General features: G+C 43.2%; 7 protein-coding genes and 2 non-coding genes across 17 annotated transcripts in view; 6 read left to right on the top strand and 3 right to left on the bottom strand.

Annotated features, from left to right (window-relative positions):
• Positions 1-2,679, top strand: part of Eef2k (eukaryotic elongation factor 2 kinase) — a 77,690-nt gene extending 75,011 nt beyond the window's left edge. For all 4 annotated transcript variants that reach the window (XM_027410232.2, XM_027410230.2, XM_027410231.2 and 1 more), the window contains one exon: positions 1,468-2,679. In XM_027410232.2, the coding sequence (XP_027266033.1) occupies positions 1,468-1,577 (110 nt within the window). In that variant the 3' untranslated portion in view covers positions 1,578-2,679. The remainder of the gene's footprint in view (positions 1-1,467) is intronic.
• Positions 2,680-10,276: 7,597 nt separating this feature from the next.
• Positions 10,277-10,358, top strand: Trnal-aag. Its single transcript has one exon. It is a non-coding gene; the product is annotated as a tRNA-Leu (tRNA).
• Positions 10,359-10,504: 146 nt separating this feature from the next.
• Positions 10,505-38,786, top strand: Polr3e (RNA polymerase III subunit E). Of its 4 annotated transcripts, none has more exons than XM_027410235.2 (21): positions 10,505-10,663; positions 15,380-15,451; positions 16,730-16,780; positions 19,944-20,021; positions 20,664-20,779; positions 21,154-21,236; positions 23,932-24,039; positions 24,336-24,382; positions 25,268-25,387; positions 26,258-26,343; positions 26,648-26,692; positions 26,789-26,880; positions 27,740-27,860; positions 30,461-30,542; positions 31,855-31,914; positions 32,006-32,163; positions 32,603-32,664; positions 33,107-33,630; positions 35,318-35,395; positions 37,133-37,258; positions 38,005-38,786. In XM_027410235.2, the coding sequence occupies exons 2-21, from the start codon at positions 15,416-15,418 to the stop codon at positions 38,059-38,061; spliced, it is 2,130 nt and encodes a 709-aa protein (XP_027266036.1). In that variant the 5' UTR covers positions 10,505-10,663; positions 15,380-15,415; the 3' UTR covers positions 38,062-38,786. The 4 variants fall into 4 exon arrangements, with proteins under 4 accessions (XP_027266036.1, XP_027266035.1, XP_035298140.1 ...); XM_027410234.2 differs by having other exon boundaries at positions 24,333-24,382; XM_035442249.1 differs by lacking the exons at positions 10,505-10,663; positions 15,380-15,451; positions 16,730-16,780; positions 19,944-20,021 and having other exon boundaries at positions 21,154-21,231.
• A 5,871-nt stretch (positions 38,787-44,657) lies between these two features.
• Positions 44,658-71,912, bottom strand: Cdr2 (cerebellar degeneration related protein 2). Its single transcript, XM_027410237.2, has 5 exons — positions 71,582-71,912; positions 58,488-58,600; positions 48,224-48,372; positions 47,812-47,976; positions 44,658-46,434 (listed from the first exon to the last, which is right to left on the bottom strand). The coding sequence occupies exons 1-5, from the start codon at positions 71,655-71,657 to the stop codon at positions 45,573-45,575; spliced, it is 1,365 nt and encodes a 454-aa protein (XP_027266038.1). The 5' UTR covers positions 71,658-71,912; the 3' UTR covers positions 44,658-45,572.
• A 7,230-nt stretch (positions 71,913-79,142) lies between these two features.
• On the top strand, positions 79,143-110,700 carry LOC100759771. Its single transcript, XM_027410350.2, has 6 exons — positions 79,143-79,304; positions 81,308-82,030; positions 96,631-96,785; positions 98,150-98,233; positions 99,331-99,453; positions 110,535-110,700. The coding sequence occupies exons 1-6, from the start codon at positions 79,155-79,157 to the stop codon at positions 110,665-110,667; spliced, it is 1,368 nt and encodes a 455-aa protein (XP_027266151.1). The 5' UTR covers positions 79,143-79,154; the 3' UTR covers positions 110,668-110,700.
• A 4,613-nt stretch (positions 110,701-115,313) lies between these two features.
• Positions 115,314-115,417, bottom strand: LOC113831193. The gene has a single exon (XR_003484329.1). It is a non-coding gene; the product is annotated as a U6 spliceosomal RNA (small nuclear RNA).
• An 8,061-nt stretch (positions 115,418-123,478) lies between these two features.
• Positions 123,479-160,770, top strand: Mettl9 (methyltransferase like 9). Of its 3 annotated transcripts, none has more exons than XM_027410239.2 (5): positions 123,479-123,783; positions 135,755-135,945; positions 140,212-140,421; positions 144,814-144,998; positions 160,062-160,770. In XM_027410239.2, exons 1-5 carry the CDS (start codon positions 123,619-123,621, stop codon positions 160,262-160,264), a joined length of 954 nt encoding a protein of 317 aa, XP_027266040.1. In that variant the 5' UTR covers positions 123,479-123,618; the 3' UTR covers positions 160,265-160,770. The 3 variants fall into 3 exon arrangements, with proteins under 3 accessions (XP_027266040.1, XP_027266039.1, XP_027266041.1); XM_027410238.2 differs by having other exon boundaries at positions 160,059-160,770; XM_027410240.2 differs by lacking the exon at positions 160,062-160,770 and adding an exon at positions 151,860-152,225.
• Igsf6 (immunoglobulin superfamily member 6) lies at positions 148,414-158,396 on the bottom strand. The gene is made up of 6 exons (XM_027410242.2): positions 157,617-158,396; positions 153,884-154,243; positions 151,879-151,982; positions 151,228-151,278; positions 150,810-150,887; positions 148,414-149,581 (listed from the first exon to the last, which is right to left on the bottom strand). The coding sequence occupies exons 1-6, from the start codon at positions 157,657-157,659 to the stop codon at positions 149,525-149,527; spliced, it is 693 nt and encodes a 230-aa protein (XP_027266043.1). The 5' UTR covers positions 157,660-158,396; the 3' UTR covers positions 148,414-149,524.
• An 18,197-nt stretch (positions 160,771-178,967) lies between the features above and the next one.
• Otoa (otoancorin) lies at positions 178,968-250,678 on the top strand. Its single transcript, XM_027410351.2, has 28 exons — positions 178,968-179,058; positions 179,452-179,480; positions 179,576-179,606; positions 179,727-179,754; positions 181,088-181,175; positions 183,391-183,522; positions 186,288-186,523; positions 192,335-192,438; positions 198,031-198,131; positions 201,510-201,649; positions 205,590-205,713; positions 209,035-209,250; positions 212,503-212,670; positions 213,782-213,925; positions 216,733-216,791; positions 217,561-217,678; positions 218,490-218,563; positions 218,916-219,051; positions 219,880-220,070; positions 224,447-224,540; positions 228,376-228,505; positions 230,111-230,298; positions 235,516-235,671; positions 243,391-243,533; positions 243,782-243,918; positions 244,444-244,541; positions 248,306-248,492; positions 250,608-250,678. Exons 1-28 carry the CDS (start codon positions 178,968-178,970, stop codon positions 250,676-250,678), a joined length of 3,414 nt encoding a protein of 1,137 aa, XP_027266152.1.
• The last annotated feature ends 37,680 nt before the right edge of the window (positions 250,679-288,358 follow it).

Here is a 288,358-nt window from a genome sequence, read left to right as displayed (position 1 = left end):
CAAGGTACCTGAGTAGATTTTGCTATTGTTGGTGGATCCTGGAACCAACTTCCCACGAGTGACAATTTTATATTAGCATTTATGGGCAGGTTTTGTGATTTGAAAAATGAAGCTGAAATTTTCATAACATTTCATCTTCCTTCACTATTATCTCGATTTAAACATTTGCACACCCTAAAAGAAACCCTGTACTACTTAGCAGTTGCTTCCAGCATCCTGCCCCTTCCCAATAACCACCAATCTACCCTGTCTTTAAGGATTTGCCTGTTCAAGACTCAGTTTACAAGTAGATCCACACACTATGTGGCCTCTCCTGTCTGGCTTCTTTTATTTAGGGTAGAATGTATCTCGGCTAATACTGTGATTGCAGGCATGCACTGCTTTACCTGACCCATCCATTTTATAAAAGAAATTTTAAAAAAATTATTATTATTTTTTTTCAAGACGGGTATCACTATGTAGCCAAGCTGGCCTCACACTCATAGAGATCCGCCTGCCTTTGCCTCTTGAGTGCTGGGATTAAAGGTGTGTGCCTCTGCTCCCAGTGAAGAGAAAATATTTTTATCATCTATGTTTGTGTGCATGTGGAAATCAGAGGACAACCTTTGGGCATTGGTTCTCTTGTTCTATGATGTCAGTCCTAGGGATTGAATTCATGTCATCAGGCTGTGACAGCAAGTATCTTTACACACTGAGCCTCTTCCTTGCTTTTAGTACTAAATAATATGCCACTCAGTTAATGTATTTATTTACTGTAATCTGATGGACGTGTTAGATTTCTTAAAACTTTTAAAATTTTGCTATTTTTATGTGTGTGTACACATGGATGTATGCCATGTGTGTACATAGCTGTGGAGGCCAGAAGAGGGTGTTGGATCCCAGAACTGGAGTTACAGGCAGTTGTGAGCTGCCCAATGTGTGGATACAGGGAACTGAGCTAAGGTGCTCTTGAAGAGATGTATACAGTGTTATTTTTGCATGTACACCTGTAGGCCAGAAGGGGGCACAAGATCTCATTACAGATGGTTGTGAGCCACCATGTGGGTGCTGGGAATTGAACTCAGGATCTATGGCAGAACAGGCAGTCTCTTAACCTCTGAGCCATCCAACCCAAGAAGCAAGCACCCTTAACTGCAAACACTCTTAACTGTTGTGCCATCTCTCTAGCCCCCAACAGTAGATCCATCTTTTCAGTTTTGAGCTGCTATATAGACTGGTTGCCTTTGACTTCAGGTTGGAAGTGTGGCTTAGTGGTAGAACTCTTGACTGTCATGCAAGAGCTCTTGAGTTCCATAGCAATACCAGAGATTAGAAGAACTCTCTGGCTGGTCAGGTTTGACCATATGTACCCCCAAAGACTTGGATCATACCATACAGGTTCGGTTGCTATAGAAACCTCAGATGCTCTTTTGGATGAGACGAAACTTGCTAGCTCACCTCTTTGTATCCCACTTGGCTCTCTTTCAGGAGACTTGTACACCCAGGCAGCTGAGGCAGCAATGGAAGCCATGAAGGGCCGACTAGCCAACCAGTACTATGAAAAGGCAGAAGAAGCCTGGGCCCAGATGGAGGAATAACTCCCCAATAAGATCCCTGCCAGCTGGTCTCAAGCAAAAGGACTGGGGGGTGGGGAGGACAGGACTGATTTCTTTTGGAAATGGGGGGGAGAAGTAGTTTTGCTATGCTATAAATTCACTTTTGTATTACATTATTTTTGACTCTTGAAAAAGTCTTTGCAACAGGCAGAGACACTATAACTGCCCTTAAGGGGTGGTATTTGGGGGGAGTGGGGGTTGAATATGCAGCCCAATGAATTACCATATATTTTTGAGGCTCCATTCTTCTTTTTTCTTTCTTTTATTATTTTTTGTCACAAGATGTAAGAAAGTGTCTTTCTGTCTGAATGAACAGACAGTATCAGGGCTGAGCATATTAGCCTTCGTAGTCTGGACTCATCTCAGGGTCTCCAGGCCCTGCGTTAGGAATCTGAATGGAATGGAGAATGGAGAGCTTTCTGTTAACTTTCCATGGGTCTTTCTTTAAGTGTGTGTGACATTTTTTTTTTCCCCAGCAGATGTGAGATCGTTCAATACCAGGCTCCTTCATACCACAGGGAGATTATTGTATAAGTTTTTTCATTTAATCTCCTCCCACTGCACACCTGATTTCTTGACATCCAGCCAAATTCCATTTTTAGAGCATACTTCCTAACTCCCCAATAAGTACACTTTACAAGATAGGTTTGGTTTTTGTACGCACACATTTACTACCTCTGAGTCCTGCATTGGTGGATGTGGAAGCAGATGTACCTCAAAGCTTTTACAGTAAGGCCATGACTTGGGAGCTGGGTGACTTTCCTCCAAGTGGAAGTGCCTCTGCGCCTCCATGGCCACATCCACAATGAGACTGAAGCATCCCTGTGCAGAATTCCACCGTCGTTCCTTGATGTGGTGACATTTTATAAACTCTGCCCTCAGCTTGCTGTCCTTGGTGTTTTCTGCTTGAAACTGGATTTTTTTGGTTATCTGAAGCAAGTGGCTTTTGGCTATAGCCCCTTAGGATTTGTCTAAGATGTTTGTGAATGAGGGCAAGAATGTAAACACTGGTTGGCTCTGGGCATCTCCCCAGGACCAAGCTGGGACTTAATGAGCATTTTCTTTAAAAACAATTCAGATTAAATGTGAGTGTGATTTCAGTTACTGTCCCAAATAGCCAAGGAAACGGCCTGCTTTGATCTACCATGGATGTTAGAGCAGCCTCTATCTTTGTTTAAAAAAAAAAAAAAACACAGAGAAAAGCAGAGTACAACATACAAGCCATACTTACCCATTTGTTAAAACAGGCCTTTTTAGCCTAATCGGTGGAAGCATATGCCTTTGATCCCAGCACTCAAGGAGTCAGAGGCAGGTGGATCAGAGTTCGAGGCCAGCCTGGTCTACAGAATGACAGGACAGCTAGGTCTACACAGAGAAACCCTGTCTCAAAAACAAAACACACACAAAAAAGCCAAACAACAATAACAAAACAGCCCAGGCCTTTTTAGGATTTCCTTGTTGAGTCTGCCCAGTCAGGAACTTGTTAGAAGCACTAGATCCTAGAGACTTGGGAGCAATGGTGCACATCTCTAATCCCAGCATTCAAGTGGTAGAGGCAGAGGGAATCCAAGTTTGAGGTCAGCCTGAGCTATATAGTTGACTTGAAAACTAAACAAACCAGAACAAAAAAGAGCTGGTGAGATGCTAAGATGGCTCCATGGGTAAAGGTTCCTGCCTAGCGTAATAACCCGAGGCCAGGTCCTAGGACCCAGCTGTGCAGGGAGGGAGCCAATGTCTGCAAGCTGTCCTCTGCTCTTCACCTGTGTGGTGTGGCACAGGTGAGCCCAAAAACGTGTGTGCTCATGCACGCACGCATGCACAGAGTGTAAAAAAAACAAAAAAGCAAAAATTATCCTTGACAACTGCTTTCATCCACTACAAATTACAAAGCCCTGGCTGGGGTTTGCATTTGACGCCATCACAGCTGGTTTTCTTTGAGAGGTTGGCACTTGTCAGGTTCTTGTGAATACCAGAACAGTAGTTGGCTTGCACTGTCCTGTGGGTATTTTAAACTAGTGCTCATGTTAGGTGTAAGAAGCAGTTTCTTTCTTTCTTTCTTTTTTTTTTAAGATTTATTTATTATGTATACAGTGTTCTGTCTGCATGTATCCCTGCAGGCCAGAAAAAGGCAACAGATCTCATTACACAGATGGTTGTGAGCCACCGTTCGGTTGCCGGGAATTGTATTCAAGACCTCTAGAAGAGCAGCCCCTGCTTTTAACCTTTGAGCCATTTCCCCAACCCCCAAGAAGCAGTTTATTGTGACATAATCTCTCAGAGTAGCTGTCACATAAGGCTGGTGTGTGCGTGCACATGAGGGTGCACTGATCAACAGACAATCTCAGTGTTGTTCCTTAAGTGCTGGGCACCTTTTTTCTTTTGAGACAGGGTCTCTCACTGGCCTAGAACTTGTCAAATAGGCTATGCTGGCTGACCAGTGAACTCCAGGTATCTGCCTGTCTTACCCTTCCTAATTCTGCGATTACCAGCTCACATCCTCTACCCATTGATTGTGCATGTCTGAATCACTTAAAGCCTCAGACCTGCAGCTGCCCCACCCACCTGGCCTTAGTGTCAGGAAGTGGTCTCTTTTCTTCCAGGGAGCTGGGCTAGCCTGGTGCACAAATAAGCAAATGCTTCTTTAAGGACCCTTGCAATGAAAAGGGAACTTTAAGAGCCTGGCGTGTAATATTGGCACTTGGAGGCTGAGGCAAGAAGAGGGTTGAGTTTGAGGCCAGCCTGAACTAGGTACTAGGACTGTCTCCAAAAAAAGTCCTGAGGGCTTGAGAGATGGCTCAGCAGTTGCGTACTGGCTGCTCTTCCACAGGACCGGGGTTCATGGCAGCTCACAACTGTCTGTACCTCCAGTTCTAGGGGATCCAACACTCTCACACAAACATGCAACAAAACACCACTACATGGAAAATAAATCATTAAAAACAAAAACCAAGGTGGTTCAAACCTGTAATCACAACACAGCTTGGAAGGCTGAGGTGGGAGGGACAGAGTTTCATGCCAGCCTGGGCTACATGACGACTTCCAGTCTAGCCTGGGTTACAGAATTAGATTCTGTCTTTAAAAAAATATAAAGCAACTTGAAAGATATCGAGGCTTACCTGCAGAAATGGTTATTTCTCCTTCCAAAGCTGGTCAGGGCATCTTCTCTCTCCCAGTGTGCTGGATCCAGCTTGTGGAGAAGGGTGGTGGGCATCACCAGTGCCTGGCACTTGTAATTAATTCTGTCTTCCAATGCAAAGCAGGTAAAAGCCTAGATTAGCAGAGCTGATCATGATGTGGTACCTTCATCTCAAAGGCAGAAACAAAGGCTTCAGGAAGAGTTGGTTCCAATGGGGTTGTTAGCTAGAGGCTAAGCTGAAGCTAGGGGCCCAAGAGCTGCTGTTTTCCAGAGGATCCTGGGAATAAAAGCATTAAAATGTAATGTGATGGCCCATTCTGTTTGCTATAGGTGACAGAGACTTAAATGAAATAGGGTTAGGGGTGAGTATGCGCCTAGCAAGGAGTCGAGGTCCTGGGTTTGGCTCCAGCACTGTAGATCATATGTAATGAGGGCTTGAAGGATTAAGAACACTCTCATCCTTCTGAACTCTGGACCAGGCGGCCCACTGAGCTATTTCCCCTTCCATCCTTGCTGTCTCTCATCCCAGCACCTTTTTCTGAATCACTAAGTGTGTTTTGCAATTTCACAAATGTTTACGCAGGTATATGCAGCTTGAGTAGATGTGAAGCAGGGAAGGGAGGGGATAGGTTTGCCATTCTCTTCTTGGATTTCCGCCTCTTCCTTACATTGATGACCTCCTGAAGGCAACTGGCTGGAGTTACAGATGCAGTTTTGTGTATATTTCAGGTTCCAGCTCATCTTTGCCAATATTTTTTTCTCTACTATCTCAAATTCACACTCTCTCTCAAATTCTCCCTCCCTGTGAAAACAGAAAGTGTCCACAGGGAGGATGAAGTAAGCCAAGGCTTACTGATGGAAGGGCGGCAGTGCTCCACCTTCAACGTGAGTTACATCACCTGGAGTGTGGGCCAACGTGGCTCCATGCGGCTTTTCATACACAGCAGAAAAAGTTCTTAATGTGACATCTCCTGATTTTTAACATTTTGTAATAAATTAATAAAGCAAGCCACCTGGATCTGACACTCATGCTGTCAGTTTTCTTTAGATAAAATATGTGAATGCTTTTGATTTGCTCATCTATAAAACAACACTCATGGCCCCTCAGAGTTGTCCTCAGATTCTGAGAAGTTTGCATGGATTCAGTGCTCTTATCCAGGGCTTTACAGGTCTCCGGTGTGATCATTTGGATCATGTTTTTTTTTTTGTTTTTAAAAATTTGAACTTTAGTCAGGCGGTGGTGGCACACGCCTTTAGTCCCAGCACTTGGGAGGCAGAGGCAGTTGGATCTCTGAGTTCCAGGCCAGCCTGTTCTACAAGAGCTAGTTCCAAGACAGCCTCCAAAGCCACAGAGAAACCCTGTCTCAAAAAACCTAAAAAACAAAAAACAAAAAACAAACAAACAAACAAAAATTGAACTTTAGCCAGGCAGTGGTAGCGCACCTCTTTAATCCCAGCTCTTGGGAGGCAGAGGAAGGCAGATCTCTGAGTTTGAGTCTGGCCTGGTCTACAAAGCAAGTTCTAGGATAGCCAGGACTACACAGAGAAACCCTGACATTAAAAACAAAACAAAAATTTGAACTTTAACCTAACTGCATGGTAGTAGATTGGTCACATATATTTAACTAATCTTGACTCTATCCTCAATGATAGATTTTTTTTTTTTAAATTTTATTGTATGTTTTCGGAGACAAGCTCACAGGACAGTGACAAAGGAGTCAACAGCAAGAAAAGCCCGGAGACTGGAACATGCATGGACTGCCACCAAGTCAGCAAAACCAAGAAAGCTAGATTCTAAATCCACAGGCTGGGTATGGTGGTTTTTGTATGTAACCCCAGCACTTGAGAAGCTGAGGCAGGAGGATTCTGAGTTTAAAGCCAACCTCAACCACACAGGGATATCTTGTCACAAAAACCTTTTAAAAAAATAACTTTAGCTGGGTGTTGGTGGCACATGCCTGCCTTTAATCCCAGCACTCAGGAGGCAGAAGCAGGCAGATCTCTGTGAGTTCAAGGCCAGCCTGGTCTCCAGAGCGAGTGCAAGGATAGGCTCCAAAGCTACAAGAGAAACCCTGTTTCGAAAAGCCAAAAAAAAAAAAAAAAAAAAAAAAAAAAAAAAAAATAGGATCAGTGGAAAGAACACTGAATCATCAAACCATCAATCAGACTTGTTCACCTGTAGCCTTTGTATTGGGGGTCAGTGTCCTTGGCGCCCTGCTGAGACACCAGGCACAGCAAATGAGGGTCCTTCCTTTATTACGAGGAATTGTGGTAGTGTGGGTGTATTTGGCCCCATAAACTCAGGGAGTTGCACTATTAGGAGGTGTGTTCTTGTTGGAGGAAGTGTCTTAATGGAAGAGGCTGGATGACACATCCCTTTAATCCAGACCTCAAGGCTGGAGAGCACACCTTTTGTGTGTGTGTGTGTGGGGGGGGGGATTTGAGACAGGCCTGGACACACATTGCCACAGGTATCTTACACTATGGACACATTTCTATTCTGAAAGCCAGGTATACAGTTCACAAATAGTCCTTCCTGGCAATGAAATACCCTGAGCAGTCGGAGACATGTTGATCTCAGAACTAGTCTCCACTCAGCCCTGGACTCCTGCCATACCTGACCCATTTCCTCAATAGATGGCTGCTTTATTTTTAAAAGCAACAAACTCTCCCAGAACCATGAAATCTTTGTACAGCTGTTAAAGGTGGAAGGGTGGAAAGAAAAACAAAACAAAATAAAACAAAACCCCCAGCAGATTAAAGAGGATTTGGGGAGAGAAAATTATGAAATGCCCAAATGTCAGGATTGTGCCAACCCCAAAAGCGGTCTGCGTGGCTTTCTAGGGGCATGTCTAGAATGCAGAGTGGAGTTACTGCAGGATTGCCTTAGTAAATAGGGCTAAGTACTACAGCCTGGAGTCATTGCATTCAGCTGAGTTACCACTGAGCAAAGGGACAGGTAAACAAAAGAGGGGAAGACACATGCTAGAGAGAATAACCAAAAGTACAGGGGATGTGAGGGAGATTTTCACGTAACAATTGTGAAAAGCCAAGCAAATGGCTTTGTTTTTTTTTTTTTTTTTTTTGTTTTGTTTTTTTCCCCCAAACTCCAACATACCCAAATTGACTCATTAAGAATTAATAACTTGCTGGGTGGGATGGCACACACCTGTGATCCCAGCACTCAAGAGACAGAGGCAGGCGAATCTCTGTGACTTTGAGGACAACAACCTGGTCTACAGAGAGAGTTCCAGGATGGCCAGAGTTACTTAGAGAGACCCTATTTCAACTCCTTCACCCACCTCCAACCAAGAAAAGAAAATGTCCATAAGATTTAGTAATTTCAATTCTGGAAAAAAATATGGAGGAATGTCCATATATAGCCTAGAAGCCATGTACAGCAATACTTCCCACAATACTGCCCAGAAAATTTAGAAACAAATTTTGTTTACAGTATGGAGTGAGCATAATGATCTAAAAAAATATAATAATGAGTGAAAAAGGCAAGACTGGCATTGGTATCCTGTGATAACACAGAAAGCACTCTGTATATGCTCAACAGATTTACATATGTAAACACTTGAGAAGTTATTGGAAGCACACATATTGAATTCATATTAGTTATAAACTGGGAGGATGTTTGTGAGAAGACACCCCGTGTAACAGCTCTGGCTATCCTGGAATTTGATTTGTAGACCAGGCCGGCCTCAAACTCACAGAGATCTGCCAGCCTCTGCCTCCTAATTTCTGGGATTAAAGGAGTGCACCATCACCACCCAGCTAAGAGGACTTTTGAAATGTAATGTTTTTCACTTCTCATAGTCCAGGATATTTTTTTATTATCTCGTTCATTTTTCTTTGAGACAGAGTATCCCTATGTAGTCCAGGCTGTCCTGAAACACACTCTGTCATCATATAGACCAGGCTGGCTCAAAGCTGTTGAAAACTCCTGCATTTGTCTCCTGAGTGCAGGGACCATTATGCCCAGTCCATATTTTAGGATAGTTTTACTTGGGAGGCAGAGACAGGTGGATCTCTGAGTTCGAAGCCAGCCTGGTCTACAGAGTGAGTTTCAGGACAGCCAGGGCTGTTTGTTAACAGAGAAACCCTGAATCGAAAAACAAAACAAACAAAAAAAGAAAGTATATTAAATTATATTAAGTCCCTTCCTTCCTTCCTTCCTTCCTTCCCTTCCTTCCTTCCTTCCTTCCTTCCTTCCTTCCTTCCTTCCTTTTCCTTCTTTCCTTTCTCTCTTCTCTCTCTCTCTCTCTCTCTCTCTCTCTCTCTCTCTCTCTCTCTCTCTCTCTCTCTCTCTCTTTCTTTCTTTCTTTCTTTGTTGTGTGGGTGTGTGTGTCAGAGAACAATTTGTGGGATTCATTCTCCTATCTTGTGTGTTCCAGGGATTGGACTCAAGGTTCTCAGACTTATCGGCAAGCACCCCTAATTGCTGAGCCATCTAGCAGTACTTGGGATGTGGGACCAGGAGACGCAGGAGTTCAAATGCATCTTTAGCTAGATAACAAGTTCAAAGCCAGCCTGGGCCCAATGAGCCCTTAACTCAAAACCACAAATACACATATGTATGTGCAAAAGTATATGCAGGAATGAGTTTAATTCTAGGTGGTGGGAATATGGGTGACTTTTTTCACTGTGTCTTTTTCAGTCTTTTAACGTATGGGGCTGGTTTCAGCGAGTAAAGACACTTGCCTGCAAGGCAGACAATCTAAGCCGCCCCCACATGGTGGGAAGAGAGAATATACTCCAGCAAGTCTGTACTCTGACCTCCACAACATGCCGCCCCTATAAACAAATAAATAAAATAAATGTAAAAGCCTGTATGTGTACATCAACATGCATAGATACTTACAAATGGTAAAAACAAAAGAAAAATGAAAAGCCTGGTGAAAAAACTAGCCAGCTCTCTATGCGTTAGTATGTTAATAAATATTTATATACCAACCCATACACAATATGAACAAAACTGTTTTTCCATGGAGATACACATCCATAGAAACCGACAGCGAAAGATCCGAAAGGATGTATAATCAGCCGATAATGGTGGTTACGAGGAAACTAAAGCAAGTCAAAGGTTAAAGAATTATTATGTTGAATATTACGAAGATTATATGCGAAGTTTTAATATTGTTTGCGTACTAAAAATTTAAACACGTGACTTTTCAGACAGAACTGTGCAGATGTGGGGTCATGGTTCGCTTCTCAGAGCTGGGGTGAGAGTTACTGCCAGGATCAGTCTCCAAGACACCTAATTCGGGTTGTGTAGGTGACGGCGTGGTTTAACTGGACGCGTTAACCATCAGAACGCGATTTAAACTGCTTTTTGCTTTAAAGCTTATTTGGAACAAGCTCGGATATAAATAATTTAATTTTAATAGTTGGCGTTTTAACAATATTGTTTGTGACAATTTCTATCAGGAGTAGATAAAACACAAATACAACCCCCGAAAAATTATAAGAAACAAACAAAAAAAATGTATGCATGTGTTAGAACATTAAGTAGCTTCTTAGAAGGCCAGATGAGCAGCTGGGTAGCGTGGCCGAGCGGTCTAAGGCGCTGGATTAAGGCTCCAGTCTCTTCGGGGGCGTGGGTTCGAATCCCACCGCTGCCAGGATCAGTGTTTTTTCCTACCTTAACCCTGAGCTACTTTTTGCCGCCCCAGCGGCGACCTCTGCAGTTGGTTCTCGTTCTCTGCACCACGAGTAGCTCGCCGAAGGGGCGGGCCCGCGCGCTCTGGGGCGGGGCATTGTGGGTAAGAGGAAGCGCGAGGGCCGGCCCCGCTCCCCCCACGTGTCCGCCGGAGTTTCTCCAGCAGCAACATGGCCGCTGCCTAATAGGAGACCCGGCCGCCACCGTCTCTGCAGCCCGCGGGTCCCTGGGCCGTTGCCGCCGCTCGCGCGCGGCCCTGGCTGAGAGGTGAGTGCCGACTCGGCAGCCCCGGGGTTCCGGCCGCAGCCGTCGCACTCGCGCGGAGGTCTGGGCCTCTCTGCGGAGTAGGCCGGAGAGGCCCGCGCCGCTGCGTGCTGAGGGGCCGCGGCCTCCCGGGACCCGGGCGGGGCGCACGGGCAGCCGCCTCGCTTTCCCGGTCGCTCCGCACGGCTGGACGTCGGGGAGGCGACGACCGTGGGGCCCGCGCTGACTCAGGCCTCGGCCGCGCTGCCCCGCCCGGGCCTGGCTCCGGAGCCGCACCTGCGAGAGCACTGGTGCCCGGTAGCTTGCGGCTCTCGGAGGTGTGGGAAGGGCGCCTGAGCACCGGCGACATGGAGAAAGCTATGGGACGTCAGGGCCGCCCGCATGGGCCGGGGTCTGCGTCCTAGCTGAACCGGGTCAACCCTTGCTGGTGGTGCCGGGCCCGGGGCGCCTCATTGATTGATCTGTGCTTAAGCAGAGTCAAAAGGCGACTGCTCCTCAGACCCTGGGACTCTTCAGTCACGGGGGGTGGCGGTGCTTAAACCAGGTCGTCCTGCAGTTGTAATTGCCTTTAGGGTTTCTGGGTTTCGGAGCGAAAAGGTATCTGCGAAATGGGGATAACGTGATTCCTGTTACAAGAGGGTAAGATGGGTGACATCTCCTGCTTTTCATTTGTGGCTGTCTTCGTTTCATCCTATTTGAAGAAAACATGTTGCCACGTAGCAACAGTCATTCATTCATGGATGTTCCACTTTTCTCTTTGAAGCCGGTGCTTTTTTTTTTTTTTTATTGCCGGCTTAGGGATGAAAATAGGAAAGGACCCAAGGTTATGCAATTCATGCTTTCTGTCAGCTGGTACGTTGCGCAGAGGTGGGATTTGAACCTGTAAGGTTTCGCACGGGAGTCCGACCTCTTACCCACTACACCATACTGCCTTTTATCAAAGATGTGTGCAGCATAGTGGTTAAGAATAAAATCAAGACTCATTGACACCTGCTAGACGGATTTCTTGATTATACTGTTCCCTGGGGCTGTGCCCTTGGGCAAATCATAAGTTGGGCACTATAAATTTTGAATTGCACAGCTAATGAGAATGAATATTTTTGGTAGTATATTGATGCCAGACAGCATTAGGGTTTAGGAGAAGGGCTGTGAATTTTTTTTTTTTTAATTTTACAAGTAATGACCCTATAACAACGGTGAAGTATAATTATTATGTCTACTTGATGGTTGAGGAATATGAAGCATAGAGAAGCCTTCGTAGAGTTCAAAGTCTAGTGCAGAGGATAGCCAACACCTGAGCAGCAAATAGAGAAGTTCCAGGTTAGGACCACTCAGGAAATAAGGGATTGTGTTAATGGTGGAAAGAGTTGGAGGCAGCTATTCAAATTGGGTTTTCACTAAACCTGTCTAGTCCTGGAGGGAGGGGCAATGCTTACATTTAAGGAAAATGAGCATCCTGAAAATGACCTGGGATTCTTGTGCAGAGGTCCTCGGGATGCGTGGGGATTGGCCTGTTGGAGGCTCAGTGATAGATTACCAGTCCCTGAGGAGATGGTTATGTGGAACCTGGCAAGATCGTGTAAGGGCTTACAGGCCCATGAAAGGGAGTTTGGGTTTTGTTTTATGGTACAGTTGAAGGGTTTCAAGAAGAGAGCAATGTGAGTAGTTACTACAGAGACGGGAGGTCCTCTGGAGAGATAGGAAAGAATGGCCCTACGAAAGCTTTTTTTTTTTTTTTTTTTTTTTTAGCTTTTTTTGTTTGTTTTGTGTCTATTATTATTATTATTTTTTTTTTTCAGATGAGGCCTTGCTATATAATAGCCTAGGATGCCCTTAAATTTCTCTCCTAAGCCTTAAATTTCCTCCCTAAGCCTCCCTAGGGCTGGTATCGCAGGCCTGGGCCACCACAGCTGACTCAGGAGGCTTATTGGATTGTTGACTTTGAAGATTGCAGGTTAAGACTTAGTGAGCTGGGCCGTGGTGATATACGCCTTAAATCCCAGCACTTGGGAGGCAGAGGCAGGAGGATCTCTGTGAGTTCAAGGCCAGCCAGAGCTGTTACAGAACTCTTGTCTCAGAAAATAAAAAAACACCACCAAAAAATGTATTAGTGAGTGATGTAAACTTGGCCTGGGGGTCTTGCCACCAGCATTTTTATTTTGCATAGGCAAGGATAGAAAATAGAAAACATCACTGTGTGGCATGTAACAATCATATTACATGAAGTACTGTTTCAGCTGTGGCATTCCATGTATCTTCTGCATCATTGTTGGGAAAAGATTATTGTCAGTCATAGGCTGAAACTTTGAAAGCCACTGAATTGGCTCCTGTTGGTTGGGAGGCTAACAAGAGGTGATGACCTTTGCAGGTAACCCAATCAGGTGTGGTGCCCAGAGGGAGGAGCCTCTGTCATCCTGCAGAGAGGGCACCTGATCCTGCCTGATTCCAAGACTGGCAGAATCTCAGCCGTGAAAGAATAACTAGAGCTGAAGACTCTCTTAGGCCACAGCCTCTTTTTGCATGTGCTGTGTTTCATTGATTCCCCCTGAAGTCCTGTCTCAGTTGGCCACAAAGTACAGCTGCCTAAAGGGCAGGTACTTGTTTGACCCATATCTGTGACACTTGGCAGCCAGTGCAGATGCACAGTGGCAGCCACTCAGAACTGTGCTTAGATGGTTCAGATCTGTTGTGATGGCCCATTTCCTACCAGCCCATCCCCCCCTTCCGTTGCTTGGAATCCTTGTGGAGCTCCAAGAATCCTACAGTCCACATTTTCAGGTGCCCAGTTCTAGGGAGCAGGAGTACAGCAAGACATAAAGTAGACTGTGTAGCTTACAGCTTAATGGCAGGAAGGACAGATACAACATAATTGTCCCATGGTGATAAAGTGCTCTGGAGGCCAGAGAAAGGAAAGGAGTTGGTGAGGGGTGGGGGCAGGCATGTTTTCTTTCAACTTTGAAGAATAGGGACAGAGTCCACTTTAGAAATGAGGTAACCTTTGAACAAAACCTTGAAAAGAGCACAAGAAGGAACCTGAAGTTAGGTAGAACAGTTAGCTTGGCTCCCAGATGGATTGGGAAGAGACAGACAGAGGTGGTGGGGAGTGGGGCCTAAGGTAAAGTGGAATCTGTTGAGGTTCATTGGAGGGATGAAGACTCTCTGAAGAAGATGGGGTACATTGGGAGGCATCTCTCAGAGTGATGCCATTTGAGGGTTGAACAGTGATTGTGAGGCAGGAAGGACCCAGGAAACCAGCCAGAAGGCTGAGCTGGCTAGATTGGGGTGTGGTCCAGAAGGTCAGGTTTTGGCCTCTTTTGAAGGCAAACCTAACAGGACTAGCTGGTGTGAAGTGAGAAGGGAGATGCCACGGATGGGGCAGGTATTGGTGCCCAGGCAGTTCAAGTGTGACCTGTGTCTGCAACAAGTGAGTTTGCATGGGGCCTTAGCTGGCACTGAACCCTGGACTGAAAGCACCTTTAAATCTTTGTGGTTTTGTTATTGTTTAATTTTTTTTTCTTTTTCTTTTTTTTTTTTTAACAAGAGTCTCACTGTATGGCTCTAGGTGGCCTGGAAATTGCTTTGTAGATCAGGCTAGCCTTGAACTCATAGAAAAATCTTCCTGCATTTGCCTCCCAAAGGCACCGCCATGCCTTTAATCTTTTTTTTTTTTTTTTTTTTTTTGAGACTGGGTATCCAGACTTGCCACCAACTCCCTATATAGTTGAGGTTGACCTTGAAGTAAAGATCCTCCTTCCTTCACCTCCCAAGTGCTGGAATCACAGTCATTCACTGGCACACTAACTGTTTAAGACTTAAATCATTCATATGTGAGATGGATAAAGTTGGGGTGCTGTTACCCAGGAGCAGTGGGGTGGAACAGCTGGAGTCTGTGGATGCTCACCTCTCTTCTTAGCAGCACCTCTGCCCTTGGGTACAGAAGTGCTAGAAGTGTGTAGCCATCCCTTTCCATCTCCTTGGCCCCAATTTTCCCTTCTCTGTGTTGTCAGGCTTCTGTTCCTTCCATCCTATAAGCACACCAACATGCCCCTCAACTGGAGGACCTACCCTCCACTGAACTTCCCGTTCAGAACTCACCCGAATCTCAAGGCCTGGATTTGAAGTCCAGTGTTGTCTTGATGTGGTGTGGATTTGGGTCAGCTCCTATAACCTGTCTCTGAATTCAGTCTCTTTTTTTTTTGGTAAGGTAGGGACAGTTATGCCACTTAGAGCCTTAATGAGGGAAAAATATTCAAAGAGGGTCATCTTGACACCAAAGCATAGAAAATCAGCTCACTGGAGTTAGGATGAGAGTCTGATAGTCAGCTGCCTGGAGAGAGCCCTGGAAAGTTTGTGGGTCATGTGACAGCTGGCTTTCATAGTACCACAGGACCCTCAGGATTCCAGTTTTCAACTCTGGCTGTGGACTTCCAACTTCCTAAGGCCTGGCTGGGAGTTCTTTTTGAGTGGGCAAGAAGCCTGTAAAACCGCTCATTAAATTTTCTCCAGAGGTATAGTTGACATGTATTGACTTGGGTCTACCTGTTTGTACCCTTTGCAGGCCTTTGCTTCCCTCCTCATGGCTGCCTCTACCACAGACACAGAAAGGAGGTTATGTCTTTGTTGTGGGCTCCCCTTCACTGCACCTGTGGAGGAATAGGTGCATCAGAAAGGTTGATTGAATGGCTTGCTGATTGCCCAGGTCTCTTGCTGTCTTTGCAGATCGAACTGAGGACTGTGTGGCAGGCTCTCCCTAGTATGGCCAATGAAGAAGATGATCCAGTCATACAGGAGGTAACTACTTTTGTCAACTCTCTATTGCACCACAGACCATGAGTCTTTTTACAAGACCAAGACCCTTCTATATTTCCATAGGCCAGTCTAGGGCCTGTTGATGATCTAGGGACCCTAGCTGTCTGTCCTGCTCTCCACAAAGCCAGCTGCAGGGCTTGACACTGAACAGATGCAAGTGACTGAAAAGTGATTGGTGGCTCCCACGTGTGGGCTTACCAGATTGTGTCATTCAGCAGTTCTTCACTCTATTCACTGTGTACCAGGGCAATGACAATAGCAACCAAGCTGTGTCCTTGTCTCCAGGCAGCCTCTGGCCTATGGAGGAGATGGGCAAGGACCCTCAGAATATAAACTGTGGGCAGACAGGTTTCCAGACTCCTTACAGAAAGTCAAAGTTGTTTGTTATTATACTTACTCCTCAGAATTCTTCCAGCCCAGGCCCTAGATTTTTGGAAAGCAAATGGCAAAACATGACTGACTGTTTTTGCCCCTTGCTTCCTTAGAGGTAGCTGGAACCCACCCTGAGTCTGAGGGGCATGGGCCAGGAGAGTGGTTCCTCCTTTGTGGGGTACTAAGTTTTTAGATTTGAGGCACTTAAATGTACTTAAGCTATAGCTATGGTATACCACAGAGGCGACTGGAGATATGACAGAGGGAGCCCCCTCTGCAGCCAGGCAGCCCTGGCCAGCTTCTGCTCAAGTGGTAACTCCACTGAGTCTTTTAGGATGAATTTGTTGTCAGAGGCATATGTGAAGGACATTCCAGGTAGAGGAAAGCATGTGTGCAAAAGCCCATGGGCAAGAGCAAACACAGTTTATGTACAGAGCCTGGGAGTCAGGGATGTGGGTAGTTAGCATCAGGAAGGAAAAGGAGACAGGTAGGCCACACAGGGCCTTGCAGACCTTCTTAAAACAGGGTGACACACAGATGCCAGAGTGGTTAGTTGGGAGAAAGCAGAGAGAACAAACACAGTATGTAGAAGGGGCCCCCTATCTCCCAGACAGCGCTTTCTTTGGGAGGCATCCCAAAGACATGTGTGCTCTTTCCAGGTTAGAGTGACATGGGTAGGGGCCAAGCAGGCTCTTGCTTGGTTCCCTGGTAGCTGTTGAGAGGGAGTCCTATGACTTGGAGGCCTGGCCTGCTTGCCTCAATTCTTAGTATGATCTGAGCTTTTCCCCATTCCCTAAGCTGCCTCTGTGAGCCACTGATCCTGTCTGAGTGCTGGGGCCTGGTTTAAGTGTCTTGTGTCCTGGCTAAGTCTTCTCCCCTTGTTCCCAGATCGACGTATACTTGGCCAAAAGTCTGGCAGAGAAGCTGTATCTGTTTCAGGTAATGATGGGACTTGCAGGTAAAGGGGAAAGTCAATGTTGAGGGAGTGGTGGACCTGGGTAGGAGGCATGGCAAGCCTCCTACTAAGATGGGCAAGCAGGACAACATGGGATGCAGAGTGAGCAGCTGGGGTGCTGGACCAGACCAGCCAGTTCTATCAGGGCTCAGCTTCCAGCCCCTGAGCAAGTAAGTACTTCATCTCTGTGCCTTAGTGTTCTGATAGCAACACTACCTGCCTCATAGAGATTCTGTAAGGTTGAATGGTCCACATTGAAATGCTTAGGCCACTGCCTAGGGAAGAGGTTAATGCTGACAGGGACCACTGCTGCTGGGTGGAGCTCAAGGACGCTTTCAGAGCATCCTTTGGCCTGTCTCCTGTGTGCCCCAAGTTGTTAGCCTTTCACTGCCCTTCCCTGCTGTGGCTAGCATGAATTGAGTACCTACTGTGTTCCATCACTGCTTACCTAAGTTAACAGCAATCCCATAATAGTGCTGTGATGGTAGTTACTATACTTTTACATCAGCTTTACTGGAATATAGTTCACACACCATACTTTCCACATTTAAGTGAACCATGTTCAAGACTTTTAGCCTATTTGGGGGCTGTGCAGCCGGCATCACAATCTATTTTTAGTACATTTTTGTCTCTTTGAAAGAAATCTCATGTTTAGTCAATCCTCAGCACTGACTACATTCTTATTTTGAGCCCTAGGCAACCATTACCTTTGTTTATATGGATTTGCCTGTTTGGAATCCTTCATGTAGATGGAATAGCACATGTGGGCTTTAGTAGAGCCATTCATGTTTTAGCCTGGACCAGTGTTTCATTTTTATGATAAAAGAAAATCTCTGTGAGGCTGGAGAGGTGACTCAGTAAGTGGTTGCTGTGCAAGTACGAAGTCCTGAGTTTGGTCCCTAGAATCCACCTCAAGAGCTGGGTGTGAAGGTGTGTGCTTGTGTGTGGACATTGTAATCCCAGTACTGGGGAGTACAGAGACCAGTGGATAACCCGGAACTCACTGGCTAGCCAGCCTAACCTACTTAGTGAGTTTCTTAGTTTGAGTTTTTATTGCTTTGAAGAGACACCATGGCCACAGCAATTCTTTTTTTGTTTTTTACCTCTCAGTTTTTTGAGACAGGGTTTCTCTGTGTAACAGCTCTCTCTGGCTTTCCTGGAACTAGCTCTGTAGACCAGGATAGCCACAAACTCACAGAGATCCACTTGCCTCTGCCTCCCAAGTGCTGGTATTAAAGGCGTGCGCCACCACTGTCGGTGACCACAGCAACAGCAACTCTTATAAAAAAAATGTTTAATTGAGGGTGGCTCGATTATAGTTCAGAGTTTCAGTCCGTTATCATCACGGTGGGGAACATAGTGGTGTGTAGGCAGGCAGAGGGCTTCATCTTGCAGGCAACATGAAGTCAACTGAAAGTCATTCTGAGGGAAGCTTGAGCAAAAGAGAAATCAAAAGCCCATCCCCACAGTGACACATTTCCTCCAACAATACCACACCTCCTAATAGCGGCACTCCCTTGGGGGCTATTTTCTGTGAGCTCCAGGCCAATGAGAGACCCTGTTTCAGAAAACAAAGTGGATGGCTCCTGAGGAATGATACCTGAGGTTGTCCTGGCCTCCACATACACATACAGCCAAACATACAAAAGTATCCATTGTGACTGCAGTACATTTTGTTCATCCATTCATCAGTTGATGGGCATTTGGGTTGAATGCTCTTTAGACATTTGTGCTTTTGTTTTTGTATGAACCTGTGTTTCACCTCTTAGATGTATATCTAGGAATAGATTGGCTGGATCGTACTGCATTTTACTTTTTGAGGACTTGTTGGACTGTTTTGTACCATTTTGCATTCCCAATAGAAGGTGGTTATTAGAAGCACTTTGATTCTGTGTTGCACATAAGAGAATGAGTTTGAGGCTTCTGAGCTCTCCAGGGCCTACAGCAAGTGGCAGGGGCAGCAGAAGTGCTCCATGCCTGTGCAGAGAAGAGGTTGTCCATTCCTCAGTGTTACCTGCATCCTTGACTAACTGCATAGTCTCTATGACAGTGGCCTCCATGTGTGTCCACTGTGTGCTGGGCTCTGCTGGTGCCTGCTCTGTCTGCTTTGTTCACACTCTTGGCAGCTTTGGGAGGGAGAACACAGGAGTAAGCAGAGTCAGTACTGTAGCCTAGACCTGTGGCTTACTACCAGCCCTCAAACGAGTAGGGTGAGTCTCAGTACAGCACATCAGTGGCTTTGTGAGCTCTCAAAGGAGGGCAGATCTCACCCAATGCTGGCTCTTCCAAGGGCTCTACCCAGAATACATGTGCTCCAGGCTGTTCCTCCCACCAAAGCTTATCCAGCTTCAACTGGAAGCTGGAATAGCACTGGTGTTACTACTGAGTAATTTTTAGGAAGTGACTACTTACCTCCTAGGCTAAATGTAGCTGACCTGAAGTGGTCCCAAAAGTTGAGCTTCATCCCAAGCTGCTGCACCTCCTCAAGTGTACTGCAGAGGCTGTTGGATAGTAGGAAGTGATAGCTTAAGCTGAGGAATTAGGGGACTAATTTGGAGTTCATCAGCAGTTTTCATGGGAGAGGAGAGAGGGAAAGTATTTCTGTGGGGACTCCTGTGGAAAGGCACTGTGTGTGTAACATACACAGGAGCGACCCAGCTCCCTGGCCCTTTTCCAGATGATGTGTGTGGAAAGTACAGATACTAAGGAGAGAGAATGGAGTCACAAATTTCTGTATCTGATGTCCAGATCAGCCTCCAGCATTCTTCGGCCAATTCTTTTCCCTCTTGGCCTTCTCTTGTCTCATTTCTCACCCCAGTGGCCTTCAAAGTGTCATTGTGTCCTTGGACCCCCACTACTTTAAATTCCCACAGCCCTGCTTTAGATTTGCAGGGTGCTAAGAGACTCAGCCATGCCCCTTTTAAGACAAAGACATCTAAAGTGGTGCAGCAGCAGGAAGCTCAAGAGGGCCCACAGTGAATCAGACTGCAGGTGAAAGCTGCAGATTGGGGCCTGGGTACTCTGGTATCTGGTGGGGTGGGAGTATTATGAATGGGAATGACTACTGATCACTTTCAATGGAACCCTTGATGGCTGCTCCAGTTTGTGTTGAACAGAGTGGACTGATGGATGCCTTTCTGTCTCTAGTACCCTGTGCGTCCAGCTTCGATGACCTATGATGACATCCCACATCTCTCAGCCAAGATCAAGCCCAAGCAGCAGAAGGTGGGGCTGTTCTCCAAGATGGAAGTGGGTGCAGAGGATAAATGGGGGTGAGGGAAGCAAGAAGACAGGCAGTTTTGGGGACCGGAAGAGAAGGAGCAGTGGAAGGATTAGGATAACAGCAGCATGCTGGTCTTAAAAGCCAAGGAAGGAAAGCATTTCCAGAAAGGAGAGGCATCCCTGGCAGAATCAGGCTCAGGATTGGTTGAAAGGCAGAGAAGAAGCCTAGGTGCTGAGGTTGGGCAGGGGTGAGCTTAAAGCAAGCGGATAGAAGAAGATCCTGTACCCTTATAGGATGGGATGAGGGGACAAGGAGAAGCTGAGACAAATTCCCCATCTGTTCGGATCTCTGTAGTCATGGGAAGATGCTGTTCCAGGATGCCGAAGTTGGAGATGACATCTTAGTTTTAAAATTTCTCATTCTGATTTTGGGGTGTGGAAGAGTAGGGGACAAACATGACTGTGCCTGTTCTCCATGACATTTCTGTTGAAAATTTCACTGGTGACCTCAGTGTGGACTTAAACCCAGGGGCCCAGTAGGAGGGACACTGGTCAGTCTTGCTTCTGGGTAGGGACCTGACTGGGAGTGTTCTTGGGAGCTGTGCCATGGCACCTTCCAAGTTGGGTGGTACTTTGTACCTCCAGGTAGAGCTTGAGATGGCCATTGACACCGTGAATCCCAACTACTGCCGCAGCAAAGGGGAACAGATTGCATTGAACGTGGATGGTGCCTGCGCTGATGAGACTAGCACATATTCCTCGTGAGTCCCTGCCCCTAGGGTTCTATTGCAGGTAAAGGTTAAATAGGAGTCTGCAGAGGCCTCAGAAGCATGGGGCCCTTTTTGCTCTTTCTCTGGGATCCCCATCATGTCAGGTCTCTCTACCTTTAACCATAGAAGGTTGTAGACCTTCCCTCCCAAGTTGGCTTGTCCCACCAGGTGCTTCTGGGCTACAAGGGAAACTGGCCTCTGGAGCCCCAGTCCATCATTCATTTCCTGGTGCACAGACAAAGCTATGAGTTTTCTCATTCCTTAGCCCTAGCTAGTGTATCTTGGAGGATGTTAGGATAGAATGGGGTTGGCTAGCTTCTCTGGAGCATTGTAGCCCTTCATACTAGTTCTGCTTGTGTTCCCAGGAAGCTAATGGACAAGCAGACCTTCTGCTCCTCCCAGACCACCAGCAACACGGCCCGATATGCAGCTGCACTCTACAGGCAAGGTACCTGGGTCTGGCTATACCCTGGGGAGATCACAAGGTGGGTTGGGCCTAGGGGACCTCACCCAGCCTAGATCTCCCCAGCCTAATGTATGGTCTTGGCCTCTACTGAATACCAAACCAGACAGGATCAAGGCAGCATAGAAATGACAAACTGTGGAGTCAAAGCACCACAAAGGGGATTTTCTGGCACTCCCAACTTGATAGAATTGGGCCTTCAAGTCAGTTTGCTGGTGGGAACACATATACAACACAGCATAGTATTGGGGACAGGTGGGGACAGGGTACTTAGAACCCAGCAATCCTGTTCATAGGCAGCATCTACTGAGGACAAATGAGGGTATGCCCACTTAAAATCTTGGACACAGATGTCCATAGGGCCTTTATTCATGAGACCTAAAGAATGGAAACAACCCAAAGCCCATTAAGTGATGCTTGAGTAAACAAAATGTGGCATATCCAAGTAACAGCCTTATCTGGTTATATGAAGGATTCCTGTTGTGTGTATAAAATCATGGAAGAAACCAGGCTCAAAAGACTACAAATGGCCGGGCGTTGGTGGCGCACGCCTTTAATCCCAGCACTCGGGAGGCAGAGGCAGGCGGATCTCTGTGAGTTCGAGGCCAACCTGGTCTCCAGAGTGAGTGCCAGGATAGGCTCCAAAGCTACACAGAGAAACCCTGTCTCGAAAAACAAAAAACAAACAAAACAAAACAAAACAAAAAGTGTGTGACAGAAACCAAACCAGGCCAGTAAACACAATGGGGAGAGGCAATTCANCCCCCCCCCCAAAAAAAAAGACTACAAATGGCCAGGCATAATTCATACTTAATCTCGGCACACCTTTAATCCCAGCATTTGGGAGACACATGAAGGTGGATCTCTGAGTTCCAGGCTAGTTTGGTCTATATATTAAGTTGTAGGATAATCAGGGCTATGTAGAGAGACCTTGCCTCAAAAAATAAATAAATAAAAAGATTGCTTGCTTACATGTTTTAGTTTTCTTTCCTGTTGCTGTGATAAAACACCCTGACGAGAGCAATTTAGGAGAAAGTTTTTTTGGCTCTACAGTCCCAAGTTACAGGCCACCATTGTTGGGAGGTCACAGCAGCAGGAAGTGATCACTTTACGTCCACAGTCAAGATGTGTGCAATGAGTGAATGCACACATGCTAGTGCTCAGCTTTCTTCACTCCAGTCTAAGGCCCCAGGCCCATTGGAGTGGTCCCACCCATGGGTGGGTCTTCCTCATAGTCAAGACAAAGCCCACAGACGTGCCCACTGTCTAACTTAATCCCTCACTGAGACACTTTTTCTAGGTGTTTCTAGACTGTGTTAGGTCGACAAGTAACCATCATTCCACATAATGCCATATTATGAACTGCAGAATAAACATCTGTAGAGGCATAGAGCTGTCAGTCCCCAGGACCAGAGGGAGGATGATGTGGGGTGTGACAGGTTTGTTTTGGGGTGATGAAAATGTGCTGAAGTTGAGAATGGCATTGTTGTCACAGTTCTGAGACTATGTTAACCTACGTCAAGGCGTGTGCTTCAAATGGGTGAATGTCTAGGGTGTGTCAGCCCATCAACACATCTGCCAGATGCTCACTTCATTCAGCATTTGGAGTTTGCAGAGCAGCAAGTGACATGGATCTGAATACAGAGGAAGTAGAATCAAAAGTCATATCCCAAGTAGCATGCACCTTTAATCCCGACACTCAGGAGGTAGAGGCAGGCAGATCTGTGAGTTTGAAGCCAATCTGGTCTACAGAGGGAGTTCAGGACAGCTAGGGCTGTTATACAGAGAAACCCTGTTTCGAAAAAACCAAAAAAAAAAAAAAGTCTTAGCTGGGTGGTGGCACACACTTTTAGGGAGTCAGGTAGATCTCTGAGTTTGAGACCAGCCTGGTCTACAGAACAAGTTCTAGGACAGCAAGGGCTACACAGAGAACCCCTGTTTTGAAAAATCAAAAACAAACAAAAAACAAGCAATGGCCCATAGCTACTATGTCCTGTCCTCAAGGCTGTATCTCTTTGAAGCTACATTTCTTTTTACATTTTTTTTAATATTTGTATGTGAGTGTTTTGTCTGCATGTGTATATGTGCATTGTGTGAGTGCCTGGTGCCTGAGGAGGTCAGAAGAGAGCATTGGATCCCCTGGAATTGGAATTACAGATGGTGTCTGCTGCCATGTGGGTGCTGGGAATCAGACTTGGGTCCTCTTCAAGAGCAACAAGTGCTCATAACTACTGAGCTATATCTCCAGCCCTGGAAGCTATAATTATTACAAAGACAGATCATAGGGACCAGACTGTCCTCTGATGGAGTCCAGTAGGGCTTTTGGCAGCAGCAGTGTGGCAAAGGGGGAAGAGGGGTGGCTACAGGGAGCAGTAGGGCTGAGGAAAGGAGACCTGACTTGGGTGGGGAGGGGCATGAGTGCTGGGGAGTATAGGGAGGTAAGTCTCAAGGAAGTGGCAGAGCAGAGTTAGGCTCCTGTTCCAGGGTGTGCTTGCTGTGCCTGGCAGGATCAGATAAGAGTTGGAAATACCTCCTAGCCTGGTATTGCTGAAGAGGCTAGATTGGGACTGGAGTAGGATCAGTGGTTTGGTTGTGGGGGACTTGGTGATTCCTTTGAGTAAGCTGGGTATGTTGGGCTGTGGCTTACAGGGGCAGGTTCAAGCCCTTCTTCCTTTGCCAGGTGAACTCCACCTGACACCTTTACATGGCATCCTACAGCTTCGGCCCAGCTTCTCCTACCTGGATAAGGCAGATGCCAAGCACCGTGAGAGAGAGGCAGCCAATGAGGGTGAGCCAGCTGACAGTCTGTGGTCTGGGTGGGCTAGGTTGGGCCTAAGAAATTGGTCAGATTGTGGGATGATTACTGGCACTGTAGACTCCTACCTACTGAATGCCCCTAACTCCACATTTAGGGCAACCAAAAATGTCCCCACAGATTGTTAGACATTGCCTAAGAGTTAAAGTTAAGACCACAGCCCAAAAGCCGCAGACCTCCCCCAACCTTGGCCTTCCTGGGGAAGGGTGGTGTTGGAGTGGAATGAGCAGTCCCAGCAGAGGCTGTACTGATAGCTTGCTTTGCAGCAGGGGATTCTTCTCAGGACGAGGCAGAAGAGGACGTTAAGCAGATCACGGTGAGCTCTGGTCCTGGTAGGAGGGAACATCATGGATGGCAAAAGACAGCAAGAGCTACAGAATCTGAGCAGAACGGACTTCCCCATCCCTGAGAATAACAGTCACATAGTATTGTTGAGTCCCCTCATCTGCTGCCTGGAGGGAGTAACCTGCCCCCTGCCCAACCTGACTCCTGTTGTAAATAGCATAGCCTTGTTCTGTGTAATAGCTGGGATCCTGGGGCGTGGCAGGTGTTACCTGGGAACAGGGAGGTACAGCCTAGGAGCCCCATGAAGCCACACAGGCTCACAAAGTTCCATGTTAATTACCTTTATGATTCTGCCTTTTTGATGGGTACAGAAGAGTGGTTAGCATGCTAATCTTGACTTTGAAAGATTTAGAAGAATATTAGCTTTCCATTCATGATTATGAAGTTCCTCCTATTTATGCATTATTCATGTATATGTAGCTTACAATGAGCATGAAAGAAAAATGCTGCTCAATAATGGTGCAGCAGGCATGGAAATGGCTATAGAGTTTGCACATCTTGGTGGGCTGTGCTCTCCTGAAGTGATGTGGCAGAGAACTTAAGCCTTGTCCTGTTCTCAGCAGCTTGTTGGGTAGCCTTTAAAACTTCCTGGGTAATCACCCTCATCTGAAAAGGTATGCTTTGTTACCCCTGTGGCCCAGCTGGAAAGCCGTGGCCAGGGTCAGCAGAAGCAAGAAAACAACACTCATCTTGCAATGGCAACTCACAGACTGAATTTCAAAAGCGAAGAGGGAGGTAGAATGCAAGTGCTATGAAGTGTGTGCGTGTGTCTGTCTGTCTGTCTGTCTGTCTTGTCTGTCTGTCAAGAGCTATGGGGGCCACAGACCCGAGGATGTGACCTTTCCCCTCTCCACAGGTGCGATTCTCTCGACCAGAGTCAGAGCAGGCCCGCCAGCGCCGTGTGCAGTCCTATGAGTTCCTTCAGAAGAAGCATGCAGAGGAACCTTGGGTCCACCTGCACTATTATGGCGTGAAGGTGAGCCTGGGCAGGACCTGGGGGAAGAGCCTGATGCCAGGTAGCTGCTTGTCTTACCTTTCGCTTCACAGTGTGTTTGGGCTACTTGGCTGTAGCATAGAGAGCATGAAGGTACTGTGAGCAGTTGGCAACTTGTCCACATCCACTTAGTAGGTGTCAGAGTGGGAGCAGAGATCCTCTGTTACAGTTTAGGGCTTTTAGCCCCCTAGCTGTGCATGCAGTTGGGCTGGCGTTTGGTTAGTTTTGTACACACCATGAATGCTGATTGCAGATAGATACTTCATCTGGGGTCGCACTAAAGAATCTTCTATCTGTCACATATTCTCAGGTTATTGCCTACCTATTCAGGACAAGTTTTAATATTCAGTTTTCAGGGCTTTGTAGCCTAGTACCTGATGGTACACTGAGTAAAGGAAGTAATTGGACATTGGTTCCTAGGTGCCTGGAATACAGCTTCCTGATCTTTGCAGGAAGGACCAGTGGAAACCTTCAGGAAGAGATTAGTATGGGGAGAACCTTAGATTCAGGGTCAGACTTACATACACTACAGCTTCTTCCTGTGTAGCCCTGGGGAAATTGCCTTCCCTTTCAGAGTCTCAGTTTTCTTGTCTGTGAAACAGGAATAGTAAGAGCCCTGTAGAGTTAGTTACTATGTGAGTAAGCATTGGTACCCAGCCTGGCACATAGCAGTGCTTAGTGAATGCTAGCTCACTTCTAGTCCTTGCTGGTGTTTCTGCATTATAGACACCACATTGCAGAGGCTTTGGGTATGCTGTCTTCAAGACACTGCATATGGGCCTGTGGCTGGCCGTGGAGCAGGTAGTGAGTGGCTGGAGTGGGGTCATGATCTGTTTTGCCTTTTCCCCACAGGATAGCCGTTCAGAGCATGAGCGCCAGTACCTGCTGTGCCAGGGATCCAGTGGGGTGGAGAACACAGAGCTTGTCAAATCACCCAGGTGGGACTGGCTGGTGCTCACTAGAGGCTATGAGAAAGTTTCTGTTGGAACTGTGGCCCATTATCTGTGTGGGCAGGGTAAAGGAGGGACACTGTCCCTGGAGAGGTCCCAGGAGAGTGGCCTGGGATAGGTGATCCTTATGTTCTATAGGGCTGTTGTCTAGGAGCTGGGGACTATTGGGGATGGGAAGAATGAGCCTCTTACACTTCCCCAAGTTTCAACCTGGTTGTGGTCTGTGCTCACATGCAGGGGTGAGGCAGAGTTCACAGAGCCTCTGACACCCCTCCACCCCCACCCCTTACAGTGAATACCTCATGATGCTCATGCCACCCAGCCCGGAGGAAGAGAAGTGAGTAAGGGCTGTCTTCCCCACCTCTCCCAACCCCCAGTATCTCCCACTACCTCCCACTGGCCTTCTCTAACCACTCACCCCTTCTTCTAACAGAGACAAGCCAGTAGCTCCCAGCAATGTCCTGTCCATGGCCCAGCTGCGCACATTGCCCCTGGCTGATCAGATTAAGGTCCTGATGAAGAATGGTGAGTGCTGTTCTCTGCATCAGGGCCAAAGCCAGCAGCCCCTGCTCCCTAGAGTCTGCCCAGCTTGGCAGCTCCATTCTTGTCTGGGCAGATCACATAATGCACCACTGTGTCAGGTCACCCAGGTGGGACTGGCCCTTCAGGTGGGCTTTTGAGCTTTTGCCAGCTGCCTGCCGCAGAATTCTGAGCAGGTTGGCCTGAGCTTTGGTCAGGCCAACTAGTTGGAGGTTCCTGGACCCTGATGGGGCTGAGCACAGTCTCACACGGGATGTGAAGTAGGACTGTTTCACTCTTGGTGCCTTACTGGGCTCCACACAATAAGGACTAGCTCCTTTTTCTCTTAGGCAGAGGCACAGATCCTTTGGGGGCTGAGTCCCAAGCTCTGGGCTTCTCTGAGAAGCCAGTGTAAATAAAGCCTTAGGCCTAGTTGGGGGTGGGGCTCTCTGCTGAACTGTGCCATTCCTGGGCTACTGTAGGGGATTCTGGACCTTCCCCAGGCTTTACCCTGGGCTCCCCGAGGCTTCACAGGTAGTCTGGTTTCAAATCCTGGCTCTACCTTTTCCAACCAGCTGATGTGGGGGAGTTTTCAACTCTTTTTGGACCTAGTAATGACAGACTCTTCTCCGTACTCCTTGGTTTCCCATGTAGATCCTCACATTTGTTCTGTGAGAAACACAAACCTGGCATACAGTTCGCCATCAGCTGTGATTATTGCTGGGCACTGTTGTCATTGCTCACACTTCTAGGAGTTTTGGGAGCTGGGAGCTTGATGCTCTACAAACACTGGTGGGGAAGGTAGAAGGGCTAGTCCTCTCTTCACTTGACCAGTAAGTTGTGTCCTTTTGTCTGTCCACCTCAGTGAAAGTCATGCCTTTTGCCAATCTCATGAGCCTCCTTGGCCCCTCCGTGGACTCTGTGGCTGTTCTGCGTGGAATCCAGAAGGTGGCGATGTTAGTTCAAGGAAACTGGGTGGTGAAAAGGTAAGCTGCTTGGGGTCTGTAAATTTAATTACATTATTGATGTTGTTCTGCCTAGTTTCATTTTATGTTTTCCAGGACTCTGTTTCTTTCTTTCTTTTTTTTTTTTAATACTATTTTCTTAAACTAATTTAGTCTCTTGACTCTTAATTGATTCCCTACAGTTTGGGCATGCAGCTGACAGCACAGCTACACATTGTCTTTACTCTCTTCTGAGACAGTTCAAAACCTTAGAATATTTTAATTATTTACCTCCCATGTGTATATTTTAATTCTGTCTATATTTTCAGGCCCATTAGACTTTATCCAGTGTTCTTAGGTTTACTCACATGTCTGCCTTTTGTATTGTATTTTCACTCCTGTGTGTATACCTGAGTTCCCATCTGGGATAACTTCGGTCTGCCTAAAGAATGCTCTAGTGTTTAATGCAGATCATCAAGTAATAGCGTTCCTCTGTTTTTAAGTTGGTGATTATTCTCCCCTCATGCATTGGTATGATTCTCTGTGTATGTGGCATATATACATGAATGTGTTCATATATGGGTATAGGCCCAATGTTGATGTCAAGTGTCTTTCTCAATTGCTCTCCACTTTCTTTATTGAGGCAGTACCTCTTGCTGAACCTGGACTTTCCTCATCCTTGTTAGTTTTATGTGTATGAATGTGGGTAGTTGTAGGTGAGCTCAGGGGCCTTTGGAGGCCAGAAGAGTCGGATCTCTCTGGAGTTGGGAGTTACAGTGGTTGTACAGCAGCCACCTGATGTGGGTACTGGGAAACAAACTCAGGTCCTCTGCTGAACAGTGCATACTCTTAACTGCTGAGCTGTCTTTTTGGCTTCCTGCCTAGCTTTTCATATGTGATCTAAGGACCTAAATTCTGGTCCACATGCTTTTGCAGCAAGTGCTTTATCCTATGAGCCATCTTCCCAGTCTGACGTCACTGTGTTCTGATGGTAGTTGTTATTGAAAAGTTGCCTGCCAGCCTAATTCTTGTTCTTCGATGGTAATCTTGCTTTTCCTCTGGTTGCTTTGAAGCATTTCTTTGTTTGGGCTTTCCACTGTTGCATTAAGAAGTGTCCAAGTGTGGTTTTCTTTGTACATTGCCTGTTGGGGTTCACAGGTCATGACTTTGTGGTTCAGTGTTTTCAGTAGCTTCTTTTCTCCTCTGATTCTTCCATCAGACAGTCAGTTCTGAGGGAGTAGTCTGTCCTTTTATCCCTTAAGATCCTAGCTCTCATTGCCATGTGTGGAACATGCCAAGCCAATCCTGGTACTGCCTACTTTAGTTAGAATGAAATGCTATTGTAGTAATACATTAACAAAGGCTCACTCTTTGAACATAGTGTAGTGGGAAGTGAATAATATAAAATGTGAATAGCTCTAAAATTCAAAACATTCTCTTTGCATTAACCTCATCATCACTTGATTGCCAACCTGATGGTAAAGTGAATTCCTCTTACTGCCACATGGTGGTACCCTTCACTGGTAAATAGACCTTGCTGTTGGATTGCCCAGTTTTGTTTATGGAAGAGTTTTATCATGGCACATTGCTTGTTAAATGTGAGGGTGAGTACTATTTGTATTTAGACTAAACAACTAGAAGCCAGGATTGGCTGTCAAATCACATACATATCTGAAGACACTGACCAAGAGAGGCCGAGAGGCCGTGGTTTTGAATATGAGCTCTGAGTCAGCCTGGCTTCTGCCTGCCCTGCTGTGTCCTTGGGCATCCTAGTATGGCCTGTCTCCTCAGCTTGGGCTCCTGTAAAAGCCTTCTCTCAGTTGTTGAGGCCACTGTGTGGGGGTTATGATCCTTCCAGGCAGGTCTGTCTTTGTGTCTGAGATTTTTAAAAACTCACTTTGATTCAAACATGGCTTCTTCGTGTGTTGTGTGCTGCGTACCACACCATCCAGTGTCTGTCTCTATCCTCAGAGCATAGGGTTCACAACATGTGTGCCTGCTTTCACAGTGGGTTCTTCCTCTGTGTGACAGCCAAGAACCCTGTGCCGGGTCTATGCTCATGGAGCTTAACCTTGGTGCTTGAGTTACTCAGGACTGGTATGTATGAGGGGCAGGCCTCCAGCAGGAGAGCCATAAAAGCTGGCCTGGGGCTATGGCTGGAGGTAGGGTGAGAGTGATGTTGTAGGGACTGCCTTGTGTGCCTCGGGGCCCTGGATACAATCTATTTTCTCATGCTCCAGGGCAGGCAGGTCTTTTTGGACAGCTAACGCATATCTCTTTAGGCAGGCAGGGAAGGCCTTGCAGCTTGCTTCAGCACTAGTTTCTCTTAAAGCCACAAACATTTAACCAGTGGGTTCTGGGCCTTTTCTAGAGTCCTGGGCTCTGTGAGGTCCCAAGCTTATGTGTTTGTGAGCCCCTAACTCCTTGGATTTGGGCCAGTATGTGGTATGGTGAGTTGGGAGGGTTGCTTTTTCCCACATGTATTCCTGGGCCTGGGAGGAGGGCTGCAGATTCAAACCTGTTGCCTGCCTGCAAAAGGATGTGACCTGAACTGGACTGTGAGTGCTGGCTTCCAAAGTTGGATGTGGTGGTGATAGACCTATAGACAGGGACTGACCAGCTATCTCTGCTTGATTTGTCAGTGACATCCTTTATCCCAAGGATTCTTCCAGCCCTCACAGTGGTATGCCAGCGGAAGTGCTCTGCAGGGGCCGAGACTTTGTTGTAAGTATCTAGGCTCTGGCCACAGGGCTGGAGGTAGAGGGATGGAATCCAGAGCAGGTGGTGAGCTCCTTCAAGGAATGTCACTATGAGCAGGCCACCATGTGGGGTTCCACTGGTAATCCATTCTCCTTGGGGCATTCTGGGCTGATAACACCCTGTTGTCATTCCAGACGGCTCTGCTTATCCCATGGATGGTACTCATGTGGTTGAGTGGTACATTACAAAGCTCGCATTGGTTAAAGACTTAAATCAGGATTTTGCAATAAATTAGGTTTTCAGTTGCCATGAATGATTGACTGGCGGCATTGGATCCATAGCCCAGCCCAACACCTACTTTGGATGGGCCCAGTAGTTCCCTTTTTACCATAGACTGGCACTTCTTCCTTATTACATGTCTGGAGTTTGTGACTTCTGAGCTAGCTCATCCCTCTTTCCTCTCTGCCCTGTTTATATCCAAAGCTTAAGTCCCTCCCAAGGTCTCAAGCTCATGTCTCTGGAGTCTGTACTGCCCCCTGAACCTTGGCATTTACACTGCGAACTGCTGAATGTGGCTGCTTAGGTCTATCCACGATGACCCTTGTGCTCATGCACAGGCTTGTGATGAAAGGAACCAGCCCTTAGTTTGAAGACAGCTGTGCTGGCTCTTCTGATTAGATAGTCTTGGCTTTTGGGGGAAATTAGTGTTGAAGGGGGTCAGCAGTATGTTTGATCTGGGATATGAAAATGCTGCTCCCACCTGGCATCATTCACTCATGCACAGGTGCCCTTTGCTTTTGGTGGGCACATACCACTGTGTGGGAGCCTGCTAGGCCTGTGTAAGACATGCCACTATAGATGACAAGCAGTCATCCTTTCCTCTTGGCTCTCTTAAGACTCCTGTGAAGTAGATCAGGGACAAGACAGCTGATGAGGCAGAGTTGGAGGGAGCCTGAGCTATGGGAAGCCATGCCAACTGTCAGCAGCTGCCACAGTGGAATGTTGCCATGCATGGGGCAGCACCTTGTTGCTGAGTCCTCATGACACTCTTAGGGGGCCCTGTGGATGCAATAGTGAACCAGGTGAGCAAGGCCTTGTCCATTGAACACTTTGTTTTGGGTGGGATGGGGTGACCCAGACATCCTGAAGGACAGAACATATCTGTAAAGGCTGAAACTGGGTATGGCAAAGAGGCTCCCCAAGGCACATATTAAGAAGAGCAGGGTAGGAACCCTATTTGTTGGCCTTCTGCCCAAGCTCTGGGCCTCCTCTACACCCTTGTCCAGACCTCTTTCAGGCCTGTTGTTGCCTCCTAGAACATGATTTTCTTCTTCAGATGTGGAAGTTCACACAGAGCCGGTGGGTGGTGAGGAAGGAGGTGGCAGCAGTGACCAAAGTAAGTGGTGCTCTTCATGACCCTAGCCCCCAGGGCTTGCTACAGGGGGATGCTTGGGGCTGGTGATGCCTTACACTCTCCTCCCCTTCAGCTTTGCGCTGAAGATGTGAAGGACTTTCTGGAGCACATGGCTGTAGTGAGGATCAACAAAGGCTGGGAGTTCTTACTGCCTTACGACCTGGAGTTTATCAAGAAGCATCCAGATGTGGTCCAGCGGCAGCACATGCTGTGGTCGGGCATCCAGGCTAAGTAAGAGCTTGTGGGGTAGCATGAAAGGTGTAGTAGGCGGCCCTGGACCTGCCTCCTGGAAACAGCGCAGTTGGCCTGGATCTGGGCAGTGAGGGACACTTGGGACAGGGCTGTGTGCACTTCTACGCTGCTTTCCACAAAGATGGATTTCATAAGTGACTACTTCATAAAGTCCTCCCAGTACAGGGCTGGTGGCAGCCACACTCTCTGCTTGTCAGAGCTGCTGTGTTGAGGGGCTAGAGAGGAGAGAGGCACATAGCCTAGCAAGAAAGATGGGATGGTTGCTAGGAGCATGTGTGCAATTGGAGAGCTTGGAGAGAAGGCCTGTGTGCATAGTGTTTTGGTGACCCAGTATCCTGGACTTGGGGGCTTGTTGCTATGGCGAAGCAGGCAGTACAATGTATAGGTTAGAGTTTAAAGGGTTTGTTCTTTTTTTCAGATTAGAAAAAGTCTATAATCTCGTAAAAGAAACCATGCCAAAGAAGCCGGATGGACAATCAGGTGTGTGGCTTCAGGCTGGGTAGGCTCCCTGACCCAAAAGGGGCCCTTTTCAGGGATCAGGCCCAAAGAAGGGCTGTGCTGTCCTCCCTTCTACCTCCACCCCTCCCCTCACCGTTAGTCTAATGCTTGTCTAGCAGGCCAGCCTCCACCCCAAGAGGGGCTGTGTCCTTGGGGCAGAGTGGATTGTGAGACCTGTTGTCTCAGCAGGTGGTGTGACAGGAGCTGCTAGCAGGTATTCAACAGGGCTCTAATTCTGGTGTGCCCAGTTTGACACCTTCTTCAGTATTAGGTAGCAGAGTTCCACCTCATCAAGGAAGGTGGAAGACAGCACTTGATTCCTTGCTTTAGGAGCTGTCTTTGTGCCCCATGCTTGGCCTCTGTTTCCATGAGTTTGTTTGCCTGGGACCTGTGCTCTTCTGAACCGTACTGTCTCTCCACACAGGGCCTGCTGGGCTGGTCTCTGGGGAACAGCGGGTCCAAACAGCCAAAACCAAGGCCCAGCAGAACCATGCCTTCCTGGAGCGAGAGCTGCAGCGACGGAAGGAACAGATGCGGGCAGCTACAGTCCTTCCCAGTGTGCAGATTAAGGAAGAACCTCTGAGTGAGGAGGAAGCAGATGGGGAAGAGCTGGAGGCTGAGGAGGAGGAGCCCATGGACACTGCACCCAGTAGCTGCCTCAGCACCAAGTTGGCCAACGGGCTGCCTGCTGGGCGGGCAGTGGGTGGGGATAGCCTAAATGGGCACCCAATACCAGGCTGTGCCAGCAACCCGGTGGCCCAGGAACTGAAGGCGTTCGTGGAAGCCACTTTTCAGAGACAGTTTGTGCTCACGCTGAGCGAACTCAAGCGCCTCTTTAACTTGCACCTGGCAGGCCTGCCCCCGGGCCACACACTCTTCAGCGGCATCTCTGACCGCATGCTACAGGATACGGTGCTGGCCGCTGGCTGCAAGCAGATACTGGTGCCTGTAAGTAAAGCCTGTGCCTGCCAGGAAAGACAGATAGTCACTCACAGCCCTTTAGAAGGGCAGCTGGGCCGTCTACATGTACCTTCTTAGAAATCAAGACACATGGGAAGACACCTGTGTGCCTTGGCAACAGCCCCAGCTGGCTGCATTCGGATAGGGTGTATGTTATGCTCATCAGATGGCTTTGTGAGCCCTCGGGACTCCCTGTCCTCATCTGGTGGGTGTGTTGGTTTTTCTACCATAGGAAAGAGATAGCTAAGAGCCCTGACTAATCTACCAAGGCCTCAGTAAATATAAGTCCTGTACCTGGTTGATAATTAGTTCCTAGGACACGTTTGGTACAGGTAGAATTTGAACCTTAGTGTGGAGGCTCTATCTGTTCTGCTTTCACAGAGTTCAGCTGAGCATGTCCCCACAGCTTGGGGCTTGGTGACTTCCCTGACTTTCAGGCCAGTTGACCATATGCTCTGGCCTCTTCACATTTCTGGCACTAAGCATGCTGATGGTGGAACGAGCCACTTCTACTGCAGTTCTTTCCTGCCCATGGAATAGGCTCCACAGTGGCAGCAGGAGACTGTTGCCTTTTTTTGGGAAAGAAGTACCTGGCGATGGCCTGAGAGAAGCTGTTAAGACTCTTTCCTAGGCTTTGTCCAGTCTGGGAAGCAAATGGGGGAAATTGGAAGGTGGGGGCAGCTGTGCTGGCTCTTAAGTAGAAGGGAGTATGCCATGTGTAGCACCAAGCTCATATGCACTTGTGGCCTAGGATGTTGCTCAGTCCAAGGCCCTTACCTCTGTATACCAGCGGAGCCTCCTTTCTGAGATCTGCAGGCCTACTTTTCTGTGTACGGGAGGGAGGTTGCCTGGGTTGTCGGGGACCGAGGGTGAGGAATCCGCTGTGGATGTGCTCTTCCCTGCCCACCCCAGAAGCTACTCTGTCTCCTTCCTCTCGGAAGTGCTGGCATCTAGAGGACACCGAGAGCCCTATCTGGAGCACTTTGACTCAGGGACCACATTCATAGCATGCTCAAGACAAAAAGGCCTGAGTCATTTTGCCTTCTGTTTTTTTCATACAAAGGAGATGAGGCTTAGGGAGAGCAAGTAAGCTTCCAGACTCAGGTTTAATGTGTGAACTGAGTGACTGTAGATAGTGAGTGAATGGCTCTGAACTTGCTTTTCCTTTTGGCAAATGGGCAGGGTGACACCTCAGTGCTGCTCGGTTTCCCATGATCAGGTGAGGTCACATCAAGTCCCCTGTCAGGCAGAGGACAGACTGGAGCCCACAATGTTGGTCTCTTCCCTGACCTCCTTTCCAGGTACCAGGGGTTGTGTCATCCTCTTGTGGTTGACCCCAAAGCTAATGGCATGAAAGGCTTGGGAGTCTGGCAAGGTCTGGCTGGAGCAACACTTCTTATGCTGTTCTTGTGGGAAACAGCTGCACAGAAGCCCTAAGGAGAGATAGGGAAAGGGGGCTTCAGAGCATAAGCCCAGGGGGACACCCAGGGCAGCATTCCACTAATGCCATCCCAGACCCCTGTTGTTTACAGGTATCTGAGTCCTTTCACCAGCACCACTGAGAGGGAGGAACTAGGTGTACCACACTTTCTTAGTACTGGGCTGCAGGCTAGGTAAAGTGGCCAGGGCAGTGGGTTTATGAGACAGAAAAATGACCAACTCATGCTTGGGCCAGTTTCCCCCACAGACTGCTGCTTCTCCGGATGAGCAGAAGGTATTTGCCCTCTGGGAGTCTGGAGACATGAGTGACCAGGTGAGGTGCCTTTTTTTGTTGTTGGTTTTTGTCATCTTTCTAAAGAGTGGGAGTTCTGGAAGTTTGAGGCCTTTAGGAACTGGGCAATGGAGTATATATGGACACCACAAGTTCTCCAGTCACTCCACACCTCCCAAGGCAGGCAGATTGTACCAGTGGTTTGAACCTGAATTTGGTGGGGGTTGGGGGGAGGCAGGGGAGTCTGCTGTATCAAAACAGAATCACCTTTGGAAAGATAACTGGTTTCCAGAGTATAGTGGCCTCATTATATGAAGTTTCTGCAGAGCTTCCATGGGAATAGACAAGTGAGGAAGGCCTGCAAACCAGGTCCGGAGTCAGTTCTCAGTGGCCTCTGACAGCAGGAATCAGGTTGTTTTGGTTAGCCACAAGAGGGTACCAGGTCTCTTGTGTTTGTGTCATGCAGTTCTGGGATGCTTTTAAATCATTAATTTGCCTGGACTCCAAGGTTGTTTTTTGTTGGTTTTGTTTTGTTTTTAAAAATAATTTAACTGTATGTACATTGGTGTTTAATATCAGATCCCCTGGAACTGGAGTTACAGACTGTTACAAACTGCCATGTAGGTGGCTGGGGATTGAATCCAGGTCCTCTGGAAAACCAGCAGTGCTTTTAACCGAGCCATCTCTCCGGCCCTTTTTTTTTTTTTTTTAAAGCAGAAGTATCAGTTAGGCTAAGACAAGGAGTAGACCCTGCTGAAGTCTCCTTCCCTTTTACCTGCAGAGGGGACAGGAAGGCTGAGAGCAAGAGTGGGTGTGGGTCTTAGCTTCCACCAGGACTCCTGAAATGACCCTGTGCTCTTGCCCAGGAAAGGTAGCTTCAGGCTTCTCTACTTAAGCTTCTTGAATAACTAAGGACATAAAGTAGTAAGTCAATTTAAAATCAAAATAAAACTCAAGACCAAAAATCTTTATGGGGAAGCTAACTTCACTTCTGCCGAACCCACTTGTCCTCAGAGGCAATGGCTACAGCTGTAGCTGTTTTAGTCCCCATTGTCCTAAGGCACAGGACCTGGTGTGCTCATGCTGGAGTGCATTCCTTCATTCTTCTTGTGAGGTCTATAAGCCATGTTCTTCCCTTCACTGCAAACTGGAAAGTTTTATATTATTTATTCTGTGTATTAGTGGAACATCTATGCTTTCTGAATTCTTTATGCAAGACAGTTGGGTTTTTAGAGAATCCTATAGGCTGATAAATTCCTTTACCTTATTTTTTCCTTATAGAAATTTGAGATATTAAATATACTTGATGCTGTCTTATTTTTTGAGACAAGAGTTTTTTACTCTAGCCCAAGCTGGCCTTGAACTCATATTGCTCCTCCTTCCTTAGCAGGGATTATAGGTGTGAGTCACCACATTGGCAGTATTTTTTCATTTAAAACTTTATACTTCAGGGAGGATCTCATTTATCCTCCATGCTATTTAATTTTTCTTTAGGGATATAATGCATTTTCAGTTTCCTGGATTCAGTGTTTGTCAAGACTTTGAACCAATTAGAATGTCTTTCCCCCAACCAGTTTAAACTGGGTTTTTTTTTTTTTTTTTTTTTTTTTTTTCTGCTTCCTTAATTTCTGTATGTCCAGACTGCAATCTGGAGCAGTGATGAGCATGCAGACTTGCCAGACACTGCAAGGTGGGGTTAGGGCCATCATTTTGTATAGTTCACATTTGGATACTATTTCTTATACTAACACTTTTTTTTTTTTCCTTTTTCTATTAAAGCATCGACAGGTTTTGCTTGAAATATTTTCCAAAAATTACCGAGTACGTCGGAACATGATACAGTCTCGGCTGACTCAGGAATGTGGAGAAGAGCTAAGCAAACAGGAGGTGGATAAAGTGCTAAAGGTATGTTGTTCATTGTGCACATGACCCCACCCAGAGCATCTAAGTTTTGACTCTAACCTGTCTTTTTAAGGATGCTCATGTAATGTGGAAAGAACTGGTACCTTTATTCCTGCTCCATTCATAGTAAATCAGGGCAGCTCTTTCCCCAGCCCTCACCAGTCTGATGGCCCTCAGTCTGGTAGTGACTAGCATTGGTATATTGGCGAGTGAGTGAATCTTTTCACACAGTAGAGTTTGTGTTGGGGTGGTTGTGGGGAGGTATGTATCATCTTCATCTAGTAAAAGACAGGCTTAAACTAGAATCCTGCCTCTGATGAATCTTGTACCACTTGTACAACTTAAAGTACAATCCATTTTTAATTTAAAATGAGTACTATTGTTTAATGTGAAAATATTTTGAATGCAACTGTGGTACATTTGTAGAATTGAGCACAGAAAGCCACTGACATGTTCCCTATTATCTTAGTCATGTAGGTGATATGCCTTATTAATTCCCTTTTATACTTGGTCAGCTTGGAAAGTGTTTATGTTGCCTGTTTATACAGCAAATCTATTTTATAATACCTCTTAAAATATTTCCCAGGAATGGGGTTAAAATCCTTTAGGGACCAAGCAGCTACTCTAGCAGCATACTTAGGTAGTTTTTGGTGTACTATTTGTAATTTATGTATTTTATCCATTCATTGTAAACCAAATTGTGATGGTAACAGCTATCATTCCTGATAAAATCTGTCCTTAATTTCTAGGACTGTTGTGTAAGCTATGGTGGCATGTGGTACCTTAAGGGAACAGTACAATCTTGACAATAGTAGCAAACCACTAACTCAACGAATCCAAGCCCAGGGAAGGATGGCAGAGCCAGAAGTAGTCTCAACTTGCCTCAAGACAGAGCAAGAGGATCTGCGGCACTGCCTGGCCCAGAGGACAGAGGGGCTCATACTCGGCCAGTGGCAGGGTCAGCGTAAGTGAGATCGCTCCCAGCAGAGACCAACCGGGCCTTCTTTACAGTACAATTTGAAATCCCTGATGTATTTTGCTTATTTGGTTTCATTCTCATAATAAAGAGAGTGTATACTGACATGGGCAGGATTATGAAAATCATGGTTTAGTATTTTCCTTTTTTAAATGAATGCCAACAAAGTTAAAATTATGTTTACACGATGAAGAGAACCTTAAGGTTTTTAATATTTAAAATGCCTAGAAGCCAATAATTAGTCTTAGAGTATCTCTGCTAAGACTTCTGCCAATTTTACTAAACCAAATTGAATTATTTTACTGTTGGGTTTCTGAGGCCACTTTACCTTTTACAACAGCCTACTTTCTATAGTGGTCTCAACTGTTTACACAACCATAGCAAAACATTAGATCAAACTCCTCCATCTTCTCCTAATGTTCGAATAAAGGTGCAAACTGAACCAGGTAAGTGTGGAACAGTGTGTAAGCGAGGTTATCAACTCTTCGATGATTTGATGTAAAAAAAAATTATATTTTGTGTATTTTTAAAATAAATGCTAACACTAAAATGGCATCATGGTGCTACTGTCCTCACATAGTTGCAGGAAGAGAATGTCATCTGTGCTCTCAAAGCGTTAAGTACTAAAGAGAGAAGGGAGTTCATGACACTGTCACACTAGCTCACCTTGACATTGTGAGACTGGGCTGATAGAGTGCCTGCAGGTCCCTGAAGACTGGTTTTCTGCTCGTATTGCTCAGGCCACCAAACCAATAGGTACACGCCAAGAGGTCTTAGCTGCAGACACGGAAGCAAAAGGAAAGGATGGAAAGTGAACACAAGCTTTTTAAGGAGGGAAGGAAGCCAGTGGGGCAGACACCTTCCATGGGATGTGAACGTTACTTAATTTTTAAGGTTTTAGTGGTTACATTAAAATAGTTTTAAAAACATAAATGTACTTCAGACCCAAATATTTAAAATCAAATGTAATAAAAGTATTTTTTTTTGTACTAAGTCTTCAGAATGTGGTATTTTACTCCCTGGAGCTATGATTTACATGCTGAGTTGCCACATGTGGTTTGTGGTGAACATGGGGTAAAGGTGAGCTAGTCTGGGTCAGTTGTGACTTTTGCTGTGGAGTTAAGACTTCTTGCAGTAGTCCATCTTCTACAGCATAGTCACTGGTGGCTGGAGGTTGAAAAGATGCTCTGTGCTGTCCTCTCTTCAAGAAATGAAGTATTAGATACTTTAGTATATTCAGTAAGGCATCAATCAGGAATATTCTCTGTCAAATATTTGTTCACAATACTGCTTAACAGGGTGGCTCACACTCTTGTTAATTATTAACACATATGAACGGTTAACAAGTCAGTTAAAAGTTACTGGGAGGAGCTGGGTGTTGGTGGCGCACGCCTTTAATCCCAGCACGCGGGAGGCAGAGGCAAGTGGATCTCTGTGAGTTCGAGGCCAGCCTGGGTTCAATTGCCAGTACTCACATGGTGGCTCACAACCATTTGTAACCCCAGTCCCAGGGGATCCAATGCTCTCTTCTGGCCTCCATGAACATTGCATGCATATGGTGGTGCACAGACAGACACAAGACAAAACACCCATGCCCTTTTATTTAAAATATTTAAAAACTCAAAATGGATAAACACCTAAACATAAGACCTGTATAGCAGCCAGGCAGTGGTGGCGCATACCTTTAATCCCAGCACTTGGGAGACAGAAGCAGGTGGATATCTGTGAGTTTGAGGCCAGCCTGGTCTACAGAGCTAGTTCCAGGACAGTCTCCAAAGCTATACAGAGAAACCCTGTCTCGAAAAACCAAAAATAACAACAACAACAACAACAACAAAATGGTGGTTACCAGGGATGAGAGAAATACATAGATGTAGATCAGAGTAAAAACTGCAGTTGTGTCGGGTGAAGTAATCTACAACATCAGGACTTCTGGGAAAGAAATAGTATGCTGAGAATTTGGCAAGAGACATTTTAGGTAATATACAAAGTATATGACAGTATGTTACTTTGTGTGACTAAAAGAGGAAAAGATATATACATGTACACGATAAAGGGGAAAAGTGGAAGTAAAATTTTGTCTAATTAGATACAAATCGACTTGGTATAAATTAAAATATTTTTATTTTATATTATTGACTGAACAGAAGCCCAGCACCATAACTAATAGAACAGTATCCATACACTTTAGAGACTGACACGTATGTTTACTCATCACAATTATGGTACTCTAGGTAAACAAGTTAGACAAGAGTTAGATCTGAGTTAAAAAAATCAATTAGTTAAAATTATTTTTTCAGAACTACCATGTAAAAGCTACTCCTAATCATTCAACAACACAGCCAGAATCATTAGCTTCTCATATGCAACAGTAGCTACAAGCCTACAGAGAAATGTTTCAAAACGTGCAAAATTTGAGAGGTGTCCCTGTATCAGGTGGATTTCCGAGTCTGAAGCTAGCCTGGTCTACAGAGTTAGTTTCAGGACAGCCAGGGCTACACAGAGAAACCTTGTCTCAAGAAACCAAGAAAAAAAAAAAATCAAAACAAAACAAACTGACCTCAGGCTGAAGAGATAGATGGTTCAGCAGTTAAAGCACTAGCTGTTCTTCAGAGAACTGGTGTTCAATTCCCAGCACCCCCACATGGTGGCTCACAACAATCTGTTACCGCACTTCTGAGGGATGACACCATCTTTTGGTCTCATTGGGCACCAGGCACATACATGGTAGAGACATACATGCAGGCAAACACAAAGTAATTGTAAAAACTGATTTCAAATTGGGCAGTGGTGACATGCTTGTAATCCCAGCACTCAGGAGGCACAGTCTGGCATATCTCTTGAGTTTGAGGCCACCCTGATCTGCAAATCAAGTTCCAGGACAGCAGGGCTATTACACAGAGAAACCCAAGTCAGGAACGGCAGAGACAAAACTAACTTCAAGGGTCTGGAGGGATGGCTCAGAACACTTGTTGCTCTTGCAAAATACCCACGTTCTGTTCCCAGCATCCACATGATGGCACACAACAATGGATATCAAGTTCCAGGTGATCCAGTCCCCTCTTTTGGCCTCTGTGGACAATGCATGTTGAAGATGAAATACTCATACACATTAAATAAATCTTTAACTGGGTATGGTGGCACACATCTTTAATCCCAGCACTCAGGAGACAGAGACAGGTGGATCTCTGAGTCTGAGACCACCCTGGTCTACATATGGTGTCCCAGGACAGCCAGGGCTACAAATAACAAAAACCAAGTCTTTAAAACAAAACTAAACTAAACAAAAAAAAACCCAACCCCAATAAATAAATACTTCCATTCAAGAACTAGACAAGGCTGGACATTGGTGGCGCACGCCTTTAATCCCAGCACTTGGGAGGCAGAGGCAGGCGCATCTCTTTGAGTTCGAGACGAGCCTGGTCTACAAGAGCTAGTTCCAGGGCAGCCTCCAAAGCCACAGAGAAACTCTGTCTCGAAAAACAAAAAAAAGAACTAGACAACTTTAGAGAAAAACATGCCACCTCCCCTGCCAAATCTGGAAAAATTCTATGAAAGAAATTCCATTTTCCCTTTCAGTTATAAAAAATATAAATATCTAAATATAGCCATTAAATTGACCTATACATATGAAAATCAGACCCTAGAGTATAAATTGGTTCAAATTCATGAGTAGCATTTCATTTGGTGGGGAACAGTTCAGATGGATAGAAATATGGAACAGAAGGGACAAATCATTCAAGGCACTTGTCAAGAAACATGGTTATAAATTTGTAGTCAAGAAACATGGTTATAAATTTGTTTGGCAAACTTCCACTAAAAGTAAAATAAGATATTCAAAGAAAATATTTGCAATCTTCAACTGCAAAAGTATGCTTCCTAAGTACTAATGCTCTTTAACAAACAGGCAAAGGAGAATACAAATGGCTAACAGCAGGAATATTCAACTCTTCCAGCAGTGGCACACACCTTTGGAGGCAGAGGCCAGCAGAGAGAGGCCAGCCTGGTCTACAGAGCAAATTCCAGGCCAGACAGGGCTATGTGAGGTGGCCCTGTCTCAAAAGCAAACAACAAAAAAGCACAAATTAAACCAAAACCAAAGAATATACAACTTTATCAAGTTGTATAAGACAAATGTAAATATAAGCTTTTAAGAAAACACCATCTTCCTATTAGATTAATAGTAAAGTTTATTGGACAGCCTCAGCAACATCATGACACCCTTTCTCAGAAAATTAAAAGCTTATTGGCATGGGTTTGAGACACCAGGCATCCTAATATGGAGTTACCCGAAGTATGACAGTTCAGTGATGCCAAAGTGCTCTCATCTTTTCACTTTCACTTTGATGTTCAAATGTATCCATTACATTTTTAGTAATTGTAGAAGAGAAACCATCTCCTCATAGAGGCTGTGACACTATAGCTGTCATTAAGATACAGTATTTACAATAGTTTTGTTTTTAAATGTGGGGTAACAAACATTGCTGTGCTAGTGTATGCCTATCTGGGAAGAATATAAAGGAATATACATATACATATACATATATATATATATATATATATATATTATGTTTATGTACACACACACACACACACACACACATATATATATTATATACGTAGGCTGATTTTTGGGAAGAGCTGGGTTGGTAGTCAGGAAAGCTGTAAGTAGCAGTACATACTTGTAATCCCAGCACTTGAAAGACTAAAGCAGGAAGATCACCAGCAGCGTGAGGTCAGTCTGGACTACAAACAAGACTTTTCCATAAAAGGTTAGTTGGCGACTACCTGCCTATCGAACATGAGTCCTGGGTTCGATCCCCATTACGGCATAGGCCAGACAGGATAACACCAGCAACTTGGGAAATGGAGTTTGAAGTTCAAGGTCATCATCAGCTACATGGGACCATCTCAAAAACAAACCTGGAGGCTGGGTGTGGATAGTCAGATCCTAGTACATGACAGGTAGAAGTGCTGCAAGCTCAAGGCCAGTTTGGTCTACAGTGAGTTTTAGGTTAGCCACAGCTATATAGTAAAATCCCATTTCAAACCAAAACAAAAAATGGAATTAAATTTTTATTTTACATTTTGTTTATGAGTGTATATGTAGGGGCATGTAAGTGCCACCAGTGTGGAGATCAGAATACAACTTATGGCAGGCACTTGGTTCTCTTCCACCATGTGGATTCTGGGGATTGAACTCAGTTCCTTTATCCATGCCACTAGTACAAAACTTTTAAGAATTAATTCAAAAACACATCTAATTTAGAATCAATAATCATAATATTTGACTAATGTTATTGTGTGTGTTGATATATTTGTGGACCAGACATTGACATCAAATGTCTTCCTCTATCATCACTCTTCTATGAAAAGACAGTATTTTCACACGCAAGCACAGGTGTACAGGTATGTGTGCAGGTGCTCAAGGCCAGAAGCATTACAATCACCAGGAGCTGGAGTTACAGGCAGTACTGGGAACTAACCTGGGTTCCCTGCAAGAGCAATGTACTTTTTTTTTTTTTTTTTCTAGACAGGGTTTCTCTGTGGCTTTGGAGGCTGTCCTGGAACTAGCTCTTGTAGACCAGGCTGGTCTCGAACTCACAGAGATCCGTCTGCCACTGCCTCCCAAGTGCTGGGATTAAAGGCATGCGCCACCACCGCCCGGCTGAGCAGTGTACTCTTAACCATTGAACCATTGAGATATTGCTGTAGCGCTTGCTCTCATTTTTTGAGTTTTGAAGTTGGAACTTACCGATTGGTTAGAGCCAGTGAGTCCTTGAGATCTGCTGGTGTCTGCCTCCATACCCATAATAGCATGGGTGCTATTGCATGTACATGCACCATGCTCGTACCTTTTACTCGGGTGCTGTGGCATGAACTCTGGTCTTTACACAAGCACTTTACTCAACTGAGCCTTTGTCCCAGCCCAATAGTCAAACATCGAAAAGTTTTTAACTATGATTAACTGATTGGATGCTTTAACAACCAAATAGTTAAATGCTATGAATTCAGAACTAAGCCAGACACTTCTGAAATAGTGGGAAATGTTTTCTTTTTTTAAGATTGTATTTATTATGTATACAGTGTTTGGCCCACATATATGCCTACACACCAGAAGAGGGCACAAGATCTCATTACTGATGGTTGTGAGCCACCATGTGGTTGCTAGGAAGTGAATTTAGGACCTCTGGAAGAGTAGCCAGTGCTCTTAACCTGTGAGCCACCTCTCCAGTCCCTGGAAAATGTTTTCAATCATAATATTTAGCAACATGGACAGAATTTATATTAAGTTATACAATCCCAAGGGTTTCTTGCTTAAAAGTAAATAAGGAGAAATTATTTTCAAATTCCCTAGAGCTATCTATTGGGGAAAAGCCAGTTGTTTCAACTGTAAAATGGCATTAAGCTTAAAACAGGCAGTAATTTATTTGTTCACATTCATAGATAGCTTTATTTGGCTTTTAGAAAAATATATACAACAATCAGAACCATGGTTCTCTTAAATATTTTTAAATTAAAAGTGTACAAGTGAGAAGAGTGTTTCCACAGTCAGAACATCAATACCGTGTAATGCAGTAGACAGGAACTTCTGCAAGTCTAGGAATGTTAAGAACTGAGTAGGAGCAGCTTGTGCTGCCAAGTGGTCAGCGCAGATCACACCTTAACATTTCTCCTTTAGTTTCTATTTGAAAACAGAATACTACATATAGATTTGAGTAAAACAGCTGAATGCTCGGCATATACCAATAGGCATTAATCAAAACAAAACTTGCCATTTCAACTGGCATTCATTTGAATTTGGAAATATTAGGATTACCTGTCAGTCATCGTTCAACTGGTAGCAGATGCAACAAAACTTAGGGGTTTAAGGAGCTTGTTAATGTCATATTTCCAATTAGATTTCAGCTTTCTCAACATTCTTTGGAATGGGTGTTTCTGAAAAGCATTTTAGTTAATTAAGCAGACCATGGAGTTCCAAGTAGTTTGAGAAGCTGAGTATGGAAGCAATAGGAACAGCCTTAGTCTTGTTCCAATTCTGTCTTTTGCCCCACACTGTTGGTGCTTTAGCCTACCCCAGCTACATGGATCCCCCTCCACTGGTTCTAGGGCTTTTCCTGGAGGTCAACCTAATCAATGCACCAACCAGAGGCCAGTCTATCATGAGACTTCCTAGGGACCCTAGAGTCAACATTATCAGCCATCTCTCTTCCCGCTTTTGCCAATTAAGCAAAGCAATGAGACAAGTATCTTTAGCAACATGAAGCTTTGGAAATTGCGCTTATGTGTCTGAATGGGAGGGGATGAGAGAAAACCAGCAGATCATAACTGGAGGTATCATTAAGAGTAAGGAGAGAGAGATGGGTATTTTGTTCTCTGTTCATCTATTTCCTGCTTTGTTTTCTTGATGCAACTAAATATCTCCTTAAATAGTGCTTTGTATTCTGGAGGTGTAGTGGTGGGGGAACTGATGGGCTCTGGGGTAACAGGAGTGGGTTCCCAGCCACTGGCTCCAGCCTCAGACTGGGTTACCAGTCCTGTCAGGTCCCTGGCCGGCAGCTTAGAGGTCTGCACAGCCTTGTGTGACAGTGAGTCCTGCTCCTGCTGGCACTTCTTCAGTAGTTCTTCATACTTCACTTTCAGGGCACTGTACTGAGTGTCCACTTCATGCAGAAGGGAGATACCCCTCTGCTTCACAGCCTTAGCTCTCCTGATGCAAGTCTCTTCATGGCCCTTCACGATATCACCCCCTAACATGCTGCTAAGCATCGTCTCACTGCTGCTGCGCTTGAGTGGTTTTTTATGTGCTTCTGGAGCAGCTAGGAACATCTCTTCCAGCAGGCTCTGGCTGGGCTCCTTGAAAGGAACAAACAGAGAGTCGGGTACCAGCTTCTCAACACCATTCACAAAAGGATGCTCTGACTGCAGCATCTGCCGCATCTCAGCCACCTCTGCCTCCAACTCCAGTGCTCGGGCTCGGTAGGCATCTGTGGCACCCAGCTGCTGCTCTAGTTCACAGTTCTCCTTCAGTACCACCTTATACTCTGCCTCCACGCTCACTCGCTTCTTCCTCTCTAGGCTCAGCTGTGCCTGCAACATTGTCACTGTCTTTTTCAGGTGCTCATTTTCTTCTTCATCAGGGCTTTGTTGGCTTTGCAAGGAAGTGATCTTCTCAGCAAACACGTGGTCATATACAAAGTGTCTATGAGGAAATATGGAAATAATTAAATGTCAATTGATGGTACAAAGGAAGTTGCTGGGGTTTTTAAACTAAATCTTTTTAAAGAGCTGTGACACCAATTTTTAGCTCATTCAATGCTACAAGCAGTGGCTAAAATTAAACTATATGAGGCTGGAAAATTCTTGAAAGCAAATAACAATTTTGTGACTGATCCCCACCCCCTGAATAGTAAAAGTAGTTTAGAAAACTCACTTGTAAACCAGCAGAATGACAGCTGCTTACAAGAAATGTGATGGACAAGAAGAGTCTCATCTCTAGTTGCAGATCACAAACAGCTGGGTAGTTTTAAAAACCTGGAGCTCACACCATTCATTCTGACCTTGTTGGTTTGCTACTTGGATCTACATGGTTTTAAATGTTTGTTCTCCATAATGTGTGGCCAAGGTTAAGAAACATGATGTTTAGACTTTTAACTAGGGATACACATCAGCAGCACTGGGACAGCTTTAGGTTCATGCCAAGAAATTCTGACCTGAGAGTTAGTATCTGCTCTTGGAAAACATCCACAGTGCCAGGTACACACATGCAATGTCAGCACTTGGAAGATGGAGGCAGGGGGATCAGGAGTTTGAGGCCAGCTGGGCTGTATGAGATCTTATCTCAAAAGCCTCAAATCTCTATAAGTAGTGTGACAAAAAGTAAAGGGGGAGAAACATTAACTGGCCTCTCCTATCCCATCTTAGGCAGCTTGAGTGCAATTTTTTGGTTGTGGAGCATCTGACTTCTTGAAAGGTCATGTCTACTTTGGCCATCATTCCTGATGACTGGCACATCAACTGCAGTGTTAACAGGTGTTTAGTAAGTATTTATTAAAGACTCAAATTCATAACTACAAATTATAAGGGCACTTTTTTTAGGTGAAAATACTTTTTTGCCTCAATTTTTGTTCTACCAAAATTTGTCTTCTTTTCTTTTGAGACAAGGTCTCTTCTCCATAGTCCTGGCTGTCCTAGAACTTGCTATGTTTTGGCCTCAAACTCATAGAGTCTGCCCATGCTTCCTAAGTTTTGGGATTAGAGGCATGCACCATCACACCCAGCTTCCAAAATTTTCATTTTTTTCTTTCAGTCTAATGTGAAATATATCCCCCAAATCTATACTGTAGCAGAAGTATTACTAATTTTAAACTAATATTTAACAGATTAAAATGAAAAGAATTATAGATGCCAATAAACTTTCACTGTTACATTTAAGTTCAGTGGCTTTGTTTAAACTACTAATGGCTTAACAGGCAAGGGGCACTTCTTGAAATGGAGCTTTTCATCTATGGTAATCCAGAGTGTATCAATGACATGGGATATTCCCAGCTTGAAAATCCACAACAAGGCAGGCTCTTACTGGCGGAGGTCATACAGCTCTTTCAGACAGGAGAAGCTGGGTGCTGGTTTCTCCCGGTCACATGTCTTCTGCCTCCCTCTTCCTTGGTTGGAAGACTTCAGCTCCTCCACTTGGCTTTGGAGGTGATCAATGTTTGTTTGCAGGCATTCAATTGTTTCCGTCAGGCTGTGAATAAGACACAAGCTGGTTGCTGCTTGTCACATTAAATTAAGATCAAAACCAATGAAGGGGGATTAGGTGTGAGCCACTCAAACTTGCCTTTCTTAATTGAAAAGGACTTAAAATTAATCCCCATTCCCCTAAAATAATGAACCTTTGTCCAATACTGCCCAAACCCTCAACAGCACATTCTACTTCAAATTAGTTGCTAAATAACTCCTTTGTAGATTGCCCTCAGTAACAGAAATTTTACCTTATGATTTTTTGTTGTGAGGCTTTGCTCTCAGCAACTAGCTTCTGGTTGGTTTCTTCCAGTTCTCTTGCTGTGACATCTAACTGCTCATAAACTTTTGCATGCTGCTCATTCATTTGCCGTAGAAGCTCTACCTGTTTGGTCAGATACTGAAAAAGAAGAATATCAAGGTGATGCAAACAGATAAGATAGCCTGCATGCTTCAATACTGATTCTCTGGCTCTCCCATACCACCTAATGCCAGGTGAGGGCTTAGAGCTTCCACCTGTGGGCTAAGCACTCTCCCAGCATGGTGATGTGTTTGCCAGCACAGAAGCTTCCATAGCCTTGATGGTCTGCCTGCCTGCTTCTGGCTAGCCACTGCAACCCTCTAATAATGTGGTCATTCCTCATCCTATTATTTATTACTCAGGATAACAGGGGTTTTAGAAGAGTTTTATACCAGGAATGAGGGACAAAGACCAAATGTGAACTTTATATTATACCACAGTATCACTGGGTTTTTTAGTGGAAAAGAGAATTTTAAATCCCAATAAAAACCACTTTTTAAATAAGAAACAGGCACAAGCTATCCTTGATGTGTTTAGCTCCATTAATGCTTTATAATACTCCAATATTAATGAAGTTTGTTTAATTTTACAAAATATATGCTTAATATTCAAAAAGCAAACCCAAGCCAGGTGGTGTTGGCATACGCTTTAGTTCCAGCACTCGGGAGGCAGAGACAGGTGGATCTCTGTAAGTTCGAGGCCAGCCTGTTCTACAAGAGCTAGTTCCAGGACAGCCTCCAAAGACACAGAGAAACCCTGTCTCAAAAAACAAACAAACAAACAAACAAACAAACAAACAAAACCCAAAGTGAAGTTTGATAATCCCACAAGAAGAAAATCTTGGGAAAAACACAATGAAAGTTTAAATAAAATGTTTAATAGGCACTGGAGAGATGGATTGGCGGTTAAGAGAACTTGTTCATGCAGAGGACATGGGTTCAGTTTCCAGCATCCACTCAGCAGCTTACCACCACCCAGGGGACCTGGTCCTTCTACTTCTGCAGCATCAGGCGTATACACATACTCAAGCATAAGATTCATACAGATAAAAATAACAAATCTTTAAAGAACAGAAAAGGTTTAAAAAAATGTTTAACCAAAAGAAAAAGTTTAATGTGGAAGAAAATGTTGATGATTTTCACTTGCAAAATAAAATAAAAATCTTTTTTTCCTGAGTGAGGCATTTCAGAAACAAACCAGTGAAAAATGCATTAATTTTACCAGGTACACTTTGATATCATAACGTCATTATTTTGGCCTATAAGAATGCCATCTCCACTATCCTAGTCACAAGACACTTACCAGGTTATTTATTTTGGTCCTGCTAAGACTGCTTTCTGAAGACCAAGGATAAGGGGAATAAGCACAATCTTAATGCCAGAGTTAGGTCACCTGGATTTCCTCCCTAGCCAGTTCCACCCAACACACTGTAAAGTGTAGCATATATTCCAAACAGAACATTCCTGCTGCTATTCTCTGGATACAACCAGAAAAGGAAAAAAAAATGAGGTTTTAAGTATAATCACACGGTGGCAGACTTGACTTTAAAAACACTTCTTGAGGTATTTTACATCAGGGCCAAGTGACTTTTTTTTTTCTTCCCCGAGACAGGGTTTCTCTGTGTAGCCCTGCCTGTCCTGGAATTCACTCTGTAGATCAGGCTAGCCTTGAATTAAGAGATCCACCTGATTCTGCCTCCCGGGTTCTGGGATTAAAGGTGTGCACTGACATGCTACCACCATGACCTTTGCTTTTTGAGACAAAGTCTGTCATAATATCTCCAGCCAGGCCAGCTCTGACCTTTGGTGGTCCGGACTTGCCTCCTAGTGCTGGGAGTACAACTGTGTACCACTATGACAGGCTTCAACAGTCTTCTTTCAAAACACAGAACTCAATGATACTCAGTGATATGACATGGTCCCTTTTCAGATGCTTACATAACATATATACAGAATAAACAACTCCTCTTTATCTTCAACTTTCTCACGGGAATCTCCCAAAGCCAAAAGTGTTCTGAAAAATTCTTTGAATTAACACCACCATCACCATTCCCAAACAAACCATAGAATTTATAACTTATGCTTTATTAACACTCCTGTGAGGTCTGGGCAGGACTCTGTAATTAAGCATTGATACTTCCACATCAAAAAGTATAAAGATTACAAACAGCCTCGGATTGGTTAATGATTTGCTAGCAAATAAATTGATGTAAATTTAAGGGATAAGATCTCAGTAGAACTTCTGGGGTTCTGAAGTGGTATAGGGTTGTAGATGTTAATAACTGCTAGAATTAACATGATTAAATGAGCTAAGTTAACACGAAGCATGGTATCTATAGAGTGCATTTCTTCTTCACTGCCCATACTTCTGTAAGTTTCTCTTGGTCCTTTGGAAAACAACTACTCAACTTGTGACAAGAAGTCTTTTCAGATCTGTAGGAGAAAGCTCTTGGTTCTGCTCCTGGCTAGCAATGACACAGCAGTTTCCCGTCATCCACAGGAATGTGTTTAATTTCTTAGGAATACTCTACTGGGTAAAGAGGGCTTAGGGTCAAAAGAATATATATGACAGGGGTGGTAAGATGGCTCCGTGGCAAGGGCACTTGCTGCCATGCCTGATGACCAGATTTCAATCCCCAGAACTCATAGGTAGGAGAGTACTGACTCTGTAAGTTGCCCTCCGACCTCCACATTAGCTGTATGCCATAATCTCGCCTTATTAGCTATATATATATATCTCCAAAAACCCATCTCCTTCATTCAGGTGTACAAAATAAACACTTAAGGTCCAGGTTGCTGCTACATTTGGTGCCTTCCACCAATAGAAATCAAGTATTTTCATATCATACTGTAGGGTTTGCAGCACTGTTGATGTTTTACTTACATATGTCACTATTTGAAATTATGATAAGTTTCCAGATTGCCACAAGATCTTGTTACTTGCTATATAAGCTTTATTAGTATATCATGAATTTGTTTCTACAATATTTAATGGCTATTTAAGTATGATATTCATTTATAATTCAATGTTTAGTTGAGATGGGTAAACCGTCAATCCTCCCGCCTCAGCCCTTAAATGCTGAGATCTGATACTGAACCACCACATTTGGTGCTGTAATCCAATGCATTTGAAAGGGCTCACAATAGACCTTGACAGACAGCCAACAGGATCTGCGGCACAAACACGGGCCAGGCACTTGAGTTATACATAAGCTCTTTGCAAGCTGTTTCAGAACACATGCTCCAGGGAGTGGAGATGTTCATCTGCTGCTCTTGCACAGGACCCACCTGCAGTTCCCAGCACCCATGTGGTGCATCACAACTGTCTGTAAGACCAGTTCCAGGGTCTCTGACACTCTCTCCTGACTTCTGCAGGCACCAGGCACCACGTGGAACACAGATACACTTGCAGGCAAAGCATCCATAAACATGAAATGCATTTGTCAGAGTACTTGCTCTTGTCTACAGCAGCCCTTAGAGGACCCTCATTCCTCTCGAGACAACACAGCAATCTACTCAACTGCTTGACTGTTACTGTCCCTCTCTTTCTGGGATACTGTTCTCTATCTAGTCCATAGATATTTCTTACATATTTATTAGCTAAATATCAATTTCTGGACCTCTGTTCACAACAGCTGTGTTCAGTACCACAATTCAGAGTACAAAGGTCAAGAAAGGTCTAATTTGAAAGCTTCTGTGATGGGGTTGGCTGCAGACCTCCTGGGAAAAGCCTATTAACCACTAATTCCCATTTAGACTCTCTATTCTCATGACCCCAACATCATACTCAGAAACCTAAAGGGGAGATATTTATTATACATACCACATATTGCACAGAACCCAAGTTAAGCTGATTAAAAACAAACAAACAAACAAACAAAAAAACAAAACAAAACCAAAACTGTCAATTTAGGCTTGTGGCCAACATACAGGAAATAAATCAACATGTAAATAAGTACAAAGAGACGACGAAAAACCTACAGAAAGTGCCTCTTGTTCACTATATAAAAATCTGTGATAAAAACACAATGAAGCCATTGAAGAACTTGTGATATCTTAGCTTTAGAGGACTTGGCTTTGAGGATAACCCAAGAATGCCAACGAGCTTGTTTTCACATGGTAGGAGTTTAATTATATTAAGCCACCAATAATCAGAAAGGCCACTCTTTAAGACTCAGTCACAGACAACCTACAAGGGAGTCTCATCTGGTCAGCAATTGCAAAGAAAAACTACTGGCTCCCTAGGTAAGTGCTTCGTATAGCAGCAGACACCAAACTATGTGCTTAGTCTGGATCTCTAAGTTAGGGTTTTTTTTTGGGGGGGAGGGTTTCGAGGCAGGGTTTCTCTGTGGCTTTGAAGGCTGTCTTGGAACTCGCTCTTATAGACCAGACTGGTCTGCAACTCACAGAGATACTCCTGCCTCTGCCTCCTGAGTGCTGGGATTAAAGGCGTGTGCCACTACCGCCCAGCTAAGTTAGTATTTTTTTCTTCACTTTATGCAGAAGGAAAGAGGTTACCTTCCCCACCATTCTTCTCAAAGTCCATATAAACTTCTAATATTCTCATTTTCTCAATTCAGAATTTGGGACACTACTTCAGATTTGACTGCCATATTGATGGGGATTGATGCCATATTGAGAGTGGCAGCAAAGTAGACAAAAATGCCAACTTATGGCAAGAACATCAGGCTTGGGAAGACAGTTCAGTTGGTAAAGTGCCTTGCAAACATGAAGACTTGATTTCAATCCCCAGAAATCATGGTTTTAAAAAAGCCAAAAGCCAGGTATAGTGGCACATGCCTTGGGGAGACAGAAGCAACTGGATCTCTGTGAGTTGAGGCCAGCGTGGTCTACATAGGGAGTTCCAGATCAGCCAGGACTACATAGAGAGACCCTGTCTCAAAAAAAAAAAAAAAAAAAAAAAAAAAAAAAAAGGAAATTTAGCTACCCAGCAGTGTGAGGATTATCTTTTAATCAAGGATTACAGCCAAGTCTTTTAAATTTAGTGTAAAAATAACCTTTAATAATAATGAAGAGATAATTCCTATTAAACATTAAAAGTGTATTTTCCCTGATTACAGTAATATGTTTCTGCCATAGGACATGTAGGGATGGAGATGTAGGAATATGAAAATAGAAGTCACATATAATCATACTATTAAAAGCTTACCAAGTTGGTTTATGTTTATATGTGTAGTGTATGTATGTGTGGAGGCCTGAGGCTGACACTGGGTATCTTCCTTTTTTTTTTTTTTCTGACAGGGTCACTCTCTGAACCTGGAGTTCACCCATAAGCTAGACAGACTGTCGGAGATCCATCTGTCTCTGCTCCCATTGTATTACAGATGTATGCCATCATACTTGGCTTTTAAGTGGGTTCTGGAGATCCAAATTCAGGTTTTTGTGTGTGGCAACCACTTTACCAACTGAGCCATCTCCTGAGCCTTAGCTTGCCAAGTTTTTAAGATATACTGTCCACTAAATGGACAGAATATTTTTTTAAGAATTAAGACTGTTGCCCTATTGCCTTTAATCCCAGCGCTTGGAAGGCAGAGGCAGGTGGATCTCTGTGAGTTTGAAGCCAGCCTGGTCTACTGAACGAGTTCCAGGACAGGCTTTCCAAAGCAATACAGAGAAACCCTCAAAAAAAAAAAAAAAAAAAGACTGTTGCCCTATAAATATTCTGAAATGAATAAATAATGATGTAATAATTACAGTAGTCCAAAACATATTCTCATGATCTCATCATCCCCTCAGAGCATCTTGTATCAGTGCAGTGTCAACATTTATCACCATTCCATAATGGAGCAGAGAGATCTAAGAGGTGGTTTACTTGGCTGAACTCTCTATTTGCAAATAGAATCATGAGTTTATACCCAAAGTCTCTGAATACAAAGGCCAGTGTTCCCTCTACACCTTCAAAAGTATTAACCAGTCACCTACTATGTGTGAAAGACCATGAATAAACATAGCAACAGTCTTAGTGTTACTACAGGAATTAAGAAAGTAGAAAAAAGTCAACTAAGAAATAAGTACAACATAAAATAGAATGTTAACAAATGTAGTAAAAACACAAAATGCTTCAGAGTTTCCAGTGAATGGGGCTGAAGAGCTGGGTGCTTCCTACCTTTGAGATCCCATCCTCAGCACTCACATAAAAAGCTGGGCATGCGGGACTGGAGAGAGTTGTTCATCTGCTCTTGTAGAGGCCCCTCATTCAGCTCCCAGCACTCACATGCTGGCCTATAATCATCTGTAACTCCAGGATCAGGGGATCTAGTGCCCTCATCTGGCCTTCTCTGGTACCAAACAGGCACACAGTGCACTTACATACATGCAGGTAAAGAACACACACAGCTGGAGGTGTGGCCCATGTCTTTAAATCCTAGCACTCAGGAGTCAGAGGCAGGCAGATCTCTGTGAGCTTGTGGCCAGCCTGGTCTACATAGTGAATCTCAGAGAGTCAGAACTACATACTAAGAGTGTCTCAAAAACAACAAATACACTCATATACATACAGTAGATATTAAAAAGTCAGTAATCACAGCCCTAGGGGGTAAATAATCCCTGAGCCTACCCAAATTGGTAAACTCTAGGTTAGGTGAGAGACTTTGTAGAAGGCAATAGAGGAAAACACTTCTCATCAATCTCTGGTGCCGGCATGCAAACACACAGACACAGACACAAATGTAGGTAAATAATAATGTGATTTAAAAACTGGATGTTCAAGTCAGCACTCAGACAAGCTACAGGCCTTTCTGAATCCAATAAAACCACTACTTTCAACTAGCTTACTCAATTGTGTTTTGTTTGTTTGTTTTGTTTTGTTTTGTTTTTAAATTGAGGGCTTGAGATGGCTCACCAACTTAAAGACCTTGTTGCTATTCCAGAGGAGCAGAGTCAATTCCCAGCACCAATACAGCAGCTCACAACTGATGGGGTATGTTCTTCTATATATATGTTTCTCTTATTGGTTGATGAATAAAAAAGACACCCACTGGCCAGTAGCCAGTCAGGAAGTATAGGCGGGGCTACCAGATGAGGAGAATTCTGGGGAGAGGAGGCAGGAAGATGCCATGAAGGAGTAACAGGTCCAGAATTCTCTGGTAAAATACTTAGATTAATATTTAGATTAATAAAAATGGGTTAATAATTAAGAGAGAGCTAGCCAGTAAGAAGCCTAAGCCATCAGCCAATCAGTTTATAATTAATATAAGTCTCTGTGTATTTATTTGGGGCTAAATGGCTATGGGATCAACCAGGACAGAAACCTCCATCTACACACAACTGTCTGTAATCCCAGTTCACACAATCAGATGCCCTCTTCTGGTTCCCATGGGCACCAGACACACACATGATGCATAGACATACATGCAGGAAAAATACCCATACACATTAAAAAACAAATGACAAAAGTCTCCCTCAACTACATAGCCCTGGCTGGCCTGGTACTCACTATGCAGATCAGGCTGGCCCTGAACTCACAGAAATCTACCCATCTTTGTTTCCCAAGTCACGTTACTCCACACCCAGTAAAACAACAACCTCCTAAAATTTCATTTATGGATTGTTTGGGGTGCGTGTATGCCATGACACAAATGTTGAATCAGTACAACTTGCAGGTGTCAGTTCTCTCCTTCCACTTTGTAAGTTCCAGGAAAAGTTATCTTGATAGCTTTTTTTAAACATTAAAACAATACTTAACAAAAACACTGATCATCTTTTATGACGACTGTTTGAACACACTAATAGCCTTTGAAAAAACACATGTCAATATTACAAACCAGTCTTTGGAAGCTGGGAATCATGGTGCACACCTTTAATCCCAGCACTCAGGAGGCAGAGGCAGGTGGATCTCTGTGAGTTTGAGGCCAGCCTGGTCTACAGAGCCAGCCCCTAAGCAGGCATGGCTACAGCATCCCCTACAATATAGTGAGCTTATTATGTAGTGATATATTATTCATGATTTATTAAAGCAGCCTGAGGATTCAGAAAGCAAAGTCAGCCACAAGCCATAGAAGCCAGGCACATACCTTTAATCCTAACAGCCAGAAGCTAGGAGGTGGTATAAACACCGTTAATCCTAGGACTCAGGATTAAGAGAAGAGGTAGATGGATCTCTGTGAGTCCATGGCCACCCAGATCTACACAAAAGTGAATCAGTCCAAAAGAGAATTGTAGCTCACACCTTTAATCCCAACATTAGGAAAGTATATAAGACAGAAGCAAGGTCTCAGTAGAGGCATTCATTCTTCATCCACTCTGAGGAGAGGTAGCAGTTTGAGACTTGATGAAAAGCTCGTGCATGGATCAGCCCTTTCAGCCTGAGCTAGAGGTGAGAGCTAGTGGCTGGCTACTTTGCTTCCCTGATCTTCAGCTTGAATCCCAATATCTGTCTCTGGGTCTTTTTTGTTGTTGTTTTTTGTTTTTGTTTCTCGAGACAGGGTTTCTCTGTATTACTTTGGAGCCTGTCCTGGAACTCGCTCTGTGGACCAGGCAGGATCTACCTGCCTCAGCCTCCTGAGTGCTGGGATTAAAGGCGTGTACCACCAACACCCGGCCTTATCTTGTTACATTAATGTTTTTCTAAATTAAAACAGCCACAAAAACTATATAGCCAGAGCTATATAATGAGATATTGTCTCAACCCCCCCCCCCAAAAAAAATCAGTCTTTGGCATTCTTCATGGTAAGTCAGAGTTTTAGGGATTTTACCCTACTATTTTCATCAATTTACCAATAATTCCCCACCCATTCTGAGTAGTTTTTTTCAGGGTAATTTTTGAATTCACTTTAAATTTCTCTTGGTTGGTGAGCTAAGTGCTGACTGTCTCTGTCTCTCCCTCTCTCCCTTCTACTTTCCTTCCATTTTTTTCCAAGACAAGGCTTCTCTGTGTAGCCCTGGCTCTCCTGGAACTCACTGTGTAGTCCAGGCTGGCCTCAAGGATCCACCTGCCTAACTTGAATACTGGGGTTAAAGGTGTGCTTCACCACACCTGGCTTATTATTTTTATAAATTAAAACAACAACAAAAAACAAAACAAAAACCCACCACCAACACCCCCTACTGGTTTAATTACTTATTTAATGAGGAACACTGTCAATAAACACTGTGAAAAGTTCAGTGCTGCAGTGTTATAATTCAGTGGTAGAATGTGTATTCAGCATGTTCATTGCACAAAACCAGATGAAACTGAAGAAAAATAAGTTTAAAATTTGTCCAAGTTATTCCCCTTATCTGAAGTTCAAACACAGGCTTATCTAGGGCGTCTGGGTGAGAAACTGCTGGCTCTTGGGATGGTGACTGGATGGGTTGATAACATTTTCTCACCTTATCTGGGGGTTGGCTGCATGGGTATGTTTACCTTGTAAAAATTCACAGTAGTTGAGACAGGGGACTGAAAATCTGAAAACCACTCAATTATAGAACAAGACCTTCTGCCCCAAACAAACAAATAAACAAGAATTTAAATTCTTTGAGTGGCACAGGAGTTTAAACATACTATAAAATCAGATATTACATCAAAACAAAACTTCTTACCTAACTCTAAATTTGGAATGGTGCTTGATAGTTGGAGGGAAGGAGGTGCCGCCAAGGAACAATACGAAGGGAATGTCAACAGTGTGGTTGGTTCTCTTCACTGAGCATGGGGCAGGTATGGATTTTTTTTTTTTTTTTTTGAGACAGGGTTTTTCTGTGTAGCTTTGTAGACCAGGTTGGCCTCCAACTTACAGAGATCCACCTGCCTCCCAAGTGCTGGGACTACAGGCTGCACCACCACAATTCAGCTGACATATAGATTTTTGTATGTGCACTGTTCTATACACTCATGCTTTTCTGTATACCTTACACACAGCATATTTTTTTGTTTTTGTTTTTCGAGACAGGGTTTCTCTGTATTGTTTTGGAGGCCGTCCTGGAACTCTTTCTGTATACCAGGCTGGCCTTGAACTCAGAAACTACCTGCCTCAGCCTCCTGAGTGCTGGGATTACAGGCATGAGCGACCACGACTGGCTAGAAAATGTTTTTTAAAATCAGAGCTAATGTACATACTAGGAAAACCTAAAGAAAGTATACATCACCTTTGGTGGTTCAATTTCTCAAAAAACAACTACTTAGAAATTGAATCCTGTTATTTTAGCAGTATATGACTTGTTCAATAGTCAAGTGCCACACATCAGAGAGGATGTTAACTCTGTCACGGAGTAAATTACCTCAATTTCTTGTAACTGCTCCTGATTGGTTGTGTACATCTGCTGAAGAGAATCCTCCAACTCTGTGTTCCGATCCAGTAGCGTCTTTCCAAGTTCAGCAGCAAGCTGGAGATCTAACACAACAAACATCTTAGAATGTGGCAAGTATGAGCTCAGTCAAAGTTTTATATAACCCAGCTCTTAAAATAAACAAAGCAAGTCCCAACACACGAGAGTCAGATCCCCATGGAATGCAGAACAGCCTAGAAAGAAATGCCAGTTCAACTTAAAACTCAGTTGAACTGGGGTCTATTAGCAGGTGACGTACTGGCTCATGCACCCTAGTCAGACAAGAAAGACAGCAGTCTACTTTATAGAGACAGATATGGGCATTAGTTCAGAAGTCAGCATTACATTTCTAAAATCATCATTTGGTAACAGACTTATTCAAATCCTGACATTGAGATGGATCCTTGAGCCACAGCATAGGCAGGTCTCAGCAACCTCTAAAATTCCTATCAAGCTGCTGTGAACACAACTACTAAAGCAAAGTTTGTTGTCTGAGCTGTTTTTTGTTTTGTTTTGCTTTTTGAGACAGGGTTTATCTGTCTAGACCTGGCTAGTCCTGGAACTCTATCTGTAGACCAGGCTACAGAGATCCACCTGCCTGCCTCTGCCTCCCAAGTGAGGGGATTAAAGGCATGAGCCTCCACTCCTGGCTATGTCTGGACTCTAATTTTTTTTTTAAATTTATTTGTATGTGTGTGTGTGTCTATGAGAGTTTGTGCATCACTGAAGTTCAGAAGCAGGCACTGGCTCCCCTGGAACTGGAGTTACAAGTGGTTGTGAGCTGCTTGATGTGGGTGCTAAGAACCTAATCCAGATCATATACAACGGCAGTGTATGTTCTTTTTTTTTTTTTTAATTTATTTATTATGTATACAGTATTCTGCCTGCACGTATCCCTGTCGACCAGAAGAGGGCACCAGATCTCATTACAGATGGTTGTGAACCACCATGTGGTTGCTGGGAATTGAACTCAGGTCCTCTGGAAGAGCAGCCAGTGCTCTTATCCTTTGAGCCATCTCTCCAGCCCGCAGTATATGTTCTTAATGACAGAGCCATCTCTCCAGACTCCCCAGCCTGGCCTCTTAAGGCAACTAAATATTAATGCAAGAAAGAGAGAGTACAACAGTAGTAAGACACTTGCTTCACAAGTCTGTCTCTCGCTCTCTCATTCCCCCAGCTCTGAATTTGTCACATCTTTTAAGCAAAGCAGCAATACGGTTTCAATTCATACTTCCCTTAAACATAAAGACAGGCAATTCTTTCTTTCCTTCCTTCCATTTTCCTCATCCTCCTTTGAGTCAGAGCTTTACTGCATTGCTCTGGTTGTCCTGTGAAGTCACAGCAATTCTTCTACTTCAGCTTCCCAAATGCTACTAGGATTACAAGTGTGAGTCACCACATCTGGCTTCAACTATCTTCTTAGGCATATACGCAAATAAGACAGATTTTGCTTATATCCTATTATATATCTCAGGGTTAAAAGTTTAGTAATAATATTAAAAAAAAAAAAAAAACCAAGCCAGGCGGTGGTGACACATGCCTTTAATTCCAGCACTCAGGAGGCAGAGGCAGACGGATCTCTGAGTCCAATGCCAGCCTGGTATACAGTGCGAGTTCTAGGGCAGGCTCCAAAGCTACACAGAGAAACCCTGTCTCTAAAAAACAAAAACAAAACCAACCAAACAAACAAAAACCAAAAAACCAATCTTGGCAATGTAAAAATCCTGTCAGGAGAGATGAGAGACACCTGTGCCCATCCTTCAAATAATTCAACTCTCCCCAGGAATCCTACACCAGGGAAAAGGAAAGGCTATTTCACACAATTCTGACAATTTATCACCACAGACAATGGCAGGCAGGACCACATCATGATTGGCGTTGCTTAATCCTATATACTTCTTGTGCTCTATTTTCACATATCATGTTAATACTCCCTTAAATGGACATGGGAGTGCAGTCATAAGGCCCCTCATATTTGTTCCTCTTCCCAGTGTAGCCAAACTGAATAAATATTTTGTTTTTCACTATCACTTGTTTGCATTACCACTTGTCTCTTTAATGGTCTACTGGAGATAGGTGGCTGAGCTTAGCTTGCAGGTGTTGCCAGAGCATAAGCTTTTATTTTAAAAATTCCAGCAACCATAGTGACACAGGTAATTGAAAGAATCATCTGTGTAGTACATTTTATGGGCCAGCCCTATGATACAGTGGGAAATGCGATGATGTCTGGACAGGAAGATATAAGGTCCAGTTCTGACTAACATTTTCTAGAATGGTGATTTTAAATGCTTTCATTTTTATTATTTTAACTGTGTATTTCTGTCTCTATGTGTAGGTATGTGAAATGAGTGTAGGTGCCTACAGAAGCCAAAGTTGGAATTACAGCTGGTTGTAAGTTGCCTCATGTGGGTGCTAGGAACTGAACTTTAGCCCTCTGCAAGAATAGTACATTCTCTTAACTGCTGAGCCATCTTTCCAGTCCCCAATATGGTGGTTTTAAAGGTCCCTATACCTAATTGTCTCATTTGGAGAACTGACTATTCTGTTAATATCAGATTGTAACAATAAAATGCAATAATAGGAAATTCTTTCCAAATTAAGTTGCAATACACAAAGTATTTCCAGAATGCATTAGTTTAAATGCCTTTACATGTCTGTTGCTAGGCACTATTCTAAGCTCAGGCTACAGACTATTACCCAGAACAGGTGACGGTCTTGCTTTGTTGACCTTCCTAGGCTACTTGGGAAGCTAGACAGCACTTAAGCACTGAAAATTCAAATGTGATAACACCATCACCACCCAGGTGCTGCTTTGACGATTGTACTCAGATATACACATTTATATTCAGTAGTATCAGACTATGTTTCAGGCATTGCGGATTATAAGGAATTCAGATTTTAAAAAATGTTCTACCTTCTTGGAGCTTATAGTCTATGGGGAGAAAGCAACATGATAAAATATATAACAGCCAACAGCAAGTTCTTGAGAGACCATGTAAAGCAGGGAAGATGTATGGAGGAGTGTGTACGTGAGAGGCCAAACCACAGTGGACACTACAATAAAGCCATGGAGAAACCGAGAAACTGGACATCTAAGGGAACAGAATTTCTGGTAGAGACAAAGCAAGTGCAAAGTCCCCAGAAGGAATCATGAGAGGAGCTATTAAGGAGGCCAATGAGATTGGAGCAGAATGGGACATAGAGAGTAAATCAGAGGGATTCCAAGATAGGCCAGCTTGGGTTGGACTACCGTAGAGAAATCAAGACATTGCCTTTTACTCCAAAGTAGGTGGGCAGACTAGGGAGGCTCGACAGGATCACTCTGACTGCCTGCTGTGCAAACACAATGAATGGAACAAAGATAGAGCACAGTGATAAGACACTAATCATCTGAGAGAAAGGATGGTGGCTTGGACCAGACACTGGAGATGGAGAAAAGGAACAGACTTATACAAGACTTGAAAGTAAAAGCTGTAAGGATTTGTTGATTAATTTGATACTGACTATAAGGGGGGAATTAAATTATGTAAGGAGGAATCTAATTTTAGCTATGGTTTAAAAGATGGGAAGTCATCATGGAAGAGCCAGGAAATAACTCATCATACTTTACAATCTGGCAAGTAGCCAGTAAGAAGAAAGCAAGAAAAGAGAGTGAAGTGAGTTGAAATGGGTGAATCAGGCAAAGAGTAATCATACTAAGATGTTACAGCCATGGCAGAGAAATTTTGAATTGTATTCTATGCGATGGCAAGTGACTTAAGCTACTGGAATACAGATATGTATCATGGAAAAAAAAAAAACCCAAATGATTCTAAGGTTAATTTTTAAAGGTTGACATGATTTAACATCGATCCATTAAACATCTATCCATCACTATTGGCTGTAAAAGTTAACCTAGAATAAGCAATAACAGAAAAACAACAAACTTTGTTATATAGTAATGCCCACCCAACAACATAATTAGTATTGTGCTGGGTTGGTTTTTCCTGTACCAAGGAAAACAAAACTCCAAAAGCAACAAAACCCACTATACACTAGTCCAGCTCAGCTCAAAACTACATATACATGTACATGTGTACACATATACATTTTTTTTCATACAATATCTTGATTATGTTTCTTTCCTTCCCCAACTTCTCCCAGTTTCTCCCCAGGATTGGAGAGAAGGATATAGAAGGAAATATGGGGAGGGACAACTAACACTAAAGGCCATTTGAAAAACCATATGGAAATCTACTGTAGAAACACACACACACACACACACACACACACACACACACACACACGAAAAAAAAATCAAATAGAGTCACCAAATAATAGGGAAGACAATGCCCCAAGTAGGCATCTTATGTCACCAAGTAAAATCTCCAGTGCCAAGCTTAGGTTGCATCTCGTTGAATCATGGCCAAAGGGGTTTCCCAGAAGACCCAAAACATTAAAACCTACAAGCTGCTCTCCATGACCTAATGATAAGGTACTACTGCTGAAGACAGTTATGTCATTGAACCAGAAAGTAGAGCTGGTGCTTAACTAGAAGCTCCACCCCTACTGATTTGTGCCTATAGTGCTGGAAGACTTTGGACATTACTTATTACCTAGCTACAAACCCTGTGACCTACAACAGTGACCTGTCTGCAAGATATACTGGCACAATAGTGCCAAGAATGCTTTGGGAGTAGCTAACCACCTTTTTGATTGAACTTAAGGCCAATTCCATGAGCTGGAACCTATGACCTGACACTGCTAAAGTAGCCAAGAACCTGAGACTAGATGGGCCATGGACCTAAGGGAAACTTCCTACATTCTTTTTATCTCAAGATGAAGGTCTCACTGTTGACCAGGCTGACCTCTAATTCACAATCCTCTTGCTCATCCTGCCAAGCAGTTAAGATTGTAGCTTGTGCCACATATCCAGCATATTTGTACTTGTGCTACATATCCAACATACTCACCTTATATTTTTTCACTATTTTAAAATGAAACAGTATTGACAGTTGCCAAAATATATTCTCTGATGATTTTAATTTTAACAATATTAAAAATATATATTGCTGTTATTACATTAAGGCCAGTAAAGAAGCCAATCAAATGCTATCTTGTATTCATAAACTAAAACCTTTACCAATAACTCAAAGCATTTAAGAAACATTACTCTTGGTATGTTTTTATAGGACACAAAACCTAGTTTTTCAGATGAGACAACCTGAAGCACAAAACTATTAAAGTAATCAACAAACTACACATGGTGAATCACAGGCAAGGCAGAAACTATAGTCAGCAGGTTCTAACTCACATCATCAGGACTCTCAATCATTTACATGTGCATAATGTTTTCTTTTCCCATTGCTAGAGCCGTGTACACACAAGGCAAGTGCTCTAAAGTAACATCCCTAACTACCTCCCCTTTACGCACCTCATACAGTCTCCCTACATAACTCAGGCTGGTCTTAAACTCAAATCTTTCTGCCTTACATGTCAGTGCTAGAATAGGCATGTGCCCCCATGCCTAGCGAAGAAGTAGGTTGTTTTTCTCCCTTCTTCAGTGCTGGGACTCAAATCCAGGGCTACTTTAAGGAGATCACAAAGCTCCCTAATATAAGGCTTTAATCACTTAAAAATGACAGCAAGGAGAAATGAAGAGTTCAGCCATTTGGGTATTTATGGCCAGCTCAGCCAGTTGCAAAAACATCCACACCCAGCCAAGTTACTGTCTTTTTTTTTCTTCAAGAAATGAAAAAGAGCTACAATTGGACACGTTGAAGGATGTCTGTAATCCCAGCACTCGAGGCAGAGACAGAAGAATTCCCACACAAATTCAAAGCTAGCCTTAGTCGACACAGCAAGTTCTAGGCTAGCCAGGATTATGTATTGAGACCCTGTCTCAAAAGCAAAACAAGAACAGAAAAGAATTAGATTCACTGTGCATGAGTGGCAATGCATGCCTTTAATCCCAGCAAGGAGGCAGAGGCAGGTGGTGGATCTCAGTGAGTTTGAGGACAGTCTGATCTACATATGTGTTCCAATTCAGCCAGGGCTACATGGTAAGGTTTGCCAACAAAAAAACAAACAAATGCAGATCTCTGTGAGTTCAAGGCAGCCTGGTCTACATAATGCAGTCCAGGACAGCCAGGGCTATTTAGAGAGATCCTGTCTCCAAAAAATAAATAAAATTCAAAACAACAAAAAATCCAAACAAACAAAACCAAAAAACTACATATGGCTAATGGTGCAATAATTAAATAATTATTTTTCTTTTCTTTTCTTTTCTTTTTTCTTTTTTCTTTTTTCATTTTTTTTTTTTTAAGACAGGGTTTCTCTGTAGCTTTGGAGCCTATCCTGGCACTCACTCTGGAGACCAGGTTGGCCTCGAACTCACAGAGATCCGTCTGCCTCTGCCTCCCGAGGGCTGGGATTAAAGGCGTGCGCCACCAACGCCAGGCGCAATAATTACTTTCTACTCATAGCATATATACCGTATGTGTATAGCCCACATAGAAACCATGACACTATTAAAAACATTAGGGGCTGGAAGATAGCTCAGTGGTTTAGAGCACCTGTTGCTCTTGTAGAGGACCCAGATTCAATTCCCAGCAGAACATGGTGGCTGACAACCATCCATAGTTCCATTCCTCGGGATCCAACTACCTCTTCTCGCTTCCACAGGCACTAGGCACACACGTAGTGCACATATATGCAAGCAAAACATCCATACATAGAAAATAAAATAAATAAATCTAAAATAAATAACAAAAACAGAACTGAAAACACCCCACCAAAGATACAACGTGAAAGCATCAGCATCTCCTAAACATTACCTACTTTGCTCTGGCCTGCTGTAAAGTGGCAATACCTCACTGGGACAGCACAGAAACTAACCAACAATGTTCTTAACCAGCAATTAACAAACATCAGAGCTGACAAGGATACATAAAACCATGTATGTATGTATGTACGTATGTATGTCATAAAGGAGTAAGCAAAACTGTCTAGGGGAACAAAAGGAACCAATGAAGCGGAGGGAAGGACCAAAGGATGGACAGGAGATAAGGAGGGAATATTCTCGTCATGCATATGAGACTGTCTGTACATAACACACAGTACCATATGCGATGACTATCATACTGGAAAATATAAAAAACACAAAATAAAAACTGATCTCACTAATTTCAAACAATAAAACCAAATTAAGTCAACTGAACCTACAAAAACATTTGTGCTGAAATGTCTTCAGGAATCAAGACTTCCTTGAGGTCCTCTTGCACTTTCACTTAGTTATGAATTGCTTATGCTAGTCAATAGCCAGCAGCACATACATGTTTCCTGCTACTGCAGCGGTCAAATATAGCCCCCCACTCTGTTTCCCATTAGCCGACAGCAAATAAACAAGAATTTGAGACCTATCTTTATCTCAATCCTTAGTTCCAGTTAAACAGAATCCCCACCAGTCTCAGCAATCTGAAGCTTCAGTCTCTTGAATATTTCATGAAATGTTTAAAATTCTAGCAAGTCAAAGCTTAACTACAAGAAAGCACCTGTGAAGTCACACTGTATAATAGGACATTACTTCATCTGTTAGTGTAAAGCCAACTGACTGTTTCAGTCTTTAAAAAAGCGTCATTTCCTGTTGTGTAGCATCTGGCCTCTATAACCAAGAAGAGCCAAAAGCTGGCAGGAAGCCCAAGAAACATTTCTAAGTAATTGGTGGAGGGAACAGGAGAATGCTGAATGTCCTTTAATTTTATTTTTTAATTAAGGCACAAAAGGAAAGGAAAGCGTATAGTTTCAAGGCATTGCACACCTGTTTATCTCTCTATTACAATAAGGATTTCCATTGTCTTTCTAAATCCTACTGAACTGGTCTGGCTTAGGCAGTCACTATAAATATCATAGACTTATAATGTATCAGTGCTCTACGCATTTGATATTCTTTCATTAATCAGTCTTGGCAGGTAATTTTTTTTCCTTTAACACAGAGATCAAGCCCAGAGCTTCATACACAATAAGCATGGGCTCTCCTTACATCCTTGGCCCTAATATGCTCTACTTTCACAGTGTAGGCTGTTAGCTTTAAATAGATATTCATTCAGCCCTGTACTTGAGCAAAAACATTAGCAATAGTACCTGACTGATACTTTTTAAAAGATCTTTTTTCCAGAACTTATTACATTCTTCTCATTTTACTTGTTTCTTAAACATGAACAAACAAAAAAAGCTGAGGACACATTTTATTAGTTGTAATCTGCAGCAGTAATTCAATAACATGAAGGCTGAAAGCTTTTCCTATTACAAAGTCAAATGCGTCATCTGGTGACGCTTCTATTCAATGTCTGTTGCCAACATTGCTACAATTGAGAAAACACACACACACACACACACACACACACACACACACACACACCTCAACATAAACATCAAGAAAAATGATGGTGTTAGTTTTAATGACCCTTTAAACAATGATTCAGCAATTAAGTGCACATTATGAATTCAGAGATGAGCTCATCCTGAAATTTAGGAAGATGTACTCATCTTGCAAAAGAATTTCAGGATTCCTTTAAAGTACAACTTCATTTGGTGATCTATACACCTACACCCTGAACCCTTATTCTAAAGCTCCACAAGTGACAACTGTAATGGCAGCTGGTCTAAAGGAAAACCAGTCTTTGAAGCCTTTCCACCTTGTTCTTGGGGACACATTTCAAAGCAAGTGCCATCGTTACCTACACAGAAGGCTCCTGCTGTCCCAGAAAAGACAGTGCCCAGAGATTACTGTCAGTATTCTTAGCGTGCCAACTCAGTCCTCTAACAAAAGTCTCTTCGTCAAAGCATTTCTGTGTCTGTACAGCTCTACACATAACAAGACATGAATAGGAGACCAGAGTTGACTGAGGTTAGAATGTTTTCATTATTTAAATCTGAATAGAAAGAAAGGCCCTAACAAATGTTGACACAGTTTGTCTACTTAGGTAATTGCATCCATTAATAAATAAAAAAGTAATAGTCCTAATGCTTTAGAAAAGTTTTTGTTGTTGTTTTTGTTTTTTTAAAGACAGGTCTCACTATACAGCCTCGGTTGGCCTGGAGCTTGCTTTGTATTCCAGGCTGGCCTCGAACTCAGATTCCCCTGGAAAGGTGTGTACCACTACACCTGCCACTGTATTCAGATGGAAATTTTTTAATGTTTTCTAATTTGTTTTATGAAGTAGGCCATGGGGCTGGATATATGGCTCAGAGATTAAGAGCACTTGCTGCACTTGCAAAGGGCCTATGTTCAGTACGCAGCACCCACATGGTGGCTCACAACTGCCTGTAACTCCAGTTCCAGGGGATCAGACATCCTCCTCCTCAGGCACTGCATACAAATAATATACATACATACATACATACATACATACATACATGCAGGCAAACATTTACATAAAGTAAAAATAAAATTTTGCTTAGAGGGCAAAGGTACTTGGCTTTCCAAGCCTGGGATCAGAGTTTGATCCAGGGAAACCATGCAAAGGTAGTAGAGACCTGCTTCTACACAAGTACATGTCATGCATCTCCTCTCTAACATACAATAAAACATTGAATAAGAGAAACTAGTCATGGTAATCTAATCATTCAGCAGGCTGAGGAAGGAAGATTGCCATGAGTTTGAGGTTGGCCTGAGTTGCACACCAAGACCCTATCTCAAAAAGTAAATAAGAACTGGTAAGATGGCTTAGTGGGTAAGAGCACTGGTTAGTAAGCCTGACAACCTGAGTTAAATTCCCAGGACCCACACGGTAGAACCAGAGAACTGACTCTCACAAGTCATCCTCTGACCTCCATATACACTCCATGGTATGTCCCATTGCTCCCCACACCAAATAAAGCTAGGCTCTGTGACGTACACATTTAAGCTCAATGGGAGATTGAGTGTGCTGGCTAGTTTTATGTCAATTTGACACAAGGTACAGTAATCCAAGAGGAAGGAGCCAAAATTGAGAAAATACCTCTGTAAGATGGGGATGCACACAAATTCCTATACGGAATTTTCTTAATTATCGATTGATGGGGAGGGTCCAGCCCATGGTGGGTGGGGTTGCCCCTGGGCTGGTGGTCCTGGGTTCTATAAGCAGGCCGTGCAAGCCATAGGGAGCATTCCCCATGGCCTCAGTATCAGCTCCCACCTCCAGGTTCCAGCCCTGCTTGAGTTTTGTCCTGAATTCCTTCAATGATGGGCTAATGTCAAAGTGTAAGCCAAATAAACCTTTCCCTCCCCTAACTCATTTTTTGGTCATGGTGTTTCACATCACAACAACCAGAACCCTAACTAGGATATTGAGGTAGAAGGATTGCTGTAAGTTCAAAGCCAGCGTGGGCTACAGAATAAAAACCTATCTCAATTAAACAAGTCTCAATTTTTTTGGTAAAGTGTTTTAGGCCATCTGTTTAATATAATTCTACCTAAGTTAATAATGAAGATGATAAATAACACATATAAAATCCAACTAGAGCTCCATAATTTATCCAAAGAGCTGGTCCCAAACTACCTAGCATCAAATGCTAAAGGGTTACATTTACTAGCACCTCCAAATGTCTCCAGGGAATGGATTCATGAACAGCAACCCCCGAGTGGAGTCCTGCCTTCCTAACAGATAGCTGGCTAGGATAGTGGTGCCACTGCCTATAAGAATACCTAGTATAAAGCCAGGTGGTGGTGGCGTACTCCTTTAATTCCAGTGCTCGGGAAGCAGAGACAAGCGAATCTCTGAGTTCAAGACCAGCCCTGGTCTACAGAATGAGTTCCAGGATATGTTCCAAAGCTACAGAGAAACCTTGTCTCAAAAAAACCAAAATAACCCAACAACAACAACAACAAAAACCAAAAATACCTAGTATAGAGAAAACAATATGTTCTTGAGAAACAGTTGTAAATTCTGTTCAAAGTTTAGTTCTAGAATGGCTCAGTGGTATGTTGCATGCACACAATCCTGGAATACCAAATACACAAAAGCATTTAACATACAAGTTAGCAAAATTGGAGAAAATATGCTCAAAAGAGCAGCCATTATTCTTTCAGCTGCATACTGACGAGCTAACAGCTGGGATTTCACGTCTCCTATTAGTACTCCATATGCTGTTTAAGCTATGGCAAAGTCTACTGTTGTGATAACAGATGTAAAAGGCTTTGGAAAGTATAGGAGAAATTCCAAGTGGAAATTGACAGTAAATAAGTTCAGATATTAGGATTTGCTAAACATGAAGATGTGACAACTTCATTTTGATCCGAAGTTAAGAATCCCACACATAGTCCCAAACGTGTTTTGTTTATTGCTCAGTAAATTGGGATATTAAAATTGGTTGTCCTGACAACTTTCTGGGGAAGCAGGTTAGAGTAGGCACTGGTTAGAGGAAAGCTGTGAAAACAGTAATCCTGTGTGAGAGAGAGCTTCAATTCAGGGCAACAATTATTAAATCACATTTCTATTATGAAGTGTTATATATGATGTTAGACAAGTATAACCAGCCTACCCTTGAAGATTTTGGATGTTTCTTAAATATGGCAAAGCAAAATCTCTTGCTTGGATTATATGAACTGCTTTCATATAGTAGAATGTTGCAATCGCATGATGACTGCTTCAGTCCTTAAGTATCAAAGTAGGTCATCAATCCTTATGGGGCAAATCTGAAATAGGCTAAGTATGTGACACATTCGTCTTCTGGACATGGAGAAATGTGATAGCAAATCGGCATTGTAACTGCTAGGTAGCTTCAATTATACAAGTACAGGTATCCATCTGGGCTTAAGTCGTTGCACATTAAGGGATCAAGACAGACAGAAATAAATAACAAATTACCACCTGTCCAGAGAGGTACCTGTTTTCTTTTTCTCTTTTCTAAGTAAGGGTCATTCAAGTCCACATTTTTCTTTTCTATCAAACTCAGTGGAATTGTGAACAAGTAGCCGTGTTTAATAGCCAACTCAAAGATGATAATTTTCACTACAAGTTTAGAGTGGAAATAATTCTCTAGAATAGAACAAACAGGATGCTTGGAAGAATTCCTGGTGATCACTCTGAATGGTGGTTAAGAATGTTTGCTCTGGAGTCTGCAGTGAAAACCTCATTTCCCCAACAGTATCTACTTGAGCCAGAGGTAACCTATGGCAACACATGATGTTATTGGGAGAATTAAAGGCGCCCATCATTGTGTTAAGAGCCTATCAGTGTCCTCAAGCGAAAAATCCTACTACGATTGTGCAAGAAAATGGGCCACTGGCTTCTAACTGAGGGCACTCTGAGATTGTTCTCAGGAGATGCCACAATCAAGAAAGCCAAGGCAGGATAATTTCTAATTGAAAATCCGAATGAAAAAAAAAAGGCATAATAGAACTCTTCTCACATAATTTCACTTGGCACCCGATAAACGACGCCAAAGTAATATATCAAAACAAAACAGTTTGACACCCAATTGTAAGTTGTACACTGGGGTGCTAAGGTCCGAACAGTGTCTACAGGCTCCTCATCCCGAGTGCGTGGGATCAAAAATACTAGCTCCCATATTCGGCTTTAGGGAGTCCACCTAACTCAGCTTCTGCTTTCTGGGAAACGGGATAACAAAACATCACTCTCAGAGAGTGATGGCGCGGGTACCGCACTGCTGTGCGGTACTGCACCCCCACCACCTGCAGCGGCTTGCAGACTCTGCGGGCCATGAAAAGCGCATGAGGGCGAGCAGGGCAGCAGGACCAGAAGCAGAGTCAGCAGCTTGCTTCTAGAGCGGGGCACACTGGTTCACCCCTGCCCACCTCAGAGGTCCCCGAAGGAGATAGATCCGCTCATCCCCCGAGAAAGCGCTTTCTTAAAGCGCCGAGCATCAGCCAGCGTTGCACATCCGCAGGGCCGAGGGCCGCGCGCTTGCTCCCGGCGGCCGGGATGGGCGGATCCGCTGCCAGGTGAGAGTGAGGAGCCCCCGGCCGCGCATCCCAGACCACCAGCCTAAGGAACTTTCTAGTACTTTCCACACCTGTCGCCTGCCGGGCCTCCACCCCCCAACCCCGGCGACCTCGCCCTCACCTTGTTGGAGGTCCCGGTGGTCGTACCACGGTTCATCTTCTATCTCAAACTCCTCCACCAGGTTATCTGCCAGCATGTCGCTGGGGGTGTCCGGGGGCAGCGGGCTCTGCCGCCACCGTGCCGTTTCGGCCGCTGCCCCGGGCTGTCCCCCGGCCCCTCCGCCCTCAGCCAGAGCCGCCCTCGGGCGGGACGCGCCGGCCCCGCCGCAACTCCCGCCGCCGGCCCGCGTCCGCCTCGCGCCGCCCAACGGCCAGCGCCCTAGAGAGCGCACCCCGGGTGGCGCCCGCAGCCGGCACCACACACCCGCTGCCCGGCCCAACGTGGCACTTTGGCAGAGCCCTCCCAGGCCGGGGAGACGATTCAAACCCGGGCGGCGCCTTGACCAATTGCGAATGGGTCCCTGGTAGAGCGACAGCGACTTCAGCCAATAGTATCTCAAAGAAGGTCGCGGGCCCGAGTGTCTTTGGCCAATAGACGCTCAGGAAGGAACAAAGGAGGCGGGTAAAGGCGGAGAGGGTGCGGCCGGCAGCCCCGCCCCTTTTGTTAGCGTCTCGTCTTCTCAGTGAATACACTCCTGTTCCGGAGCCTGGTGGAGGCGGCTGCGGCGACCCTCTCGGCTCCCTGGCGTGTCTTGTACCCAACTGAGGAGGACTCCCGGCTCTGGGCAGTGGGCATCATTTTCCCACCGAAGGTTTCGAAAGCGGGACAGCCCTCCTCGGCTTTGCCCTCGGTGATGCGCGGAGGGAGATTCAGGGTCCGTCGCGAGGTTAAGGCCGAGAGAACGCTATTGAGCCTAAGCTGCTCCTGAATGTCTGAGTTTGGGGGGATGGCAATTAACTCCTAAAACGGCGGTCACCAGCACCACTTGACATTCGAAGGCTGGGACCGGCCCGTGGGAAACGCCTCCCTTGGCAAAAGTTGCCAGCAGTTTTGCATAATTTTTTAAACGTTCATAGAGCCCAAGGTAAACATCTGGGAGCAGGCATTGCACTTGTGGCCAGCAGGGCAGTGTCCGCTTGGTGACGCAGACGTAATTGTTTCTTGGGTTGAGCTTTTAGCACCTTCGGGTGCCTCACGTGAAAACTCTAAAACGGAGAAAGGTCGGCGCAGCTGTTAGGATGTTAGAGCTAATAGATAATGTCTAAGGAGGAAACGAGAAGAATTATAACAAGTGAGGGGAGAGAAGTCAACGTTTAGCTTTGGCAATAGTGAGTCGCTAGATACCTCTTGAAGTTAGTAACGCCTTCATACACATCCGGAGTGTCACCAGAACTAAGATGGAAAGCAGTTATCCAAAAAAAAAAAAAAAAAAAAAAAAGTACACAAATTACTATGGTTAAAAATAGGAGAAATTGCTAGGTAGAAGTTACAGATCCTCAGCTACTTTTGTTTTTCCATATAAACGAATAAGGTCTTGGGTAATTTGGAGAAAGGAAAACTTCATCCTAATTTATTTTTTCAGTGCTAAGGATGAACCTAGTGCCTCGTACATGCCAGACAATCACTACCCCTAAGCTACATCTCCAGCCCATCTTCATTCTTGTGGGTTATAAAATCAACCTTGCTTAAATCATTGTAACACTAAGTGCTTGCTCCTGGGATAGTGGTCTGGTGAAGGCCAAGAAAGCCTCCCCAGTGTAAGTTTTATTTTTGTTGTTTGCACAGAGTCTCACTGTGTAGCCCCAGCTGGCCAGACACATGTAGATTAGGCTGACCTGGAACTCACAGAAATCCACTGACTCAGCCTCCAGAGTGCTGGGATAAAAACCATGCATTACCACATCCTTTTCCTACAGTAAAGTTGTTCTGGGAGGTTTTCCTCTTCATTCCTACAGGAAGTCCTCTTAATAGACTAGAAAGTACCAAGGACCTAGAGTTAGAAATCTAGGTGTCTAGCCACAGTTTGTACTAGCAAGGAAGACTTAACAAACCACTTAGGGGAGAGATGACTTTTTGCTCAACAGAGTTGTGAGAATCAAAGAAACAGTATCCAGTAAAGCTATGTTATTTCTAACACTTATTGTGAAGGTATTGTTAAGAACAACAGCATCAAAATAATACACTTTCTTCTCTTTGCCTCCCTCTTCCTTCCTTCCTTCCTTCCTTCCTTCCTTCCTTCCTTCCTTCTTCCCTCCCTCCCTCCCTCCCTCCCTCCCTCCCTCCCTCGCCTTCATTTTCCTCCTGTGGTACTGAGGGGCCACTCACATGCAAGAAAAGTACTAAGTCACAGTCCCAGCCCACAAGTATTAAAAATAAGTAGTAATAGTAACAGATTGCAACCTGTTAATGAAGAGTCCATGATGGTATAAATTAAATGAGAAAGTTTTTCTTATAGGGGAATGCCAACCCAAAATATAAAAGTAATGACAGAGTAATATTAGCTGGGTATGGTGGTACCCTCAGCGATGGGAATATGGAGACAGGAGGGTTGTGAGTTGGATATCAGCCTGGGATACATCGCAAGACCCTGTCTCAGAAAACAAAACAAACAGAAGCAAAACAAAGTAGAGCAGGCCAGATAGTTCAGTGGGTAAAGGTCCTTGCTTCCTTGCCTGACAAGCTGAGTTTGATGCCAGGAACCCACATGGTACAAGGCAAGAACTGACTCTCACAGGTTGTCTTCCCACTGCCACATGCATATTGTGACAAACACCACCTTAACACAATAAATGAGTATAATCTTAAACAAGTAGTAATATTAACAGAGAGATGGCAAACTGGTAAGTCCCTTCTGAATACAAGTACACTAAAAGGCAAGAAGATGTCAAAGGTCAGCTTTTCATTGCTATGTTTTTGAAACAGAAAACTTGGTCCCCTGTAAAGCCTCTTCTTCCAGAAATGTCAGTATATCAGTCCAGACACAAAACAAGACAATGTAGAACCAATTATCACAATCAGACAGAACCCTGTAGAAAGAAAGAAAATTCAGTTTACGACTAGCAGACTTGTGGCAGCTGAAGGCCTGGAATTATGCCTCTGACTTCTGACCTCAGTCACTGATCTGGAAGACCGAGGTGGTGACTGTTTTCTCCAGGACAAGTCCATGTCAACTCCAAATTAAGCGGGTGTATTGGAATGTTCTTTAACAATTTTCAGAAGAAAATAAGGAACAAACCCTACACATCTTATTTTGGGGTGGGTCTGTGGGTTCATTTTTAGGGATGATGTCTTCAGAGACCACCTTTGTGTGTGTGCCGCAAAATCCTGAACAAAAAGTGCATTGAGAAAAGCCTTTGGAGCTAATAAGTTTGTCTTCTCCAAGCAATCATAAACATCATCTGCAGTTATAAAATTTGGCCTAGAAGTGGGTTAGTGAATAACTTTGCAAGTTGATACTAAACAGAGGGTTTCAGAGTTTGCTTAATAATTTACCAGTGTGCAGTGTACTCTCCCAACCTTACCTGCTGCTCTTATTCTCTTCTGTATAAAACACTTCTTGGTAAAGACAAGTGGGCTTCTGGAATCCTTTGTTCTTGGCTATAAAGATGAAACACTCTCCACATTGTATAGTAAAATCATGTTAAGGGAGTTTTTTAGTAAAATCATGTTAAGGGAGTTTTTTAGTGATAGCAGCTTTTAAAAGATGAGAAGTGGCCAGGCAGTGGTGGCACATGACTTTTATCCCAGCACTTGGGAGGCAGAGGCAGGCAGATCTCTGTGAGTTCAAGACCAGCCTGGTCTACAAGAGGGAGTTCCAGGACAGTCTCCAAAGCCACAGAGAAACCCTGTCTGGAAACACCTCCTCCAAAAAAATAAAGATGAGAAGTGATTTTTAGTTGATTCTGAAGTAAACCTTGACTAGATGTAATTGAAAGAAAAATATTCATTTTTTTCTTTTGGTGAGGTAATTAAGGAATATAGATATATGTAAAGAGTTCAGAGTTTTTCCACAATGCTTAAAGCTTTGTATTCTTCACTTCAGACAGGGTGGGAATTTAACTCGAATTCTTTGAAAAATTCTTCCTTTGAACTTGGGGAGCTTATGAGACTTTGCAAAAATCTAAGTCTGTGAATGTCTCCCTTCTAACTTAGAGATAGAAGAACAGTTCAGAAAGGCACAGCATGCTTACGCTAGGAAGCCTGAAATAAAAGAAGGGAAAAAAAAGCCTAGATTTTTGTGGGCTAAATTTGTATCTTGACTTTGGGCTCTACCAACTCCCTCCACCTTTTCCCCCTCCTAAGTAACAAGGTGACCTCCAGCCTCAGTTTTCTTTGAAATTTACACCAAAAGTAAATCCCTTGGGTGAAGAAGCCTTCACTAGTTCTTCCAGCTTTTCTAGTTTGAGAATTACCTTTAAAGCCAAAAATGTTGACTGACCTCCTGATATTGTAGTACTTGGACTTCTTAAGCCTTGAGAACTGCATAATGACAAAATGAAAAATAGATTTTTTAATTTTATTATTAAAGCAGAATTTATGTGTATTTAGAAGATCCAGCTACATGGGGCTGGAGAGATAACTCATTGGTTAACTGCCCCTCAGGTGGAACTGACATCTATGGCCTCCACAGGTACCTACAGTCAAGGACATACCAGCCCTGCACCACCCCCATAATTAAAAACCAAAACACTTGGGCTAGGTGGTGTGGCACACGTCTTTAATCCCAGCGCTTGAATGGCAGAGGCAGGCAGATCTCCAGGTTCAAGGCCAACCTGGTCTACATAGTGAGTTCCAGGATGGCCAGAACTATACAGAGAAATCCAATCTTGAAAAACCAAAACCAAACCAAACAAACAAACAAAACTTCCAAATATACACGGATAAAACATTTTCATTGCTGTCATTTCAGTACTGGAGATTGTACCCAGGATCATCCTCATGCTACACAGGCACTCCAACAAATAAGCTACAGGTCAAGCAAAACCAGTCTTTATTAATCTACTGATAGTGTTTCATATGGATTTAGTAGCTCTTTTTGTTTGTTTCTGTCTGTTGAGACAGGGTCTTAATGTTTAGCCCAGGCTGGTTCCAAGCTCGTGATCATCTTTCTTCAGTCCCCAGAGTGCTAGGATTACTGGTATGCACTAGCATGTCCAGCTTAATAACCCCCTTTTTTGATAATTCTGGAGCTCTATGGTGCATACAATTAAACTACTTATTTGGTCTACCAGATTGGAAACCAATAATTGAAGGGGCAGGTTGATGAAGATTTTCACAGAACTTAGGCTGGTCTTGAATTCACTTTTTTGAACCTATCTCAGCCCTCCAGAGTGATTACGGGGATGACACCCAACTTTTGTCATTTGTGGTTTTCTCTGTGGTTTGGGGAACCAAAAACTTGGACATCTGTGATGACAGTTCCCTTTCTACTTGCCTTCCCTCTCCCTGGGGAATTGGGCACTGTAGACTGAGCTGTCTGTTTAATTTGTTCCAGATACTCTAAAGTTAAACCAGAAGCTAGAAGACCATTCAGGCAAGTAAAATCCTCAGATTATATGGCAATGCATCTGTTCCCCAGTTCAGTAAATCTACAGAGAGCTGGTAAAATTGTCTGGTAAGCCAAGGATAATGAAGACCAGTGGGGTGAAGTAGTACAGCCCTCTAATTCTACCACACAGGAAATTGAGGCAGGAAGATTGAGAATTCCAAGCCAGCCTGAGCTACATCATCTTAAATATGGAATCAATAAATCAAGTTGTTTTTTTGTGTTTGTTATTTTGTTTTTTGTAAGATTTTTTTTAATCTCTTCTGTATATAACATTCTGCTTCCATGTATATCTACACATCAGAAGAGGGCACCAGATCTCATAATGGATGGTTGTGAGCCACCATGTGGTTGCTGGGAATTGAACTCAGGACCTCTGGAATAGCAGCGCATGCTCTTAACCTCTGAGCCATCTCTCTAGCCCAATAAATCAAGTTTTAAAAGGTTAATCTTGGCTGGAGAGGTAGCTCAGTTGGTAATTTGCTTGCCTAGCATACACACGACTCTGGACTTGATCCCCAGCACTATGCAAACTCAGCATGGTGGTGCACACCTGTAACTATAGCACTTGGAAGGTGGAGGCAGTTCAGGGCCAGCCTCTGCTGCATAGCAAGTTTGAGGTCAGCCTCTGAGCTCATGAGACCCTGTTGGGGAAAATAAAACAAAAAACAAGCTGAATTTACATCTTCTTACTAGTAGTTAACCTTTCCCTATTTTCCAGTTGGGCAGATCAAAAGGTAAGATAATAGGCTAGATTTAAGAGGGGCTTCTAAATTAGAACAAGAATATGTTATTTCTGGTTCCTCTTAGATAATGGCTTTTGGATCAAAGCTGTAGACAGATTTTTCTTTGGGCCGCCAGCTCACAAATAATGACACGGAGTCTTACTAGTTATAAAAGCTCAGACTTAGCTTAGGCTTGTTCCTAACTAGTTTTTTTTTTTCCTTTAGTTTTTCAGACAGGGTTTCTCTGTGGCTTTGGAGACTGTCCTAGAACTAGCTTTTGTAGACCAGGCTGGTCTCGAACTCACAGAGATCTTCCTGCCTCTGCCTCCCGAGTGCTGGGATTAAAGGTGTGTGCCACTACTTCCCAGCTCTAACTAGTTCTTTTAACTTAAATTAACCCGTATCTTTTAATCTACGTTCTTTTGCATGGCTTGGTTACCTTTACTCTGTACTGGCCATCCTGCTTCAGCTTATTGACTTTTCCTTTCTTTCTCCCCTCATTTTCTGCTCAGAAGTCCTACCTATACCTCCTGCCTAGCTGTTGGCTGTTCAGCTTTTTATTATACCAATCACAGCAATACATCTTCACAGTATACAACAATCCCACAACACAAAGCTACATAGTCCATCAAGAGAATGTCACATAACTCTTGCACTGCAAGTGTGTGTTGTGAAATGAGCAGCTTATCACAGACAAGGACCTTCTATTCTTCCTCTGATTTTAGCAAAAAGCTGTCATCTCACTGTTCCTTTTCTGTTCCTCCGCCTCAACTAGGGAGGCTGCTGCATAAATTTATCTCCTTGACCACCAGCTAAGCATGTCTAAACTCTTGCCAAAGTTAAACTTTATAATTTAGAAGACACATGAAAATGTAAGTAGAAACTGGAGAGATGGCTCAGTTGTTAAAGCACCTACTGTGAAATCATGAAGACCCGAGGTCAATCATCTACACCCATGTGAGAAAACAAGAGTCAGGCATAGTGGCATATTTATGTCTGTAATCCTAGCTCTGGGGAATCAGAGACTGGAGGATCCCTGAGTCTTTCTGGTCATTAGTCTTGCTGAATAGGTGAGATCCTGGGTCAGTGAAAGACTTTCTCAAAAAGATAAATAAATAAAGTGAAAAGCAAAGCAGAAGATATGCAGTGTCAACATGTGGTTTTTGCACATGCACACAAACACAAAATATAATATGCAAATTGTCATATTTTATGCAAATTGGGGATCATGTAACATTTCAAAATATTGAATAAGTATAAAATAAATAGATAAATCTGGTGACAGTCACAGAAAGTATTTTTGAATTTTAACTAAAATTACTAATGTTAATGATATTTTATTAACCCTCAACTACTGTATGCAAATAATGAATTATAACCTCTTATTTTTAAAACAGGAAGGAAAACTTCCTCTGCATGGAAAATGACACTTTTAAATATCAAATCTGCAGCCTGGGCATACTCTCTGATTACACTAGGAACTGAAATGTTAAGTTCTTTCTTCAGTTTCTACTGTGTGAAACTTTTCTTGGAACTCTACAAGATTTCAGAATTGGCCTTCTATCAATCCCAGGTAGATGCAAAATTTTTACTCCTTGAATGTAGGACAAAGCTCCCTTTCTTATAGAGGTATCTTACTGTATTTTATCAAAGAGTGGATTGTCACACACCTGCAAGAGTTATCAAGAAAAATGTGTGCTATGGTGATGAAAAAAAAAAAAAAACAAAACAACCAACTGTAATCTCAGTACTTAAGAAACTGAGTCAGGGAGTTTGCTGAGAATTCAAGGCTAGTCCAGACTACATAGAGGGTTCCTATCTCAAAAAGAAGGAAAGAGAGGGAGGTAGGGAAAAGAGAGAGAAAGGGAAAGGGAATGGGTTGGGAGAGAAGAGAGGGAAGAAGAAGAAGGAGACACTGTCTTAGTCATGGTTACTATTGCTGTGATAAAACACCATAACCAAAAGCAAGTTGGGGAGGAAAGGGTTTGGCTCACACTTCATAGTACATCACTGAAGGAAGTCAGGACAGAAACTCAAACAGGGCAGGAAGCTGAAACAGGAGCTGATACAGAGGCAATAGAGGAGTGCTGCTTACTGGCTTGCTTCCCATGGCTTGCTCAGCCTGCCTTTTTATAGGACCATTTGCTCAGGGGTGTCCCTACATGGACAGAGCCCTTCCACATCAGTCCTAATTAACAAAATTCCCTACAGTCTTGCATGCAGCCCAATCTTATGTAGGTATTTTCTCAATTGAGGCTCCGTCCTCTCAGATGACCCTAAGTTGTGCCAAGCTGACATAAAACTACCCAGCACAGATGCTATACCTTGAAAAGCTCGATAATATTGACAAATTGTATTATAACTTACCAAAAATGAACCAAATGGATAGACACAATGTTTTTACATTTTCTCTTGTGCTTTGTGATGTTGTTTATTATAGAACTACATATTTACTATGTTGATTTTGAGTTGATTTATTATTGGTATCTTAACCGTCCTTAGTGTAGATAAGCAAAATGATGTCTTAGAAGGGTAGAGAAATGACTCATTGGTTTAGAGCACTTTTTGCTCTTCCAGAAAACCTGGGTTCAGTTCCCAGCACCCATATGGTGTCTCACAGCCATCTGTAACTCCAGTTCCAGGGAATCTGATGCCCTCTTCTGGCTTCCATGAGTACCAGACAAGCACATGGTATACATGTAGCAAAACATTCATAGACATAAAAAAGAAAAAAAAATTAAATAACTTTTTTTTAGATTTTATTTATTTATTATGTATACAACATTCTACTTCCATGTATATCTGCACACCTGAAGAGGGCACCAGATCTCATAACAGATGGTTGTGGGCCACCATGTGGTTGCTGGGAATTGAACTCAGGACCTCTGAAGAGCAGTCAGTGCTCTTAACCTCTGAGCCATCTCTCCAGCCCCAGAAAAAAATCTTTAACAAGAAGAAGGGCCTGAATTTCATGAGGAAGTATGGCCTTGTGTGCCAATGTGGAAGACATACTCTGGGTTCACTGCTTTGATTCCAATGTTGTTCTATTCAGTTAGCTAGATGAATTGCTTATCTTCTCTGTCTGCAGCATCTAATTTTGTAAGTTGGGAGGAATAACAGTGCCTATCTCAGAGGGTTATTTTTTTTTTAAAGAATTTGATAAAATAATACATGTAAACACTTATGCTATACCTGAATGCAAAACAAATAAACATTGGCTTTTGAGTGACATCCTGCCACTATTATTGATGCTAATGAATAGTTTTGAAAACTGAGACTTTTCAGCTTCAGATACTTCTCATGAGTAAAAACAAACGAACAAAAAATCAGGTTCTTCCTTCCTGTTTCCTGCCTCCCCTCTTTTCTTCCCTCACTCCCTTCTGCTCTCTAGGTCAGCGTGTAGTGCAGGCAGGTCTCAGACTCAGTGCGGCTCTGCTCCTCCTTCAGCCTCCAGGGGCTGAAATTACAGGCATGCTCTGTCATACTCAGCCTCAGGAGTCATTCTCATCTTGAATGTAGTAGTCTACACTACTAACAACTGTACAAAATAATCTTATGTGTATTTTTTCTCCTTAGGTAATTTTAATGATCTGTAATGTTCTGAATGACCTGAGTGGGTATTTTCGAATGAGATCTCAGTATGACTGCTGTCTAAGTTACCACTGTTCCCTGTTTGGAGCCCTTTTGCATTCAGTGGCCTTCCTGCTCCCTTGGTTCCCTTGGAAACACTATCAAGAAGGTGACTGGCTGAATGGACTTCATCTGGTAGTCTCTCTGTGTGCCTTTGACAGCACCCTCGCCTGGGTGCAGCAAGCCCAGTGTCGTTTGTTTGCAGAGACTTTCCCCAGGCAGGAGAGCCGGCTGCAGCTGATGAAAATTAACCAGGTGGCATCCCTGCTGGGCTCCACCAGCATCCTTTTCTGTGGCCTCATCTCTCACAACATGGAAATCCTGCCCAATTTTCAGGTCGTTGCTATCGTCATTTCCTTCCTGGCATCTATCAGCCTTTACAGTGGCATGTTCCATATGAGACATTCTGAATGTAAAAGAAGCCCAGAGGAAACCTTCCTCTCTGAGACTGAACAGGAGCTGTCGTGGACCTCCACCATCTTACCTATGAGACAACTCTTGTCTCAGAAGAACTTCCACCTTTTCCTCGTCACGAATTTCTTTCAAGTCTTTCACTTGACCTTCTTCAGTAACTTCATGATGATCTTTGCAGATAACCTCATTCCCATCGAGGTTCTCTCTTCTTCCGCAAGGAGCGTCATGTATGGGGCTGGCTTCATCTGCCCTCAGGTATGTGAAGATTCTCCATGTGTCTTCCTAGGAATAAAATTAACGCTTCTCTGTCTGAGGAGATAAAAAATGTGGCTAAATGAGTAGTGTTACTAATTGACTAACAACTCTAAATGAGAGTAAGAGCTCAGATGCTGTACAGGATCCCATAGACATGACAGAAAAGCAAAAGAAAAGCAAGCAAGGGAAGAGCACAGTGAGGGTCAAGCAGCATGATTTAAATAATTATGTTTATCTGTTATGTGTATTTATGTGTTGGTTTTGAGACAAGGTCTTACTATATAACCCTGACTGCCCTGGAGCTTGCTAAGTAGACCAAGCTAGTTTTGAACTTAGAGAGCCACCAAGCCTAGACAATTGTGTGCATGTGTGATTTATGTGTGTGTCGGGGTGGCCTGTGGAGGTCAGAAGACAGCTTGGATGTGTGGTTTCTCTTTTTCCATCATGTGGGTTTCAGCGATTGGACTCAGGTGGTTCAGTTTGGTGTCAAGCCATTTATTTCTATGGCCAGTATTTAAAACATTTGGCTTTGAATCTAAGCACCAGCAAAGCTGTGGAAGAAAGAAATGGCTTTCTTTGAGTGTATATTTTTGATTTGTTTAGGTATTTAAAGTTTTGTATTCATGGAAGAAATCTTAGAAGGGGCAGTAAAGAAAGACAGGGAAAATCAAGGCACATGGAAAGAAAAAGGAGTCCCTCCACCCCTGCTGGCTGAGAACCAAGGATGCTTATAAACAAGATTATGAATCACATCCGGAGTCAGAGTTTAGGCCTGGAGTTCCTTATGACCCATGTAGCTTGAGGATTCCTTTAACCTTTGACCTATGTGTTTTTTTTCCTACCAGCCTCTCAATAACCACCTTATAATCTCATTTAGTAAACACTAAAACAGTTTGTACTTATTTTTTTCTTTTCTTTTCTTTTGAGACATTGTTGCTCTATAGCTCAGGCTGGCCTAAAACTCAGTCCTACCTTAGCCTTGGGAAAATGCTGGAATTACAGGTGTGATCTGACACACCCAGCATACCTAACCTTTAACCCCCTTATCAATAGAACTGGAAAAACCATCGAAACCATCTATAGATAGCTATTATTAGGGCTCTTATGTGTAGTTGGGAATGATGGCTTATGCCTGTAATCCTAGTACTCAGGGAAGCTAAGGTAGGGGGACTGTTTCATGTTTGAGGCTAGCCTTGGCTACAAAGTAACACTAAAACCTAAAACTAAACAAAGCAAAACAAAGTATACAACAAAAGACACTTAAATATGACCCTTTTGAGAGGCCCACAGCTGTACTATTCTTTTCTCCACACCCTCCTCATCGTTTCTTAGTAATTGTTGATTAAAACAAACAAGCAAAAAACCCCCCACAAGAGTCAACTTGATCAAGAATTCATGGAGTGGGGTTTCAAAACACTTGGCTAAAAGCCTGAGTCCTAGAACCTTAGAGTGTTATTAAAATTCCATGGCTATGACCCTTATGGACGATGGTATGTTCTCTGTTAACCATTTGGAATTCTGGCATTCTCTACCTTCAGTCAACTGTGTCTTCTAAATCTATGGCTTAACCTAGCCTGTGATACATATTTCTTCTAATTTTGCAATTAAATAATGGGTAAAACTTGGTATTTAGACTCTTCAGAGGTTAAGGAATAAACTATTCTGCATTGACTAGTGTATTAACTTTTCTTAGCACCATGACAGAAAGTCTCACATAAACAACTTAAAGGTTTCTTTTGATTCACAGTTTCATAGGGTTTGGGCTGTGTTTGCATGGCTACATGCACTTGGGCCAAGTAAACCACATCCCCGTTCTGGGAACTGGTGGTGGAGGCTGTTTTTTTTTTTTTTTTTTAATTTACTTAATGGACTGGATGCAGATCGAGGGAATGGCTGTGCTCTGTTGACGTTCCTCTTTTCCCCTTTTGTTCTATTAAGATGACCACATTTAGGATGAGTCTTCTCCCAGGCTCCTAGGTACACCTAGAGGTGTTCAGTACCAATATGCAGGCTGGCCTTGAACTCACTGCAGTTCTCCTGACTCCCAAGAACTGGGATTACAGCAATTACTAGGCCAGCTTTAAAAAAATCATTTGTCAATAGTCAATAGATATATTTTAAAGAAAAGAGATTTAGGACTGGGGATAAAGCTGTGTGATAGAGTGCCGCCTAGCATATTGAAGGCTGTGGGTTCCATTCTTCAACCCTGAAAAGAAAAAAAAGGAAAAGTTTATTTTGCTCAAGATTCAAGGTTGAAGAGGAGCTGTATTTTGTGGTGCACTTGCTAGTAGAGTCTTAAGGCCATGCAGATCTTGCAAGGCAAGAGAGCACACCTGGGTATATGCATGAGTTCTGCTCTGTTCTTATAAAGCCACAGGAAGTCAATCATGGAAGCTCCAGCCTAAAGTCTTAGCCATCCCACTTGCCTCCATAGTTGGACTGTTTCCTCTCTAATCTTTGAGTTTTTGAGGGGAACAAACTATATCCAAACTATAGCACATTGCCTTTTATGACTGGGTGACACTCCATTGTATCATTTTATTCATTCATTAGTTGATGGGTGTTTGATATAGTTCCACATTCGTTTGTGCACATGTATCTGAGTGCACCATGTGTGTGCATGAGCATGTAGAGGTCAGAAGGGTGCAAAGAACTGAACCCAGGTTCTCTGAAGGAGTAGTACACACCCTTAACTACCGAGACATCTCTTTAGTCCCTCAGTTCTACTAAAAAGAGTAGTATGTGTACTTGTGTATAGACATGGACATGCCACTGGTGGGGTCAGAAAACAACTTGCAGGAGTCAGTTCTCTCCTTCTACTATGTGGGTTTTGGGGACAGAATTCATGTCGTCAGCCTTGACTTCAAGTGCTTTTACCCTCTGAGCCATCTTGCTGGCCCCCTATTTCTACTTACTAATATTGCTGTGAACAGTGATGTGAAGTTTTTGCATGAGCGTATATTTTCATTTCTTTTGGTATATATCTAGTATGGGATAGAAAGGCTGTCCCATATAGTGATCATGTGCTTCAAATTCTGAGATAGTGGAGGATTTCCAAAGCTGCTGCACCATTTATGTTTGTAATAGTGCAAAGAGCTTCCAGTTCCTTCAGACTTCACTAACATTTGCTATATCTGTCTTATTTCCTTCAGCAATCTTCCTGTGTATGAATGACACCCCATCATGCTTGGGCTTGCATTTCCCAGATGGTTGTGAAGTGAATGTTGTGTGTGGTTTTTTGTTTGTTTGTTTGTCTTGTTTTGTTTTGTTTTTTGAGACAGGGTTTCTCTGTGGCTTTGGAGGCTGTCCTGGAACTAGCTCTTGTAGACCAGGCTGGCCTCGAACTCACAGAGATCCACCTGCCTCTGCCTCCCAAGTGCTAGGACTAAAGGCATTCACCACCACCACCCGGCTGTGTGTGTTTTTTTTGGAAAAATTTCTAGCTAGTTTATCTGCCCAGTTTTTAAATAAGTTGTTTTCTAATATTTATTCATTATGTATTTTAAAAACCATACTTTATGTCTATCTTGTAATTTTTTATTTTGATTTTGTATGTATTTATATTTGTGTATGTGTGTGCAGTGTATGAACATGTGTGCAAGAGCATGTGGAGGCCAGAGAACAACCTTGAGCGTCTTTCCTCAGGCGCTACATACCTAGTTTCTTTTTCCTTCCTTCCTTCCTTCCTTCCTTCCTTCCTTCCTTCCTTCCTTCCTCCTCCCTCCCTCCCTCCCTCCCTCCCTCCCTTCCTTTCTTTTTCTCTGAGACAGGGTTTTTCACTGGCCTGAAACTCACCAAGTAGGCTGGCTGGTCAGCAGACCCCAGGGTTCTGCTCATTGGCCTGTGTCTCCTCCAGTCCTGTTTTTTGTTTTTTGTTTTTTTGTTTGTTTGTTTTTTGAGCTGGAGTCTTGCTATGTTACCCAGGCTGACTTCAAGCCCAAGATATCTTGCTTCTCACTCTCAAGTGCAGTATTAACACATGTGCCCCACACTCAGCTCTTGTATTTTTATTAATGAGTTATATTGGCACTTTATAAAATTTTAAATATAATTGTTTATATTTTCCCAGTTTCTTGATGGCATATAAAGTGAGAGTCAAAATTGTTTTAGTTGCTCTGGTCCTTTGAACATCTATATGAATTGTAGGATCAGTCTGTCCATTTCTATGCAGACATTAGCTGGAATGAAACACAGTCCTCCTGCCTCAGTCTCTGCAGTAGCTGGGATTGCAAGTCTGTACCCCTAGGCCTGGACAGATTTTTTTTAATTTAATTTTAATTTTTTGGGAATTACGTTGTAGTTACATCATTTATCCCTTTCCCTGTCCTTCCTCCAACTTTCTCACCCACTCCCTTGCTGTCTCTCAAATCCATGGTGCCTCTCTCTATATATATATGTATGTATGTATGTATGTATGTATGTATGTATGTATGTATGTATATATAATCTGCTCAGTCCATATAATGTTACTTGTATGTACATGATCTCAGGGCTGACCACTTGGCATTAGATAATCAATTGGGGCTCTTCCATGGGAAAGACCTGTACCAGGCTTTCTTTTTTGGACCACCAACCAGCTCCCAGATCATGACATGGAAACTTACTATTAGCTATGAATGTTCAGCCTAACTTAGGGAAGTTTCTGGCTAGCTGTTTTAAATTAACCTGTTTATCTTTATCTACCTTTTGCCTCGGGGTGTTTTACCCTTTGCCCCACCCCCATGTCCTACTTTCCTGCTTCTTCCCTGTCTGTCTGGCTGGCTCCCAGTTTCTCCCTTTCTTTCTCCCTCCTTCTCTCCTCCTCCTTCTCCTCTCCTTCTACCCAAACCTAGATTTCTCCTATTTATCCTCTCTGACCTACAGCCCCACTTATCTTTTCTCTGCTTAGCTAGTGACGCTCAACTCTTTATTAGACCAATCAGGTGCCTTAGGCAGGCAAGATGACACAGCAACACATCTTTTCATAATTAAACAAATGCAACACAAGCAAATGTAATACATCTCTACATCATTAAACAAATGCAGCATAAATAAATGTCACACACCTTTACACAGTTAAAGTAATACTCAGCAGCATAAACAAACATGACACATCTTTGCCTAGTTAAAATAATATTCCACAACAGAACCATTTCTTCTGGTCCTAGCATTTCCTAGTTGCCCATAGTTCTCTGTTGAGGGTTGAGGCCTGGCAAACTTCCCCCCTTCCACATTATAATGTCTATTGAAGTTGTCATAGTTCAGGTCTCCTTTAGGTAGCTATACCGATGAAACTTCATGGTTGTAGCCTCTCTGACATTTCTAGAAACAGAATTTCACAGCAGATTTCCTGCTCTGGCTCTTACATTCTTTCTGGCTCCTTATTGCTCTGGCAATAATCTCTGAGCTTTAGGAATTATTTTGTAGACGTATCAGTTGGGACATTGTCTCCATATGATCTCTTGTTCTCTGCATTTTGATCTGTTGTTTTTTTGTAATGGTCTCCACCTGTTGTAAGTACGAGAATTTTCTTTGATGAGGGATGAGATCTACACTTGTCTGTAAGCCAGTTTGGTAAAGTGTGGGTTGTAGGTTCCCCTCCAAGATCCATGACTTTAGTAGCCCTGGATGGTTTTCTAGGTTTCCAGTACCAGGCATGATTCCCTTCTTGATGAGAAGGTTTTAAGTCCAACTAGATAGCTGCTGTTTATCACCAAGGTATGCATGCCACTATTGTACCTTTACGGTTATGATGTCATGCTGTTTATTTTTTTTTAATTTTTTGAATTAGAAACAAGATTGTTTTACATGTCAATTCCAGTTCCCTCTCCCTCCCCTCCTCCCCTGCCCCCCCAACTAACACCCTACTTATCCCATACCCTTTCTGCTCCCCAGGATGGGTGAGGCCTTCCATTGGTGGTGGTGGGGGTCTTCCGGGTCTGTCATATCCTTTGGGATAGGGCCTAGGCCCACCCCTTTGTGTCTAGGCTCAGGGAATATCCCTCCATCTGGATGGGCTCCCAAAGTCCATTCCTATCCTAGGGATAAGTACTGATCTACTACAAGGGGCCCCATAGATTTCCAAGGTCTCCTCACTGGCACCCACGTTTGTGGGGTCTGGATTAGTCTCATGCTGGTTTCCCAGCCATCAGTCTGGGGACCAAGAGCTCTCCCTTGTTCAGGTCAGCTGTTTCTGTGGGTTTCACCAGCCTGGTCTGGACCCCTTTGCTCATCATTCCTCCTTCTCTGCAACTTGATTACAGTTCAGTTCACTGTTTAGCTGTGGGTGTCTGCTTCTACTTCCACCAGCTGCTGGATGAAGGCTATAGGATGGGATATAAGTTTATCTTCAATCTCATTATCATGGGAGGGCATTTAAAGTAGCCTCTCCTCTGTTGCTTAGATCATTAGTTGGTGTCATCTTTATAGATCTCCAGACATTTCCCTAGTGCCTGAATTCTCTACAGGAGACCGATTCCTGAACATTACACCACTAGCAGAGACACTGAGTTCCACAATTAATAAATGGGACCTCCTGAAACTGAGAAGCTGCTGTAAGGCAAAGGACACAGTAAACAAGACAAAACAGCAGCCCACAGATTGGGAAAAGATATTCACCAATCCCACATCCGACAGAGGGCTGATCTCCAAGATTTACAAAGAACTCAAGAAGCTAGTCTCCCAAACACCAAATAATCCAATTAAAATACAGAACTAAATAGACAATTCTTTTTATTCTTACTTAGTTTTTATTTCACAATCATAAACTTAACTCTGTAATCCAGCTAGACTTGGAGGGGAATGAGGAAAATATGGAACCCAAAGAATTTCAGTGAGAGCAGAGATTACAGGGCATTGCGAGCCGATGGGGTGGGGATGCTCTCCTGAGCTACAGAAGGAATGGTCTGGTAGGTAAGAAGCCCACAAGTCAAAAGAATTAGAGTTGCCCACAGTCGGAAATGGTGATCTTCTTGCTGGTCCTGCCATTCCTGGACCCGAAACGCTCCATGGCTTCCACAATGTTCACGCCTTCTTTCACCTTCCCAAAGACCACATGTTTGCCATCCAGGCACTCAGTCTTGGCGGTGCAGATAAAAAACTGGGAACCATTTGTGCTTGGTCCAGCATTTGCTATGGACAAGATGCCAACCTGTATGCTTCGGGATGAAGTTCTCATCAAATTTCTCTCCGTAGATGGACCTGCTGCCAGTGCCATTATATGGCGTGTGAAGTCACCACCCTGGCACATGAATCCTGGGATAATTATGTGAAAGGAGGCACCCTTATATCCAATCCTTTCTCTCCAGTGCTCAGAGCATGAAAGTTTTCTGCTGTCTTTGGAACTTTGTCTGCAAATAGCTTGAAGGGGATGCAGCCCAAGGGCTGCCATTGGTCGTGATGTTGAAGAACACAGTGGGGTTGACCATGGCTGCAGGAAGAGGCGACAGGGGACAGCGGTGTCTGCAAAGCCGACAATTCTCAATAGAGGAATCTAAAATGGTTGAAAGACACATAAGAAAGTGTTCAACATCCTTAGCCATCAGGGAAATGCAAGTCAAAACAACTGTGTGATACCATCTTACTCCTGTCAGAATGGCTAAAATCAAAAACACCAATGACAGTTTATGCTGAAGAGGATGTGGAGAAAGGAGAACACTCCTCCACTGCTGGTGGGAGTGCCAACTCTTACAGCCACTTTGGAAATCAGTATGGCGACTCCTCAGGAAAATGGGAATCAGTCTACCACAAGATCCAGCAATTTCACTCTTAGGTATATACCCAAAAGAAGCACGTTCATACAACAAGGACATCTGTTCAACAATGTTCATTGCAGCATAATTTGTAATAGCCAGAACCTGGAAGCAACCTAGATGCCCCTCAACTGAAGAATGGATAGAGAAAATGTGGTATATCTACACAAAGGAGTACTACTCAGCGGAAAGAAAACAATGGAATCTTGAAATTCGTAGGCAAATGGATGGAACTAGAAGAAACCATTCTGAGCGAGGTAACCCAGATGCAAAAAGATAAACATGGTATGTACTCACTCATATATGGATTCTAGACATATCAAAGGATTACCAGCCTACAACCCACACTGCCAGAGAAGCTAGGAAACAAGGAGGAGTCTAAGAGAGACATACATGGTCCCCTGGAGAAGGGGAAAGGGACAAGATCTTCTGAGCAAATTGGGAGTATGGGGGGGAGGGAGAGGGAGCTAGGAGAATGAGAAAGGGAGAAGAGGAGGGGTGAGGAGGACAGGAGGGAGCAGGAAGGTTGAGTTGGGGGAAGAATAGAGGAGAGCAAGAGGCACCATAATAGAGGGAGACATTATAGGTTTAAAGCCATGCTGGTTGTTGTGGTTCATAGGCATCATACCTGAGGTAGGACTATCCTATTCTTTCCCTTGGAAGCTTGCATGGTGCCTTTTGGGACCATAAAAACTAGTCTTCAGGAAGGAGTCTTTCAGGCCAGATCCAGCTCAAGTCCTCAGGATCCTGTGTTTAGAGTGCATGGTGTCTTCAACAATAGGAACTTACCTATGGGAGGTAACCAAGGGCAACATCAATAACCTGTAATGTTTTGGGAGTCTCTTGGATAACTCTATCCAACAACTCAAAATAGGGCTTCTCATGTCCAGTTTTGGGGTTTTTGTTGGCTATTCTGTTGCTCTTGGGGGGGTCATTGCCAGTACAGATGGGGAATTTTCCTTTAAATTATGTCTGTATACACAGACTTCTTTGTATTATTTGTAAATCTGGATAGAAATAGATGTCTTTTGGCTTTTTCAGGAATCCTGTTACTTTACCCTCCTCCCTCTTCTGTGTTTATCTACTTTCCTTCCCTAACTGAAGCCCCTCCTTTCCCCATTTCCCCCTGAAAATTCCCTTTTGTACCCTGTTGCTCCCTTCTCTGTTGCTTATATCCCACTTCATGGTCCCTTTATACTTTTCTGGTTTCTGTAGTTACTCCAGGTTATATGTGCATGTCTGAAGATTTGGAGCTAGGAACCTCAGATAAGACAAAACATGTCATGTTTGTCTTTGGGTTACATCACTCAATAGGATTTTTTCTAGTTCTATCCACTTGACTTCAAATTTCATGATTTCATTTTTCTTTACTGCTGAATAATATTCCACAGTGTACATGTACCACATTTTCATTATCCATTCTTTACTTAAAGGACATTTAAGTTGTTTTTATTTCTTAGCTGTTGTGAATAGAGTGACAATGAACATTGCTGAACAAATTATGGGATAGGAAGTCTGATCCTTTGGGCATATGCTGAGTAGATAGATTTTTTTAAGATTTATTTTTATGTGTGTGAGTGTTTGTCTGCATGTATATATGTGCATCCTGTACATGTCTGATGCCTGTGGAGGCCAGAAGAAGGGTATCAGATCACTGAAGTTATAGATGATTATGGGCCAGTATGTAAGTGCTAGGACCCAAACTCAGGTCCTCTGCAAGAACAGCAAGTGCTCTTATCCTCCAATCCCCCTGGTTAGATTTTTTCTTTTTTTTTTGTTTTTTTATTAGTTCAAATTAGGAACAAGCTTGTTTCACATGTCAATCCCTTCTCCCTCTCCCCCCCCCTACCCCACCCCAACCTACATCTCTTCCCCCCCCGATTTTTAAATTTCTTTTAAGTGTTTTAGTCATTGTGTGTGTGTGTGTGTGTGTGTGTGTGTGTGTGAGAGAGAGAGAGAGAGAGAGAGAGATGTGAATACAGGTACATGTACACAAAGAGGCTAGAAGTTGGATACCTCAGAGCTGGAGTTATAGATGATTGTGAGACACCTGATGTGGGTACTGGATCCCAAATTCAGGTCCTCAGAAAAGCATCTATCAGTATTAACCCCTGGGTCATTTCTCCAACTACAAGTGTGTGTGTGTGTGTGTGTGTGTTTAATGACATGGTCTCTAGTCCAGGCTCCTCAACTCCCAAGTTTTAGTTAAAAAATTTCCTAAGCATTTACACAGATTTTTATTTAGTGAAGACCTGAAGGGCTTCAATGAGTAAAGTACATGAGCTTTGCTAAACACAATTAGGTGATTTTGTTTTTGTTTCCTTTTAGCTTTAAGCTATGTTCTGGGTAGAGGGCACTAGACAATTGAAATCTGATGATGGCAGAACTACCTTGCTTCTGGATGAAGCATACCTACCCCCCTACATATGCTTTAAAAAACTATTTAAATGTGGTAGTGCAAGCCTTTAATCCCAGCACTTGGGAAGCAGAGACAGGTGGATCTCTTTTGAGTTTGAGGTCAGCTTGATCTACACATAGTGAGTTCCAGGACAGCCAGGGCTACATAGAGAAACCCTATCTTGAAAACAAAAACAAAAACAAAGCCATCCAACAAACAAAGAAACCTCTTTAAATAAAAAAATATAGTGTGTATTTGTACACATGACAACAAGTTGTGGAGGTCTGCTATCTGAAAATTATCGTTTTACTTTTGCTTGCTATATTCATAATAAATGCACTCATTTGAACACTACTCCCCAGTAAGAATATTAACTACCTAAATTGTGGTGGCAATTTCCTGGTGCAAATACACATCAAAATATACAGTTTAGATATTTGGTGGGGACACAGCTTTTTTCTCTCTCTCTCTTTTTAAATACCTGTGAGTAGAATGGCTGGCCCTGAGTGCTAGGATTTTAAGCATGTACCATCATACCCAGCTCTTAGCATTTTGCTCTGTCTCTAGTGACTGTTCTATTCCTGGAACCTTAGGGTTGGACCAGATGTGTGAGGATCTGCATACCTTTTCTTTCTCCTCTTTTTTCTTCCCCCTCCCTTCCTTCCTCTCTCCCCATTGTAAGTATATGCTTATTTTTATAAAGATACTACCCAAAGCTTTTCCAAAGTGGCTGAACCATCTTACATTTCGTGCGTGTGTGCGTGCGTGCGTGTGTCCTTGCCTAAGTGTGCACATGGAGTCTAGAGTCTGACTTCAGTTACTTTCCTATGTTGCTCCCCACTTTATATTTTATTGAACTAGAATTTGCCATTTTGGCCACACTGACTGGCCAGTAAGCCTCCAAGATCTGTCTATTTTTGCCTACCCCCAGTGCTGGAATTTCTGACACTCACTGCCATGTTGGGTTTTTATGTGGGTGCAGGGGATCTAAATTCCGGTCCTTGTGCTTGTGTAACCAGTTGCTTTACTTATTCATCCACCTTTTACATTATACCAGCAGTGTACAAATGTTCTTGTTGCTTGGTATTCTCAGTAACACTTGCTATAATTAATCCTTTTCACTTTACGTTAGAAGGCATGCCATGGCATATTACGTTTTTGATTTTCTGTGTGATTGATAATGATGTTGCACATCTTCTCAAGTGCTTACTTACTTTTCAAACTTTTGTTTCCTTGTTTTTCATTTTTTTTGAGTCTCACACTATAGCCCTGGTTAGTCCTGAATTTTCTCTGTAGTCTAGGCTGGCCTCAGGCTTGTGGCAATCCTCCTGCCTCAGCCTACTGAGTTCTGAGATTACAAGTGTGAGCTACCATACCATGGCAGCATTTTGTCAAAATTTTAATTGGTGTATTATTTAATCTTCATATTATTGAGTTGCGGAAATTCTTTGTGTATTCTGGATATATGTTCTTTGTTCAATGGATGTTCAGTAAATAGCTCTTTCTCTCATAGTACTGTGGATTGAACCTGGGCCTTGCATAGTGAAGTGCTCTACCACTAAGCTATATATTCAAGCTAGTAAATATTTATCTTAGTCTTGTCCTAGATGCTAAATATTAAAAGAAATATGTCCAAAAGATTTTAATGACCCTCTTCCTTAAGCCCTCACAAGAACATAAGAAATATAAAACTGCCTTAATTTATTCTTCATTTCTAGGTAAATAACACTTGCATAAAATATGGTATTAAAATGATAGCTCATGAGAATTGTCGTTGTTCAACTAAATGACTTTAACCCCTTTAAATCACTGGGCACAGTGATGAGGTGACACTCACTGTGTTTTCCTTTTAGGAGGCTGACTGCTCAGTGGCATTCATTTCAAAAAGCTGAGTAAACGGAAGGAGAAAAGGAGGAACAATCCAGGTTTTGTGGCTCACATGGTTACTCTAGCACTCAGGAGGCTGAGGCAGGGGGATTGGCATGAATTCCATGCCAGCCTGGGACATAGGTTGAGAATTAATCTCAAAAAAAAAAAAAAAGAACATGCAAGTGGTCTTCCTCTCATCCAAGTCCTGACCAGGCCCAACCCAGCTTAGTTTCTGAAATCAGGTGTGTGCAGGATGGTGTGGCTCAGAATGCCGACTGGGCTTTCTCTCCAGTTACTGTTTAAGAGTTCAGTCAGTCATTCCCCTCCCCTAAGAGAAGCAGATTAGTGACATCTAAGGGTATGGCTTTGGAATCTTTTCAAAGGAGAATCTTTTCTCTCTTTTTTTTTGTATTTTTTTTATTAGTTCAAATTAGGAACAAGCTTGCTTCACATGTCAATCCATCCTCCCTCTTCCTCCCCTCCCATCCCCCCAACCTTCCACCTGTCCCCCACCCCATCCACCCTCCACTCCCTAGGCTGGGTAGGGCCCTGGACGGGGGCTCCCCAAAGTCCACCACATCATCTTGGGCCGGGCCTAGGCCCTCCCTCATGTGTCCGAGACGTGGGATGGGCTCTCAAAGTTCCTTCTTACACCAGGGAAAAATACTAATCCACTACCAGGGGCCCCCTAGAGTGCAGAAGCCTCCTCATTGACATCTATGTTCAGGGGTCTAGATCAGTCCCGTGCTGGCCTCCCAGACAGCAGTCTGGGGTCGATGTGCTCCCCCAAAGGAGAATCTTTTGGCTCCCCTATTTGTTAGTTGTATGATCCTCAGAAAGTTTCTCAATTTCTCTGTGTTTCCTTATCTTCATTTATAAAATGAAAATAAAAATGGGACTTGTCTAATGCAGTCACTATGCTGACTGGCTAAAGGAAAACACATGCTATCACACAATAATGTCTCAGACTAGACACCAAGACCTCAACACTGCCTCCCTCACTCTGGTTTGCTGTAGGTTTCTGTGGACAAGCTGTTTGAAGATTTCTACTGAGATGGACATTTGAAAGAGAAGCCAAATTCGATCTGTGGAATGTTTTACCTTCATATACAGTCTTTTTCTTTGTTACAATGAGCCTTTGTAATAATATCATTGGCCCATGTGTCTCTACATATTGGACACAAGAATAATAGCTAGAAATTATTGAATGTCTTATACATCGACTATGAACATAATTGAGGGGGGAGAATGCAATATAATAGAGCAAGAAGTTGAGAGGGGAAAGGAGTTAGACATTAGAAAATGTTTCTTAGGAGAAGTAGCTTGCCTTTGAACACACAGGCAATTAAAAGAGCTGGGATTCAGATGTAAGGCTCTGATTTCCAAACCTTCCAGTTTGCACTCCGTCACATTTCTTGCATTACTGACTTTCTGCATATTTTTGTTCTAGAGACTGATATGAAGCAGCTTCATTTCAGGAAGTGGACATGGGTGACTTTATAATATAATTGTACAAAGGAACATCTTAGAACTAATGGGTGCGTTATGTACTTCCTCTCTAAGAAATGCCAATCACTGAGCCACTGTTTTCAACCTTTAGAAAATGAGCTTTTGTTCCTTGAAAGTAGAGGAGTAAGCCAAAGAGTGGGCCAGAGGGGAAACCCTTCTGTTTATTAAAGAACATTTGTATTCAACTTACATTGTTCAAAATCCTCTTCTATTGTAATGTACATATGTTTGGTTAGTAGAAACTTTTCTGGGCTAAACAATGCACTTTTCATGTTGAAAACAGAGAGTGTCCTCTGATCTTTGAATGCACGTGCATGAACATGTAATAGACTCTTCAGTCTAGAACAACGAACAGCTTCAGAACTGGGAGCAAAAAACACACAATAGGAAAAACGAGTTCTTGGTGTGAATCTGTTGGAATGCTTAAAATATATAGCACTTAATTAGAAGGAATGGAATAAGACCTAGCTATTGTGTACTAGGATAAGGGGCATCTCAGATTTACCTCACAGTGTGGACAATGAGATGCTCAGTAATGACCCATCTTGAGTCAATGCTGGGTTTTAACCTCCAATTGTAAAGGTTGTCTCTCTTTGGTTTTGTTTGAGCCTTTCACTTTCTGGGTAGTTGATTTTTTTTATGGAAATAGTAACAGTTTCTTTAATAGTCAAATAACATCAATGCTTGTAGTTTTTTTTTTTTTTTTCTTTTCTTCCCTTTTTGGCAGTGCTGGGGGTGGAACTCAGAGACTCAAGTGAACTACATCCCCAGCCTTTCAATTTTTTATGTATATGGATAACTCATCTATAATCCCAGCACTTGGGAGGCTGAGGCAGGAGGATTACTGAGACTTCAAGGCTAGCCTGAGCTATATGGTAATTCCCAATCCAGATGGGGTCACAGAGTGAGACTTCATCTCAAAATCAAACCAAATCCACAAACACAAGACAGTCTAAGCTGTGTTGTAACAGATATTGTAATTCAGAAGTAACTTAGTTTTGTAAGGAGACACTGATTTTGTCATCACAGGTAGGCAGGATTAATGAGTGGGGCAGGTTCCTTCTTAACATAGTGCTGATCTCTTTTCCTTGCAGTGCCTGGTACTTCTAGGCCAGTCCTGGCTGAAGAAATGCGGTTACTATAAGATTATATTAATTTCTTTCTACCTAGAAGGAGCAGCTGCCATTGTCATGTTACTTCTGGGACAGGAATACTATTACTGTTTGGCTGTTTATCTCACTGTTATCATGTAAGTAAATGCCAGGTCTATACCATACTTTTCCAGCATCCTTCTAAACTTTGAAATATCTTTCATCTGGTTAGCTGGAGTTATAAGCATGAACCACCACACCAGGTTTAACATATTTGATCTGAATGGAGTTTAATTACCATTTGTAGGCTGGAGCATTACACCTCTCAATGAAATTGTTTGAATATTAATAGCTTGTGTTTTGAAAGCATTTCATATAGTAGATTTGTAGCAAAGATAAGCTCTGTTTAATAGCAGTGTGGTGGCTCACCCCTGTAACCTGTAACCCCAGAGGCTGAGGCAGAAGAATTGCCATAAGTTCTAGGTGAGCCTGGACTATGAGTAAGACTGTGTCTCAAAAGAAAATAAAACCAGCCAGGCAGTGGTGCACGCCTTTTATCCCAGCACTCGGGAGGCAGAGGCAGGTGGATCTCTGTGAGTTTGAGGCCAGCCTGGTCTACAAGAGCAAGTTCCAGGATAGCCTCCAAAGCCACAGAGAAACCCTGTCTCAAACTACCCCCCCCAAAAAAAGAAAGAAAATAAAACCAACTAACCAAACAAACAAACAAACAAAACACAAAACAACAACAATAAAAAACCCCAAACCAAAAAGCCTCACCAAGGGACTATGATATGACTGGGTTGGTACACTGCTTTCCACAGAAACATAAGTGTCCCTCGCACCCACGTAAACAGCTGCACCCACGTAAACAGCTAGACATAGCATCATGCTCTGTAACCCCAATGCTTGGGAGCAGGCATAGACCATGGGGTAGGGAAAGCAAGATCCCTGGAGCTCACTGGCCAGCCTACCTAGCTGAATTGGTGAGCCATAGGTTCAACGAGAAAGACTTTGTTTTAAAAATATGATGGAGGCCTAGAGAGATGGCTCAACAGTAAGAGACCTTACTGCTCTTGCAGAGGACCCAGGTTCAGTTCCTGTCGCCCCCATGGTGACTCACAACAGTCTATAACTCCAGTCCCAAGGGATTTGATGCCCTTTCCTGACTTCTGTGGGCTTCTATAAATACATGGTACACATACATAACTCCAGTCACATGTGCTGGTATGGAATACATGTACTACCGTGCCCAGCTTTACTTGTGAAAGTTTCACTTGTGTGTGTGTGTGTGTACCTGGTGCCCACAGAGTCCAGAAGAGGCTATAACCCTGGGACTGGAGTTACAGATATTTTTGAGTTACCATGTGGGTGCTGGGAATTGAACCTGGGTCCTCTTAACGGACAACCAGTTGTCTTAACTACTGAGCCATCTCTCCAGGCCCTGTTTTGTTTTGTTTTAATAGATATGTGATCTGTTGTTATAGAATGTTCATATGTGTACAGTATTTTAACTTTTTTCTAGGGTGATTGTGCATGCCTCTTTTTGCTTATTTAACTTGCCACTGGCTGACATGGTTGATGCAGATTTACTGAAGTTTAACAGGAAGTAAGTATATTTATTTATTCAGATATTAAGTACAAGAGTCTCTATAGCTCAGTTATATTGACACCACAAATATATACCAGAGTGATGATCCTAATGGTTGTCCTGTCACTGGGACAAAGGATACAGAATATTATAGGATGTTCATGCTTCTGCACCCTGGATAACCTTTCCTTTTCTTGATTTGCAATACTGTGGTTTGACCCTCAGGGCTTTGCACATGCTAGGCAAGTGCCCTACCCTTGAGCTATATCCCTTGCCCCTGGCAATATTTTCCTATTTCTGAAATGACATCATAGTTTTTATTGCTTAGGTTCACACAGCCAGTGCTACATCAGGTTTAAAGCTTAGGAACCAAAGTGAAATCTCAATTTGTTTTCTGTTGTACGGATTGCAATGTGCCAGCATTTACCAAATGCCAATACACATAAGCACCATGTGGCTGCTCATTGTCAGATAAGCATATTGGCACCTCCCGGAAGTCTTAGCCCCTAAAGACTATGGCTGGAGGATCACTTGACTTCTAGGCCAGCCATATAAGCAAGACCTTGTCTCACTAAATAGCTGTGTGTTGTGACTCACACCTGTAATCCTAGCACTTCAGAGACTGAGGCAGAAGAATCACCTCAAGTTCAGGGTTCAACTGAGTTGAACATAGCTGAGTTGCAGTTCAGCCTGGACCACATAGTCTGTCTCAAACAAATAAAAACAACAACAGAAAGGATAACAACAAAGAAGTTACATTCTATTATCCCTTAAAACAAAGGAATTAATATTTTGCGATTACTAAGGTATTCTATAGATGTTTACTTAAATCAAAGGGAATTTCGTATGAAGAGGCCTTTCACACATAGATATGCATACATACTTGAGCACGGAAATACAACAGATGTGCTGGGACAGAGGAGCACACCTGTAATTTCAGTACTTGGGAGGCAGAGGCAGATGGGTTTCTGTGAGTTCAAGGCCAAACTGGTCTACAAAGTGAGTTCCAGACAACAAGCCAGAGCTAAATAGTGAGACACACTGTCTCAAAGAAGAAAAAAATGCAACAAATGTGATTGATATTAAGACCAATGCTTTTTTTTTGTCTGTTTTAGGTCTCCCCTTTCCTTGATGTTTTTTTGCATCAGTGCTTTGTTTACCAGACCTGCCCAGTCTTTAGCTCCCATGTTGATACTGTCTAAGCTAAACCAGTATGGATATGGAGAGCCAAACAACAGGTAGAGTAAAATTAAACCTTTGCTGTTATGCAAGCAAATTCACCCTTCCCCATTAACTATAAGAAATTGCCTTGGACTTTGGATATTGTTATCTATTAATTCACATATCTTAAATGAGCTGTAATAAAAGTATTAATGTTAAAGATCTATGGGATAGGTTTAATACCATTACTGAAATCACATATATTGCATATTTTTGTATAATTCACACAAAGACACATATTGATTATATTTTCTGAGTTGTCCACTCAATTTCTTGTTTCTGAGGACTTGCTTATATGCTAGATAAAACAATACTGGGAATAAAATAAGTATAAGGAACATCCATGGGGCTGTAGAGATTACAAAATACTGAGATAGTTCCCCACCAAGGCCTGGGGAGATGGCTGAGTGGTAGAGTACTTACTTAGTATATGGGAAGCTCTAGGTTTGATCTTCAGTATCACAAAAATAAAAAGAATTGCACCAGAAGTATACAGGTACTGTGATTATACCCCAGTCTGCATGCAGTCAGGGAACACCCATGGGAGAGTGAATCTATAGATCCAAGTGGGAAGAATTGCTACCGCATAAGACTGAGGCTCCTTGTTATGAGCAGGGGTCTTTTAGACCTTCTGTGGTTTCTTTTGTCAGAGCTTTGTAGATTTCCTTTGCTTATTTTTTCAGGCTTATATCTAAGTATTTAATATTTTGGGGGCACTAATATAAGTAACATTCCATTTGTAATTTAAAACGCTATTTGCTTATTGCTTGTAGATAAGAAACACATTGACTTTGGTATGGTAAACTATTTTGCAGTCCTTTTATACTTTTTAGCTCCAGTAATTTTTTCTGTCAATTTTATGGTTTTGTCACAACTCCTCCCTCTACCACTTTATTACAAACATCTTCAAATACACGAATATATAAAGTTTGACCATGAACACATGTAGAGTCAGCTGTCTGTATCTGAATGCATTAGTTCAGCACATACTGATATAAGTGCCCTATCTTCCCCTTATCAAGTCAGACATCTTTTTCCTCACAGCTTCTTATTATAAAAAATTACATACACAAAATAGCTTAAAGTACAGAGAAAATCCATATAGTCATTAAATAATTAATTTAAATTAATATTATATATTAAATCATTAACAATAGGTTAATTAATCAATCAATCAATAATTAATTATTAAATAATATTATAATTATTAAACCATAATTTAATAATTAATTAGATTAAATAATTAATATTAAATATTTAATATTAAATATTTAATTAATATATTAATTAAATAATTAATATTATAGATTAAATAATTAATTTATAGATTAAATAATTAATATTATAAATATTTGTTTCTAGAAGTTTGTACATTTGGTTAGTCAGTGAGTGTGTGTGTGTGTGTGTGTGTGTGTGTGTGTGTGTACCAGCAAACATATGTTCACATTCTATGACAAGAGTTGGTTCTTCTTCCTCTGATGTCCCTGGAATCAAACTTAAGTTGTTAGTTTGGCAGCAAGCACCTTTATCTACTGAGCCATCTTACTGGCCCCTGACCTGGACCTCCTAATCTTCTTGCCTCAGCTTCCCAAGTTCTGGGCTTCCTGAGATGAGCACACACTTCTATACAGTACTTCTCCTGTGGAGTATATATGATCTGGTACCAGGGATTGAACTCAGGGCTTTGAACAACATCTGCATCTTTTCTGTAGAATGTACAGGGACTCTTTCATAATCTCAGCTTCTCCATACACTAGCTGGCTGGTTTTCTTTATTGGAGGAGCTGCTATAAATCTACATAGCCTTAAGAGCCTCAAGCAAGTTTGTGGTAGAAATCTATGGTGACCGAAAGGGGGAGAAGACACTAGGTTGATGAGTCTTATGGCTACGCATCTCTCACATTAGCTTATTTTTAGAGAGTTGTGACAGCAAGGGAGGAAGAGCAGGTGTATTTAGCTTGCTGTGAATTATTTGTGTTCTCAAAAAACACAAAGTCCCCACAGTCAAGCTTCTCAGTCCCATTTGTGGAACCACAAGCTCCAATGGCCAGGTCACACCCCAGACCAGTTCAGTCAGAAACTCTGGAGGTATGATACAGCCACCAGCATCTTTGAAACTCCCCACCTTTCCTCTTATGCAGCCAAGGGGAGGAACCTCAAGATTTATAGCCTTGGGAACAGCAGCTCTGAACACTAATTCTTGTTGACTCAGCAACATGACACGTTGGCAGCCTGACATGTTGGCAAACCAGTTTTGTGATACTGTAAGCGTTTTCCAAGATACAAGCTCATACAGGCACTTGAATATCTTTTATCTTTTAAGTGATAACTGAACCTTGGCCTCTGGTGGCCTCATGTGGCTCATGCTACCCGAAAGTCCATAGGCTAACTGTAGCACTCTGCAGGTGTGCTTGGCTGAGTATAGCTCTGTTCAGTTGGAACCTCTGGCTTGCCCTTGCACAATCCAGAAAGCCCCATTCCTGTCTCTCTCTCCAAACCCCTCCCACTCAGAGAGTCTCTGAACAAAGAAAGGCACCAGAAAGCCCAGTCCTCCATTCTTGGTGGCTACTGCAGCTTTCTCCCCTGAAGTTGCCAACTGCCCAAGTCCCTGCCTAAGTACTCAGCTTTTTACTATACTTGGGCACAAACCTAGCTTGTGGCAGACATGTCATTCTACTGTGCCTACAACCTATAAAATCTTACTGCTTTCGATTGTGCTTCTCTGGTTTCAATCTCTGGGACTGGAGAACCTGCCCAGGAGTTGCTTTGCTCAAAAAAACCTGTTATACTTTTTCAAATTGGCTTGATCTGACTTAATACATTGGTGGAGAAACCTATTATGGTGTGTGTGGGGGCACTAAACCTACTAAGCTCCACCAGTGTGAAGATCTGAGCAAATGTGTCTATTGAAATAAATGTCACTCTAGCAGATAAACTTTCTAGCATTTGATTCTTCTTTCCCTCTCTCCCTTCCTTCCTTCTTCCTTCTTTCTGCTCTTTCTTTCTTCCTTCCTTCCTTCCTTCCTTCCTTCCTTCCTGTCTGTCTGTCTTTCTTTCTTTCTTTCTTTCTTTCTTTCTTTCTTTCTTTCTTTCTTTCTTTCTTTCTTTCTTTCTTTCTTTCTTTTTTGAGACAGGGTCCCTCTATGTAGTCTTATCTGTCTTAGAGTTCACTCTGTAGACCAGGCTGGCCTTGAACTCAGAGATTCATCTGCCTAAATGCAGTAGTACTGCCAATGAGACGTTGAGACAGGAGATAGTGTGAGCTTTAGGCCAGGTTGGGTTACATAGTGAGTTTCAGGCCAACCTAGACTAGAGTAAGACCCTGTCAAAGAAAAAGGAAATAATATTATTTTCTGCAAGAGATTATTTTACTATATGTTTAATGTACATATTTACTTCTTTTTTATGTGTGTGTGTGTGTGTGTGTGTGTGTAACTCCTGCTAAAAAAAATTACATGAACTATGGGAATATAGTTCAGTGGTAAATCTCTTGCCAAGTGTGTGTGAGTTTTAATTACTGGCATTGCAAACATGAAGAGACAGTTTTGAAATTATAGAATAAGTCACCCTCATAGTACATAAGAGAATGCACAATCCAGTTCTAGCATTTTGTAGAAAAGACCTCCTCCTTTCACTTGCTCAGCTAAGTGGATTTACGTTCTTTATTGGCAGGCGTTTATGGAATTTTTGCCATGTTAATACTGAGCTAGATCTAGAGTCCTAAGGTTTGATCGCTCTCTGCTTACATGGCATTAGGGAGGCAGAAGGGCAAGTACAATACACCAAGCCAAGTCCAGAGTTTAGAAAAGTCACAATGCAAAGGAACGAAGGCTTGTGATTGATTACTTGCACTAGATTCATAACCACACCCACTCCATGTGCTAGGAATGCCCTGCAGTCCTGGCCATGCTCCTGATGCTCCACAGGACATTAGGAATTCAAAGGTACATTTTCACCAGGGGTCATAGGCTGCCGGTTTTATTCACTGGATCACACTGTCATCTACTGGCCTGTTGTAGATAATTTATTAATAAAGTTCATTATTTAAGAAATAGCTTTTTCTAGGTATGATGATGGCTCATACCTATAATACTAGCTCATGGGATACTGAAGCAGGAGGATTGCCCTGAGTTTGAAACCAGCCTGTACTACATTGAGTTCCTGGCTAGTCTGAGCTGTAGGGTAAGAGCCTATCTAAAAATTCAAACCAAACCAGATCTGTGATCAATCTGGTTTATATACAAGCATGTTTCTTTCTTCTTTTTCTTCTCAGTTATGGAAATATGATCCAGAGCTTGGGACATGCTAGGTAAATGCTCTACCATTGATCTCTACCCCAAGCCACACAAATGTGTTAATAAAAGTTATGTATGAGTCAGGCAGTGCAGGGGCACTTGGGAGGCAGAGGCAGGTGGATCTCTGTGAGTTCAAGACCATTCTGGTCTACAGAGTGAGTTCCAGGACAGCCAGGGTGGTTACACAAAGAATTCCTGTCTCAAAAAACAAACAAAAAGCGTTATGTATGTAGCATTCCTTGTGAATGCTATATCCTACCATAGAGATATTTGCATATCCATAGTTATTATTGCTCTATTTACTATATATAGCAGTGAATTAGAACCAACCTGTATGCCCATCTACAGATAGATAATGAATCTGATACATATATAAAATAATATGAATATTATTCAACTCTAAAGAAAAATGAAATCATCAGGTGTAGTAGCACATGCCTTTCATCCCACACATGCCTTTATTCCCAGCACTTGGAAAGCAGAGGCAAGATTTCTGTGAGTTCAAGGCTAGCCTCATTTACATAGAGAGTTCTAGGCCAGGCATGGCTACATAGAACATGTCTAAAAAATCCCCAAATAAAATAATAAATTATATATATAAATTATATATATGCACCATTCTTTTTGCTGTTTTTTTTGTCTTGACATTTCATAATAGATACCTCCAAAATTATATTCATGAAGAAACTTTAAGAAGTGTCTTTTTCCTCCTTCAGTGGCAAAGCAGACAACAATAGCAAGAACTCAATTCAGATACAAAATGAGATCTCAGAGTGACTCACCCACACGACTTTTTCCTTTTTCAATGGCACAGTAGACAACAATAGCCAGGACTCACATACAAAATGAGTCATCTCAGTGTGACTCACCTACAGATTCAAAATAGCCTCAAGGTTTGTATTTTAAAATATTTATTTATTTATTGTGTGTGTGTGTCCATGTATGTAGAGGGCAAAGATCAACTCAGATATCATTTCTGAGGTACTATTTTATTTTTTACACAGGGTCTGTCACTGGCCTGAGGCTCACCATGTAAACTAGGCTGGTTGACCAGGGATTTTCTCTTATCTCCACATCTCCAGTGCTGGGGTTACAAGTACCCACCATCATGTCAGGTTTTTTATGTGGTTTCTGGGGCTGAAACTCAGGTCCTCATGCTTACATGGCAAGCATTTTCCTGACCAAGCTGTCTTCCTAGACCACATGGTTCTACTAACAATTTTCCAAGTTATTAATCTTGAGTTTGTTGATACATATAATCTCTGTTTTTGTTTGTTTGTTTGAGATAGGGTTTTTTTTTTCCCTATGTAGCCCTGGCTGTCCTGGAACAGTCTGGTTTCAAACTCACAGAGCTCCTCCTACCTGTGCCTCCCCAGTGCTGGGATTGAAGATATGTGCCATAATCCCCAGCCAATATATACAATCTTGGCAAGAAAACAAAAAGGAAAATAAAAGAAAAAGAACCTACAGCACTTATACCTTCCTCCGTAGAGTCTGCATAGCTATTATAGCTGCACAAGAAGAACTAGAAAAAAAAACCCAGGAGTTAGAACATTCCATGCATTGCCTCAAATTTTGTTTTTTGGTGAGATACAACTTCCTTCTTCCCCTTCCCCAGCATTGTGAATTGGAAAGACAGCATTAAAAGCTGGCAAATTGTTAAAGTTGAAAAGTACATATGAGCACATGTGCATCTAGGAATATAGAGGTAAGCACTTATTTTTGAGCCAATGTTGTTTAAGTCTAGGCACTAACTATAGTAGATACAATTGTTTGGATTGTTTTAAATTAAGAACATTTGGCCAAAAAGTTTACAGTCAGGGCTACATTGCTTTACTGATACCATATCAGAGATGGGGTTCTGAAATTGGGGGCAGGATTCTAGAACCACAGTAATATATGTACTTAGGGTTTTTTCATAGAATTATGCCAGTGTTAATCCCCCCATAGCATTTCCTGTTTACTTCTGTAAACGGACCTAGTGTTCCATTGCAAAGGGGTCAGCTGAGAAAACTGTTTAATCCAAAGGAGGGAGTATCAACCTTAGGGTGTTTATGGAGAAACACTAGACTATTCCACCCCTCCCATCCCTTATCGTCTTCATAGAAGGAGGTAGCAACAGTTTATGTATCTTTGAGTTTTCCTGACTGTACATCAAAAGAGACTATCCTACCAGGTAGAACTGAAGTTTCTTTGACCCTTTCCAACATGAGCATGCCTTTCCTTACTGCTACTGACTTGGCTTACAACTCCATTGATAGAACTACCTGTTTTTATGACTGGTAGTAAAAATCATTTCATGGATGCAGCCCCAGTAATTTCATTTAGAGATGATATCAACAGGGAAAAGGAGAGTAGAGAGGAGGCAGGCTTCACTTAAGCTTTGTGATTAGGGAAGAATCTAAGTGTAATAGAATTTGAGGTGCTACTATGATAACATGTATTATACCCCCTTTACTTCATAGAGCTGAACTTTGTAAATGGCTTAGCAGGTGTAAGTTAAGAAAGAAAGGTGTACCAGATGGTAATATTTGTGGATATTATTACCTACAATTAGATAGTTATTTTTTTCTTTTGAAAGGAGAAAATCATGAGAGAAAGTGGTATGTATGGAATTTTCTCATAAGGAGAAATATCATCATAATTCCACACCAAAATAATTTGTTTATGGTTTCTTTGCTTCTGCTAGAAGGTAGGGCTTGTTGCATGTCAAGGTTATTGTTTGCTCTGTATCCCAAGAACCTAATGCATTAAATGTGCTATAAATATTTGGTGAAAAAGGCATAAACCAATCTTATGAATGAATGAGAGCATGTGCCATGGTGTAAGTAGGAGTCAGTTGCCTTTTCACTGTGTGTGTCCCCAGGATCAATTGTGGCTCACTGAGCCATCTTGCTTGCCTTGAGAATTATTTTTATGCTGGACATTCATTCAAAATGTTGGTGTCTTACTTACTGTTCTATTGCTGTGAAGAGGCATCATGACCAAGGCAACTTATGAAAGGAAGTATTTAATTAGGGGTTTGCTTACAGTTCTAGAGAGTGAATCCACCATCAACATGGTGGGAAGTATAGCAGCAGGCAGGCCTGGTGCTGAAGCAGTAGCTGAGAGCTTATATTTGATCTGCAGGATGGAGGCAGAGCGAGAGCACTGGACCTGACCTGGGCTTTTGAAACTTCAACCCCCCCCCAGTGACACATCTCCTCTAACAAGGCTGCACCTCCCAATCCTTTCTGACAGTCCACCAACTATCTGGAAACCAGACATTCAAATATATGAGCCTGTGGGGGCCACTTTCATTCAAACCACCATAGTAAGGTTGTAAATGAGAGGTGAAGTCACTCTGACAGCAAACTAGCCAAATTAGTCAATGGGTTCGTCCATATTCCAGTAGAGAGAGGAGAATAAATTCTCTAAAATCATGTCCTTGACTTGGAATAAAATTTTAAGACAAAGAATAAATCTTGAGAAAGTAGAAGAAGCCAGGCATGGTGGATGTCTGTAATCTCAGATGGATTTCCCCAAGTTTGAGGCAGTCTGATCTATGTAGCAAGCTCCAGGCTGGCTGCAGCAAAACCCTGTTTTGAGAAGATAAAAGAACTTGAAAGACAAATCTTTGAAGAGCTTCAAGACAGCCCTTGAAGTAATGGGGAACTCACAGGTACTTTGGAAAGTATGAAGCCATTCAATGATGACTGCAACAAAAGCTTAAGTGTTCCTCATGGACCCTCCCCACCCAGTGCCTCCCCAGTGCCCCTCCTCCCGGAGGTTGCCAGGTTGTTAGATTCATTGGAATGTTTTTTCCTTTGCTGCTGTAGCCTAAGGGGTGTGTGTGTGTGTGTGTGTGTGTGTGTGTGTGTGTGTGTGTGTGCGCGCGCGCGCGCGCGCGCGCGTGTGTGTTATATGCATGTGCAGGTACACATGCATGAAGGCCAGAGGAGGATGTTAGCTGTCCTTCTATATCACTCTAGACTACTTTGATACAGAGTCTCTGATTAAACTTGACCTTAGACTGGCAGCCAGAAAGCCCCATCCATCCTCCTCACTGGCAAACCTCAACACGGGGATACATGTGTGAGTAGCTATGCCCAGCTTTTCTGTTTTCACACAGCTGGCATGCAAACTCAGGTCCCCGTGCTTTAGCAGCACATGCCCATTGCCTGCAGAACCATCTCTCCAGCATCCCTGAGCCTAAGTCAGCATGCTCATGAGAGGCTTTGACTCTGCAAATCATCACAGGTGTTCTCCAGACCTTTCTTCCCAGGCAAACAGGAGAAAAAAGACAGTTCCATCGCAGAGGTGGAAAATCTCCCAGAGAGAGCCCCTGGCAGCTGGAGTCCAATTTCTTGATATTTCGGAAGCTGGAATCTGTTATAGCTAGAGAATGCTGAAGGATAATGGGCTCCTGTTGCTAATGAAACACTGAGATCAGAACACAGAGGTGCCTATGCCAAGCAGAAAACCAGCCTTTTCATAAAGCACATATTGTAATAATTCTGCCACTAGCAAGCAGCTCTTAGCTGTGCTCCCTCTTTAAAGCTTGATTAGGCCACTTCCTTTCTCCCTTTTATTAAGAGATGTGATTCTGTTTCAAAGTGTAACTTAGTTCTCCATTACCTCTTGGCATTTTGCACCCATTGTCTCCCATCTAGTGTGTCATATGGCTCAAATCAATGAACAGTCAAGGCTGGTAAGTGATGCCTGTGTTTATAAGTATCTACAGCCTCAAATTCAAAAGCACGGCCATGACCTGGTGCTCTCATTCTGGAAATGTGTGCTCAGCTGTCTCAAACCTCTTTGTCTTAATCCATTGTGGCCAATTCCATACCACCTTCACCCAGCATGATCAAAGCAGCTAATTTACAGTAATGTGGGCATAAGTGCCAACTGGAAAGGTATGATTTTCAGGCTGTTGTGGCTACAAGTGGCAGAAATGTAATGCAGGCTAGCCTCAATAGAACAGGGACCTCCTGGGTATGTGTGAAGAATCACATATGATGTCAGGAGATTTTGACCTCTCTGTTGTGGCTTCAAGCTTTTACCACTCGGTAGCAACATAGCCCCCAGGTTAACTGACTGAACAGCTCCAGACTGTGAATAAATATGCTCCTTTGACCCAGCAGCACATGCAAAGTCCCCAGGCAGATCCTGAGAGGCACCATATGAGTCACATGCCTCTCACTGAGGCAGTAGTGATCACATAGGCATGACTTCCTCTGATGACATTTGGATAATAGCTGGCTGTTGGGACTGGAGTGGGGGCAGTTAGGCCCCAGCAAGTCTTAAGGACAGAGGCATGTCTGCTGTGGAAGAAGGGAGAGGATTTTTCTTATGTTTTTTGGTTGGAAGGCTAGCCTTTAACATCCGAGCTATCTCTCCAGCCCGAGAGGAGTTGTCGTTCTTGTTTTCTTTTTCTTTCTTTTTTTTTGACTCATAAATCATGTTTTATTTTTGGTATTCATTATACCTTGGTATAGGGTATTCTTTACATTAATTTCTACATTTTTGTTGGTTTGAAATGTAACCATTATAAAATTAAGTTACATCACTTAAAGTCTGTGAAACTGGGAGAACAGTCTTGGTTCTTCATCTAGTCCTCAGTTCTGGACTCCACAGAGGATTTTTCTTAAATGAGAGAATTTTGGGACAACAAAATATCACATGCTTCTACAAATCAAGTTTCCCACAGAGCATTTGGGCAGAGCAGCAATGAGGCCACTGTCTGGATGCAGTGGGTAGTCTAGCTGTTGCCTTGGCCCTGGTTGTCTTAGTACCCCAGAAGAAGCAGAAGAAAAGTGGAAGTGGGTGGGTAGCAAGTTTTTGGAACAGGTAGGAGTCAAGGTGAAGGGCAGATTTAATGAGTGAGGAGGGTTCAGAGGGATGGCTACACCTAACAAATGTAGCCAGATCAGAGTATCAAGAACATTTCATGACTAGGCTTTCAGAGGGGAGGTAGATATGGCTGGAGTATTTGCATATGATTCCAGACAGAAGCCTTCTAGCTGACATGTTTGTATTTCCCAGAACTGTCTATATACTTTTTCTGAGAAGCCTTTTCTAGACTCCACATGCCAAGAGGGTTCTTGTCTATCACCCTGAGAAATTCCATCATAACACTTTTATGGCCATCATATGTACTAGAAATGAATGTCCAAACCCACCTGCTTGGTTTAAAGCTTTGCAGATTTTTAAGACTGAAGGCATTCAAGGATGCAGATATCTCTGTAGCTCAGATGGACCTTGAACTATCAGCCCTCTTGCTTCAGCTTGCCAGTAGCTCTGAACTACTGGACCAACAGGCCTAGCAATAGAATTCTCCATTGTTTTTCTTTCAGACAAGGTCTTGCTTGCTGTTCAAACCTAGTTTGGCCTGCAACTGCCTATGTAGTCCAGGCTAGCTTAAAATCCAGTCTTCCTAACTTAGCTTCCAGAGTGCTAGGATTGCAAGTATACACTACCATGCCTCGCCTGAGGGTATACTGAAAGTCTCTGCTTCCTGTCCTGGACTGTGTTCTCTGTCCACCCATGCATGGCATATGGTTCTGTGTCACAGAGATGACACTTGTTAGCAGAGACTATAACCACAAGTTTACATGTCACCTTCCTTTCCTATGTGCAACTAGAAGGGAGAAATTACTCAGGTACTTGAAAGAATCAAAATTACACAACACAATGTCTCTTTCTTATTAAATGAGCTAATAAGTAAAAAAAAAAATTACCAAATACCATGTGTTAAATAACTTTGAATTAGCAAGAAAAGAAACTGCTGGGGGAAAATTAACTATTGTACATCTTCTCCCCTAGAATACTTTTAGATCTTCAAGACACCATGTTTAGTTTGGTTTGTGTGGTCCCGCTAGGCATCGCAACAGTGCAGACTCTGACTTGGAGCTCCTTCTCCATCAGGAACAGAGCAGACTACTCAGGGACCGTCTAATCACAGCTGCCGCGCTGGACGGCAGTTGCAATACTCCTTCAAGTGCTTGTCAGTTGTTACAGGTTATGCTGTGCTCAAAGGCAAAAATGATCCTTACACCCTCCCATTTGTAAACCAAAGCAAATAAAACAGAACCTGACAGGGTGTTTTGAGAGCTTTTTGACTCTCTGAGTTAAAGTCTATCTGTGGGCTGTTTTCTGGCATTCTTACAGCCTGGAACCTGGGATTCTTCCTCACCACCAGACTGCCTGTGTTCCTAGAGCCAGTTGGTCAGTACACACCACTCCTTGAAATTCTTCAAACCTTATATTGCTTCTTTGACAAATTTTGTGATGACAGCATTCTTCCCTCTTTTTTCTACTGGGGCTAGGACCCTTTTGTGTGGTAGGCAAATGTTCTACCACTGAGCAATGTTTTTAAACTGTTTTTTTTTTATTTTATTTTGTGGCAGGGTTTCATTAAGTTTTCCTGGCACGTTTTGAACTCACATTGCAACCCTGTCAAGCATTGAACTAGCAATCATCCCATTTCAGCTTCCCAAGTAGTTGGGATTACAGGTCTGTGCCACCAAGAACAGGCCTCCTGTACACCTTTCCGCATCAACACTGTGTCACCATTGTCTGCATATTTTTCTGTAATGAAAGCAATGATGGTCACTGCACTCCTTGATTTGGAATGTGTCGCAAAACTATTATAGTGAAAACAGCACAGAAACTTTTACTGCTCTTTCTTACAGATTCCTCCCTGAGTTTTTTAAAGTTTGTGTGAGATTGAACTCAGGCTCTCAGCTTGAAAGCAGGCTTAACATCTGAGCCACTTCCTCAACTTCACTGTAGGCTTTTATAATCCATAAAACAATCACAAAATCAAGACTGCTTTGGGCAGTGTTAAAAAAGTGAAAATGAGACAGGCGTTGGTGGCACACGCCTTTAGTCCCAGCACTTGGATCTCTGTGAGTTTGAGACCAGCCTGGTCTACAAGAGCTAGTTCTAGGACAGCCTCCAAAGCCACAGAGAAACCCTGTCTTGCAAAACAAAAAACAAAAACAAAGAAAATGAAAATGTAACCCATAAACTGCAAGGCAATGTTTACAAAATGCCTAGTGATAAAGGACTATTTTTGAACTATAAAAGGCTCTAAATTCAATTGAAAATGACAATTTAATTTAAAAACATGTAAAGATTTGAATAGACACTTCATCAAAGATGACACATAGTACCTGGAAAGGTGATTAACATTATTGTTCATTTGGAAAATATGCAACAAACCAATAATGGCAAAGATAGCATGGTATAAGAATGAGAATGGCTGAAATAAAAACTGACAATAAACCAAATGCTGAGAAGGATTTGGGTTTCCCCAACACACACATTCTAGGTACGAATTAAGATGATATAGATGCTTTGAAAAATAGGAGCTTTTCTTGTAAGGAAGTACGGGTTTCACATTTGATCTGGAAATCTCACTATTAACTTGCCCAAGAAAAGTGAAAATTCATGTTCATGCATAACACATATGTAAATCCTCATAGTGGCCTCATTCATATATCCAAAAAATAATGGAAACAACCAAAATGCCCCCTGGCTGGTAAATTGACCCATGATTGTGGTACATCTACATCTTGGATTACTATGCAGCAATAGAAAGGATCTTTACTGGATGTCAAGTACATTAAGCTAATGCAAGAAGCCAGATACAAAAGACTATGTATTGTATGGTTCCATTTGCAGGATATCCTGGAAAAGGCAAGTATGTCAGTGCAGAAGACACAGAAGTGGCTGCTATAGCCTGGAGTTGGATGTTGATTACAAAGGGGCACAGGTATTTTTTTAGGTTAGGGGGTATTTTGTATCTTACTTTTGGTGGTGGTCACACAATTGCATATGTTTGTCAACATTCATGAATTATACACAAAAGAAAACAAGTTATCTTTAAAAACATAAAGTTGATAGTATCACTCGTTCTCATTGTATTCTTAGAAGGCTACCTTGTTGCTGTCTCACAGATGCCATCAGGAAATAAGGCTTTTTCTTCTGGATTACCACAGCAGACTGTATAAAATATCTCATGACTCTCAGATACATTTTGTTAGGTCATTATTGCTTCTGTTGAAGACCCTCCTTCTGTCTTCTCTTCGTGAACCATATCGAAAGCTCCATGTTTATAGAATTCTGAAGTAGTACACCTGGAGAATTCTACAAACCTGCATTTTAACCAATGCCAGGGTGGTGCTAGTGTGCGGAGGCCTACCCACAGCACTAGGAGGCAGCAGAGTGTTGAGGGGGGATGAAGGAATTCTGTAAGACTGCTAGGTTTAAAATCTTGCCTTACCCCTTTTGCAAAGGAAACTTGGGTGCCTTGCAGGTTGATGCAAGAAAAAGAAGGTGGAAATAGGAGGAACAATTTCACCAGAGTCATGAGGATTAAAAAAAGGATGCACATAAGACACCCAGCACAGTGCCTGGCACCAAGTACATGCTGTCGTTGTTTTAAGTGGCAGGTAGTACCCACGCAGCAATGTAGGAAGGGACTCTCTTTCTGGATGAGTAGGCTGTGACCTAGATAAAGAATTCCATGAGGCAGAAATATGTCTTTTTCCATGTCCATGTCTTGAGTTCTTTCTGGATGCTTCACAATGGACTGGGCAAACTTCATATTATGAAACAGCAGGTAGAGTATGCATGCATCTGTGCCTGCATGTAATATGCATGAATGACAAAGGCAAAGGATTTTATTTTGTATCATAAGAAGCTGAAAATTTGTTCTATACAGTTCTTCTTCTTCTTCCTCCTCCTCCTCCTCCTCCCCTCCTCCTCCTCCTCCTCCTCCTCCTTCTCCTTCTCCTTCTTCTTCTTCTTTTTGGTTTTTTGAGACAGGGTTTCTCTGTATAGCTTTGGAGCCTGTCCTGGCACTCGCTCTGTAGAGAAGGCTGACCTCGAACTCATAGAGAGCCGCCAGCCTCTGCCTCCCAAGTGCTGGGATTAAAGGCATGCGCCACCAACGCCCGACTCTATACAGTTCTTATAATTACACATTATCTACTTGTAAACTTTGTCACAGTTATGTGCTATATAGAATTGATTATGGTATTGTTATGGAACTCTGAAATGTTAAGACTTATTTTCAAGGTATGTGGGAAAAGACTTCCACTTTTCTTGTGGATTGTGTAAGTGCACATACATTTATATTAGAATTTGAGGAAATGGTCAAGGATTCGTGATTCACTAATGAAAGTAAGCATGCTATCCTATACCTTTGTGCATGAGAGGTTTTATTAATTACCATTTGTGTGGATTTGTGTGTATATGTGTGTGAGGGTGCACATGCATGTGTTCGTGTATTCATGGAGGCCATGGGTCAAGCAAACTTTCATCTATCTATCTATCTATCTATCTATCTATCTATCTATCTATCTATCTATCTATCTATCCATCCGTCTGTCTATCTATCTATCTGACACAGAATCCCTCATTGTACCCGGAGCTAATTAGCCTAGGTGGTGGACAAACCTCAGGGATCATCTACTTCCCTGGTGCTGGATCCAAGGCATATACTGCTGTGCCTGGCTTTTTATGTGTGTTCTAAGGATCAAACTCAGATCCTTATGCTTGCAAGGCAAACAGTTTAACAACTGAGCCATGTCCCCAGTCTCTCACTACCATTTATACAAATAAAATTGTTTAGGTTATAGATTTTCCTTGAGCATGTGAAAAGCATAGTGGAAGTAAGTAGACTTTTGGTCTCCTGTGTCCTGGTGCAAATGTTCATTTGTTTTTGATGATAAGATGGGATAGAGCAGGATATATTGGCCTGAGTATGGAAGTTGACAGATGAATGGATAAACAAAATATTTATTCAAATGTATATGTACATACTTGTGTATGAATTTTTCTCAGCCTTAGGCATGACATTCTGATACATGTTACAATATAGATGTTATAAGTACATTACACTGAGTGAAATTCCAGTTGTAGGAGAACACCTTGATATCATTTATGTGAGACACTTGGAATCAAATTTCTAGAGACAGAAAGTAGAATGGTAGTTGTCAAGGTATGAGGGGAGGAAAGATGTCAAGTGAATGTTCAACAGCTAGAGAGTTTTAGTTTGAGAGCATGAAAAATTGTAGTGATGGATGGTGATAAGGGTTACATATGCAAATGTTCTCTCTTTAAAAAACAAACAAACAAACAAACAAACAAACAAAAAACCTTTATTTGGGGGCTGGAGAAATGGCTCAGCAGTTAAGAGCAGCACTTCTGGTCCAGAGGTCCCAAGTTCAATTCCCAACAACCACAGGGTGGCTTACAATCATCTGTAAAAGAATCTGATTTCCTCTTCTGGTGTGTATGAAGACAGGGCAGTCATATACATAAGATAAATAAATGCATATTAAAAAACTTTATTCTGTTTATGTCTTAAGTCTGTGCACATGTGGAGGTCAGAAGACAACTTGCAGAAGTTGGTTCTCTCCTTCTACCATGTGGGTCCTGGGGAATAAACTCAGAAGGCCAGGATTGGTGACAAGCACTGGCCTTATCTGCTGAGCCATTTAACCAGCCTGAAATAATAATAATAATATAATAAAAATTCTCTTCCTCCTTATTCTCCTTTTTGAAAATGTACATGTACCTTCTCTTTAAAGTTAATATATGGAATACTCCTGAGGTTTTCATGTCATCTTGTGCAGGGAGTTTGCTAATCCTTTCTCTCATTCCAATTTTAGTGTATGTGCTGCAAAGGTGAGCCTCAAACTCAGAGATGTGCCTGCCTCTGCCTCCTGAGAGCTGAAATTTAAGACATGTGCCAACACTCACTGGCCTGAGTTTAATTTTTTAAAAGAGACGATGTCTTTTTATTTAGCTCAATGTCTTGTTATTTAGTCTTGGCCTAGAACTCATTTTATAGCCCATATAGCCTTTGACTCACAATCTTCTGCCACAGCCTTGAAAGTGCAGGAGTTTCAGGCATGCACCACCATTCCTTGTTTGTGTTGGGTTTAGTTTTCTGATACTCTGATATCCACCCCCTCTACACCGTGTGTGTGTGTGTGTGTGTGTGTGTGTGTGTGTGTGTGTGTGTGTGTGTGTGTGTTTGTGTGTGTTTTGAGTTAGGCTCTCATGTCGCTCGTCTAAAACTTACTATGTAGCCAAGGATGGCCATCTATTTTGTGGTTGTAGATTGTGTGCATGTTTGTGGAGGTCAGGGGGACAACCTTGGGTGTTGTTATTCAGACACAGGCATTGTCTACCTTTTTTCCCCTTAAGGATGTGGTCTCAAATTAACCTGAGACCAGTGTCTGTGTCTCCCTAGTGATGAGGTTACAAGCATGAGTCATCTTGCTTTTTTTAATGTGGGTTTTGTTTTTGTACATGAAAATTTTCTTTACTAGAAAATACTTAAGATTTTTAAAATATTTTAAAAGCATTCTCATGGGTTAGGGCAACATTTTTCTGTCTCAAGTGAAACAGAAGTTTGATTGTTTTATACTCACAAAGTGAGGTGTTATAGTTCCAAAATAAATGTATCAAAATGAGGTGTCATAAAGTTATATTGTGAATTGGGTGGAGAGTGAGCAATCATTCAGAAGACCAAACCCACATATGTACAGGGGAGAGCAATTAAGAGGCTAAGCATAAGAGTTGCTTTGGAAGTGCATTTAAAACAAGATGAAAGATCTTTTGACCTTTGAAAATGTCCCAAAAACAATGAAAACACAAGCTTCCTCTTTTTATCAGACTTCTGACTCATAAACCCACTTGAAAGGTCCATATTTACTTATATATGATATATGTAAATACATATATATTATATGTATATCAATATGTATAAGATACATGTATCCTTTCAAGCTTAGACCATTTTATGTTCAGCTTTTTTTTGAATCCCAGAAGGAGCTAGGCATTGTGGTACAAGCTTGTAATCCCAGTACTTGGGAGGTAGAGGCAGGAAGATCATCTTAAACTACACAGTCAGACACTATTCAAAAACCAACAGCTGGGGATATAGCTCAGTGGTAGAGTACTTTCTTAGTATGTGCAAGGCTCTGGATTTAACCTCCAGCATTGCCAAAGGAAAAAGTCCCAGAAGTAGTCTTACACAATACGGTGTAAGAATATGTGGAAAACTGAGTGATATGGAAGTTAAATTGAAATAGTAAATCTCCTGAAGTTTCTATGGTTCTCATTTGACACAAGTTGTATCACCATCAGAATGAATTTATTTGTGACCCATCAAATTGAAGCCCTTCATATCATGGAGAAGCCATCTTTATAAGGGTAACTTGGGTAGCACAATATACATATAGTAGAACACAGCATTTTACTGATCCATTTGGCATGACCTGAAATTTACCTGAGTATTGTTGATAAATATCTTAGTGGACTCTTCTTGTAGGTGGCTAAGTTGAAAGTGATGGCAGCATATCCCTGGGACTGCTGAAAGGCCTTGTCCAAGTATAGGGGGGTTGATTTCAGATGCTTCAATAAAAGTCATCATTTGATTGCTGATTGACTGTAGGACATGGTGCTAACCTTTATAGTTTTCTTCAAAATTCTATGCCTATGATTGCTCACATTCTAAAAGGTTCTGAGAACTCCCCCTCCATTTCTGTTTCTGTAGTCATTCAGGGTGCACCTAAAGCACAGCAGGAACTTGGGCAACTTGGTAGCTGAGAGGATGTCAAAAGGAAGGGCACAAAACCACACTTCCTTAGCGTGGCTTGTCCTGAAGAGCCCTGCTTCCTACTCCCAGTTAGACTGTGTTTTTGTTCCTAAGGCTTTCCAACAATATACAATTCAATTTTAGTACTCAGCATTTTGTAATTACCCACTCATTTCATGGTTGCCAGTTGGGTCCACCTCCACACTATACATAAAGCTTGAGGGATGTGAATTGCTATGCTTGTTTCGAGTTCTAGCTTTCTAGTGCAGGGCCTGGCATGCTGGTGTGCTCAGCAAATATTACTGAGCATGTGCAAGTTTCCTTTTTTTCTTGTCCTTCTACTAACATTGCTGGCATAAACTGAGATAGGTATGAGATTGTCATTTTGGGGAAGGGGCTATGTCAGTTCAGAATGTTCTTCAAATAGGTGAAGCATCATGCCTGCTATAGAGGCAAAAAGATGAGCCAGGTGGGAAAAGTTATATAAATCAGAGAGGCAGGAGACTTTCTTTTTCTTTTTCTTTCCTACTTTCCCTCCCTCCCTCCCTCCTTTCCTTCCTTCTTTCCTTTCTTCCTTTCTCCTTTCCTTTCTTCCCCTGCTTTTTTTTTTCTGAGACAGGTTTTCTCTGTAGCTTTGGAGGCTGTTTGGAACTTGCTCAGTAGACCAGGCTGGCCTCAAACTCACAGAGATCTGCCCACCTCTGCCTCCCCAGTGCTGGGATTAAAGGCGCGCACCACCACTGCCCGGCCTAAGGCAGGAGACTTTCTTACTAAAGAGACAAGCATCTCTGAGAAGTGGATAACTTGATTTTGATGTCTGAATTTGTGATTTTGTTTGAACATTTCCTGGTTTTGAATTTTGTATTCCTTATCCTCTGCTCACATCTTCATTCCCTGAGGATAAAATCTCATGAGATTAGACATTACAACATTTTTCTCATTGTTCTGACAAAATACATCAGGGATCATTTCTATAGTTCGTTACTAGAAACTGTGTAAGGGAGGGAAGGTTTATTTTGAGTCATGGTTTCAGTCCATCATGGCAGAAAAGGCATGTGGTATAAGCATGAGGCAATGATTGGTTGTTCACATTGTGGCTGACTAGGAAGCAGAGAGCTAGGCATAAATTAGGGCTGGGCTCTAACCTTAAGAGGAGCTAGCCAAGTCCCATCTCAGAGGTTTCATAGTCATCATTATCCAACCAACCTGTAGTGGCATCTTGCTTTACCAGTGAACTTGCAGTCATGGCCACATCCTATGGGTGTGGCTTCAGGTGTGCAGATATAACCCCTTATAAGGAAGAGGAGGGGCTGGCTTGCTCTTTTGGGTTGTGGTGAGAGCATTGGAAGGGCAGAGACTGCATCTTCTGGAGCAGGAAGACCAAGGTGGTTATTTACTATTATTTGGGTAAGTGCCATCCTAATACCTGTTTATCATTTATCTTGGGTCGGGTGAACTCATTTAAACCTATCTTCACCAACCCCTACCATTAATAGTATCATCAAGCGGAGGACAAGCATTGAAAACACTATCACAACTTCGAGAACATTCCAGACACTGTAGTTAAAAGAAATGATCATTCTGGGTTTTAAGAAAATATTTTCTGGAGAGACATGAATCATGTTAGGATAAGCATAATTATGAGGGTGTTGTTTTATAGTTGATAGTGATTTCAAATTATCTAGTTATCAAAAATTATAAAATTGTTCAGCTGGGTGTAAAGAAAGGGCTGCTGAGAAAAGGTTGGTTCATCCAAGTTAAAGAGAATAGAGTGAGTGCTTGCTAGGGGTTGAAGTACTACAATAAGCCTTTTATTTGGAAGAGACAGACATGGAGAGGTCGTGATTTGCCTTAGATTACACAAGCTAGACTTCCATACCACGCGGTGTCTCGGGTGCGGTTGCTAAGGTGGTACAACTCCCAGGTGAGCAGTCCTGGGAGGGTCTCCAGTGAAGTATACTGCATGATTTGTGTTTGCTACCATAGGTCTTCAGGTCTTTAGACTGCTATTTTGTTTTAAATTAAATTTTGTGTGTATAGGTGTTTTGTCTGCATGCATGTGTAGTACTCTGTATCTGCCTGGTGCTGGCTGAGGTCAGAAGATGGTGTCAGATTCCCTGGAAATGGAGTTACAGATGTTTGTGAGCCACCATGTGGGTGCTGGGAATCAAACCCATGTCTTCTGGAAGAGCTGCAAATGCTTTTAACCACTGAGCCCAGACAGTTTTGTTTAAAACAAAACAGAAACACAAAAAAACCCTGTTTTTAGTCTCACCTTAAGTTTGAATTTATCTGAGATCAGAATGATTCCACTGCAAATGACTGAAGTTTCTAGAAAAAAATAACCTTTCACACTTACTACTTCTAATAAAAAAGGTTGAATACCATGTTAGTCATTGTCCCATTCTTGTGACAAGAGAATTAAGGAAGTTAATAGAGGAAAAGGTTTATTTTAATCCATGGACACTTAGCTTGTTGTTTTGTGGTAAGTGCACAATGATAGGGAGTATGGAGAGCAAAATTGCTAACCTAATGAGAGCCAGGGAGAGAGGTTGGAGAGGGGGAGAAAAAGGGAGAGAGAGAAAGGGAAGAGTGAGTGAGGGAGGGAGGAAGAGAGAAAGAGAAGAAAAGGAGAGACATGCACACACACATACAAACACTCACATACAAGCATATACTACTGGCCTAACTTCCTTCCAGGACCCATTTCTAAAAGGTTCTACTGCCTCCCAGTAGCACCACAGGCTGGTGAAGGACACTTTAGCACGTGGACTTTAGGGAGATATTTAAGATCTGAACCATAAGCCGGGTGGTGGTAGCACATGACTCTAATTCTAGCACTTGGGAAGCAGATACAGGTAGATTTCAGAGTTTGAGGCCAGCCTGGTCTACAGTGTGAGTTCCAGGACAGCCAGGGTTACATAGAGAAACCCTGTCTTAACAACAAGATTTTGGGCCAAACATACCTTTCCCTGAAGGTGTACCAAATATTATTAAGAAGCTTAAAAACAGCCGGGCATTGGTGGCGTATGCCTTTAATCCCAGAACTCGTGAGGCAGAGGCAGGCAGATCTCTGTGAGTTTGAAGCCAGGCTGGTCTACAGATCGAGTTCCAGGACAACCTCCAAAGCAATACAGAGAAACCCTGTCTCAAAAAAACAAAACAAAACAAAACAAAACAAAAAAAACCAACCGCTTAAAAAACATTTGTCAATGGGCTGGAGAGATGCCTTTGTAGGTAAAGTGACTTCTGCACAAGATGAGGACCTGAATTCAGATTCCCAACATTGATAGTATGGTAGTGAATGTGTGTATATAAACCTACTCTGTGTGTGTGGGGGGGGGCGAGGATGGGGGATGAATTAGGCAGATCGCTGGAGCTGGCTGGACAGCCTGATATATCTAATTCATGTGTGCTGGGTTCAATGACAGACCTTGTCTCAAAAAAAAAAAAAAAAAAAAAAAAAAAAAAAGGTGGAGAGTGATAGCAGAGGTCACCTGAAGTCAACTTCAGGCTTCCACATGCACACACATATATCTGCACACACAAAAATCTGACAAAACAAAACATTCAATTACAAGGGTCTTTTTACATCATTAGCTCCTCATAGAGGCTACAGTGGTTCTATGTAAATCCAAGTCTCTTTCTCTCTGTGGTATTTCTTCACATTGTACTTTGAAATTGAAAAGCAAATGTGAAGCTAGGATCACAGCACCTGCTTGTGATCCCTTTGTTTGTGAGGCATAAGTAGGATGATTGTGAGTTCAAGGCCAGCTTAGCCTATATAACAAGAACTGATAAAAAGGAGAGGAGGGCTAGAGGGAGAAGGGGAAAGGGTCGGGGAGGTAAGGGAAGAGTTGGGGGAAGGGACTATTGTTTAAGAAACAAGCCCCTTGCCTGGATATTTGGAACGTAATCCAGCCACAGTTTCTGGTGATAGAACAGAAACCCAGGCTAGACACTTGAGGTGAGCAAGCACAAGATAGCAGGTATGTGACTTTTGAATATCACTGATTACATTTCAAAGCCACATTGGAAAGGATATTGGATCATAATTTGTTTTTTGCTTTTGTATTAACCATGTCTCTTCCTATTCCCATTATGAATATCTGAGGTTTTAATGTACAGCAGTGACATCCTAGTAAGGGGCCGTCCCAGAAGGCAATCTGAACTTCTGCTTAGAATATTTACTCTTGCAGCTTTCCTTCCTCATGATTTGTAATTCGAGAGGCTGAGAAGAGAGACGGCAAGGCTTCTTGGATGGATAAAACAACCAGAAGCTGGGATACCACCTTCTATGAGAAGGTTTGCTACCAAATTTTTAAAATTATGCTGTGCTTTGCTTTCTCCCTGTGCTTCCTAAATGTAAATAACACCTACATGAGCAGTCTGTGACTATAGAATAGTTTGAATGTGAGGGTAATTCATTTTTTTCTAGGTGAGCTGCTCAGACATAAAGCAAAATTTCTCTTAGCTAGGTTTCTCTTAGCTGTCATATGACCCTAAATTCTTCAGATCTTATTAGATGTATCCTTGCTTCTTCTTTACATGACACATTTTGAGGTCTTAGAGCTGTGGTTAGGCAAGCTCAATCTGTTAGGGCATGGTTTTCTGTATCATTTGTCTTTAGAAATGAAGTATGCCTTGTTTATACACTCCTGTTGCTTGCATCTCCCCTTTACCTAAAAAAGATGAACACTGTTTTGGTATAGAAGAACTTTATTGGAATTCAAAGAGGTGGTGCAATACAATTATTTGCACTCACTACTGTAGTTCCTTTTAAGTATGCTGAACTCGGGACTCCTAGAAGGTTGAGCTCAATTTAGGAAAGCATAATCTTATGGTTTTACACTTAACAGGGAGATGTCTGGGAATAAACTAGAATGAGAAATTACAACAAAGTATACCTCATATTTATCCTTGAATTTTTGTTGTTGTTGTCGTAGTCTATGCACATTTGGTAATGAAATACCCTTATTAAGGAAAGGTGACAAGTAGAACTTCTTTAGCACCTAACATGTTTGTGGGTAAGAAATGGTTTCTTTCTCATCTGTGGATCACTATTTCATAAATGAAAACGTCTTCAGTGTATCATGAAATTAACGAAAAGAAGAATTTGTTTTAAGCTAAAATTAATGCACAGAATCTCTGGCACTGTCTAATGAAAATCATGTTTCAACAAACCTAGGAAGGTGTGAGTAGCAGACCTAGGAAATAATGTCACTCTCCTAGTTGAGTAGCAGCAGGAAGTTGAGACACAGGAACTTCTCAGTTTGGAAACATTGTTAGGTTTCTTCCGGCAATAAATGATCAAGGAAACATCCGGCTAACTCCTCCCAGACCTGAGCTCGCTTTAAGAGTGACAGGTCCAGCTTCTGTTAGCCCAAGGAAATCTGACAGGGGCTAACTTGTGGCTTTCGGTGTTGAACATGGTGTTATTTTCCATTATGTTTCGTTGGGTGCTCCAGCAGCATCAACTTGCAACAATGACAGAGCTTTTATACTCACCAGGGCTTCACGAAAGGAAACGTGTGACAGCAGCTCCCCAGTTTGGGAATGCTGGGGCCGGGAGCAGCGGCGGGATTCTTTCCCTCTAGATTCTCTGTGCTTTAACAGTTGTGAATTCCCATCTGGGGCCGGTGGCTTTTGGAACCGGGAGTCAGGCTCTCCGGCCCCAGATGGAAATTATTAACAGTCAAGACCTTAACAAGAAGGGCAACGCTAGTCTATCCGATGGACCTGGGTCTAGGAGTGTCTGAGTTCCCTTTTTCCTGGAGTCAATCTGAACGATTAGGTCAAATTCCCGCCAGGGTGTGGTCGAGGGGCCTACCGGCAACTACTACGGCAAGGGAAGACCGGAAGTCCTGCAGGCCCCACCTCGGAGTGGCGAGACTCTAGAAGTCTCCCCAGATATTCCGCCATTATGCACCCAGGCGGCCGCCACGGGGAACGTGCGGAAAGGGAGTCTTTCTCCCGCCTCCCCGGCCGGGCCGCCTCCGTTCATTGGGTAGGGAGAACGCCCCTCCTGCATTTGTACGTGCTCCGGGTGGAAACCGGAGCTGGAGGCGTTGGCGTTCCGGACCGGGAAGGGCCGCGGGGGACTGGAGAAGGCCGCGCGCCCGCCGCTCCTCCCACCCCCCGCCTCGGCCCCGAAGGGGGCTGCACGGGCGACTTGGCGGCGATGGCTCGAGCTCGGGCGGCGACGGCGGTGGCTGGAGGCGGCGGCTCCTCCTCCTCCTCCTGGGCCTGGGCCCGGCGGTGATCCGAGCTGGCGGCCGCGGCCCCCCGATGAGACTGTTGGCGGGCTGGCTGTGCCTGAGCCTGGCGTCCGTGTGGCTGGCGCGGAGGATGTGGACGCTGCGGAGCCCGCTCTCCCGCTCCCTGTACGTGAACATGACGAGCGGCCCCGGCGGGCCAGCGGCGTCCGCGGGCGGCGGGAAGGACACGCACCAGGTACTGGGCCGCAGCCCTGCGGAGCGGGGGCGTGGCGCTCGGCCTTCCCGCGCTCGGCTGGGCCATTGTGCGGGGCGGCGCGCGCGGGCCTCGACCCCGGCCTCTCTCAAACTTTTCCCGGCCCGGGCGCTGGCTCCACGGAGCCTTTTGTTCAGCGTCGCGGGCAGGGGACCGCCTCCGCTGCCCGGCTCCCCAGGCCCAGCATGGGCGCCCCGGAACCCTGCATTGTTCCCAGGCTCCCGGCAGCGTCCGCGCCCGGCCTCAGAATCCGAGTAACTTCGGGGTGGGCCACCCAGCTGGCACCGGGGCCCGAGCAGAGAACAGCCCCCACCATCTCCCGGGCCAGCCTTCCTCTCTCCCGAGGAACAAAACCGAAAGCCGGTCCCTCTTTTTGTCTAGCCGAATCTCTGAACATACAAAGGGTTATAAAGCAATTAACTGGCCTCATGAACCATTCGGCTGACATTTTGCCCTAAGTGCTTAAAAAAAAAAAATGTGTTTGACAGGTCTGGGCTCCCAGCCTAGGAACCCTCTTCCTCTATGCCTATGAGACGTGTCCTTTAAACTTGGGTTTAGTTAGCTGATCAGAAAGGTTGGGATGAGGAGGAGGATGCAGGTTTTAAAGGGAAGAGGTATTTAAAGTCAGAACTGTGCAGCTGTGAATTCTTGTTGTAGTTGATGGGTTTTGAGTCATGGGATTCTACCGGTTGGATGGTCTTTTCATGAGCTGTTTGTACCACTTAAGAAGGATGCGTGGATCAGCTGTGGAATTAAAGAGGGTGGTATTTCAGATTTGACCGTAAGTAGTTTGCGGGTAACCTTGCAGTCACTGAAAAGAGGCCTTTGAATTTAGACAAACTTTGGGCTTCTAAAAGCCAGAGTTTAGTACATATTGATTTTTATAGAGCGAAGTAAGGAATTATTCCTCGTGTCATTTTGGACCTTACCTTTTCATGTATAAAAGTAATATTAAGTTTTTATTTCCTAATTATTGGGATGCATTTTTTTTTTATGATGTTAGTATGGAACTCAGATCCCGGAAACTATTCCACTGTTGGTCGATAATCAGACTCCTTTTTCTCTTTTGGAAGAATCGTAGATTTATGTTAAAAAAAAAAAATCCCTAGTGATTGTGGTGTTTTAGATGACCACTCGTGGTATTGTTAAGAGTATGTAAACTTAGTATACAATCTTAATTATCGCCATGGGCTATTTTATGCTGGCTCAGTGTCATAGAAGTACTACACTGTTAATTGTACAGGCAACAGAATGCCTCTTGTCCGTGTGGAACAAGGAATTGGAAATGACATTTTTAGCAAGGAGTAGGTAGAAAAAAAAAAGATTATTCTCTTTGATGAAAAATTATGGCTCAGTCTCCCAATTGTTGGTAACACTTGTGATTACTGCAGTGACTTGATTTATGTGCTCATAAAAAAGGTGCTTATGGGAGCTAAGTAGTTAAGAGATTGTGTTGTTCAGTTCCCAGCACCCAAGTCAGACACAACTCTGTAACTCCAGCAGGATTGGGTACCTCTGGATCCAACTGGATTGGACACACACACACACACACACACACACACACACACACACACACACACACACACACAATCTAAAATTTTTTTCAAATATTGTACTTATTTTAAAAACTAAAATTGGTTTCTGTAGAGCTCAGGAAGAGTGATAGCAGTGGACACTGTCTCCATGTTTCCAGTTGAGAGCATTTTCTGATTGCATACGTTCATTTATTTTTGTGGTGCCAAGGATCAAACCCAGGATAGGCAACCACTGAGTCACATCCATAGTCCTTGTGTATTTATGTATTTAACTTTGAGCCAGGGCCTTGTAGCTCTGGCTGTCCTAGTACTCCTATGTAATCCAGGCTGGCTTTGAACTCAAGGCTGTCTTTCTGCCTCAGCTCCAGAATGCTAGAATTACAGGTGTTCAGCATCATGTCCGGCTTGCCCTTTGGGTTTTGTTTGTTTTGTTTTGTGTGCCACCCCTACCTGGCCATCCTTAGTGCTTTGAGGGAGGGTCTGCCAGTTTAGGATGAACTGAAAGTTCAGGGTGTCTTCAGAGTCACAACCCTCCTACCTTGGCCTCTTGGGTACTGGGATTATTGTAAGTGTGCACCACTAAACCCTGCCAGACGCTATTTTTGAGGTGAATGCATTTGTGTTATAAAAAGAAATGTCAAGATGAAATGACCAGGAGGAAAGTGTGTGTGCCCAGAAGCCACCATGAGCTGACAAGAGTGAGAGGCTGGCCTTTCTGTATCCTTGCAGACTGCATGGTTCCTTTCTTTTATATTCCAGAATCCTGGTTTGCTGCATAGGTTTGTTGCTTGTGAAGTAACTTTAATGGTTTCCCCCCTTCAAATTAATAGTTTTATAGAGGCTTTCTGGTGTTCATTTGGGTGTGTGGGTTCCATGACCAGCCACATCTGGTTCTTTTGGAGTTGCTTGAAAGAAGAGTTACAGGCTAAACCATACTTAGCACAGGTTTTCTTGGTGGTGTTTTATGAATGATTTATGGTGCAGACTTCTTTGGTTAAAAGAGAGATCTGGAGTAAAGTTTACTCATTAAAAAATGCAGTTTAGTTGTTAGAGCCTGAAGATGCAAGGCTCTGTTGGGCTTAGCTTGAAAACTAAGTGGCTTGTTTCAGTGTACTAGCTTCAGAACTGGATTATGTTTTACTTTGGCAAGAAGCAAGGGATTTCTGAAGAAGGGACATGATAAGCAGGCCAAACTGGTCTCATTGACTTGGGTAGCCTGTGAAATAAGAATAGTCTCGTGTTTTTAAATGGTTATCAATACTATTGTAACATGAGAATTTCTCATATGAAATTCAAATGGTAGAGTCTTCAAATTAAGTTTTATTGAAACAAAGCCACCACATTGGTTCAGCTATGAACTAGGGTGTGTCAGGGTGAAGAAGTAATATTTCTCTGGCCTATTAAAAGTATATATCTTTAAAAGTCTGTTTCCCTCCTCAGTTGTCCACCTTCGTTAATCAACAGTATGGTATTCTCAATCCCAGGATGGAAGGATGGACCCTCTGAAGGAGAAATAGAGAGTAGCAAGAACTAGATGTCAGTCATCATTGTCAGTACACTCAGAACACAGAACGAAAACAACAAAAACCTTTGAATGTAGTCTTTTTGGTGCATCCTACCTGGTGCTTAGAGTTAAAGAACTATTACGGAGCTATTGAAACTTGAAAGGCTCCTCAAGGCACTTGTAACTAGATCCTTGGTAATAACAGTCATCCACAGCCTCTCAATTGATGAATTGAAAGGTTGTTATGAAACTTGTTGGTTCCAAACTATGGCGGTTTCTTCAGGTGAAAAACTTCTGTTTGCTTTTCACATATAACATTTAATGTCTGGAATTAGAGGTCACTTAAAATTATAAGTTTCATATAAACCTGGTACTTATTATTATTTTTACCTTCTTATATAAGCTCAGAACTGCTGTGCCAGCCTCTACAACAGAGGCAGGATAGCATTGGAATATATATTTACAAATGAAAAAGTACTTGAATGTTACAGCCACGGTCAGATGTGCTAAAGGAGAGATTAGTTTCCTGTCTCTATTTTTCAGTTACCTTTTGGAGGTTGGCAGAGGTCAGGCATGAGTTCCATGCTTCAGGGTGCCAGCCAGGTAGCCGGGAGACTGTGGTGAATTGGTGTCTCTGTTCTGCCTTCCAGTGTGGAAGCCTTTGCTGTCGAATACTAAGGACTCCAGAGAAGGTTTCTTTCCTGTTTGCACCCTGTGCTAAAGCCCTTAAACAAGTGCTTGCCTCAGTTTCATGGACCATCAAGATCACTTCCTTCCCTGAATATGCCAAGGGTCATTATGTTCCCCTTCAAAAGTGCCCTAGAGGACCCCATAATCTCTGCTAAAAAGTCTGTTGTTTGGATCATCAGAAGTTTTGTTAAAATTTTAGGATTATAAAACACTAGTCTCGAGAGAGTATTTGGAATGAGGACATTTATTAAGTCAAGGCTAAAGCAACTTAATCTAATCTGTATAAATGGCTCTCCACTATGAATATGAGGACACCTTTCATTGTGTGCATTGAAATTGTTACCAGAATCTAAGGTTTATGCTGCTGGATGCCCTATAGAAAACCTGCAGATAGGACAAGTTTTGGCCAGTACTGAGGAGAGAGAAATTCTTGTTAGACTTGGCCTTGCCAAGTGCTATAATTTATGGAATAGATGTACCAGAAAACCAGCAGATATGCATGTGTATATTTAATTATGGGCCTAAATTACCAGAATTGGGTGCTAAGTCTTTTTCCTGTAGGGTTCATGGGCCAGCGCTATTGGGGGTAGCTTTTTTCACTCATTGTTGATATATCTTGGAGGAATCCTAATTCCTAGAACCCCATTACATATCTCAAGTAAAGAGATACTGACTTGTTACAAATTTCTAGCAAAATGGTGAGCGATTTATGGATTTACTCCAGAGCTGGCTTTTATTTGAGACTGATTGCATTGCATTGTAGAATCTGGGAATGGAATTTCTGAGTCCTTAACGATTGTAGTTCATGGCCTTTTTCTGATCACCTTTCTAATTGGAAAGACTGTTTATTCATTAAATTCAAGGGACCCATTTATTTTGCAAATGATTTGTGTGTCCAGACCGGTAGTGTGGCCTTTCCTTGAACTACCCCCCACCCCTCCAGCCAGCCTTTTCCTTCTGACATAAGAACATTTAATAGGCTTTCATTTTGTACCTAGCACCTTTAAGTGAGTTATGCTTTATAATCCTTATGACAGCTCTTCTTCATAGGCAGCACCACTCCCACTTGACAGATTCAAGAGACTTGGGAGAGATCAGAGTCAGTTGTTGGGTAGAGTTGGGTTTTGAATCCAGCTTTGCCTCAGTAAAAGGCCCAAGTGTTTCCCATACTTCATATAGCTCCTTTTAGGAAACCATGTATTCTCTGAAGGCTGTGTGAAAATGGGCTTGCCTTCTTAATAGGAAACTGCATGGACCCGAGTGGGCCTTTGTGAAGGCACTATGGTTGAAGATTTTGTGGTTTATGAGTTAGACAGTGGTAGAACTGCTCAGTTTGACATGCTTTGGAAAAACTTCCAGGTCTCCAGGTTGCCATTACCTTTCCTCACCTTGGCTGTATGTTCAGAGGTTCCTGCAACCCCATCCCCTAGGTTTTATAATTTGCTGTAATGATTCCCGGATTTAGGCTTAATGGATCGAATCATTGGCCATAGATGGCCAGCTTCAGTCTAGTGTTTTTTCTGTTCTTGGGGATGTAGGATAGGGTCAAAAGTTCCAGCTGTCTAGTCATAACTTTTCCTCCTTCCAGTTTTGGGAAATCCTCTTATTTATGAACAAAACATAATTCTTTTTAATTTTTTAAAGACTTACTATTTTTATTCTATGTGTATGAGTGTCTTGCCTGCATGCATGTCTGGGTACTATGTGCATGCCTAGTTCCCAAGGAGACCAAAAGAGATTATTAGATCCCCTGTAGCTATTACAGAATGTTGTCAACCACCTTGTGGGTTCTGGGAATTAAGCCTTGTTTCTCTGGAAGAGCAAGCAGTAGGTCTCTCCAGTCACCAAAAGACATTCTCCTCCCCCAACCCCAGGGTTTCTCTGTGGCTTTGGAGGCTGTCATGGAACTAGCTTTTGTAGAGCAGGTTGGTCTCAAACTCACAGAGATCCGCCTGCCTCTGCCTCCCAAGTGCTGGGATTAAAGGCGTGGGCACCACTGCCCAGCACCAAAAAACATCCTTATCACCATGAAGATTTCTCAGATATTTTAGGAGTTCTGTACTAGGAATATGGGGGAAAGAGTGAATATTTATTTTTATTATGTCACACTATATAGAGTCAGTAAGCTGTGTTTTATAATTTTCAAGTTCTATTGGTATGCTAAATTCTGTTGTCTTTTGAAAGAAAAGACTATTCATTGTAAAGCATGTGTTTTTTGTGAAAATTCCAAAAAGTAATTTTAGAGAAACTTTAAACCGTGTCCCTGAGCCTTGACAATCAGATGTGGTTTCATAGAAAGATTGTATTTCTTTCACTCTAAAAGTGACTCATCAACCAAGGTTATACAAATATTAAGAAACGTTCACGTGCTGAATGAAGTTTTTATTTTGTGTGTGTGTGTGAGTGTATGTGTATGGTCAGGTGCATAGTTGTGGAGGCTAGAGGAGGACATTGGGTATATTCCTCTATCACTCTCTGCCTTATTCTCTTGAAACAGGTGGGGCTCTCATAGAACCTCAAGCTCATGGTTTTGGCTAGGCTGCCTGGCTTTTTATGTATTTCAACTCAGGGCCTCATGTTGGTACAGCAATTACTGAGCCATCTCCCCAGCTCATGAAGAAGTTTGAAAGACAGTAAGACATCATGTCTCATTATTTGATTTAGTAACATTGTTAGAAACACCACCATGCTATTGTCACCCACCCAATTTGGCTCTTTATTGTTTGTCTAGTTATTATTGTCCATGCAGTCCTGTGCAAGTAATGAAAATATTGTTAGTATAGCTTTGCAAAGGTATTTAGTTAACATAGCCTACTGTGCTTGGCATCAGTGGGTTGGTAGGATTTCAAAGTTTACTTGATTAATAAGCTCACAGACCATTTAATAAGTGTAGTATTTTCTTGCCCACTGCACCTTTGTCTCTGTAGCCTTTGAGGAGCATGCATTCAAAGAACTTTACCTGCTGGAAAGTGCCCATGAGTCTTTAGGCAGCTACCCAGTGCTGTGAGCTCTATAGAGCTCTCATTTAAGCCTGGTTGTTTGGAGAGCAGTGACTGCAGGGGACCACCATCTGTGTGCAGTAGCTTCTCACTAATTGTTTCTTGTTGGCTTCTGAGCAAGGTTTGCTTATCGAGGGCTTTGTTGGTTGGAACCCAGATCATAATCTCATTGTTTCTTGTTTGTTTTGGTTTCAGATTTTATTTTCCCTCCTAGGATTCAAGTTTCCAAGACCAATGAGTCCCTCCTGTAATTGAGTAGCCATCTTAGATCACAGTTAAGCCAAGGTAGTTAGGAAACACTACTGGCTAAATCCAGTTCTCATATAGGTTCTCAAGAAGTGGCAGTTGCTCCTTGGAGGGCATTTTGTGCATTGGGGTGGTGCTACTCCCATCTGATATGTAAAGGTAGTCTGTAACAAAGGGTTCCCAAGCCGAAGTGTCGGTACCAAGATTGAGAAACGCTGGCCCATAGGAATATACTGTCCAGACTGGATTGTTTTTTCTTCAGACTTGTCCAGACCAGCTTCATTGGCGAATAGCCCTGTTTATTTTCAAGCAGTACTGGATAGAGTGAAGCAAGAACTCTTTTTAAAAATGCACTTGGCATACAGTCACAGGAATAGGATCTAGAAGCAGCTGAAAGCACTCTGGGACTCTAGACTTCCTTCTGTTCAAAAGATAGGAAGTTTAACACACATGAAGTAGCTCATGCCTGTAATTCAGAGCTTGGAAGGCTGAGGCAGGACTGTTGCTTTTAGTCTGAGCTACATAGTAAGCTCCAGTCAACCCCTGCTACAGTGTAAGGCACTGTTCAAAAAACAAAACAAAAATTATGTGGTGTAATTGCAACATAAAGATTTGCCAGGTGTCTGGCACCCATGGGTGCTCACTGTCTCTTCCATGTGTGCTTGTGTGTGATAATGCAGTTTTGTGGTAGGTCAGTAAGTAGATAATTCTTAACCATTGTTTGCAAAGTTAGGGTTAAGTAAGGCTTGTAGAAACCCTGGAGTTTGAGCAACTGACAACCCAATGACAGGATGTCTCTGTGGTTATCCTTGTTTCCTTTACAAGTTTGTTAAAGATGCCAGATTCTGCCTATGTAGACTTCCTGTGAGTCTTAGCAGAGCAATTGTTTTAAGAGCCAGAGGCAAATAAATCATTTGTCTCTGTCTACCTAATTCTGAAGTCAGCTGTTGTCCCAGTCTTTATGAATCTTTTGGTCTGTGAGGATAGATGCTAAACATGCAATAAACTATTTAGCTGGCACACATGTTGCCAAGGAAACAGACACATGGGATGTATGAGAGGGGCTTAGTATAGGAAATTCTAAGCTACTCTAGAAGTTCAGGGAAACTGAGGAAATGCTTAAGTTGGGCTGCACTAACCAGGCGGGGAGCACAGTGGGCAGAAACAAATGTTGTATGGAATAGCTGTGGGAAAGGAGCCTTTAGAAGAGAGTACAGAACACTGTTAAAGTGAGAGCCCAGGATCATGGTAGTATATGCTGTGAGGTAAGGCTGTGGACAAGAAAGAACAATAATCTTGTAAGGCCTTGGAAACCATGGTGAGCACTTTGACCATTATTACTGTTACATATTATTTGCTAGGTCATATGTGTTTCCGGAGTGCTTAATTTCTGTAGGATCAAACTATCCACCTACGTGTAGGCGTGTTTGCCTTGAAAATTGTGTGTGTGTGTGTGTGTGTGTGTGTGTGTGTGTGTGTGTGTGTGTGCGTGAGAGAGAGAGAGAGAGAGAGAGAGAGAGAGAGAGAGAGAGAGAGGTAAGTGTAAATGGCACTCAGAATAACCTTGGATGTCATTTCTCAGTTATGTGAGAAAGTGAGTTATGTCCACTTTGTTCTCTTAAGATGGTCCATCACTGGCCAAATACGAAGGGCAAGGCTGATTGGCAAGCAAGCCCTAGGACTTTATCTTTCTCCACCTTCCCTGCACTGGATTATATTTACCACCACATGCCTGGCTTCTTCATTTACATGGGTCCTAGCCACTGAACTCAAGTCCTCAAGTTTACAAAGCAAGCACCTTATCAACTGAGGCATCTCCGCAGTCCCTGCAAAAAATTTATAATGCACAATAGTTTCTAGTATTTTCAGAGTTGTACAGCCATCACTAATGTCTACCTTTGGAAATTTTTACTACCTCCAATAGAAACCTTATGTCCATTAATAAGCCAGTTCCTACTGTTTCTTGGCCCAAGGCCTGGGTTACAGAATTTGCTTTTTGTCTCTGGATTTCTATGTCTTGGTTGTTTGATATAAGTAGAACTATACAGTAGTTGACCTCTTGTGACTGGCTTATTTTACTTAGTGTGTTGTCAAGGCTTATCCTTTGGAGCATGAGCCTGAACGTTATTCTTATTATGGTTGAACATTGTTCCCTTGTATGCATCTACTACACTTTTTTTTACTCATCAGTTGATGGACAGCTGAGTTGTTTCTGCTTTTTGGTAATGATGTCTGGTGCTCTTGTGGACTTGAGCCTTGTATCACATAACTGGCCAGGAGGGACATAGAAACCTCCATAGGGAAGAACTTTACTCCTTTTTATTCAGCAGCATTTACTAATCACTTTCTGTTCCTGTGAAGACACTTCATGACCAAGGCAACTCTTAGGAAGGAAAATATTTAATTGAGGACTTGCTTACAGTTTCAGAGGTTTAGTCTGTTATCATGGTAGGGAACATGGTGGCAGACAGGTGCTTGAACAGGAGCCGAGAACTACATCCTAATCTGCAGGCCTGGGGAGGGACTCTGGGCTTGGCATGGGCTTTTAAAACCTCAGAGCAAACCCGTAGTGACACACTTCCTCCAACAAGGTCACACCTACTCCAGCAAGGGCACAAATTCTAATCCTTTTAATCCTTTAAAATAGTGCCACTCCCTGGTGACTAAGCATTCAAATATATGAGCCTATGGGGGCCATTCTTATTCAGACCACCAGATTCTTTCCTGAGAAAACTTGTGGCAGTAAAAGTTCAACCACATGTGTTAGTATTTATGAATGGAGAAATATGCTATTAAAATTCAAGATTTTTTTTTCATGGTGCTTGAAAACAATAGCAGTAAATGATGCCACTTCTTGCTTACTTTTGGAAGTCAGAATCCATTGTTATTCTTATTGTCCATTTACAAATGGATGCCAGGAAATTCTTAGCGCCTGGTTTTCAATTGGATGACTTCTTGCCCACATTATTAGAATGTTCCTGATTGCCTGTTAGCAAGGTGCTGGGTTTCAACCTGATTAGTCATTTCAGAGTAAAAAAATAAAAGTCAGAGTAGCTCAGAGTTTAGAGTTCAGAATGTGCACAAGGTCATGAGTACAATAAAAATGATTTATGAGCTGTATGGGGGCATAGCTTCAGGCTCAGTAAGATTTCAGGATTAGTAAATGATTAAGCAAGAACACTTCCAGACCAAGGAGACAAGTGTTGGCTGTGGATTTAAGCCATTTTTATAGCTTGTCATTATAGGGCAGAGACAACACTATGTGTTAGGTAAAAGCACAGGCAGTTTTGGTAACAGTGGTTAAATAGCAAGTTAGTACAAACTAGTCAAGAATGAGAAAGTTTGGAGTATATAGGGTGTATAAAGGATGAATCATTGACACTGTGACTTTTGCATGTTTTTGCTGGCTTACATTTGGTTTCTTTTAATGTTAGTGTCAGGAAGACTTATTGTCCTCAGCATTTAGTAAGTGTTGGATGACTGTAAAGTTGCTCCACTAATTGTGCAGGAAGTTATGGGACACTTATTGCTGGTAAGTGGTCAGATTTGTCAAGGTTAAGCAAGTCACTTTTGACTAGTAGACCCCTTATTGGGAAAAGTTAGTAGTTTCCTAATAAATAATGCACTAAAAGTAACCATCTCTGCAGTTTTCCTGCTGTATATAAGGGACTTGTGGGTAGCTGTATTAGAGGAATCACCACTGCTTTCACAGGTGTCTACTGTTTGCTTTGTGCTGTACTGACTTGCCTGCACTATTTTTGTTTAATCCTCATAGTACCTTACCAAGATAGATACTGGTGGATCACCTTGTCTGAGCTCACATAGGAGTTATAGAGCTAGGACTGCTTGTGGGTCTGACACTGAAGCTGCCATGCAACTTCCTGTCCCACTTTTCTGCTACCCTAACTCTAGGGAGATGGGAAATGTTTGTTTTGGAAATGCTAGCTAAACAAATAAAATTATTTTTATTTTATGCCTATGGGTGTTTTGCCTGCATGTATATACATGTATCATGTGCATGCTGTGCCTGAGGAAGCCAGAAGAGGGCATTAAATTCCCTAAAACTGTAGTTAAAGATGGTTGTGAGCTGCCATGTGGGTGCTGGAAAACTGAGTCTGGGTCCTTTGCTTGGTCAGCCGGTGCTTTTAACCATTGAGCCATGTGTCTAGCCTGGAAGGTTAACTGTATAGTTGTGGAATTCTGTTTTAAAAATATATTTTCAGGCTAGAGCCTATTCCTAGAGAGAGAGAGAGAGAGAGAGAGAGAGAGAGAGAGAGAGAGAGAGAGAGGAGAGAGAGAGAGAAGGGAGAGAGAGAGAGAGAGAGAGAGAGAGAGAGAGAGTGTGTGTGTGTGTGTGTGTGTGTGTGTGATCACTGGTTTTCTTGACTGCAGAATGAACTTAAGCTTTCTTGAGCTCACCTTGCAGTCTCTTAAGAGTTGCTGGCAGGCATATTGCTAAAGTACACCCCAGGATGTCCAAAGGTCTCTTTTCCTTATATCTCTGAAGAAGACAGGCAGGCAACCTGATGGGCTTTCCAGAGTATTAATTCTTGCTCACTGTGCTGCTGGTTTGGTTGGCAGATTTGAGCTCCATCTCTGAATTATATGACAGTTCAGTCTCAGCCAAGGAAGGTCGTCTGACTTGACTGTGCTGTGACTGAAGCCTTGGGTCAGGGTTCTAAGACCTAGGCTGATGATCTGGTTCTGCCAGCTCCTTCTGTGCTGTATGACCTGAAAACCTCTCACCCTTCCTCTCCACCTAGAGGGCTGGGTGATGAGAAGGAAGTGAGAGGTCATACCCAAAGAAGTTTGTACTTTGTGGGTTATGTGGGTAGAGAAGATGATTGATGATTGCCCTCAGAGTCATGAGATTATATTTGAAGATCTTAGATTTTAGACTTCTGTTTTTTTTTTTGTTGTTGTTGTTTTCTTAGCTGTTAAATCAACTATGCTTAATCTTCCTTTTTTTTCCCCCTTAGTGGTATGTGTGCAACAGAGAGAAGTTATGTGAATCACTTCAGTCTGTCTTTGTTCAGAGTTATCTTGATCAAGGAACACAGATCTTCTTAAACAACAGCATTGAGAAATCTGGCTGGCTATTTATCCAACTCTATCATTCTTTTGTATCATCTGTTTTTAGCCTGTTTATGTCTAGAACATCTATCAACGGGTAAGTGAATATTAAATCCCCACCCATTTTATTCTTAGACTTAAAAAAGGAAAGAGGAAAGTTACCTTGTTCTAGATACTACCTCAGCCACAACACTCCTGTTTGTCAAAATCCTTGACAGAAAACTCCCTGTTGGAGCCTTTAAAATCCATTATAACTGTGAAAGTAGCTTTATTAGCCTGTATTCTGTGGTGGGAGACTTCATTCAGTGTATTTCCTGCTTTGGTGTACATAGGGACCACCAGGCTATGGTGTTAAAAAGTAGGTTATGAGTTGATTGGTCCTCAGAATCTGTGGTTTTTTGTTTTTGTTTTTTTGAGACAGGGTTTCTCTGTGTAACAGCCCTAGTTGTCCTGGAACTCACTTTGTAGACCAGACTGGCCTTGAATTCATAGAGATCCACCTGCCTCTGCCCATCCAAGTGCTGGGATTAAAGGCATGTGCCACCACACCTGCCTGAGGGGCTGCATTTTTAACTAACTTCTGGTAGCAGGCTGCTAACTAAGGGTTTTGATGTAGCAAAGACTTGAGATCAAGCCCTCAAGTGAAGGAGGCCCTTATGCTGGAGAGGAAGGTATCTGCCTTAAGCCCACACCCCACAGGCAAGTTTTTGAAGAGATCTGATTATTGAGTCCAACAGTAGACAACAGCTTGTTTGAAAGATCTGGCATTTGTCCTCACATAATGTCTAGACTCACCAGAAAGTTTGGTTCCTTCACATATACATCTATATAAAAGATTTCAAAAATATCATTTATCACTTTTTAGTTAAATTTTTAAACATGCCCAAGGCCCTCAATGGAGAAAGCCAAATTTTGGCAATCAGTCATGATGTTTAACAGGCCTTATTTTGCCCACTTTTCTTTTTCCCTTGAGGTTTGGATCAAGTTTTTGCTAAAAGTCTGGATCCCCAGTCTATCATCTGGTTCTCAAATATGTGTTCAGGCATCAAGTGCCATCTGTCAGGATTTCTTACTTCATTTTCTGCCTTGTTTTTATGAGCTTGGTTTATGTTTGCTTCAGCAAACATTTGTGATTTTATATTGGGAGTTGAATTTATACAACCTGACCTGATGTTTTGTTCCTAAAATTGGTTACACTGATTTTCTGTCCTATGCCATTCCATTCATTCATTCTTTGGAAATCAGGTGTGTCACCGTTGCAGAGATTTTTTTTTTTTTTTTTTTTTTTTTTTTTTTTTTTTTTGTCCAAGACAGGGTTTCTCTGTGTAGCTGTGGAACTTGTTCTGTAGACCATTTTGGCCTTGAACTTAGAAATCTGCCTGCCTCTGCCTCCCAAGTGCATATACCACCATGCAGAGATTCGTTATAGGGGTTCTTACCTCTTTGAAAGTGATAAAAGGTGGGAATCTGGTTAAGAGCTTGGCTGCTCTTCCAGAGGACTTGGCTTCAATTCCCAGCACCCCCAGGGCAGCTCACATCTGTCTGTAGCTCCAGTTCTGACTCCCTCACACAGACATACATGCAGGCAAAACACCAATGCACACATAAACAAACAAATAAGTAAATGCTTTTTTAAAAAGAAAGTGCTTACATTGCTGCTTTGTTTCTGGAAGTGTCAAGCTAAATTACTTCCTTTTCTTTCTACCTGTTGGAACCCACTTAAAATTCCTTACTGTAGAATTTTGGTGATTTGATTAAAGAGACAATATAATTAGTAAATACCATTCCTTTATCTGTAACTTTTCTGCCTCCTTCCTTTTGTTTTTATGGAGTCTTGATATGTTGCCCAGATTGACCCCTTACACCTGTGTTCATTGATATACCGCTCTTGCATTCTGTACTGTCTGCCTTGCTCATTCTACAGTTACTATTATTTTTTTACTGTGGGTGTACACATATGAATGTGCATGTGCCAGGGCATACCAGTTTGGAGGGAGTGGACAAATTGTGGGAATTGATTCTCTCCTATCATTTGCTGGGATAACAGATATGTGCCACTACACCCATTTTAAAAGAATTTCTTTTCTTTTTTTAAAAATTGGTGCTACTGGGAATTTTACTACCTTATACAATTGAGGCAAGGACTCTGTCTACCACCAAGCTATATCGCTTGAGAGACTTGATAGCTGTTTTCAGTTTATTTATATTCATTCATTCATTCATTCATTCATCTATCCATTCATTCATTTATTTTGTTTTTTCAAGACAGTTTTTCTTTGTGTAGCCCTGGCTGTCCTGGAACCAGGCTGGCTTCCCCCCTGCCTCCCAAGAGCTGGGATCAAATAGTGTGCCCACCACCCACTGCCCAGCTTGTTTTCAGTTTATTTTATAAGGATGAGAGACACCTCCTCTGTAGACTTGGCTAGAGAATCTAGAATGATTATGAAGGACTGGAATCAGTGGAGAGCATTCTTTCTCCCTAATGTTTTCCAGAGGCCTTGACATACTAGGACAGTGTCTCCATATGTACACAGATGATCCTTTGCTCCATATGTACACAGATGATCCTTTGTGCTGGCTAAACGTAGGAAGTTTAGCTTTTGAGATCTTGCTGAACTTCTCAAAGGGCAGAGTTGGTTGACTCTTTTTGACACTTATCTTTTTAATGGGCACCCTCATTACTCATGTTCTTTGGAGATAGAGTTGTATTTCCCTCATTTCTTTTTTGGTGCCTTTAAATGTAGACTTTAATGTGTTAATTTTGTGAGCTCTGACCTCAGATGAGTAGCCCTATAATTTTATAGTTTCATGTCAGGCTTCTTCACATCCCAGGGAGACGGCTTAGGAAACATGTTTTATAGCTGAGAAAGTTTTAGACAAAGTATTTTGTGACTTATTTTGGTTCTGTGGCATGAAGTCAGCATGGAGCCGGCCTGATTGGATCCTGCGTGGATTTTGTACGGCCATTTCAGCAAGTTCAGTCCTTTTTCTCACATGTGCTTGTTTTCCTCTAGCAATGAAAACCATGGGGATTAGTTAAGTTTCTTATGAGATACGGCTTTCTTTGGTAAAAAGTTCTTAGCAACCTGCTTAGCTGTCTCTAGGGTCTTTTGGGCTCCTACTCTCCAGTCTTTCAGCATTTGTGTGAGGCAGAAGATTTACTGTAAATATATTATTAAATTTTGTTAAACCCTCTTATGGCCTTAATGACAAAAGAAGAGAAGGAATTTATTGCATCAACTCCATGCTTTTTATTAATAGTTTTGAAACTGGTCTTACTGCAAGTACATGCATTTTCACAGTCATTGAACAGTAAGCCTATTTGACACTGATCATTTCAGGAAAGTGGCAAAATGGTGCAGATTTCTCTGCTTCTGGTATCAGTGGTTTTCCAGGATCTGAGTAGGAGCTGCTTCAAGCTGCTTTAGATTGCAGAGAAAATCTTAAAAAGTGGGCTACTGGCAGCTGCAGGCTCTCAGCCTCGCTGCTATAATAATAGCTCTTTAGATTTTGTACTGTCTTGAGTTTCACTTCATTTGAAGAAAAGGTTGTTTTGCTTAAAGGAAGTTGGAGAATTCCTGCCCTAGACAAACCAGGATTTAAGAGCAAGAAAGGAGCAGAAACTGCACATCTTTGAGGCTTGCTTGAGCTATACCTGCTTTTCTGGGGTTCCTTCTGTCTCTGTTTAACCTCTGTCAGCCTCCTTTTATTTTTACCTTTTCAGTCAGTACTATAAGTTTGAAGGTTTTTTGTTTTGTTTTGTTTTTTAAGGACCTTTAATAAATTATTATTTTACAGCTAACTGTAAAACAACCTACCTGAATGTGGACCCACTTCCTTAATGCCAGTTGGCTGCTCTTGCAAGGGTTGCTCTTTTCCTCTTTTAAAATGTTTTAACTTTATTTTTAGTGTATTGTAAAAGTCTTTTATACAAAGCTATTTTTTCTCCATATTACACATGGTTTAGTCCATCTTCCTAAAAGGGATGTTTGACTCCTCTGCCTGGTACTGTGGTCTGACTCTGCTAGCCTGGCATCTCTGCCATTCCTTTTACCTTTTCTTCCTATTTTGACTTCAGTTCTCACTTCCACTATTTAATTTTTTCTTTGCTTCTCCTTCCATTCCGTCTTGCCATCCCCATGCATTTTGGAGTATCATCTGCAACTAAAACAAAAAAAAAATAAATAAAAATCATGATGTCCTCATATTATACATCAGTGAATTGTCTTTTACCCATAAAAGACAAACTATATTTTAATCATATAATAATTACATAAAGTCAAAAATTTTTGGTGCTGTTTGCGCTGTGTGTACATAGAAGTATTAATACATGTAGACTTCAGCTCTTATCTTTTTTCCCCAGGTTGCTAGGAAGAGGCTCGATGTTTGTGTTTTCACCAGATCAGTTTCAAAGACTGCTTAAAATTAATCCGGACTGGAAAACTCATAGACTTCTTGACTTAGGTGCTGGAGATGGAGAAGTCACAAAAATCATGAGCCCTCATTTTGAAGAAATTTATGCCACTGAGCTTTCTGAAACAATGATCTGGCAGCTTCAGAAGAAGAAATACAGGTACCAGTTCTAGAGGTGTGCTGGGGGTACTGTCTGTGTCTTGGTTTAAATGGATTTGGTTTTAAAGTGTGTGTGTGTCTGTGTGTCTGTGTGTCTGTGTCTGAGTGTGTGCATGCGTATGTGTGTGTGCATGTGGTATTGGGGATTGAACATAGGACTTTGTGCTTGCTAGGCCAGCACTCTACTTCTGCATGTATTCTAATGATAAGAGTCAAGAATAGTTTTCCATAGTCAAGAATTAAATCAGGGGAAACCATAGAAAAGGAATTTTTCATGGGAGCATTTTTCTGAAGCAGAGGACTTGGCATCACAGGGAACATAGCATAAGTGAGAGACAGCTTGGAACAGGTGGTCAGATGTGATGGTGTGTCCTCTAGGTAGGATTTAGCATGTCTAGATGTTTTGTATACTTTTTTAAAAAAAAAAATTGGTAAAATATGTGTAATATAAGATGTACCATTTTCATCATTTACATTTCTAATTAGGTCAGTGGTAGTGGTTCATTTGTAGCATCCATTCTCACAACTTTTTCATCTTCCCTAACTACACTCTCAAATAGTTATCTCTGATTCTTCCTTCTTTCCAACCCATAATTACCTTTCTACTTTGTCTCATTTGACTACTCTGTGTACCTTAGCTTAAAGGAATCATAGGAGGACTCAAGAAAGCCCTTTGACTGGCCTATTTCATTTACCATACTGTTTTGGTGGTTCATCTATGTTGTAGCTTGTACCTCACTGAATAACACTATTGTACAGTTACTCCATACTGTATTTTACAGATATTTGGGTTGCTTCTCACATTTTGCCGTAGTTACTTTTTGTTGTTGTGATAACTTATACAAAAAAAGAGTTTATTGTGATTACAGGTTCATAGGGTGAGTGTGACCGATTATGGTTGGCATGTCACTGAAGCAGTAGCTGAGAGCTTACATGTTGAGACAACAACTATAAAGCAGGGAGAGATAACTGGGAATGGTGTGAGCTTTTGAGAAACCTCATTTTTCACCCCCAGTGACACCACCTTAAACAAAACAAGACCACACCTCCTAGCCCTTCCTGAGCAACTAGTTCACTGGCTGGGGACCAAGAATCCAAATATATGAGCTTATTGAGGGCCATTCTTATTCAAACCACCACAGCCATTGTGAGTAATGCATGAATGAGTAATATAAATGCCTGTTTAAGCCCCTGTTCTCACTTTTAGTATGTCCCTAAAAGTGGAATTGCTAGATCACATGTTAAGTCTGATTTTTTGTTTGTTTGTTTGTTTGTTTGTTTGATTTTTCAGGACAGGGTTTCTCTGGAACAGCTCTGGCTGTCCTGGAACTCACTTTGTAGTCCAGGCTGGCCTTAAACTCACAGATCTGCCTGCCTCTGCCTCCCAAGTGCTGAGACTAAAGGTATGTACCACCAATCACATAAAATATATTTTAAATTTATGTTTTAAATTTTTTTTGAAATATATTTTATGTGTATAATGTTTTGCCTGTATGTATGTCTGTGCATATATGTGCATGTATGTGCATATATGCCTGGTACTCATAGAGGCTAAAAGAGTAAAAGAGGGTGTTGGGATTCCCTAGAAATGAAGTTACAGATGATTGTGAGCCACCATGTGGGTACTTGGAATCAAGTCCACGTCCTCTACAAAAGCTAAGTGCTCCAAACTGCTGAGCCATCTCTCCAGCCCCCTAAGTCCCTGTGTAACTTTTGAGAATCCACTGTACCTTTCCCATAGCACCTATACCAGTTACATCCCTACTAACCAGTTTCTTCATATCCCTGACAGTAGTTGGACCCCACCCCTACCCAGACAGCTGTCAGTAATGATGGGTATAAAGGGTCAAGTTCAGTTTGCAGACTGCCTGGTGCTTGAGAGACTTAGGAAGACTATTATTAGGTATGAAGTCCGTGGGTTCAGAGTCTTCTGAAGAAAATGTATTCTGTATTGACTGCTTATACAATGTGGAGATGCCACCTGTCTCTGTGATATTTGGAAGTCTTGGACAGAAATTATGTCCTTACTTACTTTACTGTCGCATGTTTTTACTTAGACTAACCCTAGTCATAGCATCTTTGCAGCTTTGGTGGAGCAGGACCAGATCGAACATTTGGAAAACATGGAGAGTTTTAGACTAGAGAAAGGACAATGGTGGTGGTGGAAGGAAAGGTTGCTGTAAATATTTCATGAAACTTAGACTTTAAATGGGAGGAAGAGGCAAGTATAGTTTCTGCCGTGATCAGGCACGGCTGGATTCTAGAAGTAGCTTTTCTACTTCTAGAAAGTAGCCTTTCTCATAGCAGTGTTAAGTAACTGTTTGGGATGTTATATTTGAAGTGCGTTTGAATGATTGTGTAGCCTACCTTGATTTCATCCTCGAGTTTGTGTCCTGGTACACCTCTGTGGTAATAATTAAAATGCATTACCCCTCCAATTAGTGGTTAGTTCATATCAAAACTTAGAATGCTTTGGCTTTTATTATAATGACAGCTTAAGTCAAGTTAGATTTCTAATCTGTCCCCATATCTCCCCACTTAATTAAAACAAAAACAGGGCCAGTGAGTGGCAAGTTTGCTACCAAGTATGAAGCCTCCTGAATTTGATCCCTGATATCCACATGGTAGGTGGGAGAGAACCAACTCTACAAGTTGTCTTCTGATTCCCACAAGTGTGCAGTGGTACAAACATAAACATAAAGGTAGTAAAAGCTAAAAACAGTGTTTGGTCTGGGAGGGACATTAATGGCCTCTATTTACATTTCTTAATGAAAAGATACTGGCTAATGGAATGTGCAGATGGCCATTCATGCTTAGCTGGGTAGACTGGCAGGGCTTATTTAAGGAGTAACTGCCAGGTTTTCCCTTACCTTACATGGAGAGGGCCAGGATCTTTCACCTGAGTAACATGCTAGGAAGGGCTGCAGTACGAGACACTCCTTTCTTCTTGTCATAAGAAAGAAAATGCCAACAACTCATTAGGATTCCTGGGCAGTCTGAGTCCAGCTACTAATGTAACTTAAAGAATGGACCTGATTTACACATAGAGCTTTAAAGAATGAAGTGAGGTTAAGATTGACCTGCTGTCAGTACAAGTTTAATCATCCCAACATAAAACTCCTATGTTTTGGTTCATTCCTAACACAGAAATTACTTGCCTACAGCTGATTTTGAAGCACATTAAGTGAGAGGTTTTCTTATGAAACATGCTGCTTCATGTCTGGCTTTTCTTTCATTGCAGACCTAAGATTATAGTTTTGTTTAATCAAGTGTGTAATTTGTGATTTTTAAATTGTTTGGCTAAAGCATTAAACAAGTATTTCTTTCATAATTTCCTTCAATTGTTTTACAGTGGAACTGATGACATTTTATCCTGAAAGCAGAGCCTGCACAGTAGTGCTCTGAAACCCCTCCTTAAAGAACCGAATCTAGCTTCTGACTATCGTTAGGCAGTATTTTTAAGACGATAAAATGCTTCTGAAACTCTAGTGCTGTGTCTGTATCGGGAGGTATTTAGTACAGATAGACTGACACCTGTACAGCAGTTACTGTCTTTGTTTATGGCCTATACCTGTAATCTCAGTGCTGGGAGGCAGAAGCAGGAGGCCAGCCAAGTAATACACCATTTTAAAAAGCAGGCAGGCAGGCAGGCAGGCAGGTAGGTAGGTAGGTAGGTAGGTAGGTAGATTAGATAGATAGATAGATAGATAGATAGATAGATAGATAGATAGATAGATAGATATGCTGTAAGATAAAATAGAAAGAAAGGAAGAAATGCTATAAGAAAATATGGACTGGGGATCTAGCTCAGTCAGGAAAGTATTTGGCATACAAGTATAAGGACTTAGGCAATGCCCCAGTACTCATGTGAAAAGCTGAGTGTAGTGGCATGAATTTATTATCCTAGCATTGGAGAGATGGATACATGAGAATCCCGGGGCTCACTGCCCTGAGTTGCCTAATTATTGAATTCCAGGCCAATGGAAGCCCCTATCTTAAAAAAAAAAAAAAAAAAAATGAAAATGGATGGCATCTGAGGAATGATACCCAAGATTGACTTCTGGCCTCCGCAGTTGCCATTTTTTCTTATCTGTTCTTTGTATAGTTGTAAATATAAATTATAGGTACCTATTTTGAATCCACATTGATTGAGCATCTCAGTTTTTCATTTTGTTTTGTTTTTCAAGACAAGAGTCTCACTGTGTATCTCTTGGCTGTCCTGGAACTCAGTATGTAGATCAGGCTGGCCTTGAGCTCACAGAGATCCACCTCCTTCTGCCTCTCAAGTGCTGATATTAAAGGGGTGCACTTCTGCTCTCTGCTTATCATAGTTATTTTTAAAGCTGTCTCTAAATGGGAGAAATATTAACCAAGTTCTTTTTGATTTTTCCAGAGTGCTTGGTATAAATGAATGGCAGAATACAGGGTTCCAGTATGATGTCATCAGCTGCTTAAATTTGCTGGATCGGTGTGATCAGCCCCTGACATTGTTAAAAGATATCAGAAGTGTCTTGGAGCCCACCCAAGGCAGGGTTATCCTTGCCTTGGTTTTGCCCTTTCATCCCTATGTGGAAAACGGTAAGTGTGGGCAGGCCAACTTTTCTCAGAATGGCTATCTCTTGGTATTTTTGGTTTTATGTTATGAACAACTAAACAGACTAGTGTTGTTTCTTAGTCGCTTAGAGTGTAAAATAATAGTTACCCATGTATGTATCACCTTGGTTAATGTTTATCTTAGTACAGATTTTATAGCACTCTGGTACTCCCCTTGCACTATAATAATTTATACTCAGCTTTGTCTACTCTCTGGCTTTAAATGGCGCTTGAGCCATTTATTTAGTGGCTTATAAGCCAAGTCAAGCAGTGAATCGTATCTTTTAATCTGCTAGTAGATACTTGCTAAATGTCATGGCTGTTTTGTTTTACATTTTGTAATTCTTGTCCCAGACTCTAAAAATGAAGAGTGTTCTCTTTTGAAGACATTCATGTCCCAGTATTTATTATATTCTTAGCAGGATTTTTTTAAAAAATGAATTTTATGATCACTTTTAGAATTGTCTCTGTGTGTTTGTGCATGTGAGTACATCATCTGCAGAGGCTAGAAGTTGGCATCAGATTCCTAGGGACTGGAGCTGCCTTACTTGGGTTCTGGGAACTGCATTTCGGTCCTTTGGAAGACCAGAACATGCTCTTAACCTTGAAGCCATTTATCTCTTCACCCCTTGTAATGTGATTTTTGTAAATTAATGGTGTTGGTCTTCATTAATATTGATTGAAGAGTATACTAGAAGAGATGGCCTGTTTCCTGGCATTTAGGTTTACTATGGCTTCTGACACTGTAACTTAATATCACAGTAATTCATACTTTAAGCTGCTGTGGTTTGCACTTTAGGTCATCTTGAGAATTATGGCTTTAATTCTCTCTTCTGCATTTTGATAAGTTAATGTACATTAATATAAAACTACTTGTTGTACATGTTAATATTTTTAAAATCTTTAGTCTTTTATTTCTTTTTTCCCTGAGACAGTCTCATGAAGCCCAGGCTAGCCTCAAACTTACTATGTCGCCAAAGATGACCTTTATTTTTGAATCTCTTTGTGTCCATCTCTCCAGTGCTAGGATTTATGTCATGATAGAGTTTAAACTTTTTTTGTTTTTGTTTTTGTTTTTTTTTTTGAGACAGGGTTTGTTTCTCTGTGTAGCTCTGGCTGTCCTGGAACTCACTCTGTAGACCAGGCTGGCCTTGAACACAGAGAGATCTGCCTGCCTCTGTCCCCTCCACTGCCAGGCTTGAGGTTAAACTATTTAATCTTTTTATTTAAACCTTTTAATTAAAGTGCTTGCATATTCTTTAATTCTGGTCTTGTTCTTAGTTTTCACCCATGGTCATAATCAGTCCACCTGTCTGTCTTCCCTCCCTCCTCCCTCCTTCTCTCCTCCCTCCTTCTCTCCTCCCTACCTCCCTTTCCCCTTCTCTCTCCCACCCCTATTATTTCTTGTTTGCTTGCTTGATTTGGAGACAGGCTCCTGAAACTTGAACTCGTGATCCTCCTGTTTCTGCTTCCCACATGCTGGGTTTACAGTGGTAGGTCACCATGACAGGGTCCTCCCTTTGTACTTTACATTTACCCCAAATATAAAGGTTTGCTGTTGCTTTGGAAAATAGGAAATTCTCCCCCCCCTCTCTCTTTCTCTCCCTCTTCCTATCCCTCTCCCTCTCTCCCTCTATCTCCCTCTCTCTCTCTCTCTCTCTCTCTCTCTCTCTCTCTCTCTCTCTCTGTCTGTCTGTCTGTCTCTGTGTGTGTGTGTGTGTAGAGGCAGACAAAGGAGGTTGACATCAGTTGTCTATCTCCGTTGCTCTTCATTATTTTTTGAGACAGGGTCTCATTGTACCTGGAACTTGCTGCTTTATAGCTGGACTGATTGGCCAGCAAGCCCCAGGTAGCTGCCTGTTGTACCCCACCCCCCACCCCAGTATTACAGTTCCATGCTCCCACACCCATCTCAGGTCTCATGCTTGCATACAAGCATGTTAACCACTGAGTCATCGAGTCATCTCCATCACTGAGCCATCTTCCTAGATTTGTTTTTGAGACAGAGTCTCATGTAACCTTAACTTGCTGTGTAACTGGGGATGGCTTCAACTCCTGATCATTCTCTTACTTCTGCTTCTAAGAAGTGGGTTACAGGGGCTGGAGAGATGGCTCAGCTGTTAAAGGCTAGGCTCACAACCAAAAACATAAGAAGTGGGTTACAGATGCTTGCCTCCATCTATACTGGACTTGAAAATGGAAAAATCTATAGACATGGGAGGGCAGGAAGAAAATGAATGGAATAGATCTCTCTTTGAACATACTTCTTTGTACATTACATTCCTGTTGTTGAATGGCTTTTCACCCTGCTTCAACCGTGAGTGCATTATATATCATGAACATCATGTGTATGTTACACAGTGAAAAGACCCAGTAAGTGTCCTCTGATCTGACCTTGCTGTGGTGCCATTCTCTGTCACTAAGCGTTGGCTCCATCTCCACACCGCACTCACTAGTCATTGAGTTGTGAGGTTCTGGCTTCCTGTGTCCTGATGGGCAACCACATGATAGAACTTTAATGCTACTTCCTGGCATAGCAGGAGGTGGAAAAGCAGGAGGAAGAAACATCAATCTAACCACAAATTTCATTTCCTTGTGTTTCTGACAAGAAACATTGAAAGGAAGTCAAGCTAAATAAGAGCACAGTCTTCACTTAAGACTGAGAACAAGCTCCTTGATTGTGGGTGTCCAGAGCTGCCTGTGGATCTGAGGAGTCTGGCCTGTGACACATTACAAATTTGAGACAAAGCCTTGTTGCTAGGGGTGACCTTTATTGACCTGTAACTTCTGTAGATTGTCTGGAGCACTCTGTTGTTGTTGTTACTGCTTCCTTTCTCCAAGTCTCTAATTAGATCCTGATGATTTCCATGGGAAATTGTGAGGACTGGAGACTTCAAGGCGCAGAATGGGCTTGTTGTGAGGGTGCCTGAGTGCACTTAGCCTGCTTGGCTTAATTAATTAACAAAAAGCAATTATAGTGAAGTGATTACTCTTGATTGGGGGGGGTATTGTGCATTTAACTACAGTTTTGTTGTGTAGACTAATAACTTAGAATAAGCAGTCTTGTGTTTTATTTTCTTTATTTAAAGATTTATTTATTTTATGTGCATTGGTGTTTTGCCTGCATGTATGTCTGTGTGAGAGTGTTGGATCCTCTGGACCTAGAATTACAGACAGTTGTGAGCTGCCGTGTGGGTGCTGGGAATTGAACCCATTTTCTCTGGAAGAGCAGCTATTGCTCTTATCCTCTGAGCCATCTCTCTAGCCCCACCTGTGTTTCTTTTTATTTGGTTTCCTCACCTAGTCTTCATTAGGGTTTGGTAATTTGGTGAGACCTGTTCAGGGGAAAGGATGCACTTAAGGAGAATTATGTTGTACAAATGAAAATTTAATAACATGATTAATTTGTTAAAATTATAATTTTATTTAAAAAGAAACTGTACTAATAGAATACACTGTTTAATATTTAATGAGCAGTGTGAACTTGTCGGTACTTTATATTCAAAGAACAATCCATGGCACACCTCTTAGAGAAATAGTGAGGACCTTGCTGTACCAGGCCTTTCTCCTAGGTTCACTACAGGTGTGTGGCCCTGGCATTCCCTGGGTCTGAAGTCTTTGGCACCACACTGACATCTAGAGTCAGTTGTATGCATTTGTTCTGAGGCATTTTCTGATCTGCTTTGGGTTTCTTCCTCTGGTCGCTCTTTTGGTCTTGCTTTTCTTAGTTGTTCTGTATACTTCAGCAGGAGAATGTGCACTGTCCATTGCTCCATTACAATATCAGAAGAAATGATTTTTGTTCCTAGATACTTTTTCCAATGAGTTTCTTTTACTCAAAAATTGGCCGCCTCTTCTCTCCTTTTTCCCCCCTCACATGATTGTAATTGTTTCAACATTTCCACAACTTGGAATTGAGATTTGTGGTTTAACTTTAAGCCTTCTCTGGGTTAATGGCCCTGACTTAACTAGTATGTTGGGTGAACTGACAGGATATTCGTGATAATAATTTTAAAAGACTGTTATGATGATTTTTTTAAATTGGGCTCATTAGACTGTTCCTGGAAAATTAGAAAAAGAGATCCTCCAGTTGAATTTTCTTGAGGTTTTCATATTTTGTAGTTACTGTAGTGACAGTTTCTTATGTTCTACCTTCTGGTGTGACTGGCTGCCTTTTCCATTTGTTGTCTTTTTTCCTTTGGTGGTGACAGTTGTTTTTGAGACAGATGACATTTGTCTCTGGCCTCAAATTCATCCTGTACTCAAGTATGACCTTGAACCTCTGATCATCTTTACTTCACCTCCAGAATGTTGGGATTACAGCCTTGTGTCACTTTGCTGAGTTTATGTGGTGATGGGGATCCAACCCAGGGCTTTGTGCCTGCTCGGCAAGCATTCTGCCAGCTTAGCTACATCCCTGGCTCTTTGGTGTTTTTGGTTGGTTAGTGTCTGTCACACTTTGTAGATGCTGGAGTTGCACTTTTAGTGATATAATTAAAAAGAAAGCACATCTATGGTCTTCCAAAGTTGGGAAGTGCTCTTCTATTTTCGAAAGTGCTGTCTCTCTCCTGTGACGGTAAACGTAAGCTTTGCTTAACATTATGTTACCAGTGTTGTCATTCTACAGCTACAAAGGAGCTATTTTGCCACTATGCACCTTTGGTCTTGTGTACACTTTGAATCACTCTGTGTGTGTGTCTGAATACTTTCAGTTTGAATTTTCTTTTTGTGTGAAAAAAGCATCCACCCTTTGCTTTGGTGTGTGATCTTTTGAGATAGGTAGCCTCCAGACTGACTTTGAACTCTATGCATGTAGTCCAGGATGACCTTGAGCTATAAGTCTCTCTGCTTTTACCCAGGAAATACTGGATTACAAGTATGTTACCAATGGGCGTGATAGCATATACCTTTAATCCCAGCACTCAGGAGGCAGAGGCAGACAGATCTACAAAGTGAGTTATGGGACAGCCAGAGCTATTACATTGAGAAATCCTGTCTTGAAAAATCAAAAAAAAAAAAAAAAAGTTTAGATTTTTAGTTTTCAAAACTGATGCTGAGGGTGGAACCCACGGGCTTAGTAAGTATTGGGCAAGTGCTCTGCCACAGAGTTATATCCCCATCCCATAAAAAGACCTTACAGATTGGAGAACTCTCCTCACCCACCTACCCCAAAGCAAAAATCAAAAACAAAAACAAAACAGAGAGAAAAGAAAATCATACTTGATAGTCATCATCCTGTTGTGTTTGCCTCTTTCCTAGTTATCTGTTCTCTGTATACATTGTTATAGAGCGCTTAGCATTAGAGCCATGTGTTCTAGAACCAGGTATCCTGCTACCCATAAAGCTGCATTCCCTCCAGAATCCTGTGGCTTGAGAGGTACTCTGTCAGGAAGTTGCCTAGACTATCCTATCCCCAGTGTCTCAGCCCTAGAGCTAGCAAGATGCTGCTTTTGTATCACTAGCAAATTTATTTTTTCCTTATTGTAACAAGTGACTTAAACATACTGTTTAATCTACACAGGTTTGTGGCACTGACTTATGGACTACTGCTCACTGGCTGCATAAAAGCCCCTCGTGTGTATTGAAAACCACATCACTAGGATGGAGGCCTCTGACTGTTAAACATTTTATCAAATGCCCTCTGTCATACTTTTGGCTAAAGAGGTTCTGATACAGACACTTTGTGAAGAGTCTTCTAAAGGAAAACTTGATAATTGACAGCTTGTTGGCAGCATATTCCTTTTCAGTGATAGAGGCTTTCTGTCTTCATTGTGGCCTTTGCTGTTTTATACTCACAGGTTGTTGGCTTGTTTCCACGTATCTCTTATGGTATAATTCTTGAGCGATTTCCTGAAAGATGCGCCTAGCACTCTTCTGTAAAATCAAAACGGGGGTGGGGTGTTAGTCTTTCAGGGGCACAAGTTCCATCTACCTTTATTCCATCTACCTTTATTTCGGGGGCTGAGCAGTGGGACCCTCTGCAGCCACATGGAGTTAGCCTCTGTGCCCTGAGTGCATTCAGAAGAGTGTGGCTGAGATCTATCGGTTTGGGATGGCAGCTTCCTCCCCAGATGGTTGTAAAGTGATGATCCCTTAGAGGAAACAGCAGCCTCTAGGGTGGAAGCTACTGTGTTGTTCTCTGGGCTTCCAAACACAGCTCACATTTGAATTGTTCCCGCCCGCCACAGTGTAGAAATACAAGTACTGGTAGTACCTTTTGTGAGTCGTCTTTGGTTTCTCTGTGTCTTGGACTGTTAGATTTTGACTGCCAAGAATAAGAAAATCTGTGAGCATTTTGTGATACTGTGCTGAAAGGGAACTGAGCTGGCCTAGTGTTTGAATGGTACACACTAGATAACTTTCATAACATTTTAGGTGCTTTTGTTTAACAAATGAATTTAGCAACTTAAATGGATCTTACTATAGCATATGAAAGAATTCTAATAGATATTTATATCCCCACTTTTCTAATAGATATTTATATCCCCACTTTTTAACATATATACAGATCAAAGAAACTTCTTTTTGGTACATTTAGGTCTTGAATGTTTTAAGGCAACTTCTAATATCTTCATTAACTGTTTCTGCTCTTAAAAATGGTTCTTCAGGTTTTCCTAGGTAACAGTATCCTCTCTTCTCCAGACTCCACCCTTGCAGTAGAAAACAAACACAGGTGCTTAATCCCTTAGTTGTGGCCTCTGACTAACAGTCTCAGCTATGAAGAAGGCTCAAGGGTTCTGCAGCCTCCTCCCAAGTGGGGCCCCTAAAGATCTGAGCCAGGTGTTTTCTGGGCCAGCTGTTCCCGAGGCAGACAGATGAAAGTAACTTCTCTATGGTAACATCCAGGTGAGAGCATTTGACTTACTTTGAAGAGGACTATGAAGATCACACACACTCCAGTGATGTAGACAGAGAACAGTACTAAGAGCACGATCAGGAGACTGTGTACCTCCTTGCTGAGAAGTCTTTCTTCATTGTGGAGACAGAAATAACAGTCACTGTTGAAGCATGTTCTGGCAGGCATCTATGAAGCATCACTTACGATACATTTAGAGGTGGAGCCTGAACTGGTTGTGCTTACCCATCCCAGCAACGTCTACCTGGGGCCCCATAAGGAGAAGATGCTCAGAATGAGATTGAGTCAGTTCAGTGGCTTTTAAATGTGTTACAACAGAAATGCTTCTTCATAAAATAAAAACATTAAAAAATTAAGTTGAATTTAATACCTTTAATACCAGCACTTGTAAGACCGAAGTAGATGGACAGAAGCTTGTAAGTTCAAAGCTAGCCTGCTCTACGTAATAGGTTCTAGGACAGCCAGGGCTACATAGTGAGACTGTCTTAAACAAACAAATTGAGTTGGACATCTGTTGTAGTGCTGAGAATCATCTTTTTTTTTTTTTTTTTTTTTTCCCCCACTTCTCATGGTACCATACTACTGATTGAACCTAGTGCCTCACACACGCTTAAGCCTTCTACCACTGAACTCCATCTAGCCCAAGAATTACTTTTTATAAGAATTACTTAAATACACGGACATTTAAATTTTCTTTTGTTACAAGTGATCAGCAAGTGTCACCAAATCTGTTGTTGCAGTGCAGATATTTTCTTGGTATTTGTTGGTGCAACTGTTTAAAGCTAACTAGTGCCATCTGGTAAAAACTGAAGGAGGTAGCGCCCTGAGGATCTTAGAGGCAACACCTTGCTTTAAAGGCAGTTGTGACATGTGCTTCCATTAGCAAAGCCCTGCAGGGAGTAACACTGAGTGTGTTTTCACATCTGAATTCTCTTTTTGGGCAGGAAATATCCTGTGTTCAAAGAGGGTATTAAGTAACTTGTGTGTCTTTCAGTACTGATTATATGAAACATGAAATACAATTAGATACAAAATTATTTCCTGTTAACCTGTGGTTCCAGGTAAATATCCCATAGGTCCTATCCCATGGACTCAGTTTATACAATGAACATTTTTTTGTTTTTGTAAAACATAGCATTTTGCTCAGATCTTTAAACTTGTATCTCACAAGCACAAATTATGGTGTAAATCTGGTAGTATAAATACCTTGTCGAAAGCTGCTAGTTTCCAGAACCTCCGTGACTGACTCTGGTATCCACAGACACAGAGGCAATGGTGGGCCTTCTCAGTTCTCTATCCCCAGACTTCACTCCTGTGTAACATAGGCAGGCCTGTGTGTACAGTGTCTAAGTGTAACTTGGTCAGGCCTGTGTGTACAGTGTGTAGGTGTAACACAGGCAGACCTTTGTGTACAGTGGCTAGGTGTAACAGAGGCTTGTATGTTCAATGTGTAGGTGTAATAGGGAGACCTGTATGTCTTCCAGCTTTCTTAGAAACTGTCTTTGCATTGTACTGTAAGAGAAGCAGAAGTGACCAATAAATTGGACTCAGAAAAAATAAAGAGGAGTAAACACAAATTTGGAGAATAGATCAGTAGATCCTTGGCCTTTGTCATTGTGCCTGGATATCAGAGAAGAAAAACGGATGACTCTGGCTTCCTGAAAAGATTCCTGGAAATCCCTCCCTCACTCACCTGAGGACATCAAACCTACATAAACACCAGCAGCAATTTCACCAAGCTCCTCCTTTGAGTAGTTTGAGATAGACATTCTAAACAGACTGTAGTAGTATATGACTGTAGTGCCAGCTCCTTGGGAAGCTGAGGCAAGAGGAGGATTTGAGCCAAGAGTTCAAAGCAGCCTAGAACAAGTCAGCAAGACTTGATCTCTTTTAAAGGGAAAAAAAAGCGAATAATAACCCCCCCCAAAAAAAATCAGAGAAATGTCTTTACACGATCATGAAACTTAACAACCATGTAACATGTTAACAAATGTGACATAGTCCTGTGACTGACCTCTTACCACCAATGTAGTCCCGTTTCCAGTCTGTTTAGCTCTTGGTGCTGGTTCATGGGGAAATGCTATTCCACAGATGTAAATTGCACTGTCATTTGGAGACACCCTGTTGACAGTGAGGGAGACTCGGTTCTGGTCCAGGGTTTCTTGCACTGTGAACTTGTCTGCCTTATTTCTACATCCATCCAAGCACAGAGCCTCAGGCTGATGAGTGCCACAGCGAAACCACAGGCTTCTTGGTTGCTTTGAAGAACATCCAGTTGTGGAAAAGGTACACTCCATGGTGACAGTCTCAGAAGTGTAGTCTACCTCTAGGTAACCTGGCTGCACCACGGAGACAGTACAGGCACCCACCGCACCTGTGTGAGGAAGCACGTGAGTGTTGGGGAGCTTCTTTGCAGTCGATGCTGCTTGGCACTATTGGCCCAGGGGACCAGTCAGTCTCTTTGATTCTTGTCCTACTCCCATTAAAAACAATAAAGACAACAGTGGGCCTCACCTGTGTTAACTCATTGCTGCTGCTCTTTACCTGATGGTTGTTGGCATGCCATCTGGCTATCGGAGGACAGCCTCAGAGAAGTTCTCATGGGATCAGTGTGGCTAGTGGAGGTGGTGTGTCTGAAGCCAGAAGTATGTTCTTAGTGCCTATAAGCATTTCCTTGATCTCAAGCCATCCATGTAATCTTGAAGAGCCTGTTTCCTCCTGCACACCCCTTGTTTTGGGGTGTGCTTAAGCACATGAGCACCACCAGGTTTTCTGCCTGTTGGGTGCTGGAATGCCTAGAGATGAATCTGGTTTCCATTTGGGAATTAGGATAACAGGAAAAGATGTACCTATGAGAAAATGCAGCTCCAGCCCAACCAATGGCTTTCCTAACTGCTGTAGGGCTGAGGTCAGGGAGGGAGTCCCCTGTGCATTGGTCTTCCTGACTCATCGTATAGTAACAAAGAGAACAGACTGGAGTTGGAACCCATCTCTGCACTTGCAGCTCTGAGCGCTGCTTGGGTTTCCTATCATGGTGGGGTTGCTGCTCCCTTGTGCAGTTCATATGGTGTTTAAATGTGATGATGCCCAAGCCATAGGAACTAATAGATAACAGCCATTTCTATTGCTGCCCTGCCATTACTACTCTCCACTGTGTGGCTCCTTGGAGCTTGAGTTCCTGTCTTGACCTTCTAGACCCAGAAATGTGATGCTGGAAAGTCACAAGTATTGGTTCAGGCAGATGAGAATTTATGTGCGTTTTTGGTTCAACTTCTGCCTAGTTATATAGGTCAGATGGTCTCAGAAAAACTAATGGGCCAAGTGGTCTTACTTACCCTACTTTGCTCAAGTGTCGTGGGGGAGGGAATCAATTCCAGCCCTGTGATGCTTATATTCATTTAGCAGTGGTTCTAACCATCCCAATGCTGGAACACCCCCACCCCCACCCCCGCATGTGACCCCCAACCATAAAATTATTTCATTGGTACTTCATAACTTTAGTTTTGCTACAAGAATCATAATGTAAATATCTGATATTTGACCCCCAAAGGGTTGCAACCCACAAGTTGAGAGCTGCTGATTTTGAGGCTAGGGCTCTTTATAACTTAACATTTATTTTGTCCTGTAGGTTTCCACCCAGAGCAGCAGAGGTAATGAAGTTAGTCACAGCATTTGTGAGAGTCTGTTCTCACAGTTCACTTTGAGCATTGTTTACTTTGAGGGAAGCTGAGGCTTTGTGAGACTTGCTTCAAGGAGTTAGTCAGCTTGAGTGCCTCCCGACTTCTTGTGTGCTAGGTCAGTGGGCTAACCCTAGTCTGTTCACTAAGCACCTCCCTCTGCCCAGGCACAGTCACCTTAGAAGCCAGGGGCCACTGAAGCACAGTCCTCTACATGCAGATTTGAAGTGGATCATTCCAACACTGCAAACAGAGCCCAAGTCTCTGAGGTGGCTTTCAGGTGACTGTTTTAAAAGTAAAGCCAACCTTTAACACAGTAAGAAGCATTTGCAACTTGGGAGTTTCATATCTCTGTCTCAGGGTGGGAGAAATCACAAGACAGTGCTGTTCCCTCCCCCTCCGGTTGAGCAACATTAGCCAAAACGAGAAGTCTGGATAGTGTCTACCAAAGCCCTCTCCTGTGAAGTCTTTCTTTTAGGAATTCTTAGACTCCATAGTTTTTTGTTTTAAATCGGTTTTTACTAAAAATGTTGAAAGTTTAGCTTGGAGGAAATAAAATCACCTTGCTACTTTTTGAAAACTAAGGGATACTGTAAGCTGATTTTGTTTGTACTTATGTACTCATGCCTGTGGGCATGCACAAATGAATGTTGAGGTGCGTGTGGAGGCCAGAGGATAAGCTCTGCCTACTTTTGTTTTTCCAGACAGGGTCTCAGTGGTTGAGTAGGCTGGACTGGCTAGTGAACCCTGGGGATCTGCCCAGCTCTGCCTCCCCCTCACTGATACTAGAAGTGCGTGCCACCAGGCCTGACCTTTTTACATGGGTTCTAGAAACCACATGTAGGTTCCTCTGCTTGCATAGCAAGCACTTTACTGAGTTATCTCTCTAGCTCTAACATTTATTAACAATTTATTATTATTAGTAGTGTTGTTATTATTTTGGCTTTTCAAGTCAGAGTTTCTCTGTGTATCCCTGGCTGTTCTAGAACTCACTCTGTAACCTCAAACTCAGAGATCCCCCTGCCCCTGCCCCTGCCCCTGCCCCTGCCTCCTGAGTCCCAGGATTAAAGGTGTGCACCACCACCATCCAGCCCAACATTTATTATTGTGGAAAATGTCAAACATGCAAAAGTAGGTATGTTGCAGGGTGGATCCACCATTGCATGGCTTTACCTCAGTCTTGTTCTGTCTCTTCTTACTGTTTCATCTGCTTACCCATTTGTTGTTATATCTGCAAACATTTCATAATATAGCTGGAGACATAAGGCTTTTCTTTAACTCCAGCTAAAATAGTGATTAAAGGAGTATATACTCATTGCAGGTAGGAACAGTGTAAGACATCACCATGATTCTTCAGCCAGAAGAGCCACTGTTAACATGTTGGTATAATTCATTCTCTTCTCCTCCCCACCTCTTTCTCCCCTCCCTGTGTCCTCCTGCTTTCCTTTTCTTGTGTGTGAACCCAGAGCCTTCCATATGCTAGGCAAGTGGCTCACTGCTGGACTATAGACCTACCTTTACAGATGGGAAAAAAAAATTAATTTCAAGAGCTTTTGCTCCATTTCTTTCCTTGCAGTCCGATTTTGTGGGTAAATCAGAGATTATTTACAACTATGATGAGAGAAATAACTTTTATAGAGCTAGAACAGGCAGTGTCTGAAGATTAGTTATATTATGGGGTGGCTTTTCTCTAGAATAAGTTACAGTAGCTTTAAAACTAAGTTCTTTTTAGCCTTTAGAAACATTGTCCTATGGAAGAAAGTATTACGAAAATCTAGTGCAGTGTGCACTAGCCCAGAGCAAGCTTGCCTGTGTCAGAATTGAATTGTTAGCATATGTGGTCCTGAGCAGATCCTGTCTGGTGAGGTGTGCTCAAAGCAGCACAACAGCAAAGGGCTCGTCGAGGGTAGTAGGGAACCTTCCTTCAGCTCTGGGAAAGAAGAAACCCCACCCCCATACTGTAGTGCTAGACATTTTCAATTATTTGGTAAGGACTTAAAGTATACATATATTAATCAGGAAGCAGCAATTCATTGAAATGAAGTAGAGAAAAGGAAAAATCCTCCTTACCGACATGAAACAGGATCAGACTGACTTCCAGCCGGAGGCCCATCTTGCTTGTGCCCACAGGGCCTATCACTCTGCATGTACTCAAGAGGTTGGCCTTCCTTTTCCTCCTTTCTTTTCAGAAAGGAAGAAGTAAAGAGGAACTCTTATTAAGGAAGCACAAGCAGGAACTTTTAGAAATTGTGTAAGCATGGTTTGTAACAAGTTTTCACCATTTAAAGTTGAGATTTCAGTCTGGAGTTTTTCTAAACCTGTGTGTATATTAGAATTTCTCACAGGCATTTGATGATCTGTGTGGAGGTTTGCTTTACACCCAGCCGTGTTCCAGGAAGTCATGTGATCCTCAGGCAATGCCTGGCATTTTCAGAGTGCTCTTGTTGGCTGCTGTGGTCCTCTGTGGAGTGCCTCTCAGAGCCAGAAATTGCTAGACCTGAGCAGCCACAGGCTATGTTTCCTGTTGGCCTGGGAGAAAAACTAGTGGCCAGTGCATCCTCGCCTGGTGAAGAAGTGCTCAGCTACTGTTAAAAATGCCCACCTGGCTTTAATTCAAAGACCCCTTAGTGTCAACAAGCAAAATGGGTATGCCCCTGGTCCCTGCTCAGGGTCTGAGTCACATATAGCCCCCTCACTGCCACCACACACACACTCAGCCTCTGTCAGTCAGAGTTCTTTGTAAGTGGCAGGAACTGACTCAGGCTGATCTGCTAACACGATTTGGGATGGCTCCTGGAGTTTTGGAAGGCCTGGAGAACCATGTGAACCCTAAGTCAGGAACAGCTTGAGTCATCCTGTGAAACTGATGTGATGCCGGGCTGCTATCTCAGGCCCTGAGTGTTGCAAACTCTTGTCGTTAACACCCACTCATCAGCCCACCTCCCTAGCCATTTGATTCAGTGCCTGCACTTAGCAAACACCTCCTGTTCTTCTGGGTCACCAGATCTTCATTCCAGTTTTGGCAGCAGGCCAAGGTATTGCACTAGTCCCCTGATGCAAGGAAAGCCAGAAAATCAGCTTCCCCTCCCACTAAGGATTAACTCCCCAGACACAGAATGCAGTGCTGGCCACTGAAAAGAGTGCATAGTCTTTCCCCCAGTATCCTGTGTGCTCTAGTAACCTGCTGGTTGTAAATCTCTTTAGCATCAGAAGCCTCACTCTGAATTTAGCAGCCTATCACCATAGCCTCTAAAAGCACCCTACATTCAAATATATTCTTGGTTTTGTCTGTGTATAGTCAGGGTGTGGCTTGTAAGAGAATGTTGTTAGTTTTTTATTACTCTTCATTCTTTGGCTCTTTTGGGGGGCTTGCTACCAGCTCCAAAATACATGCACATATAGGCTTATTCTTTCTTATAAATGCCCAGCCTTAGTTTGGCTTGTTTCCAGCCAGCTTTTCTTTAATTATCCTGTTTATCTTTTGCCTCTGTATCCCTTTTCTTTCCTTCTTACTCTCTGTCTGGCTGTGTAGCTTCGTGCCTGGCCCCTGGCACCCTCCTTCTTTTCTGGTTCTTAGATCCATTTCTTCCCAGATTTCTCCTATTTATTCTCTCTGCCTGCCAGCCCTGCCTATCCTTTCTCCTGCCTTGTTATTATTGGCTGTTCAGCTCTTTATTAGACCAGTCAGGTGTTATAGACAGGCAAAGTAACATAGCTTCACAGAGTTAAAGAAATACAATATGAAAGAATGCAACACACCTTGCATTATTAAACAAATGTTCCACAGCATAAACAAATGTAACACATTTGTTAAAATAATATTCTACAGCAGGAGAATGTGACCTTGCCTGCTTTTCATACCCCAGGCTCCTAGTGCTTATAGTTTGGAAGTGATTGACCGTGACTTAGGGAATGGGTCAGCTTCTCTTGAAAAGCGTATGTGTTTCTGTGAATTAAAATTCCTCATGAAAGGCTGGACGATGGTGGCACACGTGTGCCTTTAGTCCCAGCACTCGGGAGGCAGAGGCAGGCAGGTCTCTGTGAGTTTGAGGCCAGCCTGGTCTACAAACCTACACATGGAAACCCTGTCTTGAAAAATCAGAAAAAAGAAATTCTCATGAGCCTGTTTTAATTTTCATCCAGGTAACACTCTAGGCTGGAAGTTGAATAAGTGTTCTCTATGCATGATTCCCTGTATTGAGCAAAACCCCCTTTCAAATACTAGCAGTTACTCTCTGAATCTGTGTTTGAGTATTTACTGGCTAGTTTTCTGAGCCATAAAAGAAGCTCCATCAGTGTAGGTTCTGGATGCAGACAGCCTGGGAGCATCACTGTTGGCAAGTTCTGTCACTCCTTCCAGGCTGTGTCCACCTCCATTGAAGAGTGTGGGGAACTGTTCAGAAATGGCAAATTCAAGGCATTCAGTACCTGGAACACTAGCTTTCCCTTCCCTTCCCTCTTTCAGTGAATTATTTGTTCAAGGATTTAACTTTATGTTTTTATTTGTTTCAGTAGGTGGCAAGTGGGAGAAACCATCAGAAATTTTGGAAATCAAGGGACAGAACTGGGAAGAACAAGTGAATAGCCTGCCTGAAGTGTTCAGGAAAGCTGGCTTTGTCATCGAAGCTTTCACTAGACTGCCATACCTGTGTGAAGGAGACATGTACAATGACTACTACGTTCTGGATGACGCTGTCTTTGTTCTCAGACCAGTGTAGACATATGGAGGCCTAAGCCTTCAGAGTCCACCCTGGAATCTGCCCTCCAGAAGAGGGGCTGTGTGCAGTGATGTGAGGGGGACTGCCTCTGGGGGCTGCCATTCTCAGTATCGTGTAGGAATTTTAAAAGCCAAAATACTAATTCTTTCTTTGTAGTGTGTAAAGGAGTGTTTTTAAAAACAAAACGCCAACTCTTTGTGTATTTTTAATCAACTCTTTACTCAGAGTCAAGCTCCAATGCAGGTCACTCTCCAATTATGATGGAAGATATTTTTTATACTTAATTGCTGTAGGGACTCATTCCCAGACAAAGCAATAGTCATGATGTCATGGAACTGATAAATGGATTGTTTTTAATAAATGAAGACTGGCAATAAAGCTGTCCATTGAATTCCAAATATTGGTTATAAGGTAGAGCCACTGATAACTCTTTCATGTTTAGAAACTCCTTCTGTTACTATTCAAAAAATGTTTTTAATCATGCTAATAAACGTTTTTGGAGATGACTTTGGCACCATGTTATATTCTGTGTGGTTTTGGCCTCAGGAATGCCCATCAGGAGCCTGGTTTGAAGCATGCGGGCTGAGCTGAGGGGGGAAGGCCAGCTTTGGTTTGGGCATGTGGAGAATGTGCTGTGGAGAACCTCAGGCAGTTTTGACATCCATAGAATGACTGGCTTCAATCAGATACAGGAAGTACCACCCTCAGTCAGGGTTGGTGAAACATCTGCTTCTGGCTAGCCCTTCCCACAGCTGTTTTCATAGACTACCTTTTGTCCTTAGGATTGAAGCATTCCATCAAATTGACTGACACAGGATACAGCCTAAAGTGTCTTTATTGGACTTCTTCCTCTTCCTCATATGCCTCATTCCCAGATCTTGGCCTATCCCCAAGTCTTTAACTGAGTTTTGTATTTGCCAAGAATATGTATGTTTGCTGAAGACCATAGCAGACGAGTGCTAGAATGCAGGCGTGCCTCCAGGAAACCCAGAAACATGGTGATAGAGGAGACCTCATTAGCAAGATCAGTACCATTGTGGATATTCCAAAGAGCAGACTGCTTACAGCGGTCACAGCAATGTCTGAAGTGTGTGTAGTCACAATGTATTGCCCAGGTGTTCACTAACTAGTCACATTTACACAGAAATTGTGAAGTCACATTTAATGACAACACCTGGGTGAAAGGGCCATAGAGTGTAATTAGGAACAGCACCTCCACATCCCTACCTCAGCAGCCCTCCACTGCTACTGTGTAGTCATAAGAGGGGTCATGCAAATGGCTGATGCAGATCATTAGTGGTGTGTTCTAGTGATTTTATTTTTCAGGACACGAGGTACATGTGAAATGGAGGAGCAGAACAACCCTAACATACTTATTTTGCAGTGGGGACTTACTGCTTTAGCTGGCATCATTAGGGACTGCTGTTAAATCTTGCCAAACCAGGGAAGGGTGAAGTTGAGGTCTCTTGAAAAAGACCACAGAAAAGCAGAAAGAGCATTTATGCATTCTAAGGACAATTACAAAAAATCTGAGGTTCTCTGAAGACCAGTTTATTTGAAATGCTGGGTTTTTTTTTTGGCTTGGAAACCAGATGTGTTCTTATTTGCAATCTGGGCTGGGAAGTCTTCGCACTTTGTCACCGTTGGCCACTAGATGGCAGTGTTGCTTACTGACTGGCAATGGTTCACCTGCCATAGAATCTTGCTGTTCTCTGCAAGAATAATAATGCTGCCTTGTGTGCACCATTCCTGGCATAAGTGCTTCAGATCCAGTTAAGGTTGTGTCTGAGAAACCAAGAGCTCCATCTATGGTCAGGCAGGCTTGCCAGTTGACCCTAAAGGTGAGTGGAGAAAGGAAACACAACTGGCACCTGGGATTCCTGGTGCCCTGCACCTGCATTCAAAACCCCTGGAGTGTTGAGAGCACTGATTACAGAGAAGGGAGGGGAAGAGGACACAATGTCTGTAGTCATTTCCCCCTTGGATGAGGTCATTAAAACCTACACTGTATTTTCCACCATCCTGTTTGAACTGTCAGCTGGCTTTGTTTGTTTGTTTGTTTTGTGTAGCCACCTTGCAACAGGAAACAAGCTTGGCTGGGAAATGAGTGAAACTGAGTTGTTCCCAGTCATTTACATTGTATAGAAGTTAGGTGTTGACACCACAGAGCACAAACTAGGGCTTCTGATTGGCTTGAAGAAACCAGAATGCTCACAGACTCACAGTCCATGTATCAAAGATACAGTGGATTGAATAAATGTTGAACCAGCGTGAAGACTGGAACTTAGATCCCCAGGGAGTCATGAAGACCTTGGAGTCCTAGCATGTGGGAGTCAGCCATCGTTGGAGCAAGATGGCTCCCCCATGTAAGCTCCAGATTCAGTGAGAGACCCGGCCTCAGATTATAAAGTGGAGTACAATTGAAGCTACCAGCAATCAGCTTCGGACCTCAGGACATACAAGGTACTTCACACCCAAACACACAGGAACACACACAAAACACGATGGAAGAAGTTTATATTGTATCCACCTGAAGAAATACTTCTGATGTAAATGGGGGAAAAATCCACCCTGAAATTGCAGTCCTGTGATATGGAATTCTGAGGTCTCTTGTAACTAATAGGTAGTCACTACGGCTGTGAACAGTGCTTATAGAGACTCACAGATTGCAGCTATATCACATTTTGCTTTATCTGTCTACCTTCTAGGTTGGAGTTCTAAAAATTTAGTAGTGTCTTAATTTTGAATTATTTAAAAAAGTAAACTGACTTGGGACTAGTTCTAGGTTTCTAAAAATAAGAGTTCTTAGCTGATTTAGCTCTCATCTAGGGGGTCCTAATGCTCCTGTTTGATGGACCCATCCCATGTTCCAGGCTGTCAGGTTTTGCTACTTTTCCTAATGGTCTTTCCCTATCCTCAGTTCCCATTCAGGGTGCCCCACTCCAGTAGCTGGTTTTTTTGTTTGTTTTGTTTTGTTTTTTTCTTTTTCAAAGATTTATTTCTATGTGTGTAAGTAAGCGTTTTGCTTTCATGTGTACATGTGCTGGTGTGTGTGCCTGGTGCAAGGGGAGGTCAAAAGAGAGTTCCAGGTTTGTACTGGAGTTGTAGTCCATTGTGAGCCACCATGTGATTGCCAAGAACTGAACCCAGGTCCTCTGGAAGAGCTGCCAGCTGATTTTGTTTTTAATTATCAATGCTCACTGAAATAGAATGTCACCATTTTCTTTTTTCCACTTTTTATGTAGTCAAATACATGTAACATAGATTAACCAACCACTGACCATTTTCAATGATGTTTAGTAAACTCTAAAGGTGCAATCTTTCCCCTCATGTCTCTAGAACACTTCATTTTGCCAAACTGGAAACTTCCAATTAAACTGCATATCCAAGTTCCACCCTACTATATTCAAAGTAAAATAACACCCCCCCCCCCACACACACACAGGTGGGGGAGACAGATGGTTCTGTATCTGCAGGGAACCTAAAGTCATGAAAGTAGAATGCTTATCCATTTTTCTACTGACAGAGTGCTTCCAGATTTCAGATGTTGTGAACAATCCAGCTGTGTATATGAATGTATAAATAGTTCTTCAAGTCTTCAATTTTTGGGAGCAGATACAAAAAGTGGAACTGCTGTAACACATATTGTAACTTATTCTAGTTTCAGTTTTTTGTGGAACTATAATGATGAAATCATTTTATATTCCCACCAACAATGCCCAGAGTTCGAATTTCCCCACATGCTTGCCAACACTTATTTTAGCTAGTAGCTGCCCAATGCATATAAGGTGGTACAGTTTGGTTCTCATTCCCTAAGGATTAGTGCATCATAATTAGTTCAACTTGGGGCATTTGGCTTTATTTCCTGGTAAAGTGTTCTTTGTAAATATCTACTGGTACCACTGAACAACAGAATCCTTTTTCTCTATGAAATCTTAGACCTCTCTGGAGAATTGGGAGAATGTTATTACATAACTAGAATTTAAGACTCCCTTTGGGTTTGAAAGTCAGTATGACCTATTCAGATGAATTGATGCCTTCAGTATAAAGTCACTTTTAAATTGCTTCTAATACCTGTAAGATGGTGACATACCATTGGATATCTGCACTTCAGTTCTAGAACAGAAATAATAGATAGGATGCCTACATGCTGTTGTCATGTTCCCTGTTAGGACCTGACACAATATTTATTTATTTTTTGAGATGGGGGGGGGGTCATGCTGTGTTTCCAGGCTGGTCTCAAACTCAAGGGTTTGTTTGGAGTGCTCCTTGAGTGGAGGGAACTGTAGCTTTGTGTCACTGCCTTGGCTGGAGTATTGTGTTTAAAAGCCTGTGACCCCCCAGCCCTCTCCCAGTGGTGGGTTGAAGTGTCCAGGACTATGTGGCCAATCTCCTTAAGCTCACAGTGTCAGTTTCTCAGCACTTGTGTTTGGCACTCCTATGGCTGTTACTGGTCACAAAGCCCTGCTGAGCTTTTGCATTCCAAAAATCATCTTAACCAGGGAGAAGAAATATGCAAAAAGAAGACAATGAAAAGGATCCTCACCTGTTTGGTTTGTAGCTGAGTATACCACTGGCCCACGTTTTGGTAGGTATCTTTGCAGGGCTCTCCAGTGCATGTGAGTGTGTGTCCGGTCACGTGTCCCTCCATGCTGTGACAAATGCTTTTATTGCTCTAGAAGAAATCGTGCACAGTTCACAGGTTTCTAGTTAGAAGCTGACAACAGATGCAAGATGTTTCCTATCATTCAGGGCTTGAGAACAAACTGAACCAAAGCCTAGGGGACAGAAGGATGGTTTTGAGGATGCTGGAGAAAGAATATAAAAATCCATTGATCGGCATTAGAACACCTCAGTGGGTCTTTTCTGAAGAGAATGTTTAATTTTGTTGTGACAAAATAATGCAAAAATTAGGATGATTGAGATGTTTCATTAAATGGGAGAATTGCAAGAGAGCCCCCCGGGTCCATAATTTTATTTTCACTGGGTAAGATGAAAAACAGGTATGTGCATAATCTTACTGATTCAAACCCATTATTTTAATGTATTTGTATCTCATTTTAATAAAAGCACATATATTAGTTCTTGGCTTTTGGAGATGAAAGTTTTTTTTGTACATGTTTTTATTATATGATCTTTCTTAAAAGACAGTTCTTCCATGTGGGGATGGGACACAGAGCTAGCACATGCTAGGCTCATTCTCACTGAGCTGCACCTGCAGCCCAAGACTATTCTCATGGGAGTATACTCACGCGGGCGATGGATGGCCATGTAGCCACTAGCTTGATGCTGAACACCTAAGATGGATCTCTCCCTGCTATTACTGTGTACATCTAATGGCTTTTTTTTTTTTTGGAAAGCCCCAAACTTTTTATTTTAAATGCATGGTGATAAAGTAAGGAGCCGTTCTCACCCATCTTCAAGAGCTACAGACACAACAGCCTCGTTCCATCCATTCTGCCACTCCTGGATCCCATCTCCTTCATGCACACCTAAGCCCACTTTTTATAGTTTGTAAATGTGTTTATAAGAATGAGGCTTTTTGTTTGTTTATGAGACAGGGTTCAGTATGCAGCCCTGGCAGGCCCAGACCTTGTTTTGTAGGCTAGGCTGGCCTCGAACTCAGAGAGTTCTGTGCCCACCACAGCTGGCTAAGATGGGACTCTTAAAGAGACCAACACAGCAATTGCATCTTTAAACAGCCCAATACCAAGTATCTAGCAGCCACGTGACTCCAACTGTAATTTTGCTGTTTTGGCTATTGAGACCTTGTCTCACCTTGTAGCCCATGTTGGCCTCAAATTTACAGCCATCCTGCTCAGCTTCCCAAGTGCTGCAGTAACAGGTGTGCGCCACTCCTCAAAGCTTGACTTCTGAATTTTGAATGGAGTCTTTGAACCTGGATCCAAATAAATCCCCTGTATTGTCATTGGCTGCTGTCTTCAGAGAGGCCAACCGCCCATGCCTGGGAGATCTCAGGCAATAGGTCCTTGGCAGGGAAGGGGGTGGAGGAGCTTCACGCTACCAGTGCAGTCCTGAGAGGTGTGGCTGTGGACTCAGAGCCTTGGAGGCTGCAGCTTAGCAGGTGAGGACCCACGGACCAAGCGTTGGGGACAGCAGCAAACAGAGGTAGGCAGAGTGTGGGTACCTTATGGGCTCCTAGGTATACTTAGGATGGCGGAAGGATGTTTGTATGTGTGAGATGACACTTTATAGAAGGCATCAGAACCTGATTAACAGTCACATCAGCAACAGAGAGACACTGTTTTTTTTTTAATTTTATTCTTTTATTAGTTCAAATTAGGAACAAGCTTGTTTCACATGTCAATCCCTTCTCCCTCTCCCTCTCCCTCCCTTCCCCCCCAACATCCCACCTGCCCCTAGCCATCCCCCCTCCACTCCCCAGGCAGGGTAAGGCCCTCAAAAGGGGCTCCCCAAAGGAGAGACACTGTTTTAAGGACACCTGCAGCAACAATAGTGTCAGCCACACATAACAACAGCTGCTGTTTGAGTCTTGAGAGCCAGGCTGGGCTGGGGGCTTTGGGAATGTTAAAGGTGAGGAGGTGATATTTGCTGTTTGCCTGGCTCTTGTGAGGAAATGTAAAAAGATGGGCCCAGAATACACTAGGTACATCCTTAGTTTATTTGGCCCTGGGAAATGAATGCAATCTCCACACACATGCTTGGTGAGCAAACTTTCCCATTGAGCTACCCAGCCTGCCACGATACATTTATGAATTCCTAAACACATGTTTACATGCCACCCCTATATATAAAGATGCAAAAGGCCAGAGAGGTTAAGGAATTTTTCTCAATAACACACAGCTAGAAACTGGTGGTCCAAGTTAAAGCTGTGATTCTATCCTGGGTTGCTGCTGGGTCCCCAGGTTTGGAATTTGGGACTGCTGAGCATGTGTGACATTTGCAATCCCTTATTCCAGACCTGGCTGTGCCACCTAGTAGCTGCAAGGCCTTGATCTGCTCACTTGGCGCCTGTGGAATGCCATTCTCATTTGTGAAGTAGGAACAATGGAAGCATTTGCCTCAAAGTTTCTGCAAGAATTTAGTGTGGTATGCATGCACAGGCTGGCCTCATTCAGTGTTTCAGAGGACCATGAATCTTTGGGGTCCTGCAGCTGTGTTTTAGAGCACACATTGCCATTTGCTTGCTGTGTGAGCTTTTCCAGTGTATGAACTCATCTGTGAAACACAGCAGGGCAAACTTGGGGCTGGTAAAGTATGCAGGGAGGGACCCAGTATGGAGGATACCTGCTGAGGAGACCACCCAGGAAGTCCTGTCTCTTCTCTTCTTCATTGCATCTTGGAAGCCAGACTCTTAATCATGATCAATGCAGACATGGCTGAGAGTTTATGTTCTGGGTAGAGGGGAATATTATCAGTCCCCTTTTGTTGTTTTGGTTTTTTGAAACAGGGTTTCTCTGGCTGTCCTGGAACTCATTTTGTAGACCAGGCTAGCCTTGAACTCACAGAGATCTACCCACTTCTGTCTCTCAAGTGCTAGGATTAAAGGTGTGCACCACCACCTGGCTGTGGATAGGTACTTAAGCCTCTGTACCTCTCCCTACAAACTCGCCTTCTTCCCCCCAACTTTTGTTGTCCTAAACTAGGGGTCCCAAAATGATGCACTGAAGTAAAATTCGAGTTCACTTAACTTGGGTGGGTTTTCTTTTGCCTTAGCCATGAAATGCCTTTTCTTGTTTTGCTTTTGTTTTTGAGAAAGGGCTTCACCAGGTAGCCTAGGGTATCCTGGAATTCTATACATACACCAGGCTGGCCTTGAACTGGCAGTGATCCTCCTTACTCTAACACCTTCCAGCGTACTAGGATTGGATTACAGGCACATGCCATCACAGTCAACTATGAAAAAATAGCTTTTCATTTATTTGTGTGTGTGTGGTGTGTGTGTGTGTGTGTGTGTGTGTGTGTGTGTGTGTGTGTGTGTGCGTGTGCGCGTGCGCGTGCGCGTGCGCATGCGCGCTCTTCCAGTTAGTGTCCACGGGCCCATATGTGGTGCTCATGCCCCAGACTTTAAATGGAGCTGCCTTACAACAGTGGTAAACTGTTGGTAGATGTCTGGTCCATAGGCTGAACAGTTGGTTTCTGGCTCATTTGTGACATGTAGGCTTTGAGATGTTAAGTTGGGAGCCCCTCTGTTACAGTCTGCAGGACAGCTGACCACTCCCTCGAGCAATCTATCCTGAGGAGCTCTAAGGTCCTTTTGACCAGCCTTCTATAAGAGAGTACCCCAAATGGCTTTTAATTAAAACCAAATCCCCAATTGTCTGTGGGCTGGGGTTTCACTGGACTGAAGACATTCAGTCCCCAGAAAGAGCAGTGTTTATTTCATTATTGTAAACCTCTCACAGAGGTAATAGGATCAGTATAGCCAGGCACAAGAAGCCTCATTGTCTGGGAAATCGGAGGACTGTAAATGAGGCTGATGGCCCAGGGCATGTGACCAAGGAGAAAAGGGAAGGAGGCAAAGGTTCCCAACCACCCAGACCCAGGAAGTTGTTGTTAGAGCCACACATAGCAGCTCCCAGGAGCAGCTGTTGGGCAGAATGCCCTAGAATGCTGTGGGCTCTGGTTTGTTCAGATCCTGTTAGAATGCAGGGTTTTGGTGCCTGGGGGTTTTGAAAGTGTCATGGTCTGTGTTTACTCTGGAAAGTTAAATGAGTACATTTGGTTTTTTGATGTTTACTGAGGAGGTTACCAGAGGAACAAAACCACCAATCCATTGATGTAATCAGTTAGGCAATGCTGATGAGAGTTGGACTACGAAATGCTGGGGTGCCTGTAATTTCTAGAAACCCATCATGGGGTTTTCTTTACCACCAGAAGTTCATTCTAATACCGAAAGAGATGCTGTTGTTACCTCGTTACTGGAAAACCGAGAGAAGTTCCCTTTCAAGGCTCTTAGTCTCATAAATAAAACAATTTATAAATGGATTTAGAAGGAAGGTAAAAAAACAATTATATTTCAGTTTAAGAGAAAAACATATAGAAAAGGGGAGCCACCAAAAGGAGAGATGGAGAAAATTGTGCTTTTAAGTTGCAAATAGTTTATCACGAAGGGACAGCTCTCCTGAGGATGGAAGTGGGCTAGTGAGTGGAGGAAAGAGCTCAAAATACTCAGGGCCATGCTGTGGTCTCTAGTATCTCCCTTCTCCATGGTGCCTGGCTTTCTTTCACACATGCTATGTTCATCAGATGAGGCCAGGATGAGGAAGTCTTCCTCTGCAAACTGGCTTCTTTTATGTTAGTCTTCTCTAGTTTTTTTCAGTCCTCACTCACCTGTCACATTATCTCCTCTTTGGGGTGTGGCCTGCCTGGGAGTCAGCAGGATCAGAGTGCAATTTCCTGTCTTCATCCTGCTTGCCCTCTGAGCATCTTGTTTGTGCTTCCTCTTGGCCACCTTTCTTACCTGAGGTCTCCTCAGCCCTGTGGCCACGCCTCTCAGTTCTCTTTCTTGCTTCCTCCACATCTGTCCAACAACCCTTTTACTTAAAAACAAAACAAAACAAACAAACACAAAACGAAAAACCCAAACAAAACAGCTCCTACTATTGTGTTTAAAAGAAGTTGAGATGGAGAAAATTTCAGGCGTTCACCTGAAGAAATGAGAGCATGCGTTATACAATGGCAGAAATGGTGCCTGGTTTTTCCATCACTGGGGATCACGGTTTGTAAAACACATTGTGCATGCTTACATAACCCAGACACTACAGGTCAGTTCTGCTGTGTGGCCACTCACAATCAGATCTGGCAAACATGTGTTGTATGAGGTTCCTGTTGCAGACACAATGTCTCACAGTAAATACTTTTAACATTCCACTTAAGTATTGATTTTGCATGTGTAAGAATGGGTGCAAAAATGTAAATTTTGTATGTTGAATGTTTATATTGTCAGAAATATTATCCTTATTCTGTTTTTTAAACATTCAAACAAGCATTTGTGTGTCATCATCAATATTCTCAGACACCCGAGTCAATCAGTTTGTGAAGAGAAAAGGTCCCCCATGACAGGTGAACGAACATCTGCAGTGAAATAACTGCTCACCCTTCTGCTAGAAAGCAGAAGAGAAAAAGCACAGACTCCTCTGACCCAAGGACCTTCCACAAAATGTCACCTCTCAAAGGTTCTCCATCACCTCTCAAGAATGCCATCCTGGGGACCAAGCCTTTAACACAAACTTCCGGGGGACATTGATCATTTTTTTTTAACTGCTGAGTAATACTCCATTGTGTCAATGTACCATATATTCTTTATCCATTCTTCAGTTAAGGGGCATCAAGGTTGTTTCCAGGTTCTGGCTACTACAAATAAAGCTGTTGTGAACATAGTTGAGCAAGCGTCCTTGTGGTATGATTGAGCATCCTTTGGGCACATGCCCAAGAGTGGTATAGGTATAGCTGGATCTTGTAGTAGGTTGACTCCTAGTTTTCTGAGAAACCGCTATAATGATTTCCAAAGTGGCTGTACAAGTTTGCACTCCCACCAGGAACAAAAGAATGTTTTCCTTACTCTACATCCTCTCCAGCATGAGCTGGTCAATTGTGTTTTTGAACTTAGCCACTTTGACAGGCATAAGGTGGAATCTCAGAGTCATTTTGATTTGCATTTTCCTGATGGCTGAGGATGGTGTACATTTCTTAAATGTTTCTTAGATATTTGAGATTCTTCTATTGAAAATTCTATTTACATCTTTACCCCATTCTTAAACTGGATTATTTGATTATTTTTTGATGTCTAATTTCTTGAGTTCTTTATATATTTTGGAAATCAACCCTCTGTCAGATGTGGGGTTTTGAAGCTCTTTTTTTCATTCTGTAGGCTGCTGTTTTATCCTATTGACAGTGTCCTTTGCCTTACAGAAACTTTTCAGCCCTAGTAGAATTTTTGGGGTCTCTGTGCAAATTGAGTCCATTGATGCTGTGGAATAATCCTTCTGTACACTATGAAAATGTGTTGCTCTCATTGTTAATAAAAAGTTGTTTGTCCAGTAGCTAGGCAGGATGTTTAGGGCAGAGAGAATGCTGGGAAGGAGAAAGGTGGAGTCTGAGGAAGTCAAAAGAAGCAACATGGGAAGTTCATAGATGAGGTAAATTAGCCTCAGGGCAGCACATAGATGAATAGAAATGGGTTAATTTAAGTTGTAAAAGTTAGCTAAAAACAAGTTTAGCATACTGGCTGAGCTTTTATAATTAATATTAAGTCTCTGTGTCATTATTTGGGAACAGCTGCTGGGACATGGAGAAACTCCACCTACACATTAATATTGAGGAATATTAATGACCAATGATTGTTAATACTTGTTATTTTGCTGTTGTTGGTGGTGATAGTGTGTGTGTTTGTATTTCCCTTCTGAGGTTTTGTTGGTGTGAGATTATCTATTGCCTGTGTTTTCATGGCTGTAGTTAAATTCTTGGGTTGGAGTTTTCCTTCTAGTACCTTCTGCAGGGCTAGATTTGTGGATAGATAGTTTAAATTTGACTTTGTAATGAAATAAATTGTTTTCTCCATTTATGGTGATTGAAAGTTTTGCTGGGTATAGTAGTCTAGGCTGGCATCTGTGGTCTCTTAGAGTCTGCAAGACATCAGTCCAGACCCTTCTGGATTTTAGGGTCTTTGTTGAGAAGTCAGGTGTAATTCTAATAGGTCTGCCTTTATATGTTATTTGACCCCTTATCCCTTGCCGATTTTAATATTCTTTCTTTGTTCTGTATATTTGGCATTTTGATTATTATGTGGCATAATTTTCTGACATTTCTTTTCCAATCTATTTGGTGTCTGTAAACTTCTTGTACATTTATAGGCATGTCCTTCTTTGAGTTGAGAAAAATTTCTTCTAAGATTTTTGTTAAGTATGTTTCCTGGGTTTTTCAGCTGAGATTCTTCTCCTTCTTCAATTCCTATTATTCTTAGGTTTGGTCTTTTCTTCATGTCCCAGATTTCCTGGATGTTTTGTGTTAAGAATTTTTTAGATTTAACAATTTCTTTGACAGATAAATCTGTTTCTCTTATTGTATTTTCAATGACTGAGATTCTCTCTTCCATCTCTTGTATTCTGTTGGTGATGCTTGTATCTGTAGTTCCTGTTTGATTACCAGATTTTCCATGTCCAAGATTACCTCTGTTTGTGGTTTTTTTTATTGCTTCTGTTTCCATTTTCAGATCTTGAACTGTTTTCTTCACCTGTTTGTTTTTTCTTGGCTTTCTTTTAGGGTTTTATTGATTTCATCCATTTTTTGTTTGTCTTTTCCTCAATTCCTTTAAGGGATTTTTTCCCATTTCTTCTTTAAAAGCCTCTAACATCTTCATAAAGTTATTTTAAGGTTATTTTCCCATGCTCCAGATGCCTTGGGTTGTTCAGGCCCTGCTGTCATTGGTTAGCTTTGTTCTAGTGGTGCCATATTTCCATTTCTGTTTTTATTGTGTTCTTACACTGGCATTTAGGCATCTGGATTTGTTATGACTATAGAGTCTAGGTGTTGGTTCCTGTGTTGTCTCTGTTAGATGGGTGTTTTGTTCCTTAGTTTCTCCTTCCTCTCTGGTCTTCTGGCCTAAGTGGCCAAGGGTTCTGGTGACTAGAAAGTTTTCAGGTCCAGTAGGGTGTCTCCACTGGGGTTTTGGGAGCCTGAGTCCCTAGATCCAGATTGGCTTCTGGTAAAGCTGAAGTCTTCTTCCAAAGTTGTAGGCCAGGATATGGATCCCAGGGGAGGGGATGTAGTCTGGGGTTACTGGGCAGGCTTTAAGAAGTGTTAGTGGGTGGTGGGCAGCATCTTACTTGGGATACCTAGATCCTACCTGGCTTCTGAGAAAGCCAAAGTCTTTTCCAAAGTTATGACCTGGGCTATGGAACCCAGGGGAGGGGGTCCCTAATTATTTTCTTAATGTTATATTTGAATCAGAAGTCAAATTAAGCACATACAAGTGATGGCTGGGTCTAAGTCAACCCCTTCCACTTTGATTTGCTGAAGGAGTTAGGTTGTTTGTTCTGACAGTTGTCCAATCTTGATTTTGCTCTTTTTTTTTTTTTTCTTTTGGTTTTTCGAGACAGGGTTTCTCTGTGTAGCTTTGGAGCCTATCCTGGCACTTGCTCTGGAGACCAGACTGGCCTTGAACTCACAGAGATCCACCTGACTCTGCCTCCCAAGTGCTGGGATTAAAGGCGTGTGCCACCACGCCTGGCAATTTTGCTCTTGGTACCTGGGCAACCTGACATCTTGATGACGACAGAGTCTCACCTTCCTCTGGCCTCACTATGGGTCATTCCTTAAAAATCTCCTTTCTTTCCATGCTTGTTTCTCTGTGATCTCAACTAGTTCTTGAGTTTAAAAATATGCTGGTTCCCATGTATGGATAGCCTTGGTCTGAGCTGCTCCCTTGAACTAAGACTCAAATCCTGCTTTTCCCACTGGCATCCATACCACATATCCAATAGGCCTTAAAATCAGAATGTCCAAATGGGGCTTCAGCGACTCTTCCACATGTTGGTGCTTGGGTGCTTTCCCCAAGCTCCTGCTCTTTTACCTGCTTGAACCCAAACCCTTGTTACCATCTGTGGCTTCTCTTTTTTTATCCTGTGTTGTCTTCACCTTTGAATTCCTCTGGAACCAGGCAAGTAGCCTCATCCTCACTGCCTGGGACTGAGGCCTCCGCACATCTCTCATCAAGGCTGGTCTCCCGGATACAGTCACTGTCCCATCCAAGGAGTTCCACATATCCAGGGTCCAGTTAAAATAAAAGCCAAAGCCGGGCGTTGGTGGCACACGCCTTTAATCCCAGCACTCAGGAGGCAGAGGCAGCTGGATCTCTGTGAGTTCGAGACCAGCCTGGTCTACAAGAGCTAGTTCCAGGGCAGCCTCCAAAGTCACAGAGAAACCCTGTCTCGAAAAAACAAACAAACAAACAAACAAAACAAAAACAACAACAACAACAACAACAACAACAAAGCCAAAGAAAGATGTTCATGTGCTAACACCCCTGCATCCCCCCTCAGTGGCTCCACTCTGCTTCAAAGCCAAGTGTAAGTCCTTATCGAAGAGGCCAGCTTCTCCCAACTTCATCACCTTTCTTTTTTATCCTTGTGTGGTTTTATGGGAGAACATGTAAACAAATCATGCTCCTTTTTTCTTTCTGAAATGTTCTTTCCCTAGATATCCCTGTAATTCATTCCTTCCTGTCCTCAGACCTTCCCTGCACATTGGACCATGGCTTCCACTCCTCCACTGCTTCTTTTTCCTTGGTAGCATCCATCACTTCCTGACACAAGCAGAGTTACGAGATTGCCTATTTATTTTCTTCCTAACTCCCCAACACATCAGCAGGGACATGACTCTGCAAACTGCTGCATCCTTAGAGTGTAGATAATGCCTGGCCTGCAGTGATGCTCAATAAACATTTGATAAGTGAATGCATGAAATAATTACACAAACATAAATATGTACCTTAGCCGTGCCTGATGCTCTAAAAGAGAAGTATTGGTGTTCTCTGTTTGTCTTGTCTTGGAGAATTCATGGAGGGCTGCATGGAAGACTTGGGATTTGTAATGATTTGGGTTAGCCAGGCCAAAAGGGAGGAGAAATCTTCTCAGAGGACCTTGACCTGGGAAATATGACATCTTGGAGAGATAGAAAGAAGCCCTGAGCAGGAGCCTCGGGGAGTGAGGCACAAAGAAGTAGGTGGTACAACCACTAAAGGCTTTTATCCAAGGGGGTAAAAAAGAGTAAGTGACAATGGCAGGCATAGACTGAAACTTTGAAAACTGCAATCTGACCTCTTGGCTTATTAAAAATTCACACTCAGAACTTGTTCTGAGCAAAGCTCCATTCAAAGTACCTAATTTACTTCTCAAAAGACAGTATAAGGTGGGTACTGTGCTGGTTAGTTTTCTCAACCCAACACAAACTAGAGTCACCTGGGAAGAGGGAACCTCAACTGAGGAATTGCCTCCTTTAGCTTGGTCTGTAGGCATGTCCATGGGACATTTTATTGGCTAATGATATAGGAGGGCCCAGCTCACTGTGGGTGGTGCTGTCCGTGGGCTGGTGGTCCTGGGTTGTATAAGAAAGCAGGTTGCCTCTGCATCAGCTCCTGCCTCTAGGTTCCCACCTTGGCTTCCCTGGATGATGGATTGTAAGCTGGGAGCCAAATAAACTCCTTCCTCTCCAAGTTGGTTTTGATCAGTATTTGCAACAGGATGCAAATCTTGGGCAGCGCCACTATCTACCCCCATTTTAAATTGAAATACAGAGAAACTTGAAGTACAGGTAAGTGAAGCAAGTTGCCTGACATCACACAGCTAGTGAGTGGGCAGAGGTGGGACAGAAATTAGACTGTGTGACTCTCTAGCCCATGGAGTCCTTTTCTCTTTTGATTGCAACTTTTGGGAGGTATGACTTATATGCAGTTAATATCCACCCATTTAAAACACACATTCCAGTGAGATTTAGTAAGTGTGACTTCTATGTGATACCCACTGCAATCAAGATATAGAAATTCTTGTCATTGGGATTGGAGCGATGACTTAGCAGGAAAGAGAACAAACTGTTCTTCCAGAGGACGCCACTTGATTCCCAGCTCCCATCTGTTTGTAACTCTAGTTCCAGGAGAATCTGATGCCCTCTCCTGGCCTCTGCAGGTACTGCATACTCATAAATGCAGGCAAGCACTCGTATACACTAAACATAAGGAAATAAATAAATAAATAAATAAATAAATAAATAAATAAATAAATTTTACCCTCCTCCTTAACATTCTACTGTGCTCTTTTCCGGTAAGGCTTCCCACCATGCCCTCGCAGTGTCCCAGGTGACTCCCGACTTTGTCACAGTAGATGATTTTTAACTGTCTTGGAGTTTCACAATGGAACTGTACAATATATCCTATTTTTGTGAATGGTGCATGCCCATGAAAGTGTGCATGTTAATGGTGAATGGCACATGTGTGTAGTGGCCAGAAGGTGACAGCAGGTACCTTCCTCAGTCACTCTTCTTACTTTTTGACACAGGCTCTCCCACTTTCTCTGAACTTGGAACTTGACAGTTCAGCAAAGATTTGTTGACCAGCAAGCCTCTCCCTCCCCAGTTCTGGGGTTACAGGCATGCACCATCTGCCTTTTACTTGGGTGTTAGGGATCTGAACTCAGGTCCTCATGCTTGTGTGGCAAACACTTACCTGTGGAGCCACCTTTTCTAGCCCCACTCCCAGATTCTTTCACTCATCCTTGTTGCATGTGTTAATCATTTGTTCTTTTTCCTCATTTGTGTAATTAGGATGATTTTACATTTTGAAATACGGACTGATAAGAAGTTAAAACTGTGGAATGAAGTCTCATGTTCTTCACACAGTCTCCTCCCTCCTTACCTCTTGTGTAACTATAGCACAGTATTGATCCATGCAGTGGCCCCAGGCTCCTGTGGCCATTCCCGAGGCAGCTCTTCTGGAGAACTGTCCCAGTGCTGGGTTTACACAGAATGTTTTCTGCTCTAACTGTGGGAACTCCCTTGCTCTTGGATGAGTCTTAAGGACAGTTCCGCCTTCTGTGGTTTCATTCCTCTCGTCTCAGGTGGCCTCTTTAATAGGCAATGAATCCATCCTTGGATCTCCAGAACTTTCTCTGTGTAACTTACTCCTCTCCAAGTGCTCTTCCCTGGAATCAAGATGCCTTGATTTTCCTGAACTCTCATTCTGCCTCCTCAGCTTGCACTGTGGGCTGGAGACTCAGGGTGGTAACAGGACTTCGGGCTGGGCTCAGCTTGTCTGCATTCTTTCTCTGAGACCTCAGTCTTATGATTCCTGCAGTCAATATCTTGAAGCCCCATTGTCACAGACTTTGGTTGGTCTTTTTTTGGTTACCAGTCCCCAAATCATGACACGGAGACCTATCACTAGTTATGAATGCTCCGCCTTAGCTTAGACTTGTTTCTAGCTAGCTTTTTAAACTTAAATTAATCCATTTCTATTAATCTATGTGCCGTTCCAAGGCTTGTTTACCTCATCTATGTACTGTCCACCCCATTTTCCTGCTTTCTCTGTGTCTGTTTGTCTGGGCCCTGGCTAGCTGACCCTCTGTGTCTCCCTTTCTTTTGCTCTTATTCTCTCTTGAGCCTAGGTTCTTTTTCCTACTTAATCCTCTCTGCCTGCCTGCTCTGCCTATCCCTCTACTGCCTAGATATTGGCTGCTCAGCATTTTATTAGGCCAATCAGTTGCCTTAGGCAGGCAAGGTAAAACAAATGCAACACATCTTTACATAGCTGAACAAATGCAGCATAAACAAATGTAACACATTTAAACAAATATTAAACAACTATTTATTATTCTTGGTTAAAAATATTCTATTCCACAAAAGTCTTCTAATCGTAAGGTGATGGGTTTAATTATCTTATTGCTGAGTAGTGATCCACTGGTTCAATTGAATAGATATGCGGTCTTAAACCTTGTACCCGTCGAACACTAGGGTTATTCCCAGATTTGGCTATTACAAGTAAGGTTGAACCAATCTTTGTATCTACATGTTTCCATTTCTCTTGGAAGATACCTGTGATTTAGGTGCCATTTCCCCTTTCCTTTCCTTTCCTTTCCTTTCCTTTCCTTTCCTTCCCTTCCCTTTCCTTCCCTTCCCTTCCCTTCCCTTCCCTTCCCTTCCCTTTCCTTCCTTCCTTCCTTCCTTCCTTCCTTCCTTCCTTTCTTTCTTTCTTTCTTTCTTTCTTTCTTTCTTTCTTGCTTCCTTTTTCTCTCTCTTCTTTTTTATTTCCTTTCTTTCTTTTTTTTTTTTTAGGCACAGGATCCTATGTAACCCAGGCTGCCCTTGAACTCACTAAGTACCTGAAGATAACCTTGCACTTCTGATTTTCTAGCCTCTCTTTCCCGAGTGCTGGGATTATAGGTGTGTACCTCCAATGCCAAGTTTATGGTGCTTGGGATTGAACATGCAGCTTTGTGTTTATTAGGCAAGCTCTCCACCAACTAAGCTACATCCACAGCTCCTGAAATTCCTGATCGTAGAGTACCAAGTGTGTAATTTTATAAAGTTCTGGTAAACAGTTTTCCAGTCACAACACGACCAACATTTGATGTTGTCAGTCTTCCACTCTTAGTCATTTTAGTGACTGTGTGGGGTCTCCTTGAGGGTTTTTTTCACATGTTTTGTTTTATCCTGGGGATACTAGGAAGGAAGGTGACATGCATAGATTTAAATTTTGAAAACAGCCATCTGTCCTGTCTGCTTATTAAAAACCCCACAAATGGGATGTGTTTTGAGCAGAGCCCTGTATAAAGTGACTCACATGCTGTGATATCTTCTGTGTGCCTGTTGGACATTCTCATATCTATTTCAAAGGAGTTCAACTCTGTTTTCCCGTTGGCCTGTCTTCTTACTGGATTGTAAGATTTCTTGCATTCAGATCCAGAGCTCATGTGAAAGATATGGAACGAGCATTTTGAAGCACTCCTCTCTTCTGGGTGCAGTGGAACAGGGTAAGGGTAGAAATGATCTGTTGACGTCACTGGGAGAGTGATGAATGTGTCTTAGACATACACTGGAACCATTACATTATATAAAATATTTTTAAGGAATTGGGGTCTGTGTGTTCTTTTTGCTCTTGAATATTCTTAAATATATTTAAAAAATAAAAAGAAACCCGAATCATTTCTGTGCTTGACTTAACTGCAGGAGAATGTCTCGGGGACCTAGAATGTTCTCCCTTCTCCTGGTCCTCTTTCTGAGCCACAGAGGTGCATGTCAGAGAGACCCAAGCTCCAGGCAGGGTAAGTCCTGAGGAGAAAAACACATTTTAGGGGATGTAGCTGGATATGTCAGTTCAGGTCATGATGAATTTGTGTGTGTGTGTGCGTGCGCGCGCATATGTGTGTCTGTGGGTATGTGAAGGGCTTTTAGGGTTATTATACAAGGTTTGTTTTCTTTTTTATTAGTGTGTATTATTTGTACAAAGTCATAGGTTAGACAAACTGACACTCCCAGTGGCAGTGTGTAAAGGCTGTCAGTGGGGGCTGGGAATCGAGGTTTTCTCACAATGAGCATAGTTATTATAATGATTACAACTCATGGGAAGCTATATGGCTTTTGCTGGGCTCCTGTGGTAGCCTTTATGAAGGTCATACAGTTCAGTTCTAGTCACATATCCGGTGGCTTTCTTACAGATTTACACCCATTGTTGCAGAAAATGGCGGTGAGTATTCCATTTTTTTTATTTTAATCAAAATCCCCTCTACTGGAGCTGCCAAATTTGAATGTTATACTTGATTTTATCTCTTTGCCTTTTAGGAAGAAATAATAGAGGGAAGCTATCTGAATGGTAATGTCCCCAGTCTGTCCCATGTGTACCTTCTGAGACCTTCAAACAGAATATAGATGTGGTTGGTGTCTGTGGAATGATTCCGCTTAAAGCTGTCTCTTCATTTTGTCCCCACTGTAGCATTACTGGATCTCATACAGTTTGAAAGGTAATCTGCCTCCGAGGGATTGGCAGGGCTGGGATTTTGTCCTAATAACTCTCATATGGAGTTTCTTACTTGAGAAAGGTAGTATATGCTAATTGCAAAGAGCATCAACCAACGTACAGTGTTTTACACACTTGCTCCCCAAACACTATTCCTCCATTGCTGCAGCTTAAGACCAAGATGCCTGAAGTCCTTATAAGGAGGCAACATTATTCCCAGTGCTCACTGAAGAGAAACACAGCCCCTCAGGCTGGGGCCCACTGCTATCCCTTTGGACAGAATAATGAAACTGAGGTTTGGGGAGGGTGAGTGGAGGTCACACAGTTGGAGAGTGGCAGAGCTGGAGTGTGACCCTGGCACCTGGCTCCAGGGCCTGCTGCTACTACTACTCTGCTCTGTAATGCTCTGGCCTGTGTGAGAGACTGGAGAGATGGGGTGATGTGGCAGAGTTGCAGGAAGAAAGTTGTCAACATTAAATCTTAATATGCATTCCATAAAGAAGAGAAAATGGGGCCTCAGGCCCTGCAGGGACAGCCATCATAAGAGGAAAGGCCCCAGGAAACATCCCTCTTCTTAGGAGAACTCCAGTGTGTGGTTTTTAGATATATTCTTTCAGGCTGCAATTTGATTTATTTACTTACATGTCCATCCATCCATCCATCCATCTATTATCTATAGCAAAAAAGAGATCATAAAAAAGCTGTTTGTAGTGACTGGGAAGATGGCGCAGTCAGTAAAGTGTTTGCCTCAAATGCATGAGAACCTGAGTTTGACCCCCAGAACATGCATAAATGTTTTGGGCATGGTGGCACATGCTGGGAATCCCAGTGCCAAGGCACTACAGACAGGAAATTCTTAGGATCACCTTGGCCAGTCAGTCTCAATGAATCAATCAGTGAACTCTTGGCCAATGAGAGACCTTGTCCCAATGATACTTGAGGTTGTCTTCAGGTATCTACATACATGAACACACACACACACACACACACACACACACACACACACACACACACACACCACACACCTGTTTACACACCTGCATACACACACATACACACCTGTGTACACATCCATACACACATACACCTGTATACATACACACTTGTATACACACACAGACATACACATACCCCTTCATACACACCTGTGCACACACTCATGAACACACTTCCTCCCACTGTGCCAGGTGAAGGCACCTCTTTCTACTTAACATAACGTTCCCAACATCCCTGATCCATTTTCACCCTTCTCTCTGAGCCTCAGGGAACATAGCCAGTGCAGGAATGTTTGCAGGGGGCCTGGTCATTGACTTTCTCCCATCTGTCTTTGCTTGAAGCTCCCATGTGTGGACTGCAGACCTGTCCCACAGAGTCCTTGCTTATCTGAACTCACGGAATTTGGCTTTTACCATCCCCAGCCTGCAGGTGTGTATGTGAGGCCCGTTTCTGCATTATCCTATTGGTTACATCTTAGTGCAAGCACGGATTATATGCTCATACAGATACCTATACACACATACATGAATAAAATAAATATTTCAAAAAAGAGTTTAATTTATTTTATAGTTTTAGAGGCTAACAATCCATCAATATAGTGCTGGTTCCTGCAAAGACATAGTTGATTGTATAAACTTGGTAGATGGCATTACAATGGTGGGCACAACTATGAGAGGGAAAGATCACATGGGAGACAGGAATCTGTTGCAGGATTCTTGGCCCAGCTCACTTTAATCCTCTCCTAAGAACTAACTAGTGTCTCATGGGAGCTATCTCAGTTCCTTTCAAGGGCAGCATCCCTATCACACCAGGGTCCACCCCTCAGATGTAGCATCACCTCTTAATGTCACCTTCCTGGGAACTGAACTTCTGATGCATGAGCCTTGGGAGAAAAACCACATCCAACATATATGCGATTGTGGGTGACAGTAGTGGGCATTAGGCTAGAGCATCAGTAGGGCACAGTGGGGGTGATGGCTGGGGTGGCTTGGTATGGCTGGTAGCTTAGGTTGGGACCTTGAGAACCAATGCAAAACTGAGGATGTGTTATTTCAGTGCGCACACACCATTACTCTCTTTAGCAAAGAAGTCATATCATAGGCCGATGAATAAAGGAGCAGCACAGTTCTTTGTTATTTCCAGATTTAACTTACGTTTTAATAAATATCAACAGATATTCACAGCAGAACTGTACCCAGAGGGCCACTTGCTCACTGTTTGCTCCTCCATCTGGAGGGGCTTTTGGACCCACATTGCATCTGTCTTCATCACTGCTGGCAATGTAATTAGCAGTAATGATTGACCCCTTTCTCTCTGACAGCAAGGTTTCCCATATTGGTAGGTATATTACTGCTACATGCACACCTTCACTTGGCATCTCTACACCCTTGGCAGATGGGCATAGGTGTAGACACTGAGAATGAGGTGGAGAATGACATTACTCCCACCATTCTGAGGGAGAGACGGACATCAAGCAAGTAAAAACGAATCAGGAGTAGAGAGGAGCGGTGGACACTACTTCTATGCTAGGCACCACCGAGAACACTGTAGACATTTAATTCTCACAGCATCCCGCATGGTGAGCATTATCATGGTCTCTGTTTTCCAGATGTGAATTCTGAAGCCCAGAGGTAGCATTGCCAACTTAGCAAATACAAATGTAGACTGTCCCTGGACTAGAGGTGTAGCTCAGTGGACAGAATGCTTGCCTAGCATGCATAAAGCCCTGGGCTTGATTCCCCAGCATCACAGGAAACAGCCATGGTTAACACATACCCACAACCCCAGCACTAGGGAGGTAGAAGCAGAAGAATCATGAGTTCAAAATCATCCTTGGCTGCACAGTGAGTTTGAAACCAGCCTGGGCTACATGAGACCCCTCTCAAAAGACAAAACACAACACACAAATATACAGTATCTAATGAAACTGAAGTTCAGATAATTGTAAACATGGGGATTTGCATTTGTGTTATCTGTCTTTTATGCCCAGTGTTTGCCCACAAGCATTATTTCACACTGCCTCTTTAAGAAACTGAGGTTGGGCAAACAACAGTAACCTCAGCATCCCGGAAGCCGAGACAAGAGGAGTGTGGATTTAGGGCCAGCCTGGACTACATAGTGAGATTCCTGTTCCCAAAACGGAACAGCGGTAGTAACAAGTCCAGAACTCCTAAATAAAAGAAGAGAACAAGTCTATAAATAGCAGAGGAGAGGTTTTCCGGGGAGGTGGGTGGCCTGCTAAGGCACTACAGACATGTTCATTCATTCTGCCGAGGGTTTTTTCTTGCTCAGTGCTAGGGTTTGAGAGGTAAGAAACCAGGGACACTCAGCTTCTCCTCAGAGGCCCGCTGCCTATGACAGGGACCAGGGAGGTCACAGAATGGGAAAGTCAGTCTGGTCACCTGAAGGGGGAAGCATGTCCAGCATTTCTCATTCTTTGCATTTCTGGAGTGGAGTTGGAAATCTGGATTTCGTAAGGGATCCCCGACTTTACAGCATTTGCCACCACAAAATCCCCACACACAGGCTGCTCACCAGCTGGTAAACTCTGCAGGGAGCCAAGGGAAACCGGATGGGCTGCTGGCCATGGTGCTGACCCACTGTCTGGTCTTCTGTTCTCACTGAGGGAATCTCCCATGCCCAGGCAGTCATGGAAACCCACCTGGAGCAGTATTTGTACCAGCCCCAGAAGCTGCTGGAGGACCTGAGGGACACTGATGCCCAGCAGTTCCGAACTGCCATGAAATGCCTTTTAGAAGACAAGTGGGACCCCCTGGTGAGGCATCTCATGAGGAGGAGTGGGGCATTTGGTATTTGCTGGGCCTACCTAGGCCTTAGCCATTCTTGACTTCTTTCTCTCTTCACTGGCACCCCATCTTGGGACTCTAAGGTCTGGCTTTCTTCTTTAGTTTCTCCAAGTTACATTTTTCTGGTTTTATGGGCACTAAGTATACTGAGGCTCTTCTAATAGTTTGAATTGGTAAGTGTCTGAGGGTAATTGCTCTGTGCAGTGGGTATAGAAAGGAACACCCCTGTCCTTAAAGTTACAGTGCAGGATGAAGACAAGCGACAGCTAACAGTGACTGTAAAAAAAGGTTAGTGACGGGGCTAGAGAGATGGCTCAGAGGTTAAGAGCATCGGCTGCTATTCCAGGGGTCCTGAGTTCAATTCCCAGCAACCACATGGTGGCTCACAACCATTCATTATGAGATCTGGTGCCCTCTTCTGGTGTGCAGATATACATGGAAGCAGAATGTTCTATACATAATAAATAAATAATTTTTTTAAAAAAAGGTTAGTGACATGAGCAGATCCTCAGGCCCCAGAATGCCCTGAGACTCCAAAGCTGAGGGCTAGTGTCCATTTATTGGAGAGAGTTGGGTGTAGATTACTGTTCTAAAATGGAGTTGAACCCTTACATAGACTCAGTTTCCTCATGTGAACCCAGTATGGAAAGATTCTTTTTTAAAAAAGATTAACTTATTTTTATTTTATCGTGTATGAGAGTTTTGTCTGTCTGTGCATCACATGTATGTCTGGTAGCTATGGAGGTCAGATGAGGGCATTGGATTCACTGGAGGTTCTGGTAGATGTAAGCTGCCCTACATGGGTACTGGGAATTGAACTCAGGTCCTCTGCTTCACTTCTGAGCTATCTCTCAGCTCTAAAATGTTAAGATTCTTATTAGTTTTAACTCATAATATTTTTAAGAAGATTTAAACATTTTAATGATTATATACTTTTTATTTAATTATTTTGGTAGTGTTCGTGATCATGGAGTGCTGGGCAAGCTATATCCCTAACTCCTAATCTGTTCTTACTTTAGTGTTAGTTATTAAAAGACAACATCCACTAGTTTGGTATAGATAGATTTCATTTTGAAATGAACTTCAGTTTTTTAAAAAAGATTCAACTTAAAATCTATTAGAATTATGTTGCATAATGTTTATTGAGACTTTTCTATATATGAGGTATTTTTCTAAGGGATTGACCAGCAAGAGACCAGTGAGTTAAAATGTAATGTTGCCTGGCAGTGGTGGGCACACAGCACTTGGGAGGCAGAGGTAGGATGAGCTCCATGAGTTCAAGGCTTGTCTGATCTACAGAGCAAGTTCCAGGACAGCCAGAGGTCCTGTCTCAAAAAAACCAAAAAAAAAAAAAAAAAAAAAAAAACAAACCAAAAAGCAACAAAAAAGTGCTCACACTATATACACACACACACACACACACACACACACACACACACACACACACACACGATGGGTCAGTTTTTCCCCATGGGACAGGCTGCTGGCTCATACCTGCAATCCTAGAACTCAGGAGGCTGAGGCAGGAATTGATTTTGACATTATTCTGGGCTACCTAGAAAGTTTCAGTCTACACTGGATTACAGAATGAAGCTCTGTCTACACTCACACACATGCATGCATGCACACACATGAAAAAGGGCTGAAGGTTTAGCAAAGTGGTGGAGATCTGGCCTAGGGATGAACAGCTTCCTGAATTCCATGCATAGCACCTGCAACCAAATTAAGAAATAATCTTGCATTTTAATATTCAGGTGAGGAAATGGAGTCTTGGAGAGTTAACCTCTAGTGATGCATCTTAGAAAGATTGAATCTGAGGTTGGAAAATGGGTTCCTGCCTGAGGAAGCCATGGGCCTATTTCAGAGTGATGTTTTAAAAAATCTATCTAACAAATACAGAAGATTGCAAAGAAAGTCAATTATCTTGAAGACCACTCATGGAAAGAGCCAGTACAAACAGAGGTAAATTGTGTGTTTCTTTAATACATCAAGAAATAGAACTCGGCAGCAGGTCTAGTGACTTCAGGAACTCTCAACAAGTGTTGGCTTTGAAGATCTCAAGATATAATGCATTGTGAAAATGCTCCCACTGTGGTGCCTGGTACCTTTGGTTACCCCAGAGGAAGCACCACAGTCAGTTCTATGCTAATGAAAGTGAAGATGAGACATTCATGCTGTCCATCCAGAGAATGGGAAGCCACCCAGAGAATAGGAAGCTGCCTTGCCTTGTGTAGAAAGATCAGGTGAAAGTCTTGCTTTTGATCTAGAGGTGATGGGAAGGTCTAGAAGTTTCCACATAGTGGCGTGATGTGGAACTGTGATCCTGAATTTCTTCATGCTGCAGTATGTGAGTCCCTGAGCCAAGAGGCAGCTCTTGTGTGATTTTAATGGTTTGAATATGGAATGTGCCCCATAAGCTCATAAGTCCCCAGCTGATGGGACTATTTTGGGAGATGTGGTGTAATCTTTAGGAGATGGAGCCTAACTGCAGGAAGTAGGTCACAGGGAGAGGTTTAGAAGATTATGAATGGTCCCTCCATTTCCCTGTTTGTGTCAATAATGTAGTGAGCAACCCCATCTACAAGATCCCACCCCGATGGTCATGCTCTGCTTAAGCACAGGGGAAGCAAGTGACCATGCACCAATCCCAAATAAACATTTCCTTCTTCAAGTTGTTTTCTCATGTGCTTTGGCCACAAAGCTGCAATGACTCTAATTTCTCTCCTTCCTTCAGGATCTGAAAGACACTGTCATCAACTTAGGAGACATTTGGAAAGAGGCCCTTCAGAGCCCTGGTGTGAACCGCAGCCTGTTTCTCATCACTCTGGAGCGCTGTTTCCAGGTGCTGAACCCCTTGGAGTGTGTGGAGGTCCTGAGCAGGGTGCTCAGAGGCTCCTCGGGCAGCTTTCTGCAACCGGATGTCACAGAGAGGCTACCCCAGGACCTTCGTGAGGATGCCTTTAAGAACCTGTGAGTTCTTTCCTCTGGACTTTCAATTCTGTGTGCTGCTAGGTCTGCTGTGGTGATTCAAGGGGGTTAATACTGAGCATGGGAGACGATGGTGGGCATGGGTAGACATACTCAGTAAGGGGGACAATGGTGGGCATGGGTAGACATATCCCAGCAAGGGAGACAATAGTGGGGAGGGGTAGGCATACATCTTCAGAAGACGAGCTGAGAGAAACTTTCATTAAAACTGTCTTCTCCCTCAATTGTAGTAACTGGAAACTATTATCCTAGTCTATGTCACATCTGTCTACCACCTGCCCTATGAATTGTCACATCTACCACCTGCCCTATGAATTGTCACATCTATATACCACCTGCCCTGTGATTTGTTCCACAATTTTCTTTATAAGCCTTCATCCTTTTTGCTTGTTTTAGGGCCTGGGGAATGGCCCAATGGTAGAGCATTTGCTGTATAATCATGAAGACCAGAGTCTGGAGAACCAGAGCCCATGTAAATGGCAGGTGGATGTGGCAGCCTGCCTGTAATTCCAACCCAGGAAGGCAAAGGCAGGGCATTCCCCAGAGCAAGCCAGTTAGGGAGGCTAACCATATTGATGAGCTCTAGGCTTGATTGAGAGACTCTGCCTCAACAAATAAGGCACAAAAGTAAGCGATGAAGATTCCCAACATCAACATTAGCCTCCATAGGCACGGGCATACATGTAAACAGACATGTGCACCACATATGGATACATGGAAAAGAAAAAAAAATAAATTTAGCTTCATTTCCATAAATGGGAAACTAATATTTTTGTTCTACGTTAAAAAAATAGTCTTAAAATATGCTGAAAAACAGTGCCACTATATCTTGACCATCATAGTCAGCTGTAGGCTCTACACCTTGGACAACAAACATTTATCTCCAGGGGCTGAGATGTTCAAGGTCAAGGCGTGGCAGATTTGGTATCTTTCTACTTTCCTGTTCCTGGGAGTATCTTCTTGCCGTGTTCTCTGCTAGCAGAAGGGTCATAGAGCCCTCTGGAGTCTCTTAGACAAGGGCACTGGTCCCTTTCATGAGGGTTCTACCTCCTGACCTTGAGGCGACCTCAAGGGATTTGCCCCAGGTCTTCTCTCCCCTTCTCACTCTATCCTGCCCTCCCATTTCTACTCTTTACAGACAAGGAAATTGAAGGGCAGAGAGACTAAATGATGCACCCTCAGGCAGGAGTGTTCCATAGGGAATGGTAAATAGCATTTTTGCAGTGGGAAAGTTTTCCCTTAAATACTTACCACTTTGTATACATATGTATGTGTGTATGCATGTATGTATATATGTGTGTCTGTATATGTGTCAGCATGTGTGTGTCCTTCTATTGTCCCTGCTTTTTAAATTTTTTTATTTAAATTAGAAACAAGATTGTTTTACATGTCAATCCCAGTCCCCTCTCCCTCTCCTCCTCCCCTTCCCCCAACTAATACCCCACCTATCCAATACAATTTCTGCTCCCCAGGGAGAGTGAGGTCTTCCATGGGGGGTGTCTTAAGAGTCTGTCATATCCTTTGGGATAGGGCCTAGGCCCTCCCCCGTGTGTCTAGACTGAGGGAGTATCCCTCTATGTGAAATGGGATCCCAAAGTCCATTCCTATGCTAGGGATAAGTACTGATCTACTACAAGAGGCCCCATAGATTCCCGAGGCCTCCTCACTGACACCCACATTTATGGGGTCTGGATCAGTTCCATGCTGGTTTCCCAGTGATTAGTCTGGGGGCCAAGAACTCCCTCTTGTTTAGGTCAGCTGTTTCTGTGGGTTTCACCAACGTGGTCTGCACCCCTTTACTCATCACTCCTCCTCCTCTGCAACTGGATTCCAGTTCAGTTCAGTTTTTAGCTGTGGGTATCTGCTTCTACTTCCATCAGCTGTTGGATGAAGGCTCTAGGCTGGTATATAATTTAGTCATCAATCTCGTTATCCATGGGAGGGCATTTAAAGTAGCCTCTCCTCTGTTGCTTAGATGGTTAGTTGGTGTCATCCTTGTAGATCTCTTTGTCCCTGCTTTTTTTTTTTAACCAAGGTGCTGGAGAAAGGGCCTGGTGCTTAAGAGCACTTGCTGCTCTTGCAGAGGACCTGTTTTTGGTTCTCAGCATCTGCATCCAGCATCTCATAGCCACCTATAACTCCACTTTAGGGGATCAGAAACCCTCTTCTGGCCCCTGCTGCTATTGCACACATGTACTGTGTACATGTAGATAAGCAGGCACACACAACACATACACACACACACACACACACACACACACACACAAATAAAATAAAATAAAAAGGAGCAAGCCAGAGGAAGCAAGCTAGTAAGCAACACCCCTTTATGGCCTCTGCATCAGCTTCTGCTTCCAGGTTCCATCCTTGTTTGAGTTCCTGTCCTGACTTCCTTCAGTGATGGACTGTTTTGTGGAAGCATACTGAAGTGTTTAGTGTGCTCAGCTCATAGCCATGGCTTCTTCAGACCCTGCTGCTACAGGAGTAGATGCATTACCTCTCCAGGACAGTGACATTCACAGCCGATGCCTCTGAGTAACCACACAGCTGCAGCACAGATGGTTGAAGTGCTGCAGCCCACTCTGCAGCCAAAATGCAGATTCAACATGGAGCCATCCAGATCCAGTGAGACCAGGCATTGTAGGAGCGCTACGTCACAACTGCTCACTGACGCTGCCCTGTGCCCTGCTCTCCTGCTTCAGCAGAGCAGCTTTAAGTTCTTCAGGGCACCCGAGAGGTCCTCCTCCTGGGGACAGGTCCTGGACAGCCCCTGTGGAAGGAACCCCAAGATTGAGTCCCACTGCTGGTCTCCGGAGAAGAAGCATAGTACAGAGTGTGTTGAGTACATTCAGAAAAGCAAGAACTACAATATTTTGTTTAAACAAAACATTGTGTTTATAACAAAAAAGAAAATGGAAACACACACACACACACACACACCCCAGAAACACAACTGTAGAGTAGTAAAAACCTTGGCTGTGTGCTCCCTTTGGGGTCCTGATGTAGGTGTTGGAGACAGCTGATGATGCTGGAGCACTATGGACCCACTCTTGGGGGAGTGCTCACAGTGTAATTATGCATTTCTAATGAAATAAGGTGTATTTATGGCCACAAAATTAAAACAAAAAGCTAAAGGGAAGAAAAGAAAGAACTAGAAAATACAAAGACAACATTGTGTGGGGATTAAAAGAAAATTTGTATGTTCAAACACAGAATGACTGTAGAAGAGGCTGGTGGGAATGCTTATTAGAAAAGGTGGATACATTGTCGACACAGTGAGATTTACTCAGTGGTGTTGATGTGGTGAGTTTTACTTAGTGGCATTGATGTGGTGAGTTGTACTCATGGTGTGGGTGTTAGTTGTATTCATGGTATGTGTGTGGATTATACTCAGTGCTGTTGACATGGTGAGTTGTACTCATGCTGTGGGTGTGAGGCCGGAAAGGCTCCCAGGATATATAGAGGTTTAGAAGGTTTTCAGGATGAGCAGGAAGGGTGGGCAGTGCCAGAGGTTATGAAATGGAAGGCCCTATTTGTACTAGCCAAGACCTCTGGATTGTATGAGATGATGGTGACTGGAGCCATGGAAATTGGATAACAACAGTGGCAAATCAGACTGCAGTGACTTAGAAAGTGACAAGACTACTACACACCAGCAAGAGGTTATCAAGACACCAGATACTGATAAGTATTGAAGGCAATTAGAGAGATCAGAGATGAGCTGTGGTGATGGTGGGAACACACTGTGGGCGGCTGCTGTGGAGACAATTGGTAGTTCCTTAAGAGGTGAATGAAACAAGAGGATGGTGTGTGTGTGTGTGTGTGTGTGTGTGTGTGTGTGTGTGTGTGTGTGTGTGTGTGTGCAGTTCACCAGTAGAGCATGTGCTTCACATGTGTGAGGCCTCAGGTTCAATTCCAAGCACCAACAAAGAAAGAAGCAAAACAAAAGATGAAAACAATATAAATGTCTGGTGGCTGGACAACCAAAATATAGACTACCTAGATAATGGAATATTATTTACTCATAAAAAGGAACAAAGGCCTGATGCATGATACAACATGTATCTGCCTTGAAAACATCATGCAGGTGCAAGAAGCAAGACACAGAACTGATGAATGGCATGGCTTCATTTATATGCAGTATCCAGATCAGACAATTTCAGAGAGGAAGTGGATTAGTGGTTTCCAGGAGCTTGGGAGCTAGGAGTGGAGGGGTGATGTGGCGATATGCTATTTATGATTTAATAAAGATTTCCTGAAGGATCAGAATGCAAAACTAGCCTCACTAATTACCTATAGAAGCTGGGTAGTGGTGGCACACACCTTTAATACAGAACTCAGGAGATGGAGGCAGATGGATCTCTGTGAGTTCAAGGCCACCCAGGACTACATTAGAGAGAATCAGTCTAAAAGAGAAAAAGTGCTCACACCTTTAATCCCAGCACTGGAGAGAATATAAGGAGCTCAGTGCAGGCTCAGAAATCAGTCTAGATTCTGAGTCTTGGCGGAGAGCAGTGCAACCTGGAGATGCAAGCTGAGGTTCAGTGGATCCCCCCTTTGGTCTGGGCATTGGTAGAGGTGAGAACTCTCTAGTGGCTGGTTGCTTTGCTTCTCTGATCTTCAAGCAATCTTTATTAAATCATAAATAATATGTCACCACAGAGTGACAGCTAAGGGGGTGCAATTTCATTGTAAACTGCTGAAAATGTTGATGATGATGGGTTTTAGTGAATCCCAGATGTAATCAAGTTGACAACCAAGAATACCCATCACACTCCCACTCTCACACAATACATGTGTAAAACCAGAAGCTAAGATCTATGCATGCTGTGTTTGGAGTCTGAATTACCTTACATAATACAGTATTTTCTAGTTCCATCCATTTTCTTGAAAAATATCATGATTTCATTTTCTTGAGATACGGTCTTATGCAGCCCAGGCTGACCTCAAGTTTGCCGTATATCCAAAGCTGACCTTGAGTGGATTCTGCTTTTGGGAATGCTGGTGAATTATATACTTTAAACAAGTGAGTTATAGGGCATTTAAATTGGTTGCAGAATATTTGTTTAACTATGCAAAGATGTGTTGCATTTAAGTATGTAAAGTATTTGTTGTATTTATGTTGCAGAATATTTATTTAACTATGCAAAGATGTTTAGTTATGTAAAGATGTGCTGCTGTTTTCCTTACTTGCCTAAGGCACCTGAATGGGCTAATAAAAAGCTGAACAGCCAATACCAGGGGAGGATGTAGAGGCAGAACTTCCAGGCAGGGAGAGTAGTAGGAAGAGGAATTTAGGCTCAAGGAAGAAAGAAAAGGAGATGATGGGGAAATGCCAGAAGCCAGCCTGATAGACACAGAGGAAGCAAGAAAGTAGGACATACAGAATGGAAGAATGATAAAAATCCCTGAGGCAAAACATAGATGAATAGAAACAGGATAAATTAAGTTAAAAGAGCTAGTGGAACAAGCCTAAGCTAAGGCCAAGCATTCATAATTAATAAGTATATCTTTATTTTGGGAGCTGGTTGGTAGCCCAAAGAAAATTCCAACTACATAAGTTATAGCTCAACAAAAGCTATTACACACACCAGACGAATTTAGGCTAAGGAAGCAGAGGCAGGGTGCACAGGCCACTCTTTGAAGGAGAAGAGGGAAAATGAGAAAAACAGTCAGCACAGCAAAGATGTGTGGAGGGTTCCAGCGTGGCAGCCCTGGGCACAGTGCTCTCATGGCTCCTTCAGGGTGGGCACTGCCTGTGTGTTGTTAATGGACACCTGTGTCCCTGTGTCTTAGATCTGCAGTGTTCAAAGACCTCTATGACCAAACCTCAGCTCACACCCAGAGAGCTCTCTACTCTTGGATGACTGGGATCCTGAGGACACCCTTCAACATCACCGGTGAGACCTGGTTGCCGGGGGGGGGGGGGGGGAGAGGGTTGGGTGGAGTGATTTCTAAGAGAACACCACCCTCCAGACAGGTGCTTCCCCTCCAAAATCAGGGTTGATTTCATTGCTTTTGTGATTATTTTTTTTTCAAATTTATTTTTATTTTATGTGCATTGGTGTTAGCCTGCATGTATGTCTGTGTGAGGGTATCAGATCTTGGAAATACAGACAATTGTGAGCTGCATGTGGGTGCTGGGAACTGAACCTGACTCTTCTGGAAGGGCAGTCAGTGCTCTTAGCCACCCAGCCATTTCTCCAGCCCCCTGCTGTTGTGATTTTTATCCCATCTCCCCTGACACACTTCTAGAACCTATGTCATGTACCTGGTAGAGTAGAACCACATTCCATGGCACCGGTTCAAACACTGAAGTTTCTGAAATAAGGATGTGTCTGTCTTACAAATGACCTTGAGTTCTTGTTCTGTGGTGACATCTTACATTTGATGACAACTTTAAAACCCATGTAAAATGTGTGCATTAGCCAGGTGAGGCGGTGTACTTAGTCCCAGCACCCAGGAGGCAGAGGTAGGTGGATCTCTATGAGTTCAAGGCTAGCCTGGTCTAAATAGTGAGTTTCAGGACATGCAGTACTGCACAGAAACCCTGTCTCAACAAAAGAAACAAACAAAAAGTGTGCATTAAAGTGACATAAGTTTCTGTTAGAAAATTTTCTGTTGGATCTTGGCACCCAAAGTAATGATTCTTTGGGGTGCATTCATTTGAGGGATGTGCACTAAAACCTTGCTTATGTCCTAGAGTGGCCAAGTAGAGACAGGAGCTGATGTAGAGCTTCAGGTTTTTCTTTTTAATTTGTGTGTGTATGTTTGTGTGCAGACATCAGAGGTCAACCTCATCTATCATACCTCAGGTGATCATCATCGCTTGAGACAGGCTCTCTCATTGAGATGTGGGGCTTGCTGGTTAGATGGGCTAGCTAGCCAGCAACCCCAAGCCATCTGTCTGTCTCCACTTCTCCATGCTAGAATTCCAAGCCTGTGCTATGACGTTAGGTTTTGTTTTTGTTGTTGTTTGTTTTGTTTTGAGACCAGGTCTCAATAAGTAGCCTTGACTGGCCTGGAACTGACTATGCAGACCAGGCTAGCCTCTAAAGTCATGGAGATCTGTATTTCTCTACCTCATCAGTACTGGGATTAAAGGCATGTGCTTCTATGCCTGGCCAGATTTTAGTGTTTTAATAGGTTCTGGTTATTATGCTAAGGTCTTATTGTTTGCTTAACAAGCACTTTACTAATGTGCAATCAGTTGTGTCTGCATTGAACACGAGCAGACTTTACACTTGGCATTGCTCCCCAAACAATACAATATAACTATTAGCATAACATGCTCATTGTGTTCAGTATTACAAATACTGAACTGATCTAGAGCTGATTTAAGGTGTAGGTGAGGATGTGTGTTGATTACATGAAAATGCTATCACATTTGTATAACAGACTAGAACAGTTAGGATTTGGGTATCTACAGGGGATCCTAGGCTCATGGGTCTAGGCTCATTATGTTTGATGCCACTGCAGAAAGTGAGAGAAGAGAGAAAGAAAAGAGATGAGAGAAGAAATAGAGGGAAGGGCAAAAAGAGAGAAAGAGAGGAAGAGGTACTTGGATACTGGTAGCTGTTATGAAGATAATAAAGTGGATAAATGCCATAGGAGGGATGACTGATTCAGACTAGAACAGGGTTGGCAAAGGCCTTTCTACAATGCTTTACAAGATAAGAAAATAGGGTGGGGGAGATGGCTCAGGGGGTAAAGCACCCCGATACACACCAGGTGAGCATGGCAGCCTGCTTGTAATCACAGCCCACAAGAGGTGGAGACAGGGAGTCTTGGAGGAAGCTGGTAAGCTAGACTAGCCAAATTGGTGACTTCTAGGTTCAAGTGAGAGACCCTGTCTAAAAAATCTAAGGTGGAGAGTGATCAAGGAAGACACCTACGTCCAGCCTCTGGCCTTCAGATGCACACGCGCACACATGTATCTACACTCATATAAACATGCATACACATAGGTGTATCATACACACATACTCATGCCTAAAATTAGCAAATATTTTAGCCATTTCTTGAAAGCAATCACAGACGGTGGATGAATGGGGGGCCTGAATCTCAGTAAAACTCTGTATGGACATAAGTATTTGAACTAATATAATGTGCGTGTATTACCAAACATTAGTGCTTTTTAATTTTCTTTTCAATCATATAAAAACTGTTCTTGGTTTTCAGACTATATAAAAACAGATGGTGGCCTGAGTTTGTCCCATGGTTGATTAGGGTTGGCCAATCTCTGAACTAAGAAATCAGGGAAGACCTTTCCAATGGATGCCATCTGGATTAAACCAAAGATGAAGAGATTGTGTCATGTGCAGCTCAGGGAGGGAAGACATCCAAGGGCAGGGGACAACAAAGGTTTTGGAGTGAGAATTGACTCAGTGTGTTGGGAAGATATAGAAGAAGTCAACAGGGCTGGGACACCGGATATGCCAACTTGTCTTTTCCTGGAATTAATCTCTGAGACTTCCGTGGGAGTAACTTTAAACAACATACACTCAATGTCTTAAATACATGGGTGAATTCCCTCTAGTCATGGCCTCCAGGAACCTGAGCCTCACATTATACAACATTGAGGTCATTCAAGTCTTTATTGTCAGTTTAGTTGAGAACTGATTTTCCTTCTAGAATACCTATGTGTGGCAAGTTCCATTATTAAATTACAGTGAATTCAAATTCATCCTATTAGTCCATGAACTTCCCAGAGGTAATGGGCTGAATTCTGACTATTAAAATAATCCATGCTTGGGTATCATGGCTCCACAGAAATGCAACTCATGCTTTGTAATTAGTTGGGAAAAGGCAAATTAAGCTTGGATCTTGGTGAATACTGTGTTTCTGTGGCCACACATTTCTTCAATAACCATCCCAGACACCAACGGTGACATCTACACACTTCAATTTTTTAAAAAAAAGTATTTATATATGTGTGTGCGTGTGTGTGATGGCTAGAGGTAATGGAATCATGTGTCTTCCTCAATCATGTTCCACTTCATTATTTTGAGACAGGGTCTCTCACTGAATGTGGAGCTCACTGGTTGACTAGACTAGCGGGCCAATGAGCACTGGGGATCCACTTAAAACCCACTGGAGTGCTGGGGTTACAGGTGTGTGCTTCCTGTGGATGCTGGGATGCAGACTCAGGTTCCTGTGTTTCTGAGGCAGATGTTTTACCAGCTCAGTCATGTCCCCAGCCTCTAACCCCCATACCTCTGATTCCCTAGCTTAAGGAGATAACAGTATTTTGTGAATCAGCCCATGAAAAAGCTAACTTGTCTATCTCATTTAGACATTGCCAGGGTCCACATCTCCCAAAACAGAACTTAATGACAGATTTATATGCTCTCATTTCTTTCTTTTCTCTAAATGCCACCATTACAATGCTGTGTGTAGCATCTATACCAAAGGCCTAAGGGTGGGGCAACCTCAGCCAGTACCAGCTCATTGAAATTTGACTTTGGGTCCTGGTTTGATTTTTCTTAAAGTTCTATTGATATGTCATAGATGGGAGATCTCAAATGCCAGAACACAGTAACACAGAGACTCCTCTGGGAATTGAGAAGAAAAAGAGATTATTTTCAGCTAAGGAGATAAAGGAAGGTTTAAGATAGGTTTGATAGCACAACCTACAATCCCAGCTACTTGGGAGGCTAAGGGAGAAGGACAGCTAGCTCAAGATCAGCTTGGAAAACTGAGTAAGACCTTGTAGCTAAGCAAAAACAGGGTAGAGGATTTCTTAGTGGTAGAGTCCTTGCCTGGCATGTGTGAAGCCTTGGATTCAACCCCTAGTATCACCTAAATAAAAACAAAAGCAAAAGCAAAGCCAAAGGGCTGGGAAGATGTCTCAGTTGGTAAAGTGCTCACCTTGCAAGCCTGAGGACCTGAGTTCAATCCCCAGAACCCATATGGTGGTGTGTGCTGATAGTGTCAGTCCAGGGAGGGAGAGACAGATAAATTCTTGGGGCTCTCTGGCCAGCCAGCCAGCCTAGCCTACTCAGTGAATTCTAGGCAAGTGAGAGACGTCATTTCAAAAATCAAGCAAGCCAGCAAGCAAGCAGCAAGCAGCAAGCAAACAATTCTCAAGACAAAAAAAAAAAAAAAAAAGAATTTGATAGTACATGAGAAATGGCACCTAAAGTTGTCCTTTGGTGGCTTGAACACACACACACACACACACACACACACACACACACACACACACACACACACACACCACACCACACACATACCCCACACCATATCCCCCCCCCCACACTCCCAACACACCATGTCCCCTCCACACCCCAAAAGGCTTCAAGGAAAAAGAAAATTTGAACCCAGCCTTGAAGGTAGGTAAACGTTAAGGAAAGATGTTCCAGGCAAGCAGAGATCCTGGGAGCATTTGGAGTACATGCAGGTAATCTTGATTTCACTCAAATATAGTAACATGGTGGTAAACAAGTTACCCACTAGTTATTACTAACTAGGTTAAAATGAAGTTTTATAAAGGAGAGTCAAGTATATGTCAAACTGTCAGATTATTGACTAAAGAACTGAACTCAAAGTAAATCACTGTATTTTTTGGTCTCAAGATTTAAAAACCCATCTGAGTACCTAACAAGTTCCAGGTAATGTTGATGATGCTGATCTGGGGACCACACAGTCGAGTGGCAAGTCTCAGGTGGTGGCTATCTGTGGCTGTGGCCTGTGTGTACTGTGGGGTCTCGATACATGGTAGCTGAATAAATTAAGGAATGCCACAAGGAGTCCTGACATCAAAGATGCCTTGGACCACCACATATCATGTGTTACATGTGCACATGTATGTAGATGGATGCCAGGGTCAGTGCTGGGAGTCTCCTCCATCACTTTGCACCCTATTTGTTTATTTAAAAGATTTATTTTATGCGTGTGTGTGTGTGTGTGTGTGTGTGTGTGTGTGTGTGTGCGTGTGTGTGTGTGTATGCATGCACTCATGCACACCTGTGGAGGTCAGAAGAAAGTGTTAGATCCCCTGGAGCTAGAATTCCAGATGGTTGTGAGCTGCCCAATAGAGGTGCTGAGAACTGAACTTGGGTCCTCTACAAGAGCATTTAGGGCTCTTAATTGTTGAGCCATTTCTATAGCCTTTCTGTCTTATTTTTTGAGACAAAGTCTTTTATGGAACCTGGACCATACTAATTTGTCTAGGCTGGCTAGCTAGCAAGCTTCAGGAATCCTCTCATCCCTTTCTCTCCAGTGCTGGGATTACAAGTGTGTGCAACTGTGTCTGTATTGTTTTGATCTTTTCTTACTGTTTTCTCTCCTTCTCCTTCTCCTTTTCTCCTTCTCCTTCTCCTTCTCCTTTTCCCCTTCTCATTCTCTTTATTCTTCCTCTTCTTCTATGTGGGTTCTGGGAAATGGAATTCAGGTTCTCATACTTATATGCCAAGCACTTTACCACCTCCCCATTTAGAAGCTGTTATTTGTTTATTTACTTATTATTTATTTTATGTCTCTCTTTGTAGATGGCTCAGTTTCATGGGTCAGTGCAGAAAAATTATGGATTTTGGGCAGATACATGGTTCACCTATCATTTGAAGAAATTATGAAAATCAGTCCTATAGAAGTAAGTTGGAAAAGTATATTTTCATGTCCTTATTGCTAATACACCTTGAATGAAGTGTGCTCTAAACTTCCAATGTTTAGTAAGTCAGGTGTCCCGGAAACATTGCACCTGCCTCAGCCCAGACTGTCTCTACCTTTTAAACAAAACTCTTGGAACAAAGCCCCAGGGGTCAGTGGTGGGATTGTATTCTAGCACAGAAGAGTTTAGAAGAAAAGGAACTGTGGACAACTGAGAGCTTTGACGTGATCAACATAATATGAAGGGAGCATTGGCAGTGAACCAAGACTTATGTGAGGAGATTTTCATACTCAAGAAAAGCCAAGGACACTAGATATAGAGTTTCCAGATCCTGGAAGCCTGAGCTCAAGCCAGAGCAGCATGGATTAATGGCTGCTTCTATTAATAGTGACTTCTATTAATAGCTACTTCAACATGAGCAATGATTGGATCTGAATTCTAGGGTTTACAGTGGAGCAGTGTTTGTGGCTCTTGTTACTTAACTCACCCGTCAATTTGTCTCTTTTCCTTCTGATGTTGACTCAATGACATTAAGATCCCTTGGGCATTGTGACTTTGAAATGTAGCCACTGAAGAATGCTTCACCAGAGGTTCCTAAAGAGCAGGGGGCTGGGCTCCATTAAAACAAAGATGGAAAGCACTAATGGGCCTTGCCTCTCACCTTGCACCAGAGGACTGCCTTCTTCAGAAATCGGTCCATCCAACAGTGTTTGATTGTTATAAACCCTTGGTTCCTTTTGTATGATCATATGCACCATGTGCAAATATGAGTGTGAGTGTGCACACACCATGGTGCCTGTCTGAGTGCTGGAGAACAGCTTTCGGGACTTGGTTCTTTTCTTCCAAGATGAATTCAAGGGATTGAACTGAACCTTGCATGACCAGAACCTTTGCCTGCTGAGCCATTTCTCCAACCACGGTTCCCTTTTACCCAGGAGACTAGGAACCTCAGACATTTTTGCTGTGTTACAGCCTTTGGTCTTTGAAGTAAAACCCTGTCACCCCTCTTCCCCCTTTACTCTCTCAAAGCTGAGTGATTTTCAGAAAGTAGTTCTGGTTAAATTCGAAATTTAACCAGAAATCTGAGCTCTTGGGGATTTCTAAGATCAGGCATCCATGGGCAACTTCTTGTGACCCTCAAATATAGAAAAATGGGGAGGGGATTATGTGTGGTTACAGGAGTTAATCCTCACTGGAGGGATTTTAAGAGCATCTTCTTTTCCATGTGGTGTTCTCTGTCTGTCTGTCTGTCTGTCTGTCTGTCTGTCTGTCTGTCTGTCTGTCTCTCTCTCTCTCTCTCTCTGTATGTGTGTGTGTTTGTTTGTCATGTGTGTTATTGGATTGCACATGTGTGCAGGAGGATGTGTAGGCCAAAGTCAACATCAGGTACCTCTTCCTTGATTGCTCTAGCTTATTTTTTTAATTACTATTTTGTTATTTATATTTGTATGAGTGTTTTGCCTGCATTCATGTCTATGTACCACTTGCACTGCCTCGTGGAGGACTGAAGAGAGCGTCAGATCTCCTGGAACTGAAATTCCAGATGGCTGTGAGCCTCCCTGGGGGTGGTGGGAATTGAACCTGGGTCCTCTGGAAGAGCAGCTAGTACTCTCAACTGCTGAGTCTTCTCTTCAACACGTCTCTCCACCTTGTTTTATGAGGTAGGGTCTCTAGCAGAGCCCAGAGCTCATTATTCTGACTAGTATAGCTAACTAGTTTGGCCCTGAGATCTCCTGTCTCTGCCTCTGAAGTGCTGGGATACAGGGTGTTGCCATGTCTATTTGACTCTTTCTGTGGGTTCTGGGCATCTGAACCCTTCCCTCATGCTTGGACTTTACACACTGAGCTATTTCCCCAATCCATTGAGAACTTTTTAAAATACAGAATTAGAGTATACTAACATACAGAATGCACTGTCTGTTAGAAGTAGGAGGTAAAAACCACAATGAGTCTTATTGCAGTATAAGATATCAGTGTGATAGCCTTGGACGTGCAAGCAAAACATAGCAGGAATATATAGTCTGAACATACACTTAACACTGTGTGTATTATATATTCTAAAACTTGGTATCTTGCAAAGAGAACACATTCTCTGTCTGTCATAGCAGGGCCATCTATAAACTTGTTCATCCATTTCAAAAATAATTTTCATTCTCCAAAGCAGAAAATTTGTGTGTTGCATTGTCTGTACTCAGCACACTAAGTCTAGGACCACGAGTGGAACAATTAACTTTAAAAACCTTCAGCCCCTAGAGTGTTAAAAAGTAACATCTTCCTGCCTATCCTGGAAGTGTGCAACTGCAATTCCTTTCCCAGCACTAAAAAAAAAAAAAAAAAAAAAAATGCCAGTGAGGATATAGACGAGAAGGAAGCCTTAATTCAGGGCATTCTGGGTCATGCCTTTAATCCCAGCACTTGAGAGGCAGAGGAAAGTGGATCTCTGTGAATTCGAGGTCAGCCTGGTCTACAGAGTGAGACCATGTCTCTAAACAAACAAAACTAGATTTCCCATATGACCCAGCCACACTACTCCTGGATATTTACCCGAAAGCCTCCAAGTCAGCAGGTCAGAGAGACACTTGCACGTCAGTGTCCCTTGTAGAACTCTAGAACAACTAAGAGATGGATGGAGCCAACTGGATGCCCAACAGGAGAGGAGTGGATAAGGGAAATATGCTCTATGTGCACAATGGAACTATTTTCATCCTATCATCTTTGTTTATTTGAAATTACTGTGGATTTTAATTTTAATTATATATTTATTAATTTGTTAAGAATTTTTATACATTATATTTTGAATATATTCACCCCAGCCCCTCCCACCCACATAGCTTTGAGATTTCTTTTTTCTTTATTTCTTTCCCCCACTGAGTCCAGTTTTACACAATGGAATTTTTCAGCCATAGAGAATGAAGTTATGTTGTTTTCAGGAAATGAATGCAACTGGAGATAATCATATAAGCTAATTAAGTCAGTCTCAGAAAGACAAATGCGTTTCCTCTCACTTGTGGTTCCCAGATTTTATACAGATACATAAAACCATGTGTGTATATGAAACCTGGAAGTAGCAATGAAATATTTAGCGGAACAAATGGGGTGAGAAAGATGAGGGGTAAGGGGCTATGGGGAGAATTCTCAACAAATGATATACACTCAAATAAATATCTTTGTGTACCATAGTACAATGAGTATATATACTGAACAGTAAAAGATAATAATAAAAGAAGTAAAGTAATTTGAGAACTGGTAGCATAACCATATGCCTGAGATGGGCACAGCACGGGCCACCAGGATGGATCCCCACTGGACCACCTGACCCTCCACACTGACCTCACCCATCTTCCCATCCTTGTCTACCAGATTGGGCTGTTTATCAGCTATGACAACGCCACCAAGCAGCTGGACACCGTGTATGATGTCACCCCTGAACTGGCTCAGGCATTTCTGGAGAGGATCCGATGCTCCAGCTTTGACATGAGGAATATCTCCACCATCCACAGGCAAGGGTGGCCCTGGGCCCTTCCAATATTTGGTTCAAGGACTGGGGAGATGGCTCAGTTAGGAAAGTGCTGGGTCAATGAGCATGAGGGTCTGAGTTAGATTCCACGGCACCCAGGTAAAAAGCTATGTGTGTCAGCACGTGCCTATAATCCCATCACTGAGGGAGGACACCAGGTAGAGACCAGCTCCTGGAGCTGGCAAGCCAGCCAGGCCAGGTAACTGATGAACTCCAGGCTCACCGAGAGACCCTGTCTCCAATAAGTAAGGTGGAAGGAGATTTAGAAATACACTTGATGTCCTCATCCTCTGGCCTCCACGTGGATACACACATGAAAATGCATACTTACATGCATGAATGCAGAGTAAGTACTAGCTATCTTGGAGTGACTACAAATCCAGGGTTCCCTGATAATAGTCCCATACTTCTCTGTGCATGTGAAGAGACGGACTTGCTCCCAAGGGCTCACCGCCTTTTGAAACTGTTTGGAAAAGGGAAGGGGACAAATCCTTGAGCATCTCCCGGAGACCAGGCATTTTCTGTCACCTCTCCTGGAGACCAGGCATTTTCTGTCACTTCTCCTGTCCTTCTTCCAGCCCTGAGCTGGAGCTAGGCCATCTCCACTAGTCAGGGTGCCATTGCAAGGTGAATTGCCAGGTTGGGGCAAGTGTTGGAAGCAACTGGTGAATTCCCATGTTCTAGGGGATCCCTTGTGTCAGGCTGTCAGCTGGGGAGCCCCTGGATGTCAGCTCTAGAATCTAGTCATGGCACTGAGATCTTCTTCTTTAGTCATTTCCAGGCAGGGGTGCCTGATCCTGGAGGGAGGGAGGGGTCACTCAGGGGTGGAGATAGTGAGAACAATCTGTTCTGGTTTGATTTTTGTTGCTTTGATAAAATACCATGAGCAAGAGCAACTTGGGGGTTTATCACATCTTAGAGCTTGTAGTCCATCATTGAAGGTCTCAAGGAAGGATCCTGGGGGCAGGAACTGATGTAGAGACATGGAGGAGTGCTGCTTACTGGCTTTGCTTCCCATGGCTTGCTCACCTTGCTTTCTTATACAACCCAGGATGTATTTTGCTCAGGGATGGCACCACCCATAATGGACTGGACCCTCCTACATCAATCATTATGCAGGAAAATGCCCTACACACATCCCCAGGCCAATCTGATGGAAACATTTCTTAATTGAGGTTTTCTCTTCTGAGATGAACCAAGCTGTGTCAAGTTGACCAAAACCTATCCAGCACATAATCTTCTCTCCATCATCTCAGGGTCTTGGCTGTCACTTCCTGAATTACCTTTGAGACTATGTCACAATCTTCCTCGTCCATAATAAAGTTCACCCATTAACATGGATCCTATTTTATATACACAAAAAATAACCTGGTAATTTAAAGACATGGACCCAGAGCTAGACTTCTGGGTTTAATCCTAGCTCTGCTACTTGTGAGTTGTGACCTTGGCCACATCTTATCACCTCCCTGCGTCTTTCTTTATCCATATATAAAATGGGAGACAGGAACAACCCTGCCTCATTAGGTCCTCTCAAAGATTCATGTCTGACATATTACATGTGCTTAATATATGGTATCTTTTCCTAAAATGGTCTTGCAAATAAAGTTGTGTTTAATTATGGTTTATAGTATACAGTGCTGGTCAATTTTTGTCACTGTAAGAAACTAACTTAAAGTAGTAAAGGTTCTTTTTGCTTCATGGTTTTGAGAGGTTTCTGTCCATGGTTGCTTGGCCCTGTAGCTTTTGGGATTCGCAGAGGTGACAGACACATTGACACATCACGGTGGAAGCAAGTGACAGAGCAAAGCTATTCACCTCATGGCACCCATGAAGCAGAGAGGTGTGTATGTGTGGGATGAATATATCAGGACAAAACATGCCCTTCCCCGTTACCTACCTTTCCTAGCAAGGCCTTGGCTCCCAGTGTCTTCACCATCTCCAATAGTCTGTAATACTGTGCATCTATCAATGGACTAACTGTAGTGAGGAATTTTGAGCCCTTGTGATTTAATCACCTCCCCAAAACCCCACCTCTGAACACTGCTGGCCTGAGGACCAGATCTACAATATAGGGACCTTTGAGGGACATTCAAGATTGAAACTACAGAGTTGGGAAGATGGCTCAGTGGGTAAAGTCACTATCTACGCAAAGGTGAGACCTGAGTTCAAATCCCAGTACCCACATAAAAGTTGGACATAGAGCGTAAGCATCTGTAACACTAGCTCTTCTATGTAGAGATGAGAGAGGTAGAGACAAGAGAATCCCCAGAAGCATGTGGCCCAGCTAGCCTGGCATATGCATGCACGAACTCCATCCTTATCAAGGTGGAAGGTGAGGACTAACTCAAGAGTAAAGTCGAACTAGATTGACAACAGGTAATTTATTAAAGGGATAGTACTCATGCAAGGGCCAGTGACCAGGTTGACACTGGAGCTGGAGTGACCCACAGATGTCTGCTCAGCCAGGTGGGGGAGAGAAAAAAGGCCCCATGCATGCCTCTTTGCTACTTAAACCCTTGCTACATCACTCTGACAACAGCCAAGCGGGCGTGGTAGGCGGAACCTGTGACCAGCCCCAAGCAGGTGTGGTCAGCAGTACCTCTAAACAGGATTATTCCCTACACAAGAAGAGGTTGTACTTTCACCTTCTCATGCTGTGGCACTCACATCTGAATCACACACAACTGTGGGCAACCCACAATGTGCCCCTCCCCATGAATAAAAAAGCCCCTGCAACATGTATAAATTGTAGAATGGCTAAACTGAGTAACTAACATGCCCGTTACCTTCTACACATGTGTGTGTTTGTGTGGGTGATGAAATGCTTACAATCTAGACTGAACAGTATTCTCTGTTGTTAACTAGAGTCGCCATGATCTCCGGAACTCACTCCTCTTCTCTAACTGAAATTTTGTGTCTGTTGACATCACTCCCCCAGGTTCCTGGTAACCACCATCCTACTCTTTCTATAGCTTAGTGATCTCTTGTGTCCGTGGCTGAATATGTCACTATCTCTGAGAAGGTTGGACCAGGCTGCTTGTAGTCAATCAGCTGGTCTGGCCATGTTGAACTAGATAGTCTTCGTATTATCTGTAAGAACTTTTGTTAATGAGTGAGTGCTTTGCATCCACCAGGAAGACTCACCACTGGGCTTGCCTGTCCTTACTTTACTTTCACAGTCCCCCTCATTCCTTCATCGTCATATTTCCCATGATGACTGTGATGAATAGAGTGAACCAAGTTACTAAGAGTTCAGAGAGACAGGCTCATCCTGTACTGTAGCCCACAGCGTGCACTGCACTGCTGTACGCAGCAACCTCAAAGAGGAGTCAAGTTATTCACCTGAGGCAAACATCTCACAGAATGGGCCTCCAGACTCCAGCTGGCCTGAGCTAGTGGCTCTTGACCACTAGCTATAATGTTCCCAGCTAGACTGGAGCTAGCATTCCTCTGCTCCCACATTATTCTGTTTCTTTTCTTCTGACGTCTTAGCATCATCTGAGTGGGTAGGTGATAAAGCCACCTATAACCCTCTACTGTCTGCTCCCAGTGAGCCACCTCCTCTAATGTCTGCTCCCAGTGAGCCACCTCCTCTAATGTCTGTTCCCAGTGAGTCACCTATAACCCTCTACTATCTGCTCCCAGTGAGTGACCTCCTCCACTGTCTGCTCCCAGTGAGCCACCTCCTCTAGCCATGGTTGCCACCAGCTGGGGACTAGGCATTCAAACACATGAGCCTGGGGGTGACATTCCACGGTCAACCCATACTAGGGGCTAATGAAAACTAATCCGTGGGGGTTGTTGGGTGGTAATGATCCAGGTGGAGGGCACAGGATGAAGCAGGTGAGTGATGGCCACTTTCACGGTCTGGACTGCTCTCAGCTCTGAGCAACCCCACCAGCCTCCTTTATCTTCTCACATAGGTTGGGGCTGTTGGTTTGTTTCTATGATGGTCTGGAGCTGCTGGACGCCACCCTGGCCCAAGTCCTTCTCCACCAGATGCTCAAGTGCAGCCGCCTCCAGGGCTTCCAGACTGGCATTCAGAAGGTACAGATGAGATGAGAGTCCTGGGGCCTCGGCCTCAGTTTCACCAATTTGCATGGCTTTTTTTTTCAAAATTAACAATTTATTGGGGTTAGATGGGTAAAGAAAAAAGCCAGTATAAATCAAATATGTAAAATCAATTTCTAATAATTTTATGGTATAAAAATAGTGATAGGAAGCATTTTCTTTAAAGTTAAAAAAGTTATAACAGTATCATAGCCACAAACTTTGCAATGTAATATTTCTGATATTAATGCTATATTTAAATTAATGTCATAGAAAATATAATTAGCTATATTAAACTCAACAATATTCAGAACATTTGTTTATACCTCATCTTTGAAGTATCTGACCCAATCAATGAAAGTGATAATGCTATTATCATTAAGTACATGCATATGTATGCATATAAGGAATTGCCTGGCTTTTGTGAACAAGAATGTGTTATTAAGCAGTCCAACCCTGGCAGATGGCATCTTCAGTCCTGGAGGAGAAGCTCATAGGAAGGAATTACAAAAGCAAAACAATACAAAACCCCACTGTACAGGAAACCTGGATGTATTAAAACATAACAGAACGGCCATGGCCAACCGAAATGAAGGGTCATCCGGGAATCTTAACATCTGCACTGAGCTCAGCTTGTGGTCCTTAAGTGCAGATCTGCTCAGAGGTCTGGGGTGAGGCCAGAAGTGCTGACAAGTGGCTGAGGGACAGATAATGCAATCATAGTACAAGGTGCTCCACAGGAGTCAAGGCTCCACCAGCCTCCACGCCAGGGACTGATGTTATTGGTTTAGGGAAGTAGCCTGGGCATGTCATATTTTTAAAGAAGTTCAGAGCCCAGCATGGTGGCACAGACCTGTGACCCCAGCTGCTTGGCAGTCTGAAGCAGGGCTGTCATAAACTCAGAGTCTCCTTGAGTAAGACCTTGTCTCAAAATAAAAAAAAAAAATAAAAAAAACCATATAAGAAAAGGGTTTAGGAATGTAGCTCAGTGGTAGAATTCTTGCACAAATTGTGTGGATCCCTAAGTTCAACCCTGAGAATAGGAGGGGAAAAAATGGTCGCCAGGGCAAGGGCCAAGCTGATGACCCAAGTTGGATCCCCAGAACACTCATGGTGGCAGGAGAGAACTGACTCCGGCAAGTTGTCCCCTGACTGCTACGCGAGTGCTGTGGTACATGAACGGATCCACTTCTCCATGAATGAACGAACGAACGAACGAATGATGAGAATCTCCAGATGGTCCCAACACAGGCAGGATGGAGGAGCCCCGGATGAATGTCTGTTATTTTACTGAGCTCTAGACTTGTTTCTGGGTCAAATTAGCAAATACAGATGGCTTCCTCTCCCTTGTCCATCCTTGCCTCTCCCCGTTTATTTTTTTCAGTGAAGTCTAGTTATGTATCTGAGGCTGGCCTCAAATTTGTGATCCTCCTGCTTCAGTCACTTGAGTGCTGGGATTTCAAGCATGTGTTACCATTACCTAGGCTTCTTATTTCAATTTTTTCCCCCACTCAAGTTTCAGATTGCTCTTTTCCTAATTAAAAATTAGAACCATCACATTACAACACTGTTAAAAGAAAATCTTGGTAAAGCCACCAGTAATTCCACAGCAGTTTCTTCACACATAATTCCAAATACCTTGTTAGGTTTGACATCTCCCACCATGGTCAGCTATTTGTCAAGGCCTACTTTTGTGCTCAAGGAAAAACTCTTAAGCTCAACCAAAAAATAAGAAAGAAAATGACTGTATTTTTGTGGCCATAAGAAAGGCAAAGGCAATTAGACATGGGGTGGGGGTCCACCTTCGGGTCACTGGGTTAGGGACAGAGCTTAGCGGTTCTCAGACGTAAGGGCTCGTTGGTCTGGCTCCTTACAGGGCACACCACTGGGTTCTGTATTACCAGCTGATTCTTCAGGCTGTGGCCTGGCACTTGGGCATTTCTAGCCACCATATGATGCTGCTGGTGCCTGGGACCACAGCAGTGCTGTCTTCCTTCGGTGGCCTGAAAACAGCACATGGGAAGGGAGCCTACTGAAGTGAGAGCCTGAACCAGTTTCTTCCTCTTAACTATGCTGCCCCCCAGCGGCCATTTCAAGATTGCATATGTAAGGGTTACGCATGCGTGACTGAAATGAATGTTGTTTATACAAATTCAAGTGTTAAAACAGATCGCTATCCTCATTTTTGCATTTATTTATTATTTTTAGTTATCTCTTTATTGTGTTCATGTGTGAACGTGTTTGTGTGTCAGAGAACACTTGAGAGCCAGTTATTTTTATCAACTTTGTGGGGCCTAGGGATCCAACTGAGGTCATGAGGCTTGGTGGCTAAGTACCTCCTCCTGCTGAAACACCTGACTGGCCTCTCATCATTTATTATTATTACTATTTGTACAGAAGCTATGATACAGTTGGTGAGTTTATCACCTTCCTTATCGGTATCAGATAGGAATTCTTGACTGTAATTAGGGAAGTGTGTTACAATAAAAGTAATCAACAAGGCAATCTTAGAAGCATGCAGACATGTACAACGTATTATTCAAGTGGAAATATAGAGCATTAAGTAGTTCTGTTTATATTATAAATCTGTAAGAACTTCACATTGTGTATTTCTAAAGCCAGAGTGCCAATAGGAAGATATGCATGTCTTTCTCTCCACCCCTCCTTCGGTCTTCCCTCACCCCTTCTCATTTCCACCCCTTTCTCCTTCCTTCCGTTTCCACTTCCATCCCATCTCCCATCCTTCCCTCTTTTCTTCCTTTCCCCTTCCTCTCTCTTTTCTTCCGGGTCCTCCCACCCTGCCCTTCCCCACCATTGGAAAGTGTTCGATGACCAAGCCCTATGCTCATTTGCTCATTTCTGTAGTTACTTTCATGAGTTTGGATTTTCACTTTATCTTTCTTGTACTGCTGAGAATTATTTTTATGCAGATTATTTATTACCATGAGAAAACCCCTGGATAGTTCACAAAAGGAAAGCAACCAAATATATGGATATAGAGTTCAAGATCACAACAGGAAAATAGATGCTACAAATTGTGATGGAGTTACAAGGGAATGAAATTCTTCCTGACATGCTTGGAGGTTGATTTAACAACACATTAATATTTAAATGAAACCCAAAGTGAATTTTCAGCACATGAAAGCCAGGCCTGGAGGAGACATTCTCAGGGGGCCATTCACTGTCTGGCCATGACCAAGAATCCCTTGCTTTGCTGTCCCTGCGCCCATGTCTAGAGAGGGTATACCTAGGATGTGGTCCGAGGGAGTCGCTGCCTTGCTTTCTATTAAGGCTCACGCTTATTTGTGATCCTTCCAGCTCAAGGCCAACCTCCTGGACATCGCTACACAGAACCAGACCCTCAATGAGACCCTGGGCTCTCTGTCAGATGCAGTTGTGGGTCTGAGCATCAGTGAGCTGGAATCCCTCTCCCCTGAAGCAGTGCACAGTGCCATCTCTACCCTCAGCCAGGTTACAGGCTGGAGCAGAGGCCAGATCCACATCTTGTCTGCCAAGTACTTGGCCCAGGAAAAGGTCAGCTGGAACCCTCAACCTTCTTCGAGTGTGAAGTTAATCAGGTTGCTGTGACAAACTAACACAAGTTTAAACAACAGACATTTCCTTCTCACAGTTCTGGGAAGCCTCATTTTGAGGCGTGCTGTTTTGGCTTGTGGACAATAGCTGTCTTTCTATGTATTTATGTGAACCCCATGACAGCAAGCTGGTGTGTCTCTCTGTCTTTTGGCGAATGCATGTATGCTTATTTATGTAGATATGTGTGGGGGGCCAGAGGGATGTTGAAATGTCTTCTTTGAGCATTTATCTACCTTGCTTTACTGAGACAGGTTCTCTCATTGAACCTAGAGCTTGCCACTTAGCTAGACTGACCAGGCAGCTAGCCCCAAGGATCCACCTGTCTCTGCCTCACACCCCAGATGCTGGGGTTACAGGCTGACTGCCATGGTCATCTTTTTTATGTGGGTGTCCAAACTTAGGGTCCTCATGCTTGTGCAGAAAGCCCTTTGTCTACTGAGAGCCCTCTTCCCAGCCCTGTTTTCTCTTCTGGTAAAGGCATTAATTCTATCAGTCCATGGCCTTGTCTAACTCTAAATATTTCATGACTTAGGTTTTCCATTCCTGTAGTAAACACATTACCAGAAGCAACTGGGAGGAAAGGGTTTATCTGGCTTACTGGTGGTAACAAACAGCCCATCATCAGGAGAAGCCAAGGCAGGAACCTGGAGACAGGAACTGAAGCACATATTTCACTAGCTTGCTCCCCACAGCTTGCTCAGCCTGCTTTCTTATACAACTCAAGACCACCTTCCTATAGGCAGTACTACCCACAGTGGGCTGGGCCCTCCTACATCAATCATCGATTAAGAAAATACCAGACAGACTTACCTATAGGCCAACTGAGGCATTTTCTCAATTGAGTGTCTGTCTTTCCAAATGACTCTAGCTTTTGTCAAGATGACATAACACTAACCAAGATATCCCGTGATCTCACTGAAGCCCAATACCATCACACAGGGGTTAGGCTTCAGAATATGAATTTTGGGGGACACAAACATTCTGTCTGTAACAGTCAGCCATGTGCACACACAGCAGAAGCAACTGTACAGAAGTGTGGAGGAGGTAACTGGGGTTTGAATCTTCATCCTGTCATCTACTTGTTGTGTGACATTAGGCAATAGCTTCATTTCTCTTTGCCCCAGTTCCTCTATTTTAAAATGGGGTAAGAATAGTTCCTTCCTCATTGCACTACTGCAGATTACTCGAGCAGTGCACAGGATGGTGATTGAGCATTGGGGAGTTAACAGGCTATGAGTTCTTTGAGAGAGCTGATAGGAGCCTTGCACATTTGCTGGACCCACTCCAGGATTTTCTTCTTTGTTTTTAAGGCTGTTGACACACCTCTGAACTTGCATGTGAGCAGGATTTTCATGGCAGTGACAGCTACCTGAGAGAACCAGGCTAAAGGAGGCACGCCTTATTTTGCTTTGCGGAGTCAGAGATTTCAGTCTGTGGGCAGCTGGCTCTCTTGCTCTGAGTATGAGGCTACACAAAACATTATGGCTGAAAGACTGTGTGGAAGTGTAGGCCGTTCCTCTCGTAGTGGTCAGGAAGCTACATTTCCCTGAAAATGTTCTAAAAGGCATGTCTGGAGGGTGCTTTATTAGTCTCTTAGGTGTCCTCGATACAGGTTGGCAGGCAGGATTACCTGTCACACTGGTGTCAGGAATAATGCTATTTTGTCTCAGCCCTGAGCTGCAGAGAGGGAACTGTGAGGGAAGAAAGTGCTGTATGGAGGGTAGGAGCCTTGGTCCACAATGGAGCAGTTCTGCTGGTCCTTCTTATGGTATGTGTGTGGAGAGTTGTCTCTATGTTGGGTCCAGTTAAAAAATGCTCCAGGCTCCAGAACTTGGTTCCTAAGCACTTAGGTGTCCCACTCTTTCTGTTCATACTCTTACTCACTTCCTAGGATGTCAACTGGCTCTTGACAGTTGGATTGGGACCAATTCCAGTATGAAAATCATAACAAACATTTATGAAGTGCTTACTGTATGATCTGTTCTAAGTGGATTAACCATTTAGTCTTCCTATCATCCTCATGACCTCAGTGGGGTTAACTATCTTCATTTCTGAGTTTATTCACATGGCACACAGAGAATGAAAGGAACTGAGTGGTCAAAGTCACAGTGGAAGGGAAACATGGAGGGCAAAGCCCAAGTCATCTGCTTTGGAGTCTGCTTATGAAGACCATGTCTATCATGGCACAATGGTCATTGTACTAGCTAGTTTTAGTTTTATGTCAACTTGACACAAGCTAGAGTCATCAGAGAGGAGGGAGCCTCCATTAAGAAAATGCTTCCATAAGATCAGGCTGAAGGCAAGCCTGTAGGGCATTTTCTTAATTAGTAATTGATGGTAGAGGGTCCAGCCCATTGTGGGTGGTACCATCCCTGGGCTAGTGGTTTAGGGTTCAATAAAAAAAAAAGCAGGCTGAGCAAGCCATGGGGAAAAAGCCAGTAAGCAGCACCCCTCCATAGCTTCTGCAGCAGCTCCTGCCTCCAGGTTCCTGCTCTGTTTGAGTTCCTGTCCTGACTTCCTTCAATGATGGACTATAATGTAGAAGTGTAAGCCAAATAAACCCTTTCCTCCCCAACTTGGTTTTTGATTATGGTGTTTCATCATAGCAATGGTAACCCTAAGGGAGACAACCATGGTTTACTTATGTTCACTCTTGTACTCAAGGCTGACATTTGTCTTGTTCCTCTAGGTTCATGGTGACTTCTTTTTGAGGCTCTGAAGACCTTAGCTTTTCTGGACCTTGATTGAGGTTCTGGGGTCCATGAGGCAAATTTTCTATGTAAATAATTCCAGGTAGTAGAGGGAGGTTGTTGCATTCCATCCCTGTCCTGGACAGAGAGGCTGATCTCTTCCCTATTGTCAAATACCAAACTCCCAAAGCCCATCAATGGCTCAAGGGCTGCCACTCTTATTATTATTATTATTATTATTATTATTATTATTATTATTATTATTATTATTATTATTCACTATGGGCTTAGGAAGAATAGCAGTCCCCACCTGAGAGCTCACCACAGCCTCATTTTTTGGTATTTAACTCTCTTTCCTGATTAAAGGAAGGAAGGTCCATGTGTGCAGAGTCCACATTGCTCCCCATCAGGCCCCTTGGCTGTCACCCATCCCAGTCCCTGCATCAGGTTGGCCTAGTAAATGTTTGAGAGAACCTGGTTCTCATGACTGTTTCTCTGCTAGGTGCTGTCCTTCTACAACATCAGCCAGATGGGTGTGCTGCTGGCAGGGGTCAGCACACAAGCCTTCTACCACATGGACCACAAGGATCTCTGGCAGGTCCTGAGAAGCCCTGTTTCCCAGCATGTGTCTGATTTGTCACCTGTCCAGCAGCAAGGCATCCTCAGCAAGGTAGCTGTCTAGTTCTCAGCCACATGGATTACAGGGGATGTGGTTTCCAGAGTCTCTGAATACACTGACTTTAGGCTGTTTATTTTGGCTGGGGTTATAGTGTCAGTTGGTGTGTGGGATGTTCTGAAGCCAGAACATGTAGCCCCTGGCGCTGCGTCTACCCTTGCAGACAGAGTGCCTTTGACCACACTACACTCTCCTCAGACCTTGTTGCTTTCCTAGCCAGTCTGATATGGAAGACTTTTCTCAGACCAAGCTTCTAGACTGGATTTCAGATGATAATGATTATTTTTAAGGTGGGATCTATGTGGTGCTGAGGCTGGCCTTGGACTCTACCCTTCTGCCTTACAGGCACACACCATCCATCACAGTTGGCTCTAAAAACATTTTAAACGTTCGTTTGAATCCTGAAGTTCATAGAGTGCTTTGGGCCCATTGTGTTGATCTTTGGAGCATTTTGTCCCACCCTGTCTACTGTGTCCAATTAAAAAATCTGCTAAGAAACCAAATCCTAGGTTTTTGAAAACACGAAGGCTTTATGAAGTAGTGGCTGTGGTTAAAATAGACTATGGGTATATTACTCAGTTTTTGGTAGGAAGGATGGGTTCAGCGTGTCAGTTCATGGTGGTTTGGCCCCATGTGCTTTGACAAAGCATCATGGCAGTGGAAGTGTGGCTGGGAAGAGCTGTTCATTTCATGTCTGGTCAGAAAGCAGAAAGCAAGACAGGAAACTGTTCCCAAAGGTCTCTCCCCTACTGAACCACTTCGACTAGCTAGGCTCCCATCTCTTAAAGTTCCCACAACTCCCCCAGAGTAGCACTACTATCTGTGGGAGCTAGTTTTCAAAACATGAGCTATCCAGATGGGCCGTTCATATTCCATCTCTAACGGTGGGTTGATGGTGACAAAGACTCAGGTTTGAGTCACATTGGCCAGGTTTCAACTCACTACTTTTAAGCCTCAGTTTGACCACCTGTAAAATGGGGGATGACAACAGTTCCTATTTCATGTGGTTGCTGAGCAGGTCAAGGAAATTTTATGGCCTAGGAAGTAGTGTCTAGATACACTCAGAATTCAGGCTCCCCACTCTCTTTCCTCTCAATTTCGGCAGCTGATGGAAACAGAAGATGCACCTGCTTCAGGCATTGCAGAGATGCCAAGAGCTCTCTTTAAGGAAGTCTCTCTCTATGATTTGTGGAAAGAAACCCAGTTCAACACTACAGTCCTGAAGGAAAAGGAGCTTCGAAGGAGCCAGGTAGGACTAAAGTGCTCACAGATCACTTTCTTTCTGTGGTGTCGAGAATGGAAGCCAGGGCCTCCCACGTAACAGGTGAGAGCATTTCTGCTGAGTTACATGATCAACTTTGGACATGCACTTCTCCTTGTCTTTATGGGAATGATCTGTTTAGGGTCAGATTGATACAGACACTTTATTTTTGTAATTGAGCCCAGGAAGCAAAGTAGTGCGTGGTAAGAAGTTATTAGACAAAGTGTGAAGATGAATTCTGACTGCTATTTATTAGCTGTGGGGAAGTGACTTCCAACATGGCCTCAGGTGTTTTTATGTGCAAAATGAGGATGATTACGGGCAACGATTGTAACAGCCAGCAAGAGCAGCATGCTGTAAATGTCACCTACCACTACATTTATGGTTAGATAGTGCCAGCATCCAGGGTGCTGGGAAAGGATGATGCTATTGGGACTGATACCTGGCCCTTCCCTGACTTTCTGTTGAGTTAGTCACTTTCATTTTCATTTGCTTCTGAAGTGATTTATTTTGCGTGTGTGTGTGTGTGTGTGTGTGTGTGTGTGTGTGTGTGTGTGTGTGTGTGTACTTGTGTGTGGATGCCAGAAGTCAACCTCAGGTGCCTTTCTTGGTCACCTTTTACATGGCTTTTTGAGACAGAGTCTCTCAGCTCTAACCTAGAACTTGCTGATTCAGCTAGACTGGCTGTTCAGGGAGCCCTAGGGATTCTCCCTGTCTTTATACCACCAGTGTAACCAAACCTTGCTTCTTTTTGTGGGTTCTGGGAACCAAGCCCATGTCCTCATGCGTGTGTGGAAAGTGCTTTATTGACTGAGCCCAGCGATCACTTCTGAAATGTGTGTGTGTGTGTGTGTGTGTGTGTGTGTGTGTGTGTGTGTGTGTGTGTGTTGTGTATGTAGTGGTCAGAGGACAACCCTGAGTATTAGTCCTCATCTTCCATCTTTCTTGAGACAAGGTCTCTTGTTCACAGAGGCATACTCCAAGCTATCTGGCTGTTTTAGTTAGGGTTTCTAACCATGACCAAAAAGCAAGTTGGGGAGAAAAGGGTTTATTTGGCTTACAGTTCAGCATTGGTGTTCATCACTGAAGAAAGTTATGGCAGCAACTCAAACTGGGCAGAATCCTGGAGGCAGGAGCTGATGCAGAGGCCATGGAGGGGTGCTACTTACTGGCTTGTTCCCCATGGCTTGCTCAACCCACCTTCTTATGGAACCCAGGATGACAGTCCAGGGATGGCAACACTCACCATGGGGTGAGCACTCCATGTTGATCACTGAGAAAATGCCTTACAGCTGGATCTCAAGGTGACATTTCCTCAGCTGAGGCTCCTTCTTCTCTGATGACTCTAGCTTGTGTCAAGTTGACACACAAAATCACCCAGTACACTGGCCTAGGAGTTGGCAGGGGTTTCCCTGTCCCTGCCTTCCATCTCTCCACAGAGGAACAGGGATTACAGTTTTTACATGGGTTTGGGAGATAAAAGCTCAGGTCTTCATGCTGTGTGAAAAGCATGTTACCCATGGAGCCATCTCTCTAGGCTCTGGAAATGTTTATCAAGCACAGACTTACAACACTTCCAGACACTCAGGAACCAAGAATGTGGAAGTGAACAAAACAGCAGGGCTCTTCTGTGGGGTCTTTCACGAGGCTAAACAGTGTTACAGCATTCCATTGCCATGTGACATACCACTGGTAGGTTCAGCAGCTAGAATGCTTGTTTTAGTTTGGAAATTCATACTTCTGTAGATGACCTCAAGGTACTTTTGTCCTAGCAGCTGGGCCAATGGAGTTTTCACCTACTGAGATTGTTCCTGTGAGAGCATTCCCAGGCCTACTGTCCTTGGAAACCCCAGGGGCTGTACACAGAGCACCTGGAATGCCTCTCCACTCCCTGGATTTTTTTTTTTTTTTTTTTTGTCTTTATGAAACTTCGAGGCCCTCAGCTGTCACATACCAGAAGCCTCTGTCTAACTCTAGCTCATAATTTACTGCGTTTGGGGAATTACGTTCAAAGTTTTAGAGTCTATAAAATAGACAAATGTCGCACTTGATCGCTTCTGCAAGTTAGGTATTCTGTAAAATTTCATTCCTTAAAACAAATGACTCCCCTGCCTACGCTCTAGCATTGTAGAGTGCTCATCTGGGAGGTCTTGAGGGGAGTGTTTGCTGTGGGCATGAGCTCCTTTATTGATGTTACTTTCTGGTCCATGTTGGTCGCATCATTGTTGCTGTTCCAGTTGAGGACTAGCAGATGGGCACACAAAGAGGGACCACAAGGAGTCCTTCACAGGGCAGCAGCCTCATGCATCTAAGGTAGTAAGACTCCAATCCTGCCACTCTATGCTTCTGCTCCTCACTCAGCCTTCCTAATGCTGCGGCCCTTTAACGCACTTTCTTATTCTGCGATGAACCCCAATAATGAAATTATTTTTGTTGCTACTGAATAACTGTTTTGCTACATTTATGAACCACAATGTAAACATCTGATATGCAAGTGTTCTTAGGTGACTCTCATGAAAGGATCATTCAACTCCAAAGGGGTCACGACCAGAGGATGAGAACCACTGCTATAGAGCATGGAGAATCACCTGGAGTGTGGCAGGCTGTGCTCTGAGACTGCTCCTGACATTACTTCAAATTCGAGTCCAGTCACTTGGTGGTTGGAGGGCCTTGGTTCAGTGACATTCCGTGTTCAACCTGTTCCTCCCTCTGAAAGATGAGATCACAGTATGTGTTCCCCACAGGGCCTCAGTGCGCTGGGCCTCACCACTGCCGTCTGTTCTCTCTTGTCTCAGGCCTTGTTCCTGTATGAGCTTCTGGGGAAGACCACAGAAAGGCCGGAGGAGATCCTGAGGTAGGGCAATGTGACAGCCTGACCTGAATAGCCCATTGAAGCCTTCTGTAGGGAAGCCTGATTTCTGAACAGCACCTGCTGAGCTGTGGGAAAACACCAAAAAAAAAAAAAAAAAATACAACTGAGGGCCAGTGAGATGGCTCAGTAGGTTAAGGCGCTTGCTACTAGCCTGATGACTTGAGTTCAAGCCACATGACTAAGTGGCAGAAGAAGAGAACCAAGTCCTGAAAGCTGTCCTCTGGCCTCCACATGTGTGTCATATATGTAGGCATGTGTGCATGCGCGTGCGCGTGCGCGCGCGCGCATGCACACACACACACACACACACACACACACACACACACACACACACACAGAAGCATACACACTAAATGGAATAAACAGTTTTTAAAAAGCAACTTAAAGGAGGAATAGTTTTGTCTTAGCTTACAATTTCAAAGGCTTCTGTCCACATGATAGGGAGGGCAGAGTGGAGCACAGCAGTCCACATCATGGTGGACCAGGACACAGAGAGGGAGACAAGTAGCAATATTCCCAAGGACCTGCCACAGTGACCTACTTCTATTTCTGCCCCATTTCCTGTTCCTAGAATCTCCCAAAATAATACCTTTGAGGGCCAAAAACTGAAATCCAGAGCCTACAAGGACATTAGAAATCATGACTTAGGGCTATTTAGTGCTCAGCTCGTGTTGGGTGAAGCATGCCTTCTTTGGCTCCTTTCTTCTTTGCTCCTTACCCCCTTCTCAGAGGTCCTCGTTTTGTTTCCCAGTGCTGGACAACTGGTGAAAGGTATGCAGTGCTCACACATTGATGCCATGAATGCCCATGTCTTCCTGGCCCACTACCAGTATTTTGAGAACAACTTCTCCATGCTTTCACCAAATCAGGTACCCCTGGATACTTTCCTGCTTCTAGCTCTTTCCCAATGCCAGGGCTAGGCCTGGATTGACTGTGGTGTCTAAAGATATTTATAGTAGGTTCATATAGATATAATACTGAACTGTCTAGAACAGATATAAAAAACATGCCCTCTCCCAGCTTTCTGGGCAGATCTCATTGTAGGTTCCCTTAGCTCTTATCTATGAGCACAAAGACCTCTGTGTGCCTTACAATACATGTGACATAAAAATACATGAACTCATAACAATTTCTTCTCTCTCCATGTACAAGCATCGTGTCACTATATAAATCTATGTTATTAAATCAAAATACTTACATAAGGGCCAAAAAGATGACTTGGCAGGTAAAGGTGCTTGCTGTCAAGTCTGGACACCTGAGTTTAAACTCCCTGCGACACACATGATGGAAAAAGAGAACAGACTTCTGAAAGCTGTCTTCTGTCCTCTAAATGCACGCTGTGGCACACTTTCTCAATACATAAATGAATAAATATAGTGAAAAATGAAACACACACACACAGTAGCATAATATTCTGTTCTATTCACATGCCAGATGTTTGACTACCTGCCGAAAGACGTTAAGATGCTATATCACTCTTTTGCAGTCATAAATGAAATGGTTCTCATACTTAAATGTATATATTCATCTTATTATTGTCTCAGTTTCCTCAGCTACTAGTGGTCAAAGAAGTGGTACCTACAACGTGAGGCACTCTGTTACATAAATGGATGCTTATGGGGCATTGTCTGTGTTTGATTTCATTATTGTTTGTGTAAGTTCCCAGTGTTTACCTTGCAGATCAATTGTTTGGCATGGAAATACTGGGAAGTTTCAAGGTCCTCCTTGCCACCATTCCTCTTGGCTACCCTCCCGTAAGTGAGCATTGGGACCTTTTCTGACTCATCCACCAGATCAGTAGGGTTCCTAGAGTCTGCTATTCTTTCCCCCTGGGTTTTGTTAAGGAACCAGAGGCAGGGTAGAGAATGCCTTAGACATCTCAGGACCTGAGATTCTGGGATTACTTCTGAGCTCTGAGTAGACACTGTTTCACATAGACTCTAATTGGAGTGTGATAGGTAGGAGACTTGCTTTCAGACACAAGGTGTATCTGTGGGAGTGTTCTTGCTTATAGGAGGTCCTTGGGGGTGGTGTCCAGTGCTTTTGTTGCCTCTAGTCTCAGGGGACAGTGCATAACAGATCCTTCATCCTCTGGTCTCTCTGTAGGTCCCGCTTTCTGGCTTCAGTTACCACCTCTCGCTGTGTGCGTTTTCTGATCAGCCTGGGGAAGAGGCACTTGGACACCTTGGTCTTAGATTCCCATAAAAGGAGTTTGGTCATCAGGAAGGTGCAACAGTGTCTGGTAAGAGAACATATTAGGAGTCTGACTTGTGAGTCTCAAAGCTGGCTCCGAAATTATTATTTGGGGTGATCTTGGCCATTGGTTCTGGAGACTTCCATCTCAGAGAGAGAATGCTGGACAGCTACTGTGGAGGACTGGGTTCTTTTCAAGCCTTGCCAGCAACTGGTTCTGTGGCTTTAGCAAGCCCTTCCTCTCCTCCATGTCAGCATCCTCATGTGTAAAGTGGGTGCAAAAGCTTCCTCATTCTGCAGCTCTTGTGGACATAAAGTGGCAATGCATTGCTGAACATCAGGGCCCCAGACAGAATACTTGGAACCAGGAAGTCTCTTTATCTCTACTGAGTATGAATGGTTGGCACTTACAGGTCCTATGATGATGGAAGGGACTAAGTAACAGTGCAGTCCCTGACCCACAGCAAACATACACACATGCTGTGTTTACCATTTTGAGAGAGATCTCTGGAGGCTCAGGTGCCACTTCCTCTGTCATACCAAGATGTGGCTGCTGAGCCCAAGGCCTTGTGCATCCTGGACAAGTGCTCTACCATTGAGGGGGTGTGTCCTGATCTTGGTTATCAAATACACAGTATCCCTAGAACAGTAACAATGGCAACAGTCTCCATTTACTGAGTGCCAAGCATGTGCTGAGCTGGGGGCTCCCAAGGACCTGAGGCCTGCTTCCCTCAGTGGGTGGGGACCAGACTCAGTACCATCTTTGGTGGCCTATGACAAAGTAGGCAATTCTGATCCAGAAAATTTTGTAGATTTGGGGGATGGGGAATGTCCTCAACAGGTCATGAGCTTGACCCCAGATGGTTGTTGGTTTCAGGATGGTGTCATCTCGGATGAGTACACTGTGGACATTGTGGGGAAACTCCTGTGCCATTTGCCAGCCACCTTCATTGAGAGAGGGATCTCACCCAGAGCCTGGGCTACCACTCTGCATGGCCTCAGAGGCTGCACAGCTCTCAGCTCTGAGCAGAAGGCTGCAGTGAGGTTCAGGCTTCTGGAGCAGTGGGGGTAAGGAGGGCCTGCTGGGCTGTGGGGGTGTGGCAGGCTGGGTGAGAGTGGCCTGGCTTGGCTGCTTCCACAGAGACTACCAGGCTAGGATGAGAACTGTCACTGACTCTGAATATGTGGCCTTTCTCCTTTGGGCTTCAGATTCCCTGTCAAGAGGGAACAGATGTAGCTGGCAGCAGGCCTCGTGTGGTCATCACCAACTCATCTTGGTGTTTAGAGAAGGGAGAGTTGAAAAGATGGCACTTTCAGGGCTAAAGAGATGGCTCATTGGTAAAGTGCTTGCTGCCCAAGCATGAGACCTGAGTCCAGTCTCCAGGAAGCATGTAAAAAAGCCAGGTGTGAACCGGACAGCGGTGGTGCACAGCTTTAATCTCTGCCCTTGGGGGCAGGGGCAGAGGCAGGCAGATCTCCGTGAATTTGAGGTCAGTCTAGTTTATGGAGAGAGAGTTCCAGGACAGGTTCCAAAGCTACACAGAGAAACCCTCCCTGGGAAACAAAAACAAAAACAAAACAAAAAGAGCCAGATGTGGTGATGTGTATCTGTAATCCCAGCCCTGGAGAAATGGGGCTCTCACTGGCCATCCCAACCTGGGTGAGTTGCAGGCCAATGAGAGACCCTGTCTCAAAATGACAAGAGGTGATTACCTTCTGAGGACTAACACCCAAGTTTGTCCTCTGGTCTTCACACACATGTGCACATGTATGCGCAGGCATCTCATACAGGAACACATAATCACAAGATATGACACTTAAAATGTAATAAATTGATATTGCATTATTTAGGAAATTTCTTTCTGAATGCTGGGGATAGAATCCAGTGCTTTGTTCATGTTAGGCAAGTGCTCTACCACTGGGCTACATCCTCAGTCCTTGTTATTTTGAGACAGGCTATTTCTATGTAGTTCCAGATGGACTTGAGTTATGGAGTCCAGTCTAGTCTCGAATTGATCCTCTTGTGTCTACCTCTTGATTGCCAGGATTGTAGGCATGTATCACCATACCTGGCAAGAGTAGTTTTCGGTTCATAGACCAATTGAGAGGAAGGTAGAGACTCCTCTGCTCACCAGCTCCTCATGCATGGCTTCCATATTGCATCATTCCCTACCAGGTGTATCTATCCTAATCCATGCACTGTGTATTTATCCTAATCAAATTAATATCATTGTTGATGTTAGCACCCAAGGTCCAGTGCTTATACGAGGTCTCACTCCTGGTATATATTTTTCGCTAGGTTTGGACAAATATGTGATATCATATTCCTCATTAAAATATCATATTGAGTAGGATGGTGGTAGCACATTCCATTAATCCTAGCACTCAGCAAGCAAAGGCAGGTAGATCTCTGAGTTCGATGCCAACCTGGAATACAGAATGAGTTCCAGGACAGCAAGGACTACAAAGAGAAACCCTGTAGTCAGATGACCTGAATTCAGTCCCTGGAACCCACATGGTGAAGGGAGATAATGGATTCCTGTAAGCTATCTTAAGATTTCATACATGTACCATAGCCTGTGCTCCCCAGAATGTAAAAATTACAAAATACCAAAAAGCATGTTTAATATTTTTCTATTCTACTGGCCTCTGCTCTGCCTAGTCAATGCCCCATCCCCTTGCCTCTGGTCACCACTGATAGCTTTGTCTTCTCTGATGGTCATGTAGAAGGAACACGCCATATTTAGCCATTTCAAATAGGCTCCTTTCACCTAATAATATTCACATAAGTTTTCTTCCTATCTTTTCATGGCATGATAGTTCATTTCATTAGCCCTGAATAATACCCCACTATCTGGAGGTATCTGGGATGATTTGTCCATTCACCAACTGGAGGGCCTCCATGCCTTCCAAGTTTTGGCCATTATAATTAAAACTGCTATAAACATTTGTATGCAGATATTTTAGGGACATAAGTTTTCAAAATTCTTGTGTAAATGTAGAAGTGCTCAGGTGTTGGGTCATAAGCTAAGGATATATTTGGTTTTGCAACAAATCATCAAGATGTTTTTCACAGAGGTTTCCCCAATTACACTCAGCATCAGTGAATGAGAATTTCTATTTTTCTACATTATTTCCTGTTGTTGTTAAGATCCAGATGATGGATAGAAGGGATTTTGAGAGCCTATCCCATGTGAAGGGATGCTCTCTTGGCCTGGACACATGGGGAAGGGCCAAGGCCTGGCCCAGGATGATATGGTAGACTTTGGGGAGCCCCTTTTGAGGGCCTTACCCTGCCTGGGGAGTGAAGGGGGGATGGCTAGGGGCAGGTGGGATATTGGGGGGGAGGAGAGGGAGAGGGAGAAGGGATTGACATATGAAGCAAGCTTGTTCCTAATTTGAACTAATAAAATAAAAAGAAAGTATGCATTAAAGATAATAAAATGACATCAATCCACACACACACACACACACACACAGATCAGATGATGGGCTGGTGAGATGGCTCATGGAGTAAGGTGCTTGGTACTAAGGCTGAAGATCTGAATGTGATTTCCCATATAATTTGGTGGAAGGAAATAATTAACTCCCTCAAATTTTCCTCAGACCTCCAAATGCCTATTGTGGTATATGCCCCCCAATAAATAAATGACTGTAATAAAATGAAAAAAAAGATACTGATATTGATGATGATGATGATGATGAAGAAGAAGAGGAAGAAGAAGAAGAAGAAGAAGAAGAAGAAGAAGAAGAAGAAGAAGAAGAAGAAGAAGAAGAAGAAGAAGAAGAAGAAGAAGAAGAAGAAGAATCAGCAGCAGCCTGGATCTAGGTGAATGTGAGCTCCTTATAGCCAAGAAGAACTGGCATTTCTCATGTAGAATTTCCTGTTGTGGACCAGACATTTCCATAGTACCATGCTATCAATAAGTGCTGAGGTGACAGCTTGTAAAAAATGATTTATTTTTATTTTTAGGTGTGTGTGTGTGTGTGTGTGTGAGAGAGAGAGAGAGAGAGAGAGAGAGAGAGAGAGAGAGAGAGAGGGAGAGAGAGAGAGAGAGAGAGAAGCGCAGGTGCCCATGGATTCCAGAAGAGGGTGTTGGATCCCTTGGAGCTAGAGTTACAGGTGATTGTGAACAGCCTGATGTGGGTGTTGGAATCCAAACTCTGGCCCTTCTCAAGAGCAGAAAGTGCTCTTAACAGCCGATCCATCTCTTTAGCACCTTTTTCCTTTTGTTTTCAGTTTGTTGTTGTTGGTGAGACAGGCCTGGAACTAACTCACTATGTAGCCCAGGCTGGCCTCAAGCTCATAACCTCCTGTCTCAGTTAGTTAATGAATTTTGAGAACAAATAGTTTGACAGTAGTCATCTGTCACAGGCATTTGCTATTATCTAAAGTGTAAGTGAATCTTCCCAAAACATTTGTTTTTATCGTTTTCTGATTGTATGGTCTGGGAAAAGTTGCTTAATCTTTCTGCAGTTTTAGTATTTGCATCTGTGGAATGGGGACAGACATGAGTGAAGAATCCGTGACGGTATGTGACATGTGTGCTGAGTGTGCAGCAGCTTCCATCTAAGGGGAATGGAGATGATAGTGGTTCTTAGGACAGGCCTGGTTACCACCTTCATGGAACTTACATGGGGTAACACTTTGTAAAGGGGATTGGGAGCCAGGCATGGCGGCACACTCTTATTTTCAACATTTGGAGCTAAGAGGTCAAGGCTACAGAGTGGAAACCCATCTCAAAACCAACCAACCAACCAAAAACACAGGAATAGGAACTCCTTTTCCAGTTTAAGGAGGACTTGCAGTGCTAATTTGATTGATCTATTTTAGAGATGTCACCTAAGATAAATTTCAGTGTAGAAATTTATGATCTATCTAAGTGGATTCTGGATCAGTGCCAAGTTCAGTAGATTTTTTTAAGTTGTTTGTATAAGACAGGATAGTTATGGCAATTTAGTCATAAATTAGTTGAAGAAGGGTAGGAGGAGGCACTGTGTTATGTGACAGAAACTAGGGAATTCAATCCAGACTAAGAAAGTAGGGATTATATGAGTTCAGGAAGAGAATGGGTAGAGAATTCCATGGGTGGAACTCCAGGAATATATCACCATTTGAGGTGTTGCTGTGGATATATTCCTCCTCAGAAGGCCTTGGTATGGCCCTCATTTTCTCCATGTGATGACAGGACTGACCTCTAGTATCTTTCATGGGAGAGACACCAGAGAAAAGGAAGAGCCTCTTGGTAGTTCCAGCAAAAACCTCAGGGATGATTCTGATCCGTCAGTCTTACCAAATGCCTATTTTTTTGTTCATTTGTTTGTTGGTCAGAGGTGAGAAGACTTGATGGATAGCCTTTCTAGGTTTGAAGGATGGTGGGATGCAAGGGCATCAGATACCCACCATGGATGCCTTTTTACTTTTCTTCTGTATCTCTTCCTAGACCACCTCAGAACTGGACATTGGAGACGACAAAGGACTTGGCACCTTTCTTAGCATTTTTCTCAGGAAATGAATTGCACACGATTGCCACAAAGGTATCACTGAGCAGTATATGAAGAAGGCTGAAGGAATCTGAAAGGGAGAGAAAGTGTCACTGGTTATAACCCATCAGGTTTGCTGATGAAGTCTGTGGTTCTCCAAACTTCTACCAAGTCTCAGCTCAGATATTTCCAGCTTCATCACAAATTATCCAAGGCCTAGAAAAGTAACTGAGTTTGGAGCTAGATGAAATCTAGACCATCCTCGTACAGATGTGGTCAGTACAGTCATTGTCTCTCATCCAGCACTCTGTATCTGTGAACACCTTATACACATGTCCATTCTAGGTTATACACCCAGAGGGGTATAGTTAGACGCATACACACACATATAATAAGACAATGACTCTATATTGTGTGGAATTTCGATGCAAAGTAAGAAAGTTGAAGTCAAGCAGCATGCAAAACAAGCCTGAACCTGTCTGCCATCCTCTGCAATGTGCCTCTGTAGCTGTGAACAAGATGCATGGAAGACCAACATAAAAGGAAGGAGTTGTTTAGATTCATGGTTTTGGAGGGTTGGTCAGTTGGCCCTGTGTGCTTGGGCAGAACATCACAGTGGCAGGAGTGTTTGATGGAGGCTGCTCTTCATGCCTGGCACATAGAAAGCAGGGCAAAAGAAACACAGGAAGAGACCATGGCAGTATATGACCTTTAAGGATATGCCCTTAGTGACTTACTTCCTCCAACCAGATTCTCCCTACTGCCTTTTCATCACCTCCCAATAATACTGTCATGATACGAATCCATCAAGGGAGTGACCTATTGATTAGATGACCCCATGATCTAATCACCTCTGAAAACTTACAAGCCCACAAAGGTGATCATCAATAATCTAGACTATTCTTAACCTAGTCAAGAAAACAACCATGGTTAATTACCCCAGTGACCTCAGAGCCATACAATTCCACTGGCATCAAATAGTATTGGGTTGTTTCTCTCTGTCTGCATCCTAAGTTGTCTTCTGAGACTTTTCATGGCTCTCCTCACAGTGCAGGGCTCACATTTTAGGAAAAGGAATTTCATTCTCCTGAGAGCTTTGGCTGGACAGTGGCACACCACCAGAAAAGGCAAATCTCCTTCTGTGGAGGTGGAGAGTAGCAGTCAGTTCTAGGGCAGACCACACCCAATACTCTCACACCCATGCTTGCACACAGAAGCTTGCTTGGTGGGACCTGATCATAGCGCCTGCTACTCAATGCCAATACTCACAGCACATATGTCCAGGCATAGAAAAAACATCTTTTTGGTGACTAAACATATAATCATAAGCACTAGACATACAAGTGTTTTGGTTGTGAGCCTAGCCTTTAATGGCTGGGCCATCTCTCCAGCCCTAGATATACAAGTGTTATATGCAGATCTGATCTTTAAAAAGTCACTTGTGAGGTTGTAAAAGCCTTCTATCAACATGGTAAAACCTCAGAAACAGCATGGAGTTATAAAAATCCCTGTGCTGCAAATGATTATGGTGGTAGGATACTCAGCACATGAATATTAAATATTAGCTAAATTAATTTTGAGCATGTGCAAAACAAGAATGGTTTAACAATATACACGAGAATGGTTTATGCCAAATTCTAGGAAGGAGCAAGGTGGGAGGGTGAGGGATGAGACTGTCAGTTATGTCTGTGATGTTTTATTTCTGAAGCTGCAGGCGGTGTGGGCATGTGGGTGCTTTGTTGGATTATTCTCTATGCTTTTAAAAATAAAATAAGATATATACATACTTCTGGTTAAACAGATCCTGAATGTCCCAGAGGCTCTTGGATGAAAAGCAAGCCCCCTGCCCCCGTTAGAGGCAGTCTCCACTCCCAGATTCCTCAGCTTCCTTTCAGAAATCTCCACCATGTGTGCATATAAATCCCTCGTAAAACTAGAAAATGAGAAATCTGAAGCATTTGGCTATTCACTTTGCATTTAAAAAACTATAACTACCAGGGACACTGGAGAAAGGCATTTGTTGCCAAGGCTGAAGACTTGAGCTTAAGCCTGGAGACTTACATGGTAGAAGGAGAGAACTGACTCCCCAAAGTTGTCTTCTGACCTCTGCATATGTGCCATGCCAGTGCATCCCCCAAACAAACAAATAAATAAATGTTTAAAAAGTAAAAATACTGTTAATACAGTTAAGAGGGACGGGGAAGCATAGGAGACATGCATCCTTAGGTGATTCCCTCATTGAACAAACTCTATAGATTAGAATGTACCACACAAACTGATAGCAACCAATGGCATCATCTCTTGGCCCACTGTTGTGGTCCATCAACTGAAAATATTATCAAGCAGGACTTGGCCATCCTTTCAAAATCAAACAAACACAAACAAACAAACAAAAACCAAAAAAACATTGATCTTCCTTCCTTTCTTTTTTCGTGTGTGTGTGTGTGTGTGTGTGTGTGTGTGTGTGTGTGTGTGTGTGTGTGTGTAGGTCAGAGAATCAGTTCTTCTCCCACCTATAGATCCCAGAGATGGAATTCAGTTCTCAGCCTTGGCATCAAATGCCTTAACCCAGTGAGTCATCTTGCTGGCCCTTGGCTGTCATTTTATACAACGGCTTAACAATAGCATTACCACATACTTGTGGGACCATTATTGTACCCGTAGTCCACTCTTGACTGAAGCATGATTGATTATGAAGTGTGTGTGAGAGTGTTGCAGAACCTTAGTGCACATTAGAATGCACTGCAGAGATCTGGCTTGGTGGCACTGGCTTGTGGTCCCAGCACATTGGAGGTTGAGGCAGAAGTATCTCAAGTTTCAGGTCAAATTGGGCTATGTAGGGAGACCCTGTGAGGGGGAGCAGCAAGGGAGGGAGATAGAGATAAATAGATAGATCCCCCAGGAGACTCTGCAGTGGTCGCCACACTGGTCTATTTGAGTCAGTGTCTATGGAGTTCAGGCCTGATTGTATAGTTGTAGGCATTTCTTCCATCTGTCCAGGGTTGAGAACTGCAGGCATGCCCTGTGACTCCAATTCTGAAAGGGGAGGTGCCCCAGCAAGGGGCTTCCAGTTTGAGGGCTAAGCAACAGTGAGGCAGGGCCATGTGAGAATGCCTGATGCATTTTCTGGTCTCATGGGCAGGATTCCTAATAATATCTCAAATATCAACAAAGTGGATTATTTCCATATGAGAACTGATACCTTCTCCGGGGTCACCGAAGCTTTCTCATTGCTAGCCTGTACCTAGAATTTAAATGTAACACTCTGCCTATGAGTATTTTCCCTGAGTTTAGGTATATGTCACTCGCATACCTGGAGCCTGAGGAGGTCAGAAGAGGGTTTGGATCCCCTGGAACTTGGGTTTTTGCAGATAATTGTGAGCTATAATGTGGGTGCTAGGAATAAAACCTGGGTCTTTGGCAAGAGCAGAAAGTCCTCTTAACCACCAGGCCCTCTTGCCAGCCCCCAGTGTTGCCCCCTTTTAAAAATAATAAATAGCTAAAAATTAAAATAGTATCAGGCCAAAGATGTATCCAAACTTACATCTTTTGTAATTATTATCAGATTTCTTGGTGATGGCATACCACAGTGCGGAAAAACTCACATATGCGCAGCCTTCTACATCTAGCCTAGCATTAATTATTATCACTTTATTTTTGGCAGTGGAAAGTGATGGGTGTCTGTTATATAGTATTAATTGTATTGCTGTGGAAGTCAAGTATCATTTTGGTAGGATTCCTTATTAGAGATGACATTAGTTGGGTGAGGGATTAGATTTATACAACAAGCTATTATGAAGGAAAAAAACCACCTTGAAGCATTAAGTAGTGTTACAGTTTAAACTCTGATTTAAATGCATCTCACATATTTTTTCCCTTTTAACTGCAGTTTCCTGATATCCTACAACAAACAGCTTCCAAGATGGTTGGGGTGTTGCCCCCCAAAGAATTCCTCTGGGCTGTCTTTGAGTCTATTTGGAACAGTAGTAATGAGAGCCCCAGCTTTGACCCCACCTTTGGTGAGTGATTCTAGGGTACCTGACCCTGCATCTATGGTAGCATTGTTTTCTGTGACATAACAGAGTGTCCTCAGGCAACTGAATGAAATATTTGTACAGCAGTAGAATAGCAAAACCCACAGGCCAAAGAATGACAGCTCTGTATTTGAAATCAGGTGCCAGGCTTGAAGGTTTGTCAAGTGAACATGTGACATCCATTTCATTGGATTCAGCTAATTTTTTATAAAAAGATTTATTTATTTTTATTTTATGTGTATGGGGAATTTTGCCTGCATGCATGCATGTACCACATATGTGTAGTACCTTCAGTGAGCAGAAGAGGACGCTGGATCCTTTGGAACTAGGGTCACAGATGGTTGTTAAGTTGCTACATGGGTACTGGGAATTGAACCCAGGTTCTCTGAAAGAGTTAGTGCTCTTAATTGAGCACTTTATTGTCTCCACAGCCTCAATTTGGCTTATTTTAAAGGATCAACATAGCTTAGCAGCTAAATGGTACAGGTTGGTAGGATTTGAGTTCTGAGTTTGTCACTTACTGACTTTCTTTAAGCTCTTATGACTCGGTGTCTCAGGTTTCCCACCCCTTTCTCTCTCAATAGACAGGGTTTCTCTCTGTATCCCAGTGGCTTATAGCTCACTGTGTAATCCTGGCAGCCTCAAATTCCTATTCCTGTTGCATCCGCCTCTCTAGTGCTTGGGTTACAGGTGAGAGACACCATGCCTAGCTGTGCTTTAGGTTTCACCCTCTCAAGTGGGGTAATGTGAATTGTAGACTCAGTGGGTCACTGTGAAGGTTCATGAGTTTAAACCTCCCAGGCTCCAAAGGGCTTGGCATGGAGCAAATTATGAGAAAGTATTTCTTCCTCTGCTTTCTGCTTTTGAGACCAGGCTGGGCTTGAACTTTCAATCCTCCTGCCTCAGCCTCCTGAGTACCAGGATTACCAGGAGTCACCATTCTTATAATCTTTACCTCGTAAATACAGACTCGTACCTGGCATGAGGAGATCATTGTTATCATGGTAGCGATAGTGATGGGGACAGTGAAGGTTGGCAGTTGTTGCTCACTTGTTTATTCAGAGTGAGACTTCCTTGTGGCTTGGTTGCTTTATGGTCACCCATGCTCTTGGAAGGAACCCCTCATCCATACTCTGTAAGCAAACCCAATAAACTCTTTGCTACCCAAAGTTGGATTTGGCTGGGACTGACACGGCTTTGTGTTGAAACCCTATAAGGAAGGGTAGACGTTTGTTTAGGTCTCACCAGGGAAGGTTATCAGCAACCCAGGCTCTCTCAGGAGCTCACAGGTTTGGCAAGGTCAGGTAGACAGTAAGCCCTGGAGATGCTTCTGACTCTGTGCTCCTGTGACTAAGATCATAGGCATATATCACCTGCTCAGCTGCAATACATTGAAGTCTCGTGGATGGGCACGGCCAGGTCATTACCATGAAATGCAGAGGCAGGAGCCCTTTGTTCCCTGCTGTCAACACTTACACCACCCTCTCATGAATGAATACAGCTAGTGAAGATTACTGTGTAAGAACGCAACTAACATTTCCCACATTTCTCTTTCCTGTGTTACTTCCCTGCATCACACACATTCCTCAGGTTGCCATGGAGTTGTGGCTCCCTCTTCAGATGACATCTTCAAGTTGGCTGAAGCCAATGCCTGCTGGGACCCTGAGGTCCTTCTCTGCATGGAGGAGGACACTTTTATCAGGAATGTGGAGTTGCTAGGGGCCGTGAAGGGTTTCAGCCGGCCTCAGCTGATGGCCCTGAAAGAGAAGGCAATCCAGGTAAACCCACCGCAAGGCGGAAGCATCAATAGAAAAACATCAAGCACCAGTATTCAGCCCCATCCTTTCTGCTTACGGACCCTTGAGGCCCTGCACCTATATCATTTTGTTGACGTTTTGCTGCCTCTTCTTAGTGGTGTGACCATGGTTTTCTCATCTGAGAAATGGGCAAACTGTTAGTGCCTCTGTCCTAGGGCAAAGGCAGAACACAGATGATTTGTGTCTCAGCCAGTCAAGTTCTCTACATATTCTGACCTAAACTGCTTGCAAGAACAATGCCTTTGTTTCCTCCTCTTGGAACAGCTGTCTGCTGTTGGCCTCCCAGCTGCTGCAGATTTATCTGAAAGCAGTTTGTCATTGTCATTTTAAAAAGTTAATCCCAGCACTGGGAGGCAGAGGCAGGCAGATCTGTTTGAGGCCAGCCTATCTACATAGTGAGTTCCTGGTCAGATAGTGTTATTCTTTTGCTTAAATTAGAATGATGAGAGAGATGGACATAGACTATGGAGAGCACATTAACCAGTTTATTGTAGTGCACGCTAGAGAGAAATGGAAGAACAGAGCAGGGCAGAGAGTAAGAGAGAAGAGAGACAGAGGGCGTGAGTGAAGAGAAGAGGGGAAGAGAGAAGAGAGAGAGGTTGACCACAGGAAAAAGAGAGAGAGGAGACTAACCTGCGGGTTTAAAAGGGGGAGCTCACGCATGCGCACTGGGTCCTAGGAAGCCTCATAATGAGTGACGTAGCCATGACGTGACCACACAGCACAGGGCCCTTTAAGCTGCCTGAACCTTTGAGATAAGACTCTACAGAGAAGCCTAGTCTCAGAGAAACAAAAACAAAAAACAAAAACAAAAACAAATCCCTTTGAAGGGCTGGGAAAATGGCTCAGTAGGTAAATCATGTTCCTTGAAAGTATGAGGACTGGAGTTTGAAATCCTAGCACTCAAGTAAAAGCAGGTTGCATGAGGGACCAGTGTAATCCCAGCCCTTGGGAGGCAGACATAGGGGGATGCCTGGAGCAATCTGACTTAGCTCAAGAAGCCACTCCGGTGAGCTCAGGTTCAAGCGAGAGACTCTGCTTCTCTCTAATCAGTGGAGAGAGATCGAGGAAGACACCTGATATCAACCCTTGAGCTCTACAGGCACACACAGGCGCACACACACACACACACACACACACACACACACACACACACACACACACACACACCTCCACATACAGGTACCCTCACATATGTGAACATACACACATGCACCATACATACACACTCAAAAGTTCCAAAAACATTGTAGCTGTTGGGATCATAGAATAACCCAGTTACTCTTGTAAGACCCCTGGAAGCTCAGGCCTCCAGGATCTCAGCCCAGGACCGAAGTCGCCCCAATCATCAAGCGGAGGCAAAAGCTTGATGCAAAGTGCACGAGGCTTTATTATAGTTGTTTAATGAGCTAACCCCATGTTAGCTCGGGTCTTTTCATCTACCCACCATGGTAGATGGCTAGAAAAGACAACTCGAAGCGTCTGCATAGAGATCTTATAGGGCAGCGTAAGGGGAGTGTCTAGGGGTACGCACAGGCTCAGGATTGGTGTGCCTCCAGGCTTGGAGGGTTTGCCCTGTGTTGATTGGTCAACTGGTCGTTATGGCCCATAGGCCCTCCCAGGGTGGTTGCTACGCTCTGTGTGTCATTGCTGTGCACTTGTCCGTAAAGCACATCCAGAGCCATAAAGCATAACACTACCAGCTAACTTCTGATTGGTTCCTTGCCACGAGTCAGGTATCTAATCTCCTAGTGACTAAGACAAGGTCAGACAAGCACATGTTCGGCTGTTATGGCTGCGGAAAGGGGCAGGCATCTGACCTTAGTGACCAAGACAAGGTCAGGCAAGCAAGTGTTCGGCTGTTATGGCTGCTGAAATGGGGAGCTGGTGGTCCCTTAACCCTCATGGGATAAAAAAGTTGTTAAAATTGTGGGGGCCAGGGCAACTTGGTACACACCTGCTGCTTGGTTGCACTGCTGCCATGTCAAGGTTCAGTGGAGACCAACCAGAAAATAGGCTGAAGTTTTGGTTTACCCTGGAGCAACACCTGACTTTAAGAGAGACCACAAGCTGGGACTATTTAAGCACCACCCAGGAATGGACCATCCAAGGGAAAAGTACCTAATGTTCCAAAGGAAATTCCTAAAGTTCTGAAGGGACCAGCTCCCCATTTCGGCAGCCATAACAGCCGAACACGTGCTTGTCTGACCTTGTCTTAGTCACTAAGGTCAGATGCCTGCCCCTTTCGGCAGCCATAACAGCCGAACATGTGCTTGTTTGACATTGCCTTGGTCACTAAGAGGTCAGATGCCTGCCTCGTGGCAAGGAACCAATCAGAAGTTAGCTGGTGGTGCTATGTTTTACGGCTCTGGGTGTGCTTTACGGACAAGTGCACAACAATGACACACAGAGCGTAGCAACCACCCTGGGAGGGCCTATGGGCCATAACGACCAGTTGACCAATCAACACAGGGCAAACCCTCCAAGCCTGGAGGCACACCAATCCTGAGCCTGTGCGTATCCCTAGACATTCCCCTTACGCTGCCCTATAAGATCTCTATGCAGACACTTTGAGCTGTCTTTTCTAGCCATCCACCATGGCAGGTGGATGAAAGACCCGAGCTAACATGGGGTTAGCTCCTTAAACAACTATAATAAAACCTCGTGTACTTTGCATCAAGCTTTCGCCTCTGCCTGGTGATTGGGGTGACTTCGGTCCTGGGCTGAGATCCTGGGGGCCTGAGCTTTCCGGGGGTCTTACAGTCCCAACCATTGTAGACAGGTTCACCTGATGTCACTTAGCCTAAGCACACTCCCATTCCCTTTCACCAAGACACCCCTGGACAAATATCAGCCAATCAGGGTCTTGAACCCTCAAAATCCCCCTACTGACAATCTTTACTATGACAAAAACCCTACCCCACCTGGGCTAGGCACTCTCTGTTCTCAGCTGCTGTGTTGGACAGATGGAAAGTCCAATGTCAGGCTTGAATTAAGGCTTTTGCATATGAGTGCGGACTCCATGGTGACTTTTGGGTGACCCGGTGATCTGGGCATAACAAAAATGATATTTATATCTCTAATTTTTGTGCAAACAACCCAAGCTTATAGCATAAAGGTCTGAAAAAAATGTCTGAAGAGGTGGTCCTATTGGCAATGTGGTTCTTATACAAGCAAGAGGGCCTGGGTTCAATCCCCAGTCAGGCATGGTGGGCATGCTTGTAGTCCCAGAGCTAGGAAGGGGAGGCAGGGGGTCCCCTGGGGGTTAATGACCAACCAGCTTGCATGGTGAGCTTCAGGCAAGGGCAGGGGACCCTGCAGAATGTTTAACTTACTATTTAAGATGTATGGCATCTGAAGAAAGACATCTGAGGTTGACCTGTGGTTTCCACTTGCCCTTGTATATACATGCATTTGTTCACTCACTATACTTGAACACAGGACACACAGATATACAAGAAAAGTCAGAAAACAATAAAGAAAAAAGTTGGTGATAATGTTTTGCCAGGCATCATTGATATTTTTGGACCAGATATGAAGTGTCACAGATTTGTATATATGGCTAGAAAATATATAGATTTCATATGTGTACTATGTGTGGTCACCCTTAATTCCTATAGAAAGCTGATTACAGGCCATTCACTGGAACTAAAATCCATGAATGCTTAAGTTCCTTATGTAAAATGGTACGGTATTTGCAAAAAGCCTGCCCTACACAGTACAATGTAAATTCCATTTAGGTAGTTGTTAGAATTGCTTAGGGTGTCCCCTAAGTCACTGGTTACAGCAGGACAAACCTTTAGTCTACTTGCAGTGTTTTTGGTGGTGCTGGGTCTAGCAACCAGGGCCTTGCACAAGCAAGGCAAGCACTCTACCACTTAGCCCTAGTTACAGACCCAGACAGAAGTTTTAAAAGAATATTTTTAATGTATGGGTTGTGTCTGCAGCTCTCAGAACATGCAGATACAAGATAGCTTGGTTCACATATATCTGTTACAAAAATGATAGATATCACACTCATTATTCAGTAACTTGTTTTCTGCAAGCAATGTGTTTTTCTATATCAGAAAGATAAATATACATGAGTGTTTTGTGACTGGTCTTTATTTAGCTAGTCATTAAGCTTTGGGTTCTTTGAATTTTTTATAAATGCCTCATGTCAGCCAGCTTTTCATTGTTGTGACAAAGTACCCAAGCAAAGACAACTTAGAAGGAGGAAAGGCTTATTTGGGCTCTGGGTTTCAGAGGCTTCAGTTCATGGTCAGCTGGGTCTTGGTTTGGGTCCAAGGTAAAACAACATGAGCATGATGAAGTATAGGTGCTCACTTGTAGCAGCCAGGGGAGGCGGGTGATGATGACAGACAGACAGACAGACAGACAGAGGCTCTCCAGTATCCTTCTAATGCTTGTGTCCATATGACTTTCTTCTTCCAGCTAGTCCTCACATCTTAATAGTCCATTTGGCTATGAACTCATTAATGGATTAATCTCTGAATAGGGTTAATGCCCCATGGTCCAACCACCTCTTAGGAGCACTACAAGCTGGAAACCAAGCCCTCAACACATGGGATTTGGGGGGAAGCTTCATATTCAAACCCTATTTAAGCCTTTCTACATGTTTAAACATGTGGCCTTGAGCCCTGGTCTCATAATTTTCTTAGGCTAAATTCCTAGAATTAGAACTCCCCAGTGAAAGGCTATCGACCTCTGCACAGCTTTTGGCATGAACTGATATGAAAAGCTCTCTCTCTCTCTCTCTCTCTCTCTCTCTCTCTCTCTCTCTCTCTCTCTTCTCTCTCTGGGTGTGTTTCACTCTATGTCTATTTCAAATACTGCCTTTCTTTACTTATAAACAACAGAGTTTATTCCTTATAGTCCTGGTTGCTGAGAAGTCCATGTCTAAGGCACTGACAGATTCAATGTCTAGTGAGGGTGAATTTCTCTTAGTGACCATTTCCTGCAGCATCTTGCCCCAGTACTGTAGAAGTGGGCAGGTAGCTCTCAAGGTATCTTTTATAAGGGTCAGGAATTCCATTTTTAGGGTGGAGCCATTTTCTAGAACCATCACATTTGGGATTAAGTCTCAGTGATGGATTTGGGGAGGATATTAAGTATGGACCATAGCAGGTGCTGTCACTAACATTTGGCCTGGTCTGTCTGTTTTTCTCTTGCCTAAAGGTTTGGGACATGCCTTCCCACTGGAAACAACACCACATCATCTCTTTGGGGCACATTGCTCTGGCTCTCAATGAGAGTGAGTTGGAACAGCTGGACCTCAGCTCCATAGATACTGTAGCATCCCTGGGACAACAGACAGAATGGACCCCAGGACAGGTGGGCAGATTTTCCTGGGTCTTTTAAAGATTCTCATTCCCTTTATTGCTTATACTTGACTTTATATTACTGAATAGATTTATAGTATTTATAGTAGTTTCTTTCATGTCCTTGCTAATACTTTCATTACCATTGCCATTTTTCAGTCTTTTTCTTTCTTTAAAAAAAAGATTTATTTTTATTGTTAAAATTGTGTGTATGTGTTATGTGTATGTGTGTTTGTGTTTGTGTGTGATGTGTGTGAAGGTACTATTGGAGGGCAGGAGAGGTCATCAGTTCCCCTGAAGCTGGAGTTACAGGGGGTTACAAACTACCCAATGTGTGTGATGGGAATTGAACTCTGAACCGGAGGAGCAGCACTTGTGTTCCCAACTACTGAGCTATCTTTCTAGCTTCTCTCAGTCTGAATTTATGAATGATTTTTCTACTAATGAAGGGTTATGCGTATTTGAAAGACTAGTAATTTTTCACTTGATCTGAGCCAAAGTCATGGAAACAATTGCATTTAGTAATTTGGACTGATTGGTGGGTATTATGAATTTCACACTGTTAAGAGTCTGATTTAGTTGTAGTTCCTTAAAAATACCAGACTTTGCTCTGATCTATATAAGTGTTTTCAGTAATTTTTATCTTTTTGTTGCATTCTTTTGAATTTTACTGGGGCAAAATGATCTTTATTCTGTGGTTAATGTACTTCCTTCATTGAGACATGATTCTTCAAAGGAATTTGCCTGTTTTTCCGTGAATAGCAAGGTCTCTCCACTCTGTTGGCAGGAGAGAAAGTTCTTTCCAACTCCAAGTGAACTTTAAGCTCATCCCACCACCTTCTGCTAGCTGTTGTCCTCTGTGAGGTTTCATTCCTGACATCCTGATATGTGGGAATCAGGGCTCAGTACTCAAGGAGACATCTTTGCTGATATCCAGAACTCTGTACAGTTTCCTCTTCTTCCTTTGCTCCTGAAACGAGAGGTGTTTTGGCCTTTCTGAACTTGGGATTCTCTCTCATCTCTTTGTATAATTACTTATAGAAAAACCCAGATTGTCAATTCTTTGAGGCTGCTCTTATGGGAAGAAAACATTCTGAGAGTTCAATTTCATTTCTCTGAGGACTATCTGTGATATTTATACTGGCTTAGGCTAGATCCTGGGTACAGAAATTGTATCCATAAAAGATGAGTAGCACATATTTTTTCTTTAAAAATATATGGTTACACATACATGTTTCACCACATAATAAATATGCATTGAATAAATGAATGCTAAGATACTCTCAACTTCTAGAGGTCAGCAGACATGGATTGCTATTTGGTAAGCGCTGAGATTTGAACTAGTGGGGACAGTAGCTTGATAGGTTTGCTTTTTGACCTTGGATCTATGTCTTCAGTGAGGCTAGACCACTGGGACCCACTGATCTTTCCTGCCTTCTGATGTGGAAGGTGACTCCTGGGGACGATTTTAGGGCTTACTTTATTTACTTACCTTGCTTCATGGTCACCCCGACATGCTCCCTGGTTGTTCAATATTTTAATATCATTACTTCCTATATTTTGTTCTGTTTTCTAGATGTGCATGATGGGTTGAAAGTCTGTTTGGTTGTTAATCTCCTGGGAGCTAAAGAAGTACCCCCCCCCCCACGCCGGGAATTTTAGTTTTGATTGGGTGAGGCATTTGGGTATTTAGTCATAAGTGCCTCCATATTAGCTTCATTCTTGGTCAGCTATCCCTCAGTGGTGTTTTAGCATTAGGTTTACATTACGTTTATAGCAGCCCCATCAAAATGCATCTGTTTCATTTATTATATTAGGAGGTTCTACCATTAACTCTGCTCTCAGAGTTGCTCAGCTCTGAGCAATCATTCCTATCTGGAGTAGAATATGTTAGTTGGTTATTCCTGCTACAGAGTCCCGTCTCTATGACTGCAGGGTGATCTGAAAGTGGGGGAGGGTATACGGAAGACAGATTAAACCACTTCTACAAAGATCTTCAATCTAAGTTCCTAGAACCTGTAAATACAAACCATTGCAGTAAGGAACTTAATAGATGCAAGTCATTTAAAGATCTTGAGATGGGGGCTGGCCAGATGGTTCAGTTGTTAAGACCACTTGCTGCTCTTGTAGAGGACCTATGTTCAATTCACAGCATTCACAATTCCAGGGGATGTGATGTCTTCTAGCATCCATGGGTACTTGCACACACATAGTGCACCGCATACACTCAGGCACACACCCATACATGTAAAAAAGGTTTTTAAAGACCCTGAGATGTAAAATTGTCCTGGTGGGCCCAATGTAACCATAAGGTGCCTTATAAGAGGGAGCCATGATACCACAGCCATAGAAGAGGATTCAACAATGAAAGCAGAGGGAAACAGGAGTCTTGAGGTGCTAGGCTAATGGTTTTGAAGATAGAATATGTGACCATGAATTAAAGAATGAACTAACTAATAGTCAGAAAAAGCAAGGAAATGCATTCTCTCTAAAGCCCTCAAATGAAACAGCCCACTGATTCATTTTAGGACTTAAAGCCTCCAGAACTATAAGTGAATACATCTGTTTTACCACCAGGTTGGTGGTAATTTGTAACAGCAGCAAGATAAAGTCAATTCAGAGTAGTTGAAAAAAGGGAAAGTAATGGTGTTATTCAGCCAAGGGGAATGGGTGTTGGGCAGGCAAAACCAATGCGTGGGCTCTTCAATCACTAGGTGTTTGTAACGATGTCCCATGATTCCAAGTGACACCTTTCAAGTACAGCGTCATGCCTTGCCTGGAGCAGGGTTAATATGGAGATCCTGGCCATGAGAATGAAATGAGTTAAAAAATAAAATGTATTGTACAATAATATATGAAGGTCAGTAAAACAATTACTGAATCAGTTACCTTTCTCACAAAACACCTGACAAGGAGCCATTTAAGGAAGAAAGGGTTTATTCTGGTTCACAGTTTGAGGAACCTCTTCCATTCTGATGGGGAAGTGTGGCTTCAGGCAAGGAAAACATGGCTGCAGTAGAGCGAGGCCATCTGGTCACTCTGAGTTGGCAGTCAGGAAGCAGAAAGCGAGCAGGAAGTCAGGCCACCTTATAAACTTCAAGGCTCACTTCCCAATGACTCACTTCCTGCAGCAAGGCTCCACTTCCTGTAGGTTCCACATGCTTCCCACACAGTGCTACAGCCGGGGAACAAGTGTTCAAACTGGTGAACCTATGGGGACATTTCACATCTAAACAACAGTTGCTTTCCCTATTCTTTTTATCATTGTTCTTGGCATTCCGAGTCACCAGTACCACAGTCACTTCCCTTTCCCTGAGTTGCTTTTCTTGTTTGCAGAATGAAAAGGATGAAGCCCAATAAACTGAAGTTCTTTCCACTAACATTCTGCAATCCCATGGTTCTCTGACTCTAAAACTGGTTTTGACTAGTTTAGAAAGTGCCACATTCCATTCCTGTTATTAAAATGATTTTATTTGCAGCCTGGAAGAAACCGAAAAACGGATCCAACTTAGAAGCTAGAGCATCCCTTTTTCCGTGCGCCAGTTTTAATTCCCGTGGATGGCAGCGAGATATATCAATATGTTTGAAAAGGATATGAAAACGTAACATTTGCATATATCATTTTCAGTCAGTTCTTCAACTTCAGCCTCCAATCAAACCTTTAAATGCATGTTTCTAGATTAATAGTCAGACCTGGAGGAACTACATTAGCAGATAGTTCAGCTTAAAACCTAATATAAGGGGGAAAAAACTATTATAGAAGCCAGAGGGATGAACAGAGAGATTGAAATCTTACAGCTACTCATTTTTCAGTGGTTAATATTGCCTACAAGTTTGGTATTAATTGTCTCAGAATCATTACACATACACTCGTCCAGTCATTCAAAGAAATATATTTTGACTTATCACCTTGCAGGCTGAGCTTGCATTTTCTGGGTTCCAGGTGCAAAGACAATTTAATACGGCATCTTCAAAGCAATTTTATTTGAATTGTAATTTTGCACTTTCATCTTAAAATGGGCATCCATGATATTTGAGGAGCACAAATTGCCATGAGTCAACTAGTAAAATCTGATTGTGAAGATTTAATAAGAAAAATACAGTTTATGGCCACACCACTCTGAATGATCTGGTCTTGTCTGATCTTGGAAGCTGGGCAGGGTGGGGCCTGCCTCAATAGTGCTTGACTGTCTGGGGATATTGGGTGCTGTTGAATCTCCATGTTTTTTTTTTTTTTCTAGAGGCATACATCTTTAATGGGTAAGCCAACTGTGGTACCCACTGCCTGGGTTTTTTAGATTTCTTGTGTGTGTGTGTGTGTGTGTGTGTGTGTGTGTGTGTGTGTGTGTAGCTGTAAGACTGACATTGGGAGTCTTCCTTGCACTTTATTTTATTCAGGATCTCTTAATTGAACTCAGATCTCATTGATTTGGCTAGTCTAGCTAGCCAGCTTTCCCTGGTGATCCCTGACTATGGCACTGGCGTGCTAGAATTACATGTGAACTTTCATGCTGACCTGGCATTAATGGGGGTTCTTGAGATTCAAATTCTCAACTTCAGACTTGCACAGCAGGCCCTTTAACCACTGAGCCATGTCCATAATCTCTGTCATTTTTTTTTATTTTGACATAGAACTATCAGTTTCTAGGAGAGTAATATTGTTTTAGCCTCTTCATGCCTCAGTGGGTGATTTGTTAATATTTGGCTAATAAGGTTGTGGTGAGGAGTAGATGAGTTGCTGTGATAAAGCTGTCTGAATAGTGTAGCAAACACAGAATATTCAACATGCTAGCTTTTATTACTCTTGGTTCATATTACCATTCAGTCAGAGCCATGCAAGCTGAAGCTGAAGCTGAAGCTATAGATATTCAATGTTCTGAACTCAGCTGCTAAAAGCTACGTAACCATTGAGGGCAACTCATCAGCAACCAGTCTGTCCATTCCTTGTTGCTATAACTGCTGTTATTTTGTTTAAGTCTAAAAATTAGAATAAGCTGCTAGATGGAACCGGTGCAATGGAACACGAACTATAGAGAGTACATTAATCATAGAATTTATTCCAGGTGGGGGAGGGGGAGAGTGAGAGTGGGAGAGAAAGAGAGAGAGAGAGAGAGAGAGGAGCAAGGAGAGAGAACAAAGAGGGAGGGAAGGTAAGAGAGACACTGTAAGAGTAAAAGAGCATAAGTGGGCAGGGGTCTGTCTTTTAAAGGACATGGAACCCTGGGCTGACCAGGCTACTGCCTGAGTGGATTCTGCCAGGTAACCGGGGCAGGTCAGCATGATGCCTGAACCTTTCAGTAACACAATAACCAACGCAAATAACTTAAAGGAGGAAAGACTCATCTAATTCATGTTTTCAGAGGGTTTGGGCCGTGGTCACATGACTTCATGTCCTTGGGCAGAACATCATGGTTGTAGTAGTGTATGGTGAAGGGGTTGCTTCACCTCATGGCGGACTGGACATATAGAATAAGGAAGGCACTGGGGAGCAGGTAGAACCTTTGAAGGCATGCCCCAGTATTCTACTTTCTTCAATGAAGCCCTGCCTTCCAAAGTTTCCACAACCTTTGAAACTAGTGCCACCAACTGGTGATCAAGTGTTTGACAAATGAACATTTCATATTCAAACCATAATGGAGTCCATCTTGGGAAGGCATCAAAATGATGTCTTCTTTATAGAAGCATGTATTTTCCTATGATGTGTATGGGTCACTCACTTAGATGGTCATTTATTTACTCAGTTGCTCATAAAGTATATAGCAGGCTTTAGTTAGATACTTGGAACACAATGACAAGCTAGACATGATTCTTTGGGGATCTGTCAGTGCGACAGGCAACAAAAGTAGTGATTGAGGGGAACAGAAAATAGATGAATGGGATGCTCATAAGAATAGTGAAAGAGGACACTCTTTGAGTTGGGGAAGCCCAGGGGATAGTAGTCTCTGAGAATATACACATTGAATAGACTTGAGGGATGGGACAGCAGCAGACACATGGAAAGTGGAACCCCAGTGCAGTATTTCATTGTTTCTCAGAATCTCTCTCAATATAACCTTTGTCCTGTGTGATGTAGATGATTGACCCAAAGGAAGGAGGGAAGATGACTATGTCCCATGACCTTGACTCCTACTTAATGCTGAATGTTCATGCTTGGATGCTTTTGTCATCTTTGGATGCCTCCTCATCTTTATCTTCTGACCTCTCCCTATCTGCTCTTGTCAGCACTGAAGGACCCACAATTTGCTATATAGCTCAGCCCCAAGGACTGTGGATCTTTTTCAGGCCCAGTGTAGGTAAATCAAGTGAAGTCTGGACACGTTTATTTATAAGCAGCAGCAAACTCAACATAAACTAACCTGAGTGAGGAAAGGAATTATGGTGATGTTTGTCTTAGCTGCTGTTCTATGGCCATGACAAACACCATGACCAAGGCAACTTATGAAAGAAAGTGTTTAATTTGGGGGCCCACAGTTGTAGAGGCAGAGCCTATGACTAGCATGGTGGCAAATGTGGCAGTGGGCAGGCAGGCGTGGCACTGGTCCACAATCACAAGGCAGGGGTGGTGCTAACTAGAAGTGGTATGTGCTTTTAAAACCTCAAAGCCCACTTCCAGTGACATACCTATTTCAAGAAGGCCACACCTTCTAATCCTTCCAAAACAGTTCTATCAACTGGGGACCAAGCATTCAAACACATGAGTCTCTGGGGCCATTCTTATCCAGACCACCACATTGCTCATAACAGAGAACTCAGATTCAGAGTTTGGGTGCATCTTCATCCAGCAGCTTCAACATAGTCAATGGATTCTGCTTTGTTTTGTATTTTCTTTCTTCTTAGATAGGTAGGCCTCCTCAGTGTAGTGGGTTCTAGAAGATACCTGTGCATATCACCTCAAGGATCCCTGTGTGTTTCTTTCCAAGGTCAAGAAGAAAAGTGATAGTTCTTCAAATTAATCTATCCAAAATCTTGGTTAGTCCTGGACAAATCACATGTGGACAGGCAGAAAAAAAAATGACACGATTAGGACAGGACTAGGCCATGTCATTACATGTGGATCTCATGATGCAGTTGCCTCCAACTGGACTACATGCGGGGGAGGGGAAAGTTGGGGAGAGTGGTTTTGCCTGGGACAAGTCATGAGGTTTGAGTAGCTTCTCTGCTGGAATTGTGCAAGACCTTGTAGTCAGACCCTTAAACTTCATTGGAGATATCCCTGTGTAGTTTTATTTTTAAGCACAAAAATCATTCATAGTCTCTGACACTAAAGATTGAGGAAAAGATACAGCTTTGTAGAAAAGAGAGAAAGGAAAAGGGTCATTTGAGCTTGAGCTTTTTATGCAGAAATGACATTTGAAAGGAACCAAAACACAGGCAATGGCTGGCTTTCAATAGCTGGAAACACAGGAGTATATTTCATATGGAGGAGATGGTTTGAGCAGAGGCAGGGAGGGGCAGGGCATAGGAGGTTTTGCTGGAGAGTTATGGAGATGGATGCTGGAAATGCCCAGATCTGGATGCCCAAGCACTTGAACAGTCTAGCCACCTGAAGTCATAATGGTTTTCAAATGAAAGAAATTGACAGATATATATATATATTTTTTCTTTCTTCCTTCCTTCCTTCCTTCCTTCCTTCCTTCCTTCCTTCCTTCCTTCCTTCCTTCCTTCCTTCTTCCCTCCCTCTCTCCTCTTTCTTTCTTTCTTTCTTTCTTTCTTTCTTTCTTTCTTTCTATAGGCTAAATCCATTCTGAAGGCATTCCTTGAAGATTCAGGCTACGGTATCCATGATCTGAAGAGTTTCCATTTGGTTGGGCTTGGTCCTACTCTATGTGCTATGGACACCACTGAAATCCCACTTATAAAGACCTCAGAATTCAGGTAACCAAAATGCAAGTGTGCAAAATGGCAAATGTTCCATTTACTCACACATTCACTATTCCATCCATCCATCCATCCATCCACTCATATGCTCTCCACTTTCTCATCTTTGCCCCCTTTCTGGGCTAAAGTTGGCAATGGGACTCACTGGATCCTGTCTAGATGCTGAGATTTCTATCCTCTGTGTACTGCTTGATGGCTGGGGAATTCCCTCCCCCAGACTCACCAGATCTCTCCTCTCTACCCAGGGCAGTGGTGGCCAGAATTGGGACACTGCTCTGCAGCACCCCTGTCTTGGCTGGGTTTAAGAAGAAAGCAGAAGTTGTATTTGGAAGACCCACTGAGTGGACCAGCTCCATCTTGCAGGAACTTGGGACCATCGCAGGTAAGAGGTCACCGAACACATCCCCTCTCTTCAAGTTGAAAACTGGGACTAAATTAAAATGTAACAGAACAAAGTAATAATCCTTGGTCACAATGTAGTAAAATGAAGGAGTTCCAGTAGAATCTGTGTCAAGACTTAAATTGCAGGGGACAGTGACCACAAGCCTACATTTTAAATGAGCCCTCCTGGAGATCCTTTTGCATACTATAGTTTCAAAAAACACTGGTCTAGAGTGTGATTTGATTGGCCCCTAAATAGATTTATACTCAATCTTAGAGTGTGTAAATGAACCTCCTTCTTGGTATACACTCTACTGTAGGAGGCCAATCAGGGCTAATGTGACCCACATGTTTTCCTGAGTTGATTAAGGAACTGGATTCCCTGGCTGGCTTTCTAGTGAGGTGAGAAATAGTGCTTTCCTGGTACTCATGGGTCTGTACATTCTGCAGAGCCATTAACACCAACCACCATGGTGGTGTTTCCTGCAGCTTGAGCTGATTCCCTTGCGATTCCCTCTCTCCCTAGCTGGCTTAACTAAGGCGGAGCTCCGAATGCTTGACAAGGAACTGATGCCTCATTTCCAGCCATCAGCCATAAGATGCCTGCCTGGGGAGACGTTCAAAGTAGGTGCTCATTTCTTCAGGAGGAAATGGGAACTCAGATCACACAGGGAAACAGGTGCCAGATCTGGCTTCTCGGGGCTTCCAGCCAGCCTTGGATTTTAGGGCCAGAGGAGATCTGCATGCCAACTGAGAATACCCACACGACGATAACTTGAGGTGGTTTCTTAAGAAGTTTTTTCCCCTTAAATTTCTATTTTATGTTATTCTTTTTAGTGCCCTTCCTTCATAGCCCATGGTACTGAGTTTCTATTTCTGGTGGTTTGTGACAAGTTCATAAATCCTTGTGCAAAGCCCCCAGGTACATTTCAGAATTCAGAAGGTTTCAGGTTTTGTAAAGGTCACCCCATTGCCCCAACACCTTTAACAGTGTTTGAGGGAGCATTCACAAGCAAACACATTCATTTTTTGGGAAGACACCTATGACAAGTCACGCTAAATGCACTATAAATAGCCTTCTGTCAGTTTAGGTCAACTTCTGCTAGTTTGTCTTAAACTTTGGGAAAAAAACTTTCAGTTTTTAGAGTTCATGGGCTTCGGGTTTGCAGACAGGGATCACGGTGCTGTAAACACTTCCTTTACAATGAGCTGATGTCGATCAGTTTCTACTGATGGAAGGAGTGTGAGGAGACCCAGGCTGGCCCACATGAGTTACTATGGAAAGTTACCAGAGGGGCCTGGGTCAGTTGAAAAAGGGAAGCAGAGTGCCTGGAAGCATGCTTGCTTCCTTTCCATGAGAAAGATGAAGAGACAATTTGTGGGGACAGTCTGATCAGATGAGATGGGGGTAACCTTGTTGTTTTTATGTGTGTGTTTGTGTATGCATGCATGAAGCCAGAGGACAACGTTGGGTGTTGTTCCTTTTTTTGCTGCCCACCTTTTTATGTATTTACAAAATTAAAATTAATTATTTAATTGTATATGTATGAGCTCCCACACATGCACATGCCATGGTGTATGGGTGAAGTTCAGAGGACGTCTTGAAATTTTGGTCTCTACTTCTACCACTTTAGTCCTGGGATCCATCTCCAGTCTTGAAGCTTGGCAGCATGTGCCGTTACCTTGCTGAACTATGTTATTACCCTAGCCCTTTTCCTTTTAAAACTTTTCATCTTGTATATTTGGGTGTTTTGCCTGCATGTATGTCTGTGCACCACATGCATGCAGTGTCCAAGGAGACCAGAAGAGAATGCTGTTTCCCCCGAGACTGGAGTTACAGACAGCTGTGAACCACCATGTGAGTCCTGGGAGTAGAACCTGGGTCCTTTGGAAGAGCAGCAAATGCTCTTAACTGCCAAGCTCCACTCTCCTTACCCCTTACCCCCTGTGCAAGCCTTGAGACAGCATCCTTCACTGGTCTAGAGCTCGGCAAATGGCTTAGACTTGCTGATGAGTAAAGGACTTAACTGCCTCTGTCTCCCCAGTGCCGGGATAATGGCTGAGCTGACTCCCCAGCCTTTTCTGCTTTTTTTTTTTTTTTTTTTTGAGATAATGGCTTAACATGTTGTTCAATTGCTTAAGCTTGGTATGTAGCCCAGTCTACCATGTAGCCCAAACACCATTCCCTGTCTCAACTTCCAGAGTGCTAAGATTATAGGTATGTGCTACTATTTTGGCTCAGTTTTGGCGCTGTTGCTTTCTGGGTGACATGGGGACACAGCCTGCCCACTACTTGGGGATGCTGGACACCTAGAATACTTCTGCACCCTGGACAGCTATTTGGGGGAAATAAATGGCTGTCCTCAAGGCTCAAAAGGCCACTGCATTAGTTTCTTGTCCTGTTGCTGTGACAAAAAAAAAAAAAGAATTAACTTAAGGAAGGAGGTGCTTGTTTCAGCCCAGGGTTTAGCGGTTGCAGTCCAGCATGGCAGCTGGTGTCACTAGGTCTGTGTCAGTGAAGCAGAGAGGGGACCATAGGTAATGCCAGGATGCAATACTCAAGGCCCACTAGTACTATATATCCAGTGGCCTACTTGTACAAGATAGGCCCTATGTCTCAAAGGTCCCACACCTTGCTGCTAGCTGAGCGCTAAGTGTTCAAACACAGGAACCAGTGAGGGACATTTCTGACCCAAACCATTTCAGCCACTGAGCAAATTCCTTCTTCCTCCCTGGGCAGATGGCAATGAATCATGGCACTTTCTGAGTACTTCCCTCTGGTCGTGTTTGGAGTACAGTTGGGGCAGCTTCCTTGTTCAGGCAGTTGCCTATTCCTGAAATTTCTATTTCAACTACATCATCACAGGCTCCAGGACAGGCATATCTGGGTCTGTAAATTCTCTGGTGAAGAGGTTATAGCGTAGTGCCTTCAGGGGGCATGTGAAGGTGACATCAAGGATGCAGCAGGCTGAATGGGGCCTGAGCTGAGCTGCAGAGCACTGGCTACACAGTGTGTGTGTGTGTGTGTGTGTGTGTGTGTGTGTGTGTGTGTGTTGTATGTGCTTATGTGTGCTTCTCACCATAGGCACATCAATGCAGTGTGACCATGTCAGCCCAGTGTGGCTGGATCTTCCTTGCTTTTTCAGAGGCAGCCAGAAATCTCCATTTTCATGTGAAATCTCCTGATTTTACACGTTGGTATTCAATTTGAATTTATTTTTGGAAACACCATAAACCTAGGGATTCAGTCTTGCCTGTGGGTCACAAGTCAGTAGCAGTAGAAACAGAGATAATTTCTGTAATACAAACTCTGACAGGAGCGAGTCGGTCAAGCACCTACAGAGGGAGGGGCAGTGTCCCGGACAGGAGAAAGGACACAAAGAGTGGCTTCCTCCTGGGAACATGCTGATCCTTGTTTTGCCTGGAAGGAAGAGGGTCAGGTGAGAGGCTGGAGAGGTAGACAGGACACCCAGCCTGAAGATATCATTGCTGTGTTCAGAGGCCTGAGCTGTATCCTGGAGTCTAAGCTGAAGAATTTGATTTCAGGAGGCCAAAACTTGGAAGGAGTGAAGTGAGTGGCCAATAGAAAGGGAGGGGACAAAGGAACAGAAGCATATAAATTCCTAGCTTGGGGGTGTTTGCTTTAAAATAGTCAGGAGATGTCAGAGGCTCTTCTGCCGTGCTGACTTATCCTAGTGTCACTGGAGCTAGCTGTGTGACTTCAGACAATGTCACGTTCACAAACCAGAAGTCACAGTGCACCCAGCAGAGTCCCCAGTGTCTGCTGTTCATGGCAGTATCAACAGAAAATACTGCCCTTTCTTTCTTCTGAGCTACTAGGATTTGTCATAGAACATTCCAACAGTAAACAAAGGGGCAGGGATTGGCCTTGGAGGTGAGTTCTCTGAGTCACCTCAAAGCAAGCCTGAAGCCTAGAGAAGTGACATAACTTGCTGAAGATCACACAGCTGTTATATACTCAGATTCAGGCTGGCATTCAGGTCAGAGTTTGCTTCATCAGTATTTTCTCTGGTACAAAGTCATTAACAACACTCACATGGAAAGCCAAGAACCCTTTTAGTACTTCTAATTACTTCAAGGTTAAAAAAAAAAATCTCAGTTTGGAGTTAGAATGGCTTAATACCCCCGTAACACTTCAAAAATCGCATATTCTCTCTTTTTTTTTAAGAGGCCAGCCGTTAGTTCGATTGCTGTTAGTGGGCAAATCGAATACGGATTCAAATAGTTTCTTTCAGTTTCTATTTAATGCTTGCTTATGGTCACAGTACAAGGGTGTGACAAAGTTGTGAAGTTCTGAGTACATAAACGAGGTTAGGAAGATCCAGAGAGGGTATACAGAGGGTCTCGCCCAACTGTCCTGCCTGCAGGAGCTGTCCACGGAGCAGATCGCTTCCTTGGGTCCTCAGAATGCTGCTTCGGTGACCAAATCCCAGCGCCTGCAGCTCAGCTCGGCACAGCTGCAGAGCCTCCAGAGGGCACTAGATGGCGCCAAGACTCACTCCTGGCAAGATGATCCTGTGAGTGCCCGCCCTGCCTCCACAGGGTCGCCAACAGGTGAGCAGAGCAACCTTGCTTCAGCCACACCCCGAGTCCCCATCTCTGAACCTTGGTCCACCCTGCAAGGTGGGGAGGCTTCCATGATTCAGGGTGGAGGCTTGGTTGACATTGGGTATTTGCTCTCAAAGATTAGCCCGGAGTTGCTACTAAGCTTCCTTTGGGCACTGACAGCTCTCTCATCTTTGAAGCCACCTGGGGGAATCTTTTTTTTTTTTTTTTTTTTTTTTGGAATTACAAACAAGATTGAATTACATGACAATCCCAGTTCCCTTCTCCCTACCTTCCTCCCCTACCACCCCAGACCTGGGGGATCTTTAAGACTTGGAATTCCCTGGGTATGACCCAGAATCTGCTGAATGAGAATCTCTCAGGACTAAATTCATTTCAATGGCTACTTTCATCGGCCTATTAATCAGCCACTGTAGAGCTCTTTGATATCTACTGTGTTTTAAGTCTGCAGTGAGGGCTGAGAATGTGGATGCAAGTTAGACAGGTAAAGCCCTTGCCAATAAGATCTCAAAGCCATAAGACTAGGGAGGCAATAATCAGGGGCAGACGATGGCAACTGAGGGCTAAGCAGGGTGAGGAGGAGGGAAGAAGAGAGGGACAGTTCCCAGGAGTAGATGCTGTTACCCCTGAAGCTACAGCTTCCTTCCTTTTCTTACTCTTGATGACTTCTCCTCTGCCCTTCACTCTCTTCTTCCTAGACTCCTGTCTTGAGTGAGTACCACCTTTGGACTAGGTGTGGGTCTATACTTCTGGGGAGACAGTTCAGAGCAAGGCAGACACACCACCCTTGCCCTGGCAAATTCAGTCATGTAAGGATGGGGGAAGACAGAGAGCTGGCATGACTCAGGCAGGGTGGTAGAGAGAGAGGATGATGGAGGTGGATTGTTTCCTGAGCAGGGGGTGGCACCGGAAACACTCAGACTGGAAGAGTAACTTGGTGTCTAACTAGGATGCCCTTCTCTTTCTTTCTCTCCTCATCTCCCTCCCTTCTCTTTCTTAATTAACAGCCTCATGTTCCCTCTTCTCCTTCCACTGAGGATGTCAAATTGGGGACTTAATTTCTGTGGCCACAAGTGGCACTTTCAAATAAGAGCCATGTTCTTTGATATCTTTTGCAAGTTTTCATTGAAACATAGAATGCATATGGCATTTTGTATGACACACAGAATGGATAAAACATATAGCTTTAAACATATAAGACCTGAGAGTGATGTGAGGAACCAGTTCCTGTTGTCTCTTGTCTCCCAGTTTCCCAGTTCCTCTTTCCAGGGCAACCAATGTTTCCAGTGCCTGGTGTATTTGTTTACATAGTCTGTGCATACACAAACAGGTTGAGCCTACACAAGCCTTGCACTTTTACTAGGGCTTATTGTACCCTTGTTCTGCACCCTGCATCATTTGGTCCCAATGATACCCCTTAGAGGCATTGCATGCCCTACATGGGACTGAACAATGGCTGCTTATAGGCTGAGCCTTAAGTATCTAACCAGACCTGTAGAGACTCTCTGTATAGTCAGGCAATCTTGTTTTCTGTTACAAATCATGCAGCTGTGCAGTCTGCATCTGTCCAAGTGGCAAGTACACTTTTAAGTTAACAGACATTGTCAAATTCTCTGCAGAGAGTTAGGTACCAGTTTCCTCTAGAAACAGCAATGTCAGAAAGGGACAGGGCAAGACCCTAAATCCTCTTCCTCCATTTACCCCACAGTCATTGAGTGAACCTTTTTTTTGGGGGGGGGGAGGTGGTCTGACCCTTTCTATTCCTCTTGTTTCTTAAACACCTGGGAATGATGTTTAAATACAGATTCCTGGGCCTCCCCCAAGAGTTCCTGAATCAGTATGCCCAGCAGTGCACTCAGGTATCTGCAACTTGGGAGAGCTCCCTGACTCCTTTGATTAAGGTGGGTCTGGCACATGCCCAGTCACACAATCCCATTTTGTTCCAGTTCCTCCATCATTCCCATTTAAGTGATGAAGAGATGGAGGTTTGCAGGTGAGAGGTCCCATTCCAGGGAGAGAAATTCAGGGAGCTGAGCATGATGCACCCACATTCTATGCTCTGCAGCAACTTCATAGGCCCTCCTGCCTTGTGTTTACTTTCAGGAGAGCCCGCCTCCCAGGGTCTTTGGCTTGGCTGTACCCTGCTGCTTCTGGCGGCCAAGTCCCTATGCTGAGTGGCCTGTTTGGTGATACAAGAAGCTGGTGAAGGTGTGTAGAGAGAGAAGCTGCTTCAGACTGTGTGAAACCTTTCCTTGAATGCCTCAGTGAAGGCAGGGAGACTCTAGAGCCTTGGAAAAATAATTATTAAAAACCACCTTGCAAATCCTTGAGTCAGCCTGTCTCCCTAGTGGGTGCTCATTTACATCTCATATTGGCTTGGAGACAGAGAGACTGTGGTGAGGGAAGGATGAAGAGGGGGCTCTTTTAGCCAGGGTGTGATCTGGTTTCCAGTCTGGCTTGATTTCCCTTCCCCGGAGCACCAGGGTGTGTTGGATTTCTCCTTTGACACTTAGCTGGGCTGAAACAAATGAATCTCTCAACAGAAGCCAATATTCCTGCCTGATTGCTGCGACTAATTGATGTTTTGGTGGGCATCACATTGCTTGGAAATTAAAACGTTTAACATGGCTCAACATTAAATCAATTTTTAAATACATTTTCCAGATGTTTCTATTTCCTTGGGAATCAGTGGAGTTAAGTTAACCTTTCTAAATATTTTTATTTTGGGTAGAGGGTGTGGTTTTAAGCTGCTCTGGGCTTTGGCAAATGGGTTGAAATAAAAAGAAACAAAAATATATTGGATAGGTCAATCATTGAAGTGATTTCTGATCAGTGCGGGGGGGGGGGGACTCAGCCCCTCCATTCCCCGCCCCCACTTGATCCTTCTGGTATGAACTTATTTTTAGAAATTGCCAGCTTCTTTTGGTCTTAGGGACAAGAAGTCAGAGCAATGGAAAGGGTGGGACAGCATTGGCCTTTACCACCTACTGGAAACTGCATCATTTGCAAGGTGGCTGTTGAGCCACTTGGTGTAACAGGCTTTTTCTTTTGGGCCACCAAGCAGTTCCCAAATCATGACACAAAGCCTTATTAGTTTTGAATAATTGGTCTAGCTTAGGCACATTTCTGGCTAGCTCTTTTAACTTAAATTAGCCTATTTCTATTTATCTACCTTTTACCTGGGGGCTTTTTACCTTTTCTTACTTTCTTACTGTCTCTATGTCTGTCTGGCTAGCAGCTGTCTGGCTTCTTGACCTGGGTATGTCCCTCTTTCCTCCCTCCTCTCATTCTTCCCTTCACTCTTGAGCCTTGATTTCTCCTTCTTTTTATTTTCTCTCCCTGCCAGCCCTGTCTATCTTTTCTCCTACCTGGCTATTGTCCATTCAGCTCTTTATTAGATCAACCAGGTGCCTTAGGCAGGCAAGGTGAAACAAATGCAACACATCTTTACATAATTAAACCAATTCAGCACAAACAAATGTAACATACCTTTACATCATTAGACAACTAGAACACAAATGTAACACACCTTTACATCATTAACAAATACAACAGAAATAAATGTAACACACCTTTACACAGTTAAAGTAATATTCTACAACAACCTGGGATTCCTAATGTGGTTAGTGGTGGCATCCTGGGTCTCTCTCTCTCTCTCTCTCTCTCTCTCTCTCTCTCTCTCTCTCTCTCTCTTTCAAAAGTTATTCTTATTTTGTGTGTATGGATGTTTTGCCTATATGTATGTCTGTGCTCATGTGTGTGCTTAGTACCCATGGTAGACCAGAAGGGGAAATTGGATCCCCTAGAACTAGAGTTGCAGATGGCTATGAGCCATTGTGGTGGTTTGAATGAAAATGGCCCCCATAGACACATAGGGATTGGCATTATTATAGGTATGTCCTTGTTGGAGGTAGTGTGTCACAGGAGGTGGGCTTTGAGGTTTCAGAAGCTCAAGCCAGGCCTAGTGTCTCACTCTCTCTTCCTGCTGCCTGCCAACCCAGATGTAGAACTCTCAGCTTCATCTCCAGAACCATGTCTGCCTGTGTGCTTCCCGCTGTGATGATAATGGACTAAACCTCTGAAACTGTAAGCCAACCCCAATTAAATGTTTTCCTTAGTAAGGGTTGCCATAGCCATGGATCCCTTCATAGCAATAAAAACCCTAATTAAGACAGCCACCATGTGGATCCTCTGCAAGAGCAAGTGCTCTTAACCACTGAGCCATCTCTCCAGCCCCCATCTTGGGTTACTTAGTGAGTCCATTTGAAGATGGGAAGGGGAGACAGTGTGAGCCTTCCAAAACCTGTGGTTGTTTCCCATGAGGCTGAGGAGATCCTGCAAAGGGTGCTGTTGTAAAGGTTGGCGACTGTCATCGTGGTTACAGGACTGCTGTTTGCTTTTCATCCATCTTGGTGTGGAAGTGGCAGAAAGCACTGCTTTCCAAGCACAGGTTGCTTCCTCCATAAAGAGCAGCAGTCCCCTGTTTCAATGGGTCAGACCAGCTGTGTGGGCAAGCATGAACATGCAACTTAGCAGAGCCACTTCAGAAAGGCCTTGGTGCTCCCAAGTGTCCCTGTTATTGTTTTGTTTAAAAAGAAGAAAAGAGAAATTCTGAGACAGACATATTGACTATAAGTTTATTATAAGGCCCGACAGAATGGGGAGACTAAGAAGAGGAACAGGGTAAATGGCTGACCGCCATGGCCGGTCGCCATAGAGAGACAGAGCGCATAGAGCGCACAGAGAGCGGCACAGGAACAGAGAGAGAGAAACAGAGAGAGAGAGAGCGTAAAGGGGCAGGGACTTATCTTTTTTTTTTTTTTTTTTTTTTTTTTTGTTTTTTCGAGACAGGGTTTCTCTGTGGCTTTGGAGACTGTCCTGGAACTAGCTCTTGTAGACCAGGCTGGTCTCGAACTCACAGAGATCCTTCTGCCTCTGCCTCCCGAGTGCTGGGATTAAAGGTGTGCGCCACCAACACCCGGCTGGGACTTATCTTTTAAAGGGGTCCTCTGCACCTGCGTGCAGACTTCTTTCCCATGGAACCTTGGGCTGACCAGGGTATTGCCTGAGTGGATTCCACCAGGTAACAGGGGCAGGCCAGCATAATGCCTGAACCTTTCATTCCCACCTCTACTTATTATTAAAAAAGGTGGGGTGTTTAGACATGGCAGGTTAAGGAATAAGGGCGTCGAATTCTTAAGACTGCTTCCTGCTGACGTGGGGGGCGTTGACCATCTTTGGGGGACCCGAGAAGGTTGGGGTGCTGCCACGTCCTGGGGAAGCTGGTTGTTTCATTGTAGTCCAGGCTGTATGGAACTCCCTGGCGCCTCTTAGACCTGGCAAGATGTTGACAGAGCAGAGGACAAGGTTAAGTTTAGGAAAAAAAATTTTTTCTTAGGTCCTGTCACTTGAGGGGAAGATTGTAAGATGAGGGAGGGGTTCCCGAGGAGTCCCAAGATGAGTGAAGGGACCAGGGAAAGATTGAATATTACCTGGAGTGAACCTGACCTGTTTGGATCTGATTCGGCTCCCCGGAACTTACAAAAATCCTTAGAGTTTGTGGAAACATAAGTATTAGACATGTTAGAAGCATATTCATGTTAGAAGCAACTTGGCTGAAAGTATTACCATTTTAAAATAGACAGATTTTTTTAGGACAATGAAAAGCATCTTAATCTTGACCTTGTAGTTATTATCCTATAGTGGTATTGTTGAACTTTACTATGAACAGTAGCATGAGAAATAGAGAAATCAGGAACATATTTTATTCTTTTTTAATGTCTCAACTCATTTTATCACCATTTAAGCCTTTATATCCTCAGGCCTTCGTAACTACATTCTCAGACCTTCATACATCTTAGACTTTTCTATCTTTACATAGATAAACGCTAAAATACCTGTTACTGGAATCTGTTTTGCTTTAAGCTGGCAAGACTATCAGTCATCAAAAGCATCAGAGTTCTTGAGAAGGATAAGATTTTACCTGAGTCAATGATTAAAGAATAACAGAGACTTGCCAGCAGGCTGCATGGACAGCCATCCCCAAGGTCCTCCATCCATAGTAGCGGGCTGTAGGACACCTGCCTTCTTGCTGATAACTTGTGACCTGTGGATTAAAGACTTTGGGAAGACTCGCCTACCGTTGGCCCAAGCAACGCTGGGAAAGTCGATTCCGTTGTCCTCTTGTCCAAGGTCTGGAATACTTTGTAGTAGTTGAGGTGAAGGGCAGGGTTGCTCAGTGACCAGCGTTGTCACTGACCCGAGATGAAGTTTCTTCAGTGCCCATCAGTCTTCTCGGAGGAAATGGGGTGGGGCCAGCAGCTGGCCTATCTCTCTGTTATAAAAAGCTTTTTAACAAAACATTTTAAATGCCATATTTTCTAGATCTCTGAGCATTTGAGGGCTGTCATCTGTTTAGTATCTTAGCAGTTAAAAGTTTGCCTTTAGTTAGAGAAAAATCCCTTTTTGTAATAAAAGCTGTACCTTTGTAAACGGCTTACAGGATAGACTGAGTGGTATAAATATTTTGTTAGTTTGAAATAGACCTTTATGATTTTTAACTTTTATCATCATTTAAAGTTACATGAGTTAAATTTAAGTTGTATAGACTTGGCTTAAATTTTAAGTATAGTTAAATTAGACCTTTATGACTTTAAATGTTTACCATCATTTAAAGATATATAGCAATTTAGAAATATGAGACTTAGTATAGTTTAATTTAAATTGTATATAGAGCTAGATAAGTATAAAGTTAAATTACAGGTACAGAGACAAGCAGGACTGGATAACAGTAAAGGGGGAGTCAGAATGTAATCTCTCATCCATACAGTGTAGCAAACAGACAGGAGATTTAAAGAGACAGGGTAGACTTAAACAGAGGGCCCTGGAAAGGCACAGTATTTAGTAAACAAGCCATGAACAACAGAGCCAGTGAAAGAAGAAATCATAGACAAAAAAATAAAATAAAAAGCAAAAAGACAAAAATAAAATAAAAAGCAAGAAGATCTGGTTGGCAGACAGGTTTGCTGGCAAAGGACAGTGGAGCTGGGCGTGCCTATAGGTAGGTCACATGACCAAAACGGCGGCAACCGTAAGCCGCTTTTGTCTGTTTACCTGCTTGTTGGATGAAACCAGAAAGGTCCCTCTATGCATTTCCCATGGGTGAGGCAAGTTGAAAACCGGCAAAAAGCTCCTCTCCGGATGCACGTCTGCCCGTGGGAGTTGCCAGGGGCCTGGCCCCGAAGGGGACACAGCTGTCCCGAAACCGAAAAAGGACCCAGCAGTCCGAACTGAGAAAAGCAAAAAAGCACCGCTCCTGGAGCGGGATCCCATGCCTGACCTTTAGGAAATGCACCCAACAAGTGAAAGAAGAAATAAAAAGCAAGATGTCAGGTGGCAGTGCTTGCCTGTGCAAGTCACTGAACTGAGTGGGTAGGCCTAAGCCAGGTCACCTGGTTATGACCAAGATGGCGGCCCCCATGTTAGCCCACGTGGTTGAGATGGCGACCCCCGAAAGCACTTCTCAATTGCCAGAAAAGTTTTAAACGTCATTCATGTGGAAAAATGAAAACCAGCAAACAAACAAAACTCTCAGAGCATCTCAAGCAGACATTGCCAACCAAGAAGAAACAGTCAGAAATAGAACAATCAGAACAATGAGGGACATTCCCAGGTGAAAGAAAGTTCCCACTGGGAGGCAGAACTCCGCTCATTTACCTACTCGCTGCCAGTAACCTAAAGATCCCGTAAAAATATATTTCCCGTGGGCAAGGCCAAGAAATGCACAGATTGCCCTGTCTGAGAGTACCCGGCCCGAAACCGAAAAATGGACCCAGAGTGAACAGCGCTGGGTCTGCCCCATGGAAGCGGTTCTGGGTATCTTACCGGATTGCAGCGAATAGGCAGATCAGTGAGTTCAATAGATCCTTAGTTGGAAAAGCGGCGAGTTGAGTTCTGTCTTCTCAGGCTGCTGCAGGCAGGAGGGAGTACCAGGAAAAGCAGAGATGGAAGTGGGTTGTAAGGTTACCCTTGCCTAACACGCGCCCGCCAGCGGGTCGCGGAGAAGGTATAAAGGGCAGAGCCTTTCCACGTCCGGGCGCCAAAATGTTATTGTTTTGTTTAAAAAGAAGAAAAGAGAAATTCTGAGACAGACATATTGACTATAAGTTTATTATAAGGCCCGACAGAATGGGGAGACTAAGAAGAGGAACAGGGTAAATGGCTGACCGCCATGGCCGGTCGCCATAGAGAGACAGAGCACTTCAGAAAGGCCTTGGTGCTCCCAACTGTCCCCACTTCCTATGGCCTTGGTTATCGAGGAAAACTAGAGACAAACAATAAAAATCCCTCTCTTGGTGTGTCTATATGTGTGGGGGTGCATGTATGTGCAGGTGTGTACTCATGTGTATGAACTTGTATGTGCATGTGGAGGTCAGAGGCCAACCTTGGGTGACTTCCTTAATCACTGCCAACTGTGTTTTTGAGACAGGGTTTCCTGTTGGAACTCACACTTTTGCCAGTATGGCTGGCCAGTGAGCTCCAGGGACCTGCTGTTTCCACCTCCGCAGAGCTAGTTTTACAAATGTGAGATACCACACCTGTATTTTATTTTATTATTTTTAATTTTTGTAGCTTATTTTTAATTAAATTTTAAAATTACAATATAATCTCATCACTCTCCCTTTCCTTTCCTCCCTATGTTTTTGATTCTTTTTTAAAAAATAAAATGTGGGTTCTGGGATTGAATTAGGTAAAACATGGCAAGCAGTGTCTTGACTGAGCTACCTGTCTAGCACGTGTGTGTGTGTGTGTGTGTGTGTGTGTGTGTGTGTGTGTGTCTAAGTGTTTGAGACAGAGTCTTACTATGTAGCCCAGGCTAGCCTTAAACTCCTAGTCTTGCCTTAGGAGTGCTGAGCTCACAGGTGTGTTCCATCACACCTGCCTACAGAACTCTTTAAGTTCTGCTTACCTTGTAGCTTTTGTGAGTCATCTTTAGTTTTGGTCACTGACTTCTAACCTTTCTGGTCAACACTCCCCTCTGGATACTCATAATAGCTCTCCATCATAAAGATAGAGAGCCCACTTTGTCAGGCTGCTGAAGGGCTGCTGCTGTATTGCTAGCTTATTTCACTGTCATCAGGACCTGACTGGGTGGGTCCTGAGGTGATTCCCCTTTGCAGGGCAAGGAGACTGAGCTCAGGAGAGGATAAGGAGCTCTGTGGAAGGCCTCCCACTCAGGAGGGGTTGAAGCCTGACTTCTTCACCTCTGTGCACTGCTGCCTCTGGGATGGGCGACTCTAACTTCTCTAATAAGTTAGATCAGAGAGAGATTCTGTAAATCCCTTCACCTCCTCTTCTGGCAGAAGGCCAGCTTGCCTCACAGCACGGATAATTGGTGATGGCCTGAGGCAGAAAGACAAATCTAGCTTGTGCCCTGCAGGACCCCTGGGGTGTCAGGCTGAAATGCCTGGTCCCTCGCATGCAGGGAAGCAGGAGGTCACACTGGCAGGTGCTGTCCCATTCACCTTTCAATGTCAGCCCTCCCAGTGGACTCCCAGTCTCCCCCTTCATAACAGGTTTGTAGTTAGATCAGGGATCAAGATCATTTGTGCTTAGATACGGTATGCTGCTGCTATGGTTCTGACCAGGCAGGACCTGTGCCTTCCTGGTTATTAACCATTTTGAATATTATCCAGTAGATCTTTTTGCAGGCACCCCATTTTTAGTCCACTCAGATGCTGGGCCTGGCTTGCTGAGGGCTGGAAGTCTTTCTGTAGCTTCAGCCTGCTAGCTAATGGAGTCTGAGCTCAGGGTTTGGTACCCAGGGGGTAAGCCACAGTAAATGGTGATGGGCTGTTCTGCCAAAGAGAGGTTGTTCTGTATGCATGGGCTTTGCTGAAGAAATGGGTGAGAGTGACAAGTTCATATCAAGTAGTAGCCATTTCTTTGACCTTAGAAGTACTTTGTCCTTAGGACTGGAGAGATGGCCCAGAGGATAAGAGCCACTTATTGCTTTGGCAGAGGATTCAGAGTTCCCAGCACCCACAGGGTGGCTCACAAGCACCTGTAGTTCCATTTTCAGGGGATCTGACACTCTCTCTGACCTCCAAAGACACTAGGCCCACATATACATAGACATTTGGGAAAAAAAAAACACTTATGAACATAAAATTTAAAAAGTACTCTCTCTCTCTTTCTCTCTCTCTCTCTCTCTCTCTCTCTCTCTCACACACACACACACACACACACACACACACACACACACTAAAGTTTGACTTAAGAAAGAGTTCTATGAGCTAGGTGTGGTAGCATTTACTTGTGGTACTTCAGAGGCCAAGGAAAAGACCTGTGAGTTCAAGGCCAGCCTTGGCTATATAGTGAGATCCTAGTCCAAAAAAATCACTAAGAATTCCCAGGCTATACAGCACACTTGGTTGGAACATCTCTAGAGTGTGGCCTAGAAATGAGTCCTCATCTGCAGATCCATTTTGGATGTCTGGTTCTTCTGCAGACTCTTCAGTAGTCACCATAGGCAGTTCATCATGTGCCCGCCCCCTGTCTTCACTGCATCAGGTACTGGCTAGTCCAGAAAAGGAAGTGAGTCTTTTCAAACAATGGGCATATCTACAATCACTGGCAAGTGGATTGTGTTAACTTTCACCCCCTTCCTGGACTTTTATGAGGCAGGCTAAGATGGCAATGACATATGGAAAGATTCGATGTGGGGAATCTCTTCTATCCTCTGAGACCTTCTGGCACACCACTCTATGTAGTGGATGACACAGTCCTCCCAACAATTCTGCCTGCTCCCTTTGTTAGGATCACACACACACACACACACACACACACACACACACACACACACACACACACACACACACACAGACAATTTACACAATTTCTACTGAATTTCTCCATGCAAGTTTGAGTAACAGAATTTGGAAGCTTTGAAGAGGGGCTTTTTTTTTTTTTTTTTTATGACCGCTGCAATTTAAAAAGCCCCGACCTCATTGCCTAGCTTTTTATTTAGATTTTGGGTAATTTCTGCCTCACATCTCTAAATTGTTTTGCCCTCTTCTTACCTTTGCTTGTCCAGAAAGCCTAGTTAAGCTACTTAGCTGTCCAGGTGTCCAGCTGGGATGGGATAGTAGAACCTAGCAGTAGGTTGGAGGGAAGAAGAGACATCAGGGTCTGTATTCTTTCAGCTTCCTTCTGACAGACAGAGGGGGTGGGGGCTTAGAGCCCCTTGAAGGCCGCTGTTCTTGTTGGCCAGCTCCTTCCTTCCTTCCTTCCTTCCTTCCTTCCTTCCTTCCTTCCTTCCTTCCTCCCTCCCTCCCTGTCTGTCTGTCTGTCTGTCTATCTATCTATTTTTGTTTTGAGACAGGATTTCTTTGTGTAGCCCTGGTTGTTCAGGAACTCACTTTCTTATAGCTAAGTTCTCTCTGGGTCTCAGGACCCTCTCTCTTCCCTTCTTTTTCCTTTTAGACCTGGTGGGCAAGAGTTCCCTGCTGTTGCTAATTCCAGGGCACTTCACACTCTTGGTCTCTCTTAACATTGCCCACAGTCCTGTAAATAGTTTCTCTCCTAAACCATCCTCAATTACCCAATTTGAGGCGAGACACCTATTTCTTTCCAGAAGACTGCTTCATTTCACACTTCCAGTGTCAAAGAATTAACCCTTAAAGGCTGCAAGGGGAACACTAAGGAAATTTTCCCAGCTTCCCACCTCAGTAAAAGCAGAATTAGGTCAATTGATGTTGCCTATTTTATCTAATCAAGTTTGTCTTTGATGCCACAGATATGCAAATTTCTTACTACTATGCTGGGGACAGCTGGATACTGTCCTTGTAGTTAATGACTCTGAATACAATTGTCAAATTAACCCAAGTGTTTCCTGAACTGATCCAGCAGGGAACAATCCCAGTTCCCCAAACAAAACCTAACCAGGATATCTGCAAATCACTGCCTCTGGGCACCTCCTAATTGCAGGTTATTTATGTGCCTCATTGTGCTGGGTCTGAGTCCTCTGCAGTCCATTCATATGAAAACACTAGTGGGTAATTGTGGCAGACAGCCTTGAAGAGGGCTCCAGATAATTCTCCCCTCCTGGTATTCAGGCTCTTGTCTAACTCTGGCTGGATCTAGCGACTTGCTTTTAATCAGCAGGATGTAGATAAGTGATGGAATGTCACTTACGAGATAAGGTTACTAATGATGGGGACTTCTGTCTTGCTGGCATCAATCTGTCTTGCTTCCTCGCTCTGGTAAATCAGTTTCTACATGGCAAAGGCCTGAATGAAGGAGGCTTCTGACAGCATCTCCAAAGTTGGATCCTGCTGTGTTTCTTTCCCTGGTCATGTCTCTTGAGGAGGAGGATCTCTCATCAAAAGACCCAAGAGACCTTTGAAGAAGAGGGCCCACATGGTCTGAGTCCCAGCCCACAGAGATTAAGGCAATAAACTGGTGTTATTTGAGGCTGATGGTGTCCAGAAAATTTCTTTCACAAAATAGGCAGCTGATAAGTCCGATGGGGGTAGGGGTAGGGGTGGAAACCAAAGTATAATTTACATTTCATTCCTTACAACAAACAGACAACTGATCAACCCATGGGGGTTCTGTGTGTCCTCAGCTCTTTCATTGTGGAAGACTTCCTCTTGTTCCTTTCCTCTGAAAATGTAGAGAGAAAATATCAGTAAAGTCAAACACAGCAAAATTGAAGAATGATTTTTCTCTTTCTCCCCTTTCAGTCGTTGTATATATTTGAGTTCTGCCTCTGCCTCTTGAGTGCTAGGCTTATACTATCATGCCTGGCTTTCATCTTGTAGTGGTGAATTCTGTTTTATTTTTTTCAGCACTGGGAAGGAACCAAGGACCTCGTGTATGCTAGGCAAAATGCTCTACATTGGAAACACCCCCAGCTCAAGGGTGATATTCTCTGGGCTTTTGATTCTTTGTCCATTTGACAGAACATTTTAGTTCTTTTTTACTTTTACCCTCAAACTTGCTGTCCAGCTCCTCAAGTTCAGAAGTAGTGGGAAATCCTCTGTGTCAATACAGCCCACTTGTCTCAGACAGAACATGGTATAGAGATGTAAAATGTTCAGGACAGAGTCCTCCCAAATTCTTGTGTATCTCACTGTTGAACATCTTAAATCTATTATACATATAAACAAAATCCTACCCAAATGAACTTATGGTGTTAAAATTGAGCCATCCTGCTGTGTGTGGTACTAAAATCGAGTCACCCTGTTGTGTGTGGTATGACCACTGGGAAAAAAACTCTAGGCATTTCAATGTGTTAGGTGAGGCTGCTGCTGCAAAAACATAGTTGGCAAAGTTGCTGGAAAATATTGGCCAGGGATTCAAGAATACGTATCTGTTGAACTTGAAATCATTTTAGAGATGGAGGCTGTGAAATCGTTGTTCCAGAGAAGAATGGCATTTCTGTGGGATGTGCATGCTGTGCAGGTTCTCACACACTTGCTTCATGCAAGTGGATCCCAGGAGTGCAGAGGCGCTGTGACATACCTAAGGCTGCAAGAAGGATAAATGTAAACTTTTACATCACATTTTTAAACATGTGAGCCAGTGAGTCGAGTAAAATGTAGCAGAGTAATTACAGTAATGGGTAAACAGAGAAACATGAAGAAAACCTCCAGGAGATGGAAATATATAAAAATGTTTATATAAAAAATATATAAAAGAATGTTTCCAACCTTGTCATTTGAAGTGAGTCTCAGCTCATCCTTGGGCCTCCTGCCTCAACAACTTCTATATATTTTCCCACCTCAGACTTGCCTCTTGCTGCAGTCTGCATCTGAAATCTCCCCTAGGGTCTCGTGTTAAAAGCTTAGTCCATGCTTGATGATATTGGATGGTGATGGGAGCTCAGAGGTGTCACTCAGTTTTTTAGTCATTGGGGGTGCATTCCTCAAGATGACAGTGAGACCCCACCTTTTCTTCTTCCTTTTTCTTTCTTACTTAAAAACTTCATATATAAACTTTATTTAAACCATAGCTTAAGCATACAGCTATTTAAACATATATGCATATACACACACACACAAACACACACCATTTAGTCAGAGAAAGGTGAACACTGCCTATATATATATATCTATATATATATATATATATAATGATATAGTGATATAATGATATAATGATATTACTGAATTATAAATAAAATTATGTCAAGTTTTTGTTTTATAAAAATGTTTTTAATTGAAATAGAATTCTATCATTTTCCCTCTCTCCTGCCCTTCCCAACCACCTTCCTTCAAAATCCTCTTTTTCTTTGACTGTTATTGGTGTATGTACAAAGATATGTAAATACAGCTGGCTGAGTCCATCTTGGTGGTGGTGTGTATGGATTTAGGGCTGACCACTCTGCACTGGATAGCCCATAAGGGGGCTCATCCTGGGAGAGTCTAGTTCTCCTTCTCACAGCAGTCATGCTGCCTGGAGTTTTTTGTCTTTAAACTTCCTGGCCATAAGGTGAATGGTGTCCTCTACCACCTGCTCCCATTATGATGTTCTGGTACCTTATTTCAACATGAGCCAAAATGAAACATTTGTTTTTAATAAGCTGATTCTCGAAGGTATTTTGTGACAGTAATGGAAACTAATTAACACATATCCTTAGGGCCTATTTCCATTTCAGACTGGAATGACACTTTAAACAAAAATTGACATAGACATACAATGGAATAGTATTTAGCAATTAAAAGGTATGGAGAAGCATAGGTAGTCAGAGTTGAGAGGGAATAGAGAGTGTGTGTAGGGGTTATTACTAAGAGGTATCAAATTTCGGTTTCTACAGAATGAAAAGAAGTTTGGAAGGTGATAGGTGGATGGATACTTTTATGCCACAGAACTGCACACTAAGAACAGTAAAGGCTTAAAAAAAAGAACTACTGATAGGGACGAAATGGGTAGATCTTGAAAACCTTATGTTAAGTGAAAGAATTCAGACACAAAATACATCCCATGTGTTATATAACTCTATTTCTGTGAAATGACCATGGTGGGTTAATCTATAGAGACAAAAATAGACTACTGCCTACCAGAGGCTGCAGGGAGGGGCTGGGAAAATAGGGGGTGACTGCCGACAAGAATATAATTTCTCTTTGGGGCGATGAGAATGTTCTAATATAAATTATACCAAAAGCTGTGCCCCTTCATGAGTATATGAAAACCCTTGGAGTGATAAACCTTACATGGTGAATTTTATTGTATAGGAATTGCATTTCAATTAAGGCTGTTAAAAAGCAGACTGGATGACAAATTTGAATGTGGGGGTGTTGCTCGTTAGCTGTGCCCTAAGCAGTCTCAAGTGAGAACAAACCCAGTTTGGTTACAGAAAGTGGAGAGCAAGCTGTTCTCAAGTGAGGCCTTTCTACAAAGCTGGACTTGATGACAAGGTCAAAGCACCTTAGACATTCTGTGTTGGTGGGTCTCACATCTGTGGAGCCAACCAGTCATGGGCTGAAAATGATTTAAAAACACTGCATCTGACTGGGGACAGGAGTTCAGGGCTAAGTCCGGAGGAGCATGATTTCGAGGTCAGTCTGGGCTACACACAGCAGCTCATCTGACGAAACAGCAGCAAGGAATGACTCAGGTACTGATCATGCTCAGTCTTTTTCTTTGCCATCGTTCCATAAATAATGTGGTGTAACAAACTTGTATGGGCCATCAACATCCAGTCAGGTATTCTGTGTTATCTAGAGATGATTAAAGGAGGAGGGGAAGGAGTTCACATGAGGCACCATGCCACCGTACTCACAGGACTGGAGCATCCTAGGGCTTTGATACTCATGGCCTATTTTGGTACCCCTTCCCACCGATACTAAAGGACAGCTATATGCTGCTTCAGGACAGATGGGAGAAGAAATAGGTCCCTCTGCTAAGAACCTCAAAGTGACTGTCCATGGTTGTTAGAATCAGAACTATTGTTCTTCAAGTTATGTGCATACCTCAATGCATGCAGTCTCTACTTCATTCAGTCACACTAGCATCCTCGCTGTTCTTCCCATGGCTCACCCCTGCCCTTTCCATGGGGCTGGGTCCTTCTTGCCCGTTTCCCTCTGCCTCCAAGGCACTTCCACCAGGTTTCTCAGCACCTGCTCACTCACCCCTGTTTTAGGACAGCATCTCTTTGACCACTGCACGTAAGAGTGTGCTCTTGACATATTCACTTTTTCTTCTCTGCCTTTTTCTCCACAGCATACCTTATCTATTATTATATGGTTTATTAAATCTTTTGGCCCCTTTGTCTGTCTCATCCACCCCTGCCCAGAATGTAGGTTCCAAAATGCAGAGACTTTGGCCCACCTTGTTCATACTCAGGATCTAGATCAGAGGCTAGTGTGGTAACAAATATTTAACAAATCCATACAAAATGGATGAATGAAAGCTCCCATGTGTTCAAGAAACCATGGTAGATGTTAAGGGGATCTGAATATCTGATAAATAGTACAGGGTGATGTCATACAGGTTGCTGAATTGAATTACTTTTAAGCTGCCAACTCTTGGCTTATACCAAGAGGGGCAATCATCCCTTTATATAATTGCCCTTACTTTTAGCTCTACTTCTTATACAACTAACAGGAGATTTGTTAAACATGTTATTTATTTATTTTTCTAAAACGTCACTTAAATTTTTGTTTATTTTTATTTTATGTCTATGAATCTTTTGCTACATGTCACTCTGTGTATCAATGTGTGCCCATTGGAGCCATAAGAGGACATTGGATACCCAGAAGTGGAGTTACAGACAGTTGTGAGCCACCATGTGAATGCTGGGAACAGTACTAAGTCCTCTGCAAGAGCAGGCAATGCTCTTAACTACAGCGCCATCTCTCTAGTCTTCCACAAAACTAGAGCCTTCATCCAGTAACTGTTTGAAGTAGAAACAGGCACCCACAGCTAAGCACTGAACCATACTCCTGGAATCCAGTTGTGGAGAGGGAGGAGGGGTGAGCAAAGGAGCCAAGATGGTGCTGCAGAAACCCGAAGAAACAGTTGACCTAACCTAGTGAGAGCATGGAGACCCTAGTCATAAAGCTTGGGAAACAGTATTGGACCGAACCAAGCCCTCTGAATATAGGTGCCAACTAGGAGGCCAAGACAGTCTATAGAACTTCTAACAGTGGAGTCAGTCTTTAACCCTAGAGCACAAATGGACTTTGGGAGCTCATTCCCTATGGAGGGATAATATTGCAGCCCAGATACAACAAGGAGGGCCTATGCCCTCCCCCAAATGATATGACAGACTTTGAAGGTCCTTGGTGGAGGGCTCCACTATCCCTGGGGAGGAGTTGGGGGATGGGTTGGGGGGTTAGTGGGGAACATGGGAGGATGGGAGGGTGAGGGAATGGGGGGATGGATATGAAAATATGAGTAATAACTAAAGAATTTAAATTTAAAAAATATCACTTAAAAAGTGAGTCTTTTCTGAACCTGGTGGTGGTGGTGGTGGTGGTGGTGGTGGTGGCATGCCTTTAATCCCAGCATTTGGGAGGCAGAGGCAGGCGGATCTCTGTGAGTTTGAGGCCTGTCTGGTCTACAAGAACTAGTTCCAGGACAGCCTCCAAAGCTACAGAGAAACCCTGTCTCAAAAAACAAACAAACAAAAACAACAACAAAAAAGTGAGTCTTTTCTGAACTTCTGCCACAGATTGAATATGTGGAATTGCAAAAGCAGCTAAGAACCCAAGTTGGTGTCTGCTACTGGCACTTAGTCCAGTGTCCAGAGCTTCAGAGCTTCTATCTGGAGTGCTGTTGTTTTCTGAGATAACAACATCTTGGCATATACGATATGCGTGTCCTAGCTTTGTTTCCTGTTGTTGTGATAAAAATACCTTGACAAAAGGAAATTAGGGAGAAAGAGTTTATTTCAGCTCACAATCCCCAGTTACAGTCCATCATAGCAGGGAAGTCACAGCAGCAGCAGGAACTTGTGAGAAGTGTGACCATTACATTCATGGTTAAGAGCAATGAACTAATGAATGCATGTTTATACTCAGCTTTTCCCCATTATTTTACAGTTCAGGATCTCCTGCCTAGGAAATGGTACCAACCACAGTGGTTAAGTCTTACCAACTCGATTAACATAATCAGGATAGTCCTTCACAGGGGAACCTACAGGTCAACCTGATCTACCTACATAGTCCCTCACTGTGACTTCCCAAGTGAGTTCAGGTTGTGTCAAGTTGAAAATTAAAGCTAATCAGTACAACTGTACCTCTCTAAGACTTGACAAACAAACATACAAATACAACTTTAAGCTGTAACTGTCTAATTCTTGTCCCCAGAGTTTTAAAAATGCAAATACAGTCCATCCTTAAAAGTTCCCATAGTCTTAAAAAAATCAAACAAGCACAGTGTTTCTTAACTGTGAGTTCCCATAAACTAAAAAACAAGTTACACACTTCCAATATATAATGTCACAGGCTAAAAATTCTCATTGCAAATGGAGGAATAAGGTCATAGCTAAGAATGATCAAACCAAAACCCCAAACTAATCAAATCCCCAAATCAAATTCTACAGCTTTATGTCTAGCATCTTGGGTTTGTAATGCCATTGACTGGCTCCAAAGGGCTTGGGTAGCCCCATCCTTCCAGCTCTGTTATCTTTGCTCACACAGATTTTCCCTAGGCTGGATGTACTCCATGTCTGCAGCCCTTCTTGGTAGATATAACAACTCCAATATCTGTCTGTTTGTCTGTCTGTATATCATCTTCACTGTTATAGATTGTGTCAGGTTGACAATTAAAAGCAACCAGTGTAACATGTTTCTGGATCATAATGATTTCTTCTAAAACTTTAGAACATACCAATTTGTATTTTGAAGTTCTTCTAGAAGACTCAAAGTCAATTATCCACATAACATGTCTCCTATATTTAAAATCAAGCTTATCTAAAATTTACTTTGCAACTTAGGCGAAAAATGCTTCCAGTAATTTCCATATAATACTGTAAGACAGAAATGTGATTTCAAGTTTGCTAACACTAAGGTTCTTTTTTTTTCTTAACATCCAACTATCTTTTTAAATTTATTTACTTATTATGTATACAGTCTTGTACCTGCATGCCAGCAGAGGGCACAAGATCTCATTCAAGGTAATTGTCAGCTATCATGTGGTTGCTGGGAATTGAACTCAGGACCTCTGGAAAAATAGTCAGTGCTCTTATCCGCTGAGCCATCTCTCCAGCCCAACACTAAGGTTCTTTGGTATGTATCTGGACCCTAGATTCCTTTGTGTGTTTGTCTGTAATACAATGTTCTCTGTTCTGCCTTCCAATCATGTATTTTGCAAAGCAGCCTATATTTGTCAAGGGTTGAATATTATGAGAATGATCTCTTCTGTATTTTTTTTGATAAAAGAAAAATCAGAAAGAATGGGTCTTGTGTTCACAATTTTTGGAAGTGGAACTCTAGAATTTAAGAATGTTAGAATTCTGAGGAGATTAGTCAGTGGTACAAGACTAACCGTGCAAGCATGAGGACCTGAATTCAAATCTCTAGAGCCCATGTAAAAGTCATACTTGTAGAATGAGCATCTGGAATTCCACTGCTTCTACAGTTAGGAAGTGGAGCAAGGGGAAATCTCTGGGACCTCCTGGTCCACTTAGCCTGGCTTATACAGCAGTAAACCACAAGAGACCTTATGCCAAACAAGGTGAGAACTAACACAAGGTTAGGATGTCTACATACACCCCCATGTACCTGTATGTCTGAAGTCTGAATAACTAAAGTACACACACACGCAGAGAGAGAGAGAGAGAGAGAGAGAGAGAGAGAGAGAGAGAGAGAGAGAGAGAGAGCGCTAAGACCTAACAGGGAAAGGCTTTATCTGTGCATTGAGGGCTAGGGACCAAGGCCTATTTCCACCTGCAAGAGGAAGGTGGGAAGCCTAGGCAGCAGTCAGTAGGTGGGTGATGACCACATCCAGGATTCTTTTAGTGACTTGCATAACAGCATTAATATTGTATAGATAAATGTAAAAAGTGACTCTTCTGGCTGGGATAAATGTATATCAAAAGCTATCCTTCCTCTTTGCTGAGGACCTTTGAACTAGGCTAGGTGGCTTAACCTGCAAGAAGAGCATGGGTCATTGTATATTTGTCTCCATTGGTCAGCTTGGGCTGTGCCTTCATACAGTGAGCACACAGACAAAACAAGCATGAGGGTATCCACTATTATTCTTTATTATAAAATCCAGCAATTCAGTAGAAGGAAGTATTTTAAAATTTGAATGAAGTAGAGATAGGTTTGCATATAATGTATAAGGAATGCCATTCTTGGTGAAAGATGTTACAAGGGACAAGTAAAGTCTATCTCCATCAGGTCTAGAAGCTTCACTTCAGGTTAACTCCGTCAACAGCTTGGCTCCCTCCCCAGAGAGAGAATTAAATTGTTTGATTGAATAAGGGCTTGTGTGGCACACCAGAAGAACTCGATTGTGTCTGTGTTCTAAAGCTGATTTGAAAACTGACACTTGAATATATAGGTAAGAGGAGCCAACTTGGTTTGAAATAGTCTTTTTTATTCTTTTTTGGTTTATTGGTAACTACGAGTTGATTTATTCCTCCCAAATAGTTCAAAGCCTTTTCTGCTTTCGCTCAGGGAATAATGTTTTTATTCATTCCAAAGATGTAATATTTCTGCTAACAGCAGAGAAAGATAACGAAGATAAGAACCTCCAGGGCTCTTTGAAGACAAAATGGTATTCTGAATTGGATATTCATTATTGTGAGGGGATAAATCTCTAAATCTGGGCTTTATGACTTTAGGTTTGTTTGTCTAATGGATTTCTTTGTTTAAACTTCAGGTGCATGCATGATCGTTCCAAAGCGCTGAGAGATGGACAAATGCTGTTTGATTTATATTCCTTTTCAAAGGCATTTGAAAACTTGTTTTGGGCTCAGTTAAGCTAATTTTCCCACTCCATGGTAGATGCAGAAGTGACTGTTCTCCCTCTACACCTGAAATGAGGGACCAGATTTTCAATTGTATGTTCTCTGACCCCAGAGGGGAAAAGTGAGAGGTTTTCTTGAGGGATTGTGAGCGAAGGTAGGGTAGGGAGTCAGGTCCTAATGCTGTAAACTCAAGAAGCCTGGCAGGAGTCCCTGGATTAGGATTGCTGGCTCAAGAATGGATTATTGTTCTTCAATGCTTGGCTATGGCTGTGGTCATTAAGTGAACTATGGGCGAAAGGCTTGAGAAGCACCTGTCAGTGGCAGTGCCCATCCACTCTTGTCGTCTCTGTATATACTTGAGGACACTTGGACCAAGGGCTATAGGAGAATGATGTGAATTGTTCTGGACTCAGGCTGAAAAGGGCAGAGAGGACTGCAGGGCTGGATGGGTTGGTGGAAGACCCCAGCACTGTCATCTTAAGAGCCCTGCACAGGTGCTCAAAGGAGATGGCCTTTATAACAGACCTGGGAACTACAGCCACCACTCTTGCTTAGGGGCTAATGGGCTATATGAGAGTTAAGGTTTCACCACTGTGACAGAAGCAACTTAAAGAAAGGATTTATTTTGCTCATGGTTTTAGAAGGGTCCAGTTCACAATGTCAGGGAGCCTGTGGAAAAGCAAGGGAGTTCCCATGGTATCTGGGGCCAGGGTGAGGTGTAGCACTCAAAGAAAGGTCCCCAGAACCCGTTTGCTCCAGTTGAACTCTGCTTTCTATCTTCCATCAGATGCCAAGCGGCCAATCCATTCATTAGGCCAGTGATCTCAGCATCTAATCCTCTCAAGAAAAATTCTCAGATACACCCAGAGTGTACTTCACTGACCTGCTAGGTTATTGGTTGTCAACCTGTGGGTGGAGAACACCAAGGGTCACATATCGGACATCCTGCATGTCAGATATTTATATTATAATTCATAACAGTAGTAAAATTACAGTCATGAAGTAGCAATAAAATAAGTTTATGGGCCGGGTGTTGGTGGCGCATGCCTTTAATCCCAGCACTTGGGAGGCAGAGGCAGGTAGATCTCTGTGAGTTTGAGGCCAGCCTGGTCTCCAGAGCGAGTGCCAGGATAGGCTTCAAAGCTACACAGAGAAACCCTGTCTGTAAAAACCAAAAATAAAATAATAATTTTATGGTATGTGTGTCGGGGGTCACTACAACATGATGAACTGTATTAAAGGATTGTAGTATTAGGAAGGTTGAGAACCACTGTGCTAGGTGCTTCTCAATCCAAAACAAACAAAACAAAACAAAACAAAACAAAACAAAAACCCGGACACTTAAGATGAACCATCACAGGCTGCAAACTTTGATTCTGTAAGTGGAGGTACTATTATAACATTGAGTCTACCCAGCTTTGCATATGAACTGTATACTTCTTCTGCAACTTTGATAACTTGTGAAGTATACTTACTTAATGACAAGAATCCATTCTGAGAAATGCACTGTTAGGTTGTGTCTCAGGTGTGGGAACATTACAGCTTGTACTGAGACTGATTAAGACAGCTTCCATATCACTAGGCGATTCAGTCTCATGGGACCATTGTCATATTTATGGTCTGTGATCAACAGAAACATAGTTATTCCTTATGAAGCTGCATTGTATTTTTCCTCAAAGCCTCTAGAGGTGAAGCTAATATGTTCAACTTGGATGGCCATAATTAATTTTTAAACTGTATTTTGTTTTGAAAATTGTAATCTCTTATTTTGAAATAGTTGAAAACTCACAGGATGCACAAAAATAGTGCAGAAATGTTCTTTGCCCATCGGTTTCTTCCCTTGGTTATATTTACATAACCCTATTATGTTGTCGAAACCCGGAAATTGATGTTGGCATAATACTATTCCAATTGATTTTAAGCTTAATTTATTTATTAATTCTTTAATTGATTTAACTGAGCAGCTTACTGCAGACCTTGAATTTCCTGGTCTCAGAAGTTATAATTTGTCTCCATGATAGCCAACAGCTCATACTTCAGAAATTTCTGATGTACCCTGCTGAGAAGGATCCGCTGTGATTTGCCTCATTATGGCAACCATTACTTGAGAACCATGTGTAGGCAATGGGGAGTAATTGCATTTTAATCTCTCTCTCTGTGTGTTCTTGTGTGTGTGTGTGTGTGTGTGTGTGTGTGTGTGTTTGTGTTTGTGTGTGCGTGCACACGTGCATGTGCACAACACGTACATAGTGCCCACAGGGGCCAGAAAATGATTAGACACTGTCTTAGTTAGGGTTTACTATTGCTGTGATGAGACACCATGACCACAGCAACTTTTATAAAGAAAACATTTAATTGAGGATGACTTACAGTTTCAGAGGTTTAGTCCATTGGTCATGAAGGGGATCACGGCAGCAGGCAGGTAGACATGGTGCTGGAGCTGAGAGTGTTACATCTTGAAGGCAACAGGAAGTCAACTGACACACTGATTGGGCAGTATTCTGAGCATATGAAACCTCAGAGGCCGCTTCCATAGTGACACACTTCCTCCAACAAGGCCAAATCCACTCCAGCAAAGCCACACCTCCTAATAGTGCCACTCCCTATGAGCTTATGGGGTCCAATTACATTTAAACTACCACAGACACCCCATGGAGGAACAGGTGATCCACCAGACATAGGCACCTTCTGTTTTTCACTGGTTTCTAGCTGGGGCTCTGGAAACACAATGGTGAGCAATGTAAATGGTCCCTGACCACATGGGGCTTGTAAACTTTCTGGGAGAGGTAGATGTTAAATACATAGTCCTCTACATATGTAGAGACATATAATAGGCTCTCATGTTGTGGAATTGTTCAAATACAACCATGCTACTCTAAGTACTTTAATTTAGATAGTTAAAGAAGTTGATATGATATGTTGCCATAAAAATAATAAAGTTTGTCTTAGAGTTTCTATAGTGTGATAAAACACCAAAACCAAAAATAACTTGGGGAGGAAGGGGTTTATTTTGGCTCATTCTTTACAGTTCATCACTGAGCGAAGCCAAGGCAGGATGTCAGGTCAGGAACTCAAGGCAGGGACTTGGAGGATGGAACTGATGAAGAAACCATGGAGGAGTGCTGTCTATTGAACTGCTCCTCATGACTTGCTCAGCCTGCTTTCTTTCAACCCACAGGACCACCAGCCCAGAAGTAGCATTGCCCATAGTGGGCTACCCCTTCTCACATCAATCGTCAATCAAGGAAACACCCACAGGCTTGCTTATAGGCCAGTCTGGTGGGGGCATTTTATCAACTGAGGTTCTTTCTTCCCAAATGACTTACCTTGTTTCAAGTTGACAAAGTATTAACCAGAAAAGGTTAGAGAGATGGCTTAGCTGGGGCTAGGGTGCCTGTAACTCCATCTCTGAAGAACTGAGACTGGTGGTGGATCCATGGCCAGCCAGTCTAGCCAAATCAGTATGAGACTCTGTCTCAAAAATAAGATGGAAAACAATCAGAGAAGACACCCAGTATCCACCCTGTCCTCCACATACACATGTACACATGAATACTCAAATATGCAACACAGAAACATACACATACATTAATAATAATAATATAATGTTATAATAAGTCTTTACTCCAAAGCCACTCGAGCCCTGCCACCACGTGGTGGCTTTCTGCTAGGCCACCCAAGTTCTACCCACTGCCACGTTATGGCCCCAAATAATACACAGAGATTTATATTAGTTTCAAATGCTGCTTGGCCAAAGACCAGGATTTCTCATCTGCTAGCTCAGTCTTAATTATCATAAATCTATATATTTTATAAGACTTATCTTATTGGATGCCAGCATCCTGACTTCCTGGGCTTACATGGTGACTCTGGGCTTTCCCCTCCCTTTCCCAGAATCCTCCTTGACTCCTAGTCCCACCTATCTTGTTTTCCTATTGGCCAACAGTATTTTATTTATCAACCAATAAGACAATCATATACACAGAAGGACCTCCCCCATCAATATAATAAGAAATTAAGAACTACTAAAACACTATAGTGTCAAAAAGACTTGGTGATAACAGGGGAGACACAGCTGTCTCCCCAGAGTTTTAGAAGAAATTCTCTTGGCCAAAAAGAGTTGACAACCCAGAGGATTTATATACTGTGACCTTAGTCTCACACTAAAAGAACAAAACCAAGATTTGGGTAGGGGTCAGTAGATGGACAAAGATAGAAAAATCAAGCCCATCTTGCAAAAGCAGCATGAAAAAGACAAAGATGGCGAAGATGGACTGTCGTAAAGAGTGCTTGCTGGCTTTTAGCATTGACTATTGGTGGTCTTCAGGCATGTTTTCATCCATCAGTTCATCTGTCTTCAGAGGTAGGGAGCAGTGATCTCATTTCAAAGGCAAAGAAACTGAGGTCTGGAGATATTCAAATGACACACTGCTCTAGGACAGTGGTTAGTGGCTCAGCTCACATCTTTGACACATCTTCTACATCACACTCCTTGGCCCTTGAATAGACACTCTTTTCCCAACAATTGTGTATCTCACCAGCTTACCTCCAAGTCTGGCAGATGAGATGACTCAGTGGGTAAGGGTGCTTACCTTGTAAGCCTGACTACCTGAATTTGATCCCTGAGACCCACATGAAGGTGAAAGGAGGGGAATGACTCCATAAAGTTGGACTTTGACCTGTACACATGTGTTGTGATGTATGTACACACACACACACACACACACACACACACACACACACACTCCAACAAGAAGCCTGGTCCATCCACTTCTTTCTCTCCACCTGCCATCACTCTGGGCATCTAGAACATCCCAATAGGAAGGGACCTCAGCCTTTCAGCTCACATCCACACTTCCTCTTTTGCCCCCTGCCTAGTTTGTTTTTTCAGTGGCAGTCAGAGAATCCTCAAACAAACACTTATCTGATCAAGCTGCTGTGTTCATTAAACCTTCAAAAGCTCCCTTACAGTTATTAGAAAATCCCACTCTTATCCTAAGCTCCGAGGCCCAGCATGGGCTGATCCCCACCCGCCTCTCTGGTCCTATCTTCCTTCTGATGCTCAGTTGCTGTGTTCTACACTCCTTTCATTCCTTTAACTGCTTCCTTGGTTGCCTTCTCCATGGTTTTCACTCTTGCTGCCCTGGCTACTTGAAATACATTTCCACCCTCATTGCTCCAACCCAGTTACTTATTTTTCCATTTTCACATTGAAATCTCACTTCTTTCACTCTCCAGATTATAGTGAGACAGCCCTTGGTCCCATTCAAAGTAGCACGGTTTTCTTTGGAACATTTCACAGCATATAAGTACACATGTGTGTTGTTATTTACTTAGCACCTATAGCTCCCCAATAGATTATAAACTCCATGAGGCCAGAGAATGTGTTTTTAATTTTGATGGTTGTGTTTACAGCGCCCATAGAATACCTGGGGTACAAATAGCCACCTAATGAATATTTGTTGAATGAAGAAATAAATGAATAGCACATAGGACTGCTGACAATTCTGGCTTTGTAGATTTCTGTGTCTCACTCCCTTCTTATACCCTCCATCCACTCCTTTCCTTCCTCTTCCCCTTTCTTTCCTTTCCCTTATTTCCTTCCCCCTTTCCTTCCTTCTTTTTCCTTGACACAATCTTGCTTTGTAGCCCAGGCTGTCCTTGAGCTTCTAATCTCCTACTTCAGTTCATGAACTGTTAGCATCATCTTAAATGATGCTAACATCATTTAAATGTTGTTGGCATACAAGAAATGGATTTCATTACAGCCTTTCAACCATGTATATTCACCCATCATCCTCTTTTGCCTCCCTCAAAACACTAGCCCTCTCCTCCTCCTAAGCAGCCAGGCCTTCTGCTTTCATGTGTCACCGAGATCATGCAAGGTGCTTTCTCAAAGATGACCAGAGTCCAAGCTACATTTTGACCTAGAAGGTACAAGAATTTAAAGCAAAATTTGAAACTGGAGTCACGTGCGACACAATGAATGGATATCTGTCCACAGTCTCGGCATTGTTACATGACATTGCCTCTGAGTCTGCAGCAGCAAACTTGACCACAGAGATGCCGAGTGCACTGCCAACCACAACTAGCAATTGAGTAGTGAGCAGCCGTGTCAGTCCTAAAAGCATAAGATATTCTTAGAGGCTTATTTTTATAATTGGTTTTATTATGGAGTTGCTAAAATGGTCCCAAACCATATGTCTCTCTATCGAGAGAAATCTGAGCACCGACTGCAGAAAACCAAACACTGGCAAAGACATTGAAAAGCTACTTGTGTGACTTTGGAAGCAAGAACTGGTATTTTTTTCCAACTCCAAAGAAAAGTCTGGGCTTGGAGCAGTCCAATATGAAATGCAATCAAACACAGTTAAAAAATTGTTTGTCTCTTCATTCAAGGTCAGCTCAGAATCACTGTGAAAGGTACATGCAATAATAAAAAACCTGGTGGAGCCTGGAGCTGGAGAAAAAGTTGAAATTATTTTTGGGTCAAAAAGAGGCAGCCAAGTTGAAAAAGGTGCCCTTATTGAGTGACACCATCAAATGGGTTCAAAAGATGTGCTTTGGTGGAGAGACACAGGCAGACAGTCCTTTATATTTTAATGAAAGAGGACTGGGCTATCTTGTCAGCCTTATGCTAAAGCAGCCTATGAGGACATGCCAATCCACCTGCTGCTGAGCAATTATCAGCAGGTAAAGTATCGTGTGTGCGTGTGTGTGTGTGTGTGTGTGTGTGTGTGTGTGTGTGTGTGTGTGTGTGTACACCCATGCATGCATTTGTGTCTGCACACACATGTATATGCACACAGATACAGAGGACAGAGGTTGAAGCTGGGTATCTTCCTCTATTACTGTTCTTACCTTTTGAGACAGGGTTTCTCACTCAACATGGGGCTTACTTCTTGGCTAGACTGACTGGCAATGAGCTTCAGTTCACCAGTGCATGTCCTGCAGCACTGGGACTGCAGACTTGGGTGGCCCTTCAAGATTTTCTATAGCTGCTGGAGCTCAGAACTCAGGCCCTTACGTTTGCACAGCAAGCACTTTACCCACCAAGCCATCCCCCAGCCCCTGGGAAGGCAATTTCAAGAAGACACTTCCTTGTTCTTTCTAGTCAGTTTTGATATTTGCCATTTGGTTCCAGAAATTTACTGTGCCTTTGTCCTTGAGATGCTTTGACCCTGGAAGGACGGAGCCAGGCGTAATAGACTGTCAGTGCACCCGAATGAGGGCTGACTTTCCTGGAAGGATCACTCAGCACTGTAGTGAATCACCAATCACAATCTTGCAGGGAGTTTTTCATCACTTGTTTTTCCTGGTGGCAAGTAATTTATTCTTCCTTGAGAACAATTAAACAGCATCTTTAGTGATGTTTTTGAAAGAGGGGGTGTAATTATGTGCTCGTGGTAGAAATTTAAGCAGCACTAGGCTGTTCAGAGGAAATGAAGACTGTCTTCCGATTGGAGACCCCAGAAGCCGAGTTTCGTGGCTGCCTGCACAGGGTCCACGCTAGCTCCACGCATACTTCGGAACACACTTCTCTTTTCTTCAAAGCAACGGAAGCACTATATTTTCTACTTCTTAAAATAAATTGAGGTAAAATTCACATAAAATTAACCTTTCCCCCTTTCCTTTGTGTGTGTGTGTGTGTGTGTGTGTGTGTGTGTGTTGCACATGTATGTGTATGCATGTTGGCCTGTGTGGGGGCACATGAGCATGGGAGTGTATGTGCACACGTGTGCATCATGTGGAGACCCGATGTTGATGTTGGGAACCATCCTTGATCACTCTTTCACTTTATTCACTGAGGCACAGGGTCTCAAGTCTAGAGATTGCAGATATTACTAGTCTCACTAGCCAGCTTGTTTGACAGGTCCGGTCCCTACATTCTGAGGCTGCGATTATAGGTGGGCCTATAATGTGGGTTTCTGTGGATCAGAACTCTGGTCCTCAGGCTTATTCTGCAAAACCACGGAATCATCTCCTCAATGCTGAATTGACCTTTCTTGTAATGTATATGTAGTATGCATGTGTGTGCAATTTGCATGTGTTTGTGCATGTGTTTGTGCATGTGAGTGAGTAGTGACAATCTTGGGTGTCATGCTTAGAAATAACATCTACCACTCTTGAGACAGGGTGTCTTAATGAGATGGAGCTTACCAGGCAGGCTAGCTTGGCTGGCCGGGGAGCTGCAGGGATTCTCCTGTCTCCACTCCCCTAGCATTGATATTTTAAGTGCAATTTGCCATATGAAAGTACACAATTTTCATATGGTTGTGCCTTTAACTGCTCATCTTACCCCAAACATTACAGTCTCTTTTGTCCCTTCTCACTTGATTGCTATGGTTTGGAAAAGTGCTTCCTTCAAGGTCCATGTGTTAGATGCCACCAGGATGTGTGTGACTTTAGAAGGTGGGGCCTTGTGGTATGTCTTAGGTTTGTGCCCTTGAAGGGGATCATGGGACCCCAATCTCTCAGCCATACCTTGCTTCTCCATGTGTTCCCTCTATTATATATCCAATGCAATGGGTCAAGGGTTCCACCAGAACTGTGAAACCGAATTAACTCTTTCTCTCTATCAGTTGATTGCCTCATCTGTTTCATTATACCAACAGAAAGCCAACCAAACAGTACTTCAGAGAGTACACATCTATCCCTTTCATTTTTGTTCTAAGGGTGACTCTTGGGCCAGACCTGCAGATGAGCTTGCTCTGTGTTGCACTGCAAGGAGTGGGGTGCCGACTGCCTGAAGCTGGCAGATCTTTCAGAAGTCTGCTTAACTGTGGAGCTATAGTACGCTTTTCTGGAATGGCACCTCAGTCAGTAACTGAGCATGTGGCTGCTGCCAGGGAGATAATTTCTCTAGTAAGCAATTTTTGTGGATTTCAGAATAGCAGATCTTTTGTTAACTCTACACTGTGCTTTGATGGCCTCTTTGTTCAATCCCTTCTCTTTTCTTTTTCCTTCCTAGGTGTTACTCCTTGGAAAACCCTTTACATGCTATCTCTGCATGTGCTTTGCAGAGGATCCAGTCAACACATACAGTGTTCCCTGGATCCCATCCCCTGATGGTTGGCACTGGAGTTGCTTCCAGTCTTTTTCTATTACAGATAGTGCTGAATGCAAATCTTTGCACATGCGTCTGTGCAAGAAATCAGGAAGCTAGACTCCTAGAGGTCAAATTGCCGATTGGTGTAAAACTTGCATTTAATTTTTGATACAAATTTGATAGCGATCCCCTCCTCCCACAAGGTTCCAAAGGCAGAGAGAATGGTTTTCTCATAACTTTGCCAACAGTGTGTTATCACACTAAATTTTGTTCCCAATTTTATAGGTGTGTTATGTCATAGTTATTTTAAATTGACTTTCTTTTTAAAAGAGAAAAAAATTATGTTTCCATGCAGGTGCCTGTGGTGGAGTTACAGGCAGTCATGAGCTTCCTGACATGGGTGCTGGGAACCAAGCTCAGTTCCTCTGCAAAAGCAACCAGCACTCTTCCCTGCTGAGCCATCTCTCCAGCCCCTTGATTTTCTTTTATCAAAAATGAAGTTGAATCTTTTTAAAAACTGCCTAAAATGATGTCCAAGAAATGAAAAATAGTATTTCATATTAAAATGAGCAGATTATAAACAACCTGTATTGGAGTTTTGAAGTGATAACAATTTAAACCCTCTGCCTCTTCATGCTAAGTTCAAGACATCTTTGGGTATATATTCTCTTTCCTGTACTGTTAGGGAAAATATGATTAACTAGATACAACAGGGCAGTTCAAGAACATGTAGCACTCGTGACAGCACTAGAACCGTATAAGCTCAAGTCACACAAAATCCCAGAATGCAGGGGGAGGTGGGCATGAAGTCCAATTCCTAGATGAGGAGCTATTGGTAATTGATAGTTGCAGAGAAAGAGGAGAGAGGAGGAGAGGAGAGGAGAGAGGAGAGGAGATGGGGAGGAAAGAGAGAGAGAGAGAGAGAGAGAGAGAGAGAGAGAGAGTTTTCTTTAAGGATATGACTCTGACTCTGACTCTGGTAGATTGACCATGGCCTACTGGATGGCTAAATGCCTGAGTATATGAATAGCACAAATTTGACTCAATGAATTAAAATAAAAAGAAGACTCAAGACTCAAAGGTAGGTAGGTATGGGGAGATGGATCTAGAAGGATTTGGTGGAGGGGGATGAATATGATAAAAATACAAGGTGTGAAATTCTCTAAGAATTAATAAAATATTTTAAGAAGTCTTGTACATTGATTTGAGGGAGATTTTTTTTTTCCAAGACAGTGTGTCTCTGTGGCTTTGGAGGCTGTCCTGGAACTAGCTCTTATAGACCAGGCTGGTCTTGAACTCACAGAGATTCACCTGCCTCTGCCTCCTGAGTGCTGGGATTAAAGGCGTGAACCACCACTGCCTTGCTTTTTCGTTTCTTTTCTCATTTGTGTTTGGTGTGTATATGTGTATCTGTGTCTGTGTGTTTGTGTGTGTGTATCTGTGTATGTATGTGTGCATCTGTGTCTGTGTTGTATGTTTGTATCTATGTGTGTATGTTTGTTGAGTGTGTGTCTGTGTCCCTGTGTACAGTCTGTGTCCCTGTGTCTATATGTTCTCTCTCTCTCTCTCTCTCTCTCTCTCTCTCTCTCTCTCTCTCTCTGTGTGTGTGTGTGTGTGTGTGTGTGTGTGTGTGCCATATGAGTGTAGGTACATGTGGAGGTCAGAAGAGGGTGCTCTGAAGCTGAAATTACAGGTGGTTGTGAGTAGGAAGATGATAAAAAGCTCCACAACCAGATAAAGAATTACAGATTATTTTGTTAATTTTCTTGAAAGAAGAGAATTTTTTATCAGAGACTGAGGGAGGACTTGGAAGAAGTAGCATTTAAACTGGACCTACAAACTCATAGTAGTGTTCTGGATAAGAGCAAGAAAGACTGGTCTTGGATACACTGTACATTCACTTTTTATAGGCTGCTGTAATAAAATACCAGAGACAGGGTGACTAACAAAATGTAGAACTTTATTTCCCATAGCTGTGGAAGCTGGGAGATCTAATATCAAGGCAATGTGATGTCAACTGTGGTCCAATAGTTGATGTGATGCTCTCTCTCTCTCTCTCTCTCTCTCTCTCTCTCTCTCTCTCTCTCTCTGAGCTGGGACACCTTGGCTCTCCATGTATCTCTCATTCTTTACGGGGCTAACTTGGGCAGGGTTGTCCAACATGTCAGGACCATATTGAGACAGGGTCCTGAAAGAGAGCACCTGTGTGCAAGACCCCAAGTTGAGTCTTATGCTCTGAACCAGCACTCTCTTATCTCTACTATGTTCTGTTGGCTTAAACAAGTTGCATAGCCAGCCTGGATACATGGGGTGAGGGACTGCACACCAGCTCTTGATGGAAGGGGCATACTGTAAGGATTGCGATACAAGGGGTGAACACTTGAGAACACACACACACACACACACACACACACACACACAATGGGATATGTGGTAGTGCACTGCACAGATTTTTAAGCTGGACCCAGCGGTGGCAGGGCACATGGCCAAAGTGATTTTTGCTCCACTGTGATGGAAGCTTTTAGGAGCTCATGCCTTACTTTGCCATTTGTTTGGCATCTATGCAAGGTCTAGGAGGGGCACTGTTTCCTGAGGATGATAGAGCACTCAGAGGGTCAAACTCACTCCTCTTGGTTGAGAACATGCAGGGAAATCCCTGTGCTTCTGGCACCTCCAGGTTTCCCAGTGAGGTGCCGTGGAGCGGCATTCACAGAGACAGCCTAGCTTGTTTGTAGTTGTGAAGCTAATACCACCACCACAAGCTGAGCTGTGAAGAATCCCAGACTTGTCTAAATTATAATTTGTTTGTTGGGCCTTAAGGGGATCTGGAAAGCCAGCTCTAAATCCTCTCACAATGCACACAAGCATATTTCCCCAAACTGGCATTTCTCGCCTGAATATCTTTTAGGACAGTGCTTTGTCAAGTACAGTGTGCTGGTTAGGAAGTGGTTGCTTCTTCAGAGCTCACCTTAGACTCTGCTCTCTCATGCTGGGGCAGTGTCCCACCTCTCTCCACAGGAGGCCTAGAGGGAGGGAGGAGATTTCTCACTAGCTGACCTTCCTCTCAGCATCACCCCAGCTGGATGGTTCATTACCCTGGTGGGTAATGACAGACAGGTTATTGGTTAAGACTAGACACATTAAAGGTGAGCTGGCCTGAAGAACAACATTGAGCGAATAGAGGCTGGGGAGATGGCTAGGCAGTACAACTGTTGTCTGGCAAGTGTGAGGCCCTGACTTTGAATTCCCCAACCCACATAAAAAACCAGGAAAGGTGACACACAGCTGCGATCCCAGCACTGACAAGACGGGAGGCAGAGACAGCTGGGTCCCTGGAGCTCACTGGCTAGTCATCCAGCCTGCCCAACTCATGAAGTCCCAGGTCAATAAGACTCTGTCTCAAACAAAAAGGTAAAGTCACCTGCACCCCATACTTGTATGAATACTCCACCTCCTCCAAGAAAAATGAACGTGAAGTAATAGGGTAAGAGTGACAAAAGCAAGCTAGCAAAGGTGTGACGCTGGTAACGGTTGTGAGCGGGGTTTAAAAGCACTCGGGTAAGGTGTGTCCTTCTGTGCCTCACTGTGCAGAAAGGCCTGTCTTAGCAGGAAGAGCCCCTTGATTCTAAGGAAGAAACAAGACTGAGGGAAGGTTGGGAAAGACATCTCCTTTCCCCTGTCTCATTGCGTTCCATGTTCATGTGTGACATCACAGGGTAGCAGCCCCATCTGGCCTCTTCTTAGCATCTGGCCTCCAGCTTTACAGAATCAGACCCAGCCGCCAGTTGAGAGACTTGGGCATCATCTTTAAAGCATTCTCTCAGTGTTGTAGAAAGATCCACTGCACAGGAGCCAGAAGGAACAGTGAATATGGGGACCTGTATATCCATTGTGTACTGGCTGGCTTTGTGTGTCAACTTGACACAAGTTAGAGTCATCAGAGAGGAAGGAGCCTCAGATGAGGAAATGCCTCCATGAGATCCAGCTATAAGGCATTTTCTTAATTAGTGACCAAAGTGGGAAGGCCCAACCCATGGTGGGTGGTACCATCCCTGGGTTACTGGTCCTGGGTTCTACAAGAAGGTGGGTTGAGCAAACCATGGGAAACAAGCCAGTAAGCAGCTCCCTTCCATGGCCTCTGCATAAGCTCCGGCTTCTGGGATCCTACCCTGTTTTGAGTTCCTGTCCTGACTTCTCTCAGTGATGACCAGCAGTGCTGAAGTGTAAACCTAATAAACCCTTTCCTCCCCAACTTGTTCTTTGGTGCGGGTGTTTTGTTGCAGCAATAGAAACCCTGACTAAGACACCTTGGTTGCATCATCATCACTAAGAGGCTAGATCCAGACTCCCCTTCTAGGAGGTAGTCTGGAGGTCAAACAGTGGACTTGAGAAGACTGTGTGGCAAGGCCAGTAGTGGGGGGACAGGGGCTCAGGGAGGCTTAGAGCTTCCCAAATATCATTTTGTAGTGGACAAGTAGCAAGCTTGGTGAGATCTTTCTTACTGAGAAATCAAATGCCATTTTCTTTTGTTTTAGTGACAAGGCGTTGATGTAGATAGAAAGTCACCCCCACACAGTGTGGAGGGGACACTAATCCATCATATAAGAGGCCTGCAAGAAGCCTCAGAGATGGCCTGGCCTAATGAGTTCCCATTGGAAACTGCATCTCCAGTATCACTCGGGTTATGTGAAAATGAGCATAAAGGAACAGCGGACCAAGCAGAGGGGTGGTGTTTGATGGCTCTCTCTGGGAACACCCCAGCAAAGGGAAGCAGGAGAGGGTGTCACTGAGTATGACAGACACTTAGTGTCACGGACTTTAATTTTATTTCACTTTGGAGAGAAAAGTTGGCTTACCTGAGCCACAGACAGAGAAGGGGAACGCACTAAGAAAGATTTCACTCCCACTTGAATGCCACAGCCCAAACTTTTCAATTTAGACATTCAGTCCTTTCACAGAGATTTCTTAATCTTTGGAGAGATTATGGTGTGCTGAAATTTTCTGGTTGAATGTTTTCTTTTAGGAAACAACCCCTTAGGAACAGAGGTCCAGAGTTAGAGGCAAAAGCAATTCAGAACCACAATTTTTCTAAGATAGCTAACGGTTCCACTTGAAATGATCAATATGATGTAGAAAAAATGGTTCCTTGGTCTGTGCACCGATTTTAATCTTTTTGGAATTTTTCTTCTACAAAGTGTCTTAAAAAGGACCAATCTTCCTGTTCATTGACAAGTCTGCCTGAACTCTCACTACCAAAACTTTTTAAAACATTATTTTAAAACCACTAAAGTTTGGCAAATATTGGGAAGAAGCACACAGAAGCAACTTTCTTGTTTTTGATTTCTCAATTATTTGTGATGTGTTCCTTCTCTTTAGCTGATCAGTTCTTAGCTCCCACGGAGTGGGCATAGTTCATGCACTCGGATGTTCACTGAAATCCCAGTATCTACAACTGTCCAGAAATCCTCTAAGTTTTCATTCAGTACTGTCTATCATGGTCCTTCGAGTTCTATGGCATGAGGCATCTGCCACTGACACAGGAAGTAATCTGTCATCTTTGGCATGGAGGATATCTCTTAGATGAGAACACTGCCTCTCTCTCTGTATCCAAAGGTGATAAAATTGCCCCTTAGTGACTCATTCAGCAGCCGATTCTCTGTGTGTGTTGGGGTGTAAGCTCTGGTTACAGTACAGATGGATCTAAGAAGCAAGACTTTGTACACAGCTTTAGTGCATTCAGGATGAGTGGCATCAATGTCCATTTTGAATACCTATGAAGCAAGAGGTTCATGGCACTCTTTACCCCAGAGGAAGATTTAGATGAGGGCTAAAATTCCTACCATCGGCCAGACTGTGTGGCCAGATCATTGGCAATGCCCTGCAAGTCAGGGGAAGTGTACAGATGGGGCCAACTATTGACCAGGGCATTTCTGAAGTCTGGCTGGCTGTGATGGCCTTGGGTACACTCCTTCTGAGAGATGGCTTGGTTAGGAGTGGAAAGCAGCAATCTTCTAGCCAGATTCATTGTGGTGGATGAGGTTAAGATTTTTGTCTGCAAAGCTAGTGCAATGACAGGGCTGTTGAGGTAACTGAGGCAAAAGGTATTGTATAGCTTTGATGGTGAAGGTAAAGTATAGCTGGGCATGTGTTAAAACAGGCACAGAGAAGGAGACACTTAGCTAAATACAACCACAAAGCATTTACCTGTTGATGATTAGATGAATTCAGTGGGCATAGGTGTGGCCATGTCCTTGAGCTGTGGTATCCATGTCTAGGCACCACTCCTTTCTTCTAAGGGGAAGGTGGGCCAAGTTGAGCTCCTAAATGGAGAATAGACCTTCCCAATTCATTTCAATTTTACATGCCTTGTTGTGACTTATACTGGACATTATTAAATATCCTAGGCAGGATCAGGGAGGTCCATGGTGGCCCTGTTTTGTTTAAACCAGTTTAAATGTAATAGACTTAATTTAACCTTAATTTAGTACATGTCGAAGGTGGAAGACATAGTCCAATGGCAGAGCATTTACCTAGCACACAAAACAATCCCTGGTATGACAAACACAAAGATAATCACAAGTGGAGGTAGAGAACTATGATATAGTTTCTTTTTCTTTCAGGGAGCAGGGAGGCTTGCAAGACCCAGGAAACTGATGAGGTTCAGGTAGGTCAAAGTTCCAAGCCTCATGGGGTCCCTCTTCACAAGCCACAAGCAATTGCTGAGGGAGATAAGGCTCTTATGTGGAGCTGTCAGGAAGTTCCTCAGGGAGCTGCAGGGATGCAGTTTTGTGAGCTGTCACCCACTCTGTGAGAAGCTTCTGGTGATGCAGCTGTCTTTGAGGCACCGTGTGCCTGTGAGTAACCTTCCTCATCCATTCTCCAGTATATAACCTCAGTAAGTGCACTGGTGATCAAGACAGACTTGGGTGGGATGGTTTCTTCTGTCTGTCATCAGGGCCTTATTTGGCTAAGTAGACATTTGTTCATGTCTCCCCAGGAAGAGTCACATAGCCCTTCCCCGCTAAGGGATATTCCAGGGCAAAGGACATTTTTTTCTATGTGGAACTTAGGCAAGGCAAGATTTCTGATGGTTAAGGAGAAAGATATCTTTTGTTTTAATGTTTATCAAATCTCACATAATTATAGGGAATACCTTGTTTCAATGTGGTGAGGTCCCTAGATAGAACAAATTTCATAATTTGAAACTCTTTATTAATTAAGTCTATGAAAGTTTGTTGGCTGGCACATTTTAGTAGATGTTAAAGGTACTTCAGGATTTAGGCTGTGGAGCTCCAAAAGCCAGTCTGTGCTCTTTTAGCTGCTGATTGTGTGTGTGCACACATATGTGTGTTTGTGAGTGTGTGTGTGTGTGTGTGTGTGTGTGTGTGTGTGTGTGTGTCTGTGTCTGTGTCTGTGTCTGTGTGTGTGTAGGTCATTGCTGAATGTCTTTTTCAGTTCAGCTCCACTTGATGTATTTTTTGAGACAGGGTCTCTCACTCAAGCTCATGGATTGGCTAGAGTGGCTGGTCAGGATGCTTCAGGGACTGCTTATCTCTATGTGTTCCTAACCACTCCCCGTGCTGGGATTACAGATATATTCCACCACAGCTGGGTGTTACATGGGGGCAAGCACTTTATCAACTGAGCCATCTACCTAGACCCTGTTTTTACATTTTTTGTATGAATTTTAAAAGCAAATTTTAGATTTACAGTTGAACCAAATTGTGATTCTCTGTTGCAGCTTTTAGTTTCCTCTGAGTTATTTTATTTTTATCACAGATAAGTACTTTGAGAAGGGTGTTGCCTCTGTGTTTATAGTTAGAAATCTCTTCTTCCATGGAGTTTCAGATTAATCTAGTCAGAATGAGGGTCCTCCCCACGATGACTGCTTCCCCAGGTTTAAGGAATGGCTCTTTGGCCATAGTACAAGATGCAGTGAGTATGTCCTTGGGTCTTTACTGCAGCAAAAGCATAGACAGTAGCAGCAGCAAAACCATTCTGTAGGATCCCTGTGCTTCATGTGTCTTCAGCATGTCCCTCTATCTAATGGGTATAAACATGATACAGTCCTTCAAGCTTTCCCTAAGAACACTATACAGTGGGGACAAAAGAACGCAGAGTGCTTGAGATCGCCAACCTGAATCTGGTGCTAGTTGTGGCTCATACTGGAATCAAGGCATACAATTCAGTCTGAGAACATAGATGGGTCCAAGATAGGACACGTGGCCAAGGCCATTAAGGAGGGCCCAGCCCACATCCTGTCTTTTAATGCTGCTAACTGAAACTTCTGGTTGAGCTTGGTGAAGTAGATGAGGGAGGCTTGAAGGAAATTGGGAGTGGAAGTTCAAGGAAGCTCAGCTTGAAGAACAAGATAGACAGCAGAGAGCAGTGCAGCTTGAAGAACACAGTGGCTGGTTCACAATGAATACCTACAGGTGCATGCCATCCAGTGGGCAGGGCTTATGATACTTGGCAGCCAGTGGGCAGAGCTTATGATACATGACAGCCAGTGGGCAGAGGTACACAGTGTATACCAGTCTGCAGGGAGCCATTCTCAAGAGAGAAAAAGATTGGCCCAGAATGGGCAAGGCTGCCATTTCCTAGACACGCTGCTCACAGCATTGGTGATCACCCTGAACAAGCGGGATGGGCCTCAGATTTGGTTCACAACACACACACTCTAACAAAGTATGGCAAGGTTTTTGTTTTTTGGTGTCAAATTAAGGAATTATTTCGCCCTCATCTATAATGCTGTGGGAGGGGTACCTTCCCAGTAAGATCATGTATGCAGAGTTTATGGCTGCCATCCCCGTTCCTGTCCAGATCAATTTGTCATTGGTAGAAATTGAAGATGGAAATCCATCTTCTCTCAGATCAAACTTGGCTCAGGAGTGAAGTAACAAGAGGAGCGAGTACATCACAACTTAGGCCTCTTTCATGGAATACTGAAGCCACATGGAATGGGAACAACCTGTCAACTGGCACATAAAAGCATCAGAAGCTGAGGGGCATCCTGTGGTGTGAGTGCTTCTCCTGAGAGGAATGGGTGAAGCTGCTCTTGGACTTGCCTCAGTCCTAGCTCCAAAGTCGGTAATTTGGAACATGCTACAACTTTGTCCCCCCTCTCCTCAGAGTATCTGTACATTAAAGGATGGCACCAAAAGCCCAGTGCTCAAGTGGTGCCTGACCTTGTTTATGACTTTGAGCAGAGACACCCATAAAACAATACCGCTTTCAAAAAGCCTTGTCTGCTCTGGACCGACATGGACCTCCCATGTTAAAGCAGGAACCGTAGCGACCCCTCTTGTCCTCCGTTTGCTGAGGTGTAAAATCACCCGTGTCGTTCAACATGGAGCCACGGTCACCCTTCCAGTGCATGCTAACTGCTTTGGAGGAGTCATTTTCTGTCAGTCCCCTTAGAAACAGTGTCTGAAAAGTTGGTTTTCTTCAGGCTTTCACTGGAGGAAATGTCTGTCGGGAAGGCTGCAGTTGGCCGCAGCTGGCGTGCTCATAATCACATATGGCTCCCTCGCGCCTTCCACAATTGGCACAGAAACTCAGCCAGAATCCTGGAAGGAGCCTTGGCTAGTGCCATGAAAGCTGGCCCTTTGAGAAGACTTTATTTGGTCCCAGAATGGATGCAGACTATTACGGTCTTCTTGTTTACACATAAGCCAGGGAACAAACCCACAAGTTCTTGATGCCATATTGCCTGAATTTGCACTGTTTCGAGGAAATGAGCACTCCCTTCCAGAACTATTCACCAGGGGTCAGTTACTGCTGGACAGACTGAGGAAAAAATGGCCACTTGGATGCAGCAAATATTGTCCCCTAAGTTTCTTCAGTTACCATAAAGGTTATTGAAGAAAAACCACGAAG

This window comes from Cricetulus griseus, chromosome 3, assembly GCF_003668045.3.
Source record: "Cricetulus griseus strain 17A/GY chromosome 3, alternate assembly CriGri-PICRH-1.0, whole genome shotgun sequence".
Classification (NCBI taxonomy): domain Eukaryota; kingdom Metazoa; phylum Chordata; class Mammalia; order Rodentia; family Cricetidae; genus Cricetulus; species Cricetulus griseus.
The sequence above is the reverse complement of the archived record's forward strand: the minus strand, read 5'-3'. Positions and strand labels throughout refer to the sequence as shown.

What these genes read in the sequence shown, in the direction of transcription:
- Polr3e (XM_027410234.2), top strand. Translation starts at nt 15,416, where the DNA reads ATGGCCAATGAAGAAGATGATCCAGTCATACAGGAG. An exon ending in GAGACTAGCACATATTCCTC is followed by an intron (nt 20,780 to 21,153) that starts GTGAGTCCCTGC and finishes TTGTGTTCCCAG; the next exon opens with GAAGCTAATGGACAAGCAGA. An exon ending in AGGTGGATAAAGTGCTAAAG is followed by an intron (nt 37,259 to 38,004) that starts GTATGTTGTTCA and finishes CTTAATTTCTAG; the next exon opens with GACTGTTGTGTAAGCTATGG.
- Cdr2 (XM_027410237.2), bottom strand. Translation starts at nt 71,657, where the DNA reads ATGCTGGCAGATAACCTGGTGGAGGAGTTTGAGATAGAAGATGAACCG. An exon ending in CCACCGGGACCTCCAACAAG is followed by an intron (nt 58,601 to 71,581) that starts GTGAGGGCGAGG and finishes TTGTTGTGTTAG; the next exon opens with ATCTCCAGCTTGCTGCTGAA. An exon ending in TCACAACAAAAAATCATAAG is followed by an intron (nt 47,977 to 48,223) that starts GTAAAATTTCTG and finishes TCTTATTCACAG; the next exon opens with CCTGACGGAAACAATTGAAT.
- LOC100759771 (XM_027410350.2), top strand. Translation starts at nt 79,155, where the DNA reads ATGACACTTTTAAATATCAAATCTGCAGCCTGGGCATACTCTCTGATT. An exon ending in TTACTGAAGTTTAACAGGAA is followed by an intron (nt 98,234 to 99,330) that starts GTAAGTATATTT and finishes TGTCTGTTTTAG; the next exon opens with GTCTCCCCTTTCCTTGATGT. An exon ending in TATGGAGAGCCAAACAACAG is followed by an intron (nt 99,454 to 110,534) that starts GTAGAGTAAAAT and finishes CTTCTCCCCTAG; the next exon opens with AATACTTTTAGATCTTCAAG.
- Mettl9 (XM_027410238.2), top strand. Translation starts at nt 123,619, where the DNA reads ATGAGACTGTTGGCGGGCTGGCTGTGCCTGAGCCTGGCGTCCGTGTGG. An exon ending in GCGGGAAGGACACGCACCAG is followed by an intron (nt 123,784 to 135,754) that starts GTACTGGGCCGC and finishes TTTCCCCCTTAG; the next exon opens with TGGTATGTGTGCAACAGAGA. An exon ending in TCTAGAACATCTATCAACGG is followed by an intron (nt 135,946 to 140,211) that starts GTAAGTGAATAT and finishes TTTTTTCCCCAG; the next exon opens with GTTGCTAGGAAGAGGCTCGA.
- Igsf6 (XM_027410242.2), bottom strand. Translation starts at nt 157,659, where the DNA reads ATGGGCCTCCGGCTGGAAGTCAGTCTGATCCTGTTTCATGTCG. An exon ending in GACTACATTGGTGGTAAGAG is followed by an intron (nt 151,983 to 153,883) that starts GTCAGTCACAGG and finishes TCCACAATGAAG; the next exon opens with AAAGACTTCTCAGCAAGGAG. An exon ending in TGGAAACAAGCCAACAACCT is followed by an intron (nt 149,582 to 150,809) that starts GTGAGTATAAAA and finishes TTACCGTCACAG; the next exon opens with GAGAGAGACAGCACTTTCGA.
- Otoa (XM_027410351.2), top strand. Translation starts at nt 178,968, where the DNA reads ATGTCTCGGGGACCTAGAATGTTCTCCCTTCTCCTGGTCCTCTTTCTG. An exon ending in TGAAAATCAGTCCTATAGAA is followed by an intron (nt 198,132 to 201,509) that starts GTAAGTTGGAAA and finishes CTTGTCTACCAG; the next exon opens with ATTGGGCTGTTTATCAGCTA. An exon ending in CAGCTTTGACCCCACCTTTG is followed by an intron (nt 228,506 to 230,110) that starts GTGAGTGATTCT and finishes CACATTCCTCAG; the next exon opens with GTTGCCATGGAGTTGTGGCT.